The 288,358-nt window shown below is 37.1% G+C and overlaps 3 protein-coding genes and 1 long non-coding RNA gene across 7 annotated transcripts; 3 read left to right on the plus strand and 1 right to left on the minus strand.

Annotated features, from left to right (window-relative positions):
- Positions 1 to 20,589: 20,589 nt before the first annotated feature.
- On the minus strand, positions 20,590 to 74,500 carry ALDH1A1 (aldehyde dehydrogenase 1 family member A1). Its single transcript, XM_022573500.3, has 13 exons — positions 74,373 to 74,500; positions 55,575 to 55,679; positions 47,559 to 47,699; positions 45,348 to 45,477; positions 43,701 to 43,762; positions 42,035 to 42,163; positions 40,294 to 40,407; positions 36,020 to 36,122; positions 34,261 to 34,445; positions 31,262 to 31,426; positions 27,824 to 27,981; positions 25,917 to 25,991; positions 20,590 to 21,199 (listed from the first exon to the last, which is right to left on the minus strand). The coding sequence occupies exons 1-13, from the start codon at positions 74,436 to 74,438 to the stop codon at positions 21,127 to 21,129; spliced, it is 1,506 nt and encodes a 501-aa protein (XP_022429208.1). The 5' UTR covers positions 74,439 to 74,500; the 3' UTR covers positions 20,590 to 21,126.
- An 835-nt stretch (positions 74,501 to 75,335) lies between these two features.
- LOC111174599 (uncharacterized) lies at positions 75,336 to 174,790 on the plus strand. The gene is made up of 7 exons (XR_016393575.1): positions 75,336 to 76,768; positions 77,402 to 77,478; positions 146,227 to 146,316; positions 146,408 to 146,528; positions 147,207 to 152,819; positions 160,814 to 160,898; positions 162,136 to 174,790. It is a non-coding gene; the product is annotated as an uncharacterized LOC111174599 (long non-coding RNA).
- A 1-nt stretch (position 174,791) lies between these two features.
- Positions 174,792 to 226,009, plus strand: LOC149748977 (uncharacterized). 3 transcript variants are annotated; one of them, XM_089913312.1, is made up of 5 exons: positions 174,792 to 181,891; positions 188,655 to 188,749; positions 201,174 to 201,302; positions 211,075 to 211,158; positions 224,825 to 226,009. In XM_089913312.1, the coding sequence occupies exons 2-5, from the start codon at positions 188,685 to 188,687 to the stop codon at positions 224,904 to 224,906; spliced, it is 360 nt and encodes a 119-aa protein (XP_089769438.1). In that variant the 5' UTR covers positions 174,792 to 181,891; positions 188,655 to 188,684; the 3' UTR covers positions 224,907 to 226,009. The 3 variants fall into 3 exon arrangements, 2 of the variants coding, with proteins under 2 accessions (XP_089769438.1, XP_089769439.1); XR_016393574.1 differs by lacking the exons at positions 211,075 to 211,158; positions 224,825 to 226,009 and adding an exon at positions 209,033 to 211,066; XM_089913313.1 differs by lacking the exon at positions 174,792 to 181,891 and having other exon boundaries at positions 187,887 to 188,749.
- A 10,101-nt stretch (positions 226,010 to 236,110) lies between these two features.
- On the plus strand, positions 236,111 to 259,296 carry ANXA1 (annexin A1). 2 transcript variants are annotated; one of them, XM_022573501.2, is made up of 13 exons: positions 236,111 to 236,223; positions 242,884 to 242,960; positions 243,055 to 243,163; positions 243,714 to 243,808; positions 244,652 to 244,765; positions 245,181 to 245,271; positions 246,860 to 246,939; positions 247,131 to 247,187; positions 248,740 to 248,833; positions 249,700 to 249,795; positions 250,928 to 250,986; positions 252,394 to 252,516; positions 253,546 to 253,895. In XM_022573501.2, the coding sequence occupies exons 2-13, from the start codon at positions 242,895 to 242,897 to the stop codon at positions 253,600 to 253,602; spliced, it is 1,041 nt and encodes a 346-aa protein (XP_022429209.1). In that variant the 5' UTR covers positions 236,111 to 236,223; positions 242,884 to 242,894; the 3' UTR covers positions 253,603 to 253,895. The 2 variants fall into 2 exon arrangements, with proteins under 2 accessions (XP_022429209.1, XP_022429210.1); XM_022573502.3 differs by lacking the exons at positions 236,111 to 236,223; positions 253,546 to 253,895 and adding an exon at positions 258,944 to 259,296.
- Positions 259,297 to 288,358: the final 29,062 nt, after the last annotated feature.

Raw genomic sequence — 288,358 nt, forward strand, 5'->3', positions numbered from 1 at the left:
CTGGATGATCTGTCCATTGGTGTAAGTGAGGAATTAACGTCCCCCACTATTATTGTGCTACTGTCAATTTCTTCTTTTATAGCTCTTAGCATTTGCCTTATGTATTTAGGTGCTCCTATATTGGGTGCATATCTATTTATAATTGTTATATCTTCTTCTTGGATTGATCCCTTTATCATTATGTAGTATCCTTCCTTGTCTCTTATAACATTCTTTATTTTAAAGTCTATTTGATATGAGTATTGTTACTCCAGCTTTCTTTGGATTTCCATTTGCATGGAATATCTTTTTCCATCCCCTCACTTTCAGTCTGTATGTGTCCCTAGGTCTGAAGTGGGTCTCTTGTGGGTCTTGTTTTTGTATCCATTCAGCGAGCTTGTGTCTTTCGGTTGGAGCATCCATTCACATGTAAGGTAATTATCGATATGTATGTTCCTAGTACCATTTTCTTAATTGTTTTGGGTTTGTTTTTGTAGGTCCTTTTCTCCTCTTGTGTTTCCACTTAGAGAAGTTTCTTTAGCATTTGTTTTAGAGCTGGTTTGGTGGTGCTCAATTCTCTTAGCTTTTGCTTGTCTGTAAAGCTTTTTATTTCTCGTCAAATCTGAATGAGATCCTGCTGAGTAGAATAATCGTGGTTGTAGGTTCTTCCCTTTCATCACTTTAAATATGTCCTGCCACTTCCTTCTGGCTTGTAGAGTTTCTGCTGGGAAATCAGCTGTTAACCTTATGGGAGTTCCCATGTATGTTATTTGTTGCTTTTCCTTTGTTGCTTTTAATAATTTTTCTTTGTCTTTAATTTTTGTCAATTTGATTACTATGTGTCTCGGCATGTTTCTCCTTGGGTTTATCCTGCCTGGGACTCTCTGTGGTTCCTGGACTTGGGTGGCTATTTTCTTTCCCATGTTAGGGAAGTTTTTGACTATAATCTCTTCAAATATTTTCTCGGGTCCTTTCTCTCTCTCTTCTCCTTCTGGCACCCCTATATGCAAATGTTGGTTCGTTTCATGTTGTCCCAGAGGTCTCTTAGGCTGTCTTAATTTCTTTTCATTTTTTTTTTCTTTATTCTGTTCCATGGCAATGCATGTGAGAAGCACCTGCTTTGTGTTACACTTTCTTAATGATGCCACCAATTTGCTCTTGGTGACCCTGAGGGTTTTTCAGAGTCTAACACATGGAGCATCCCTCAGGGACCCTGGCTGCCCAGGCAGCCATGAGTGCCACAGAGCTTCCTGAGAGAAACTTTTTTAAAAAGACTTTGGGGCTCTAGAATCCAGTCCCTAGAAACCAATATTAAGACATTAAGACATTAAGACAATATTAAGACATATTAAGACAAAAGAGGGCCTATCTATATTACTCTGTTTTGCTTGGAGAAGACATCCAGTCCTTCTCAGATTCACCTGCACAGAATATGTTCTTGATAATTATCTGTTGAATGAAGGAAGATGGGGTGAAGCCTAAATCATGGCTCCAATTTGAGATGTGGCATTGGGATGCAAGGGGTCCTGTAGAGTGCTGAGTCACAGCACCGTGAACTGTCCGGCCTGTTTAAAGAGGCGTCAGGGGATCGATCCAGTCCAGAAGTATTCAACCTTTTTTCTAATCCTTTTTCAACTAAAAACCTGTTACACACTATGTGAACAGATGCAGAAGGAGATGCTCTGGTTGGAGCTGGAGGGGGCAGGAGGGGTTCTCCAAAGCTCTGGAGCTGGCCCGTTCTTGCCTTGCCTTGCCTTGCCTCACAAACACCCCCTGCCCTGCTCCATCAAGAGGGCCTGTGAGGCAGTTTGCAGAAACCAGAACCAAGGCACTAAAAAGGGGGTTGTCACTTTAAAACAAGCCTCTATCCTATTGAGCCAAAGAATGATAACCCCTTAGAAGTCAGCGCATCAAAATTGAGCTGTAAGAGGCATTACACTAAAAGAACAAGACTGGTTGCACACAGGGTGAGCTGTCACCTTCAACTGGACCAAAATTAAGCAGGTTGTTGGTGTGGGGACCACGGCAATGGGAAAGGGGGTGAGGAGCCAGGCACATGCAGTAAGCAGCTGTACGGGCACATATGGCCTCATTAAGGCCGCGGGGAAGTAAGAGCCAGGCAGACAGCGTGGGGAAGTGTTAGCAGTTCCTGGGGCCTCGAAGGGACTCACTAGAAGGTCCTTGAAGGCTGAACACCCCTGACTGACTAAAGGGTCCTTGATCACTAAAGGGTCCTTGAAGGCTGAACACCCCTGACAGGTGCCCCAGACAGAAGAAGGAAGTGACGGGGGAGATTAAGAGGCATTTTCTTTGTATAGGAAACCTCACAAAAACACAACAAGAAGGATGGGAGGGGCATGAGAAACCTTTGGGAACTGCTGCCAAAAACCTCTTTTTACTCTGGACATGATGCTCTAAAGGCTTTTTGCCTTCCCGGAAAGAGCAGATCACTTTAGGGCAGCCATCCAAGTTGGATTTCATGACCCACGATGACAAACCTGGGAATGTTACCTGTTACCTCCTCCAGTGGCTTAAAAGGCTGGTCCTCCAATCCTCCCAGCTCAGGTTTGTTCCCACTTCTGACTTCTAAGAATGGAATAAGGTGTATGACCATAAAGGCTGCAAGACTTCAAGCCCCTTCCCTCATGAAAGTGTTCTGGGTTCTGCAGTCTAACAAACTTGTATGAAAGAATGAGTTTGGTCAGCAATTCATTAAACAAAATTGCTCAGTCAGATATATTCAGAGATTTTGGTAAGTCTTCCTCATACAGGAAAAAAAGAGAGCAAGGAAGAATTGATACAAACTATGACTTTATTTTATGATAGAGATGATGAATTTCTCTCCTCTTCTCCACAATGGGTCTGTCAGTTCTGGGTCCACGTGGGGAGACCTGTTCAGAGCAGCACTCACTGGGAACAGGTGTGTCAGCATCACTCTGTTCCTCACCCTGTATCCCCTCAAGAGTGACCCAATTGCTCCACAGTCACTCCTAGACATTTATCCTGCCTTATGTTTCTTAGCACTCATAACCAGCCCCCCCAAAAAAATATATATATATATAGATAGATAGATAGATTTTTTTTTTTGGTACGCGGGCCTCTCACTGCTGTGGCCTCTCCCGTTGCGGAACACAGCCTCCGGACGCGCAAGCTTAGCGGCCATGGCTCATGGGCCCAGCCACTCCGCGGCATGTGGGACCTTCCCGGACTGGGGCACGAACCCATGTCCCCTGCATCGGCAGGCGGACTCCCAACCACTGCGCCACCAGGGAAGCCCCAGCCCAAATATTTTTTATTTATTTATTTATTTATTATCTCCCTCCCTCATTAGAGCATATGCTGAGTAAGAGCATGGAATTTCTCAGTGTTCTTTGCTGTGTCCCCCTCATCTGTAACCTTGGCCAGCATATGTCTTGCCATGTGTTCTAAGTGTTTCCCACGATCCTGTTTAACTTTCTCAAACAATGGGCTAGGTACCATCTTTATCCCCACATTCCAAGTGACAACTTTAAACTTAACTTGATCAAGGTCTCACAGTAAGAACTGGTGGAATGAGGATTTGAACTCACGGCTGCCTGGATTTAGAGCCTTCAGCTTTTAATCTTACGTTCTTCTCTGCAAAGTTCCAGTCGAATTAAAACCACTTTCTTGATGAGATTCTTTTCAGGTGTTTCATTGCCAGTTGGTTTTGTGCCACTGTCTTGCAGTAAAACAAGTAGTGGTCCCAGTAACTGGGGGCCTGGGTGTGGTGGTGTAGGTCTGGGGTTCTCATGACTCAGAGGGCTGGGCCGGAAGATTCTTTTGAGCTCAGGAGTCCCTCTGGGTGTGGAGGTTTGACTAAGGAGCAGGTAAACAGAAGAGCATTCAGAAATAGGGCAAACAATAAGAGGGAAAAAAAGGTAAATTAACGAATGAGTAAACAAACCCATGAATGAAGAAATGACTGAATTAATTGGTGGAGTGAAATCATGTAAGGACAGAGGGAGAGTACTGTTTTATTCCTAGTAATCTGGCTGGTTACTTACTCGGGGTTCTGATGACAGAAGAGAAAAGCCTCAAGCCTCCTGTCCCCTCATTATTTATCTTTCAGTTTTATTGAGGTATAACTGACAAATAAAAATTGTATATATTTAAGGTGTGCAATGGGATGATTTGATATTTGTACACATTGTGAAAAGACCACATTCAAGTGAATTAACACATCCATTACCTCACAGTTATCTTTTTTGGGGTGGGGGGTGGTGAGAACATTTAAGATCTACTCTGTTAGCAAATTTCAAGTGTACAATATAGTATTATTAACTATAGTCACCATGCTGTACATTAGATCTCCAGAACTTATTCATCTTATAACTGGAAGTTTGTACCCTTTGACCCATCTTCCCATTTTCCCACCCCTGGCCCTGGAAACTGCTATCCTACTCTCTGGTTCTTTGAGCCTCCCCACCTGCCTTCACCCCCATTCTCTTTGCTCACTTCTACCACAGGCTGGCTGTTCTAGATGGTTCAGGGTCAGACAAGTCTATTTGGAACACTTTAAGAAGCTCTGGAGAAGGCCTTGTGTACCCTTTTTTAATCCGGTGAGGGCAACTCCCTTTGAACTCATCGCAATCAGAGTTTGAATGCCAGCTTCACAAGCAAATGGGCTTAGGATCTGGAAGAAATAACTTATCCTCTTTGTGCTTCAGTTTTTTTCATTACATAATGAAGATTCTTAATTCCCTTGTAACATCATCAGGATGATGAGAAATTGTATAGAATACACATCTACATATACACCTACACACACACACATACACACACACACACACAGCCTAGTGCCATTCCTATAGCTCAATAAATATAGCTGTCATTTATTATGGTTGAGAAGGCAAAAAACAAAAACTGGGAGGGGGGGATATGTCCCAATAGAATTGCCCTGATTAACATGATTAATGTAGGCGAATGATTTTCTGAGTAGCAGCTTGTCTTCCTCTTCCACTTATGTTCTAGAAAGACAGTTTCCCAACATCCTGTATTTTCTTACTGAAGGATGGGGCCATTTGATAACATCTGTACTTCTTTTACCCTTGGGCTTTTCACAGTGCCTTGTTTCGATTAATGTCTAGTTAGATAGTTATAGTTTCTTCACTTTTTCCTAAACTGATTTAGAGGATTTAGAGAATCTTGTTTTTCTGACGTATCGATGCTGGAGGTTGGAGTGGTTGTTCACAGATTTAGATGTTCTGTTTGGCAGTGAGGTGGTGGAAGCACACAGATGTCTCTGGGCTTAAGTGCAGGTTCCATACATGGAAACCAGGTATCCACAAGAAGAAGAAATGAAGGCTTGATGAACTCTAAGTTAGACTCATCAAAAGTTTTCCTCTTCTAAACCCAGGGGTAAGACAGGAATAAAGACACAGACCTACTGGAGAACGGACTTTAGGATATGGGGAGGGGGAAGGGTGAGCTGTGACAGGGCGAGAGAGAGTCATGGACATATACACACTAACAAACATAAGGTAGATAGCTAGTGGGAAGTAGCCACATGGCACAGGGATATTGGCTTGGTGCTTTGTAACCGCCTGGAGGGGTGGGAGGGCGGAAGACGCAAGAAGGAAGAGATATGGGAACATATGTATATGTATAACTGATTCACTTTGTTATAAAGCAGAAACTAACACACCATTGTAAAGCAATTATACCCCAATAAAGATGTTTAAAAAAAAAAAAAGTTTTCCTCTTCTAGACCTTTTGATAATAACTCTCTGTTATGGGGTGTGCATTGCTATAGTGAGGGGAAGATTGGGAAATACACAGAAAAATGGCTGAGCTTATTTAATATTTAGGAAAATGTACTCCTTTGAGGTGGCTTTGCAGTATAATGCATTTTCCTGTGATGGTGGCAAGGATTACAGTGCTAATACAATTTCTTAAAGTTCTATAAACCAGATTATATGTGTAATGCATCACTTCTGGGCTGAGGCAGTTGAAAGCTAGTGTGCCTTTTCCATCTACCTCTTCCCTTAAAGTGGCTGCCTTGAAGGTCCTATGTTCCAGATGGCAGAGCTGAAAGATGCAGGAAGGCTGCAGTACTCACATGAGACTTTATGAGAGTCTTCACTGTGCAAAGCCTTTGCGATTTGGAGGTTTATCTCTTATTGCAGCACATTATGGCCTATCCTGACTAACTCAGGGCAGTTAGGGAAATGCTTCTGAGACAAAGCCATGGGAAAAGAAAAGGAAGTGCAAAAACAAAGTCAGAATAAAGTCATGCAGAGATTGACCTGAATTTGAGTCCAGCGTCCGTCAAAGCCTGTGACTTTACATAACACCGCTAAACCTTTTTTCTCATCCATAAAGTGGGAATAAAAATAGTATGTACTTCAGAAGGTTGTTGTAAGAATAAATGAGGTAATTCATGCAAAATCACAGTGTTTTGCGTAGTTCCTGGCACATAATAAGCACTTTAAAAATGTTTGAAAACATCTGAGATTTGAAAATATAAAATAATACAAAAACTCATCCTGGCTTATGCAGGATGTCAGTTAATATTATGAAAGCCAGTTCAGGCAAAGCGCCAAAAGACAGGTTCTTACATTATAAGACCTACAGATGGATTTCAGAAGGTAAATAAACCCCATGAAATTGTATGCAAAATTGTGTGTATAAGTAAATGTACTTTTATCTAAATATAGTGAATCCCAAGTGAGATTTATTGAGAGCCTCACTTGGTGTAACAGACTATAGGAACAGAGAACTAAGTTTAGATATAAAAGATATTGCAGTGAAAATACTGACAGGAAATGAAGACTGATTAGATTATTGTGAAGCTCAAGGATTTGAAAGACTTAATCATCTTGGAGTCTGCCATGGTAAAAGCTTGCGACTTGGATCTGGTCAATTTGCCTCACTTGAGACTGCTTCAATCTCCATTCATCCCTCCTCAGTCAAACTTCCACGCCCAGAGGGACTCCGGAGCTCTAAGGAGTATTTCCACCCTGCCCTCTGAGTAATGAAAACTCTAGGCTCACCACCACTATACCCAGCTCCACAGCTACTGTGACCCTACTGGCAGATTTACGATAGGATGATGGGACTGAACCAACTGATAAGAAAATACTTGAAAATAAGACCCTAATCATTTGTTTTATTTCAGTTGAAGCTTTGGAAATGCTGAAGCAAGCAATGAGAATGCTTCAGAGAACGAGCTCTATAGTTAGGTCACTTAACTGAAACGTCCAAAGGTAGTATCTATTCAGGTATGGCTAAATTCAAGAGTGCAAATGGTAATGTCAAGACTCTGTCCATCTACTGGTATTACTTTTCTTTGTGAGTTGACTTCATTACTATCTAGGTTTCTGCCATAGAGGGTGTGATTTTATATGTAGTTAAAAGTTTCAGCTGAATCACTGAGGTTCAATATCTATTGCCTTACAAAGGAAGTGCTAAACCATATACGAATTTGCAGAGTTAACCAAAGATGAAATATACAACGCTAAAAATAAATCACCTTTAACAAAAGGGTTGGCTTATGCAATATTAAGGAGGAATTCGGAGAAAGATTTCTTTGGAGAAAACTGTTTGTGAGAAGGTATGAGTGGGGAGCTTTAAAAAAATACTCTGAGAGCTTGCTATGTGCCATCTACAATCAGTTTCCCCTTCAGTTCACTACTATCTGACTCTCTCCTGAGGAATCTAGAGGATGAGAGAAAAGTTGACTAGCTTCTCTAGAAGTAGAATGAAGGAGAATTGCTGCTATGCTCAGCTTGCACTTCCAAAGTTTGACAGCAAGAGTGATGCAGAAGTGTCTCCCTTGGACTGTGTGTTAGTTTGCTAGGGCTGCCCTAACAAAATGCTATAGACTGGGAAGCTTAAACAACGGAAATTCATTTTCTCAGAGCTCTGGAGGCTGAAATCCATGATCAAGGTGTTGGCAGGTTTGGTTTCTTCTGAGGCCTCTCTCCTTGGCTTGCAGATGGCCACCTTCCTGCTGTGTCCTCACAAGGTCTTTCCTCTGTGTGTCCGTGTCCTAATCTCTCACTATAAGGAGACCAGTCATATTGGCTCACCCTAATGGCCTCATCTTAACTTTAACTGCCTCTTTAAAGTCCCTTTCTTCAAATACAGTCACATTCTGAGGTACTGGGGGGTTAGGACTTCCACATATGAATACGGAGTTGGGGGGCACAGTTTAGCCCATCACAGAACATGTCGGGGCTATTCATAGGAGAGGGTTGTCAGGGTAGCTATCAGATTCTGTCAAAAAGAAGCTTGACTTGCAGACATTTTGTGGCTGTGGTTAACCTGGATGAGGGCACGGATGATATGAGAACTCCAGCACTGGAGTTTTCCAAGAACCCATGAAAATGCCCACTGGAGAAAGTCAGAAGCAGAGAGCACAAAGCCAGGACACCACAGTACCAGGCACGTAAAACCTTTCCTGCCGCCATGCTGCTTCCTCCCCTTCATCCCTCCCTACCTCCATCTCAGATTTGACCCTAAAGGGTAAGAAAGCTGCTTAGCAAGTTGGGGAAGAAGGAGATAAAGGTGTAAACTGGGAAAAAAAAGAAATAAAAAAAAAGACCATGTCCTCACTCCTTTCCAGTCTGTAAGTTTTCATCAACCACAAGCTCTGGTTAGGGGAGGAGAAGTAATGATGACTTTGAGAAAAGGTAGGCCTTTGACTAACAAGCAGACCTTGATGTTCTAAATGCTGAATTACTTCTTAAAAATATAAAGAACTTTTTATTCTCCGAGAGCGAGAGAAATTCATCAGTCTATTGAAGTTCTCATGTAGGATTAGGAGAAATTCTCCTACTAAATATATTTTAAGAGGACAGTGGGAGATAAAAAAAAAATGCCATGCACCATTTAGATCCCTTAAGTCTCATTTATTCTATATGCCAGGTGTCTTAGTAATCAGTCTCTGTATTTCCAACAATTGTTTCAGATAGTGTTCTGACTGGCTTAACTGGGACCATGTGCATAACTGGACACCAATCCCCAAGCCCAGGAAGATAAAAACTCTGACCAGACTTGGATTAATGCCCATCCCTAAAGTTAGAGGAAGTGCATGGGTTCCTATTTTCCCAAACCATATGGAGTGAGAGTGGAGAAAAGCTGGTTCCTCAAATACATGCTAAGCTGGAAAAATGAAACAATGACCAATAACATGTGACCAGAAACTTTCAAGTCAGTTCCAACCTGAAGATGCAAATATTTTATGTTTAGAAACATGACAGGTAGAATGATACTGGGAAATGTACCAGTGCACAAATTAGCAATCCTGGATTTTAGTCGTGATGCTGCCACTAACTAGCTGTGTGATAGCAGCCATCCCACTTAACATCTCTGAGCCTCAGTATCTTCAGCTACATAATGATAGGTGTGGGCTAGATCCTTTTCACTTATAACCCCATCTATGGAGGTATAGAAGGACTTTGTTTCTAGAGGGAGGAGCTTGACTTTGCAGTCTTTTTTTCCTTTTTGGCTGCACTGGGTCTTTGTTGCTGCACACGGGCTTTCTGTAGTTGCGGCGAGCAGGGGTAACTCCTGCTGTGGTGCGCGGGCTTCTCACTGTGGTGGCTTCTCTTGTTGCGGAGCGTGGGCTCTAGGCATGCGGGCTTCAGTAGTTGCATCACGCGGGCTTGGTAGTTGTGGCGCACGGGCTTAGTTGCTCTGTCATGTGGGATCCTCCCAGACGAGGGATCGAACCCATGTCCCCTGCATTGGTAGGTGGATTCTTAACCACTGTACTACCAGGGAAGTCCCTGCAGTAATTTTATTCTGACTTCTTCCTCTAATCTATGGCAAACAATCTGTTACAACTTAAAAAACCCTGGAAAGTTAATTGAAATGTGGATGACTTACAGAAATGTAATTTCATTGCTTCCCTTTTGCCCACTAGGTATAATTATGTCATAGCTGCCTACATTTCTGTGCTTCTAAAGCACCTTATAAACCAGGAGAACATCAGATGGGACTTTTATAAGCCCAGCAAAACCACTCTCTTTCTTTAAATTGCACCATCTACCTTATGGGAAAATCCTACCCAGTTTTCCTCCTCCAGAATGCAACTCAAAATGATTGGAGAAAATAAAGTGATACCGCAACAATGGAGAGAATATCCTACAATCCTTTAATATCCTCTGCATAGTCATTTTCCACCTGTTCTTTCAGTTTGAGATCACAGGATTCTTGACAACCTAATAGCACTTCATGTCAATAAAGTCGAGACTACCTTATGTTTGATATTGTGCAGAACATGCAGTTATCCAACGGCAGGTTGTAGCTAAACATTTTTATCTACCCCAGCCCTTTCTGCCCGAGAGAGAGAGTATGACAGACCTCTCAGTTTCAATTATATTAACTGGCCCGGAATTTGCAAGTTTTGGAGATTTTACCTTTCAGAATGCTGGATGCTATAAATCTTATTTGGAGGAGACTTTTTGGCTCTTTAATAGTGACCACTTTGCTTCCAATTATTATTATTTTTTTGGATGAAAGATCTAGAAATTTCTGTAGTGTCCCACCTCCATCACCATTCAGAATTTCTTTTGAAGATTCTGTCCACCTTTTAGATATGAAGGGATTTGTGATCAGATTCTCAAGTCCTGAGAGAGCACTCTGTGGGATGGAGAGATGGCGCTCTCCAACCTGCTCCTTCCGTTCTTACACTGTCCCCACCTACCCTGCTCTCTGCTCTGCTTAGTGTTAGAAACACTAAGAGAACAAAGAAGAATTAGGAGGTCAGCCTTCTGAAGGGAAAACAAGCATCCCTTTGGGGGTGATGGTATGGGATTGTCATTCCAGTGGCATTGAGCCCTGTATCCCTTACCTGCACCGCTTCCCCATGCAGAACTAACTCCATGCGGCTCTCCTTTGACATTCCTGGCCAATATGAAGGAGCAACATCCCCAGGCCTCTGTGCGTAAGCACTACCTTCCTTCCTCCTTTCCACCCTTTCCCCAGCAGTGAACTACTGTTCTTTGCCATTGCTGCTTCATTGGCTCCTCTGGCTTGAAAAGTACAGTGAGATCAAGAACGATTAAGGATGTGATGAGATCAAGAACAATTAAGGATGTGAGAGTGCTGTCTAGGAGCCTGGAGTAATAATATCAGAAGATTTCAGCATAATCTTTGCACCATCGCACCTTACCTGTCTGAACTTGAGCAAGTCAGTAAATCTCTTAAAAGTTAAGATTTTTTATGTATCCAGTGGGATGACAGTTCCTTCCCAGCTCCCCTCAGGAGAGGTTACAAGAATCAAATACAATAATGTGCCATATAAAATGCAACAAAAATGTTAGCTGTCACGAAGAATTGTACCACTAATGATTTCATGGCCAACTTTTATGAATCACGGACCATGGGCTGTTCGTTACTTACATGGATTCATTCTCACAACCCTCTGAAGTTTTCACTGTTATGTCCCCATTACACTCATGAGATGAAGAAAGTGAAACCTAGAGTGGTTATTTTACTCAAAGTAGCACAGTTACTCACATCAGGTTTCAGAGCTGGCTCTTTGAAGCAAGTCTGCGTGATGCTGAAGTCAGCTTTCTTGTGCAAAATGTCTATGGTATTTCTTACAAGGATTAGCATGCCTGCCTGTGGTAAGGAGGGTGCATTTCTGATCTGCTTTTGTGATTCTTCTCCACCTGCAGCCTGTGCAATGGGCTCTGGTTCTCTTTTGGCCTCCATCCTCTGATCACCGGTGTTCATATCTTTCCATTATCCCCAGATTTAGGACAGGAGAGAGCAAATGGCAAAGTCCAGTTGTGGTAAATCCAACATATATGTTTTACATGTAAAAACCATTTTTTGAAGTGTAACCAGAGCTTGCAAAAGACCAGGGTGCTAAGCACCGTACTGGATGGAGGAATGTAAAATAAAAGCACAATGTCAAATCTCAGGCTACCATTTCTCAGTCCAATGTGAAGCAAGCAAGTAAACAGAGGGTTACAGTTGAGAACAATGCATTCTAGGTGAGAGATTCACTGACTGATTAACTGTAGGACAGATAGGAGAGCCAACTAACTAGAAAAGTGGTTGAGAAAAGTGTGTGGGAGGGAAGACTTCTGGATTGAGGTGACCCCTCACTTAAGTCTTAAACAATCACCCAAGTTATCATTATAATATAATACAGTTATTCCTCTCTCTTCAGTGTCTGTGCCTACAATCTCCCTGGGCTTTCATTTCTTATTTCTCCAAATCTTCCCTTGATTTTTTCCTTTAGCCATAATTTAACTATTAAAAACCTTAAATCTAAAGATTTCTTCTTCCGTCCTTTTTCCTTGAGACTTGATTTGCCTTAAAACTGGCACATCCTTTATTGTTGGAGTAGATGAGTCCTAATAAAATTCTTTTATCTTTAAAAATCAGCTGAGAGTAGCTTAAAAGTCTTGAAATGTTATAGATGTACCATATCACTTCACTTGGCCTAAGAAGACCTTGAACACCAGACCATTGCTTTGACCATCATTGGGCAAAGAAATATTGGGGTAAATTTTTGGCTGGTAGGGCCAATGAATGAGAGAGATGACAGCTTCCCTAATGTGCTAATAATATTCTGTAATTTGTGATTGCTTGACTGGGCCTAATGCCTAGTTATTAGGGTATATTGGTTCAGAATGAGGGGGATTAAGTAGTTAGACTGCCTGGCTTTGAATCTTCGTACTACTACTTACTAGGTGTCTACTTTTTTCAAGTTAGTTAAATTTTCTGAGTTTCAGTTTTCTCAACTACAAAATGAGGAAAGTAGTACTGGTCTCATATGACTGTTGAGAGGAGGAAATGACATAATTTTCTGAGGGCACTTAGAATAGTGCCTGGTGTGAACAAAGTGTTCTGTGAGGGGTGCTGTATTCTGTGATGTCCCGTGATGTTCCTTGGTGTTCCTGGTGTCCCATGGTGTTCTGTGGTATCCAGTGGTGTTTTGTGGTATATGGTCTCTGTGGTATTCTGTGATGTTCCGTGGTGTTCCGTGGTATTCTGTGGTGTCCCGTCATGTTCTGTGGTGTACCATGATATTCTGTGGTGTTCCTGGTGATCTGTGATGTCTGTGATGTTCCGTGGTGTTCCGTGGCAGCTGCTCCTGTCACTCTGCAGGGTGGGTCTGGAGAGCTGCTGAGTGCTGTGGTTGTCTTAGCCTAATTCAGCAGCTGTGGGGAGAAAGAGACAGGCTCACGTGGAGACAACCCACCTTCTTCTGGGTGGGGGAGCAGCTGGAGTGGACCAGTCTTTTGGGCAATGTGAGGACCAGTATGTCAAAAGTCCTGAGGGAGAAGCCCCATGTTTTCTACCGTAGCCTTTCTGGGGAGGAATCATGAGCAGAGATGTGTGAAGAAGACACAGGAGATTGACAATCTCCTGATCTGTTGTGCTTGCCTAAGAACCGAAGTCACATGCTCTCATATGGGGGTCCTGCTCTGTATTCTTCAAGGCTTTGTTTCATTTCTGACATGGGTACGGGAAGATTTGTCCCTTCTGCTTTCTCAAATCTAACTCAGAACTTCAGAGGAGATTCAACTACATCTCTAGAAGTAGAAAAATGGAATATTCTGTGTTTCTGCCAACAGATCCTCCTCCTGTTCTCCTGCCTTTTCATTGTCATTCTATATTCACACTTGGATGGGGCACAATAAGACACTTCAACTCTACTCAGAAGTTATTACAGAAAAAAAAATAATAACCCTCCCTTTAGAGACTTGTATCTTAAAACTTGCCAAGACAATTCCCATTAGAAGTGGTAGAATTCAATCATATATTTTACACGATTATAATTCAATACACACAATAACTTGGATAAATCTCCAGGGAATTGTGCTGGTTGAAAAAAAAAAGCCAATCCCCAAAGATTGCATACTGTATGATTCTTGAAATGGCAAATTATAGAAATGGAGGACAGATTGCTAGGGGTTAAGGGAGAGGTGAAGGTGGGAGAGACATGGGTGTGACAATAAAAAACAACATAAGGGATCCACAAGATGATGAAAATGTTCCTTATCTTGGCTGTAATGGCATCAGTGTTCTGGTTGTGATATTGTATTAGAATTTTGCAAGATGTTACCATTGGGGAAAAGTACATGTGATCTCTTTCTACTATTTCTTACAACTACATGTGAATCTACAATTATTTAAAAATTAAAAGTTTAATTGAAAAAATCTCAATGAATTTACCATTCATTTTAAGATTTCTCTTTGTCACATTTTTATGACTTAAGTTGGAATTCAAGGTTTCCATGATCTTGCCCCAAACTGCCTGTCTAACTTTATATCCCAACCAAGCAGGACTTCACTTTCCTGCTTCATCTGCACTTGTTCAGGTCCTCCTCTATGTCAGGCTGGGTCAGATGCTGTCTATTCCACAAAAGTCACTCCGGGGAGAGACCATTTTCCTCCCTCTAAACAACTGCAGATTTTTGCTATCAATCTTTGTATATTTTGTACATTCTTTTATTTCCATGATTTTGTGTATATCTCTCATTTCCTCTGTCAGATGTAAGCATTGAGTGAGTAGGACCTTTCACTTTTATTTGAAGCAAATAACCTCTTAAGTCACTAGAATTGTTTTTTCACAGAAAAAGGACTTAATAACCATTATTTCTTTTGCAGTCCTTAGTTATTTTGTACACAATAGACGTCCAATAACTGTTAAATCAATAAATGTGCCAAATTTTTGTTTCTGTAACTAAATCAATGCACTTTGCTGTGTAAGTGATTGAAACTAACTTGCATCGTTTGAAGACTTATTAAAAAGCTATTTAGAGTTTTCCCTTTCATAGACAAAAGGAATAAATTCCAATAAATAAAATACATGCAAACAAAATGTAACAATGGGTATTATATAGCTTCATTTTTTTAGACACAAGGAATAAAATATAAAAAATAAAGTAAAATGATGGATGCTACATATTTAATCAAGTATCAATTAAACATCTACAGTGCCACATGGGACCCAGGCAGTAGCACAGAACTAGGAGTTAGAATACAGAGGGCATTAGCCAGACTCTGCCAATGGTAATTTAGCGACCTTTCAAGTGTCTCGATTTTTCCATGCCTCTGTGAAATGAAGTTATTGGGCTAGAAGAACACTAGGTTCTTTTCTAACTCTGACATTCTGTGGTTACATGAATTTGGGATGACTGAACATTGAACACAAATGCTAAGTCATGTGCTTTTAAGTCCACTAATCCTTCTCATTGAATTCATAGGGGCTGAGTCTCTGAATCAATCACTGGGTAACCAGTGTCATTGTGGGCTCCTGTGTGGTAGTCTGAAACCAGTCTCTTCTGTTTGTCTTTGCTTAGTCCCACTGTCCCTGACTATTAGCTTAAAGATTAATCATGATGACTGGCAACTCAGGGATGAAAGGCAGTTGAGTTCATTTAATTAGAACTAATTCCACTTTGAAATTAAATATATTCAAATTTCCAACCTCAGCTTTAGAGCCAAGTTTTTGTTCACATTCTTCTCCATCCTCTTCTGACTTTGATGGTAAATGTTAACCTTTATATGAAGGGAATGTTTTTTTTTTTTTAATTTGGTTGCTCTGGGTCTTAGTTGCAGCAGGTGGGCTCCTTAGTTGCAGCTCACTGGTTCCTTGGTTGTGGCATGCGAACTCTTAGCTGTGGCATGTATGTGGGATCTAGTTCCCTGACCAGGGATCAAACTCAGGCCCCCTGCATTGGGAGCACAGAATCTTAACCACAGCACAGCCTGGGAAGCCCCGGGAATGATTTTTTGGGGGGATTGGCAAATCACAATTATGGGGTCCTAAATAAGATTAGTTTAGCATCTAGGTCACTGGAAGACTGAGAAAAAGAGCATAGGGAAAATACAAAGTCAAGAGAAAGATACTTTCTTTGCTGTCTAAAGACACTATTATTTTTGTTGACATCGTTATAATTAATCTAAGCTATGAGTAGATTAGTAATGTGTTCGGCGCTTGTTACATCCTAGGAACCCTGCAAACATTTTACAAACATTATTTCATTTAATAGAATAAAGCAATTAGGTAAGTACTGTTATTGATCCTTCTTACAGATAAAGAAACTGCAGTTTAGAGAGGTTGGGTATCTTGTCCCAAATCTTAAGGCCAGTGAGTGCAGAACAGGGATTTGAAACCAGATTGCTGGGGTCCAAGGGCCATGTGATTATGTAGAACATTATATTTTTTCCCAAATATCAATAGCCACCACTGTCTCTTGAATGATTGCTAAATGAGAAAGGTTTAACAATTGACCTAGGATAATACCACTATTGAGTAATGGAACCAGAATTTAGAATCTTTTTTACTCCAAAGGTCAAGATCTTTATATCCCCATTGTACTTTGAAAGGAAAGTCATTTAATATGCTTCTATGTGGTTAGGGGTTTGTAACTAGTTCAAATTGAAGTACCTCCCCAGATGTCATCAGAATGTAGGCAATCTGTTATTAAGAAAAAATATTCAAATAAGTAAGCTAGGAAATAAAATGAAAAAGGGCAATGTTGCAATAGTACAGACAAGGGACAGTCACTAATATCCTCAGGGGAACATATAGCTTTTCTTCAAAATTGTCCAAGAAAGAAGGTATATTTTCTAGTTTATAAATACCCTTGTCAATTTATCATGGAGGATGGTAATTAATAATCAAATCTTGAAGTATTTATTCTTTAACACTATTCAACCTGCTTTTCTCTGATTCTTGTTAACTCAATAACTTTGAGTTTTGTGTGTCCTTTAGGATTCTCTCCAGGCCAACGACACAACCTGACTGAATATTAGGTGTGTGTATGAGGTATAAAGCCATTGTCAAGGAAGAGCAAACAAAAGGAAGCTATGGTAAGTAAATGCAATGCATAATCCTGAATTAAGTTTTGGATCATGGGGGGAAAATGCCATAAAGGACATTAGTGGGACAGTTAGAGAAAATTATATGTGAACTGTATATTAGATACTAGTATCTTGTCAATGTTAAATTTCCTGAATTAGATAATTATATTGTGGCTTTGTGAAAGAATTACATTATTTCTAGAAAAAGATACTGAAATATTTTGTGGTAAAGGGACATGATGGGTAAGAGTTATTCTTAAAAGTTTGTCTCAAGAAAAAAATGAATCTGTATGGAGAATTAGAATGAAAAAATCAATGTGGGAAGATATTAAAAATTATTAAAATTATTAAAAATGATTACTCAGCTATTAAAAAGAATGAAATAATGCCACTTTTAGCAACATGGATGGACCTGGAGATTATCATACTGAGTGAAGTAAGTCAAACAGAGAAAAACAAATTCATATAATATCACTTATATGTGGAATCTAAAAAAAAAAAAATACAAATGAACTTATTTACAAAACAGAAACAGACTCACAGACTTAGAGAACAAACTTATGGTTACCGGGGGGAATGTTTGAGGGGAGGGATACATTGAGAGTTTGGGATTGACACGTACACATGGCTATATTTAAAATAGATAACCAATAAGAACCTACTGTAAAAAAATTTTTTTTAAATTAGTGAATAAAAGATATATGAGAGTTCTTTGTGTTGCTGTAGCAGCTCCTCCAAAACTTTGAAATTATTTTAAAATAAAAAGCTTAAAAGAATAGTTGGCAGCTTAATCAGATTTGTAAAATATATTTTCCAAGGCCTGATGAATCTTTAAGTGACTCAACAAAAAATTAAAAAATCTAAAATCCTGAAACTCTAGTGAAATCATTTCAGGATAGTGCCATGTCAGCCTCCTATGAACTTTTCTATAAAACTCAGAGATGTCCATTAAAACACAACTAAGCTAAACAAAACAAAAGAAAACTAAACTAAATGCTCGTGAAACTAGTTGGCACATGACACTAAAGTAAATGTGCAAAAAAACGTTGCAATACCTTTGCCATAGATATTCTACTAGGCAATAAAGTTGACTTTCTAGGGATTTTGGAATTATCCTAAGTGTTTATAGATGTTAATGGATGTGACTATTCTCCCCTGGAATAAAACCACCACCCAGAATCTAAAGACTGATTTAAAGACATGGTCTAGAGCAATCTCAATCACCCCTGGTAATTTTGTGGCCTTGCCTTCGGAGAGAGATGCCATCTCTTCTCCCCTACAGGATGTCAAAGGGATAACTGAGCTATTTCCCTCTCATTTGTATCTTGACTCAGGATGATATCTTCCAGACTACCACAGTCTTAGCATGTTACAAGAGTGGGCTTCCATGCCCTCCTGGTAGTCACTGAATTTTGGTATCCAGGGAATTTAGCTATCTTCTCTAATTCTCCTTCCTATATATTCTCTCAGTATAAAAAAGGGAAGCCTCAAATCCATTTCCAGAGAGCATTAAAAAAAAAACCCAAGGTGAATCAGCAAATCAAAGTCTAATTGGGAACTTATGCTTCACGTGAAAATGTAACCTAGTTGTTTGATATACCGTGCAAAAGTCACCAAAAGATAAGAGTTTCATTGATGGTACTTGCACACTTCTAAAAGTCCAAGTGAAATTAGATACTCAAAAAATTACATGCATTGCCCAGGGAAAGGTGTCTTTGGGGTCCATTATTCCCTCCTGAATTATGTGAAGAAATGACTAAAATTTCCTACTTTGAGTTAACTCTATCTTTAGTTGACCACAAGAATTTAAGAAAAATATTTTCTCGCTATTTCTCATTGGTTATTTCAAAATAAACCCAGAAACATGTATCCTAAAAAATGAAAAAAAAGATGCTAGACATTTGAGAATCCATATCTGACCTCTGATATTGACCTCTGATATTGCCTCTGCCTAAACAGTTACCTCCAACTTTGGTGTTCCTAGAGGTGAAAATACTTCTGCCAGGTGGTTTGAGACAATGAGATCACATTTACAACTGCAGAACTGAATTCTTTATGATAAACTTCCTTATTGTACTTCCTGTAGTCATGGGCTAATAAGATACCCGTGAACTTTTCAAGGTTTTAAGAATTATTGCCAGTATGGCTTTAGAAATCAGAGGAGAAGGAACACAAATAATGTCTAGAGGGTCAGGATGAGCCAATATTAAACAGATTTTTTTGTTGTTGTTTAATCCTGTAATGTCTTATTTATACCAGGAAGATTTAATTTTCAAATATTTAAACTTGCTTCTGGCTTTTGTCTTGTTTTATGTTCATTCCTCTTTGTTCTACATTTTAAAATGTTCTGGTGGGTTGCCATTACAATATTAACTTGTCTACCTATTTATTTATGCATGGTTTTAAACACATCTTTTCATAATGTAGACACTGTCTGGTTTTTGGAAAACACAACCTTCCTCTGTATTTGGCTTTTTTCCCTTCTCAGTGTCCTAACATCTTTCAGTTCTCCCTAGACTTTAATTCTTCCTGTTTTCAAAATGGTCATTATGTCCCAAATTGTATAAGATAGTCCAGATGGCAAATTTTATAGGCCCATACAAGTTAGAGAAGCTCTTGCAATTGGGGGTGAAATTATTTCAGGTCTAAGAAGCTAATAAATTTCATTCGTTCACACATTGTTGCACTTGACTATGACAGCTATTAGAATGTCCTAGTAACAGTGTCACTAACTAATCTGTTAATGTAAAATGACAAACTTAATCATTTATATAAAATCTGAATCTGAAAAAGAATGTTATCCTAAAGATTACTAGGCTTAAATTTTAGGCTGCTGAACTAACGGTTTTAGAATATGTATAGTAATATATAAAAAACATTATACTTGGGCTTAAGTCACTTCCCACATGGGAGCACAACAAGAAGAGGCTCTTTGTCTAGGGCACAAATATGTAAATATGGTCCAGTTAGTTTTACAGACGACATTTTCCCAGCTGCTTCCCTTTGATCCCCAGATCTCTGCTCAGAACACTCAGTGCTACCTCGTTGCATAGAACAGCATCTTCCAATATGGGTTTCTTAATGTTAACTGGTATTAAATGAGGGTGAGGGGAAGGCAAGGCCTCTGGTTAAACAAATTTTGGGGAAAAAAAACTATTAAACAAAACTAAACAGTTTGTAGGACTTCTCAGAACTTAGACTATGCCAATGTGCAATCTGCAACTCCAACAGGGGAAAATATTATAAAGAGTTTTTTTTGATGGAACATGTCCAGAGGGAATATTTTGTAGGACTTCTTTCCTCTTTATTCACTGCAAATCTGCTCATCATTAAGGTTCATATCCAGTCAAATTTCCTTCATGAGGCCATTCCCAAGTCCGTCAGTTACTGGTATCACTACCCTTTGGCATATTACTATAATCTTATGGTTCTTCGAATTCTCATTTCCATCATATGCGCCATCATTTTTTTCAGACAGTGTCTTTGTTCTCCACATATTAAAGCATTTTGGATAATGGACCATTCACTATTCACCTATTTTCTACAACACCTACCATAGTGCCCAGAGCTTTGTAGGAACTCAATAAATGCTTGCTGAAGGACTGAAGCCATCTATCTCAAATGTTTGCTATTGATTGCAAGAATTCCTGCAGAAAATAAAATTTGTTTCTTTACCTATTTGAGAATAAGTAGATTAGACTTTTATTTTAAAATATATCTTTATGCTCAATTTAACACTGCTTTTGAGTGACAGGGAGAGTAAATCACCATAACCAAGACTCTATTTTAAAAATTCACACTGAACAAGAATCATGCAAGGTTGTTTTTATTAAGCTTTATGTTTAGATTACATCTAAGTATTTCAGGCATTACTTCATTTGACAAGCAGACATGACATTTTAGGAAACATTTCAACAAACTCCAAGGACTTCACAACTATGGGGAACAGAGCACATCTAGTCTGCAGTTAACAGGTATGGTAAGTACTTCAAGGGGTGGTCAAGGGAAAGAAGATAAATGATAACTGGTCCTCTTTCATAAAATGTTTATCCTAGACAAGTAGCTACAAAGAAAAGCACATGACTGTTACAGAGCTAGAGAGATCTTGCATCCAAATCCATCATTTTCATTACGGGTAGGACTTGGGTGTCACATATCAGAAGGCAGATGATTCCTTCAGAATAAGCTACATATCAAGTTTTCTATATGTAGTATTAATGCTAATATGATTAGCTCATGTTTAAAAAATGAAAGAAAGAACAATTTTGCATTTAAAACCCACTATGATATATTAGCCACTGAAGGAGGTGCTTAGCCATTGAGGAGTCATCTCTGCACTCTTGTAGTTTATGAGTTCTTCTGAGAAATTTTGATTGTGACCGTCTTGACCTCTGTGTATTCATGGAGACCATATTCTCCTCTAGAGAGAGGGGGAAAAATGAACAGAATTTAGCAGAGCAGTACAAATACACTATGGTCAATGATAATCAAAGTTTTTTCCTGCTTATCTGGCTAGGGACAATGGAAAATATTTTCTGTGTACAGAACCATTTCAAATAGTAGCTAGCCAACCGTAAGATATCTGGTCTTATATAAATCCCCTTGTGGGAAAATTTTTTAAATAATTTTTTTGCATTTTTAAATGATCATGTACCCTCAGTAGACTTTCAAAGAAATTGTTCAATTTTGACATTTTTTCTGCTTGACTATAAAAGGGCTCAACACACACACACGCACATGCACACGCACACACACACACAAATCGGCCCAACAAGAATTTTATCATATCTAGCTTAGGTTCAAATAAATAAGAAGGCTATATTACTAGAGGAAAATTAGTAATTTATAATCACTTGAGTAGTATAGAACAACTATAAATTCAAGTATAGCTCAGTTTAGTGTATTTACCATGTCCAGTTGGTCCAGAAATGAGGAAGGGGCTAAAAATGACTAGGCTTCTATTTTCACTCTAACTGGCCCTAATATGGCTTAAAACAAAATATTTTCTAGCTGTAGTTGTAATATCTTTTGTTCTTGATTCTTGGCAAAAACAAAAACAAAAACCCCCAAAACCAAAACTCTGACCTTAACTGTTACAACTTTTTATTTGGGGGTGGGGTTGTTTTGTTTTGTTTTAAGAGGGGGAGAGGGTTCATTGGCCTAAAATTCAGGGCTTTTGGGCTTTCTGTGGTTGTTGGATTTTTCTATTTATGCAACCCCTGTCATTTGCTTATATAACTCTTAAATCCAACCCAAATGATCAGGAATTAACTTGAGTCAGTCAATTAAAATCCTTGTATCTTGTTATCAGGTTTATTGAGACCTCCTATCAGTTTTGGAAACTGTGATGTACCCTTCATTAAAGAGATAACTAAAAAGATTAGGCTAAATTATTCTCTGTATTGTTTTGATGAAAGGATTAAATTACATGTACATAAGAGTACTCTTAAAATCATAACACTCATGCACATGTAGGCTTACAGAGGAAAAAGATCTTGATCTTTTTCTACCCCTCTCCTTTGGTGAGGTAGACAGGTATGTAGAAGACATCTTTTTCTCCTGGGTAACCTAATCCTCTTACACTGATTATTTTCTTGGGCCATTAAGCTTCTGAAAATACCTTCTAAAAGGTTCAATGAGCATGTTCTTCAAAGTAATTAAAGGGTTTAGCCTCAGTTGTCTGAAACCCATTAAAGGATAATATTTTAGTAAGTATTTTATCTCACAAAGTTAGATATATTAACCCATGATTTTTGCCAATAGGCTTTCCATTGTATTTTGGGTTACATGGACACTTGAAACTCTCAGGAGAGTACAAAGTGTGATAATTGTCTTACTCAAGTTGAAATAGGCCCTGCTTCTTAGTGTTCCGATGTATACAAATTCCTGTGTCTATGATATAACACAAAAACATCTTTATATTTCTCTTTATATCACTAGCCTATGAGTTATTGGTTCTGTGCTTCTAAAATTGTCAATGTACCAGTCACCCGGGACCTGATGCAAATGCTGATTCTATTTCAGCAGGTCTGGGGATAGGCCTGAGACTCTGCGTTTCCAACATACTTTTACGTGATACCCATGCTTCTCATCCAGGGTCCACACTGGAGTGATAAGATGCTAGTAACAAGTTATGCCTGTTTTACACTCTGTATCCAGAAATGAGCCTGGCACTAATTAAGTAGGCACAGGAAAATGTTTGCTGAACTGGTTTGGCAAATATAATCAAGCAAAAACTACTCACGTTAGCCCACCAGTTTATACCACTTTATCTCTCCCCATTTCTGAAGGGGACAGGAAGAAAGAAATATCTTGTGAGGTGTTGAGAGCCAATTAAGTTTGAAATGGCATACTAGTAAAGTCTCAAGTGACCTATGTTAATCTAAGTAAAAATTAGTGCAATTACACAGAGAGAGGGATTTCTACCATTTAACTCATTCCAGGGCCAGCACCATGACCTGAGATGCAAATCCTGGTTTGGGCACTCAGCATCACCACCACATTGGGCTGTGCATACTACTATTTTCAGCTCTTTGAGAACTCTTTCCAACTGATCAATTCTACCTTTCTATCTTTGAAGATAAACTGTAATTGAACTCTTGGGAGTCATTTGAGGTTATTGCTTCAGTAATTCTCTTTAAACATCTTGCAGCAAATGACTTATTTATTAAATTTGCCAAATTTGGTTTCAGATAGACATTAACACTAGCATCCTCAGCTGGAAGTTTTGAAGTAAAAATTACAGTATAACTTTTTCCTTTGTATTTCAAAGAAGCAAATTATCTATACCCACAGTCCAGATTTTTAAGAAATTACTGATGGCTGATTCTTGTTTTCATCCCCCTCTTTATTTGCTTTCCATATGTCTAGAACATAAAGTTTGACTAAATTGTATTTAACAAAATTGATATGTTTAGTCTACTTTAATTATTTCATCCCTTCTGATTATTTTATCTATGACATTCCTAGGGAAGTGTATTAGATAGCTGGGCCAGCAGTAATCTGATCTTCAGAATAATCTAACTTTTGTTATAGCTCTTTGTACAAAGTAATTAGTGCTGCCAAGGGACTCCCCAATAATGGGTATTATAAAGACAAGGAGCTAGGGAAGGATGAAACCATTTGTTGAGTCCCTGCTTTGTGACAGATACAGTGCTAGGGAATGAAGGCGTAGTATGTTTCCTAACTCTCACAACCATCTTAAGTGGAATATTAACATTTCCCTTTTAAATAGGAGAAAATAGATGTTCAGAAGTTAGGCAACTTGAACTGGACTCTGTGGCTAGCAAGAGGTGGAGTCAGAGTTCACAGGCAGGCTGGTTAGTCTCCAGTTATGTTTACTATGCCGTGGGCACCTTTGACAAATTGATCTTTTGCCCACTCCACCTCTCCATCAACATTCTAAAGCTATCTATCGCTTTCCTTGCTCCACTAATATATGTAAGCCGATTTTCTTGAATTCAAAGCTTCTTAATCTGTATCCTGTTTAACTCTGAAATCACACTTCTCACCCCCATAAATCCCCACCTGTCAGGCAAATTCACTAACCCCTCAACATGCCACATAGAACATTCCTTCAAGAATGCCCTCTTATCTGCTTCCTAACACCCTACACTTGTTACATGCCCTAGATCAAGTCCTACCTTTTCTGTTAGGTCTTCTCTTATTCTATAAATGGTCTTTAAGTTTTTATCCGCTGCATTTTCACCAGGGTTAAAACCACAGAATCTCAAGCATGGAAAGGAGCTCATAGACCTTTTACTTCCTTCTCCCATTCCTATCCCCACCACAAATGCTGAGCTTGTCTGACAGATGGAAGTAGTGAGAGTTAGCGAGGTGACGTGAATGTTATAGTCTGGTGGTGCCCAGATTTTCCGTCCTCTGATACTGCGCTCTCCATTTTAACTGCTTCTCTACCTTCACGAGGCACGGACTCCCAGTCTGTTACTATTTATTTCATAGTGTGTGTTGGTTATTTTGCTCTCTCTATATTTTTACATGTTCCTCCTGCCACCACGATTATATGGAAGGTGGAACGTGGTACCGTGTTTCTGGGGCTCCTAGGACCTCATATACATAGTAACTACTTAATGAAAGTATATTGAGAAGGAGAATGGATCATTTTAACACGCCCTCTTTTCACTGACTCCCCAGTGGTAGTTGTTTCATTGTGATTTTGCTGATTTATTTAAATGACAAGTACCTGGCTCTTTAAGGCACTCATGACCTTTAGAAGCTGAGACTCACTTTTACTTGCTGTTTACAAAATGAGCAGCTTTACTATGTTTGATTCCATAAGGTTTGAATATAATGTGTCTTTTCCTGATGATTTTTTAAATTTATTGATAAATATGAGAAAATTTTAAGAAATAAAATGGTTAAAAGTGCTTGAACAAAATTGACCAAACACATTGCCACTACTTTCTGTGTGTAAATATGTATGTGCACATTTTTAAAAAGTCAATATTTCCTGGATTGAAAAGCAACTGAAGGCTCATAAATGCATTTGTATAATATATACAACCTAGTATATATACAATCTAATATATCCTCAATCTAGTCATGACTATAAAACATGTTTTCCTTAGTTAAATTTTTCTTTCAGTTTAGATTTTAGTACCAAAAATAACTCATTCAGGTTATTTTAGAGTCTACATCAAAAATATTACAACAAATGAGAATCATTACTCCTACACTGAAAAGTTTTTTGATATAAAGACACCTAATTTACTTATGTAAGAGGCATATTCAAATAGCTAAACTGTTCTTATATTTGCACACTTCTTACAATCACCAATTTGTAGTTTCCACCTCCTTTCTGGAAATGTTTCCCCAATATATTACATTCATGTATACAGCAAACAATTCTAAAAGTAAGCAGTATTTCAGTAACCAATGTAAAGTGCTTAGTATGATCCCTTGTGAATTGTAAGAGTTTAATAAATTGTATTTCCCTCTGCCATCACCTGTTTGCACTTTTTGGGGTAAATCCAGCATTTAAAAAGCTGTTTGACAGTATTAATCTCCAGGAAAGAACAGAGGCAGGTTTTAATCCGAGTAGTAATAGGATTAATTCCTTGAGAGTGAGAACCATTTTTATCAAGATAAGTATTTATCTTAATGAAAGTTAATCTTACAGTTCTCGACCATTTCCAGACATCTTGAATCCACCAAAGGGGCACTGGGCAGATACCACACTATAGCAGTTAACCCTGAAAAGAAAATAAGTACGTTATAGGTCATACTTAACCTATGAAATAACTCCTAAATTTGGAATTTTTGAAATTCAGAGAGTTCTTTAACAACTCCATTAATTTTAATATTACGTAGTCATTTTTGAGCAAAAGTAGCACTATAAATTAGAATGCAGGAGTATAAGCATATGTATATATACTGCCTAGGAATTTTTTAAAAAATGGTCCAGCTCTGTGTGTGGATAGGCATTTTGGCAGTACATCATGTCCCTGAGAAGTTATAGCTTGAATTATAAAAGATAGACTACCCAATGTACCATAAGAGGAAGGATATGGTCTGTGAGAGACGAGTTTGTTGGATGGGTGTTCTTTACTGCCTATACTCAGTAAGCTTTGTAGTTCTCTTGTGGGTTGTATACTTAACAGGCTAGAATTAATTTTCTTTTATAATTGTAATATGTCTCATATTACTTAGTTCACTTTTTTCATTAATTAATTCAAAAAATTGCTTAGACAGAGGCCTTGACAGGAGTTGGATTTCATTATTAATTTGCTTATCCCTTGCCATGTTTTAAAAAATGTTTCAAAATGCTTTTATGAACATATAATTATAAAAACATGAATAATTAGAATTTAAAACAATTAAAAGACCTACATCCAGACTCAGTCACAGAAACTGATATAATTGGTGGGTTTGACGTACACCCTCCTCTACCCAAATCAGTGTAGATATTTTTAAAGCTCCCCAGACAACTCTACTGTACAGCCAGGGTTGAGAATCACTGCTTTAGAGTCTGAAATAGGTCTGAATCTCAGCTGTCATTTATTGCATGATCTCAATCAATTATGCAACCTCACTAAGCTTCTGTTTTTCCGTCCATAAATTTGCCATACCAATTAACAGTTGTAGTAAGGTAACATGAAATAATGAATGTGAAGACTGCCACGTGGTGCTTAGCGTAGAGTGCATACTGACTAAATCATGAATGTCCCTTTGCTTAAGAAAAAAGATTCTAGAGCTATCAAGAGGGGCAAGGATTTCTTGGCTGTCTCTCAAGGATAGATACTTTTCAATGTCCAGTGGATTTGGTTGTGACATTATCGGGAAGAAAATAATCTTGGGCTGTTGATGGGACTGAGGGGACAAAGTGAGGTCTGATGGAAAAAAAATTACTAACAAGGCAGTCCAGAGATGGGGGGCTGGGCAGGGGATGTGACAGTTTGAGAGACATAGCCTTGGCACTTATATACTCTAAATTAAAGTGTAAACATCAGAGATATAAACCAGGTCAAAAATAAAACAGACATGCTCCTCAAAATGCAATATGTTCTTCCAATTTAAGACCTTCAGACATCTCTAATAGTCCCAGAGTAAAAAGCTGATGTAAGAACTAAATGCTTGTATACATAAGGGCACTGAATAAATACTGTCTTACTATCTGATTATCTTGATTAAACAGAACTTTTATCTCCCTTGTGTGTAGCATAGTGCCAAGTGCCTAGAAATTATTTATAATAATAATACATATTGTACTAGCCAAACATCAATAAAGTATTTTGGGCAAGTAATTTCAGAAGGCTGGATAGAGTTAAATATATATATGTGTCTGTGTATATATATATAGATAGATATAGATATGTGTATATATATATATGCTATATCTATCTATCTATCTATCGTCTATGCTCTTCTAAAGTTCTTCCAATACAGCAGGATTTTTGTTTGTTTGTTTTATTTTCAAACAGCAGGCCATGTGATTCCAAACAAGAAATCAAAGTCAGAAAAAATTCAAAGTAGCCTGTTAATGTGGTTAACATTGAAAAGGTGGTATTACATAGGTTTGACTTACCACACTGTCCCGGCCTGCAGAGCAGAGGAGACTGTGATGGCTTTATCAATATCTTTGGTAAAAATTCCTGCTGATAAGCCATAGAAAGTATTGTTTGCTCTCTTGATTACATCATCTAAAGATTTAAACTTCATGATTTGCTGCACTGGTCCAAATATCTATACCACAAGAAATGAATGAAATAAATCAAAGTAATAGGTTACAACTAAATATTTATTTTGTATTATAGTTATAAATATAAATCTATATAATATATAAATAAAATATTTATATTTATTATATTTCATGTAAATATACTTATGTTTTATATTGACTGTAAGGTACTTGGCACACAGTGAGCAATCACTAAATGTTTTTTTATTATCAATAAAAACAATCAAAACTGCAGACCAATATCCCTTAAACCACAGGCCAATATCAACTACAGCAAATATCCCTTAAAAATATTAGCAAATAGCGTTCAACAATACCTACAAAGAATTGTACACCATCACCAAGTGAGGTTCATTCTAGAGATGCGAGGCTGGTTCAGTATTCAAAAATCAATCAATATAATACATCATATTAATAGAATGAAGGAAAAATATCATATAATCATCTCAATTGATGCAGAAAAAGCATTTGACAAAAATCCAACCTCTTTTCCCCCTTAACAGATTAAAAATAGAAAGGCACTTCTGAACCTGATCAAAGGCAGTTATGAAAAATCTTACAGTTAACATCATACTCAATGATATGATACTGAATGCTTTTCCCCTAAGATAGGGAGCAAAGCAAGATGTTCACTTTTACTACTCTTATTCAACATAGTGCTGGAATTCTAGCAAGTGAAAAAGGCAAGAAGAGGAAATAAAAGGCATACAGATTAGAAACAAAGGAATAAAATTGTCCCTATTTGTAGATGACATGATTGTCTACATGTAAATTCCCAAGGAATATCCAAAAATCTTCTAGAATACCTGAGCTCAGTGATGTCACAGGATGCAAGAAAATATACAAAAATCAAATATACTTGTATATACTAGCAATGAACATGTGCATACTGAAATGAGAAATACCATTTACAATCACTCAGAAAATACTTAGGTATAAATCCAATAAAACACATATAGGACTTGTTACCAGAAATTACAAAATGCTAATGAAAGAAATAAAGGAAGTTATAAATAAATGGAGAGATCTACTATATTCAATAACTGGAAGATTTAGTACAATAAAAACATTAATTCTCCCCAAATTGATATATACACAATTTTAACACAACTCCTCTCAAAATTCCAGCAAGATTTTTTAGTATATATGGACAAGGTTATTCTAAAATTTATATGGAAGAGCAAAGGAATTAGCTTAGATAAAACAATTTTGAAAAAGAAGACTAAAGTGAGAGGACTCAGTCTTTCCAATCTCAAGACTTATCATACAGCTACCAAAATCAAAGGAGTATACTCAATATTTTGTAATAACCTATAAGGGAAAAGAATCTGAAAAAGAATATATATATATATATTCATATATATATGAATCGCTTTGCTGTACACCTGAAGCTAACACAGCATTGTAAATCAACTATACTTCAATAAAAGTAAATAAATTAAAAAAGAGGGTATAAGTAGAGAAATAGACACATAGATCAATTGAAGAGTAGAGAACCCAGGAATTGATACACACACAAATATGCACAACTGAACTTTCACAGTTGCAAAAGTAATGGAATGGAAGAAAAACACCTTTTCAACAAATGATGCTGAAGCAATTGAACATATCGGCAAAAACAAACGAACAAACAACCTTGACTTAAATCTCACACCTTGTATAAAAATTAACCTAAAATGGATCATAGACTTAAGTGTAAAACATAGACTATAAAGCTTTCAGAAAGAATAAAAAAATTACACGGAAAAAAGTATTTTTGGATTTAGGAGTAAACAAAGAGTAGTTCATAGAGTTGACACCAAAAATACTATCCATAAAAAGAAAAATGGATAAACTGGACTTCTGTAAAATTAAAAACTTCTGTTCTGAGAAAGACCCTGGTAAAGAAGATGAAAAGACAAGCTACAGCCTGGAAGGAAATATTTGTGAACCACACATCCAAAAAAAGATCAGTATCAAGAATGTATAAGGGGCTCTCGAAACTCAACAGTAAAAAGCACACAATCCAATTAGAACGTGAGCAAAAAAAATGAAGAGACATTTCATCAAGGAAGTTATCAGATGGCAAATAAGCTCATTAAAGATGTTCAATATCACTAGCCACTAAGGAAATGCAAATTTAAACCTCAGTGAGCTATCACACCTATCAGAATGGCTAAAATAAAAAATAGTCACAACAAATGTTAGCAAGGATGCAAAGAAATTAGGATCATTCATACATTGCTAAGGGGAATGTGAAATCGTTCAGACACTCTGGAAAACAGTTTGGCAATTTCTTAAAAAGTTGCATCTACCATATGACCTAGCATTATACTCCTGGGCACTTATCCCAGAGAAATGAAGACTTACGTTCACACAAAAAACCTGTATACTGATGTTTATAACAGCATTATTAAAAGTAGCCCCAAACTGGAAACAACCCAAAGTTCTTCAAAGGGTGAATTGTTAAACAAACTGTGGTGCACCCTTACTATGAAATACTACTCATCAATAAACAGGAACAAACTATCCTTACGTGCAACAACCTAGATGAATCTATAGAGAATTACGCTGAGTGAAAAAAAGCTAATCCCAAAAGATTGCATGAAGTATGAATCCACTTACGTAACATTCTTGAAATGACAAAATTACAGAAATAAAGAAGAGATTAGTGGTTAAGAGAAAGCCAAGGGTTGAGGATGGGATGGTGTAGGAAGGATAATAGACTTGGCTATTAAAGGGAAACATGAGAGATTCACGTGGTGATGAAATGCTCTGTGTCTTGACTGTATCAATGTTAACATACTTGCTGTGATACTATATTATAGATTTGTAAGATGTTATCAATGATGGAAACTGGATAAAGAGTACATGGGATCTTTCTGTATTCTCACAATGGCAACTGAATCTACAATTATCTCAAAATAAGGAGTTGAATTTAAAAAAACAGCATATCACTTTATTCTTTTCCAATTATTTTCAAATATATTATTTCCAAAGGAGAAGAAGCAACAATGAACGTGGAATTGTATTTTCTATTACTTTAAATCTGTGAAGGAAGCACCTAGAAATTGCTAAGCATCCTGATCTGCAGTCCACTGGAAGTTCTTGGCCTGCCCAGTGAGCTCCTGACTATTTTTAGTCTTAATCAAAAATAAATTAATCCTTTATCAGTATTAGAAATGAAAAGTAACATTTATTGGAAAAGGTGTTCAAAGAGCTGAGAATGTTACAGTAATACTTTGTATACATCCACGCAGACAAAATATGGCAACAAAGGGAACAGAACAGAATGAAACCATTTACCTCCTCTTTGGCAATGCGCATCTCATCAGTGACATTGGAGAAAACCGTGGGCTGGATAAAGTAGCCTTTATTCCCCCATGGACCTCCGCCACACTCCAGTTTGGCCCCTTCCTTCTTCCCACTTTCAATGAGGTCAAGTATTTTTTCATATTGTTCCTTATCAATCTATTTGAAAAATATCACATGAAAAGGAAAAAAAATAGCAACTCGTAAAGATAATACTTTGCCTGGCCTGTAAATAAAGGTTTCAAAATGCTAGGCTATTGTTATTAAGTTAAATATTCAACCTAAACAGCTGACAGAGGCTCAGATTTATTGTTGGGTATATTTTATCTCAAGACTTTTCTGGAAAGAATCCTTGAAGATAAATATTTGTATTTAGTGTTTGTTTCACAGCCATGTAAGAGAAGTGTATTGGCACTGCAAACGTGTAAACCTTTTCACACAACTGTCATTTATTTACAGGAAGAAATGTCTGTTAATCATCAACCACACTTAACCTGGAAACTGTAATCCTAAATGAAATTAAAAGGTGAAAGAAGAAAAAGAAAACTTTGATGCTGGGTTAATTAGACATGGCAGTTGGAAAGCAGATGCTTTGTGACTTTAGGAAGATTCCTCGACCTCTGCTTCTCTTCATCCTGACCATCCCCTTGTGGCAGGGTCCATGCTGACCACAGCCTGGTTATCCCACCCAGTTTAAGTCCCCCTGGGGCAGTGAGTAGGTCTGGTTCTAATTTCTGACCTGTCCTGATTGTTGCCAACCTGCTTTGTTAAATGGACCACATCTAAATATATTACAAGAACTACAGAACTTAAATGGTTTATTTTTACAAGGAAAAGAATGACTACAGAGTTCTAGCTGGGAATGTCAGGAGCCCATACCTCTCCTCCATGCACTGGAATTGGGACTACCTATTGCCTCAGTTCCTATTTGGGGGGGTTGAAGGACTGGGTGATTCTTGGACTCCAAATCACTGGTGAAGACTGCCTTGTCTCAGATGTGGTTAGGGTTAGGTTTTAAAGGAAAAACATTGGAGATCCTGGAGTTAAGGTGTGAGCCTCTTGTCAATTTGCCTTGACTCTTCTGACTACTTAAAAACTGTTGTTCTTTATCGTCCTCTATGACTCTGTAATCTCCCCTATCTTCTAAATCCCAGGAAAAGTTTTCAGAGTTCTCACTGCACACAATCCAGCTCCATATCCAATTAGATTAAATACTATTTACACATACAACAAATTCTTCCTTGGTAAAGTCCTTTTCCAATCTGATTTCAAAGACCAAAATATACATTTCCTTAAAAAGTTGGAAATAATCAGTATTTTCATTTGAAAAAGAAGTTATGATATCCACATATATATATAATTTTATATTATAAATTAGAATATATATTAAAGCTTAGTAAATGAGTGTCTCTTTCCATAAGCTCTTTCTTATAACAACAAGTGAGTATTTCAAAGGGTAAAGAAGCTTCAGGGGCTTTTCGGTCTTTTACTCAAAGTCCCAACATATCTACTTTTTCTACTTTTTCTACTTATTCAGTGCAACCTGTGACAAAAATATTTTCACTTATCAAGTTTAAATTATTATGTTAAGTAATTAGATCACTGGATTATTTACTTAAGAACGCTATGAATGGAAATTTTCTTAAAATGAAGCATTCTAGCTCAATTTTTGAGCCTCCGGTTGAATTGTGCAGATCCCCTGATGGGGGAAAATATTGCCCAACAATGTTTAATATTAAGTATCTTCTCTTCCCTTCCTCTCTCTTCTTTTCTTTCCTCTTCACATATATATTTCTTTCTATCTATCAATCTATCATCTATCTTATGTCTGTTTGATAGATGTGTATCGCAAATGGGAAACGTGTTTACTTTTACATAGATAGATAAATAGACAGATATTTAGAGAAAGAAACAATCACAGCTAAAACCTTAGAATCCCATCCTTTTTTAGAATGGGAGACCAAGTCAAAATTGAATTTAATACATGTCTTGGCATCCATTTGGAAAGTTACCCAATATGATCAAAATTAGCGACTACTTCTATGTAGTTACTAAACACAAAGATAAATACAAAATATAACAAGATTAGACTTAACAAAACGTATTACTTCATTTACCAGTTAAGTTATTTTAGGGCTTTTAGATTTCAATATTTGGTATTGCCTAAGTCCTAAAATTTTCCTACTTGGGTATCTTGTCATGAGCAGGAAAATCCAAGACAGCCTTATAACTTTCTAGACTGTAAGCTCTATGAGATCAGGTAGAAACTCTGCTCTGGATCAAGACCTCAAAGGGCAGGAGTAAATTTAGAACCAAAGGTCCAGGAGCTTGAAAGCAGACAATGAACAGAGAACTGTGTAACGAAGAGGGAAGGATGAGCTTTGGATAAGAGAGACACTCTTGTTGACAGTGGTTCTAAGCAGACAGAAGAAAATGGGAACCCTAGGGGATCATTGAGCTTTAACAACTAAAATGGGAAGTTTGCCACAAAGCCAGGAACTCGGGACTTTTTAAGGCACTCATGCTATCTTTAGGAGGTCGAGTGACTAAAGACTTTGGAGAGAATTTATAGAGGTATGCCAGCTGCCTGTATCTGGGATTGGAAGCCGAGAAAAAGGATTGATGCTGAGGAAAGAATAAATGATAGGATTGTTTAAGAACTTCCAAGTGGATAGGAACTGTAAATAGGGATTCAGAGGTGTACAGATCGAGGAAAACAAATTTACAGCATTTGTTATTTTTCCTCACATCTTTAATTTCCAACATATCTCTTCAACTGTTTCTGGATGTGATAACCAGGCAACACAAAACCAGGATACTTTCTTTACCATTGGGAGTTAGATTCATTATTTTTTTAATCACCAAACTGATACAGTATTGTCACCTGGGAAGATATGTGAATGGGAAGTAATCGTATTCAAGTAAAACCAGGTCTAGAGAAGACACTTTATTCTTGTGCCTGGTGAATGCTGTTCCGTCTATTTTACACTCACCTGAGGGCCTTGATTGACTCCTGGGGTTAGAGGATTTCCAAGAACATACTTTCTAGCCTGCTCAACACTCTTTCGAACAAACTCATCATAAATTGATTCTTCTACAAAGAGCCGGGATGCAGCTATACAACATTGGCCCTGGTGGTAGAATACCCCGTGGTGTGCAAATGCAACAGCACTGTCCACTGCAAAGAAGACATTCATGTTAAAGAAGAGATGCTTTCTAAAGATTATATATTTTTATACATCTTTCTCAGAGGTGATATGGTGGTATAAAAAAATCATGAGTCATATAGTCATAGATTCAGTATATTCTACCTCATTAGCCAGGTGACACATTAACCTTTCTGATCCTTTATTTGCTACTAAAATGGTAGTAAAAATAGTAGACTCTGAAATAATAGTGGTTATTAATACAACTTTAATATGCACAATTCCAAGAATGTGGAAACTATCCTAAGATCAAATCTCACTGCAAGTGATTTTTATAAATATCTCCATTTATAATTAGACGACTGTGAATATTTCTTTCAGGCCTCAGGTTTTAACTAATGACAAAGAAAATATAAAATATCCATTACATTAAATAAGAATTTTAAAACATTCTTAGATACCCTAATCAATAGAAAAAGTGATATTTCTGAAAATAAAAAACCCCATAAAACCCCCCCAAACCTCCAAACAACTAATATTCAGAATTGCCCACCCACCTTACAACCCTATTCTATGAAAACATTTTTCCAAATTTATGTAAAGTGTGCCATGTTATTTCATATATGCCTATAAATTCTTCTTATCTGTTTATTTGAGATGGTTATGTGGGTCTTAAAAAGAGGAAATAGTTTGCTTCATTAGTAGATCCTAAACAACCAGAAGAAAGTTTTCTTTGCATTTTAATTTTCTAAATGCAGAAGGTTTAATTTAACATTGTAGCAACTGGATATTGTTATCTTTATTTTGTGAACTAATCACATCCGCTTAGCTGTAGTGAAAGCAGTTTACAGGAAGATTTGGTAAAATCAGAAATCTTGTCATGTCTGTAGAATGTATAAGATAGTGTGCTCTAAAAAGCTTCGGGTAAGATCACAGTAACAACATAAGTCATCTGTGTTGATTGCCTCAGACCAATAATGCAGCTCTTAAAGAGACAGATGAATGTTTGACCTTCTTTTTCTGCTGGAAATAATTGCAGGATTCTACTTGATAATATAATCAGGATGAACCTAGGATATTGTATAATGGAGTCACATCATAATTAGAGATTTAATATATATAAATTCAACTACACCTGCTAGAAAAAAATGAGAGAAATTACTTAAATAGTAGGCATCCTTTTCCTCTTGCCATTTTATTCAATGAGCGTGTGACCCAGAGAGAAGGGAGACGACAAATGTGCAACTTGCTGTCTCTCCAGCTGGTCTCAGTCCAACGTGTCTGAGGGTATCTCACCACGCTTAAGGTGATGCTAATATTTAAAGGTATGGAATTAAGAATATACATTACGGCCCCTAAATGCAAAATAGTTAGTTTCTCTAGAGTTCAGCTGAGAAAATAGCAATCTATTCCAAACCAAGAAATTGTGTCTGTGTTGGACTTATCTAGGCGTTATAACTTTAGGACAATTTAAGAGATTTTTAAGAGTAATTTTGGACTCTGGTTAATGCCTTACACCTTGACGTTAGAAGCAAACCCTGCACTGTATGGCATTACCAGACACCAAAAAGAAGGGTGAGAAGTGAGCAGAGTGACTTTTACTCACGGTCGGCATCAGCAAACACTATGCAAGGACTTTTTCCTCCGAGTTCCAGGGTCACCCTCTTCAGATTGCTTTTCCCAGCAGCTTCTTTGATCATTTTGCCAACCTGAAATGGAGCATTACAAAGGAGGAGGCTTAATCTGCTCTCATGAAGGCAGGTTTCTTTAGCGATTTAAATTTATACGATGTTTGTGCCACAGTTACGTTTCATTAGGGAGAAGTGGCATTTTTCCAGATTTGGCACTTTCAGATACCAAAGACTTCTCCATCCAAACATAAACATATGATGGATCATGAAAACAGATATATTGAATGTGATAGCTGATCTTGATGTACATGATCTTGATGTACATGGCTAGACAGGTTATTTTTCATTTTAATCAGAACTTCATCATTCTTCTGATCAGTCTGACAAATCATGATCCAACCATAATTTATCTATTTTGACTTTTCATCCTTCTGTTGAAATCCAGAAAACTCTATCCAGACAAAGTGGCGTATTTACCAGCCTCGAATCTCTCTCTGCTTCTCGTTTATAATGAGACCCAAAGGTCTTACCCCGACTTGGGCTGCCTCCATTCCTACCCTTCCTTAGGGTCCAGCTCGTATCTTAGCTCCTCTTTGAAGCCATCTATGATGACTCAAGGTGAACATGAACCTTTCTTTCTCTGATCTCCAATAAGTGCCCTCATGAGGACTTGTTTCAGAGTTTCTCTTGGATTGTATTATTTGTATAAATATCAATTTCCCAAACAGATGTTGCCTCCCTGGTAGCAGTGACAATGTCCTATCATTGCATACCTTTTCTCAGCACTGTCTGTCAGAGTGGGCTCACTTAACTATTGATGAACTGGTATCCCCTCTCCCCCATGGCTCCCGCTCTCACTTTCCCTCTTTCTCATGCTGTCCTCCACACCTTTGAAGAGTGGAGTTTGGAGAAAGACATTGGGTCTGTGCTCTGTGCTGCTACTTCAGTTAGCTGGAATCCTACTGGGTTTTTTTTGTTTGTTTTTTTCTTATTAATGCTAGTGGCCTCTCTTCAGAGAAAGTTTTCATTTTTTTTCCTTATGGATCACTTCCTATGAAGATTAGTTTCTGCATTTCTTTATATTTTTCTCATTTCAAAAATCTGGCCTGTTTTATAATTATTTCTTCTTTCTTTCTTTCTTTAATATAACTATTTCTTCTTTATTATTTTTTATTGAAGTCTTAGTACACTAAAAGGATCTTTGCTTTTCTTTTTACAAGGTGATTCATTTTATGTTGCTTCTTTTATCCTCTGGATTTCTTTTCCTCAACACATCAGATTTTAAGAAAAAGTTTCTATCTCAACTGAATAAAAGTTAAGTAGACGCTTGCTTGAATGTGTGTTTAAATTTTGACTGTTGAACCGACTCCTACTGTGCATTACAGAGTAGATCATTAATTAATCTGCTGATGTTTTCATCTTATTTAAAATCTTCATGCACTAAATCAAACCCTTAAATGTAGGTTAATAAAAATAAACTAAAAGTAGACTGGCAATGGAGAAACCCTGTTTGAAATTTCTCTTATATCCCATTTTGGTTCCACAACATATTTCTTATGACCACTCTCAAAAATTGAATTTTCATTTGAGGTGATTAAGAATTTTGTATTTTCTAGATAATAATCTTTGCCTTTCTCCCTTTGAATTCTCCAAATTCTTTCTCTGCATCTTTCTTTTATTTTCTGGGGGTTTTGGGGGTTTTTCTTTTGTTTTTAGCTTAGAAAGATTTGCTGGAGAAACTTTATTAAAGCAGATAATTTTTGTCTTGGGGAAGGGAGTAAGATCAGAGGCATTTTTCTAAAAGCTACAAATGTCAAAAGAACTAGCATGAAGAATGGTTAGAGGTACGAGTGAGAAAGAAAGGTTACACTTTTACTTCGTGCAGTTTCAGATGGCAAATAAAAGGTTCGTTTGAGTTTTCCCAAAGGTCTAGCTAAAGTCAAAATAAGGAAACATCAGTTTTTGCCCCATGATTTTGTTCCCTCACTTGGAAAAAAGTAAAATGTTGTCATTTTTTCCTCAAAAAGGTCTACAATGAAGAGAGGATAAGGACTATTTAGGCTATGGTAAAAAGTATGCTCCATGATATTGTGGCGTTGCCCTTGTGGGGCAGAAGTAGCAAATGCTCAAAACAATGTTCTAACTTAGCACATCCTGCACAATGTGGGTTGGATTCTGTTTTAAATGAATCTAATGGGACATTAAAATTCTTACCATGCCAGAAACATTTTTATAATGAGCGTGACTGCTACAATGAATCACAAAAACATAAAATCCATAGTTTGCCTCTTTCATGGCATTTGGCAAGTTCACTACTACCTTCAAAGCAACGAACTTGAAGCTAAAAGAGGACCCAGAAAGACTGATTTTTTGTGTGGCTTCTAAAATCATCTTAGTCACACTTAATTCTTTAATACTCAATCAGAAGTAGTTACTGTACTGGTTTCTGGAGATGAGAATGAATAAGATAGTCTTTGAGGATAGTCAGCAAAAGGGAGAGAGATACATAACAAAGCAAGGAGCACGTGCTATCATAATTATATATCAGGGACAACGGGGGCACAGATGGAAAGTTTTTAAATTCAGGATGCTCCTGAGACTGCGGAGAAAGCCATAGAGGGCATGTGATGGGAGCCACATTATAGTGGGTGTGGCCACGCATGAGCAAACGCCTGCGGGAATGAAAAGATGCATGAAATAATCAGGAAGTGATGGGGCAGCGATGAAGAAATATTTTGTGGAGAAGGGACCTCTTCCCTCACACCTTATGAACTAGTGTGAGAAATTAAAGAGTGAGGGAAGGAACAAGGGAATGGAAATGACTCTAGAACACACAATAATCATGCCATTTAGTGACTACTCTGTAGGATGCTAAATGTTTTACTACTCATTAGCTTATTCAGTTTTATTTGGTATAACTCAATAAAGTAGATATTATTATTCCCATTTTACATATGAAGAAACTCAAGTTTAGTAAGGATACTTAACTTTTGGACGACATACTGCTAGGAGGGGTAGACTGAGAATTTAAACCTAGATGTTTCCTAGTCTTCTCATACCAAAGTTTTCTGGGGGAGGGGGCAGATAAAGTACCCCTAAAGTGCTGTAGGGGTTCAGGGATGAGCCAAGACAAACAGGCAGTGATGCAGAGATGGCATCGTGGAACAGTAGCCTCTGGCTCAGACAAACTAGAGAAGCATGTGGGATCTAGAGCAGAAGCTGTATGTGGCGTCCCTGTTGGGGAAGGTCTACAGTGCTAGGCTGAGAAATTGGTACCTTCCTGCTTTACCTCCTCTGCTATGATGTCAACCTGTGACTTCATCATGTTTTAATTTATTGCTGTGTCTTGACCATTACCAATTGTTTTGTCCACAGACTCCTGATTGAAGAATTGGTTTTCCCCTACCTCAATTAGGAGCTTGTAGAATGTAAACTTTTTCTACTCTATGTCTAAAAAAAACAAGAAAAAATTATATATTGATATATCTAGTTTAAAAAAGATCAAGAAAAATAAAATTTTATTTTCTATCATTTTAGTTCTCTATGTAAACTACTCTTTATATTGGAGTGGCTAATTAGGAGTATAAAATAATCAAATTAGCCTTTCCACACTATCCGGAATGTTCTTCCTGTTTCTCCAGAAAGTTAAAAAAGTAACCATTTTCAACACCCAGAACATTTAAAGAGCATTTAGCATCCCTCCTCTCCCCCATCCCTCTCCTCTGAAGTGCCCACGGCTGAGGTCCTGTTCTTTAATCTTCTGGATAGCCAAGCTGGAGCTACTGAGGCAGAAAAGTTAGGTTGGATCGGGAAGCTGAGGGGCTGACTCCTTTTCAGAATGTTCAGGGAAGAGAGAGCCCCAAATAAGGAGCTACGGGTGAGGCTCTGCTCTTTGATTTCCCTAATCCACAGGATAAAATTACAATTCATTCATACAAATCACTGTGGCCTAATTTATATTTTTTATCATAAACCTTACTAATCATACGACAAGGTCTAATCAGCCATATTTCTCGTCAGAGAAAGTAATAACATACTAAAAACAGTTTACTCCAGTCCTTCTGCTTTTGTAATAGGTATTTCGTTTCATCTCAACGACATCTGCTTATGTTCTATAAACATGTGTGAAGGCTAGAATAAGGAACAAATCATTAAAAGAACTTTTGTTTTAAGGAAATGTCAGCTTAAAAACAGTAACATAAAACATGCTTCCAACTGCTTCACTACTGGCCTCAGTAAATGATATTACCTGTGTTGATCCTGTGAAGGCCACTTTGTCTACATCCATGTGAGAAGAAATGGCCGCCCCTGCAGTAGGCCCGTAACCAGGGACAATATTCACTACTCCAGGAGGAAACCCTGCCTAAAAGATAACAAGTAAAATAGAACAGAACTGATCATTTATATCTACAGAAAAAAGAGGAGAGTATGGGATCAAAGCTGCCTCTTTATGCTAATCTTATGAGTTTCTCTACAAAGAAAGATGCATATAGGTGGTTTTATTATTTATTATTATTCTTATTTCATTGTTTAGCCCACTTAAAATAACCTCAAGGGTTGCATTATTGATGGACTATTTCTCCTCAGAGTAAGTCCATCTTTGACTTTCATGGATCATTTGCTCCAATGATGGCTGTCTCAAATTTTATAATAGTAACTCAAAAAGATAGTGTGTGTAAAAGTGGTTGGTAAATTACTCACAAAGAAGGAAAACAATGCGTTTATTATCCATTCAGCAAAAATAAGAAGCTAAAGCGATCTTAACATTTTTAGTTTCTACCTGTTGATTGATCAGGGCATACCAACTAGGTTGCAAATTCCTATCAGCATTATTTAATCAGAAAAATGTTAGGTTAAAAATGGTCATCCCATTCATGATCAAGCTTCACAGACTGATTCCAATCCCAATTAAAGAATTATCAAGTATAGAGCAGTGTGGCAACTGAAACAACACATTGAAATTTCATGTTATTTGCATCAAAATGTCTCATTTTGACATCTCTTTTGCCTACTTGTAATTTGAAATGAAGAATATTTTTAAGATATGGATTCAGATTTCCTGAATTTTAAATTTCTAGGGACTAAAGCTTATTTTTTAAATATTGGTGTGATATAAAGGACAATAACTTGTTTGCAAGAAAAAACATATTAAAACAATCTAGATAGTTGATGAAAATAAATTTTATGTGCTCTTTTGTCAGTTTTTGAGCAGGAAGGTAAATGCAGAGGAAACCGTAATAGAAAAGAGAATATAAAGGTATTCCCTCATTGGTGAATGAGTTTAGAAATAATGTAGCCCAATGCCACAAGCAAGCATATTAGCTCAGAAGCCTCCAACCGTCAGATAGACTAGTTTAAGCTAGTTTAAATTTGTAGAATTTCCAGGCTGTTAGTTGCAGTTATATACCAACTTACAGTTCAACATTTGAAAGAAAATCATAGCAATTTCAACATGAACTTGCATTCATGGGTGTTGGGCAAAAGAAATAAAAAAAGTGATCATAAGGTGGCAGTTGGACATGAAGATTTTGGTCTGGCTTCCTGTCCTCCTTTGGGCAGAGGTTCATTTGGGTTGACTGCCAAAAGTCCCTGCCAGCAGCTATGCTTAATGCGTCTCCACTGGACAGGAGCCATTGGCAGATAATGTAGTTTACAGTAGCAACAGATGAAGTCTTCCTACTGTAAATCAGGACTACTGATTTCTTGCACTTTTTTTTTTTTAAGATATTTGAAATACAACTTTATTCTGATTCTAAACGAAAAGAAATGGGAATGACAGTAACAAACAAGATTCCACCTCTCAATATCGTCATGTGACTGTAGCAGTCTTATATTTGAAACTCAAGGAGGAAACAGCTGTGTTCCAAAACAGCTAAATATGCAGGTCCAAAAAATAAAGGCTTTTTTTTTTAACGGCCACATTCACTCCAAAGCCCATCCATCTCCTTCAGCATCCAAAGATTAAACATATTTTGATTTAGGAAACGTACCTCTTTTATTAAAGATGCCATGTGAAGAGCAGTCAGAGGGGTTTGCTCTGCTGGTTTCACAACCACTGTGTTTCCGCAGCTGAGGGCAGGCCCTATTTTCCAAATGAGCATGACCAATGGGAAATTCCACTAGAAAGCAATATATAACAATAGATTCTTTGTATTGCTGAAAGCCACATTTGCTAATCTAACTTCCACATTATACACTCCCTGTAGATGTTAAACAAGAATTGTAGTAGTTTTGTTTAATCATCTGGTATATTCTAATTAAGTTCATTGCTCAAAGCAACTCATAAATGCTAAAAAAAAAAAAAAAAAAAAAACCCTCCAAACAAACTAGATACAGGAAGAGAGCAGGAGAAAGTCATAAAATTTTATCAAGTGCTATTATTTTGAGTTCTTTTTCTACCAGGAAAAAAAATCACTGCATGGTTTAGAAATCAAGCCTTAACTTTGAGTTACCTGTAAGGGTTTAAAAAGTGTAATTATTCCTCCCTCCCTATAGGTCTTTAAATGTAACCATTTATCCAATAATAATATTTAGTAGTATTTAATTCCAAGACAGATATCTTGCTAAAGACACAGAAGTCTAGGGTCTGGAGGCTGACAGCTTGGTTCACATCAGCTCAATCACTGAGCAGCCATGTGAATTCAGACAAGTTATATGCATTTTGTGTATGATTTCATCATCTATAAGTGCTGAAAACAGTCCTCTCTACTTCAGAAGGTTGTCCTGAGGATTCATAGAGAAAGTGGGCCAAATGTTTAATGCAGTGAATTGTTCATCACAGGCATACAGTAAATATTAACAATTCTTAGTATTCAGGATTATGTAGTTTTTATGGGTTTTATTGGGATTTTTGAACTAATGAGCAATTTCATTCAAAATGTTAATATGTATACATTTCAATCTCATTGGAGCAGAAGATAAGTCATTGCCACTTCCTCATCTAAGAACATCAGGACATTTTATCATCTTTTCGTTTGGCCTTTTTGGCCTTTCTGAATATGTCAGTTAAAGTGAAATCATTGATAGTCTCCTATTTGTTGGACATAAAAGGAAATCTTCATGATTCTGCTTAAAATGGTACTTTCTCTAAGAGGAATGTGGAGTATCAAAGCCTCTTATCTGAAGGTAGGATATATTCCATGCTCCAAATGCCTCTGGCACAGTTTCTTCCATTTAGTTAAGAAATTTCATTCAATTTGAACACTCTGGTTGCTACTATTCTCTATGTTGAGAAGTCCCAGTGAGGATATATTGATAGAAAGTGTTGGAGAGTGGTTGGCCATACTATACTTCACTGAAATGCTTGGCGTCTTGCACGATGACCACTTTGCTATGTACATGTAAAGCATGGGTCTTAAACAGAGTGCACAATACATCTTCTTAAAAACAAACCATAGAGTAAAAGGTTAAGGTTTGGTGATGCTGTATATGGAAACACACTCAAGAGATATGCCAGAATATAGATAGGTTTCTGGACTACTAGTTCGTATCCAAAGGGTACGGCCACAGAGAGACCCAAGTTCAACAATTACTATATTTGCTCCACGTTTAGCAAATATCTAAGCATTCATTTGTGCCCAAGAAATCTTCATTAACAAAAGAAATAGAATTGGAACTCACTTTTTTTTAACTGAAACTTATATGAGGGCAACTTACAGGAATGATTTGGCCACACACACCAATAGGCTCATTTCTTGTATAAGTAAAAAAGTTTCCATCTGAAAAATAAAACACACAATCATTTATAGACAAATGTGCTTGATATTCACAGAATGGTGGTTTGGGGCTGATGTGAGAGGAAGGTATAGACAATAATTTTTAAAAAAGAGAGAACATATCTCTGCTTATTTACAAAATGAAAAATTGAGCCCTCAAATAGTAATTTGAAATGAGAGGAACCATAAAACTGAGTTAGGTCAAAGCAAAGATGCACAATTGGAAAAGATCTGAACAATATTTATTCTGTCTCTGATCCTATAGGAGGGCTACTTTCTAAATCATACTTGTTCTCAGTTTCCTTTCTTTCATGATAAAGGAAATAAAAGGTGTGTAACTAAGAAAGAAACTGTTAGAGTTCTGTTTCTGACAGCTCTGAGTTCTACCAGTAATTTTTAAGTGCATAATATAATTTTAAAAATAGTAAAATTAAAATATAGTAGAATTTAAAAAATATCTCCCTGTGAGTGACAAGCCTTTCCTACTGGCTTGTTCTAAAAAGTCCTCTTCTTTTTGCCTACCGAACAATAAAAGCAAGCTCTCTTAATCTATGAAAAAAAATGCCGGAAGTAAAGGACATTTCCATCTGGATTTGATTGATTCATGTGCCTCCAAGTTTGATGTGGTCATCCTGAGGTTGCACTGTGCTTTGTGTTCGTTCTAGTTCCCACAAAAGTTTCCTGGCTATCATAGCAAGAAGGCTACTTATCAAGATCGATTTGTACTTTAAATGGTTTTTCCCATTTTATCAAAGGGTAAAGTAAAAGTTTCTGAAATAACCACAGTTCTTGGTCCCACCATGGCTTCACTCTCCCCTTTCCACTTCCTGGCTCTCACATCTAACCAGCGGGATGCTCCAGTTAGATTGGAAATGCACTTCGGGGCCAGTCCTGGAGGGTGTTGTATTTCTATAGTCAATACGTTTATATGAATTAAATTCTACCTGTAATGTTTTCCGACTCCATGCCTTTTCATATTCCTATCCTGCTGTGTACATACTCTATTAAGATACTAAAATGCATACACATTCACTCACACAAATTCTTAAGCCGTAAACACAGACCCATCTTTCTTTGAAACTATTTGAAACAAATCAATGTGAATTAGTTTGTTTAATTAGTCTGCTCTAACTATACTGAGTTAGACCAGGCACAGATGACCATAGCTGACTCATACTGGAACATACAAAGAGGCTTAAATAATTACATTATAGAAGGGGTATAAATGTCACCATTGGAATAAAACCCAAATAAATAATTTCAGAGGCCAGCTCTGAAAAGTTTGAGTTCTTAGAGAGACAACTGCTTAAATCAGTAATTGTGGGCATATGAATGTTCTTACTTTAATATTTTCTAAAGTATCTATAGTGTTATCTTCTGCATAATTATGTTGAAACAATTTTAAAACCCATATGATGAATCTTAGCAGAACGTCCAGGTTCAGAACTGCATTGTCTCAAAGTCAAGAAGAAAATAATTCTGCCCTACTTGGTTGACATCTTTAAAAGGGAGAGTTTGGAATTTTTCATCTCTACAATAATCTCCTCACCCCTACCGTCACCCACGGTGGTTTCCCAAAGCTACTTACCAATGGGTATCGTGCGGCCCTGGATCTTGTCAGCCCAACCTGCACAGTAGCGTAATGTTTTTATACAGCCTCCTAAATCCATCAGATATGCATTGGAAAATAGTTTTCCACCATTCATTGACTCCATTGTCTGAAAAAGAGATCACACCCCAAATCTAAACTTCCACAGAAATTTTAGATTAAAAAAATAGTCAATATTTTGAGTAATCGTGTGCTAGAGAATTTTGAAAATACTAGAAGAAGTCCTGTAAGCAATCTTTTGTAACCTCCTCTTTTTAAAAAGGAGACTAAAAAAAGAGTTAAAAGGACTTGCTTAAGATCATACTTGCTTAAGGACATAGCAAGATCTGGGTAGAAAAGGTAGTGAGATTCTGGTTTCTAAACCCTAGCGCCCTTCTATCTCATTCTGAACGTCCACCAGTGAACCAGCTTTCTAGGAATTGGTCACAATTTGATATACACACAGCTTGTGAGAGTGGCACTTAGTCTCCTTAGTCAGATCAGAGTTCCAACAAGATTTCACTTATTGTATGATACAACTGTGGGTGACAATTTACTGTCAGTGACCATTAATAATGCCTCAATAATCATTTTTAATTTTTACATCCCATCTGGATATTCACACAAACTTAAGTAACCCCTGGATTTTTTTTTAATCCATGAGTTTCCTTCAACAAAAGTTTAAATTGTGAAACTCTGAGTTTTGCCACTAATATCAAAATTATTGTTTGAATGGTCAGGCTGTAAAGTTCAACATTTTCTAGTCTAGTGCCCTAATGGTTTTAGGATGACCTATCTCTTCTTTTCCTCCTTTTCTTAAGCAGAACTGTGCAGACTTTGGGGCGTAATGTTCTGCTGGGGCAGGAGTGTACAGGTGATAAACTCTTAAATCAGTTCCTTATCTGTTGTACAGTCTTCTCTCTCTGCATTATATTGTATGCTACCTCAAAACTTAATCAAATATGATTTTTGTATGCTTACTCTTTCTTCCCCCCTTACGATCTTATGCTGACAGAGGCAGTCAACATTCTGTAATTCACAGATCGGATAAATTAGGGAATGCAAGTTTTAACAAATTCTGCTTTCTTCCTGCAGGATGTTTTGGTTACGGTTGTTGTATTGTGTATAACTTCTAATTCCATATTTTTACATACTTTGAATTATGCTGAATCTTTGATTGGATAATAAATGGCCTTTTGATTAACTATAATTGCTAATGTTGATTTTAAAAAACATAAGCCTTTCTGTTGCCGCCAGTTAAGATTCTAAAGGTAGTAAAAACTTACTCTGAAATCTGATGTTGCTGTTGCTTTGTGTTAAATTGGCTTCTCTAGGAAAAAACAAGGAAACACCTCCCCCACTCATTTTATGTGCTGATTCATATAACTGCTGAAATGTGTTTTAAAAAGCAGTATACATAAAAATAACATTTTTATAAACACATGAATGGATTTTTCTTTATTATTCGCTCTTTCACCTATAAAAAGAACATAATTTATTCAAGACCATTGTGAACGTGTACATTTCAGGAAAGGAAAAAGTGGCCATTTTATTAACTGTCTTGGTGGGCTAGATTATGGAGAAATAAGGTTTATTTTAAAGAAATATCCTGGGCACCTTTAACAAACTCCATGAGATTTTTTCACTTGTGGAGTTCAGTGGTCAAGTAAGTTCAAGAAAGCTGGTATATTATTCTAGGATCTTCATGCTGCATGTGACCTTATTTTATAAAGGCTCAGAAATTCTACAGTAAAGGAAAGAAACTTGTTTAATTTGATTTAACTCAGGGTCTGCCCTGGTGGTGCAGTGGTTAAGACTCCACGCTCCCAATGCAGGGAGCCTGGGTTTGATCCCTGGTCAGGGAACTAGATCCCACGTGCATGCCGCAACTAAGGAGCCCGCCTGCCACAACTAAGACCCAGTGCAACTAACTAACTAACTAAATAAATAAATAAAGCAAAAAAACCCAATGTTTAGACTGTAGACTCTATTCTGGGAGTAGACATTAACGTCATCTAAAACCAGAGTGCAGATTACTTACTATCCGAGAATAAGCTCAATGGTACCATTCATATACAAGAGCTGGTAGAAGTCTTTTTGTTTTATTTGTAGAGAGTATATAGTGAACACTAAAATTAAAACAACTCACCAATCCAAACAATGAACGCTTTCTAGAGATTTTGAGTTCTGCGTAGTTCGGTTAATACTCACTGCCAGAAGCAGACGATCTCTTTCGATTAAATCAGCCAACTTGTTTATTAGCCGTCCTCTCTCTGAAGCATCCATAGTACGCCATGGAGAGCCAATCTGAAAAGACTGTCTTGCGGCCTTCACTGCTTTGTCAACATCCTCCTGCAAGTCAAAGAATTCAATTCGTGGGCTAAATACATTAGCAAATCCAGTGGCAATAACCCTATAAAATACACAAAAACTCCTCATAAGCTGTGTCTTCATCAGCCTAATTCCAGCATACTGTACAAACTCAACTACCATATATTGGAATTATACCTGCTGCGTACTCTTTGGAATGATGAGTACCACACACATAGCACATGCTTGATTTCCTAGAATAGAAATATTATATTTTAATAGTTCCTATTATTGGCGTGCTTACCATATGTCAGGTAATGTTCTAATTGCTTTATGAGTTAATTAAATTAACTCATTTAATTCTTTTTTTGTTTTGTTTTGTTTTTGTGGTATGTGGGACTCTCACTGTTGTGGCCTCTCCCGTTGCGGAGCACAGGCTCCGGACGCGCAGGCTCAGCGGCCATGGCTCACGGGCCCAGCCGCTCCGTGGCATGTGGGATCTTCCCGGACTGGGGCACGAACCCGTGTCCCCTGCATCGGCAGATGGACTCTCAACCACTGCGCCACCAGAGAAACCCTCATTTAATTCTTAGTAATTTTATGAGACAGATACGTTCCCCATTTTACAGATGAAGAAACTGAAGCAAAGAGAAAGAGGAGATTTGCCCAAGCTCAATAGCTGAAAGTGGCTGAACTGTGTTTTAAAAGGAGCCCAGCTGACTGTAGAGTCTTTGCTCTTCACCACTGCATTTTACTGCTTTGGTGATTGGTTTGTCAAGAGTTCCAGGGAAAGCTCAAGATCTAAAATAGTGAATATCTTCTTGGATCTCTGGTGACTTTATGGGCTGTGTACTCTTATGAAGAACCTACTGAAGGGTGAATAAGAACTGTGTTTTGCTGTTTAAGAGTAAACATTATAAATATGTGCTCATTCCTCTTGTTCAGAGGGAAAAAGGCACAGAGGCAGCGGGTCTGGTATAGAGAAAGGGCGGTATATTACAACCTCTTATTTCCCAACTAGGTACAAAGAGTTCCTTTCATTCCCTAAGTAGGTAAAGAAGTCAGTTTCTTATTATTAAGGCACTGCTTAAAATTACATTAATTCAAGCAAAAGTCAAATAATTGAGTAATTTCACACTCAGTCTTCTTGCTGTCTCTCATCTGTCCTCACTCATACTCTTTTTTTCTGAACTGGTTTATTCCTCCTGTTCTTTCCTAGTCTGCCTCAGTTAAATACTTTCCCTGGCCACTCATTCCCATAGATCTTTGTTCAGATCCCATCTGAGCGCCTATAGAATACACCTACTACAAAAATCACTACCTCTTCTATTACTACTTTGTCTTTTTTCCTTCCTCCATCTAATCAGCGGCAAACACTTTAAAGGCATAGATTTTCCCAATCTTCTTTTGCTTATCAGTCTGGTCACTACATGGAGCTATATAAGCTCCACAAATCATGGTACCTCTTAGGCCAGTGGGTTGTCTTTTGTGCAGGAGCCATAGTTTCCTTAAAGAATCTGAAGGAAAAATTGTCCTAAATTTTTTTAAGTTGCTCAAATTAAGCTGAACCCATTTAACGATGATACCTCCCCCTTTGGGAGGCATGAATCTCAGATTAATATTCCCTGCCTTTGATTATATTCAGTCAAGAAGTCCCAAACTGGGAATTCCCTGGTGGTCCAGTGGTTAGGACTCCACACTTCCACTGCAGGGACATGGGTTTGATCCCTGGTTGGAGAACAAAGATCCCACGTAGCGCCACCAAAAAAAAAAAAAAAAAAAGAATCCCAAACTTACAAGTCTGCATATTAAAATATAAGAAAAGTAAATTATTTTTACATTATTTATCACCACACTAAGATGATCTTGGGCCAGAGGGACATTTTAGAAGTATAATTTGGTCTGATTAAGTGATAATATTATCACAATACAGACTACAAGCAAACATTCTTTCACTGTAACCATCACACACTTGTGTATCTTTTCTTTTTAAAAAATTTTTTTTAATTTAATTTAATTTATTTTTTTATACAGCAGGTTCTTATTAGTCACTTGTGTATCTTACTGTCTAACTTTTGAGAGAATAGTGATTATGTACAATAAAATACATGTATTCTTACTCTCCCTTCCTGAGAAATATATATACAGTCATATTTTGGGCATTCAGTTAATCACATTGATTGCTTATATTTGGACATTGTGTTATGCCATAGGTTCTCACCTTTTCCAAATTATATTGGAAGAGCACTGTTGAAAACAATTAAAAAGCAAACCACAAGAATCTGAAATTGCCAGCATGACCTGTGGATACCACAGCTTATAAAATACATTCTGCTCTGTGTTTAAAAAGGTCTGTGTGACACAGCTTTCGTATGGATCCTTGCGCTCCGTGTTCCCTCATCAGCCTTAGCCAAATATGGTTTATCATAGGCATCCTGGCCTCTCAAAGGGATATGGAATAATTGGCTTGAAGACAAGGAACTCTGCCATATGGAAAATATGTTCCTGGAGAATGCTGCTATAAATACAGACGTTTTTGTATCATGCTTCTCCTTTTCTCATATATTTTATCTTGCTGGCACAGAAATAGAATAATGGTAGTTAATATATAGGTCTGGAACAAAACAACCCTGATCTGAATTCTGGTTCCTCACCTATTAGCTATGTAAGCTTTGAAGCATCCATCTATTCATTCATCCATCTATCTAAAGATTTGCTAAACACTCTATTCTGTAGCATTCTTATCATCAGGCTGCTAACGATAAAGTAGTGAAGTAAAGAGACTGGCCTTTTGAAAATTCCAATTGTGTGGGAGAAACATACAACCAAATAATCACATCATTATTATAAACCATGAGAAATATTCTGAAGTGAACTATATTGTGATATGACTTCTCTCACCTTTGGTTTTCTTATCTTTAAAATAGGGATAATGTACCTCATGGAGTTGTGTTGAAGATTAAATAAGGTGACGCTTGGAACACATTTTCTGTGACAGACATTATGTTAAGTGTTCATTAAATGGTAGTAAGTGCTATTTGAATCAGAGCAGTCAAAACAACCTTAAAATAACTCTCAGCAGTTGCAGTGTCTTTTAATCCTTCCTTTCAGTTTTCACTGCCCTGTATTATTTTAGGCTGTCATTATCTCGTATCGTTGCTAGCCTTCCTAAGTCCATTTTCTTCTCTCCCCAAACTGTCTTGCCTATTGCTACCAGGCTAATCTTCCTCAAATAATTTGACCTTATCACTTTCCCTTTCCAATATTTGCAAATGCCCCCTTTGCCCACAGTCCTTAGGTCAGACTTCTCTTTCTGATTTTCAAAGCCTAGCATTTTGGGGCCCCGCTTCACCTACTCAAACTTGTGCTCACATTTTTTCTACTCTGTCTGGCCCAACTACTTCTCACCTTTGCTCCTATAATTCTCCTCGCCTAGAATGTTCTACCAGCACACCCCTTTCCTTTCAAAATCCTACATATTCTTTAAGACGCAGCTCAAATATCACAACCTACCTACACTCTTGCCAGATTAATCCAGCTTGATAATAGCTACTAGTTAAGAGCTTACTAAGTTCCTGGCACTATGCTAAACCCTTTATAACCCCACAGTTACTGCTGTAGTTAAGCATCACAGACCTTGTTTTATAGGACATGAAATCTAGCAGATAGTAGAACCAAAATTTAGTCCCAAATCTGACTCCAAAATCCAGTTGTATAGCTCTTCAAGGCTATCCTGATAATGATCTCATTTGCAATGAATACTCACTGCTATCTCTATTATAAGCTATAATACTTCTTACTATTTGGGTCTACAATAGGCAGGTTATAAATATTTAATAAGTTTATTATGCATCTTATAAACTCATTATGTTACATTGATGTTATATAAGCATGCTCCTTATATAAATAATTTTCTTATATTGATATTTACAAAATAATTCATATCTTAATTGATTCCATTATATAACAAAGCTTTTACATTAACCCAAACTATTAGGCATAAGGGGTTTTTGTAAATTATTATTTTTTTTTTATTCCAAGACTATTACTATTTCTTAGATTTTTAATCCAGGACTAGCATTTCCAAGGACATAATTTTTTAACTAACTAGAAAACAATTTGATACCATTAACTCAGATTTTCTACCATCAATAATACTTTTACCTTATAGTGTTTAAAATGTTCTTTTTTGAAGTAGGGACCACAAGTTGAAAAGATGAAATTAAGGAAGGACTGAACTCTTCCATCCCTCCCAGACCGTGCATTTCCTATGAAATTTGTTCAGATTTGGAGAAAGTAGTTATCAGACCAGTTTTACACCTGTCATAGGCATTTACTTTAATGGACATTTACTTTTATCCCCACCAATTATTTGTTAGGTCATGCTTTAGTATTAAAAGCAGTTTTCGGGATTAGTCAGTATAGCCCAAAAGAGCCACTGAAGTGAAAAGAAAACAGTTCCCACCCCCATCTGTGCCTTTCTTTGTAACCTGCATTTGTTCTTGCCCTTCCTCCTTTCTTTATAGTACCATTGAAAGGCGGTATGTAGCCCATTGTTAGCTCCATTCTACTCATCAATTAAATCCTTAAAACCTCTTGGCTCATTATCTAAAGAGTCAGTTCTAGAATATTAGGTTTACTGTGACCATGTAATTTACTAGATTTGTACCTTTCACTAAGCAACGTTGGAAGTTACTATACATTTGTCAGCAAAATTGTGAGAACAGCAATAAAATTATTTTAAAGCAAATGCTGGTAGATCATTTCAAAAAAGAATATGACGACAAGAGCACTGGATCTTAAGCAAACAGTTGCTTACTATGGACAGTTTATACCATAAACAATCTAACTTGAGAGATCAAGTATCCAGCCAACTCCATTAGCACGGTGACCTGATTTGAAGCTTTGCTGGACTTTAATGAATGTTTTTAAACCACATTTGCACACAGTTCTGCCCTAGTAAGAGCAGGAATAATTGTCAATAAGCAGAGAGCAAATAGATATCAAATGTTTTTAAAGCTTCAGGTGTGATCATCAGCTTTCCCTCACTACACTTTAGGAAAAGGGTAAATCTCACCAATGATACCAAGAAAAGTCCTCAGATTGCCTGACAAGATTTCACCTGGAATTCCAGGCACAGATTTGTTTTACTGAGGAAACTAATCTCAGAAGCTAGTGGCAAAGCAAGATGTCCAAGGCCCAAGAGCTAAAGCATCAAGAATTGTTTTTTTCTTTCGTTAATGCAAACTGCACACAGTTCTGCAGTCTCCCTCCTGAGTGGCATTTATACCTCTGGAGAGAAAGCGTAGGCAGCTGTCAGGGGCTCAACTCTGCCCTCATCTTGTCCTTTATTGCTTTTCCCACCTCTTCAGGGTTGTCAGAGCCACTCAAGCAACTAGAAGGACATTTGAGGTCACGTAATTCTGGGTAGACCTCTAGAAGTCTATGATAAAAACTATTCTTCTTTATTGAATGTGAAGAATCAATTTTTCTCTGATTTCTGGGAATGCCTAATAGGACCCAGGGTTCTGGGTTTCCTAGAGCACATTGCTAGGGATCATCAGTATTTTTCTGCCTAAGTTTGGTCTTGTGCCATTTCATAGAGATGCAGAGTGATTATCATAGCACAGTTTCCAATCATCAACTTTCTTACCTGTCAAAACCCATGCTTCCTCTTAAATGCTAACACCTGAGAGGAGATACAGCTTACGATTTAATACATTAGTTCAGTGGTTATCAAGGTGTATTCCCTACCCTCACCCCAAACAGCAGCATCAGCATCAGCTAAGAATTTGTCAGAAACACAAATTCTCAGGTCTCACTCTAGAATTATTGAAACAAACTCAGGGTGGGTGGGGTCCAGGGATCTGTGTTTAACAAGCCTTCCAAGAAGTTCTAAAGCAACCAAAATTTCAAGAATCACTGCTTTAGTCAGTAGTCATTTTAGTACTAGATTCCTAAGGTAAGGTGTATGAGGTATGTGGAAACAAAGCTTGATGAAAGAGAAAATGATTTCATTTATCCATTATCTATAGGGTGTTAGATAACATGGGCATAAAGGTGAGATGTAATGTCAATCTCTACAAGAAGCATATTGTCTCAGACAAATTAACCAATAAGCAGTAAAACACAAGGGATAGAATATAAGTGATGTTCTGTAATGACATAGAAGAGAGCAATTCTACCTGCAAAGGTTAGAGAAGGCTTTAAAGAAGTGTAATACCTATAATGATTGAGGCTACATTATATGCCTGGCACTGTTAAAACACTACGTATTTTCTTATTTAAGCTCCCCCAAGTTTTTCCTATCTCCCTGTTTTGCACAAAAAGGAACAGAAATTCAAAGAGGGTAAATGGTAAATGCAAATATGGAACTTCTGTGTCCTTACCACAGATGGTGACTTGAACTAGGTCTCAAGGACTGCACTGTGGCTGTGGCCCAGAGGCAGCGATCAACATGCAGTGTTTGGGGCATGGTACTGGGCACCGTAAGGTTGGAACTCTTACATTGATGAGGAAAAATGGAAGCCAGAAACAAAGGTTTCCCCCCCGCCCCCCAGAGGCAATGAGAAGCCCTTGAAGAATTTATGCCCGGGTGAACTCTGGTATGTAGAAAGTGAAATCTGAAAGCAGGTGACGTGTGTCTCCATTCTATGTTGCTTCTACTTCTCAAGCTGTTGACCCCTCTGTCTAAACTCTGCATCCTTGCCCCTTGAGGCATGGGTCTTATTTCTTCTGATAACACTGCAACCTGAATCCAGGGCCTTTCCTAAATCCCAAAGAGCCCCTCAGGTCTATCACTATTTTCAAAAAGGTTTGCAAGGTGTAATACCTTGAGATTAGTTGATTGGGAAGAAGATAGCAAAAGAATGGAGACAGGACAGGAACACATGATTGCTACCATGAACTGAACATAGTGTCGGAAGTAGTATTATCCTTGGATTTTGCTGACTTCATCTTCCAATAAGTAGTCTTTTCATGCGGCAAAATATTTTACCTCTTTATATCTTATATAACAGAAATTAAAAGCTTGATAACATCTGGACAGCTAAAGACCAGAAAAATCATTTCAAATTAGACCATATGCTTTTTAAGGTATGTGTTCAGATAAAAATTCTGAAGGCTTTTATACTCTCTTCACTCCCTGGCCTATTTAATATTACCCTCTCTTTTATAATAATCACAAGGTAAGGCAGTAGCCCTGCCAGACACAGGCTCCGGGGACAGAAGCACAGCAGCTGAATGCTGATTTCATTATTTATTAGCAATATCTTCTTGAGTAAATTACTCAACCTTTTCATTCTGCTGTTTCATCATCATTTGTAAAAGTGGCTAACAGCAGTACGTAGGGTTGCTTTGTGTATTAAATTTTTTTTTAATTTGTATTAAAAATTATCATTATAAAAGTTAGTTTTTGTTGTTAGTATTATTAGCTAGCAAGCAACAACACTTAATTTGTGATTCAATTTAAGTCACTTTAAAATTCAATTTTTAAGGTACTGATCAATATAAATTCAATGATTTTTAATGAAATAACTTGGCAATATATCATTACAAAAGCCCTATATTAAGATGTTTTAGTTTCCTTTTGCAACTTAAAAAATTTTGTATGAATAAAGGATTTCTCTGCTTTTTAAATGTATGACCACTCACTTCATATGCAGTCTATTTGTACAATAAATACAGACACTATTTCAGTTGAAAAGCAAGAAAAATAATATGAAAAGAATCACCACACCCAGAAGCACAAGCACAGGCTCATCATCATTGCATGACTAGTGAGTACCCATTATGTACCAAGAACATTTCCCCAGATGACCTGGACACCATGTTTTCATGACATGTCTGTTTGAACATGGGAGGAGGTTGGGAGCTCAGAATGGTGGCATAAAATGGAACTAGTGTTATAAAACTTACCTTATCTCCTTCTTCTACCTCGCATAGTTTCTCCTCAGTTGCAGGATTAAAGACCGGAAATTTCTTGCCACTCACTGAACTATGCCATTCATTGTTTATGAATATCTGCAGAGAAGGAGAAAAGGTAAATAAAAAGGTATTTAAGGGCAGAGTCAAGATAGCGGTGTGGGAAGACACGGAGTTAGCATCTCCCCACAACTAGGGTGACTCCCAGCTGCTGGTGGGGGACTCTGACGCCCAAGGAGACGGGAGGAACCCCAGAGTGAACCGGTAGGATGTAGGGGGACTGAGGGGGGAGGGGAAGTGGAGGCCAGACAGGATCGGTGCCCCTGAGGCCGGGGAGATCAGGAGAGGCAGGTAGGAGAGACTCTCTGGGAAGAGCAGGAGAGGAGCAAAGGGAGATTGCCTGGCCCACTTGGGCACAGGGAGCCTGCTGAGCTCCTGGGTTGATCCCCTGCCCTCCAAAGCCCCCTCCAGGCCATGTGTGTCCTTGGGGGCATAGGAGGGATGCTCGGGGAGATCAGGAGAGGCAGGCGGGAGGGACCCTCCCAGACCCCAGACCAGAGGAGCAGTAGAGGAGAGGAGGACATTTTCCCCACCCACTCAAGCCCAGGAAGCCTGCTGGGCTCCCAGGTGAGGTCCCCTGCCCTCTGAGACCAGGGGTGGCGGGGCACACCTGTGCCCCTTCTGTTCCTTGAGCCTAAGCCCCACCCTCCCATGCCCCCAGGGCCTTTTCCAGCCCTGTGGGTCCTGAGCACGGGCCCCGCCCACCATTCAAACCTCACCCTTGCTTAGGCCCCACCCTCCACAGCCAAGGCCTTCCCCCCCTTTTTTTTCTTTTCCCTCCTCCTCTTTTTTTTTTACTATTGTGGCACTGATGTACCTTCCAGTTGTTGATTCATCTATATTTTTATTTTTACATTCTTTCTAACATCTGTTAGTTTCCTAGTCTAATTTTATTTTTTACTTTGTTATTGTTTTGGGGTGTTTTTTTTTTGCCACCCCACACGGCTTGAGGGATCTTGGTTCACGGAGCCCGGGGTCGGGTGGAAGCTCCGTGAACTTGGAGCTCCAAGTCCAACACACTGGACTAACAGAGAACCTCAGACCCCAGGGAATATATTCATCAGAGTGAAGTCTCACAGAGGTCCTCATCTCAGCACCAAGACCCAGCTCTACTCAATAGCCTACAAACTCCAGTGTTGGAAGCCTCAGGCCAAACAACCAGTAAAACAGGAACACAATCCCACTCATCAAAAAAAAAGATGAGATGGCAAAATAATGTCACAGATGAAGGAGCAAGGTGAAAACCTACAAGACCAAATAAATGAAGAGGAAAGAGGCAATCTACCTGAAAAAGAATTCAGAGTAATGATAGTAAAGATGATCCAGAATCTCAGAAATAGAATGGAAGCATGGATTGAGAAAATAGAAGAAATGTTTAACAAAGATCTAGAAGAACTAAAGAACAAACAGAGATGAACAACACAGTACCTGAAATGAAAAATACACTAGAAGGAATCAATAACAGAATAACTGAGGCAGAAGAATGAATAAGTGAGCAGAAAGACAAAAAGGTGGAAATAACTGCCGAGGAGCAGAGTAAAGAAAAAATGAAAAGAATTGAAGGCAATCTCAGAGACCTCTGGGACAACATTAAATGCACCAACATTTGAATTATAGGGGTCCCAGAAGAAGAAGAGAAAAAGAAAGGGTCTGAGAAAATATTTGAAGAGATTATAGTGGAAAACTTCCCTAACATGGGAAAGGAAATAGTCACCCAAGTCCAGGAAGCACAGAGAGCCCCATACAGGATAAACCCTAGGAGAAACACACCAAGACACATATTAATCAAACTAACAAAAATTAAATTCAAAGAAAAAATATTAAAAGCAGCAAGGGAAAACCAAAAAATAACATACAAAGGAATCCCCATAAGGTTATCAGCTGATTTTTCAGTGGAAACTCTGCAGGCCAGAAGGGAGTGGCAGGATATACTTAAAGTGATGAAAGCGGAAAAACCTGCAACCAAGATTACCCAGCAAGGATGTCATTCAGATTCTATGGAGAAGTTAAAAGCTTTTCAGACAAGCAAAAGCTAAGAGAATTCAGCACCACCAAACCAGCTTTACAACAAATGCTAAAGAAACTTCTCTAAGCAGTAAACACAAGAGAAGAACAAGACCCACAAAAACAAACCCAAAATAATTATGAAAACGGTAATAGGAATATACATATCTATAATAACCTTGAATGTAAGTGGATTAAATGCTCCAACCAAAAGACACAGGCTCGCTGAATGGATACAAAAACAAGACCTATCTATATGCTGTCTACAAGAGACCCACTTCAGACCTAGGGACACATACAGACTGAAAGTGAGGGGATGGAAGAAGATATTCCATGCAAATGGAAATCAAAAGAAAGCTGGAGTAGCAATACTCGTATCAGATAAAATAGACTTTAAAATAAAGACTGTTACAAGAGGTAAGGAGGGACACTACATAATGATCAAAGGATCAATCCAAGAAGAAGATATAACAATTATAAATGTTTATGCACCCAACATAGGAGAAATTCAATACATAAAGAAAATGCTAACAACCATGAAAGGAGAAATCAACAGTAACAAAATAATAGTAGGGGACTTTAACACCCCAGTTACACCAATGGACAGATCATCCAAACAGAAAATAAATAAGGAAACATAAGCTTTAAATGACACAAGACCAGATAGATCTAACTGATATTTATAAAACATTCCACCCAAAAGTGACAGAATACACTTTCTTCTCAAGTGCACACAAACATTCTCCAGGATACATCACATCTTGGGTCACAAATCAAGCCTCGGAAAATTTAAGAAAATTGAAATTGTATCAAGCATCTATTCTGACCACAACGTTATGAGATTGGAAATCAATTACAGGGAAAAACACCATAAGAAACAAAAATACATGGAGGCTAAAGAGTGTGCTACTAAATAATCAAGAGATCTCTGAAGAAATCAAAGAAGAAACAAAGAAATACATAGAAACAAATGACAACAAAAACACGACGACCCGAAACCTATGGGATGAAGCAAAGACATTTCTAAGAGGGAAGTTTACAGCAATTCAGTCTCACCTCAAGAAACAAGAAAAATCTCAAATAAACAATCTAATACTACACTTAAATCACTTGAGAAAGAAGAACAAAGAGAACGCAAAGTCAGTAGAAGGAAAGAAATCATAAAGATCAGAGCAGAAATAAATGAAATAGAAATGAAGAAAACAATAGCAAAGATCAATAAAACTAAAAGCTGGTTCTTTGAGAAGATAAACAAAATTGATAAACCCTTAGCCAGACTCATCAAGAAGAAAAGGGAGAGGATGCAAATCACTAAAATTAGAAATGAAAAAGGAGAAATCACAACTGACACTGCAGAAATACAAAGGATTATAAGAGACTACTACATACAATTATATGCCAATAAAATGGAGAACCACAAAGAAATGGACAAATTCTTGGAAAGGTACAATTTTCCAAGACAGAACCAGGAAGAATTAGAAAATATAAACAACCTATCACAAGTATGAATTGAAACCATAATTAAAAATCTTCCAACAAACAAAAGTCTAGGACCAGATGGCTTCACAGGCGAATTCTATCAAACACTTAGAGAAAAGCTAGCACTGATCCTTCTCAAACTCTTCCAAAAAATTGCAGAGGGAGAAACACTCCCAAATTCATTCTACGAGGCCACCATCACCCTGATACCAAAAGCAGACAAAGATGTCACAAAGAAAGAAAACTACAGGCCAATATCACTGATGAACATAGATGCAAAAATCCTCAACAAAATACTAGCAAACAGAATCCAACAACACAGTAAAAGGATCATACACCATGATCAAATGGGATTTATCCCAGGGATGCACGGATTTGTCAATATATGCAAATCAATCAGTGTGATACAACATATGAACAAACTGCAGAATAAAAAATCATATGATCATCTCAATAGATGCAGAAAAAGCTTTTGACAAAATTCAACACCCATTTATGATAAAAAACTCTCCAGATAGTGGGCATAGAGGGAAACTACCTCAACATAACAAAGGCCATATATGACAAACCCACAGCAAGCATCATACTCAATGGTGAAAAACTAAAAGCATTTCCACTAAGATCAGGAATAAGACAAGTATGTCCACTCTCACCACTCTTATTCAACAAGGTTTTGGAAGTCCTAGCCGTGGCAATCAGAGAAGAAAAAGAAATAAAAGGAATACAAATTGGAAAAGAGGAAGTAAAATTGTCACTGTTTGCAGGTGACATGACACTATACATAGAAAATCCTAAAGATGCCACCAGAAAACTACTAGAACTAATGAATGAATTTGGTAAGGTTGTAGGATACAAAATTAATGCACAGAAATCTCTGGCTTTCCTATACACCAACAACGAAAACTCAGAAATTAAGTAAACACTCCCATTTACCACTGCAACAAAAAGAATAAAATACCTAGGAATAAACCTGCCTAAGGAGGCAAAAGACTTGTACTCAGAAAACTATAAAACACTGATGAAAGAAATCAAAGATGACATAAACAGATGGAGAAATATACCATGTTCTTGGATTGGAAGAATCAACACCGTGAAAATGTGTATACTACCCAAAGCAATCTACAGATTCAGTGCAATCCCTATCAAACTACCAATGGCATTCTCCACAGAATTAGAACAAAAAATCTTACAATTCATATGGAAACACAAAAGACCCCGAATAGCCAAAGCAATCTTGAGAAAGAAAAACAGAGTTGAAGAAATCAGGCTCCCTGACTCCAAACTATACCACAAAGCTACAGTAATCAGGACAGTATGATACTGGCACAAAAACAGAAATATAGATCAATAGTACGGGATAGAATGCCCAGAGATAAACCCACGCACATATGGGCACCTAATTTACGACAAAGGAGGCAAGAACATATAGTGGAGAAAAGACAGCCTCTTCAATAAGTGGTGCTGGGAAAACTGGACAGCTACATGTAAAAGAATGAAATTAGAACACTCCCTAACACCATACACAAAAATAAACTCCAAATGGATTAAAGACTCAAATGTAAAACAGACACTATAAAACTTTTAGAGGAAAACATAGGAAAAACACTCTTTGACATAAACCACAGCAAGATCTTTTTTGACCCACCTCCTAGAGTGACAGAAATAAAAAAAATTAATAAACAAATGGGACTTAAAAGCCTTTGCACAGCAAAGGAAACCATAAACAAAACAAAAAGACAACCCTCAGAATGGGAGAAAATATTTGCAAATGAATCAACAGACAAAGGATTAATCTCCAAAATACACAAACAGCTCATGGAGCTCAATATCAAAAAGACAAACAACCCAATCCAAAAATGGGTGGAAGATCTAAACAGACATTTGACCAAGGAAGATAAAGATGGCCAAGAGGCACATGAAAAAATGCTCAACATCACTAATTATTAGAGACATGCAAATCAAAACTACAATGAGGTATCATCTTACGCCAGTCAGAATGGCCATTATCAAAAAACCTAGAAACAATAAATTCTGGAAAGGGTGTGGTGAAAAGGGAACCCTCCTACACTGTTGGTGGGAATGTAAATTGATACAACCACTATGGAGAAGAGTATGGAGCTTCCTTAAAAAACTAAAAATAGATCTACCATATGACCCAGCACCCCACCATTGGGCATATACCCTGAGAAAACCATAATTCAAAAAGAGACATGCAGCACAATGTTCATTGCAGCACTCTTTACAATAGCCAGGACATGGAAGCAACCTAAATGTCCATCAGCAGATGAATGGATAAAGAAGATGTGGCACATATATACAATGGAATATTTCTTAGCCATAATAAGAAACAAAATTGAGTTATTTGTAGTGAGGTGGATGGACCTAGAGTCTCTCATGCAGAGTGAAGTAAGTCAGAAAGAAAAAAACAAATACCATGTGCTAACACATATATGTGGAATCTAAAAAAAAAAAAAAATGGTACTGATGAACTTAGTTGCAGGAATAAAGAGGTAGGCATAGAGAATGGACTTGAGGACATGGGGTGGGAAGGTGAAGCTGGGGTGAAGTGAGAGTAGCATCGACATATATACTCTGCCGAATGTAAAATAGTTGGCTGGTGGGAAGCAGCAGCATAGCACAGGGAGATCAGCTCGGTGCTTTGCGATGACCTAAAGGGGTGGCATAGGGAGGATGAGAGAGAAGCTCAAGAGGGAGGAGATATGTGTATGCATATGGCTGATTCGCTTTTTTGTGCAATAGAAACTAACATGGTATTATGAAGCAATTATACTCCAATAAAGACCTGTTTTTTAAAAAGGCATTTAAATAATGCAGCAAATTTCAGAAACTCTTTATAAACTTAAACTAGAGCACTACAGAATGCATAGGTGAAGCCAATATTACATCCTCACCTCCCTCACCTACCTGCCCCCTCCAAGAATATTTTAGCCGTTTAAGACATTTTACACACACATTCACAGATACACACGCATGCACACATACACACAGTAAGATAAGGTAATACTTTAAAATTTCACTAAGATATGAGGTCATTTAAAGAATAGAAAATACAGACTGGAGGAGACAATCTAGAAAAAGATGCTGTTATCTGAAATAGCCATAAATTTGAGGTAAGAGCGAAGGCTTGAGTGGGCTTGATCTTTATGAATCACTGTCTATTTTCTACTTCAGATTCTGAATATGCTCATTTTGGGCTACTGGTGATTTGGTATCATAAGTGACTATTTTTTGATCCTTTATTTTACTGTCTTGAAAGTAGCCTGAGGGAGGATTTTAAAAGAAGATTGCTTAGAAAAAAATTGGCTAGTGACATTTTTTCATCGACTTTTTAAAGGCATAAGGGTTTCATTCTCCTTTTTAAAAGATTATCTAATAAATTATTTGTCCTCATTTGAAATCAGGTACTAGATTTCTTAGTGCTATCTATGAGAAAGAGATCTGCATCTAAAGAAACAGAAGGATCTAGAAAATAATGGAATTTTGTTTTTTGTACACAATAAAAAAATAAGAATATTAAGAAGTGTTAGTATGTCATCATTTAAAAAGTCTGAGTTTCAACTTTTGCAGCCCTGAATTTGCATTTCATTATGGAAATTAATAGAGCTTTGATATTCATCTTTTCATAGAATAAAAACATTTGATGAGGCCAAATTAAGAAGTACCACTTATGTGATGAATAAAGTTATGTTTGTCTGTTTTTCTGGTTTATCCTCAGAATAAAAAATTCCCAGCCAAAGTGTCCAAGGTGTGCAACACAATCCCAGTCCTCAAGTGACCTTAACCTCAGTAAAGAACTCTTAAATAAATAACTTAAAATTGAATCAAAGAACCTAGAATCCAGTAGCTACGTATGGGTAATATCTATAATATTCTGCACATGAGTACACTCTGACATTTTGATTTGCTAAAAAACAAGGGGAAGGATAAGTCTCCTCCTTTGCCTGTTCCTGCCAATATAACCTATGTATCGGGAGGCATTCAAAAGAATTGTGATGCTAGCCTGGAACTGACAGGAAAAAGATGTGGGTGTGAATAAATAAAGGGGGAGGGGTGCAAAGCAGTTCAGATAAAGAGACTAGATGTCCAAAGACACATATATGGAGGTTTGAGAAAGATAGAGGTATCAAGAAAATCCTTGTTTCTCTGATAGGGTAATGGAATACAGACGAAGAGCATAAAACTCCTATTAGCCTCCAAAAAAAAAAAAATTGGCATCTTAGTTCAACTTGAAGAAAGATAAATTCAGATTAAAACTACTGACTTACTCAACGTCTCTTGGAGTGAATCAGCATTCTAGCTATCAAAAGCGCATTTTATGGAATCCTGTAATTACTCTTAAAGAGTATTCTCTTTCATGCGTCTTTAGCCTTTACCTCTTATTTTTCGTCGCATGGGATCGCTGGGAAGCACCTCAATCTAAGTGTCCCAAGTTCAGCTCACTGTCATCTCTAGCTTTATGCTGCTCTCACCTCAAACTAAGGTTCTAAAACTTGCTCTTGCATTCTCTCTCTGTCTTACATGCACACACACTTTCCCTCTTCTGTTAATGGCACACAAAATCCCTACTCATCCTTTTGTATCACTATGTTTTATACTATCATAAAAAAGCTTTCCCCTGTTCTCCCTGCCCCCACCTCTGCCTAATTGAAATTTAATTTTTACCCTGTTAACATAACCTTCCTAAGCCAGGCCAGTTCAAATTTTGTCCCCTCCTCAGAACACTTAGGTGGTTCTCCATTCTCAAACTACTGAGCATGGCATTTGAGGTGTCTTATGGTTTGGCCCCAATGTCCTTTGCCAACCTTTTATCCCACTCTTTCCTCAATTTACCCTTTATTTCAACCTCATTCTACTGTCTCAAATACCATGCATTTTTTTCTCCTCCATACCTTGATTCATGCTGTTCCTCAGACTGGAGTTTCACTATTTTCTTCTCTTCATACTTCAAACTCTTTTAAAATGTCATTTCCTCATGAAGATTTCACTAGTCTGTCCGATTGGATTTAACCTCTTTTTTTCTCTTTCCTAACATAGCATTTTAATATCCTACTATTAAATTACTTATTATGTTCTGTTTTGAATTAAAGCTAGCTATCTACATATCAGCTCATCAAATTATAAACAGAAAACTAAAGACATCATGGTACTTGCTCTAGATTCTTGAGCCAGCCTTGCAAAACTTGATTCAGATTCACTCACAGATGTCTAATTCTGCCTCTTCTCAGCCCTAAAGATAGTATCCCCTTCTCCAACTTTATATCTCTAAACTAAGAGAGCACAAAGTCTCACCCTGTCAGAGATATGCCCAGAATTCCACCCTTCCACAGTATAATTTCACCAAAACTCTCATAAAAAGAAGAGACAGAATGTATTATATTTTGATAGGCCTGTGGTGAAGCTTCCCAGCTCCCACCTAAGTCCTCTCACCCTGATAATTTGTGGTTTCAACTTTTCAATAATACACCTTCAATATATTATAACTTGTTTTAATCCCTTCATACAATCTCTTTTGGTGAAAGAACCATTACAATATGTATGTACCATCTATTTTTATTATCAGGCTCTTGCATTTAAACTGTATATAAAACTCCCCTTTCAGATTAAAGTCAGTGAATATTTTGTAAATGAGCATTAAAGAACACAAATTTATCTGTCAGCCTCCAGGCAACTGAAGAGATCAGTTGTGGATGATCCCAAATTACCAGCAACTACTCTGCATTATTCAGTTTTAACCTTTAATAAAGGAAAACACAGTGAACTTAATTTTTCTTTGAATTTGTGCTTATACTCACATAATCCCAAATGGTCACTTTTCTTTGATCAGAAAAGTGTTTGTCAAATAATGTGTAGACAGCTGAGAAATACTCTGTAAGGTCATATGGAAACATGGAAGATGAGTGAGCTCTGGCCCCTGCTTCCAAGTGGTTTATGATGTAAGAGGAGAGTATATTTATATCAAGATCAGCCAGTAAAGAATTAAAGATTGTAGAGTACAATGACCAAAGCAGTGCTTTAGTCAGTAAATTGCAGAGTGAAACTCATGGAGGAGAGGACCATGGGCTGGAAGAATGCAATCTGGAAGATAGGATTGGTAGAAAAAAAGGAAAACAAGGAGCAGAAGGAGGGAACCCTCTTGGGGTGTTTGGAACACGGTAGAGAGATCAGCCCCAAGCAGAGAGTTCCAGTGCAAACAAGTCTTAGATAAGTTCCAGCAGTGAAAATGAAGCCAGTTTGTGGTGGATCTTGATACCTGAGTGACTCTATTCTGGATGTCATAAGGGAGTGACAGGATCAAATGGATGTTTTAGGAATATTGATTTTACTGTACCCAAAATGGATTTGAGGAGCACAAACAGTCCAGGGAATTTGCCTGGAGACCATTCTAACATTCCAGGCATGACGTCTTAAGGCTTTAGAGGAGAATGACACAGCAGTATAGTCTGCAAATTATGAATGATACACATTCTCCCCCAAACAGTGGCCTTGCAGCGTAAAAACAAAACTCAGCACAGATAATGAGATGAGAGGCAAGCATTATACCATCTTTTTCTTCCCCTGAGCTGTGGAGAAGTTATTGATAGGGACTATCTTAATCATCTTTTTTTCTGTTTTAATTGTATTGGGTTTATATTTGCCTTCCAGCTAACTGTGTGACTGAATGTTTTTGAATAACCATCCTTCCTGTAGTTATATAAAATGGTTATATGGAGATGTGTAGGTTAATGAATGTTTATTATAATGATTATGAAACCTATTTTAGGCCTGTTGAAATGATCTATCATGGTTACAACCTCATTTTCCATTTGCTATTTGCCTTTAGCAAGTTTAGGGGGAAAAGGATCATGCTATAAAAGTAAAAAAAAAAAATTATTGGATCCTATTTAACCATTATGTTAACTATATTCTAATTATGAATTTTGGACTCAGGATACTTTTGAATAATATATATGTGCAGTAGACTCAACTTAAAGTTCACAATATTGATGGGAAATTATAGATGCCTATTCATACTCTTAAACTTCAAGTGCTTCTTATTTGGGGAAACAATCAATGGAAATGTTGAAGCAACTTAAAAATTGATTTTTACTCTTTAAATTTTAGATATGTCAGATTGTAAGAGATGCAGTACATAACCTTTGGTAAAAAAAAAAGTGGCTGTTTCCTGAATGTAGTTTAGTGTCCAACAATAAATCATAATTTTGAAGAAAAAAAGGCTTTCCTGAGGAAAAGTTATTATATCTTAGTGTGTTTAGTATAAAGCTACAATTCTAAATAAATAAGCACTTTCTTCAAAATATGTCTGGCTTAGATCAAGTTAGGTTTGACTAATAGGCAAATAAAACCTATTAGCCTTATCTGCTGATATGAGATTTTTGGAACCTGTTGGCTCCCTCTAACAGTCCCTCGGGGAGCCCTAAATTCACATTATCTCTGTAGGACTGCAACCTGGCCAGCGGCTCCAGATGCCGTAAGAGAAACCAATGCTTTCTTGGTGGCAGAGAGATTTTAACAGATTTCACATTTTCAACGTACAAAGAATTTCTTTTAAGTCATGCCAAGAGTGAGGAAGTTTGATGAGATTCTCCATTTTATGTCACCTGTGTGAAATTCCAAACCTGAGAGCCTGGGTCTCAGGCATGTGAAGTGATGGGTACTGTTGTAAACATATAGGAAGTGATGGATGCTGTAAATGTGTAAACTTTTCTCAGCATTAGGAACCTAAAAAGCACCAGAGACCGTGAGGGTGGGGGGTGAGGGCAGGGAGAAAGCACAAGATGGGGGTTCAATAATAAGAGAGAGAGACTGAACAAAAGTCAGGTGTTAAACATTTAAAAGAATCAAAGCTAGATCTCTAGCAAGTACTTTTAACCCAAATGCAACCCATTTTGCAAAGCAAAATGTTGAGACTCAAAGTAAAAATGTCTAAAAGGAAATTAAGGAGGAAATAACAGATGGGAAGAAAATACTTAACTGCAGTCAAAAGAATGAAAACAAAATGAGGGGGTGACCAAAAGAAAAGTAAGAGAAATAAAATTTTCCTTTCATTTCTGTTTTATATTATAGTCTGAGTTCAGTAACATGAGTGTATACTCTATTCTTTCTTGTGCTTTGAAAAACCTTTCAGCCTTTTCAATTCAATTAGGGGAAAAGAAAAGATGCTAAAGCATTTCTGTTTTGAGCCACAACTTCATTTTGTCCCATAAATGACAAAAACACTCGTCGATAATTTCCATACATCATATATACCCTATATCAAAGAGGTAAGATGCAGAAGCACTAGAAAGTTCTGTATATATTTAATATTTAACAATTATCAAGACCCAATAAGATAATTGCTCGCATATAAGCCTTCTTCCTTCTGAAGAAAGTGCCAAATGGAGAGCATGATTCAGTTGTTTGATATTTGCATTCCTTTGACTTCTGAAAAAGTATTGGGAGAGCAGTGGAAATAGTTAATGGGATCTGGGTGAGGGAGGTAGCTGTTCAGGCAAAATTTTAAGAACTGTGCTGTTTGTGCAGACCCCCAGTCAAGAAATATACATTAATAATTCCAACATTACAATAAAGGCATCAGGTAGAGATAACATCAGAAATCAAATATTAGCAACACTCTACATACCTTGCAAGCATCGCCAGTGTTTGTGGGAACTTTTGACAGACACACACACACACACACACATACATATGCACGTGTGTATACTCCAAATGAATCAGTGTGATGAAATCCAGTTTACACAAATATTTATTTTTCTGATTTGTAGATTAGCAGTGGCTCTTAATTAAATGTTTAATTATGAAGCAATTATTGCTCCTGTTCTTTTGAACATGGCTCTATGTTGCCACTTAAATCTGGTAAACGTGTAATGGGTTTGACCACAATTATAATAGCATTATGAAAACACAGACCACTACCACCACCACCGCCCAAGCCATCTAATTGCTACCCTGAGACAGGTTTATGGCCATTTTATCAATGCCTGTATTCCCATGAGGGTTCTTTTTGGCTGATCTGGATTATATCATCCAGTAGATTACCCATGCCATTTCAGAGGCACTAATCTAACTTTGGGTTGCTCTTCAAATGAGTTGTTTCTCATACTCTTCAAGAGTTTTTCTCACCCTGCCCCCTTAGTCTGAGAAGTAGTTAATGACAAATCCATTAGGTGAAGTCCAGTTTAAAGAAATCATGTGAACACTTGTAGTCCTGAGGGTCCTCATGAAATGGGAATAACACCCTCTTTTGGGTATGTGCTATTTACTTTAGGATTTTGTTGATTAGGTTTTCTTGAAGCCAGGCAGGTGCCAGAGGACAAAACAATTTGCCAAGACACTGTCTTCAGAGATAAGCTAAAATATTGCATTCTTAGAGAATGTTTATCTCCCAGGATCAAAATCAATAGTTGGTTTCATCACTGGTTTGTGGCCATGATATAGTTCTTGCTGGACTCAGGCACTGAAAGAGAAAGTAAGTGCTTCTGACCTGGCTGGGTGTGAGTGAGTTTCTGGGAGAAATAGGAAGTCAAGTCCCTAAGTAATTAGATGGTGATCACTGTAGGTAAGTTATAAGGCGGACCCAAAACTTTTAGACAGTTGCTGCTGGTCAATGGACCATGCTTTGAGTAGCATCAGCAAAACCTTTAAGTCTGTTAGAGATGCAGAATTTCATACCTCACCTCATACCTACAGCATCAGAATCTGTGTTTCAACATGGTCTCTAAGTGAGGCACTTACACAATCAAATTTGAGATATACTGCTCTAGAGTATCTTCTTTCTATTAGTCCACATGTTTAGGGATCTAGTGTCCAAATCATCTCTCTTCTCTTATCATCCAAATTTCCATTCTCTCTATCGGATAAAGGAATGAATGATACAAATTAAATAACAGGTGCAAAAGCATTTGTTAGAGACGATCCAGTGAGATTCAAATACTACTATTTTTAATATTTAGGAAAAATATGAAATCATGTGGAAAAGAATCAGATCTGAAATAAGATTCAGAATCCGGTTCATTCTGTGCTTGCCTCTTAAAAACTGTGTGACCTTGGGCAAGTCACTTAAGCTGAGCTCAGGTCCCTCAGCTCTAAAATGGGTCACAAGTAACATCTTCCCTAGCTCCTTCCCGGTGGTTAATTATGAACTTCAGATGAGACCAGAAGATGAAAGTAGTTTTGAACTTTGACAAGCAGTGCAAGTATTTTGTTCCACTTACATTGGCAACTGAAAATTTTTAGAATTCTAGGAGTCATCTTGGGAAGGAGAGGGTTAAAGAGAGCCTGGACCAAGGAGCTAATAAGTGCTGGGCACTTTACACAAATTACCTCACTTAATTCTCACAGCCACTTTCCAAGGTAGTCATTATTATTCCCAATTTACAGACAAGGGAACTGAAACTCAAGGAGATTAGAAGCTTGGCCAAGGTCATATCATTAAATAAGTAGAAGAGCTAGAAATTGAAGCTGGGTTTATCTTGTTAAGCCACTGCACCTTGCAGCCATCCAGCTATTTGTTCAACTGCTTCCAAGCCAAAAGCAAACAAAATATTGCTTCAGTCAGAGGGGACTTAAAAAGATTTCCCAAATGAAAGCAGTGCCACGGCACAATCGTCTTTGTCTTCAACATAAGTCCTGTCCTGTTTTAAGCACCCGTCAGTGGTTTCCCTCAAATGAAATCCATCAGGCAGTCTGGCTGGAGGCTCCATCTCAAGTCTTATCTCATCCATGCTCTCTCTTCCTCACTTTATTCCGGCTATGTTTGCCTTTTGATAGTTCTTTGAATATACCAAACTCTTGTCCGCAGACGTCCCTGCACGTGTTATTACCTCTGGATCTTTGTTTCCCCACTTTCCATGGCCACCTTATGCTCTGCATCCCTCAGGTTCCCCCTTCCCTGATACCTCATCCAAAGTAAGCTCTTCCCCTCATATTGTCTCAGCTTTGTTTTCTTCTTTTTAGCATTTACCACAATTTGTGATTAAAGTATTTACTTACTTGCTTCCTTCCTTCCCACCCCACACCTTGCAGGAATATAAGCTCCATGAGGCACGAATCATACTAGCTTTCTTATAAGACCTAGCACAGAACAGTCATTCAATGATTTGTTAAATAAAGGGAGGTAAAATGGGAGAGAGGAAGGGAAAAAGGGAGAAACGAGTGAAGAGAATGGAGTATTTGGAACTACATGTGGTCTGAATATGTTTTTTGTAAGAATTTAAAAGGAGACAATAGGAGGGGAAAAAAACACTTTAAATTGTGCCTAGCACATAGTATTCAATGATTCATAACTCTTCTTTATCAAAAATATATCTTTAACCCACATGGGTTAAACAATAATACCAGAAATCTAGGAAAATATCTCCTCCTCTAACCAAAATGTATTATTCCCTATGGGTTGAAGAAATGCAGTCCATGTAGAAATTGCACACCTATGTCAAACTCCTCTGCATCGTGGTCTCTCCCAGCCCAAAGGCCGCCTTTTCAATCAAAGCAGAGAGTCTGTTTATTTCCAACCTTCCTTATTGTTCTCCTCTTTTTCTAAGTTGGTGGCAGACTTCCTCCTGTTGGCCTGGGAACAGCTGAGCAACAGCTGGAAAGGCTCATGGGCATGGCCCCACCAGTAATCAGGAATGAACAAATGAAAGACAGAATAAAGGTAGAATAGGATGTCAGCAACGCCATGTCCCAAAGTAGTGATATTGGTCTTAGACAAGTCACTTGTTGGTGTGAGGGCTGAGACTGCCAGCATTCCAAGTCTAGCTTTGTCATTTACTAGCTGTGTAACTTAAGCCAAGTTACTTAGCCACTCTGTTCTTCAGTGTCCTCATCTACAAAACAGGAATAGTAACGTCCTCATAGGGTTATTGTAAGGAGTAAATAAAATCATTGTAAAGGACTTAAACAGTCATTGGCACAGAGTAAACACAATGAAACTTAACTATGATATTTCGTGTGTGTGTGTGGGTATGGGTGTGTGGGTGTGTGTGTGAAATGTCATTAGCTGATGAAGATCTTTTCTAGCATGAATAAATCATTATTCAATGAGTTACATTTAAGAGTCAAGTTAAATATTTTGGGGTTTGAATCCTGTCTGAGAAAGCTTTCTTCTTGAATTTTCTATTTGTCTTTTAAGGTAGAAAACAGTGTTATGAAGGGAGAATGGAAAACAAATTTACCAAATCCTGTAAGAGAAAGTTCTTGATCCCTGAAATCCCAGATCAACCCCTGGAACTTCGCTCCAATGCGGTCCTGTCAGGTGGGGCATGACTGTGCAAGAAAGAGTGACAGAAAGCCTTGGAAAAGAGAATGAGATGAGAGGGACACTTGTGGGAAACAGGTCTAGGAAAGGCTGAGTAAAAGAAGGCTCTGGAAAATTGGAAGGAATTCAGAAAAATAAATAGGACTAGGATAGCTAATGTTAATCGATCACTTCCCATGTGCCAAGCACTATTTCAAGTGCCTTAAATGCATTAAACTCATTTAATGCTTTTTTCCACCTTAGGAATTCCTATTTTCCATGTAAGGAAACCAAGGCAGAGAGAGGTAATGTAGTTTGCCCAAAGATCACATAATTTCCGAAGAACCTCATCATTTAAAAGCTCAACAAAACAGATGAGTTGGCAGATGTAGGGTTTGTTTAGAATTGGAAAGGCGGAAAATGAGAATAGAGATGAAATCTGAGTTTATGTGCATTTATAATGATGTTATTGAGGTTTTAAGTTCTAAAAACTTTGGTATCATTTTAGAAAGTATTTCTTAAACTCTGATCTCTGTTTTATGCACCTTAAAAAATTAAAAATAAGAAAATAAGAAAATAGAAAATAAGTCATAAGAGACAACGATGTCTTTTGTTTGGATGAGAGGCAGTCTCAAGCTTGAGAGGGCGTGTAGTTCTTCTACCATAGTTGTAATAGTTTTTGGTTACTCAATTTTGCTTGTCTCTTCCCTCCGCATTGCCCCAATGACCAATATATTCTAGTGATAATAAAGACGGACACTAAAACAGTGGGAGAAAAATAATAGAGTTTAGGGGCTAGCTATAGAAGGTAATTTCTCAGACACTATAAAATCCTTGCTTATTTGGTTTGCAACCCGGAAACTTAGTTAATAACCATCATTTTCCAACTCCTCTTGCAAGTGCAAATCCAATACAATTCTTCAGTGAGGCACAGTAAAAAGAAAATGCAAAGGCATTTGAAAAAGCTCACCCATTTAGATTTAATTACATACATAACTGGTGTCCTCCCAAGTGTGAAAATGCTGTAACCAATAAATCAGACAATAAAATGGTATCTGAGCAGAACAGATTTTTAGAGAAGATGTGTGAGCAATCAAAATTCACTGACTTGCACTGGGCATTTTTACCCAGAAAAGTTCTTATATGCAAGAGTAAATTCCTGCTCTTGGAATCTTGCCTCCTTTTGAACACGAAGGTCAGTTAGTTTCCCTAGAGGGTGTTCTTGTGTAATGACTTTTAAGTGAACAGGAGACTTTAATCTTAAAATCATCTCTATGTGTTAAAGAATCACTAGGTCTGTGTTTGTATGTTAGATTTTTTTTTTGTATGTTAGATTTTAAGGACCATCTCATTTGTCTACTACTGTTTCTCACATGTTTAATTAATAACTACTAAAGAAACTTAATTCAGTAGAAAGAATATTTCATACTAGATGTCCCTGGAGATTCACATATAAGGAAGACTGCAAACTTCTGCAAACCAGATTTTCAAAAAAAGTGACATGCAGACTACCAAAATATCTTCCCAGGTAGTATAGAAAAAAAAAAAAGACTCTTATAATAGTAAGGGTATAATTCAATCATTGCCAATGGTTTTGATCTTTATGAAATGAATGCATTTTTAAATGTACTTACCTTGGATCGAAATTTCTTGTGAATAACAGAGTTAAGAAAGTTGGCAAAACTGGAGTCTTGTTATCTTTTGGGCATAACTTTGCCAAGTGCAAAATTTTTGGAGGGTATATATAGTGTCATCGCATTTTTCATATTCCCATTTGGAATAAAATCAAACCGACAAAAGATATTTTCCCTTTTAATAAAACCTTGTGAAAATAATACTTTAATACACTTTGTAGCTGTTGGTCAACCATGTTAAAGGCACAATCTGATCTCTACAGGCACTTTCCTATGGAAAATAGTCAGTCAGCTGAATAACTTCCTCATTTGTTGTGCTTATGAAAATGAAAATGTAACAGACTTTAGGATTTCAAAAGCATCCGTGGTCGCAAGTAAGGAAACAATTTAATAATAGCAGGACTTTATCATTAACGTATAATGCTCTTGGTTTTTCATTGGTTAATTCAGACAGGAAAATGGCTCTCCCTGAGTTGGAATAGTTCCTTTCTTACCTTCCTTTCTGCATCACACCACAAAGCTCACTTTTTAAATGATTTTGGTTAGATTGGTTTTGTTTGTTTTATTTGTTTTTCTGGGAGTTCTAGGCTCTGACTAGAAAGCAGGAATGTAACAGTGTGAAACAGGCAAAGTTCAGAGATACTCCTGATCGACTCAAATAGGATCCATTTCCTCCTTCTCTCTAGCTGTGGATTTTTAAATCTGGGTCTGGCTTCTGCTCTTGTTTCTGTAAATATTTATCAGCTAACAATTACATACTGGCTCCAATGGCAGCAAATTTGGCTGAAGAAATAAATAAGAATGCTTTCTTTCCCCAAATATGCTAAATAATGCAAGTCCCATGAATTTTTTTGTAACTGGAGTTTTCTTCATCAATTATCAGACAGGTCTTTCAATTTTGACACTCATTTGACATATATAAAAATCATGTTACTTCACTATGCTCTGTTTCTCTCTCTTTTTTTTCCTTTTTTAAAAAACATTCCCATTTGTTTGTCTGTTTCCAGTAAGTTTCTCTAGTAAGTATTTGCCTCTCCTATCACACATGCTAGGCTCTGCTGAAAGTTAATAGAACTGCTTAGTAAAGTCCCCTGAATCCTGGCACAAGAACCTTTTACAACGAAGAGAATTCCTTTCACTTAGAAATATTTTAAGAAATAAATTTATGAAAAGTTGCCTGATACAATTTAGAATTCATTATTTGATCAAGACACTAAACCCAGACCGGCATTTTGCAAGCCTTTTATTTTTATATTTACAAAGGGCTCTTTACACAAGTTTACTTAAATTGACCTTTTATGCTTTAAATAAACGTAGTTTTTATAAAACTGAGGCAAAACAGCAAATAGAAGTTGCACTAACCTTAGTATATTGAAACTTCAAATTGGTGAGTGGGACAGGTACATCTGGCATGGCTGAGGACGACATTTCTGGTTCAGCTCCTGGAACACAGGTGACAGGCTCAGCGATTTGGTTCTGATAGAGCACTTGGCTTTATTTGTTCCTTTTTATCTGCATGGGCTAAGGTTTATTTGCATACTGGGATATGATTGGATGAACAAACTGGGAGCAAAAAGAAAACGACACTACTTATTTGTAACACCTAGGGCAGGAAGCCCTTGACTTTAAACTTAAATCCTTAAGAAACCAGTGCTACAACATTGAAGCTGCATCTGGAGAGAGGGCACTATTTGCAGACGAATTAATTTACAAAGCCGAAACCTGTGATAAGGGTACGAAGCACAGCTGCTCTGGCCACTAAGGCCAGTTATTATTTTTTTGGCTTTTCATGCTTTTTATGCTGCTGTGAAACTTTCTGTTCTCTGACAGACTTGGAATCAGAGAATTTGAGGATTGAAAAATAATCTCAAAGGGCACTTGTTCTCAGCAGAGGCTGGTGTGTCGAGGACCCTGGCCAGGTATCTTTAGGACAGTGCAGTCAGAGAATCAGTCCATGTCCCAGAAAAGCAGGGTGCTGTTTGTAGAAGAAAGGCCCTCTATAGAGACCCTACCCCAAGTCAGCTTATAAAAAATCATACCAATCAAATGTATTTTCAGTGCTTGGTAAGTAGAACTACTAGGATTTCAGGAGCTCTAAATTATCTTTATTTAAATTACCTTTATTTAAATTACTTTTATCTAAATTATCTTTTATATGTGGGAATAGAAAAGTTAGCAGGATATTTTTTAAAAACTCGGACTGTGCTGTCACACAGTCACCACAGTAGCAATATGGCAATATCGTCTGCTAAAACTCATTTAAAATGAAAGTAACCTCTGGTTTTGGAAGTTGGCTGGTATTTATCAATCATTGACGCAGGCAATTGTACCAAGAGTGAATTTAAACAGGACTCCCAAGTAATACAAGTTCTTAAAATGAAATTAATGTTTCAAGTTGGGAACATTCAAAAAGGACAATTTTTAACTGTACTACTCCCATTTTAAGTACAATAGTTTATTTTATTGAAACTCTAGCAAAAGCTAGAGTCAGAACAAGATGGAAAACTTTGGATGCTCTTAACTGGTTACTAAGAATTAAGAACAACAATTATTTTTTCCAGTGAAAAATGCCAGCTCCCCCAAATATGAGATTTAGGTAGGGAAGCTAAGACTTACTGAGTAGTTACTCCAAATCAGGTGCAGAAGCCTTACTTTCTCTTTCCTTCCTCACTGGGTTTCCCATTTTACAGACATAGAGTAAGTAGCTTGCTTATGAACACAAATCTAATACGTACAAGAATTTCACTGGCCTGAATTTCATTTCAGGCCAGTCGGACGCTAAAACCTTGGCTCTTATTCCAATTTATTCTCCTTGCCCTCCTCTCCATAAGAGAGTTCCCAGATGGGCTTGAGAATCGGCTGTTTTGGTTCTCTAAGTGAGTAGTCACTCCTCACAGGCACTCAAGCTTAGCCTTCTATTCACCTAAAATGGGGGTCAGCAAACTTTTTCTGTAAAGAGATAATATTTTCCACCTTCTAGGCCAGATAGTTTCTGTTGTAACTTACTCAACCCTGCATGAAACAAACTACAGGCAATCGATACATTAAGGGGTGTAGGGTGTTTTGCAATACAATTTTATTTACAAAAACAGGAGGCAGGCCAGATTTGACTCATAGGCAGGCCCCTAGATTCTAAGAGAACCATCCCCAAGGTCCTTGCCTTCCCTGCACTTCACTCTTGAAGACCAGATGGAAACTTCTGTGCTATTTCATCATTTTTGTCTCTCTCTCCCTTTCTTTCTCTCACTCTCAATTTCATTCTTTTTGGAAAATCTAATTGTTTTCTCTCTTAAAAATGTGTTCCGAATTAAATGCACAATTACACAATAGCTGTTACATAACTTGCAGAGTGGTGCTCTGGCCAGGCCCAGACAGCTGTGTTTTGCTGCTTTCTTCTTCTCTCAGCTTTGCAGGTGTTTGTGGAGTCAGACACTTGTCCAGGCAGTGAAAGCTCAAAGCTTCATAACACATTTGGTGTGTCATCTCAATATTTTAAGCTCATCCTTAATCATATTCTATTGAATAATTACATAAGAACAGGTCCCTTTATGCCAGATATTACTGAATGTAGGTAAAAGGAACAGCCTTGGAAACAGGTTACCACACCTGCACATTAAATTTTAACAAATATTTACCAAGTATCTTCTATGAGTAAAGCATTGCGATTAGAGTATCAGGAACTCTCCAACCTTAATCTTACTTGAAGGGCAGATCTCTTCTGTCCAGAAACCACAGGCCCTGAGATTTCTATTTCTGAAGTAAGTATCATCCTGCCCCTGGAATTTGTCTCATAGAATAGTATATTTTTAGGAGTGGTTGCATGGGTAAAAGGCCTAGGAGATCACTTTCCTCCCTTACAAAGTGGCTTTGGTGAGAACACAGGGCCCAAGAAGCCCCACTTCAAGACTGGACCCAATCGTGTATATTTTTATATGCAATATATATTTGTATATTTTGCCAGGATTATGCAGCAGGGGAGGGGCTGGAACTTGAATTTGGGATTAATAGATGAAGGATGTTTAATCTTCCTTTCTTTCTTAGGGACAAGTTAAGTTACACACACACACACACACACGGCAATGGGGGGATGGGGAAAGGAGCATAATTTATTTTTATTTTGAATCTGACTTCTTACAGTCCTTTGTGAAAGCTGTCATTATACCAAGAAATATATAGACCAGGTCATCAACCATTGCTGAAACTGCTGTCTCATTTTATAAGGAATCTCTCTAAAACTCCATTTAAGCCTTAGTCACTGAAAAGCTAATGGAGCCTAACCTTCTCCCACCCACATGAGTAATTGAAATAAAAACCATTTATATTTAACAAACTTAATTGTATGGTAAAATAAAAAATAGCTGATTTTCACATTTTCTGATTTCAAAATCCAGGATCAATTGGTTGAACTTCTTTTGCTCAGTGACATCTGCCATCCCTGACACTTCATTGTCACCTTCAGCATGACTGGGTGAGTCTGCCAGGCGGTTAACCCAGCAATGGATATGTCCCTTTGCTTTTGATCACTGCAATTTCAACAGACACCACATGGGCTTATGTGCCTATTTGGGTTTTAATAATTTGGAAAAAGTGGATCTTGTATGTGATGAGAGAATATGTGCTCAGTTGGCAAGTTGCTATTAAAAATGGAGGTGGAGGGCTTCTCTGGTGGCGCAGTGGTTGAGAGTCTGCCTGCCGATGCAGGGGACGTGGGTTCGTGCCCCGGTCCGGGAAGATCCGCGGCTGGGCCCGTGAGCTATGGCTGCTGAGCCTGCGCGTCCGGAGCCTGTGCTTCGCAACAGGAGAGGGCACAGCAGTGAGAGGCCCGCATACCGCAAAAAAAAAAAAAAAAATGGAGGTGGAAAGAGAATTCGAGTATGTGAACATATGTGTTTGTGGGCTAATTTCTGTTCATCTGACAATCTTTTCCAATTGACGATATTTTTTTACCTCTGATTTCCCCTGCTCCTCACATATCCTATCATCGCTTTCTCTTTGTCCTGTGTTACTAAGATGGCAGATGTCCCTCTTACCTCATACAATGAGGACACTAATCAGTAGGGTCACTAAAAGAAATAGTAGATTAAATCCTCTATAAGACAGTTATTTCACTTTTAATAGGTTTTGCTAAACTTCATGGGCCAAAACCATTTCTTAGAACTGGGTCTGCTGCTAGAGTTTGAAATAACCTTGCATAAATAATGTTCACATTGTTGTTGTTTCCTCAGAGTACAGAAAGAATTTTAAAGACATCTTTGAGGCAATCTGAATATAGACTACTTCGAGATTTTTATGTATTTTTAATTTTTTTACAATTGTCTTATACACAGATTATTATTGTTATGCCAGTGTGTTTAATAATTTGACGAGATTGAGTGTTTGCATAACACTCAGTTTTGTTTTCATAGAAATCACTTTCCCTTTCCTCCTAATAAATCAACAACTTAAATAACATTTAATTTAATCATGCGGTTGAACTACTAGGTTCATGTGAATGATAAGATTTTGGAGCAAAGAGATTTGACTATTGCTAAGCAGACAAAATTGTGCCCAAAACTGAGTGTATGTAGACATGAGTGTCAGTACTAATTTTTTTCTCTTTTATTTTTTATTAAAAAAATTTTTAAGTCAAATACACCATGTATAGAAAAACTGCAAAAATCATAACTTTTTATTTATAACATCTCAACAAACAGTCATGAAAGGAACAAAACAAAATAACCACCACTGGGGTCAAAGAATTGAACAATATTAGAACCCTATAGCCCACTTTGTACATCCTCTCTGTCACTATCCCCTTCTTCCTCACCCCAGATGACCAGTATCTTAACTTCTAATGCCACACATTCTTTTTTCCCTGATTTTGAACCTGTAAGCAAATCATACAGTCAGAATATTTTTACAAAGGAACTTCAGAGGTGCAAGTTAATCTGGCAAGTGAGTTAAATCGTGGTTGTAGGTAAAGAAAGTTTCTCAGGGAGTACTCTCCACCCAGATATCCTCCAATAAATTTAAATTATAAGTGCAAAATACGCAGCAACAAGTTAGCATTTTTAAGAGTCAAAGGGCACTTTTTTTAATCCCAATCCCGGCACATGTAAGGGTGCAGAGAAATGACCCTTTTCCTGTAGCGTTTCTCAGAGCTTAATAACACTTGGCAAATTGTATTAAAATATTAAAAACATTTAACCCTTGATCTGGTTATTCTAATTCTAGAAATTTCTTTTAAGGAAACAAATAAATATGTGTAAATTATGAACAAGTATCTTTAAAAGAATATTATTTATGAAATTTAAAAAATACCAGATGGTTAGATAAATCATGGGTTAGTGAAAAAAGTAAACAAATACTTGAGGAACTTTTGTGATATATTGTAAATTAGTAAAAAATGAAAAAGCAGGTTATAAACCCGTGTGCCCTCTGTAGGCATGCTAAGAAATTGTGCTTCACTCTTAGTATTTGGCCGAAATCTGCAATTTGCCTTTGACCTCGGCCTGAGCATTTGGAAAGCTAAATAGCTGAATTTTGACTTCAGTGTCATTTCTGGCATTTTGAATTTATGCATGATAAAAACAATCATGTGATTTCTTTGGTTATATTTTATAGAATTTTCCCAGGCTGAATAATGACTCCTAAAGATATCTCTGGAAGCTGTGAATGTTACCTTATATAGCAAAAGAAAGTTTGCAGATGTGATTTAGTTAAGGATCTTGAGATGAGAGATTATTTTGGATTATCAGGGTGGGCCTTAAATGTAATCACAAGTATCCTTGTAAGAGGGAGGCAAAGGAGATTTGACCACAGAAACAGAAGGCAGTTTGACCACTGAAGCAGCTAGCTTTGACAATCAAGGGTCTAGGAGCCAAGGAATGCAAGGAATGCAGCTCTAGAAACTGGAAAATACAAGGAAATGGATTCTCCCCCTGTGCCTCTGGAGGGAACTGGCTCTGCCCACCCCTTTGATATTGACCAGTGAAACTGATTTCAGCCCCATGACCTCTAGAATTGTAAGAGAATGAATGTGTGCTGTGTTAAACCACCAAGTTTATGGTAATTTGTTACATCAGTCATGGGCACCCAATACAATAATCAATGTAAGCAGGAGTTCAGGGTTGCCAAATAGTATCCGCTGTCATTGGTCATGCCCTCTGCATGTTTTTCTAGTTTATTGTTAAAATCCAAATATTCATGTTCAAATAAAGGGAAGCCTCCCTCCCATCTGTACCTGGAATAAAAACTTCTCAGGTGCTGACATTTTGAAATCCTTCCAGTTTCTGTTGTAGTATAAATGGATATTCATTCAACTGCAAAAGTAAGATGCAATAGAAAATGATGTTTGTGAAAGCCTTTAATTTTTTAAAATGATCATTTTAGCTAGACAATATCAAACTTGGTTTGCATTTGCTTGCTTGGATTTTTCCCACACACATATGTACCCAGATCTATAACTACAATCCAAACTTATCTTCCAGGCTCTGGCTTAGGTTCCAGCTGCTTGTTCGGTACCTGAGCTACATGTCACATCTAGTCAGGTAGCTGGATTTGAAAATTGAGAGCCTGCATATTTGTTTACGTGGACCATGCAGTATGATTAAAAAAAAAATAGAAACATTTACATAAAAACCCAGATTTTAACTTGACCATCAAAAGACTGGAAGAGTGTTTTAGCCTGCCTGCCCATTGGAATCACCTAGGGAATTCAAAACAAAACAAAACAAAAGAGATTCCGATTCAGTAACAGTGGTTTGAGCCCAGCTATTGGTATGCATTTAAAGTTCCTCAGGTAATTCTAATGTGTGGTCAGCTGTCAGAACCGCTGAAGCAGCTCTGGCTCTATTTCCTCATGGTGCTCAAGGTTGGAGTGACATCCACATCACCTGGAAATTTTAGAAATGCTAATTCTCAGGTTCCGTCTCAGAACAACTGAATCAGAATCCTTGGAGCTAGGGCCCAGCAATCTGTGCTTTAAGGAACCCATCAGGTGATTCTGAGTCAAGGTCAAGTTTGAGGATCACTGCACTGAAACATAGACCCAACCTATCTCTAGTATTTAGTTCAGCCTATTTTCACTCAATTAGGTTAACTACCTAGTCTCTTAGTTCATATTTTAAGACCCTTGATTGAACTCATTATCATTTTTCAAAATCAAACCTTTTTCTTGAATTTTCTCTTTCTGCTTATAACAAAACAACAGCGACGAAAATTCAGGCATCTGTGATTCCTTGCCTTTTTCCTGTAAAACTATTAATTTTATTTATTGAAATAATTATTACTTTCAACTTTCCAGTGTCCTGACATTTTAGGTCAAGGTTTTAACGAGCACATAGCTGTCATATTTTTTTAATCCAATCTCAGAGTCTCTGCTTTTAACATGTACGTTTATTCCATTTCTATCTATTTCTATTTATTGTGATGACTGATGTACTTTGTGCTTTCTGTTTGTCCTTATATCAGTTAGGATTAGGTTTGGTTGCCCATTAGGGAACATCCAAAATAAATACTCAAAATGGAAATGGATTTCTCTTTCACATAAACAGACATCGTAAATTGCTCATCCAGGGAAGGCATGGTGGCAGAGTTGAAAGATACAGAGGGAATTCCTTTCAGCTTACTGCCCCAGCATCCCTGAACTATGACTCTTGGCTTCCTGGTAAGAGAAGGCTGCCAGAATTCCAACCATTGCATTCATATCCCAGGATTCAGAATGGAGAAAGGGGAGGAAAAATGACAAAGGACTAGGGTCCACTGCATTTTGAGGAGGTTTCCCTTGAAGCTTAGAGCTCAGTGATCAGAGTTTAGTCACATATCCACACTTAGCTGTAAGGAAAAATAAAGACTGTACACTTTTTCTGGGCAACCAGGCTCATAGTTCAAAATCAGTAATTGTAGTAGTAAGAAGAGAGGACTATATTGTAGAGGTAACTGCATACTCCTTTACTTCTTACCTCTCTTCTCTTGTAGTGATTGCAATTTCTCTATTCCTCCATTTTCACCTCTTTTTTTGTTTGGAAGAAATGCTTTCTATTTTTATTAGTCAACCTATAAATTTTAATGCACTTCCCTCATTTAAAGCTCTAAATTTCCCTCTAAGCATGTCTTTAGAAGCATCTACAAGTTTGGAAATAGTATTTTCATTTTCAGGCAATTAAAAATACTTTCTAATTTCCATTGTGATATCTTCCTTGACTTATTGTTTATTTTGGTGTGCATTTCTTAATTTTTCTATTGGTTGGCAATAAACAGCCCCCAAGTCTTTGCAGCTTACATTAGTAAGGCTATATTCTTATGTGCTTACAAATTTAGCCTTGATTTATCTTCCTTGTGAATTGAACTTTTTATCACTATAAGATGTCCCTGTTCATCTTTATGCTTTTTGCCTTTGTTTCCTTTGTCGGATAAATTATACCCACAGTAGCTTTTCTTTAGGTTGGAATTTGCGTAATATATATTCTTCCATCTTCTTACTTACAATCTCTGTGTCTATATGTGTTGCACGTCTCTTTAAATGACCCATTGTTGGGTTTTCTTCATTTGTGCAATTTTACAGATTTTCTATTTTAATTGGATCATTTATTTTATTGACATGTAATATAATGTATTGATAAATTTATGTTTAAAAATTCTATCATCTTACTAAATACTTTTATTTGTTTTACTTGCTCTATTTTTCTTTTCTTACCTTTATAAAAAATTGATTTAAAATTAATTAAGATATTAGTTTTAAAATTAAACTAAACTATGTTAATTTTTCATTTAGTGTACATTCATTTAAATTAATTTAAAAATTATTTATTCTCTCTATTATTTGGGGAATTTTATATTGGGTTTATTATTTTAATAATAGTTCAAAGTCTAAAATTAATTTGTACCTTTACTCTTCCTTGGCCAATCTAAATACGTAGAACACTTTAAACTTGTTTACATGTCTCCCCATATACATGTCATTGCTGGTGGATGTTTATTTAAATATTTGTGTGTGCATGTTAATATTACTGGATATTCTGTTTTCCACTTCAGATCCATTTCATCTCTTTGCCTTATGACACGGCTCTCTTGCCCTCTGGCTTCTGGTTTTGTTCAACCAATAGGAAAGGGAGGGAGGTGCTGACAGGAGAATGGAGTGTAGCAGGAGAGAAAGCCCAGGATACATGCTCCCTTGCTTCTCTCATGGCTGGCTGGCATTCTGGCAGGGTTCTGGCAGGGCTGACTCTTCCTCCTATGACTACGGACCTTGTTGAATGTCCCTCACTATAGAGTGTTGGCTTTATTCACTGGGCTCTGAAAATACCATTTCCACCTCCTGTCTCTTCAGGCTTTCAGGAGTGGTCACTGCTTCTCACCTGTGCAAGCTCTAGGTTCTTCAGTATTCCTTGTGGATTGTCTACCCTTCTGTAAAAAATTCCTTCATTATATCATTTACAGAACTCCAGCCAGGCATGCCTTTTGTTTTTGCTGTGACCCTGATATTATTCCTTTAGAATTTCAGATACATCTTTTTGTTTTGTTTAATTGTATAATTAGTTATGTATAATAACATAATAAGCACTAGCAAACCACTACACAAAACAGAGTACTTTGAAGATAACCTACATGTATACTTGTGGTCCTTCATTCCATTGCTCTGTCCCCTCTCTCCTACCCGGATGAGAAAATTATGAAACCTGTGTTTATTATTATCTTGGCTGACTTCCACTGTATTTCTATGTATTCCAGAAAATGGTATGCATGTGTTTGTGTGTGTGTATGTGTATACATTTTAGTTAGTTCTAACTTTATTTTTTTCTTATTTAAATGTTTTTTGTTTTGTTTTGTTTTTTGGCCATGCTGCTTGTAGGATTGAACCCAGGCCACAGTGGTGAAAGCACCGAATCTTAACCACCAGGCCACCGGGGAACTCCCTTAAATGTTATAGATAGAATTCATTCATATTGTTGCATGTCACGTAGTTTCTTTATTTTGACTGCTGGGTGATATACTTTTCTGATAATAGTTTATTCATCCAGTCTTTGATAATGGGTTTTGGGGGGCTTTGCTATTATGAGCAGTGCTTCTATGAACATTTTTTTTGTATGTGGTACGCGGGCCTCTCACCGTTGTGGCCTTTCCCGCTGCGGAGCACAGGCTCCGGACGCGCAGGCTCAGTGGCCATGGCTCACGGGCCCAGCCGCTCTGCGGTATGTGGGATCTTCCCGGACTGGGGCACGAACCCGTGTCCCCTGCATCGGCAGGTGGACTCTCAACCACTGTGCCACCAGGGCAGCCCTCTATGAACATTTTTGTATACACTTTATTGGCTATATATCTAGAATCAAATTTGATATTTCTTAAGGAGAGGAATGTTAAACTTTGGGATATAATGTCACAGTGATTGTATCAATTTGCACTTCTATCTCCAATGGAAAAATAACCCTGTGGATCCATATTCTTCAGCATTTGAGTATCAGGCTTTTTAATTTTTAATAATCAAAGAGATAGAAGGTGGTATCGCACTGCAATCTTGATTTGTTCTTCTTTTGTCACTAAGTATCTCGAATACTTCATCATATGTTTATTGGTTAGTTTTGTTTTTGTAAAAGCCTATTCACATGCTTTGCACAGTTTTATTGTATTGTCTGTGTATTTTTAAATTATTTTGTAATGTTTAAAAATATATACTTGATTCTAATCCTTAATCATATTACTAGTGTCTTTTCTCAGTTTTGAATCTCTAAATTTTAATTTACATACAGTATATTTTTAATGATCAAAATATTCTTAATTTTAATGCAATTAAATTTATCAATCTTTTATTTTTACAGTCAATGTTGCTTTTTGTGCTTTTTAAAAGAAAACTAATCAAACAACACAGACCAAAGATATGCTGTCATCTTTTCCTACTAAGAACTTTAAATTGTATTTTTCCCTTTGAAGCTTCTTTGGGAATGATTTTTGTGTATGGTGTGAAGTAAAGTTAGTGGGGTGTTGCAGCTGGCTCATCCTAGCTCAGGAAACATGGCTGTTAATCTTTCAGGAATTCGAGAGTCAGGTGACTTTACACTGGTTACTTAAACTCAATCATGGGTGGAGTATTTGCATTACGGGAACTGTCAAGTGCTACAAACCAGTGCAAATCAGGGCCTTTTTTGTTTTGTTTTGTTTTTTTAGAGAGTTGGTTTACCAGCACAGCATTGAGTAGCAGTACTGATTAATCTTCTCTATGTGGATAAGCATTTTTTCAAGTTCCTTTTATTGAATATCTTGCTTTTCTCTAATAACTTGACATGCTATCTTGTCATAGAATAACATTTCATACAAATATATGTGTGTTTTGGGGGGGGTTCTTTGTTTTATTTCTCTGGTCATTTTGCCCATCCAACTACCAATACCACATTGTCTTAATTAGTATGTCTAGCTTTGCCATTAGTAGAAAAAGATTATTCTCTCTGCTCTTTTTCTTTAGAAGAGTGCCTACTATTCTTGGCTTTATACTCTTCCATGTATATTTTAGAATCTTTTTTACTTTATGTTTCATGAAAAGCCATGTGTTGAGATATTGATTGGAATTTGGAAAGAATTAACATCTTCATTGTATAAACATTTCTATCCATGAAATGGTATAGTTTCCCAGTGTATTTAGCAAATCCTTAATATTTCCTAATAAAATTTAAAAATTCCCTGTTGAGATTTGTACAGATTTTGTTAGATTTATTCTTGAGTACTTGATTTTCAAATTTGTATTACACTGGCTAAGCCATCCAACACATTGTAGAATTTAAGTGATGTCAGTGGGCATCCTTCTCTATATCCTGATTTTAAAGGTAGCATTTCAAATGTTTTCCCATTTAGATTGATTTTTGATAGTGGGTTTGTTTATATTTAGAAACTCTTTATTAGTTTAAAGAAGGTTCTTTTCCTACTTTACTTAGAGGTTTTGTTTTATTATGAATGTGTTGAATTTCATAAAATAATTTTTTGTATTACCTTAGATTTTCATGTTTTTTTTCTTTTTAATTCTGTATGTTGTCAGGTACATTTATGGATTTTTCTAATGTTAAAAAACCTTTGCATACTGGAACTAAAGCTAAATTGGATTTGCATTTAATTACTTGCATTGGGAGTGAAAATATAGATACATCTAAAAATGTATGATAATAAAATTATCATATATTAACATCTGTTAGGCTCAGCAAAAACAGTACTTCAAGGGAAATTTTTATTCCTGAAACTTATATTGAAAAAATTCTTCAAATGAATGAAATAACTGCTCATTTTAAGGAGGTAGGAAATCCATAACAGTATATATCTAAAGAAAGTAGAAAGAGGGAACTAATAAGAGTAAAAAAAGCATGAATTAAGTTTTTTTTAAAAGGCAAAATAGAGAAATTCAACAAAGCCAAAACTTGACTTTTTGAAAAATAGAAGATGGAACATTTGAAAGACTGAGCAATAAAAGAGAAAAAGGATACAAAAATATCTTGATAAAATGGGACATGCTTGCAGATAATGTAATAATTAAAATGAAAATTAAGAAAAAACCCACTTTCAACAGCTATGTGTCAACCTATCCAATTGCTCCAACACCATTTGTTGAAAAGACTATTCTTTTTCTACCAACTTGCCTTTGTGCCTCTGTGGAAAGTCAATTGTTCATGTATATGTAGGTTTATTTCTGGACTCTATATTATTCCATTAATCTCTTTGTCTGTGTTTATATCAATACCACGCTGTTTTAATAGCTGTTACTTTATAATGAATCTTGAAATAAGGTAATGTTCATCCTCCAATGCTGTGTTTTTCAAAGTTTTTCGGTTTATTCTAGATCCTTTCTATTTCCATGTGAATTTTAGAATCAGTTTGCCAATTTCCACAAAAATGCCTTCTGGGATTTTAATTGGGATTGCATTGAATTTTCTCTCTTCTCCTTCAGGGACTCCAGCTATGTTTTATTAGATCATGTCTGTATTATTTAGTCATTTACTCACTCTTCTCTATTTTTTGTTAGTATTTTGTCTGTCTAGGCTTCACTATGGAAATTTTCTTCTATCCTAACTAGTTTACTAATTCTTCCTTCAACTGTGTCCAGTTGCTATTAAATAATTCATCTATGCGGCATTTGATAAAGGCCATTTTTAGTTCAAATATTATTTTTTTGTTATTCTTTTCTCAGTTTTTGGATCTCTTCTGAAATTATTAGTCTTGTCTTTTAAATATAGATCTTTTAAAGTCTGTGTCTGATAATTCCAATATCCTAAGTCTCTGCATTGAGAAATGCATTTTGTCTGTTGATCCTTCTGGCTTTTGTTCATGCTGTCTTTTCTTCTTCTGACTGTGCTAGACTTTATGTATTAGGCATTGGATTTAAAATTTTGTTTTCAAATAATTGAAGACTTATGATGATCCTCTCTTCTTCTTAAAAATATTTATATTTGCTATGACCTTTATTTCTATTAGATATATATTGTACCTTCTCATTCTAACCTCTGTGTTCTTGAAAATCTGTTTCATAATCCCCATATCTTGATTTCTCTGTGCTGCATCCTAGATAATTCCTCAAATGTATACTCTATTTTAATTACTCTCTATTCAGCTATTTTTAATCTGTTGTTTAGAGCATCAATTGAGTTTTTAATTTCAATGACTATGTTTTTTTCTTTCTGGAGTTTTGATTCTTTTTAAAATTATCATGGGTTTTTTTTTTGTATTATCTTGTGTTGATTTAAATAAGATGAATATTCTCAAACCTTCATTTAACTGAAGAATTCAACAGAATCACAGATATATTGTGTCTTTATAAACAAATGGTAAAAAAGGAAAGTTTAAAGTTCTTCTGGACTAACAACAAAACCTCAAATAATCTGTCAATTCAAATAGTATTTCTTGGGCAAACACGTAGAAGTTTGTTGAGGTTATATTTCACAAAACACAGCAACAACCGCCAAAATCTGAATGTCTTAAAAGGCTTATTTGTATAAATAACACTTCCAAGAATGTGTTATGAAATAGAACAGGATTATTCATTTTTATACAAATCTCCATACTGGGAAAGAGAATCATATTGAGATGTTTTTGTAAATGTTCTCAATTTACCACTTTATCAGAACTAAACTTAAGACATGAAATTGTATCTGCTCCTCTGTATTGTAAGGAGAAGAAGAAACATTTTATTATTATCTTTCTGATATTCCTTTCATTAGCATTTGGGAGGAACTGCAGTTTCAAGTCTAAGTGATGTAACACAGACAAAGAGTAAACGCCTTTGTTTATGAATTCTCAAAGAAGGAAGAAATTTTTTTTACACCCACAGCCTAGACTAAGGAGCTGTTTGACCATGCTGTTGCCTCCCCATCCAGTGATTCAAAGGGCATATTTTTCTATTACATTCTTTAGTGAATGTAAGCCATTCAACCATGTGGGGTCTTAGTTCCTACCTCCTCTTCCTGCAACCTTGACTGCTCCCCTTACTTGGCTATTAAACCCTTTGGCTATCAAGGCAGCACATTCTCAAGAGCAGGAACAGTTTGTTTACCTCTCAATTTTAAGTTTCCTCTTTGTTCTTTTGGCTTCTGGAATTTTTTTTTTTTACTTTCTTATTGAGCCAAGTATGCATTCGACAGTTACTTATTATATTTTTATCTTGCGTTTTCAGTTGTGTTTTAGAAGGAGAATTTCCCCATGATCTAGCCTGCTATAATGAGTGAAATGGAAATTATTTTTCCAAAAAGAGCACAGTCATTTAAAAAAAACTAGTTCATTCATAAGACTACTAGATTTTTACACTTGCTCATTTTTTGTTTGCACATAATTTTGAGAAACTTTTTTTAATAAATGGCAATCAATATAAGAAAATATTCATACTCTCTTATATATGGTATATATTGTTTATTATTACTTACAAGCATAAAGGTGTATGTGTATAGAAACCTCTTTCCTGATTTGGAGCTTTTTTTTTTTCAGTTTTTCCCTTTTATAGAAAATTTTAGTCAATTTATATTAAAATTACAAAATCACACAAGATCATATTAGTTTGTTATCACTCCAATACTAAGTTTAATACTTGTACTTAGAGTTCCAGGTTGAACCTAAACTCAAGCTAAAATCTACCAGTGTTGAGATATTTTGAATGTGTCCAGAATACTGATCATATTGACCCATCAGGAGCATTTTTAAAGGAAGGGCTAAGATCTTCCTGGGAATAACTCTAAGTGAGGATAGCACCAGAGAAACAAACTGAGGTCTATAGTAATGCTTTGATTGTCAGAGATGAGAGTTGAATCTGATCACAACTTGCCATTTGCTATTGAGATTTGCTCCTAACTCAGCACCCCTTCTCCCAAACATGGGTTTTCATCATAATGTAAAGAGAGAGTAGGCTGAAATTAATTAATAGAAAACTGTTAATTGGGGCTTCCCTGGTGGCACAGTGGTTGAGAGTCTGCCTGCCGATGCAGGGGACATGGGTTCGTGCCCTGGTCCGGGAAGATCCCACATGCCGCAGAGCGGCTGGGCCCGTGAGCCATGGCCGCTGAGCCTGCGCGTCCGGGGCCTGTGCTCCACAACAGGAGAGGCCACAGCAGTGAAAGGCCTGCGTACCGCAAAAAAAAAAAAAAAAACAACTGTTAATTAATGAAAAGTCATTCTCCCACAGACACAAAGAAATTGCAGGGGTATTTAATTTACCTGTTACTCACATGATAAAGAGAAATGCAAGAGTTAAGAGAGAGAGAAAGACTCTCCCACAGTGGCTTTGGTACATTAATGAACCCAGAAAATACATTATCACTGGTATTTTTGAAGACTCCACTATGTCAGTCGTGGCAGCAGAGATGTAGCGCCCATGCAATGCCCAGGAGGTAGGGTAGCCATGGAGATAGGAGAGCATTCAGGCAGCAGAGGGTTGTTATTGGCAGCTTAGTGACCACCAAGAGAGAGATTGTGTCCTTGGCTCTAAGATCAGCTTTTCTTTAGCTGTAAATGGCTGCAGCCAGGTGCTCTCAGATGACTTTATGGACAGCAAAAGCCTGGTAAGAACGCTCGCTAAAAGGAATAGATCACAAAACGGGAAACAGATGAGACAGAATGTGAACTGGTGGTTGCCAGGGCCTGAGGAGAAACTGATTAATGGGGAAGGAGTTTTACTTTGAAGTGATGGAAATGTTTTGGAACTAGATAAGGGTGGTGGCTGCACCACATGTGAATGGACTAAATGTCACTGAACTGTTTCCTTTAAAATGGTTAATTTCATGTTGTAAAAATTCACCTCAATAAATTATTTTAAAAATATAAAGAGGAAGCAGATAGAAACTTATTACTGACCACATGTGACAACCCAAGGACTATACCAGTTAATGGATGATTCTTTGATGAGGCTGTAGACCTTGCAATACCATGGATACTAAAAGCCTGAGAAACTGTTTTTATTACTTTCAAACTGACCCAGGAATGGCTGCCCTGGGGAAATATGAGTTTCATGCCATTTAAAATATTTTGCTCCCATGTCCTATTGTTTCAGTCTCAATTCTTAGATATTGTGACAACATAAATAATGATTAGCATGTATTGGATAACACTTCAAGAATATTCTAAAAGGATAAATTTGTATATTTTTCTTGTTGTTTCTGAAGGATAAAGAATGATTTGCCTCAAGTTCCCCCTCATTCAAAGAATAAAACAAGAGTCGGTATTAATCTAAAATCTTTCCTAAGTTGCTCTGATTAGTTTTGGAAAGCGTTTGAGAATCGGGAATTCTTTTCTCTCTGAAGTCAGACTACTATGACTTTAAAGCACTGAAGAGCAATTTAGAATATGGAGTTTAAACATTTTAAAAATAAATGGTGTGTGAACATAGGAAATGGTTTCCCTCAGGCAATAGTGTCATGATTTGTCCTCAACCCAGATTTCAAAGCTTCCCTCTAAACCATTGGGGGTTGTTTCTCCCAGGATACAGCTTTCCTAGGCAAAAAAGCAATGGCACACTTCTCTCCCTCATGTTCCTGTATGAAGACTAATTTTTTAAATAAGAGAGTCATGAACTCCCTAAGCAATTATAATCTCCTAACATTATCTGTGGGCGATGCAAACTGTTTCTCAAAAAAAATGGACTTCAAAAGTTCAAAGTCCTGGGGCTTCCCTGGTGGCGCAGTTGTTGAGAGTCCGCCTGCCAATGCAGAGGACGCGGGTTCGTGCCCCGGTCTGGGAGAATCCCACATGCCGCGGAGCGGCTGGGCCCATGAGCCGTGGCCGCCAAGCCTGCGCATCCGGAGCCTGTGCTCCGCAACGGGAGAGGCCACAACAGTGAGAGGCCCGCGTACCCAAAAAATAAAAATAAAAAAAGTACCAGCATACAGAGATTCCACTGTGTTCCATAGAATTGCAAGTTATTCATTCCTTACCACTTGACCCCAGTGTACCATTACATGGTATCAGAATTAACATTATGTAACTTTTTAATTTCAACTACCATATGAGTGAGGACTGACCTTATAGATATTTTTTTATGTACCTCCATATATGGGCTATCACTGATATGTGCATGGACAAGTTCTTTTACCCCAGTCAACATATAGAAAGAGACTAGTGGCATTCTCCCTCAAAAGTGTAAAATAGGAAATTCATAAAACTGAGTAAATTAAATCCTTTTTTGTAAATGTAGACTCAAGGACACAGAAACCTTGGTGTATCAAAGTCTCTTTTAGGCAGCTGGCTTAGAAAGGCATTTTGCTTAGTAAGTCCATACTAAATCCCATTGCAGTCTGGATTCATACCAATGAAGTATCCAGTAGCTGATGATTCCATTCCATCTGCCTAGAATTCTACACTCTAGTATTTTAAACTATTGGAATTCTGTTCATTATTCAAAATCAAACTTTCAGAAAATTACATTAGCCAAAACAAAAAGAGCAACAATGACAACTGAAGTTATTATGAACCTAATTCTATTCTAAGTGCTTTATAAATATGGATTGAAAGTACTATTCTCCCCATTGTATGGATGAAAAAAACCGAGGTTTCGTGAGGTCAGTAATATCCTCAGAGTCCTACTGTCTTCCTAGTCCTTCCCAACTCACCATTCCAAATCAATTTAGTCCCTACCTTCTTTGACTTGCCACCTCCTATAGAAATGTGTTAATACCTTGATACATCTCTTAATTTAGCTCCCATACATATCCTTGCTCATTCTTCCAGCAGCTTATAAATTGAGGAAATGGCCCATCTCACTCAGCTTTGTATCAGATGTGGTTCAGAGGGAAGTGCCTTGCACATAATAAAATATTTCATAATCATTTTTAAAGTTTTGTAAATTATTGATATTGATGTTAGAGAAGTACTTAGATTTGGGTGTATACCACCCAGTATTCATCCTCTGAACAGCTAATGTTTTATTGCTTTCAGATTACCTGAGCAATGGCTCTACGTGAGTTGCCACAGATAAAATATTCATATTATAGTTAAGAACCAGGGTCCCCAACCAGCACACCTGGTCCAAAGAATCTTCAGAAAGTCATCAGCACCATAGTTTCCATTCATGAGACTGTGGTTAACCCAGTTAATAAAACAAGAGACTTGGTGTTCCTCTTTGGTTAATATAGGAGGATACTTCCCACGAAACTTTGTTTATTTGCCTTGAGAAGCAAGGAGACCATGACCATGTCACTGGGCCAGTATTCTTAATTTGTGGCAGCTTTGCATTGCCAGTTTTTGTTATCTTAGGTTGAGGTTAATTTGTTCTGTGACCACATTGTCTTTCTGCCAACTTTATTTTCATGTTCTGAATAACTAAATATGTAGAAGTTTCAGTGACTGGAAAAATATTACATTTCCTCCTCTCATCCCCAAGCAAAAGAGAGAAAAGATCTCTGCATATCTCTCATAATGCAGTTTAAAAGTAGAAAACCCTGAAGAATTTTTATGGATTTTTTTTCAAGCGAATATTATGAATAGGTTACCTTATCATCTCCACATTTGGAATCATATTATTTACATCTCTGCTTAGCATCGATTGGGCTGGCATTCTTCTACTAGATAGAAAGCTACTATTCCTTGACAGAGAGAGAGAGAGGCTGCTACTTCTCTTCTAAAATCCATTATTCTCATCTTCCATAATAATAGGTTTGAGGCTGACATGTGAGTGCATGGCACAGTTCCAGAAGTTATATGTGCCAGTTTTTGGTCTAGGACTTCAGGCATCAAGTATACCTCTTCTATCTCCTCTTTCCTTTTCTACCAGCAGGAAGCTAGATGAGATGGGAATTCAGCCCCGACCAGAGTGAAAGTGACAATGACAGTGTCAACTGGTGATAGCGCCTAAGGGGTGGCATGACAATGACTTCTGGAATATGGCTTATGAATGACCTCAAGGAGTAGGGTTCCCCTGCAAACCTGAAGTGAACTCATAGGAACATTTATGGGAGAGGGACAAGGACAGTTTTTATCTGGATTTTTGGAAATCATTTATAATTGTTTAGTCTTGCCCTGACAAATACATCTGTGAGTGGATACCCCTGTTGTAAACTATTGTCATAACTACAGAAGTCATCAAAAGCAATTGAATACCCAAACACTCTAGTAGCAAAACTCAATCTCTCACCATTTATTTTTTGGTCTTTTTAATTGAGTCAGTTATATCTACATCCACATGATGTAGAATTTTGTCAATTCATAAGGAATGTTTGACCTTCTGTTCCAGATTTTCCACTATGATTACTAGAGATCAAAAAGTCTGCTAAATTTAATCAAAACTTGATATCAGGTTGGCAACCACTGGCATGAACACACTCTAGACTTTGTTATCTTGCATTTTAGCTTTAACTTTACATACATGAATTCTGTAATTCTCTTCCATGATAGAGATCAAGAATCTTTTCATTGTTTCATTAAAATTTTACCAAGCACTCTAATTTTTTTTTTTTTTTTTACTTTCCTAATGTTTTGGTCCAGGGGTTAGCAAAATGTTTCTGTAAGGGTGAGATAATAAATATTTTAGGCTTAACAGGCCATAGGCTTCTGCACAACTATTCACCTTCACTGTTGTAGAGCAAAAGGAACTTATAGATTACACAGAAATGAAAGGATGTGACTGTGTTTCAGTAAAACTTTATTTACAAAAAAAGATAGTCAAGCTGGATTTGGTCCACAGGTCATAGTATGTTGGCCTATGCCTTAGTCTATATACGAACAAGGATAGCCTGGATAATTATTTCAACTTCACCCTGTCTGTGCCCTCCTGACCTTTAGCCCCATCTATCTTGACAGTTTTTTATCCTGTCTTGATCTGCTTTCCTCACTTTTGTTGCCAGGCTTCTAAAGACATCTGGAATAAAAATGTATCCGGATTAGAGCCATTTCACATTTTTATTTTTAATATCTGCTCATTTCTCTGTTTGTCACTAGTCAACACTCTTTCCCATTCCTACTCTAAACCTGCCATTAATTGTCCTAGATAATGACAAGCTGTTCTCCAAAGGGGTTGAACCAATTTACACGTCAGTAAGCAGTAACTGAGATTCTCATTGTTTCACATCCTTGCTGATGTGGCAGACTTTTGATTTTTTGCCAGTTTATCGGTTGTGAAACAGAGCCAGTGCATTCCACAGCTTCAAGGGGATGACACTCATATTTGAGTTCATAAGGATGGTGCTCCCTAGAGTTGAGCAGTGGGTGATCCATGCAGCTATATATAGCAACGCTGGAATGAAGCATATCTCAGTGTGAATGTAATGTAAAATTGCTTGATTATTAATGAGTTTGTTTAATGGCTACTCATACTTCTTCATTTGTGAAGCATATATATTCATGACTTTCACCCAATTTTAAAATCTTCCTGTAGTCTGTATACTAGGGCTTTGTGGGTTATATGTCTTACATATATCTACTCTCAATTTGTGGCTTGTATTTTTACTCTTTTGAGGGTGTCTTTGGATGAACAGAAGTTTCTTATTTTCATGAAGTCAATTGTATCATTTTTCTTTTATGGTAAATGCTTTTAATGTATGATTTAAGGAGTTATTCCTTGTTCTGAAGCCAGAAAAAAATTCTCCTAGATTATCTTCTAAAAGTTTGAAAATTTTACCTTTCACATTAAAGTTTTTTAACTAGCTGGAATTGATTTTTGTCTGTGTGTCATACAGCATTATTTATTGAGTAGCTCCTTTTTTGTCCTTTTAATCTCAGTCATAAATTAAGTTTCAATACATGCATTACTTTGTTTCCATTTTCTTTGAGTCAACTTAGTCCTTGTCCAAATATACATTTTTCATTCACATAGTGTATGTTCAATTTTGAATACTGCTTCTTTATTTCAGAAGTTATCTTATTTTCAATATTTCCACTTTGTTTTATAACATTGTGCCTATATACCTTTTTTCAGCATTTTTGTTTATCCATTCCCTGTTACTGGTCAGTTAAGCTTTTTCCAATATATTGATACTACAGAGAATGTTATAATGGACATTTTATGTACATATCTTTTTCTTCTGCCAAATAATATCCTAAGGATATAATCCCAAGAGTAGGAATATTGAGTAAGAGTAATGATATTTTATGGTTTTAAATACCATAAGTTAAATATTGCCATACTCAATTCCAAAATCATGATTTCATTTTAACATTTTAATTTCCTGCCTCCAAGTTATTAGTAATGCAAAGGTACTTTGGTTTAGTTTCAGTAAGCATTTATTGGATTGCCAATGAGGCTAAATAGGTTTCCTTGAGTCTGTGTATTGTGCATGTCTCTTCATGAGTGGGTCTCCCGCTCATTCTCTTTATATTGAAGTCTTGGTGCTTTACATAAAAATTTGAATGTGCTCTTTATAGGTTACAGATTTAGACTAGATACTGTATAACTTGATTTCTTTTTTAAAGTACTAACATTTATTCTAAGCGCCTACTTAGTCTGGTTTTTTTTTTTTTTTTTCATTCCATCATATTGGACAAATCACACAAGATCCTCTTCCAGCTGCATTTTGGCACAGAAGTGGCATCATCTCTCTGAAACAACATCACTTATACCTCTGGGAACTAGAGATTGAATTACAGCTCTGCTCAAGAGTTACCCGCAAAGACTGGCTTCACAGATGAGGGTTTGAAGTTTCTGTCTCATTCAAAGCAGTGGCAGGCATATCAGCAGAGCACAGCGAGTCATCCTCATCCTTTCGTAGCACTCAGCTTAGCTGGCAGGTCACATCTGACAGTGCCCAGCTTTTAGATGAAGGAACATCAAGTGCTATGTTAGCTAATTACAATACACTAAGCTTGGAACCTGACTCCCAGAGTACTGAGGAGGAAATGCACACACAGCCTCTGTTTCTTCACACTGGCTATTCACCAGGGTGCAATAAACTATATAAATTTCCTTGGACTGAACCCCAAGGAAAACTAAAGCATATCCTGCTTCTTCAATCATTCATTTTAGTTAAGAATGGGACCTTTCACTTGCTTAGAAATTATGGTGGAGAGTGTTTCATAGATAACATCTGTCAGTCTTCGTTCTCCCTCTCCCCTTTCTCCTTAACACATCTAATAAGTCACTGAAGCGTGTCCATTCAGGATTCATACATTTGGATATAGCCTCTCTTCTTTAGCTCCATTGTCTTAGTTCAGGCCCTTATCATCACTCATGTAGATTACTTTAATTCCTATAAGTACATCTCTCTTCTTCCACTTTTATCTGACTTTTATCCTCTACATTAGTGAGAACATTTTCAACTACAAATACAGAAACCAAATTCAAATTATGTTTATGAAATAAACAACAAAATATAATTTACTAAATAAGAAAACTGAAGAAGAGAGTTGGTTTCAAGCATAGCTAGACACAGGTGTTCAAATGATGCCATCAGAATTCTGTCTCTCTTTCCATCCCTCAGCTCTGCTTTTTTCACCGTTGGCCTCCTTGGTCAGGTTCTGTCCACATAGTGACAAAGATAGCCAAGGAGCCACAGGCTCACATGAATAAGTCTTTTAGGTAGCAGTTCCAGAGAAAAAAGCATGATGACCACTAGCATGTATGTCATCCACCCACCCCACCCCCAAAGATTTATATTAAACTCTCATGGGTCAGGGTTCACTCCTGGGCCAGTTTGATTAGCCAGCTTGTGCCATGTGCCCAACCCCATGGTGGAGAGGTGGAAACCCTTGCTTACTACCCCACCAAAATTACAAGGAGCAAGGAAGGGGCAGTATTCCAAACTAAGGGTGGTAGGACCGACTGAAAACTAATAGATGTTCATTAAATATGGCCACCAGAATTATCTTTTTAAAGTAAAGTTATAATCATGTCTCTAGTTCCCTGCTCAAAAAACCTTCAAAGGCTTCCAGTTTCTCACGAGATGACGTCCAGCCTTCCTGCCTGGTACATAGGTACACCAGACTAAAGACTCATCCTACCTTCCCTGTCATCTTCCATACATTCTCTAACATATTTCAAGTTGTAAATCATCCATGCCATATAAATTGTCATTGCCTTAATATTCTTAATATATTTTAATCTTTTAAGTTTCTATAATTTATAACGTTGCACCCTCTACCATGAAAGTCTTAATTCCTCTTCTCTGAATGGCTTAAATATTACCTTCAATTTTACTTCTTCAAGTCTTTCTAGGCTCCACCAGTCAGTTGCTAACCCTTCTATTACTAGAGCATCTTGCACTGATCTTGCTTATTATCTGAATCATATTGTTTTGTGGTTGTGATTATCTATCTGTTTTCTGTCCTAGACTTTGAGCACCTGGAGGACAGGAGCTGTTTCTTAATTGTCTTTACTCTCTGTATACCCAGTCCTGTACCTCCTAGGAAATGTCTGAATAAACACATGCTGATTGACTGAAAGCATGCATGCAATGAGATCGCAAGTTTTTGTGTTAAAAGGTTATTGAAAGCATGATGTTTCCAACCAAGTGAATCTAGTCCCTCAAAAAATAATTGGTACTAAGGGAACTCATCTTATAATGCGGCTCAACAGGGTGGCAGATGTTGGCATAGTAACTTATTTGCAATGCTGAAGACATTCTGTGGTTTGGAAACGTTTCCAAATAGTGGAGTGAAATGTTACAAAACAATCCAAGAGATTATAGGCTTGAATAATTCAGTATATTAAAACTATTTCCTTCTGGACTTGGATCCCCTGGCTACTATGCAATACTCTATATTTCGACCTGCTAATAGAGGAACTGCTGTTTTAAGACTCACATATTTTAGATAAACTAGGGTATTATATGTTCGTGAAATAATATGCTTTAAATAACATTCTGATTTCTTTCATGTTTTCCTCTCATCAATATCCACAAAATAATTGTTAGAGAACAGAAGACAACCATTTTAGCAAGGCTTGAACTATTATTATCAAGCACATTCAGAAATTTTTCACAATGTGGCCTCTTTCTCAGAGCAAGCCCCCACTGGCTCCCTCAAATCTTTATGAAAGAGGTGATTATCTCCACTAAGGCCACAAAAGTCATAGAATTCTAGGAGGCACTGTTTACATATAAAATAATTGAGCACCATGGAGTTCACTGTGTTTACTAGGTTCTGGGGTATATAAGTTAAGGTTGAATTTGAGTTTTTATGCAAACAGCGACACCTACCCCAAAAGTGCTCTATGGTTACCACCACAGTAACCAAATATAAACAAGACCTCAGGTGTACACACAGGGTGTATGCATTTTTACAAAAGACCGTATACAAGTGCTTTTGGGATTGTGATGAGATTCAAGGTTATGAGAATGCAAAGGGAAAAGATAAAGCTATGGGTTGCATAACAGCAAGTGTGGAAATTAGTTTACACTCCTTAGCAGCACCAAATAATGCTGACTCACTGTGCAAGAAATTAAAGGTCAAACCTTACACGTAGATTAAATCCAGGGAAAACTGCATTTTTCTCAGGTTAAAGTGGTCTTTGTCAACAGATGTTGTATAAGTCACATTCCCAATTGGGGCTTTTATTTAGCATATTAAATTATCCATCAAGACAGATAGATTCAGAAGTCTATGAGGCCCATTTTGTGGTGCCATCTATCAGGAATGTCACAGTTAGGATGTGTTCTCTACCGACAAAATCTTTCCTTTTATTTTATATATATATATATATAATCAAGTGGGTGTATCCTTTCAAAAGGTTTGAACATATAAGGTCTTAAGGCTGGAAAGTGCCACAGAGAGCATTTCATTTTACCATTTTATTTTGCAAGTTAAAGAAGTAGTAAAGAACTATTCACTAGGTAACGTAAACTACCTGTAAAAGTACTGAGTTCCAATTATTTGGGCCAAACGGGAAACCAAGAATGGTTTGCCATTGAATCCAGTCTCCCTGCAGTGATAATGACCAAGATTATTGAACAGTTTTCAAAACTTCCTTGTTTTTCAGTTAGCACTTTAAATTTTCTATAGTGTTTTTATAATCTTCAGGAATGTGGGACAAATAATCAGGTGGGGGATGAGACAGTCTACAGGGACCCAAAATAGATACAATATTTGAATGTCCCATATTTTAGGAGTCTGCTTCGAACTATAGATTACTGCTTTCTTTTCTTTTACTTTTTCCTTCCTCACTTCACTGGAAAGATATTTTGCCCATTTTCTTCTGCTTCATATCCTGAGTTAATCTGAAAGAAGATTCTGATCTACATTTTTGGCTCCTTAACGACTAGATTTCTTGATATAGTCTCAAGTGTTAGTTCTTTGATCTTCCACGGAAGACTGCTACTCACAGAGGGAGTTATTGTGTGTGCTGGAGTTTGGGGGAAAGTGTGCTTGGAATAACCCTACCTCTGTTCTATGTTACTGCTCCGATCTTTATCTTTTGTCTCTTAGTATTCTGTAAGCCTGTTTCAGCTGTTGCCAGCATTACTCGCTGATAGCTTAAACACATTTAGAGAGATGTGTTGATGAATAATGGAGAGTGTCATTCATTCATCTTTCAGTTCTTTGTGATAAACAACTGATTTTCCTAATAGTTAACATGCTTGAAAAGGCTTATACTAAGATTATAATGTAGGATTAAGGGAATGCCAACTCTCTCAAACAAAATCCAGAACCTCAAAAAGATTTTTTTTACTGGAAGCAAAGTCTCCATAGAGAGGTCCATTTTGAACCAAGTGGCTCCAGATTTGTTCTCTCAAGTTTCCCCTTTCCAGTGGCGCTGGTTTTTCCTGATACTATAGGTTCCTCTCACTACAACAAAGCCAGGCTAGATTTTCAGACTTTTAATAAGTACATAGAAAGAGCAAAAGAGAAATAAATACAGAAAACATAAGATTTGTTTTCTTCCAGGGAAAGATGTGTGGATCTCTTTTAAGACCGGGAACTAGCCTTATTTCCTTAAATCCCTGACACTTAACACAGTCTTGACAGATAGTAATTGTTTTATACACCTTAAATGAATGAATACATGAGTGCCTAAAATACTAAGTAATTTGGATAACAAAGTACACATGGCTATCATGCAAGTAGATTCTACAGCTTGAAGTTTCTAAACTCCAGCTCCAAAAGACTGGACTGATTTCATAGTCCCCTTGCTTTAGTTCCTTATTTTCTTGGTCTGACTGCTGCTCACATGGAAATCACCATCTTAAAACCCTAGCCTTCCAATTGTTCCCAGGACATCTGGGCCAAGTCATGACAAGGAGAGGCAGATGCCCCTCTGCTACTCAGTGAAGTTCCAGGCTCTTGTACAGATGGTTGACACCTGGGATGTCTCCATCCCCTCCAAGTCATGCTCTATGGCACAGGCAGAATTTTCTTTTAAAATACCAAAAGGAGAAGTAGAGACTAGAATGGTAGTTACCAGGGGCCGGCGGGGAGGTGAGGGGAGATGTTGGTCAAAGAGTACAAACTTCCAGTTATAAGATGAATAAGTTCTGGGGACCTAATGTACAGCATAGTGACTATAGTTAATTATATTGTATTGTATGCTTGAAAGTTGATAAGAGTAGATCTTAAATGCTCTCAACACAAAAAAGAAATGGTAATTATATTACTTGATGGAGGTGTTGGCTAACACTATAATGGTAATCATTTGCAATATATTCATGTATCAAATGAGTATGTCATACACCTTAAACTTACACGTTATATGTTAATTATATTTTAATAAAGCTGGAAAAAAGTGGGCCGATGTTTCTGATCATAGGTAGTTTGAGGTCACTGTTTTTGTGATGAGAAATATTTAGATCAGATTTTACAATAATTTCCATCAGACTATTTATAGTGAGAAAATTAATTTAAATGTCATCTGTTTAATTATTGTTTGTCACCCTTAATTAAAATGTTAATTGAGCACAAAATAAAATAAGATACCAAAGGATCACACTCCATTTCTTTGTTAAAAACTCTTAAACAGCTTCAAAATCCCCCAATCATTTTCAAGGCTTACAAATCATTTTTAAATGGCTTTCCAATTTTAATATGGCTTGAAACAGTATTTTTCAAATGACAAATCAAATAATAAGCCAAATTAATTGTCCAACTAAAATGTAAATGATATCAATTTAGTGGGTTAAGATAAGCATTTTTATTACCGAGTCCAAGCTTGTACTGCTCGCCACACAACAGGCCACTAAGTCAGGAAACAAGGTGTTGGGACAAGGAATGGAGACTATTCAGAAAGCCAGCAGACTGAGAAAATGATGGATGAGTGTCCCAAAGAACCATCTTACCTGAGTTAGAGTTCATGCCTCTTTTACACTAAAAGGAGAGGTGGTGTGGTTGGCTGTTGCAAACTTCCTGGTGCTGGCCAGACCCCCAAGGGATTGTGATAATCCTTTGCTCTTGCAGCTGTCCACGTAGGTCTAGTCACGATGTTCCTGTAAACTCTTAGCAAGACGAACGCTATTCTCTGTTCTGCATTTTTTTAAATCTCTGTGTGAATGAAAGGTGTTATACCTCTAAAGGTCAAGCCTGGGAGGCAGAGCCTTGAGGATGGGCTATCATGTTTATTTCAGGCAAACATTCTTTTACAAAGGTGCAAAGCCATTATAACTAAGCACAGGCAACAGAGCACAAAGTTTAGAGCTAAAAGAATAGATCCAATATGGAGTTAGATTTGTACTTCTCTGTTAAATTTTTAAAAATAAAATTCAGTAGGATATAATAGAGTGTACTGCATGTAGTAAGGGTCAGTATTATTTCAAGAAATTTTTCAGTTATCCCTATATGATATAAAATATATACTATATTAAATATGATATATGAAAAATATCCTATCACATTCATACATTAGCTCAATAAGTATTTTCTGGGAAAAAAATGAATGTTGCTGAAAGAAATCATCTCTGAGAAATAACTGTCATGGCAATAGGCATACAATAGTAGATTCTTGAAAAAGAAGCAGCATGACTAAGTCAGAGAACAACTTCTAAGGAGGAATGCCAGGGCTCTGTTATCATCAGCAGGGTGCTCTTCTCAGATATCTTTCCAAACCTGGCTGTAATGGCGTGGTTGGATAATGATGCTTTGGGTCCATCAGTCTTAAGGTGAGAGTGCTTAATAAGGAGGATTCTCAGTATAATTGTGATTTCTTAGGAGTAGTCCCAAGTTCAGAATCACAAGCCCTTTTCGATTCTTTGCGCCTATGTACTTCATAGTGATGTAGTAGAGGATCTACTGTTAGGTATCTTTTTCCCAGGATCCTGTATGATGTTAGAAGATCCATTGGCCTAGTTTTTGCTCTATATTTTAGGAGACTGTGTACCATAAATTATATTGGCTGAGCCTGTTCTGAACCAAGTCATTCTATTAAGAGAAAAAGGCTTTGAGAGAAAAAATAATTCGTCCCTAATTTAGATACCTTCTATAGGTCAGGAAATGACAGAATAGACAACCTGGGTTAATATATCACAGGAATTACCAACTAACCAAACAATCTTTAAAAGCTAGTCAATGATTACTTTAAGGATTATCCTCAAAACCTTTCGAGAAAAGGGTTAATTTGAGTATGTTTACCTACTAGGGAACACAAACCATACATCAAATTCACATGCATTTGTGAAATTTTAGCTAATTACTGGCAGTAGGAAACAAAAAACAGGTTAATAAACTATCCTCCACAGAGGTCAATGACTGTAATAGGTAATCAAAATGTAAAGATATTCATTGCAAATGACTTTTTAATTTTTCTTCAGAAGTTCACAATGTATTAATCACTCCAATTTGGAAAATCCTAACATGGAATTGAGATACAGTTCACAATCTAGTAATCGCCCCAACTGGGAAAATCTTAAACAAAAACTTGAAATGCTGGATCAAGGAAAGATAACCCTGATTTGATTTGGGAGTCCAGAGCCCCCATTCCAGCCCTCCAAAAATCAGCAATGGGACCCTGAACAGGTGCAGGCTCTTGGGCTCTCAAGTCCCCTCTGTCTCCAGCTGGGAAACAATGCTTTGGACTAGATGGGCCTTCCATTCAGTCTTCATCATGCATAATTCTATGTGCACTTTATACTCCCAAGGTGCTCATTAAGGTACTGATTTGCCATGGATGATAACAATCTGACTCAAGTGACATATCTAAAGAGAGCAAATGAAACATTAACATGAGTTTTCCCTACTTAAAAAAAATAATTTTCTATGCAAGTGTTTAAGGAATTACTGACTAAAGTTTTCTCCGTTAAATATAATGTGAATAGACAAATAGATCCCCATCTTCCTACCAGGTTGCAGATTAAATCCTTAATCATCAGCTTGTATTGCTGAAAGTAGTTGGTATTAAGCAACTTTCAACTTTCCCTGAAGCAATCTTGGTCTCAAAGTCAAGATGCAGACAGCCTCTTTGTTTTGTTTGTTGTCTTTGGCTGCGTTGGGTCTTCATTGCTGCGCGCAGGATTTCTCTAGTTGCAGTGAGTGGGGGCTACTCTTTGTTGCGGTGCGAGGGCTTCTCATTGCAGTGGCTTCTCTTGTTGCAGAGCACGGGCTCTAGGTGCGCAGGCTTCAGTAGTTGTGGCACGCAGGCTTAATAGTTGTGGCTCGCGGGCTCTAGAGCGCAGGCTCAGTAGATGTGGCACACGGGCTTAGTCGCTCCGCGGCATGTGGGATCTTCCCGGACCAGGGATCGAACCCATGTCTACTGCCTTGGCAGGCAGATTTTTAACCACTGTGCCACCAGGGAAGTCCCAGACAGCCTCTTGATTTTTACATATTTGATATGTAAGCAGTAAATCTGTAGATATATATTTTTGCAATTAGGCATCACATTAATGACACTGCATTTTGAGGCAGGTAAAGAGGAGGACTGATTCCATAAATGTGGTGATATATGATAACAAGGAATAGTTGCTTAATGGTGAAACACTTTCTCCTGTATAACACTGGGAAAGGCATGTCCGAAGTGCTTTGTCATTATATGATGACTGGGGTTAAATTAGTTTGATGTTAACGTTCATAGTTAAGATAAAGGTTACTGTTTAAAACACTCCCTCCTCCACACCCCAGCACCCTGGGGTTGAATGCTTAGTGGTAGGATATTACCGGTGTGACTGAGTTTTCTAAGGAAAACTTCTTACCTTAAGAGAAAGCTAAAGATACATGCAGAAATTTTCTAGAAAAAAGATTTGATTGTTTTCCTATATTCATACTAGACTATATGATATAACGGGAGATTATTTTAAATAATACTTCATCAGATATTTACTGAGCATCTATAATATTCCAGACACTATGCTGTGGGGTTATTTATAAGGGCAAGAAAATGCAGGAAAAGTCCACTCAGGGAGTTGGCAAAATACTAGAGAAATAATGGTTAGGTAAATGTTCTTGACTTTTAAGACCCTGGTTTGTTTTGAAGACAGCTATTAGACCTAATGACCTTAGCGATTTGTTGCCATATAATTATAAAATTGTGCTCTAAGTTATGTTTCGATGATAATTTCCTCTCTTCCGGCTCTCTTTCTTTGCTTGATTAATTACTACTTCAGGTCTTAGTAATACTCGGACTTTACTCTGGGAAACCTTCCCCAACCCTTAAGACTATTTGGGCTCTTAAAGCGCCCAATGCCCTTTAACCATAGAACTTACCACAGACTAGGGTGTCTATGAATCTGTGAGATCCACTTGATATTACACAGCTGTGTTTTGCTAGCACTGTGTCCCCAGACACTAGTACAGCACATGGCTTAAAGTTGGTGTATTCAATGAATAATTATTCATTACATGAATGAACATTTATCATGATCCTGGGGAAGGGGGATAGTGATGTAAGAAACCATTCCTTTTGTATACTAGGCACATAACAGATTTTTTAAAAAATTATTATGAAGACAGTACACACTGAATTCAGAAGCCTGAAGTTTGCTCCAAGAAAGCTGTGAGCAGCAAACTATGGAACAATTTAGAACCTCCCACGTAGCATCAGAAGTGTGCGGAGATTTGCTTAACATAACAATGTGGAGTAGGTCCCCTTGAGTAACAGGACTATAAAAAGGAACTGCTTCCATTTTTAGATACCTCGCTTGAGTCCAGTGAGCTGTCAGGTGCATGCTGCCTCTTGCTTTGCAGCCTGGGATAGAGTTACACCCTCTGCATTGCATTTCATTCCCTTGATTATTTACATAATCTCTCTGGCTGTGCCTATCAATTTACAGACCGAAAGGAATCCCGTCATAAGCGCACTAAGTTATATACTTGGCTGCATCGTACAAATGTGTTTTACCTGGATTATATTTGGCAGGGCAAACCCCTGAGTGATGATAATTTCATTGTATTTAACATAAAGTCTCCCTCGAGGTGGTGGGTGGGAATGCCTGAGGTATAGGGAAACCAAACCCGTTAAGCATAATCACTCCAGATAGCTTGTCTTCTTTCCACAACTTGTGACTTTAGAAATAGATTACACAGTGTCTTTAAAGCTGTATTGTAATGAAAAAGTTCCTGTAGCATCCCCCTTTGAAAACTTCATGCTTATACCAAGCTATGATCATTTGTGAAATATTAACTTTGAGAGGAAAGATGATTCATTCTTTCCCCAAATAATGGAGTTTGTTAGATCCCTAAATATTTTGAAGGGTAAGATAGACCGCCAGGTTAACATTTTTAAATATATAAAATGAAAATACATAGATATTACCAGAAGTAAATTGAGAAAGAATCTGTTTTATGACTAGAGGGATGGAGAGTAAATCTTAGCTGCAAACAATAAAACAATTATGATGATGCCAATAGTTTATTTATGTGTTTACAAATTTATAGACTAATAAAATGAGACAGTACTAAAGCATTAGAATGTCTCAAAGCACCAAGAGAACTGAATACCATTTCACTGGTGTACTTCAGATGAATTTTCTGATACCAAGATGAAGAAAAGTAAGAAAAGTATCTGAGTACATCAGTGTGGTTTAATACATCAATGTTGTCCTACAAAAGATTCACTTCACAAACAGAAGCACTGAAGCAGACTTCACAAAGATTTTGTTGAGCACTTTGAAATATTCAGTTTCCCAATTGTAGGAGAATATTCCTAGAAACAGAAATGGTTAAGTCTGATCAGAGAGCCGTTATCTCCAATAGGATCACCAAAGTCAAGAAATATTTAATAAAAGTATACATTACTCATAATATTCTCATTTAGTTTTTGTGGTATTAAAATATAAAAAATCCACACTGTCATTAATTCCTTCAGTTAAAGTCCTGGAAAAGTTCTGTTTCAAAAATTATCCAAATCATCCTTAAAGACAAGTGCAAGAGGAACCTGATAGTCATACATACACAGAGTCTTGGGCAAGTGGATTTCAGCTGGGAGTCAGGGCACATGCTTTCTTGTCTCTTGGTTCTACCTCTGGTTATGTGACTTTGGACAATTGTGTCTTGCCTTTCACTATGCCAGTGGTTAAAACTCAGAATTTCCTGGAGGATTTGTTAAAACACAAGTTGGAGTTTCTAACTTAGTAGGTTGGGGTGAGACACAAGAATCTGTATTTCCTACCAAGTCCCCAGGTATTTCTTATGCTTCTGGCATGGGACAGGCTTTGAGGACCACTGCAATCAATACGCATATCTCCCAATCTAATCTGTTTCTCTTTACTTAGGAGGGAAGCACGTGTTAACCATGAAATGCGGGATGGCAGAACATGTTATGGTCTTTACATGACACTGCAGGAGTGGTGTACTTTACTGGGCATCGAGGCAGGAAAGGAGGGAGGAAGAAGCACACATTTGTACCCAGTTCCCAACATTTTCAGTCTCTCGATTTCATCAACAAGGAGACAAGCCTAGCATTTGCAAGCAAAGAACCCAGAGTAGTTTAGGGGAAAAATAAAGAATGTTCCCAAAAATTCCAAGTACATTCTCCAGCTCTCCATCTTTGCCCTTGCTCATACTATATCCTGGGGCTCAAAAATCCAAAATGATACATAAATGTAAAGGGGTAAAGCTGACCAGCAGTCATCCTGCTGGTAGAAATATGTAGATCTTTCCTTACATACAAAGTGACAACTCATAACAGATTTATGTTCAGAAAAGAACATGGTTGGGTGTATTTTTTAAGTAAAGATCATGAAGAAGTATTATGCTTTAACTAGAATATTTTTTACACCTAAACAGAAGTAGACATGTTCTTTGTGATGCATATGAATAAATGTTCACATTTATATGGCTAAATATGGCATTATGCATTGATGAAAAACATTTTCCAGTAGGCACACCAAAATATGAAAAAGATTTTAGTTAACTCAGATTTGCAAAGAATATCAAGATGGAGTTTCCTTTTATATGCCGGAACTCAAAAAGTCCATTTAACTACTGATGTTAAAATATGTGAAACAGTATGTTTTTCTATACCCTAACTGCTGTATTGCTTATTATAAGCAGCATTACAGACAATAAAATGTTAGTATAAAAATTGTCAGGTGTATTAACAAACTATCTGCAATGGGATTTGTCTTGTAAAAGCTGTTTTCCTTTAGAGATAAGGCTGCATGCTTTTCTTATTTGCACTTTATTCTCTGCATAGAGCACTGCTTTATCACTGCAATTCATTGCCTCTCCATGGAGTTACTAGACAGTGCAGCATATTTATAGTGACATGAATTACATCGCTGAAATAAATATTACAATGCTTCTCTATTCAGAGGACATCATGAACAGGAACATAACACGACATTTGCTTTCTCTCAGGGAAATGACATGAGCCCTCTGTGTAATTTTCAACGGAAGGGAGAAGAATTTGTGAACGTAGAACCAGTTTGTGTCTTGTACCCATAAAAGTCATTCAAGTTCATCACAAGTCAAGTCCAGATACAAAGTTGTTTATACAACTGAATAGATTTTGCAAAACGAAAAGATTCAGTAAAGGAAGACTTAAAATTTTAATGGTTAATTGCTCCCAATACTTTGGACACTTTTTCACTGACTGGTTTTGGGTAGTAAATTCATATAGAACAATGAAGTCTTGCTGTGTGATTTTTTTTTTCAGTATGTAATTTTAAAACACCATAACCACTTTTGAGGAAAATGATTTTATGCAATCGTCTATTATAAAATTTCGGTCTTTTTCATCTTATCGAAGTGTCAAACACAAGGATGTTACTTCAAGATACTTTTAGAAAACTGAGATATAGATATTTTCAATAAATAGAATTATAAAAAATGAAAATATTTAATTTCTAAAACGTTTATTAGGTGTGCAGATTTAACATATATTTTTACAATGGAATTAATGAAAACTTCCAAGCTCAGTTAAGCAAAAACACATAAAAAATCTGAATGATATTTATCCATTTAGTTGGAGAGGGGAAGATTATTACATTCAAATTTGCTTTCCTATAGAGAACATATATTCAAGAGTTTCATATCATTAGTTGAAGGTGACTAAGGTGGTACAAAATAATTAGAATAGAACACATCCTCAAGGATCTTTTCCCCATCAGAATAATAAAACATATCTCTAAAAAGTGGACATTCTACAGAACATTTAAGAAGGATGTAAAAGTAGAAAAAAATCGTGCAATAAAACTTTGCAATAAACATTAATTTTTTAAATGCTTGGTAGCTCTTTGCAATTCTTGCATTGTCCCAAGGACTAGGAATGTGAGTAGTTGAGTGTGAATATTGAGAATTTTGTTCATAATTTCATTTTCCAAGTTGCAACTTAAAAAAAAATAGTAATATTAAGCATCAAACATATTCTCCAAATTCTTCTTCTATACTGAAAGGGTAAGAAATAAATTGAGTTTTCCCCTTCCTTCCTTGAAAGTAAACAGTACAAAGTTCAATTAAGTTAGAAGATGCATAGGAGGAGATGCTTTGTTTTAATTGAGGCAACATTTGAGTTAACTTTTAGACAGAAAATTATGAATGTGACTATTACAGATATAAAAGTCATTTTATGAAAAAAGATGACAATCCACAGAGTAAGTTAATAAGCAAGTATAGGAAATTAATATTTCAACCAAGTAGACATTTATTACTCTGCAAAATCTTTTATATAAACCTATGTATTTTGTTAAAATATTACTTTTTGGAATTTGATTAATAATTTACTTCTATATTTGAACATCATTTTAAAAAAATTGTTAAATTTTCTGGTGCCATCCCTTAAAAAATTCCAAAGCACATCTGATGATTAGTAAAGACTTAGTATGAAAAATAAAGGAGAAAAACAAAACTAAAGTAATGAATTCTCTGTTTTTTACATGTTGGATCAATATTTTGGATATATTGGGTTATACAAAATATAATACTGAAAATTTTTAAATATACTTGTTTTAATATTTTTTAATGTGGCTACTAGACAATTTTAAATGACAAATATAGCTTGCATATATTTTCAGTGGAACAGCCCTGATCTACACTGTAAATAGAAGTTAAAACTTAAATTTTGCACTTTAGGAAATTTGTGGCCATTGTTACCACATGTATTTTAGAGAGTATTCATTCTGTATAGCCACAGCTAATCTAACAACATATGACATAACTTTCCCCTTGGTTTTGAGACCATTTCAGTTGTTAGTAAATGTTCACAGCCCATATTAGATTGATATTTTAGTGAAAATCTGAGTTTTTAAATTAAAGCATGTTTGCTGAGTCACAGTGTACAGTTATAAACATTGTTTACAACACAAGGGTTCCTAAGTAAACCCAACCTGTACCCCACTCCCCAAGTCATCGTCCTGGCAAGGGCATTCATTTGTCTGGAGGAGGAGGTTCTTTTTTCCTAGTTAGCACAAAAGCAGCACGTGGGCCAGCCAACTCTGCATGTTTGCATCAAGATGTAATATTGCAATATTATAAAAAGCACTCTCAGAACATTATTTTCTGCTCCAATCATCCAGATAGAGTGCATTGATATTTCTACATGATATGCAGTAAAAATTCTGGTATCACCTTTCATTTGCCAAAGGTTTTATTATTCTCCCAGCTTTCACACATATTTTATCAGTATTCTCATAGTAATACTAGGAGATAAGTAAAGCAGGTATTGTCCTCATTTTACAACTGAGAAAATGGAATTGAATTTCCTCTTTGGGTCGGAATAGAACACAGAATTACCACATTTCCCCTTTGCAAATAAAATTACAACTCATAACTTGTGAGGCAGCCCCATAGGCATATACATTGCAACTAAAAGTTAATGTAACATTTATAGGCTAAAAACAGATTATAATAAAAGGAAATAATTCAACCATATTTTGGGCTTCTAAAATTCAATCAAAATTTTGTTTTCTAATAAAAATATTTAATCATGTTTTGTTATTTAATGTATATGTTTTAAAAGAGTGAAAAAAGTAGTGGCTATGTAGTGTTCCCCAAATCTAATTTATTTATTAGAATTTTTGTTCTCACAACTTATCTAAGTGAGCCTACGGAAAAAAAGTTCTCCCTTGAAAATATTCCTGAAAATAACAGCTACCTTTGAGAAACAACTTTGCATTAGAGTCAATTAAAATCTATTTTTAGTTAATAATAAACACTGTTTTCACTCTATATACTTTACTTAAACTAAGGAAAAAACAACTTAGCTAGTGCTTTTATGAATCTAGAGGGCTCTGAGGAGAATATCTTTAAGATAATTCCTTAATATCCCTTTTGGAAGAGTATTAGTAGTTTCTTATTCAATGTAGATTTCTTAAGTAGCTGACATTTATTTTGTTTCCTACCACCTGATCTTGGTACCTTAAAATCTGTTTTTCATTTGTTTTACATTTATTCATGTTCTAATGGCTCTTGGTGATTTTCAACTAGAATTTTCTTAAGGAGTGAAATTTAAGATCTTTCTACACTTACAATGAATATTGTTTGTCCCTATGTGTTTTCTAAGAAAAACCCTCTATTTGTTAAACATTAATGACTCATTCATATTGATTATATTCTTAACAGTTACTAATTTCCAGTCATTGGATTGGAGCCTTAGAGTTCACTTGATTATAGTAACTGGCATGTATATTTAATTATATCAAATAGTATGCCTTTCTTTTGATGTTTTTATAAATAGCACATTTGTTCATTGAAATTCAGACCAGGCCTAAACCACATAGATTTTGAAGAATGGAGTGTCTTACCTTTACAATAAAAGTTGGCTTCATAACCTATACTCAAAAGCAAAGTTTCATCTTGGGGTATCAAACCACACCACAACTGCCAGATTATCAAGGAATTGGAGGTAATAGATTCACAACGTTTTATATTTGTTTCAATCTCATTTTTATCAAACCGCTGTTGTCATCAAAAGAGATTATTTAGGCACATGCTTCATCCATACTGATTTGAAGGGGGATTTAATGAAACATGACAAAAAGGGAATTTATTTTAAAAGTAAAAACATGAATTCACCCCAGACTATCACACATACTACTCATTCTGTAAATCATGTAATGGACATTGTCGTTTTGACATGTAGAACATTTCTCTTCTTCCATCACCTTTGAATTAATTGGATTGTAAGGGGTAGGGCAAGGGAATGAGGGATGGAATTTGGAAAGTGCAATGGCTCCCATTGCTATTTGTACCACTGGAACATTTTGAAGTCAGGTAGATATTAACCTAATAAGGGAAGCCCCACTGGCTTTCTGTCTCCTCCAGACAATAAAAAAAACATAATTGTGTCTGTGCCTCTCTTTTCAATTGTTCTACTATAACACAGATTGAGAAGTAATACAGATTCTAATTAACTCAAATTAGACTAATGAGAGAGATGATAAGTACTACAACATGAAGATTAAGAAATTAATCCTAATTTCCAACCTCAAAGATTTGGGGTACAAAGGAAATAAATGTTAAAGGAACAAATTGGGCACTAACTACTTCACAGGTATTGGAAGTTAGTGCTAACCAGTTAGTGGCTTTAACCCATTTGGATGCAATCTCCTGAATTTCTACAAAAAAAGAATTTCAGCACCTAAAGGACAATAGCCTAAGTTTCAAAGTGATATTAAGTCTTTTCTTGCACTTCTTGCACTTGATTCTGCATTTATCATTAGCTTGGGGCTGAGAAGGGTGGAAGTGGTTGGGATAGGAAAATATTTTATCAATTAAAAAATAATTTATTGATTTAAAAACTTGCTTATCAAGTTTTTTCAAAGTTTAGAAAATTTATAAAGACTAAGTATTACAACATAGTATTAAAGACATTTTAAAAGATGTATAATGAGAACTTTTATTCTAATTTTGTTTGAGAAAGCCATTTATTATAGATGTGCATTAATAAAATTCCTTATTAAAAATGTGCACAGCATTCTATTTTTCCATAATTTGCAACTCATTAAAAATTTTACTTTCATACTGATGCTTCTAATGTTCAGTCATTTCTCTAAGTTTTTAGTGTGAAAATAAGCTTGTAGAGAAAAGGTAATCTTTTTTACTATCGCAGGATTTTCTTACAGCAGTCCATAATTATAAATTATGGATTTATAATATTGTAAATTCATATTATATGATAAATTTATTTGTAAGCATGTTTTTAATTCTAATCCTTTTTACATATAGGACTTAAGATAAAAAATGAAATAAATAGCCATTAGAATAATAAAATGTAGAGCAATTTGCCTAAAATTTAAAAAATCAAAACCACGTAAAGGAAGAAAACAAAAATGTGGGCTGTTTGGATCATCCCAGAGGACTTCCAATCAAATATCAAACCAAACTTAGAGTTTTCTGCAAACCAAAGTAAAAAGGGAGATAAAGTAGGCTCCATGAGTCTCTTATTAAAAAAGATGGAATCACATTAATTCCTCAAAAATTCTTTGAAGTCTTTAAAATAGGAACTCACATTGTGGCTCTCCGAGTAATAATCTCCTTAACAAGTTTGCAACATGCCAAGTGGTACATTACAACAAAATCAAGTCACAGACACAGGTGGCATAAACAAATTTATTACCAAGAAGGTACAAAAACATTCAAACAACGTGTTCTTTAAACAAGGTGAAGTTTTAGCTCTGTGTCCTTCAGTCATTGACCTTTCATGAAAGGTTCTTTGGAGGCCCATGTGACAGTAGTTTTGAGGATCAGCTAGTCATCTGGTTAAAATTAGGTGAGTCCTTTATTTTGCTTTGGGGCCCTGGGAAAGAACAGGAGTCCTAGGACTAGGGCACGCTTTGAAGGATAGTGCGCGCTGGCTCACCAAGTTCTCAAATCACCTTTACAATGGGGGAAAAGTATCTCAAGTATCTCTTCTGTTCTATTGCAGTTGGGGATGTCATAATTAGAAGTCATTGTTATTGGAAGATACACAACACTGATTAGAGTCTTTCAAATGCTATCTAATTATCCTAACTACAATACTTTCAACGTTAATAATCCATTCTAGCATGTAGATTATAGTTAAATTATACCCACTTTATTACACTATCTATGCCTAGATATTTAAAATGAATTGTAGGCAACATAACAAGAGTCATTACAATCTACTCAGGAGAGGACTCATGGTTTTCCTAAGATGTCTATATCAGCTCTTTCCCTTGAAGATCTGCTAATACAAACCTTCTTCTTTATTAATATGCACAAAATATTTAATTTGTAATAATAAATACATTCTTCTTTTCAGTACTTTATGCATAGTGTTTTATGTTTCAAATTATTCCCCATATATCATTTAATTTATGCACTGGAACCTTGTAAATTGGAACAAAATAGGACAATTTTCTTCATTACACCAAAGAAAGCAGAAGGGCTCACCTTGGTAAAGTGATGTACTCAGAGCCACACAGCAAATCTTGGCAGAGCTGGCATTTCTTATCTAGTGGTTTTCCATTGTGTAATTTTTCTTAGTGATCTTTTGTAATGTTCCTCCTGCTGTTTTTCCAGAAAAGTCTACAAGAGGAATGCATTTATATTCTTTTACCTGATTTCACTTTCTCTAATTATTCAGGAAAATGATTTTAAGCATTCTCTTTGGCTGGGTAAGAGTATGCTTTTAAGTTCTCTGATGATTCTTGAAAAAAAAAAACCACCAACTTCTTCAATACGGAATTAACTGTAAATTGAACTCTGTTCTTATTTAGCAAAGTTCAAATGGTAGTCTGTGCTTCACAAAAATTACAAAATATTTACCACATAAACCTAATTTAAAATATAAATGGAAATTTTTGTACAGAGGAGTTGGAAAATTGGGGTATTTCAGATGAAATTCTTAAACTTATTTTGGCTCTCTGGCTTATAATTAAAGTGATCTCATCTTATAATTCACTTCTTCTCCACTATCAATATTGTCTTCAAAATGGAATTAACTCCTCCTAAGGAAATAACACTGCTTCATGAAAAGAGCACTAAATGTGAATCAGACAGAATGAGTTTGCTTTGTCCCATTTCTGCCAATTATTTGCTAAGTGACGTTGCCTAGTTCCCATAACTACATTAAACCTGGATTGAAACATCTGAAGAGAAGCAGTGATATGAATAAGAACCTCTAAGGGTTTTATGAAATTACAAAAGAAGGGCAAAATATGTCAGGGTTTTTTGTTTTCCTGGCAGACTCTTCTCTTCATACTTCACCTCAGGCATCACCTCCTTGGAGCATCCAGCCCTTGTATATACCCTCTTATCTCACCTCATTGGATATACTCTCCTTTGCTTATCTCTGTCATTGCATTTACTCTATGTAGTATCTGCCTAATTCTGTGCCTCTCCTAGACAGGTAGTCTCTGGAAAGTAAGGACAACATTTCATCAGTCTTTTTATTGTAGCTCTAATCCAAGAGCAGTACCAAATAGAGTAGATTCTTTAAAAAAAAAAAAAAAAAAGTTAAGTGAATGAATAGATGAATAAATGAATGGAATGCAATGCAATGGAAGAATATTTACCCATCTATCTCGCAAGGTTGTTGTGAAGATCAAAACTGGTAATGAGTGATAAGTTAAACTTGTAAAACTTACGTGTCATGTGCAGTTTCCCTCAGCTTGCATAGCTTTAATAAATGATTGGGGAGTTGAATTAAACGAAACTAAAACTTTTTAAAAATTTACCATGGATTTGTGTCTAACCCTATGCAGTTTGTAAATGGTGACCTTGTGCAGATTAAATCTAAAGGCCCTTGAGTGGAGTTGTCTATCCTATATCCGCCCTCCTTGGCATGGCCCTGGCTGAGGTTGAGAACTACGGGTGTCTCAGACTGCCAAAACATAAGGAGATATGACAGGTAACCAAACGGGAGACTGCTGGCTGCCTTGGGCTCACTGAGATTTATGTCTAACAAGGCAGACTTGTCACTGGGCCCTTTGGAGGGGAAATAAAGTGATGAACTAATGCTAGGCATAGGAGGCGCCAGGCCCTGACAGGCTAAGGTGTGACCTGCTGAATCCTAACCATCCCAGACATCTTTAGAAGAACAAGTGAGCCGGGAGATGGCCAGGGGCAAGCAAGGTTGCAGGGGAAAGGAGGTGTGTACAGAGCCCACAGAGAGTAGAAAAAGAAAGGGCAAGTGAGATTACTGGTCATCTGGTGTCTTTGATCCCACGAAAAGCAAACTTCAAGCACAACAGCAAACACAACCTTTGAGCATTACTGTCTTCAAAGAGTATTTACCAAGTGCTATCTGGCTTGATCTCCCAGACTTGGTTAAATATGCATTTTCTCAATGTTGTGTTTCTGACTTTCTTTTCTTTCCCTTTTTGTTATTGTTGTTATTATTTCTATTTTTTTTTAAATTTCTTTTAACACCTCATTTGCTTTAACACTATGACTGGCACTGAGGAGAGAAGGAAAAGAAGAGTGAGAAAGAGGAGAAAATTCCACAGAGAGCATTTTTTAAAAAGCCTTTCCAATAGAAAAAAAATGGAATTTGACATTTATAATTATATTATTAAATATATTATTAAATATAATATATGATTCCTTGATCATATTATTAAATATAATATGTACATATGATTCTATAAATGTTATTCTTCATTTAAAATCACTAATATTTCAAAATTAGCAGGCAATACATTCAACTCATACCATTTTTATAAGCTACCTTTCCTTAAAATAGGAAACAAGATCAACAGTGATATTAAAATACATTTTATTTGGTGGCTAGAAGTGTACAAACTTTACAAAGCATTTAAATATATCATTGTACTTTATTATATTAAGGGGAAATGGGAAAAATGGGAAGTTATAAATGAGGTGAAAGTTTTTGTATGCCTTTGTTTGTGGCCATTTCATTACATTTTATCACAGTTCTTTGTTTGTATGACAGTGTACCAACCAGATCCAGGATCTAGGGAAATGGTAACTATGTTTTGTTCATCCTTGAATTTTCAGCACTTAGCAAAATGCTTGGGGCATAATAGGTTCTTAAAGATATTTAATAAGTTAAAAATGAAAGAACTAAGACCTCACATAATATATCACACTGTTTTAACAATATAATTTTAAAATAATAGCAATTTTTTAACATACAACGTACCTCTCATTTTTCACACATTGAAATGTGTCATAGAAGTATAAAATATATGAAAAGGTAAATTTTCTAATGGGTTCATCACTGGGTTCCAATGAATATTTAACTGATCACATTATATTTTCAACTCTATGAGAATTAGAAAGTAACAAAAGAAGATATTTATTATGTGAACATTCTCCACTAAATCGAAGAGTAGAAAGCACCCTATTTGAAATACATAATGTACTTTTGTTTTATTTGGTATTTAGAGTATATGGAGCAGTAAGAAGAGGACACATTTTTCCTTTTTGAAACACACAATGTTCTAGATCCTTTAGACTTTTAATAGAAGTGGTTTAATTTGACTTATAATGTTTCAGAATGTAATATATGTAACAAATGTAAATTTTCACTCCTTTTGTTTTCTACATTTTATTTGTACATTAAAAATCTCATTAATAGTTAGATCAACTAATACAGCACACACCCAGAGAATCCAATTCATCACTTCTGAAGGACAGACATAGTTTTCACCACAAAGATAAGGAAACGACAGCAAGGATTCACTTGTGTCCAGGCGGTACCTGCTCAATCTCAACAACCTTAGCTGCACATAACACAGAAAGAAAAGCTATCTCTCCTCCCTCCCCCAGACCTTGAGAAACCACTGCAACTAGTACATATCAGGAGCATCAAGTCAGTCATGAGCATCAGTCACCGAAGCAGCAACAGATCATTGGAGATGACTTGTTTTCCACACTAAGAGGGTGTGGCAGTAACAGCAAAAAAATGCAGCCGATATTTAAAGAGTCGTGGCTGGATGTGACATGGTGTTCCATGTGGTTCTCAAATCTTCCAGACTTGAGGGATTTTTAAAAATATAGACTTCTAACCTCCAGCTCCAGAGATTCTGATTCATTATGGTTGGTATGGACCTCACGCTGTGGGAGTCTGCTGACCATCAGATTGGAGAACATCTAATCTAGTCCGGGCCACTTAACAGATCAGAAACTCCAGGCCCAGAAATGAGAAGGCCCTGAGACCACATAAGACATGAATGCTAGAGCAAGAACCACATACTGGATCTCAGTGGTTCCATTTTCATGATGCCACACCCTTGACTTGAGCGGGAGAACCAGGGTTAGAGATTTTGAAAACCAATGTCTGTGAGTTACACACATCTCTTCCTCATGTGGGATTTACACTATTAATTAGATGGAAACTTTTATTTCCAGTCTAGCAAAGGTAATATTCAATCCCAGATATTTTCCAAAGTATTTTAATTTCTGAACCTACAAATTAACAAAGGTATTCCAGGTTAAATGCCTTTAAAAATAACAATAACAAAATATTGCTTATGTTATCTATTTTCCCCATTGAAAACAGTGCTGTCACTTTTTCTGATTATGTAAATAATGCATAACTTTGTAAAACTTTAAAGAATACCATAAATTATAGGGAAAAATGAAAATATCCTCTGAAATCCTGCTACCCTCATGTATCCATTTGCGTCGTTTTGGTTAAATTCATTTATTCATCTTCATGCAATCACAGATATTTATTCTGTATATAAAATGGCATAAATGGGACAATATAATACATGCTGGGTCAGTTGTTTTTATGAACTGACATCTCCTCTCCCTCTACTCCATTCTCCCCTCCCCACCTCATCTCTTCTTCACCAACTATATAGTCAAAAATTACAGGGCTTCCCTGGTGGCACGGTGATTGAGAGTCCGCCTGCCGATGCAGGGGACACGGGTTCGTGTCCCGGTCTGGGAAGATCCCACATGCCGCGGAGCGGCTGGGCCCGTGAGCCATAGCCGCTGAGCCTGCGCGTCTGGAGCCTGTGCTCCGCAACGGGAGAAGCCACAGCAGTGAGAGGCCCATGTACTGCAAAAAAAAAAAAAAAAAAAAAAAAATTACCTACCTCCTGGTGTAGATGATTTCTATACCTTTCTATACCTTTTCCCATGTATATGGAATCATACATGCATATATGCAAAAAATACGGCACATATAAAACACATTTTGCCACTTTGTTTTACATAATTGGAATGGTGCATATATTTCTCTGAATTTTGTTTTTGTCCCTTAGCTGTATATCATGGACATATTTCTAGGGAAATATATATAGATCTAATTCATTCTTTTAATGGCTAAATAATATTGTATGAAACTATCACAACATATTAAATTAGTCCTCAATTGTTTCTGAAGCTGTAAAATATATCTTTGTTACTATTCCTTATGCACTAGTACTTTTATTTCTATGGGCTAGAATACAAGGAGTGGGATTGCTGAATAAAAGGATATGCAGATTATTAATTTTAATATAGAGTGCCAGAATGCTTTCCTAAACGGCCGTCACTATTTATACTTCCACCAGTAATGTATGAGAGTTCTCTTCCTCACTTGTTACCACTCCAGTGTTTGCCGGTCTGAGGGTGTGACGTGATAGCTTACTGTTAAATTTATTTACATTCTCTCAGTGAAGTAGAGCATCTTTTTTATATTATTAGCCATTCATACTTCCTCTTTTGTGAAATGCCCTCCTACTCTCTTTTTTTAGTCCAGGATCAAAATTACTGTGCAGGGCTTCCCTGGTGGCGCAGTGGTTGAGAGTCTGCCTGCCGATGCAGGAGACACGGGTTCGTGCCCCGGTCCGGGAAGATCCCGCATGCTGCAGAGCGGCTGGGCCCGTGAGCCGTGGCCGGTGAGCCTGCGCGTCTGGAGCCTGTGCTCCGCAACGGGAGAGGCCACAGCGGTGAGAGGCCCGCGTACCACCAAAAAAACTAAAACAAAACAAAACAAAACAAAAAAAAATTACTGTGCAAAATCTCAGAGATCAACACGGCAACACCATGAAAAATTAAAGCCCTCTCTGTGTGAATGCCTTTCGTGGAAAAAACACATACGAGCACACATGCAAAATAGTGGTTTACACACAAAATGCTATTCTCTGAAATCATTTCAGGCTGATTAACAGAAAGATAAAATAATTATTTTCCTGGAGTAAAACTAATGAAGCTATTCATCCCCATGTTTCATTATTTGGGTTTGTTTTGTTTTGTTTTTTTTGTGGTACGCGGGCCTCTCACTGTTATGGCCTCTCCCGTTGCAGAGCACAGGCTCTGGACGCGCAGGCTCAGCGGCCATGGCTCACGGGCCCAGCCACTCCGCGGCATGTGGGATCTTCCCGGACCAGGGCATGAACCCGTGTCCCCTGCATCGGCAGGGGGACTCTCATCCACTGCGCCACCAGGGAAGCCCATTATTTGGTTTTAAATACAATTTTTGGAACAGTTTTCTTGAGATAAAATTTATATACCATAAAATCGATCCATCCTTTTCAAGTTTATGATTCAGTGGGTTTTGGTATATTCATCACCACTATCTAATATGAGAAGATTTTCATCATTCCAAAACAAAACCCCATACTCATTAGCAGTCACTCCTAATTCCTTCTGCCCCCAGGCCCTGGCAAACACTATTCTATTTCCTATCTCTACAGATTTTCCGATTGTGAACATTTCACACTAGCAAGATCATGCAGTATGCTGCCTTTTTGGTCTGGCTTCTTTCACATGATTTCAAGGTTCATTCATGTTGTAGCATGCATAAATACTCCATTCCTTTTTTATTACTCAATAATATTCCATTGTAGGTTATACCAAATTTTATGTATCCATTCATCAGTTGGTGGACATTTGGGTTAGCCTGTTCTGGGTTCAAATCCAGGTGTTGACAGTCATTTCCTTTGTGACCATGGAAAGAGAAACAAAGCTTAACTTCAGTTTCCTTAGCCCCAGTACCCTGGATTCTAGTATATTCTGGACAGGGTTGTTGTGAAGACTAGGTAAAACAATGGATCTGAGACAGAGTACCTGATGATTATCAGGGAATCAGAAACCACACTACTTATTTTAACAAAGAGACTTGAAAATGGAGAGTGACTAAAAAAGGTAAAAAGAGGAACATTGAGGAAACAGAAATTAACTGCAGGAAGCAGTTACACCTGTAGGGCTGGGAGAAAACAGGAAAGTGTTGGAGTGGGTTATCCAAGCCCTGGGAGGAGGGTCTACAGAGCTGAGATCTAGCTGGCTGGGGAGAGAGTTTGGCTTGTCTTGTGCTCTTACAGGGCTGTTTCTGCTGCTGCCAGGGAAAAAAGCTATTGGCAGGAAGATGTTGAAGAAGAGTAAGGAAATAGCATGAGCTTGTCTTTGCTCCTCATTCTGCCTTCCATTTTCCCTCTAGTGCCTCCTACTGGTCGTCTAGAAAGACTCAATCTGGCCAAGGGGAATTGCAGATTGCAGTCTCAGCTGAGTACAGAGCAAAGAGTCTGGAGTTGAAAAGAAATAGCTTAATGAACTGGCATCGTTCACTCGTTGACTACTCTGTATTATACCCATTTTTGAATTTCCAAAAAAGCAAAAACTATGCTTTTGCCTAGAAAGATAGTCCTTTGCTCTCCCCTCTTTCTGGAAAAAGGGAGACACAGAATCCCAACTGGGGTGTTCATCTCTGGAAAGAGCCATGGTATCCATCGCTGAGTGATGTTAATTACTCCTCAAATTCTGTAACAGTCTCACCTGGAGACTAATCTGCAGTCTAAATTGTAGTAGAACCACCACCCAATAAATCTCATATAAAATAATAAGAGGAAGAGAAAAATAAATGAATGAGTATATAATAATACAAATATGAATACACATAACAAGCGAGGAAGAAAGCATGTGTACCTTCTATAGTCCTTATTTATAAAACTTATCATGAGTTGATGGTTAATATTTGTCACTTTCTTTTTTCATGTTCCGTTTGAACGACTGGGTTTCTTTACCAGTGGGCTTATCTCAGTTTTTATTTCTGAAGGATCTGAATCCTCAGTAACCTGCCTTTTTATGGTTGCTGTAGTTTTCTATTAACTTCTATTATTGGACATGAAAGTATTAATAGGTGCTCAGAGAATCCTGTCAGTGTGCTCCCTACTTCCCTTCCTGTTTAGAAGCTACTCAAGTCCCTTTGATAATCGACACCAACTTCCCCAGCCTGTGCAGCTACCTCCTTTTCTGAGTGTTAGTTCAGTGCCATAAGGAGCCCGAAGTGACCAGGTAATAGTTTTAGCTTCCAGTTTAATGAAACTTCTGGTGTCCACTAGAGCCTAAATTGTGTTAGAGCCACCTTCCTCAGGATCTAACCATCTGGAAACAGCTCAAGTTGTTTTCCTCCGTCATAAGAAAATCTCTTGGATCAAAGCAGAAGAGACACCAAAGCAGGAGTCGGTATCAAAGAAGTACATCAAAATACAAGTGAAGGCCTCAAGCCACCTTCTCATGTGCATCAAGTATCCACTTGATGATTAATTACTTGCCCAAACTCCTGGCTTGGTGAACCATGTAATACCTAGTTCATGAGGGGCAGTTCAGGTTGGATGGTCATTTTCGTGTCCTGCGAGTGAAAAAATGTCACCTGTCATATCAGTGAACAAAGGACATTGCAGCCATCAAGCCCTCAGCCACTGCAGCCACCCCCGATGGTGCACCCTAAGGAGACTCAGGATGGGAAAACACAGGATACTGGCCCCAGATAGCTGAGGTGCGCATCAAATGAATGATTTCAGTGAGCCCAGACTTTTGCATCTTCTCATACATAGAAAAGCGCTAAATTCATTAACTTGAGATGTCTATTTTTCTAATTAATTAACAGTAATCTTTTGAAGTTCTGACTACCTGGTCTTTGTTGCAAAAATTCCTCTATATCCCGGCTCCTCCCTTACCTTGTCTGAGCCATCCCTCAGAGCTATCTGAGAGGCTGCCTCCCCGACTGAAGTCCTCAGTTTTGTCCACCAAATAAAACATAACTCTCAACTTTTAGGTTGTGCATTATTTTTTTTTTCAGTCGACAGTCCCATGGTCAAGATTTCAGTCTCTATAAGGGTCAAAAGCACTCCAAGGGCTTCCCTGGTGGCGCAGTGGTTGGGAGTCCAACTGCCGATGCAGGGGACACGGGTTCATGCCCCAGTCCAGGAAGATCCCACATGCCGCGGAGCGGCTGGGCCCTTCAGCCATGGCCGCTGAGCCTGCGCGTCCGGAGCCTGTGCTCTGCAACGGGAGAGGCCACAACAGTGAGAGGCCCACATACCGCAAAAAAACAAAAACAAAAACAAACAAAAAAAACAAAAAAAGCACTCCAAGAACCGTTTCTCAAAAGAAGAAAAGAACGTATCGGAGAGAGCATAGATTTGCTCCCGAGCCCTAGAGGTCTTCACGGTGGTCCTCCTCTTGGGGCCTTCCAGAGTCTCCTTGCAGCACCCCTGTTTACCCAGACTCTTAGGATCTTAGGATCTGCCACTGTGAGTCTACAAGTGGCCAGGCAGGACCACTGGACTTGCAGCAGAGCCTTCTCTTGCTTTTTTTTTTAATCACCCCTGTTTCTTGTTGTTGCTGATGGTGGTCACAGCTCATTCTTAATTTATTTCTAAACTCTTAAAAACCTACCCACATTATACAGGAAAATTTCACAGTTCATCAGTGCAAAAATTTTATTTCTCCTTTGTTTTCCCTTCCCCCGCACTTTAGAGGATCTGAAATGTTACTTAATCCACAGCATTCTTTTCATCATTTGTACTCAGTCATGTAAAATGTAAGAAAAAAAAACACTAGTCAATTTAAAATCTCAGCCTCTTACCCCACTGTTATAGCAAATTTAGGGTAAGTCTACAGCATTCGCTTATTTTAGCTGGTTCTAATACTGAGGCATATTTTTTAATTTGAGAATCAATGCCTAAAGACTTGGCTAATTGTACTGCATTTGAATCATCACTGATAAGTGTCCCAAGAGCCACAAGAAGTCTAAAAGTAGCTGCCAGGTCTTGTACAACTTCCAAGACTTGCTAATTACTGACAAGCCGTAAGCTTTCCCTTCAATGTTATGGTCTTTATGAAAAGAGAATAGTTCACGGTCAATGTAGCCAGAGCAATGTGAATGTTCTTACTACTCCCTGATTTCAGTTCTATTGCATAGGACAGTAGTGATTCCCTCCGGGACATCATGAGCTTTTTCCCTACCTGGCCAACAAAAAAAGCCCATGTACTCAGTTGTGGAACTCCTAGCCCTGGCCTGTGACTCCCCAGCTGGCTGCTGCCCAGGTGTCAGAATCCAGGCAGAGTTCAAACAGGGTCTGTCCCAGCAGGCCCTGGGCAAGGCCACCAACCTTTGCCCTCAATTACTGTGCATTTCAACTCCTGGACTTGAACTCTACTGTATCGTAAGTGTTTTTAAAGAGAACAGCTGTACAGGACGATTGACTGCCCTGCCAATCAGATGGGTCTGCCACATCTGTGAATCTCGAGAGTGGTGCCATCCACCCCATACCTCTGCCGCCCGCCCTGCCATCGGGGTGCCCACCGCCTTCACTGCACGGGGTGCAGCCAAATGTGTGAGCTCAGTGTTGATATGGGGAAGGGGAGCCTTCTCTTGCTTTGCTTCCACTCAAACGTGTTAGTTTTAGAAGTGCTTCAGTAAGGGCGGTTAGTAGTTGGGAGAGGACATGGCCCGTTTTATGCTAGTACTACCAAGGGGGTGCGGTGAGGCTTGTTCTGGGAGTGCTGAAATGAGCTCGCGAGTGAAACAAATTGTGCTGTGACAGGCCATTGCTGGGATGACACCCACAGAAAGAAGCAAATAGGAAGAGCATATCCCTTCTCTGTGTGTTTGCCTCTCAGTCTCCCAGGAGTGCCCCCGTTGGTAGAATCTAACAGGAAACCTGCTAGAAAGCAGAAAGATTATTTGCAAAGTTGAAACCTCAGCATGACAGAGCAGAGCATAGAAGAATGGGTTTGGAGATGATATACAGTAGGTTAATAACCAGCGCAGCACGAAACTGATCGTCAACTTAGTCTACTGCACAACACGTATAAAAGTAACTTGAACTGGCTTACTTTCCATATTAAAAAGCAGTACATATTTATTGAGTAAAACAGTAAAACAATATAATAAAAATCTCTTATAATCCTACAATTTAAAAAGAATTGGTGTATCTTTTGCTCTTATTACACACACACACATTTTTTAAAATTGAAGTATAGTTGATTTACAATACTGTGTTAGTTTCATGTGTACAGCAGAGTGATTTGGTTATACATATATATATATATTTTCTATTCTTCTCAAGATATCGACTATAGTTACCTGTGCTATGCACAGGTAATCCTTGTGGTTTATCTATTTTATATATAGTAGTGTGTATCTGTTGATCCCATATTCATAATTTATCCCTCCTCCCCTTCCCCTTTGGTAACCATAGGTTTGTTTTCTATGTCCACACACACATCTTTATATTTGCAGAAACTGGGGTCGTATTCTACAGGCAATTTTTTAAACCCTCTTTTATGCGTAATAATCTAATACACGGTTAGCATCTTTGTCATTAAATAATCCACAATCACAATGTTATTGTCCACATAAGGTCTTAGTATATCTCTGTACTGCATAGATATACTAATATATCATAAATCATTCCCTCATTTTTGGATGTGTTAAATAATTTGTATTAATACATTATGCTGTGATAAATATCTTTGTTTTAGATTCTTTACAAACATTTGTTGTTAGCTCAATTTTGGAGAAATGTTCACTCTGTTCTTATTACGTTGTTTGAATCTTAATGATAATTACTGTGTATATAAGTCCCTTTGAAAATAATTTGTCACAATCAGAAAAGCAATTTCTCGAATGGCAATTCAGATGCAAATTCCCTTTCTTTTTCCTTCCCTCCTTTCCTCCCTCCCTCTCTGTTTCTTTCCTTCTTTCCTCCTTTCTTTCTTTCTTTCCTTCTTCTTCTCCCCTTCCCTCTTCCTCCTCCTACTTCTTTCTCTCTCTTTCTTAGTTACCCCCCTCCCCACTCTCTTTTGCTAATTACCCTACGATGCTAGGCTGAGGCGTTATTTGAATTACTGCACATTCCTTTCTAGAGCAGAAAAGATGACTAAAAATGTATATAAGAGAGATTTTTTGAGTGTGGGTAGTGATGAGAACAGCTGGGGTGGAGACTGAAAGAAATGGCAGGGACATTTCATGTAGATATAAATGGAATTGCTTAGCACAAAACATAGATTTTCTTGTGGTAGGAGAATAAGTTAGAATAGAGTATATTTTTTCCTTATAAATATAAAATGCTAAATCTTAAAGCCATCTGTGCTCTTTCTGAAAGTTTATAATTTGAATTTAGGTAAGTCAAAGTGAAAACGTTCATGTGTCAACAAGCAATGTAGCTAATCTAGGATCTCATAATCAAGTGCCATAAAAAATTTTGGCTACAATAAGTGTGTCCCCAAAGCCACTGAGTCAGCATCAGCTATTTCAGGAAGAGTTTTCAGGGAGCCCAAAAAAGTCCCCAATGAGAGTAAAATTGTCTTCAAGCCGTTTTGCCTTTCTTTTGCAATGCAGATCCTGGTACCTCAACTCACTGGTTCCCAAATCAGATATAGTCAAGGAGATAAAATGTATTCTGTCCCATCCCATGTAGGTACTCCCAGTGAAATGAGAGGATCACCTCAATATGCAGACACTAGGAGCCCATACCCTTATTCAGAGGACAGAAGCCCATTGCTAGAGTCAACTTAACTGGGAAATAGATCTAGACCCAGTAGTGAAGCTCTGTTACCTACCCAAAATTTTAAAGTGGAAAATACTTTGGGGTTTTAGTCTTTCAGAAGGTAGCTCCCTCAAATTTTAATTATTCTTGTTAAGATAACTGTAATTGTTTATGTCAATAAGTTATGTTATTTTGTCTAGTTATTATAAATATGGGTATGTGCATTGTTTACATAGGTTAGGTGAATTTTACTAACATGTTACTATTTGTTATTGTTACATCAAATTATGGAAATGATACAATACTCCAGTGATTTGTTCCTGTGTCATTTGAGACATGATTTGATATATCTTTTTAATTTGATAGAAATGTTTCACTACTGTCTCTACGAAATTATTATTTATGTTACTAAGATGCTGAACTGACTAATGCCATTTTAATGCTAAACTGACTACTAACCTTGAAATTACAAGGGTTGCAATTTTCAGATCATATAGGAGTTACATTTACTATTTTAAATTGCTAATCCTCTCAAATAATTATTTGCTTCTTTTTCTGGAAGAATTTTTAATGATTTAAAAGTAATACCCAGCTGATTCTAAAAAATAGGGAAACACAAGAAATACTTAAGAAGAAAAAATCTTTCTGCATTCTTAGCATTCAAAAATTATTGGTTGATTTCCTTCCAGTTCTTAACTTTTTCTAACCCTTTCTGTCATGATAAAATGTCCTTCCTTAGTCTCTAGTAACAATTTTTGATATTCTCTCTGTTTTATATTCTATGATAACTATATATTTCCATGTAGGATATGTATATATATGTGTGTGTGTATATATATGCACACACATATATAGTATATTTCTATGCAAATATATATACATATATAATATATATATCTCCTGTATATGAAATACTATATATATATTTAATTCTTTGGATAAGAACCTAATCTTATTTTAAACTTAAAGACATAGTGATTCATGTCCTCATGTGATTCCAATGCCTTATTCATAGATCTGCTTGTAATGATTTAATAAGTCTTAAACAATGAAGCATGTATTCTGGTAGCTATTATGTATTTTTGTCCCATTATAGATGGAATCATCTAAAAAAGGGATCTAAAGATATCTCTTAGTGCTGCATGTATACATGTGGTTCTACAAAATTTGTCATTGTGGTTATTACTTTTAAACACTTGTTTCTTTTTCTTTGGAAATTATTATTTTCATTTCATGATACAGTTGTAGTCAAGAATATGGGCAAAATTGCAAGTTTTGCACTTGAAATTTGCAGTTAATCAACCCTTATTTTCTTTTCTTCTGAAATATGGAATTAATACCCTGTAAGAAATAAAAGAAATATATATGGTTTAAAAAATTATATATCTGAGGAAGAATCATCATCATTTTTGATAAATAGTCATTCCTGGTTCGGGGAGTTTATTTTGGCAACTATACTTTAAAAATATTAATGCTTCTAAATTCATGATTGGGATGTCACATTATCTAATTCACGTTAACAAGGAGAGGGAGGCCAGAGCAACCAGGGTTGCCAGTGAGTGAGAGGGGAATGCCAGAAAAGCAGTAGAAATTGCCCATGCCTGGAAATCAGGAATCCTATGTTCTCAGGTGTGCCTGCCACAAAATATTCAGTGTAAACGTCATTCGTTGTTGAGCTCAATAATGCTTTGGTTTCTTAAATGATGTAAAGTTTTCCAAACTAAAAACACAAAACAAAACCACAAGTGTATTAGAATAAAGATAAATTATGCACTCAAATCTAACAAGCCAATGAAATACCTGACTTGAAATTTAAAATGGTTAAAAAATATTAGAGCATGATTTTTAGGTTTATCAGTTCTTCTAAAGATAGAACATACTGTAGTGTTTAATTATGGAGAATTGCTTTGCTAATTAAGGTTTTAGTAGACAGAAAAGGATGTTACAACTTAGTCATTAACTTAAATTTTCTTGAAAGAAGTGTAATTCTAAAGACTGAAGAACACAGCTTGGCAGCTTTATAGGTCATATGAATAAAGCCAACATTTGAGTTCTGGTTTTTCTTGGCAAAATACAACTTTCTACCTCAAAGAAATAGTGTTGACAAAAGCTTATTCTTAAAAAGTTTCCTTAAACATCAAATGTCTCTTACAAAGCAATTTGTATACTAAAGTGTAAATTAATCTGATACCGTAATACTGAATTTCCATTTTGAAAATTTATACAAGACTTGAAAATTGAAGACTTTGAGTTCAATAGCTTAAAAGAAAAAAAGAGTGTTGCAGATTTGTACTGTATTGTACTGTGTTGTATTGCATTATGTTATATTATTATTCTATTCTAGCCTAACCCCCCTGAAGAACATGACTGCTTATGGTCTATCAGGAAATTAGCCGATAGACCATAAGCAGTCTATCAGGACCCACATTTTCAATGTTCTCTTTTACAGGTAATCACACACATGCCAATATTTACACGTCTGTAGATTGTTTAATATAACTGAATGATAATTAATATGATACTAATATGAATTTATCATATGTGTGTGGTTCTTGAAATTTACAAAGTTATTTCAAATTCAACACCACCTCCCCCAACCAAGAAGTTGTATGTCCAACCAGTGACTTGGTGTTTTGCTTCTGTTCAGCCTCGATAACTGCCTTTGCATAACCTCAGATACGATCAAAACTCTTCTCCCACAAATACGTACTGAACAGAGACTTCCAGAAACTTTCATAATTTGTGCTTCACTGATCTCAGAGGGATTTGGGTGAATCAGGTTTTCTACTCCTATCAGCCAATGCAATCTTATGCAACTCTTGTTTCAAGAACCATCTAATATTAATATGAAACCTCAAATTCTGTATACAGGATGCAGAGCCTTCCTTATCACAGTCCTCAGGCTGCACCTTACATTGGCTTCTTTTCATAAATCCTTTTCACATGTCATACCCAGGGCTAATGGCTGCAGTCAATAATTAATGCTAGTGGGCTGGCTCTTTTCCAAAATTCAGTTGTTTGCCTTCTCAGTCGATATCATATGGACAATCTTTGCAAAATTACTCGAGATTTTTAAAAAATTGTGTACTGGAGAGAGATAATTGAGAGCTGTTGTACTTTCAAATTCTTATCTGTGATTATAATAGTGAGCACAGGCCAAAGGATTCCATGCATTTTTCATTAAGTGAGGAATTTTATTTGTCTAACTTCATAACTTAATGTGACTCTTCAACTAGGACACAATGAAAAATGATAAACAGAAGTATTCAGTCTTGAAATTCTAATCCATGCTAGCCAAGGTCAGCCTGCCTGCACAGACTACCAGGCACAGAATGAGGCATAGAGAGCCTTCGTATGTGTGGACACCCTTCATGTATACCCACTCCTCCATCAGAGGACTCATTCCGAGAGAAAGATCAGCAGCTTCTGAAAGCCAGGGACTCCCTGGCACTACAAGAAGGCCTTGTGCTGCTAGGAGCTGGCCTGCCACTCACAGCTAAGCCATGGTATTCTCTTATTGAATAGAAATAATTTCAGAGAATGCCAAAACCAGACAAGGCCACACTGTGATTTTGTTGGATCAAGGCAAAAACAAGAACCTCCTGTAATTATGTGTTAGACAAAAACAAGGACATTACCCAAGTGATAAAAAAGACCAGATGTTACCCTTATCTGGCTACTATGAGTAACTATTGCCTTTTGACCAATTACAGTTTTAGCTGTACACCATTCCTCTCTACTGCCTAGAAAATAATTTTTAAGATGCCCAAAGAATTATCTTTAATTTTTGATAGCAGCAATCAATCCAGAGCAAAAGGCCTACTTCCTTGAACTCTTCCTAAGATCACCAAACGTATGTCCAAATCTTCTAAGTCGCTTCTTACACCCTTTCACTGAGATGCCCCCAAGGTTTCTCAAAGGGCGTGTTCTTCCTCATTATAACAAGTGAATAAAAGCAACTGTGTTATACTACAAATGTGTTCTGGGAGGTTTTTGGCTGGAGAAATTTGACAAATCTGTGGCATGAGCATTTGGGGATCAAAGGAAAGCTAGAAGAACACTCACCAGAAAAGACAGATATATGTAAAGGACAGAGAGATAAATTAACAGCAATAGAAATTCTTCCAAGTGTGCAGAAAAAAGGGAGATTGATATGGAAAGAGGGAGAGAGAGAGACATTGCTAGAGACAATTTATGAAGAGAGGACTTGAGAAAATAGGCACGGGTCACCATGGGATGTTGGAGGCTAGTGGTGGTGAGAGTGGAAATAATTCATCCATGCCTCCATTCACTTATTTAGTCCAGTAAGAATTTACTGAGCGCTAACTATGTGCTGGGCACCGGGGCCTGGGGATGCAATGATAAACAAGAGGAAAATACTATCCCTGCCTTTCTGGATCTCACAGTTGGTGATAGGGAGTGGAAGTTATCTGACGTTGAGATAACAAACATTACTCGGATAATTGCAGAAATAAGAATTGCCCTTGACAAGTGCTCTGGAGGAAGGATCTAGGAGGCTCTGAGAGACTCAACAAAGACGGGGAGGCCACAGGTGGCTTCTTTGCGCCAAGATCTGAAGAAGGAATAAGAGCTAACCAGGTGAAGAGATGATGGAAGAACAACCCAGGCAAAGAGAAGGACATCAGTGAAAGCCTTGTGGTGGGAAAGAATATGTTAAATATAAAAGCATGAAATAAACACTGGAATGGCAATAACAGTAGGATATTCTGTATGAGAGAATAGAGAGGTAATTAGGGGTGCAATATGCAGAATATTTTAGGACAAGGACTGGCAAATTGGAGCCTGTGTGTCAAACCCAGCCTGTTGCTTGATTATATGTGAAGTTTTATTGGACCACAGCCCTCTATTTGTTTATTGTTTGTGGCTGTTTTTCATTATAATAACAGTGTTGAAAAGTTGCAACAGAGACTGTATGGCCAGGAAAACCTAAAATATTTATTATATAGTCCCTTAGAGGAAAAAGTTTGCTGACCCCTGTTACAGGTTTTGCCAGGAGTTTTGTCTTTATTGAAAGAGAAATAGAATGCCATCAATGGCGTGGAAAAAATGCCTCAGGCTATAACATGGTGAGTTCAATGAACAGAGCCCAGAGGACATGTGGGTAGACAAATTATGAGGCAACGGTGGTAGTTCAGGTGAGAGATGAGGTTGTTTAAGAATAGGGAGGAGGTGGTGGAGATGGAGGGAAATGTGATGAATTGGATATGTGAAATATGTGAAATGGAGAAGAGAAATCAGGGAAGACTTCTGGCTTCTGGCTTGTACAGCTAGAGAGAAGACAATGGCATTTGCTGAGCTAAGGGATGCTCCAAAGAGAACCAGCATTTTGTTAATTTATTTTTACACAAGTGAGAAGATTATGAGTTAAGTTTGGGTGTTCAATTTTGAGGTCACTCTGAGATGCCCAAGAGAAGATACACATTAGACAGGTGGATATACAGTTCTGGAGCTCAGGGAAGAGTATGAGTTGCATACAAATCTTCCCCTATGTTTATAAACAATTTGGAACTAACCCAAGGAGATAAGTGGGGATCAAAGTCCAGAATCAGATTCTAAAAATATTGAACTTGAGTGCATTGTAGGGCTTCCTCTCACTGGGATTTGATCTCCTCAATCTAGAGAATGGCAGACATGCCCTACAGGAAGGTACCAAACAGACACAAAAGAGCTGGAGGAGGAAAGTATGTGCCATTTGAGAACAGAACACTCCAAAAGGAAAAGAATAGACAAGAGGTGGGGTAACTCATGGACAAGGCCTTCAACACCAATTATCTCAGCCAATGGAGAAACATGGCACATATGAAGGCCATATTCTAACTGAAGTCACCACTCTGATAAGCTACTTCTTCATCCAAAAGAGAAATGGCCAGATAGAGAGAGGAGCTAGAAGTATTTGTTCTAATACTCTTCTAAGTCAGAGAGTTGAGACTGAGAACCATTTCCATTATGGCAATGTGAGGAGTCGGGGAGGGGCATGGATACACGTTTCCTTTTAATAAAAGATTCCAAAATCATATAGAGGACAAGAGACATATAAGAGGTTCAAAATTTATGTTGTTACGTCCTAATTTTAGGAAAGGAGAAACTATGGAGCTATATTTAAATAAAAGAAACTCATTAACATAATTGTATTTTAGTAAACAAAGCGGACTGGGGATTAGTGGACATAAGGAGACACTAGTAAGACGTCTATAGAGGGCTGCCTGGAAGTAGCTTTCCAGGGCTTGGCCATTCTCACTGGCCAAGTATTAGTGGAGGGTGAAAAAATTCTGACCCTGAACTTTGAGCACTAATAAAACCTAGATGTCTTTACCGCTTCAAGACATTCACGGTGGTGAATAGGAGATTTAATGTAGTTGATGTACTAGGAAGTAGCTCCTAAGAATTTTTTAATCAGTCCTGCAAAACAAGTCCATTCTTTGTTAGTCGTAACTCAGTATGGAGCCACCATTAGGACTGAATTTTGAGCTCTTATTATTATGCTGGTTAATCACTGACTATGTTTTCAGTGGGAAAATAAAGGATGTCTTTGTTTTTTAATCAAATTCAATGGCCTTTCATAAAAGTAAAATTTTCTTCTCGTAATAATGTTAATGCAGTGTTTCCTTTTATATTTTTAATTTTTGCCTTTTAAATGCTCATAAACTCAGAAGTTATACATGCTTGTTGCAAAAACTCTAATATTATGGAAATAAATGCAGTGTAAAATGAAAGCCTCCCTGAAAGGCATTTGCCTGCACCCTTCTCTCTCCCTAGAGTAAGTATCAGGGTTAACAATTTTGACTGTATACACTTACAGAACTTTATCCATGTATTTACATATATAGTTTTCTTTATAAAAATAGAAATCACACTACATAATATTATTATTGTTATTATTTCTATTGTTATTATTATTATTTATCTTGGTTTCCTCACTCAGTTGGAACCTCAAACCAGTACCAACAGATCTACTTGAGTAACTTTAACTGCAAGGTAACACTTACACTATGTGTGGATGTAAGGTGTTTTGTAGTATTCAGAACCCAAAGCAACATTTTTATAATGATCCTTAGCATGATATTGTCAGATTTGTAAAAGAAGTATTTCATCTCTATGTTTAAACTATAGACCAGGTTTTACATTATGATCAAAAGAGAGACAACGGAGCTTCATGGAATGAGCCCTTGAACTAGTTCAGCTCATCATTTGATTTTTCTATGATTTAAAGTCCTTATTTGTAATGAGGTTTGGGTCCAGTTTATTTCTAATATTCCTGCTAACTCTAGAATTGTATATGTGTTGAGTATTGGAACATCCAGTTTTAAGACACTTTAAGAGCTTTTCCTATTTGTCAATATTAAACACCTATTTGCACTCGATACTTTAGGTAAGCTGAGGGACAAAAATACATGCTACCTGTCGTCCATGTCAGATATTGATTGAAAGATAATTTTTCATTTGCCCTTCAATTGTTATTTCCAACAGTAACTATTTTCCAGAAGTGCTGAGAAGTTCTATGAAAGTAAGGAATTAAGAATCCGAATGGAAATTAAACTCTTAATAGCTAGAGAAATGGAATCAAGAAAACTAAAATAAAATTTCTTAAGGTGAAGAAGAAGTTTCCTTTCGGTTGTGAGAAATACCTTCAGGAGAAAAAGCAAAAAGGGAAACATGTATGGGACCAAGTACAGGCAAAAGCAGAACGTTGGGGTGGCTTAACTATAGAAGAATGAAAAGTGTGGAGTCATTCTGGTCCCTGGAAAAGAACTGCTGCTCCCCCTTGTGGCCAGTTTAGAGAGCTAACACCCTGATAAAGCAAGACCTTTCATTCTAGACACAAAATGATGTAAGACCTGTTTGGATTACAGTGATATACTGCTTTTAAGGGGGAAATAAAAGGCATATTCAAATGGAAACTTCAAGTGATGGTTCTGTCTCAGGTATAGGCTTCATGTCACCAAGGGCAGATGATGGGAGGCTGTGCCCACTTGGAGCCACAGATGCTGACTGTGGTCAACTCATGTAGTTGGTTGGTCGACACTTCCTTAACAAACATGTGTTTATTTGCCAACCACTTTGTAAAGTACTAAGAAGAGTGTAAAGTAATATAATACAGTCATCTTTCAAAAGTACGCCATCCACCTAGGAATATAAAATATAAACACAAGGAGACAGCTCATTATGAGGTGGTGGATTGCTGTCATACTGGATGACCTAGAGCAGGGAGAAGGGAGAGGGGCTTTTTTGCACTGGGACCTGAAGGGTAGGGGTGCTTCAGAGAGGCTTAGGATGGTAATAAGCCAATCAAGTAGCAAAGCATAAAGCCAGGAAGTTAACCAAGTTTTGTGTTTATCCACTAAAGGCAAGAAAGAATATTTGGGACCAGATTAAGTAATCCTGAGCTAACCACTTTGGACTATATCCCACTTGTTTTACAGATAAATAACTGTTAAATGTGTTTGCGTAGAGAAGTGGCATAATGTGACATGTTTCAGGAAGTTTAATATGGGAAACTATATGCAATAAGTGTCCTTTAGTTGCATATGAATTTAAACATTAAAAGAATTACAATTATTTTTTTTAAAGTTGTACCTCTCTAATCCATTATTCCCTATCCTTATATGAGCTATTTTTTCATGTAATGTATTACTATTTGACATTATATGATTATATACGTGTTAGTTTGTTTGCTGTATCCCTCACTGATTACAAATCCATGAAAGCCACAACTCTCACTTTTGTTTACTGCTGTATCCCTAACTCCTCAGACAGCAGTGGACACTGGCTAAATATTCATTGCTATTATAAATAAATCTACATGGAAAGGCGAAAGGCTTGAGGTAAGGAGAGCAATTAAGTGTTTATCAAGATGATGAAACTTGACCTTGAACAGAGGAAGGAGAAGAGAAAAAAAAGAGGCATTCAATATTTTGAAGAATGAGTAAACTAGATTTGATAACTCGCTGAATGTGACTGGCGAGGGAGGAAGAAGGAAGTTAAAATTGCTGAGGCTTCAAGGTTATGTGCATGGTAGGATGATGGTAGCGTTAAAACAAATCAGGACCATCGGTTGGAAAGTATGTTTTGGCTGGATAACAGAGTAAGCTTGTGACACAGTCTGAGAGGGACAGTTAGTGATTTCTGGTTAGAATCCAAGAAGCAGGCCAGGCTTGCAGATTCAGCTTTATGGCAGAAAGGAGAGCTGAACCATGAGCTAAGATTAGATTTCTGCGGGACGAACTCTAGATGCTGTGAGGAGGAGAGGAGAGAACTGAACCTTATAGTTATATAAGCCGTCTTCAAAACTGACCTTAAGCACTGTGACCCACTCCTAATTTATGCCTTCATGCTACATATTGAGCCCTGACTAAACAAAACATGATAGGAGGATTCTGGGGAACTCATAGTCTTGTTAAGGGAGGCAAACCTGAAGAAAAGATGTACACACATGACTCATCAAAATGAATCAGCTACCCCAGCTCCAGCCGACTGTAGACCTGGCATCGTCAGATCTTATGATCTTTCAAGACAGGCTGAGTTTTTATGTGAGAATTTCTACCATCTAAATATAGGACATTGATTAAAATGTGTGGGCCAAATAAACCATTTTTGCTGACTGGATTTATTTTTTAATTTATTTTATTGAAATATAGTTGATTTACAATGTTATGTTAATTTCTGCTGTACAGCAAAGTGATTCAGTTACACATATTCTTTTCCATTATGGTTTATCACAGGATATTGAATATAGTTCCCTGTGCTATACAGTAGGACCTTGTCGTTTATCCATTCTATATATAATAGTTTGCCTCTGCTAATCCCAGACTTCCAAACTGGCTGGATTTAATCTGCAGCCAGCCCTATTATAATCTCAATCAAGAAGAGAGTCCTCCACAGACATAGAGAATGGACTTGAGGACGTGGGGTGGGGGAAGGGTAAACTGGGACGAAGTGAGAGAGTGGCATGGACATATATACACTACCAAATGTAAAACAGCTAGTGGGAAGCAGCCGCATAGCACAGGGAGACCAGCTCAGTGCTTTGCGTCCACCTAGAGGGGTGGAATAGGGAGGGTGGGAGGGAGACGCAAGAGGGAGGAGATATGGGGATGTATATATATGTATAGCTGATTCACTTTGTTATAAAGCAGAAACTAACACACCACTGTAAAGCAATTATACTTCAATAAAGATGTTTAAAAAAAAAAAAGGATAAAGACAGAAAAGAAGAGTCCTCTATCTCCCTTACCCCTTTAATTGTGTAATCTAGGGGAGGATGCTTTAAGAGTCCTGTGAGAATCAGATTAAACAGTCTGGTAGGGAGGGGTGTTTTAGAAAGGCCACTGTGTACTGGTAGATAGGATCACTCTCACACATAGGTCTGTGTGAGTTAAATGAATAACTCATTCAGTTATTTATTTAATAAATAACTCATTCAGTTATTTATTTAATAAATACTTACAGAGCCCATACCATGGGGTAGGAACTCAGTATATAAGGGTGAGCAAATTAGACAAATTGACATTTTGTTGAGGCAAATTTCATCAGTTAAGAAGAGACTAAAGATTATTGCCAGTGGGAAGAAGAGAACTCTTAACATCTACAATATGTATCTACCTGGTGTGCTGGCTGAAACTGCTTTAATTTTTATGAGAAAGCTGGAGTGGAAGGCAAGGAACATTTCTAGGTGAAGTGTTTATCTGTGTGAATTGCTGGGGGAGGGTAGGTAAGGGCTGTGAAAAAGGCCCTAAAAATGTCAAGTACAGGCAAGACAAAAGAAAATTAATAAAGAATGAAATACATCACATTTGTTACCTATAGGAATAACAGTGAAAAATGAGTTGATTTGAATTCTGATTAAACCAGTGGCTTCCAAGCTTTCTTTGGTTGTGTCACAGTAAATAAACTATTTTTCCTTTCCACACACTATACAAAAGATGCACACATACTAAAACAAAAGTTTCACATATTAATATTTACATTTACCATATGACATATTGAGAAATTCTCCATTGTTTTATTTTGTTTTTTTAAAACACTGGTCATGACCTACTAATAAGCTAAACCCACATCCTTGAAAACACTGGATTAAATAAAATAGTCACTTGTCCTTGTGTATCAGTCATTACTTCTTCTCAATGGGCCATGGATTTTCTAGGACTTTGGTTCTGAAAGTGTATGGTGATATCTGAGACACAGTACTATTAAGTTAATAGAAGTACACCATTTAATTATTTGTGTTCTTAGATGTAATACCAATTTATATTGAGAAGCTATGTTTGTTTTCAGGGACTTTTTACTTTTACTAATAGAAATCAAGTTAATCGTGATTTTGAAAGAGTATATAAACTGAAATTTTAAAATAAAGGGTAGCCAGGAAATTTAAATTTTTATTTGTAGGACTTGTTTGCTTTTAAAGATACTCATGACCAAAATGTTAGTGATAATTGAGTATTGAGTATTGCTTAAATTTACAACATAGTAATGACATTAGAAAAATTAGCCCAAGATGTATAGCGTTTTGGAAATAGGGAAGTTTATTTATTAATATTGACTATGCTACTATTTTTTTATCGACTTTTCTAACGTGTTGGATATTGAAATAATTAAAAGAGCAGGATATTATATAGAAATCAGTACCTGTGTACAAAGCTTTTAGGAGTTGAATTTCTGGAATGTGGTGCAGTTTATTTATAATGTTTATATTATGTTTTTTAGAAAATGACTAGTGTATATTGAAGTACTATAGAATTACACTGACATTTTCTATCATGTAACAATTTTTTAGGATAAGAAAAGAAGACAGAAGCCAAATAAGCAAGTAAAGTAAGGAACCATAAAATTGATAATCCAAGACATACAGAATACAGTAAAGTTTTATATTAATCCAAATTTTTGAATAGCATTCCCCAAGTCAGATAATAAACGTGTACTTCCTGTAATAGGTTCTATACCATCATACCATTTGATTTTCCTGCCTTCACATTTTATAATATGGCAGATGCAAGAGTAAATCTTTGTGATATTTATAGAGGTCATTATCCTTTGTTAAAGAGATTGTATGAGAAATTCTGTAATTATTCATGATGTTACAAATGGAGATTGAGAATGTAGCTTTTGGATTCTCACTCAAATTCAAATCCTGGCCTCAAATTTAATTAGCTGTGTAACTTTAATTGTGCTACAAATGACCATTGGACCTTTCAGGCAAAAATGCATAATTTGAACATAGTCCTAAGGAAACATCAGACAAACTTACATTTAACAACATTCTAGCAAAGACTAGACCACACTGTTCTAAAGTGTTAAAGTCGTGGAAAACTGTGGAATGACTATGTTGAAGGAGCTTAAAACAACATGGCAACTACAGACAATATATTTTCTTCTGCTATAAAGAACATTATCAGGCAATTTGAATATGATAATATTAGTGTATTAACGTTAATTTCCTGGTTTTATTCCTACTGTAGTTATTGAAGAGAAAAAGAGAATGGTAGATAATATAATGAGTGTTACTATTTCAGGAGATTGTTTGAAGACTATATGGGAGTTCTTTGTACTACTCTTGAAAAAAATACCACTGAACCATAGTTAAATGGGTGTAATTATACCAAATTCAAAAAGCTCTTATTAAGGATTAAATGAGATAATTTGTGTAAAACTCCAAATAATCCTCAAAAAATGATAGGTGTTAGATGTTTTTGCTACAACACAATATATCTGTTCCAGAAATACCAGGATTTCTTTTTTTTTTTAACATCTTTATTGGAGTATAATTGCTTTACAATGGTGTGTTAGTTTCTGCTGTATAACAAAGTGAATCAGCTATACATTTGCATACATCCCCATATCTCCTTCCTCTTGCGTCTCCCTCCCACCCTCCCTATTCCACCCCTCTAGGTGGATACAAAGCACCGAGCTGATCTCCCTGTGCTATGCGGCTGCTTCCCACTAGCTATCTATTTTACATTTGGTAGTGTATATATATGTCTATGCCACTCTCTCACTTCATCCCAGCTTACCCTTCCCCCTCCCCATGTCCTCAAGTCCATTCTCTATGTCTGTGTCTTTATTCCTGTCCTGCCCCTAGGTTCTTCAGAACCATTTTTTTTTTTTAGATTCCATATATATGTGTTAGCATATGGTATTTGTTTTTCTCTTTCTGACTTACTTCACTCTGTAGGGCAGTCTCTAGGTCCATCCACCTCACTACAAATAACTCAATTTCGTTTCTTTTTATGGCTGACTAATATTCCATCGTATACATCTGCTGAAGAATTCTCCAGTAGAAGGTGGTATAATCAGAGGCTATGGGCACAGTACTAGAGTTATATTACTTGGGTTCAAAACTTTTTTTACACCATTTACACTCTGTTAGCCTGAGCAATTTTTCTAATTTCTTGATGCCTCAAAATTTATCAGGGATAAACAGGGAAAAAATAGCAGTTCTTTTAGAAGTTGGATATAAGAAATAACTGAAATAATATGTAAAGTACTTTCAAATGCTTATTCCTTGGAAGCACACAATAAATATTAGCTGTCACAATTAATATTTTGGAACGGATTTTCCTCTTAACCAATGGGAATGCAAGGCAATTCTCATTATCTTCTCCTAACAAAGCTTTTAAATAACACATTGCCAAGCAATTATTATCAATTGTCTATAACACGGGTACGTGCACGAGGAACTTGATATGGCTATGTAATGTCTATACATTAATCCAATGTGGAGTTAGTTGTATTAAGAAGGTAATACCTAAAGAAAAACATTAGTAATAAAAAAAAATTTTTTTTTCGGTAGCTAAGTATGAAATGACTAAATGCTGGTTAGGAAAATTCTGCCCCTGGGTCAGAAAGTCCCTATGGTTTGGAGTCAGATTTTTTTGGCCATATGATTTCAAGAGTTTTGATATTGAGAAATCCACAATGTTTTGTGAATATGACACAGTAGTTCAGGGCCTGAAGGTTACCCCTGAGGAAATATCTGAGGTTTAACACTCTCTTTGGGGGCTTGCTTTCTTTACCACGTGAGAAAGTACCAGCTACCAGCGATCCTTCTTGCACAGTCTCATTAAAAGCTGAGTTGAAACCTAGAATAATTATGGAGCCAAAAACTCCAAAGCTTTAAAGAAAAGTTTATTATGTAATAACTTACAGACACCTTGAAAGGATGATGTCACCAAACCACCCAGCATTTCCCTAATAACAGGTAGAAAAACTAGACTTCACACGCTGTAGAGGTAGAAAAATTGGTGTTTACACAGGTCGAACAAAAGTGCCTTGACGCAGGTAAGAATATTGTCTCAAATCAAAGCTGTGAATATCATACTCAGAATTAACTGCTCTGGTTGTGGAAATACAAATCTGTCTGGTTGATGAAGACTCCCAAGAAGCTACCAAACCCTCCTGACAAAGGCAACCTGAGTTTCCTGGATTTTTTATTTCGTCCATCTTCCCGCCACTGTGCTTGGCTGCCCAGAGGGCTGCGTGCATGTCCCTGGTTTCCTGAAATTCACAGCAAAGCAATACCTCTGCACCATCGGTACATTTCCTTCTTGCTCTTTGCTTCCTTGCTGCCTATCTTTCGACCCTAATTCTGCTTGTCACCAGCAATTTTAAAAGGATTAGTCTTTGCATCCTCCCTTTCCCGCCCTGCTTTTTTCCAAGATCAATTTCCATCCTACAGTCTTCTTCCCACGCCTAGCTCCAGATGTGGTCCCTCCCTCCACTCATGCTGGAATTTCCCAGCTTTCAGGGCCCAATTCTGGCTGCAGAGGCCTCTCCGTTCCTCTTTCTAACTCTCAAATACCCTAATCCAGCTCCAAACTCCTCCCCACACAGGTCCAAAGTCCACCCCTCATTCTCTATTCCCAGAATGTTCTCTCCCAGCCTTTCCCCAGGCCTGCTGCTGCTGTGACCACACTGTTCCTGTTTCCTAGGATGCACGCAACTTTCTAGAAAACCTTCTTTGCCGTTAGATCCCTCCGCCAGATTCCTCGCACTGACTGCAAGATTTCTGGGCACGGGTGAGCCTTCCAAGCTTCATTGTAATTTGGCTGAATGGATTTGTTGATCTCATAGCAGGTGGTTTTCTCCGCAAAAAGGTCCTCAACTTGGAATGGCCCTTAGTCATATTGAGGAGCTTTTTAACATGCATCCACCCCTAGAGATTTGGATAACTGGTCCGTTTGGGACGTGGGTATTACAGTGGTTTCACAGCTTCCGAGGGAGGTCTGATGTGTGTGTCTAGGTTTGAGAACCAAAACAAAAGCCTTCAACCTACTTGTGCTTTTTTCACCTGGTTCTTCTCTTAAGGGGTTAGAGTTCACCTTGAATTTTTGACGATGCTGCAGCCCACACTTAGGGAGCTGTATACCCTGTTTCAGCCCTAGCTCACTCCAAAACAACAGGAACAGAATTTGCCTTCAGAGCTTTCCAAGAAAGTTGCTGGGAAAGTTGGCAATGCGCCTGGGTCTGGTAAACTGCCAAAGAAAATTTAATTACAGACTAGAAGGGCCCAAGTTGAAAAAGAATCCAGGGTGATCACACAGTTACTTACATTTGTGGAACTGCTAACTGCTCTGGAAACTCTGGCAACACAATATAGCCAGGCAATTAACCCTGGACATCACACTCAGGCTTCTGCCCACTTTTTCCTTCTAACTTTGGTTACTGAAGGCTGGAGCTGGCCTTCAAAGTCTACTAGTCTGGAGGGACCATTTTACAGATGAGAAGACTGAGGCCAAAAGACACTATAATTTAATAGAGTTCCCACATCTAAATAGGGAAAGAGGTAGGCGGGGGAAACCCAGTCATCTTTGTGGGAGTCAAACCGCACCTACTTCTAGCCACACCCACTCACTTCTCATCTATTTAGTTGTCTGCTTTGGAAACGCCTCTGATAATTGTCAATGTGCATTTGTCAAATTGGAAGTTTGGTGAATGCCCAAGAGAAATGGAATTTTATGAAAAGGCAAGTGCTAGAAGTAATTGGTGATTCATTATTAAGCTCAAAAACCATGGGAAATAAATGAGGAAAATGACTTTATCTCGCAAAGCCTCCCCATAACAGGATGATACATTACCTCATAGAGGTATGAGCTTTGAAAGTGTGGATTTAGTGCTTGGTTCTGGATCTGGCATCTGGTAAGAGAGCAATAAATGGTCATAGAAGCGAGAGAGGTTTCGCAAAATCAGTATGCTGCAAAGCCTCAGTGCAATGACATTCTCACTGTTTTCTTCCTGAACTGAGAGAAAAGGGAAGTTTTGTAAATTGTAGCTGTTGCATTGATTAGGGACTCAGTTTTTCTTTTTAGTTTAAATGCACAATTTTCCCCCTATAAAAACAAGTTGATCTTTCACTTTTAACTCCAAAGTTAATTCCTTAGAAAGCAGTGCCAACCAAGTTGGTGTAATTAGCCACATTTTATCTGTGAACTTGGAAAGGTAAAACAATAGGTAACAAAGGTAAACAATAGAAGACAAGGGTTTTCTTGGGTATTCAGAGTGAGGGCCATAAGATACACATTTCTTTGATCCTTGGTGCTTTTTAAAAGTAGAACATAAGCGTAGTGCTTCTTACCACCCTATCATTTTCTTCTGAACTGGAAAACAAATTCATTGCTGCTTGCAAGAATGCTTCCCAATATGAATGTGTGTATATATATATATATATATATATATATATATATATGAAATCAAGTGTTGGCCTACTCAAAAACTCAAAAAGAACTGGATATTTACACTGGCAAATGAGTATACTGCCCACCAATGTTAACTTGTCTCAGGAAGTAATTTGAAAAGTGTGAAATTTAGTTGTTTTCTTTCAAGGGAGAGAAAGTTTTGTATTCTTTCTATAGTTACTAAAAAATGCAATAGCTAACAAAAAATATTCTTCATGTGTATTAAACTTTATTTTGCAGGGGTGGGGGAAGGAGGGGTGGGTAGGACTCCCTTGGTTTCAAGTAACAGAAACCAATTCTAGCTAGTTTAAGCAGGAAAGAATTCAATCCAAGGACAAGATCTCAGGAAGGTACTAGAAACAGTGAATGCAAGGTCATGAGGTCTCTCTCTCTCTGTTTCTTTTCCTTTCTACTTTATTTATTTTTCAGACATGCTTTCACAGTTTCTTAGGTCCTCCTGGTAGGTGAAAGGTCCCCAAATCATATTTTCAGATTTATATCTTATAGATCTAGCTGCCCAATGAGAAGATGAACTTTCACAGCCCTAATTCCATATTCATAAAGAAGGTTCATCTTGGGTCAAGGGCTTATCCTTGGATCAATCATCCATGACTATGTGGGCAGGTTTCAAAACAGTAGAACTGCTTCAGAAAGTCACTTTTACAAGCAGGCGGAGAAGTTCAAGAACAGACTAGGCAGTCAGCCAACTAGATATCCACTAAATGGCTTGTAATTCACCAAGTACTTTTTAATAATGATTTCATTTCATCCTCAAACAATGACAGACCACTCTATTCACAGTTCTCTATACACTTTTCACTTTGTAATCTTATTTTTGTTTATCTAGTTTCCTGATTAGTCTATGAAATTTTGTTTTGTATTTTTTGTTGTTGTTGTTGGTCGGTACGCGGGCCTCTCACTGTTGTGGCCTCTCCCATTGTGGAGCACAGGCTCCGGACGCGCAGGCTCAGCGGCCATGGCTCACAGGCCCAGCTGCTCCGCGGCATGTGGCATCTTCACGGGCCGGGGCACGAACCTGCATCCCTTGCATCGCCAGGCGGACTCTCAACCACTGCGCCACCAGGGAAGCCCTAAACCACATATTTTAGTGGATAAAATTTTTGAGCACCCTGTTTCATCCGATCTGCTGTATTATTAACATTTATATTCCATATTTGACTCTTCAAATTGATCATAGGGATAATTTAGTTTCTCCTTTGGCTATAGTCAGTCTCTCCCAAAATGATTTATTATAAGCTCGATTGTTAGATAATCTGCCAAGATAAATAATAGGTTGCTTAAACCTTGATATAAACAGAAAATTTTATGATGATCCAAATATGAATCCTATTATTTATCCAGATAGACCTAGGTCTTGGATATAATGTCCATGGCTCTACAATGTGCAAAATCAGTGCCTTTCGTGCAGCATTCATGACTTGTTTCGTTTGTCTTTTGATAGTGAATAGAGTCAATATGTTCTGAATAGAAGTCCATATTCTCACACCATACTGCACATTACTACAAACACCATTGTTGGCAACTGCATTTGGACAACTCACTTTTAGGATAATTCCTTGCACTGTGAAGTCATGTTAGAAATTTTATGGCATGAGAACTGTTGAATCTACTGACTCACTGTTAGAGATTGCCCTATTCAAAAAATGTAAAACCAAGTCTTGAGAAGAGATGATTGGGAAGGATTTTACTTTGCTCTGTAGCTACATTTGGGTGCAAATGAACCCGCATCCCCTGCATCGGCAGGAGGACTCTCAACCACTGCGCCACCAGGGAAGCCCTGATCACATTCTTTGATGTAGTATAAAGTCATCCTTGAGAAAAAGATGAAGTTTTACATAGAGTTTCTGGCTTTTATTTTCAATAATGAAAAACATCTTACCAATGTATAGATAATATCAAAAGTGAAGATACCTTGTTTAAAGGATGAATTTTAAAACAAAGCAAGTACACTAAAAATGAGTATTTAAAAAAATTGAATGTACTCAACCTTCCATTATGCACTTATACAAACTTATGGCCTTGAAGCCAGATAAGTCCAAGTTTAAGTCCTGACTCTGTCTCTTCTGAGTTGTCACCTTGAGCAAGGTTCATAATGTCCTTGAAGCACAGTTTTCTCTTCAATAAAATGAGCATAGAACAGAAAAAGCATTCAATAGCTATGTATGATTTATGATATTATTATTATACATAGATCATAGCCATTATTATTGTAACAATGTTTTATTTTGTAGTGAAATATTTCCAGTGTTTTCATTTGCCTTATAGATAATACCTATATATTTAAAACTGTTTTATTTTTTCTTGTGGTTGCAAACACATAACATTAAATTTACTACATTAAACATTTTTACATATACAATTCAGTAGTGTTGTGTATATTCACATTGTTGTGTAACAGATCTTTAGAACTTTTTCATCTTGCAAAATTATAACTCTGTGCCCATTAAACCCCAATTTTCCCACCTCTGTACTCCCAGCCCTAGGCAGCTACCTTTCTAATTTATGTTTTTACGATTTTGACTACTTTAGATACCTTATATGAATGAAATCAGACAGTATTTTTCCTTTTGTGACTGGATTGTTTCATATAGCATAATGTCCTTGAGGTTCATCCATATTGTAGCAAGTGACAGGATCTCCTTCTTTTTAAGGCTGCATAATATTCCATTGCATGCATATACCACATTTTGTTTATCCATTCATTCATCGATGTACATGTGGGTTGTTTCCGCCTCTTGGCTATTGTGAATAATGCTACCATGAACATGGTGGTACATATATCTTTTTAAATCCATGCTTTCAGCTCTTTTGAATTAATGGATCACTTGGTAATTCTTTTTTAAATATTGTGAGGACCCTTTATATTGTTTTCCATAGTGACTGCACCATTTTACATTTCTACCAGCAATGCATTAGAGTTCCAATTTTTCCACATTCTCATGAACATTTGCTGTTTACTGCTTATTGGTAGTGGCTGTTCTAATGGGTAAGAGGTTAAGCCTATATTTTGAAATAAACGTTAATGTATAATAATTGTATTATTAATTGGTAGTCATATTTAGATTATTTTCCCTGGATTCTTAGTATTCAAATACAAAGTAACTTGAGGATCCAATTTTGCTAATACTTTTTTCCAAGACACTTTTTCTCTCTTTTTTCTTTCAGAGTTTGAAACAATATCAACATGTCTATATTGGAGCTTTCTTTATTTGATACACTATCCAGAAATTCAAGCCAAAATTCAAGAAGAAATTGGTAACATGCTTTCAGATGAAAAGTATAATTCTTATAAGAATATATTTTCATTTTTAAATTAAATTTTTTGAAAAACCTTTTTTTTACCCAGATGGAAACATTGGGATGAAATCAACCAGGTTTGAAGACAGGAAAATTTTACCCTCCACAGAAGCTTTCATAAATGAAATATTCAGACATGCCTCCTTTCTTCCTTTTACTATTCTTCATTGGTAAGGATATGCTGCTCCTTTGGGACAACAACTCTCCCAAAGGTGGTGTGGGGAGGAGTGAGGAATCTCAGGCATTAGACTGAATACTTTAAGTGCTTTAAAATCTATAGTGTGTTAATGTTATTTTAATATTATTTTAAATCATTTTATTTTCTTTTGAAACCTTTAATGAAATTTTAACATAGAACAAGGCAAATTTTGTGAATATCTTTTATAACTAAACTATGATGCCATTAACTTTCATCTTATATTTAAAAATTAAGGGGAGAGAAGGATATAGAAATTTGGAACAATTGATAATCCAACCATAATATATGTTTGACTATTAAGCGTTGTACAAACTCACTTAACTTCCCCTTATGAGTAGCGTTAGCCGCCTGCTAATGTGATGTGGCTTCATTTTCAGTAGCTAAGAATTTTACTGAACAGTAGACCGAGGAAGGTAGTTGCCACAAACAGATTAAACAGAGTCTACATTTATAGATATTTGAAAGTTTACTGAACCTTATGCCAGATTCTCCAGATCCCAAATGCATGCAAGTATAGACTAAGTAGATAGGCTTTATTAAATATGTATGTGAACAACCAAAGTTCTGGTGGTTTGAACTGTTTCCATTCCACACAACTAAAATAAAAAATTAAATTCTCCGTGCTTTTTCTCTTCCCATCTTTATATAGCGAAGGAGGGGGAATGTCTCTCACGCCATGTGGTAATCGGCAGAGCAGAATGCAGTGCCTCAGCCCAGGTATCTCCAAGGGCCAGACCACTAGCTGAGCAGAGTCAAGCCCAGACAGTGAGCCACTCAGTCCCCTGTATTTTGCCTCTCTCATTTGCTCTCCATATTCACACATGATGCTATCTATTCACTGTGATCCCTTTTCTTCAGATCCCCTTTCTGGTTGAAGTAGACTTCATCTTTAACTTAAGTTTATAAAACATCCTACATTTAAATATGCAGCTCTTCTGTCCCAAAGGCTTCTGTAGGGTGACTTTGGGTGCTTCATAAAAGAGTACGACCTACAAGCTTTACTAACAAATCAGGAACAGAGAGACCTGCCAAGTTTACAGGCATTATTTGGGATGAAATGGAAGTGATCATAATCTTTGGGATCCTGAAAACACATCTGAGAGCCTCACTAATAGGGAGAAATATATTTTAGGAAATAGGTATTCATTATATTATTAGAAGTGAAGAAATAAACTAATATATCAACTATAAAGATCAGAGGCATCGGCCAATGAGAGTAGTGTGATATAAACCAAGAATTTTAGCACAAACATAAAAGGCATCTTATATATTGATACGTCGTTTGGGATTAATCTGTTCTCCACTTGGATGTTTACCATTTTCCATTTAAAAGGACAAGGGATTAAAGAGCAGAAAATGGTTAAAATGAAATGAATTTTAAAAAGATAAATGGAAGAATCTTAGGTAAAGGGGGCAAAAGTTTTGCTATTATATATAACGTATGTACACACATACACGAAAGACCAAACAGTACCCTAATAAATATTTATTGCATGTATGCTCTTTAAAAGTTACGTGGAAAGGCTTTTTTATATATGAAGTTTCAGAAGTATATATTTAGAAAGAGAGACCCTACAATGAATAAATTTATATATTGAGTCCTTCTTTAGAATATATAGTCACTCATAGTTTAATATTAGTGAAATCAAATTTTACATGCTAGGTTTCCATAGGGTGGGAGCATGTGGTTTTTATGCAGAGTAGAATTTGAGCAGCTGAATCCACAGAGGGAGTGTAGACAGGAATGTACTGAGAAAGGCAAGTGGCTATACCTAGGAGCCGGTAATCCTTCCAACAAATGGCTCCATCCCTTTTTTGACCTTCTCCTTTGTTGGGTTTTGAGGGCACCCGATGAATAATACCCATATTACTTGCCAAAGTTCAGTACCAGCTGCAAGATGAAAGTAGGTCAGAGAGAGTTTCAAATATTAACTTTTTTAATGATCAGAGCTAGTTTGCACAGTTTGGCTTACAGCTAGACCAAGGAGGCTTACTCATACTTTTTACCTGAATTAGACATACTTCTCCACTCAGACTCTGGCAAAGTTGGACAACAGCAGTCTCCTCTGTACGAAACCTGCTCTTCAGCTCAGCCCATTAATAACTATAGATGAGATGTATTACCTTCTCTATAGGTTGGCTAATCAGAAAAGAGAACCCAGAAGTGGCTAAGACAAATGTGTCCAGTGACTGCTCTTAAACTCATCACATTGAAATGTCACTGCTTCTCTGGGGAGAAGTGAGTGTGAGGGCCATCTCAGAAGTTAGGGAGTGCCATATGGAAATATAACATGACTTAATCTAAACTGTGCATAATTACAGAGGTATAAAAGGGAAAGATGTACAGTATACATAATGAAGTCTGAGTATGGGACTAGAAAAATAGAATACTTGTTCTAGAAGCAGCTTAGAGACCATCCAATACAACCAATATTATTTCACAACTAGGAAATGAAACCATAGAGTAGGTATGAGACTTGCCCAACATCTCACTGAGACCAGTATCTAGAGTTCAGATTTCCTAGTTCCAATTCCATTCCAATTCCTAGTTCCTCCCATCAAGTACTAAATGATGTTATGTTTTGTTTTTCTAATCTACTAATAGAAGCCAAAAACACATGGGATACAAAGAAAATGCTTTATAATGTCCTTAATAGTTTCTGGTTGTATTCGAATGTGTCTACTTATGACCAACTCTGTCATAGAAATATTGAGATAATTTTCTAGAGATTTTAGCTCATAGCAATGCCTTCAATATATTAGGTGCTCAATATGCTTAACAAATACAAGAAAAAGAATAAATTAGTGATTTGACAATAGGTGAAGATATATCAATTAATGAACAGAGGGAGATTTATAAAGATGTCACATCATTATTGCAGTAAAAAATAACACTAACAAAAAATAGTCCATGCATCATGGGAGGCAGCTTAGGGATGGGTTATTTGAATTTACAGGATGCATTGTAATGCTGCCTTTCTCTTTCCTACAGTACTACATCAGATACTACTCTGAATGGTTATTTCATTCCCAGGAAAACATGCACCTTTATTAACATGTATCAAGTAAATCATGATGAGGAAGCCACCAAAATTATTTCCTGAGATAAAATTTGCTTGGTTGTTTGTTTGCTATTTATTAATCTGGGAAAAATTCACATTCTTCTTAACCAAACTTCATTCCCTCTGTTTCTCTTGAAAGAAGTTGGAAAGAAATTCAGTTTTCTTTCCTCACAGATAATAGGAAGGATGAAATCTTAATACAGATTCATTCAGGGTAAATCGAATTTCAAAAGTGGGCTCACTGGGGGAGGTGTAAGCGAAGGACTTCGTGAGCTCACCCTCTGCATGTGTATGACCAGCTGATATTTGAAAAGCAGCCTGAAACCCCCCACTGGAGTGTAAGCCACCAAGCAGGGATTTGTTTTTTCTCTCCCTTTTTGTTTGTTTGCTTTTTCCTCAACCCCAGTACCTAGATCAGTGCCTGGCACATAGTAGGCACTCAGTAAATATTTGTGAATAAAATGCAACTAGAGGCTTGCCCATATCAACTACGGAAGGGCAGTCTGAGCCTAAGGTACCTCAGGCAGTGAAAAGTGAGGGTGATGAGTGGTGATGGCACTGGTGGGAATAATGGTGAGTACAGTTAATCTTTATAGACTCCCACTGTGTGCTGGGCACAGAAGCTCAGATATATCTCCTCTGACCTCAACAGTAATCCTATATAGTGGCGCTAGCATGACCCCAAATTTACTGATGAAGAAACTTTCAGCCAGATTGAACAAATTACTTACGATCACATGTTCAGCAGGTAAGAGAAGCAGGACTCACATCCAGTGTAAATCCTGTTTAATATGTAAATCTTACTTAATGGAAATTATATGCTCCATGTGGTGAGGGCTTGATGTCGCCAGTAAACTGGTAAAGATTGCAATCTTTCCTTCCCCCCCCCCCCACTTTGGCCACCACACGGCTTGCGGGATCTTAGTTCCCAGCCAGGGATCAAACCTGAGCCTTGGCAGTGAAAGCACCAAGTCCTAAAAACTGGACCGCCAGGGAATTCCCAAGATGGCATTCTTATACACTCAGCCGGTTGTATGTACAGTACTCTGTACAGCTTCTCCATCTTCACCCAACATCTCATCTGACCGACGGCTTAGGCTCCAGGCTCTTAGGGAGGGAGTTGATTATCCTGTGTACCTAACAGCACCTTCACAATCTCTGTAACTAGCAAAATGGTAGAATACACTGCACAGACCGTCCCACTGGAACACTTATTGTCAGAGAGATTGATACATCCATTCTCCACCCAGTGATCATATTGGATAAACCTAAGCATTTTTAAACCCATTATAAGAAGAAATACAGTCAGTGTAAATTGAATGGCATTTATTTTCAGTTGGTACAACCCCAAGTATCCCAAGTGTTCTAGTATCCTAAGAACTTGTGATTATATTGAATATTGAGTAATGATCAAACAAACTCGGTTAACACAGGTGCTAGTAAAGAAATACTATTTGTGTGGAGGCACTTGTTTAAGTAAATGAGTATGTAATTCAAGACTTGATATTATGGGAAAATTATTCATGTTGAATCTAAAAGGTCACAAACTCAAGCACCCACTGAGCAGTGGAAAATACCAAAAATGAAAGAATTGTACTTTGTTGAAGCAGTGGCAAGAGGTCATCTGCTGCATCTAATTCAACCCAATAAACTGTTGGCGAGCAGGGCATTGTCCCACTGTTATCAGCTCTTTCAGTTACCAAAAAAAAAGAACGTGAAAATGTAGATTTTCATGTGGAATCTTCTGATTTTTAAATGTCAGCAGCAATTAACTATTTTTAAAAGATTATGAGAGCAAAATGAAGTTTCTTGGAGGACTGAGTATGACTTGTAAGTCCCCAGGTCCATGACCTCTGGTGCAGAGAGAAAACAAATTTTTCTCCTAGACAGAGGGTGACATCTATAGGCAAAGAGACCCAGTTCTTTATGAAGTCAAGTGAGTCCCTGATGTATGGCTTAAGATGTAGGCAACTCACAAACATTAGTTGTCATAGACGAGCCAGATGTGGTGCCTGTAACAAAAAAAAAGGTGGAGGGAGAAGAGAGAACCAAATGCACAACAATTTGGGAATTGTGGGCAACCCCCTCAATCAGGGCTGCTTTCAGGAGACCTGGCTCCTCCTGTGATGATGTATGAAGGCTATTTCCTAAACATAGTGAGAGAGCACCAGAGTGAGAGGTGTGTCTCAGTCTCATCATTCCTGCTTATTTTGCTTAAAGCAAAGGAGATTGAATATTTATTACCTTATTTACGCCACAATTTTGGATTATTCTAATGAGAATTTTGTGGAATTATTCATTTAAGATAAAAAATTTAAATACATTTCATGTATTTTATTCACTACTTAATGAACCAGAAGTCATTTTAGTGAAAAATAATTGTATTAAATTTTTTTTTTTTTTTTTTTTTTGCCTCTCCCGTTGCGGAGCACAGGCTCCGGACACGCAGGCTCAGCGGCCATGGCTCACGGGCCCAGCCGCTCCACGGCATGTGGGATCTTCCTGGACCAGGGCACGAACCCGCGTCGCCTGCATCAGCAGGCGGACTCTCAACCACTGCACCACCAGGGAAGCCCTGTATTAAATTTTTATGATAACTAAACCTGTCAACATATTAAAGGAAAGAATGACATATATATCTGTAATAATTATATAATTACATAGCTCCATAACTATATACATATATATATATATATATATATATATATAATTTATAAAGGATGTTCTGAACTTGAACAGAACACTTTATGCAAAACAAAATTATTATGGAAAAGTTGGCAACAAAGGTAAAAGTGATAGAATGATTCCTTTAAAATTTTTTATTTTTGTCTATTTTATATTTTGTCTATTTTATATGTCTATTTTATATTTTGTCTATTTTTATTTTTGTCTATTTTATTTTGTCTATTTTATATAGAACTATTTGGGATAATCCCAATTTATTTAGACCTGAGAGATTTCTAAATGAAAACATGGAACTGAATAGAACTTTGTTGAGAAGGTGTTGACTTTTGGAATGGGAATCCAGAAGTGTCTCAGAGAAGATGTTGCACGAAATGAGATATTCATTTTCATCACCACAGTTCTACAGCAGCTCAAGCTGGAGAAGTGCCCAGAAGCTGAGCTTGACCTGACACCCATGTATGGGTTAGCCATGAAGCCAACACCACACCAGCTTCAAGTAGAGACCCACTCCACAGGTAGTTCCTGTTCATAGATTCTCAGACTGGGTGGAGGGTTTCTTGTTTAATTCAGAAAAATTATGGGCTTCAAATTCATTTAACAAGAAATTTAAAATTCATACCCCTATGCTGTGCTGTTCAGTTCATTGTATGCCATCCTAATGTAGGAGTTGATTTTTGAGTGTATGGGGTTTTAAACCCATGTCTCATGTGATGGTGTCCCAGGTGTCACTGTGTCACTGTGAATATGGAAGAAGGGAACGAGGACTGCTGGATGGAGTGAGCAGGCAAAGGAGTTCTATCTTCCTTCCCTTAATGCCAGCTACAATAGACAGGTGTACTGATATTTGTTTTAAATATTGGGTTCAGAATAAGAGCAAGGTTCTGATTTTAAATATATTTCTTTCCGCTGGACTAGGAGCTAGGTATTCAAGAGGTCCTAAGAAGGGAGCTAGAGTCACCCAGAACAGCAGAGAACATTCATGGTGATAATAGGTGGACTGAGCTAGATTTAGAGAGGCAGGGAATGGAACTTGAAGGGGGGGGTGGGTTTCTTCAAAATCTATTTTTATATCTGCTCTTATGTTTTCTGGATTATGAATTTAACTTCAGAGCAAATTGGTGTTTTTACAGTGTTACTAATCCCTTTTGATACCTACTAGATATACGTGTGTATTAGTTTGCAAGGGCTGCCATAACAAAATACCACAGCCTGAGTGGCTTTAACAACAGAAATTTGTTTTCTCACAGTTCTGGAGGCTGGAAGTGTAAGATCAAGGTGTTAGCAGTGTTGGTTCCTCCTGAAGGCACTTTCCTGGGTTTGTAGATGGGCTGTTCTCACATGGCCTTTTCTCAATGGCCACCCATCCCTGTGTCTCTCCTTTTTGTTGTAAGGACAACAGTTATATTCGATTAAAGCCTCATCCTAACAGCCTCATTTTAGCTTAACTATTGGGTTGGCCAAAAAGTTCGTTTGCGTTTTTCCATAAGATGTTACTGGAAAACCCAAACGAACTTTTCGACCAACCCAATACCTCTTTAAAGACCTTATCTCCCAATACAGTTACATTCTGAGGTACTGGGGTTTGGGATTTCAACATATGAGTTTGCGGTGGGGTGGGGGGGGGAGATACAATTCAGCCCATAATAACATGTTATGAGAAAAAAAAAGACAGCAATTAAAAAGTTTTTTCAGTATAGCACGCAGCACTAAGTATGTGCTTCTTTAATTGAACTTGTTAATGAGCTAAGGCATATAAGGGACATAAAATGGACAGTGAAAAACTAAGAATTTCAGATTGAAGCTTTAAGGGCAGTTGCATTATAAAGGGCTTGAAATCCAGGCGGGAGTTGAGAGCATGTCTGGAGTCTAATTCAAAAGGAGAGAGCACTTAGGGATAATGACCTAAGACCATCTGGATGATGACCATCTTGACCAGGATGTTGCAATGGAAGCCGAGAAGTTAAACAACTGACAGACATTGAGGATTAAAGTCAGGACTTTGTCTTTCTTTCCAAGTACAAATAAATTCAGCATAATCCTTGGGAATAAACAAATTGGATTGCCTGTCCTTTTTTGTAAAAGCTTTTCAAATTATTTGTATTATCCACGTGACAGTGTGTCAGACTGAAACTATCCTTACATTTTTTTCTGTAAAAAACTATCAAATCTTCTGTATATGCGCTAATAATGGGGAGGACAGGAACACTATAGGAATCTTGTTATCTGTTTATCTGGTATTTTCTTTAAGAAATTGTGTTTTTCTAAAACTCTTGTTTTTTTTTTTAAACAGTAAGCAAATAAGATTCTATACATTTATTTTAACACACTGTATTGTAAAATGCTAATTTTCACTTTAACTCTGCTCCTAAGGCATAATTAGTATACTGTTGGGCTTTTTGTATAATTCATAAGTTTGCAGTTTATGTAATTTGAGAAACATGGATAAGAATAAGACAGGGAAAAGAACATTTAAAAGCAAAAGAGAAATAACTTTTCTTTTTCATTTAATATGTAACGATGAGCTATTTTTAATTATATGTATTTACTTATCTGGAAATAATTTATTTTATGAAATATAATTAGACGCAACACAGTGTACCAACATTTTATATTGAAATAACTTATAACATAAACACTCTAAATAATCAACTGGAGACTACACACAGAATTCATTATGACGATGGAGCAATTGATAATACATGGATATATGCATCAGTGGTAATCCAAGACAAGTGAAGTCCTTAAAGCCATTATACATGAAGTAAAAAGATAGAGTAATAGATATTAGATATCCTGCTATACAAAGGTACATATGGATGCTTACCACACTGTGTCCCCCTTGTAGCTACAGCCCCCTGGGGCTTTTGGTAACACCATGAAGATGAAGGTCAGACTAGAAACTATCCACTGCATGATGCAAGTGAGCACAGAATGTGTCTGGTCCCAAGTGTTTTTCGGAGACGAAAACTTGCACCAAAATTTATAAAGACATTTATATATTCCCACATTGAAATTCTCTAATTCCTTCCCAGTTAAACCTATAACTCAGATGTGATAATCAACCCACATGACAGGGTAAGAAATCAGAACCATTTTTGAGAGGTAGAAGGGGTCTTTGGGGATTTTACTCTCTAAATAATTATTAATTAGGCTGTAAAATCTACAGATCCTTCCAAGCTTCCAAGTGTGTGGACACATGATTTGATGTTTCAGATTCACACAGGACGTCCCCACAAAATCCAAGATTCATACTTTAAACAACAAAAAAGGCACCGTACTATGTACACCTTAAATCAGAAATAGCTAAAGGGAGGTGTTTTACAGCTTAACAGGCTATAAAAAACAAATGCCCTATGAGGAATGCACCGTTGGCTTCCCCTTCAGATAAGAATAAAAAGCAGGATGCAGGCAACTGATTCTCTATGACACACATTTTTAGCAGTAGGAGAGCCAAAACAAACAAAAATTATAAAAGTTTATAGGTCTTTTCTATCCTTCAAGTTATTTACAGAGAATAGTTTACCTTAATTCAACATCACTATCAAGCCCCATCCACCATAAACTACACACATACAGGCAATACTGTTGCCTTTATCTCTACCCCTGTGGATGGAAGCATGTTGCATGAATGAATTTTCCAGCTAAGTGTGATGACCAAGTTCCAAAATGCTCATTTGAATGGATCTTAATTACTGTCTTTCTGATGTCTTAAAATGCATTTACTAAATATAGTTTTATCTTTTTCAGACTTTATATTGACATTTATTTCTAAGGGTAATGCACTGGGCTATAGTCATTTGATGCACTCCTCATCAATCCTCCATCCCTGCCTCAATACCTGCCTTCATTCATTACCTTAATGCTGATCTCCCCAACTCCCTGCAAGCTCCACAAATGCAGGGCCAAGTCTGCTTGGCTTCCATTGTACCTCCAGTGTCCAGCACTGTTTCAGGCACATAGCAGACAATCGATAACTAGTTGTTCAGTGAATGCAGGAATGAATTCATGATTAAATGAATGAATCTAACGGAGTAGCAAAAGGAAGTATCTGAGATTTTCTAGTATGGGTAGTATTTCTGGCATCTCTGCTCCTATTTTAATTTCTACCTGTTGCCTCAGTCTCAAAATCTGTTCAGTGCTCTCACACCTGTTTAAGCTATAAGGTCCAGATCTCATCAAATACACCCTTAGTTCTTTTTTTTTAACTCACATTTTTATGACATCAGATCCCAGCTGGATATCATTAGCCTCTCCCCATCCCCACAGGACCTCTGTCAAAGTGTGTCCTAGCACTTAGGAAACTATCCAAAAGTAACATCTCAAATGTGCTCCAGAAAAGTCGATGTTTCTCCCGCTCCAACATCTTCATCTTGCCAACACACAGGCATACAGATAGGCAGCTGACCATTCATTAACTTCACCAGACACATTTGTTGTCTAATGGCATCTGTCACTTCTCCTGCACACTCTGATGGAGAGAAGGGGTCACTGCTTTCTCCCTGTAATGTTTACACCCAAGGATGGGTGTTGGAGTTTACTTATTTTTCAATGGCTTGATTGAGAGTTAGGAGTAATTCTGAAGAAAGCTTACTTGAGGTTTGGGAATATTGGAAGGAATGACATAAACATACACACAAAATTATGTCCTATGCCCTACTGCTTAAGCCTAGGACTAGATTGTTCCTAGCACCTCATCCTGCACCAGTTCCCTGCTCTCTTTGCTCCCTGTGGACAAGAGCAGCTCCCTGATCCTCTACCTACCCTGCCCCCAGATTCCCATAGGCTTTGTATTTTGTGCTTTCTTTCTCTCTCTCTCTCTCTCTCTTTCTCTTTTTAGTTAGCTTAGCTAGAGGTTTATCAATTTTATTGATCTTTTCAAAGAACCAGCTTTTGGTGTCATTTATTTTCTCTCTAGTAATTTCTTGTATTCAATTCCATTAATTTCTCCTCTAATTTATATTTCTTTTCTTTGGCTTACTTTGGATTTACTTTGCTCCTATTTTTCTAGTTTTCTAAGGTGGAAACTTAGTTTATTGATTTTAGATCCTTTTTTCTTTTCTAATATATGCATTCAGTGTTCTAAATTTTCCTCTAATATGACCCAGAATGTGGTCTGTCTTTGTGAATATTCCATATAAGCTTGAGAAGAATGTGCATTCTGCTGTTGTGGGATGAAGAAGTCTACAAGATGTCCCTTACTATTTAGTTGATTGATGGTGGAATTAAGTTCAACTGTCTTTACTGATTTTCTGCCTACTGGACCTGCTCATTTCTGATTCCAAACTAAAATTTAAAACTAAATAATGTGTGAAACATGCATGCAAACAGTTAATATTTCTAGCTACTGAATTATTGTGGAAGTTTATTTATTGGCATGGAGAGGTGATATCTTTTAAAAAGCTAATGTGAAATATTGCATGTAAGTATTAATTATTTTGTGTATATATACACACGGAAAGTGTAAGATGTGACATGCAAATAGAATGCCAACAAAAATATGATTTTTTTTCTATTTCAGCTTATTCTCTAAATATAGTATTGCATTTATTTGAGATGATAAATTTCCTCTACTTCTGTGAATTCACATAGGGGTGAAGAAAGGTTTCAGGGTAGCAAGTACCTATCACAAAATTCATGGGTTTGGTCTAGAGAGGGGGATGAATCTTCAGACTAGATGCATGAACTGTGAATTAAAACACCAGGTTATAGAAGCTTTGCATTAATTAAATTAAAACAAAAGCTGGCATCTGAGCATAAAGAAAGAGACACACACTGTTAGTAAAAAACCTCAAAAGTCTGGGATCATTCATTGATCAATTAAGAAGCTCTACACACCTACATAACTAGATAAACTAACTTTATTTAGTTTTTAATGTGTGTGTTTTTAGGTGCCTACTTTAAGCCAGGCTCTTTAGATGCCAGGCATAATAAAAGATGACTAAAATATGATCTCTAACTTCAGAAGCTCTTTAAGATAGAGGTGAATGATAAGTGTGTGTGTGCATGTGTATGTGCATAGATAGCATATAAGTGTGTGTATATATATATATACACAATGATATAGTTAAATATACATATCTTAATTGTTCTTTCTAAGACTAGTCATAAAAATTCAAGCTTTCTCGTTCCCTCTTCATGCATTCAATGGGGGTGTGTGTTTGAAAATTTCTTTGCAACTTTCTCTTTTTGTGAAGAGTCCTTGACAGGGTGAATGCCCTTTGTTGATCAAGGAGCTTCGTATGGTTCTGCCAACTTACCTTTTTGCCCAGCTGGTCACTCTTCTAAGGAGTCTTCATTCTTTGATTCCTTTGTGCCAGCTATTTCCTAGCATTCCATACTCAGTGGTCCTCACTGGGTTTCACCATGCCTCTCACTATTCTGCTTGGCATTTTGATTTTCATCTATCTATTTAGAATTGCCAACAGGTTTTACCATCTCACAGTAGGTGAGAACAGAGCGGTTTAGAAATTCAGCACCTTGGGATGAGAGTTTAACACAGCTGGAGGGCAGAACTTCACCTACCATCTTAGCAGTGCTTGCTTAGCTTAGTGTCTGGGACATAAAGGCCTTCAACATGTATTCAGAGGAATCACTCCCATTCAGGTGTTTATTGACAATGCACTTCATTGGGCCTCTGTGGGCCAGGGAATAGCACTGTGTGAAAAGGCTCTCCAAAGTTAAAACTGCTGTGGGCAGTGAAGTGATTTACAGGATGATATCTCTTTGGTTAACAATATCCTTACTCTACATGTTTCAGAAAATTGGGAAATGAAGCCAAGTATATGAAAACCGTTCTTTGGAGCAGGAGCAATAATAGCTTCGGGTTTTGAAATAAGAATCAAAGGTGGTGGGGGGCTTCCCCGGTGGCGCAGTGGTTGAGAGTCTGCCTGTCAATGCAGAGGACACGGGTTCGAGCCCTGGTCTGGGAGGATCCCACATGCCGCGGAGCAACTAAGCCCGTGAGCCACAATTGCTGAGCCTGCGCGTCTGAAGCCTGTGCTCCGCAACGGGAGAGGCCGCGATAGTGAAAGGCCCGCGCACCTCTGTGAAGAGTGGCCCCCGCTCACCAGCTGCAACTAGAAAAAGCCCTCGCACAGAAACGAAGACCCAACACAGCCAAAAATAAATAAATAAATAAATGAAATTTTTTAAAAAAAGAATCAAAGGTGGTGTTTTCCCCAGATTTTTGGGCAAGATAGATTCGAACCCAATTACTCTATATATGGAAAGCTGCTGTTTGCTTTTTAGTTAAGATTTTTAAACAATTTCCCCCATTTAAAGAAAGTTAAGTTACTCACTTCTCCTCCCCACTGCTTCTTGCTCTATACAACAAATGCAAGTTTGATGAGGAAATTTTTATTAAGGTATCCATACAGAAAAGTGCACAAAATGTAAGCTTAAAGCTTGGTGAATTTTTACAAACTGACCACCACCAGCATTCCACAGCCCCCCAGCCTTTCTTTCCATCTTAGTCTCCAATCTCTGTGCCTCAAGGATAACCCTTATCCTGACTTCCAATGCCATAGTTCGGATTGTCTGTTTTTGAATTGTACATTAAGGGAATGAAACAAAATGTGCCCGTTTGTGCTTGACTTCGTTTGTACCACATTGTGCTTGCAAGATTCATCCATGTTTTATTTGAAAGATTAATCAAGTTGTGTGTAGTTGTATTTCATTCATTCTCATTGTTCATTGCTATCGATTGTTCCATTAGGTGACTATACCACAATTTATGAATGTATTTTATTGATAGAAGCCACTTGGGTAATTTCTATTTTGGGTCGTTATGAAGAGTGCTGCTATGAACATTCCTGTGCACAGTTTTTGGTGAATATATGTAAACTTTTTCGTTGGCGCATATAACAAAATATATATAGGACTGGAATTGCTGAGTCATAAAGCATTTGTTTTTTTAATTGAGAAATTCGAACTAATATTTCAGCATGGTTGTACCAATTTATACTCCACCAGCAAGCTGAAAAAGTTCTCTGGTTGTTCCACATCCTCTTCAACAGTTGATACTTTTTGTCTTATTTTCTGTATTTTTGTTGTAGCCACAATGATGGCAAACATACCCTTATTAAAGAGACAGATGGTCAGATAAATCCCTGGCCTGTTACCTTACGTGAACTTGATTTTGGCAATGTTAGCTAGTTCATTCTCTCTTAATGAAATGAATCTAGGACAGATTGAGTGCATTCATCCACTGAAGTCTTTCAAAAGTGAATGATCATCCAACCCCCTGCCACCACCCCCCTCCCCCAAACACAAATGATCTTAGCTCACAGTTACCAGGGCCTCCTGAGAAAGCAGTTTTTGCCAAGACTGTCTTTCCAATTTCTTTGGGAAGAGATTTTATAGGATTTCCCCCATTAATCAAAACAATTTCTGCCTTTAAAATGTATCTCAGTTATTATAATGTCTATGTTTAGTTTATAATTTCAGGGTAATCTAGAAGTGGTTATTTATATCTGTTTATTTTGTAGCATATGCCTTTTATATTTTTCAGAATTCTTTTCGCTGAAAGAGTCGGTACTGAAAAAACAGGATGTTCTATCAACTCACATTCCTAGAATTCCTTTTTGGTCAGAAGTGTAAGTCTGTTGACCCTTCCAAATTTTGTCTCTCTGACAAGAAAAGAAAATCCAGAAGAGAACATTTTGAGATCATATTGTTTTCCATTGCCCTTGTGTTTGTTTTGCCCTGTTTCACTCTATTATCCAATTAATACCATTCTGCCTATTATTTACCTATTTTAAAATAAAGACTTGGAGTAATTTTTCATATTTTTCTAGAAGTCTCCCTTGATTAGAAAGGTATTTCTGGGCAATAAAACTTAAGTTTTGACTGTGAAATTCTGTCAATAATTTGAGAAAGTTTGAAATTTCTTTCTGTTGTATGTACAGTAGGTGATCTTATGAATTCCACATGGATTTTATATGCAACGATCCTTCAGTAACTAGTTTCTAAGAAAAATAGAACCTTTTCCATACTTAATTTACAGACCTAGCTTTCAATTTCCTCTTCATTTTGTTTATGGTAACTTTTGCCATGAAAACATAAGTGATTTTAAAATAGCCAAATATATCTAGCTTTTTCTTTATGGTTTTTGAGATTCCTATCATACTTAGGAAAGCCTTCTCCACCCCAAATTTATACAAATAGCCTCCTACCATTCCTTCCAATATTTTTCTTTAAAAAAAAAAAAAAAAAGGTAGGCATCCAATTCTGGATTATCAATCATATCAGCAGCATTTATTAAATTAGGCACTCTTCTCACTAAATTAGATAAAAACCACATATATACTTATCTTTCTGTGGATGTTCGACCATATCTGACTAATATATTTATATATTTATGTACCAATATTACACGTTTTTTATTACAGTGACTTTATAGTTATCTTAGTATCTGAAATTCTCTCACTTTGCCTTACTTGTTCTTATTCAGTATTCATAAATTTCTTGGCTACTTTTAGAGATTTATTTTTGCATTACACATTCCAGAATTATTTTATATAGTTCCACAGAAAAGCTCATTGAGATTATAATTTGAGTTGTGCAAAATTTATGTATTAATTTTAGAAATACCAACATTTCTATGACAGTTCTTATTCTGGTTGTTTTATGTCCTGCATTTGCATTTCAAATTTTAATTTTTATGTCTTAAACTATTCTTGCTATACTTAGGTCTAAGAATTTTGTTGTTTTGTCCATATTATACATGTATATTATTTTTCACTTTAGTTTCAAACATTATTGTTAGGACTGAGAAAAAGTTATTGAGTCTCATGAAGTGTCCAGTCAGAGTTAATCTTGGGACTTTTTCAGGAGCTGCTAGAAGGAGATACTCAAAATGAAAAACATCTTGTCATGAGGAACCTGGGAAACAACTCAACATGAACAAAATAGAATCTAGAGGTGGAGACATAGTAAGTACTAGAGCTATTATTTGAATTTCTGGAACAAGCCATATCTGAAACCATTATCATTTGTCCTTTTCAATTACTCAAGCCAATAAGCTTCCCCTATTTCCATTTGATTTAAGCAAGTTTAAGTAGGTCTTATTTTTCTTTGCTTATCAAATAAGGTATGTATAGACATTTGAACTTGACTCTTCCAGATGACTTTGTTGCTGGGAATCTTCAGAAAACTGCCAAGTTACACTCTACTACTGTCATGGAAAAAAATAATTTAATGGTAGTAGAGCTGAACTTAAGAGAGGTGTTGAAATGTCAGCAGAGATGTGTAGGATGAAACTGAGATTGCTTCCTTAGAGCCCAGTTTTAAGAGGTACTGATACAATAAAAAGTATGGGGGATTATAAATACAAAACTGTAAAAATAAAGCAAATCAGTTGTGTGAAAGGATGATGAAGGACGCTTATCTTCTATTGCCTGGACAATATAAATTTGATACATTAATATTTCCTTTCTAATGGAGAGTTTAGAACTTCATTTGACAATCATTTTATTCAAGGCATCTTTATTAATTAAAAAACAAACGTTAATTGTAAGTAGCATAATTATGTTCTTTTGTGTGTGTGTGTCGTATGCGGGCCTCTCACTGTTGTGGCCTCTCCCGTTGCGGAGCACAGGCTCCGGACGTGCAGGCTCAGCGGCCATGGCTCACGGGCCCAGCTGCTCTGCGGCATGTGGGATCTTCCCGGTCCGGGGCACGAACCCATGTCCCCTGCATCAGCAGGCGGACTCTCAACCACTGCACCACCAGGGAAGCCCTATTTATGTTCATTTACTCAAAGAAAATAGAGTTGAACCCACTATGATGTTCTGAAGTTTCTTTTGTGCCCACCTGTTTATCCAGCAAGCTGGTTTCTTCATTATTGGCTTCCTTACAACCCGTCGCACAACTCTGATTTTGTTTATGTTTCAGCTTTAAAGTCATGCTGAGGCCAATCAACAGCTTTCAAATATTTGATCATGTCTGAGATTATATTTAGGGAACTCCTTTGCTTCCTGTTGAAAAATAGTTGAGGCTCAAATAGGATTTGGAATGACCACTTATCACTCAGGGTTTCAAAACGTAATTTTTGTATCAGTTGATATTTCACTTATTCATTCTTTCATTTCACTCCACATATGTTTAAATGGGTATGACTATAATCCGGGCACTTTTCTAGGCGCAGCATAAACATCACCAGAAAACAAAGATCTTGCTCTCATGGAACTTAGATTCCAAAAAGGACAGAGCAAATAAACCTATAAGCAAAATATAAATTATGTCAAGTGCTGGTAAGTACTATGAATTACTGTGAAGTAGAGTAAGGATAGAGAATGCAGGTGGAGAGGGGTGAGGATGCCCTTTCATATGATAGTGAGGAAAGTTCCCTGTGATAAGGTGACCTTTATGCAAAGAGTTGTAGTGAAGTAAGTACTAAACGGGTATCTAAGGAAAGCACATTTCAGACAAGTTAAGAGACTCTGAGACACGAGTATGCTAAGCATATTTAAAAAGTAGCAAGAACATCTAAACGGCTGGAGTAGATTGAGGATCCAGGAGATACAGACAGCACGTGGAGGGGGGCTTGATCATAAGGGATATGACATTTGTTCTAGAAGATTGCTTTGTTTGTATATGAGAATAGACTGTAGAAGGGCAAGTGTAAAGAGCTACTACACACCTGCAAGATGGTAGCTAAGAAATGACATTAAATTTTTCACTGTGGAGGTCATTAATGACCTTGACAAGATTAGTGTAGAAAAAATAAATTTTATGTTTCAAAATTATACATTTTCTTATAACGTTTCTTACACAGAAAAGTTACACATTTTCTATAGCACCCTCTTCTGGGCTTTCAGTGAAGTGGCTATTACAGTAACACAGAAGAGAGATGATGGTGTTTGGACAGGGAACGCTAAGTGAGACATGGTCAAATTTGATACATTTTGAAAATAGATGAAGAGAATTTGCTGGATGTGAAACAGAGGGCTTGTATCAGTGTTCTATCAGAAAAGATATGGCACATTTAATTAAGATAACTAGCGACGTGTTTAATAAAGGAATTATTTAGAAAGATGTGAGCAGGGTATAGAGGAACACAAGGAATAGTACAATGCCCTGAAGAATGAATATAAAAACCTGTGTTAAGCGGAATTTTAACAGACTTGCCTTAAGGAAAACACCCAGCTCAAAACTGCCCCATGAGGATATAGATGAAGGAATCAGTACTTTGACCTCACTTCCTTCCCTGCCTCCACAGGAGCAAAGGTTCCCATTGACTAAAACCAATTGCAAAACAAAGGACAAGGGAGAACCTTGATTTAGCTCCTACAGGTCAGCTTTCAGTGTCATGAATCAGGGTGTGGAAGGGTGGAGAATGAACCTGGAGAGACAAATGGAAGATATCCAGGATGACTCTATGCACTTGGCTCGAGTAACTAGAACTGCATGAGGATCAGTGTGTGTGTGTGTGTGTGTGCGCGTGCGTGTGTGTGCATGTGTGTGTGTGTATGTGTATGTGTTAAAAAAAGATAGATCAAAAGAAATTGAAGTAGAATTTTGTATAACACAGTTTTAAGATGGCAACATGACAGTAAATGTGAATTTTTAAAAAGTGTGTCCGGACTTCCCAGAAGAAGTTAAGATTGAAGATATAATATTAGGAATTTTAAGTCTATAGCTGGTATTTAAACCCCCAGAACTGGATGAAATCACCTAGGCAATGAGTACAGATGGAGAAGAGTTTATGAAAATAATCCAGAGGAACAGACAAAGGGGACAGCAAAAACATTTTTTTTCAAAAAGGAAGAAGTCATTAGTTATGTCAAAAGCTGTTAATAGCTAGAGCAAAATAATTTCTGAGAAATGATGTTAAATTTTTCAGTGTAGAGGTCGTGAATGACCTTGACAAGATTAGTGTAGATAAAAATTTTGTGTTTCAATAGAAACTATGCTTTTTCTGACAACCCTTCTGCATTATCAGATTGGAGCCCAGTTCATTGCCTTTGAGCTATTTTGCAACTTTTTGTAAATGTGGGTAACTGATAGTAAATTCTGACTTGTCTGATAGTATTTAATGAACATTTTCTATCCAATTTGGTAGTGACTTGATTGGCTTGGAAAAACCACAGTTTTGTCTCCATTTGCAATTCATTTCAATATTCCTTCAATCCATATGAATTTGTACTGTTTTGAGTTTTCCTTTGAACCGGTTATAGCATGGGCCTGGTTCTATTCATAAGAATAAAATAATTTCTTTAACACACGTTCATTTTTCATCTATATTAAAATCATGATTTTTACCTTTTTCTGAAAATTATCTTTTAACATTAGTTTTGGTGTAGTGATGTGGGCAAAAAATTGACTCAAATATATTTAATAGAAAACGGGGTCAAGATAGCTGATTTGATATTCAGAAAAATCTTTTTTGGTAAAGCACATTGAAAAATTTCAATACAATTTAACTATCACTTTTTTAAAGCTTGGTGGGAAAGCAGAAACCTGAAATGAAAAGAAAGCCATGAAGAGGGGGTGAGTGAGTACTAGATGTGCCCTTGGGACAGGAAACGAAGCTTGGGACCAGAGCTGAGTAGGAGGTAGGACCCCTGGCATAAGCTGGGATTCTTCAAAGGGCAAAATCTCGCGGGAAAAAGCTGCTTTCCATTACATGGAAATGGTGAAAGTATTTGCCTTCTTTCGTCTTAGCTCTAGTTGAGGTAGGATAAAAGAAGAAAAATTATCTCTGAGAATTCTAACCACAAGCTAGCACACACCTTGTTTGTTTGAGGAACTGGAAAAAGGCAGGTTTAAAGACAACAGAATGAACTCTTGTCTAGTTTCATGTCTGTCACCTCCTTGTTACCCTAATGTTGCCAACGATAACTTCTCAATTTCATTAGATAACTCAGCCATGAGGGTGTCTCTTGATTCACATTATGAAAGCCCAAACACGATTCTTTTGTTGCAGTGTACACATGCAGGTAACAGGCTATTAAAATCTACAGATTCCACCCTTCTGATCCCCATATCACAAGAATTGATTTCTTACATTATAATGATACTTACTTGAGTTTTTATTTTGTCATTTGATCCTCCAGTTAATGTATTTACCCAGGCAAAAACATTAAAAAACGAAAAAGTCGTTCTCAAATAATTTCCTCCTCTCTCCTCACATTTTTTATTTTCTTTGAAACCAACACTATTTTCCTTGGCTGAGATGGACAGTTAGTTAAAATGATATTTCCTAGGGAAAAAAAAATTCTCAGAATGAGAAACTAAACTTGAACTAAATTGTAAATGTCTTAGTCCAAAATCTCAGAAAGAGCATGTATTTTTAAAATAAACTTGGACTTTTCTCTGAACTCCACTCCCATAATAATTCAATTTGAACCTACTTAGGTGCTCTCTCACTCACATCCATCTGATGAAAAACAAAGCATTTGGGGGAAGTCCTTTGGGCTCATGCCCATTTGGTTACCTCTAGATGCCTTGTCTTAGCTCATATAGGCTACTGAAATCTGAGAGCCTTGGGTTTCTGTCCCATCTGGAAGCCCAGCAAATTTTGCAGAGGCTATGAACCTGAGCCCAGACTCCAGCCTCTCAAGCATACCATGCAGCCATCCGATTCCCACCTAACCAAAAACTCTTCTCACTTCCTGGGATACTGGGAGGAAGCCAGCTGCAGATTCCAATTGAGAACTTCCAGATCTCCCTTCACATCCTCAACTTCTGGAGAGCACATCCTCTTCTTCTTCCTCTTTTCCAGGAGATACTTGTCTCCCTTTCCCTTCCTGGGCATAATCCTTTCAAGTACTAGGAAGACAATTATCCTTTGATTCCTACAGCAAAACCTCCTATAAGCCAAGAAAGCATGAAAGGACTGACTACCTTCTTGGAGTGGATGGGAGTGGGAAAAAGTGCATCAAGGAAAAAGCACAAGTTAATATCTCAAATCAATTATACTGTCTCACAACTTTTGCGGGAGTACCCTCCCCTCATACCCTGAAATACCTGATAAAAGAAGGCAAGGCCCATCACTAACATGCCGTTCAATTTGTGAGTGTTTGAAGGAGTGCCCTAAACCTCCATCAGTGGCCTAGCCTTTATAATCTGATTACACTCACCATTTTTTTATTCCTGAGATCTGAAACCAGAAGGAGGAAGGAAACTTAAATTACAAATGTCACCACTCATTTATTTAAAAGTTATGTCATTCTACATATGCGGATGCATTATATTCTCTTGCAGTTTATCTAAATGCTTTACACTAGCTGTACCCTTCAGGACATTAAAGAAATGGAATTATCTCTTGACTGCCCATGGGCGGATGAGACTGAGGTGGAAAGACTTTGCCAGGAATAATAGATGAATGTTGCTTTTGGTAAGAGACCAATGGAGATATGTTTCCTTTTTATAAAAGACTTGTCAAATATTCATTTATAATTAAATTAAAGATATTGTTGCACTGAAAATGAGGAGTAATCATTCCTCAACATACTAGAAAGCTATCTTGGAGCATAAGGGCTCACAGACAGATGACACTTCAATGAACATTTGTTTGTAGGAGGCTGACCTGGGCCAGGAATGAACGATTGTTAGCTTTAGTTTCTTGGGGATGTGTTAATTGATTGAGAAATTTAAAAGTTGGATTTTTGTGATTGCTTTTTTAACCTGTCAGTGTGTTCTTAACTAAAATCGTATTATATTGACATTTTACTCTTCTCACTCATTATTTCAGTGTGAGAAATAGGTCAGGGAAGTAAGCATCTGTAAATGTCCTTTTACATCACATTTACTGTGTGGAACTGGGAATCTCTAAAGTTCCAGTGACTTTGTACTTATGAAGGGGCCACGGAAGACATCTGTGAAAACCAGAAGAAAACCTCACAGGAAAAGTGCTGAATAAAGGATGGCCTTGTGTGTTGGTGTGCCAGCACTTCTTCGTAACAGCACCACATTTCAAATAGTCTCCTGTTTCATTATATGACTGAAAATATAATTTTATTTAAAGTTGGCATCACTAACAAATAGTCAAATCTCAATTCCCAATGTTTGATTGGTTGTGTGCTTTTCTGTTTTGTTTTCGTTTTGTATGTGGGAGGCAAGGGACCCAGCCAGCCTATCTGGATGTTAGAATATATATACTCTAGCACCACCTACTGGGCATTAGTTTGCAGTGCCCCAAATTACAAAAAACTAAACCCCCAAATCTGATTCTTTCCCCAAACTTTCATTTTCTTGCTTTTTCTCCTCCCTACCTTTTTATTTCCTGTTGCTTCTGTATTCAATGTTCTTTATTTCCTTCTACTTATTAGAAATATTCTTTTTCAATATAATTCTCATACGCAGTGTCTCAAACAAATACTTTTATGACAGGTTGACAGATTGAAGATGAGGAAAGAAAAGGTTCCTGCCAGGTCTTTACCTTAAAATGATAACTAATGGCAAATTAGATTCAGAAAGGCATTATTTTATATATTAAATATTAATATTTAGCATTTCTATGCCTAGATTCCTTTGAATCCCGACTTTTCCACTAACTAGCTGTGAGGCTGCACAACCTCCCCAAATCTCTATTTTCTCACTTGGAAAAAAAAGCAATGCTAATAATACATAACTCAGAGCAATGCTGTGAGAACTGAATGATATGTATGCACACAAACTCTTTGACAGGGCACCTTCTCATGCGGCAAATGTGCAAAAAAGATTTTCCATTATTATTACCTTTCTGAAGACAGAGTCCATATTTTCATTCATCTCTATCAGCTTAGAGTGCATAGCAGGGGGCTTATACATGGTAGAAACTTAATAAATGCTTTTTGAATTAACTATCTGGAAAACATGAAATTGTTTGCAAAGAGTGATACTGTTCCCATCCTTGAAATTCGAATGTTTTTCTTTAGAAAGCTATTTGAAAACATTTAATCACTTTTTCCTGTCTGAATACATAGCAGAGTATCTACTGTGTGTAGTATAGCAGGAAAAAAACACATTATTACCATGGCTATGAGCCAACCACTCTGCTAATCACCTTGTAGATATTATTTTATTTCCTGGACAGAGGGTCCAGAATCTTGATTTTACTCTCAGTTTTATTATTAACTTTCTAAGTAAAATTTGAGCACTAGAGCTTAGTTTCCTTGAGAGAAGGGTGGGCTATACCGTGTCTAAAGTTTCTTTCAGCTCTGTTATCCTTGCTAGGATTCTGCCAGCCTTATAAATTAGGGTTGAAATAGAATAATTCAGCATTTATACTGGCAGTCATTCTGTTTGCCTCTATTCTAAAATGAAAGGAACAAGTGAGATGGAATTATAGATAATTAGAGCCAAGAGATCAGAGGTCATATAGCCAACCCTCTACCCATATTTAATTAAACACACACACAGAGAAAGAGAGAGAAAGAGAGAAAGCGAAGTATTCTGCCCAAGATCATAACAATAGATGAAGCAGTATTAAGAGTTTATTCCAGAAGATTTGGTAGAAATGGCAGATCAGACCTTTGTATACTTTAGCCTCTCCATGATAGGAACAAAAGAAAATGCAGTGTGGGAGCAAAGGTTTATAAGTTAGCCTAAAATGTAGTTGTGATATTTTTAGATGGCCACTTGTGAAATGTATACCTGAGCAAATCTAAAAACACAGAGACCATCTAATTTATGATATGTATCTTCAGAAAGATTCTGAGGTATACTACACTGAGGCAATTTATGAAATAAGAAACCCTTTCTTTAAATTTAAATTACATTGTAGACAGTTTGGAAGGAATACTATAAAGTCACCCATATTTACATGGCTCCAAACAATCATTTACATAGTTTTAAATTTTTTTCCTATGCATATATTGTAATCATAGTGTTCATAAAACAGTTCTGTTATTTGATTGTAATTTTTGCCATAGTGTTACATAGTCTCTTAAGTATCAAATGCTTGCAAAGTATTTTAGCAAATGACCATATCATAATTTATGTTAACATCCCCTTATATTTCTGAGCATTAAATTGTTTGCCTTTCTTTCTTTCTTCTTTTCTCTTCTCCCTCCCTCCCTCCTTCCCTCACTTCCTCCCTCCCCACCTTTCTAGAATTTTAAATAATGCATTGCAATCATGGCTTTCTCTGATTTTTCTATTAAAAAACTATCAGAGTGGTTGTCAAATTGCTGTGTCAATTTCCTTCTACCAAAGTGTGTCGCATTTAACAATGCCACCAGTAATATAAAGTCACACAAGTTTTGCTCTTCTGTCAAATGCAATGGGAATGACCATAACCATTTTAGTTTATATACAAGTATTTTCATTACTAATATATTTGGATTTATTTTTATTATGAGAGGTCTGTGAGAGGGCCACATGGCAAGGAACTGCAAGCAGCCTCTAATAGTTGAGCTCAGTTCCTGGCTAACAGCCAGCAAGAAAATGGGGACTTCAGTCCTAACACCACATGGAACTAATTTCTGCCAAAAGTCACATGAACTTAGAAGAGGACTCCAAGCTCCAGAAAGAAACACAGCCTGACCAACATCTTAATTACAACTTTGTGGGATCCTGAGCAGATGATCAAGCTATGTTGTATCTAGACTCATGGCTCACAGAAACTGAGATATTATATGTTGTTTTAATCAATTGAGTTTGTGGTAACTTGTTATAAAGCAATAGAAAATTAATATACCTTGTATTTCAATTCAATTTTAAAATATCAAAGCTGTATGATTTTTATGAAAATCCAGTTAAGTCTGCACATAAGTTTGATGAGAGAATTAAATCTTGACTATTTTTTTTCACCACGGCTGCATTTTTGGAGCTTAAAACAACATTTGGAAGTTAAACACAAGTTAGCAATTCTACTTGTATGTATTTACCCAAGAGAAATAAAAATGTATGTCCATATAAAGATATATTCATAAATATTCATAACACTTTGTTCATAATAGCTTAAAACTGGAAACAGGCAAAACAGTCTAACAACAGGTAAATAGGGAAACAAATTCTGGGCTATCCATACAGTAGGAGTAGTCAGCAACAGTAAGGAATGCACTACTGAAATACAAAAATATGGGTGATTCTCAAAAACATTATGCTGAGTAAAAATGAAAAAGCTGGATATAAAACAGTACCTACTGAACAATTCCACTTATATAAAATTCTAGAATAGGCAAGACTGATGTATGGTAGAAAGATCAAAGGCTGCCGATTTGAGGAAATGGGGATAAGGAACATTTTAGAGTGATGAAATGTTTATATCCTGATCATGGTATTGCTTACACAGGTATATACATTTGTTAAAACTCACTGAGTATACACTTATTGAGTTCATTTTAGTGAAGAGTTCATTTCAGTGAAATTATACCACAATAAGGCTGATTAATGAAAATAGCATCTGGTCATAGTAAAACATTCAATACATATTTGGGAATGGATAAAACTTTACTTAAAGGCAATTTTATTCTTTAAATAATTTGCAAATTTAGGAAAAAATTATTTTCCATAATAGCCCATATGGGCCAGTGTGTAAACAGATATAACACTATGGGTTTTGAAAGTGCACGAATGTCACTAGTTATTAATCTCACCTGTCTGCGATGGCGAGTTATTTGTAATAAATAATTTGAGAAGTTTGTCATTTCAGAGCAATCCAGTGTTACTTTCTTTAGGTCTTGAGGATTCACATGAGTTTTGTTCATCATAAGATTTCTGAAAAGATTTGTCATAAATTGATCAACTACACAGTTTAGAAAGTCATAAAGACATTGAGAATTATAACAATACATTTTGATACTGGAATTAATGCAGCCTGAATAACAGTAACATATTGTGTTAAGTAAAATGGCTTAAAAAATTGGGGGTCCCATTATTCCTTAGGAAATAATACAAAGCTTTCATGTCTTTAGACATATTAAGATAGGGTGATTCTTTTACTAGGCATGAGTTTAAATTGACAGATTTTAAAAAATAAAATCACAACACTGAGAAAGTTAATATTCACATAGAATCAAAACAGATATAGTAAGATATTTTGTAGGAAATTTGGCAATGCATATTAAAAGGCAGAGGAATATAACTGAGGTCTCAAACTATTTTTCTTCTCCTTGCTTTGCTTTCAGGTGTTTCATGAGATTGTATTCTTTATCCAAATCTCCAATAAGGTAGGATTGGTTAAAAGCTATGACTCCACATTGAAAGCAGTGATTTTATTAACTAACGGTTGATATAAAAAATAAAATCCAAGAATATGTCTCATAAATTCATAAGATCTCAAAGTACCTTTCGAGATCCTCTGGTACATCCTTCCAAAATGCTTTATGGTACCAGGTGTTCGTCGCCCATATGCAATGATCTGTTTTCTTGTGCTCAAACATCTAAGGATCATTTTTTGTGTACATGAGCAGGTAGTGGATTCTTTGCTATGCAGCTAGGATATCACAGTATATAACATGGACCTGATAAAAATAGATATGATCATTTTTTGACAGAGACTTTAAACTTTCTCTTTAGCACTATTCAACTCTTCTCTTCCACCATAACAGACACGTGGACAAAGTTTAAATGGGCAATAGGCTGGGAAGTTATGAGAAGGATTCAAGAATCAGGAGGGTCAATGGATCAGATGTCATTTGAAGTTCATTATGGCTCCAAGATTCTATGATTCTGTGACTTTACTGATGCATTTTTATCCTCTCCCCCAAAATTCAAACAAGTGAGCTGGGACTGTGTGTGTTTAGTGCAACACAATGGTTTTTGCATGTCTCTGTGTTACAGGAACACCAAGTCTTTTTTGTAACTCACCCCGTGTAACTTGAGGGAACTGCTGTGTTTTGTTTCAATATAGTTCTGCACTGTTGTAACACAATTTTTATTTCCATGACTTCTTTAAGCAAAATATTATTCACATTTTGTGAATACTCAAAACCTTTTCTCCAATTTTATGTTTTCTTTTTTCAAGGCTGTAAAAGTTTGTATTGTGTACTAAAACTGCCTGCTTTCTCTGTTACAACTTAATGGATAATTTTTGAAATTACATATAGACGTATTATCCTTTAACAAATCATTCAATTGTTTTATATTAAGATGTGCCCTATTGTTGAGATTTTCCATTAAATGTCATTTTGTCTATGGATGTTCTCTAAGCTTCGACCATTTAAATTATTCAGGCTCTATACCTCACCACTCCTGTACTTAGATAATTATTTATAAATACTAACTCTGAGAACAAAGTTGATCATTAACCTGGCATTAAGCTGTGCAGCTTTAACCATTGACAAGAAAAAAAGGAAACAAAACAAAAACAGGCATAAAATTTAAAACAGAATTGTGACATTTAAATGTTTATTAAGACATTCATATTAATAATAGGATACTTTATAAATACTTTATATATAAAGTTGATAGTGACCATCATAACTCCAGCATCGGTTTTTACTAGGCTTTCAAGGTTTAAGATACCAATACATCAACATTTTCTTGCCTTTAGCATTTGAAAGCTAATTAGTTGCTTCAATTAAAGGTCAATGACAAGAAAGAAGAGATATGGGGATATATGTATATGTAAAACTGATTCACTTTGTTATAAAGCAGAAAATAACACACCATTGTAAAGCAATTATACTCCAATAAAGATGCTAAGAGTCCCTCCCATCAGGAAACTTGCACAAGCCTCTTGGATAGCCTCATCCACCAGAGGGCAGACAGCAGAAGCAAGAAGAACTACGATCCTGCAGCCTGCGGAACAAAAACCACATTCATAGAAAGATAGACAAGATGAAAAGGCAGAAGGCTATGTACCAGATGAAAGAACAAGATAAAACCCCAGAAAAACAACTAAATGAAGTGGAGATAGTCAACCTTCCAGAAAAAGAACTCAGAATAATGAGAGTGAAGATGATCCAGGACCTCGGAAAAACAATGGAGGCAAAGATTGAGAATATGCAAGAAATGTTTAACAAAGACCTAGAAGAATTAAAGAACAAACAAGATTATCAATCACAGTTTCAATTTCATTACCTGTGATTGGTCTGTTCATAATTTCTGTTTCTTCCTGGTTCAGTCTCGGAAGGTTATACCTTTCTAAGAATTTGTCCATTTCTTCCAGGTTGTGAGGGATTTATACCATGCAGCCCACATAGAAGTCAAACCTATGATTAACCCAATGTTCTAATCAACTGCTCTACAGACATAAACTACAGTCTTGATGATGGTAAACAGCACAAGAAAAAGTCTATATTAAAATATCACCATGTTACCTTTTACCACATTACTGAGCATCCTTTCAAATAAATAGAATATATTAGCAAACAAGTATTATGTCATCATGTGCTAAAAAACAGCAATAAAATGTACTTATAAAAAGCAAAGAGGGCTTCCCTGGTGGCGCAGTGGTTGAGAGTCCGCCTTCCGATGCAGGGGACACGGGTTCGTGCCCCGGTCCGGGAAGATCCCGCATGCCCGCGGAGCGGCTGGGCCCGTGAGCCATGGCCGCTGAGCCTGTGCGTCCAGAGCCTGTGCTCCGCAACGGAGAGGCCGCAACAGTGAGAGGCCCGCGTACAGCAAAAAAAAAAAAAAAAAAAAAAAAAGCAAAGAATCCTGTATGAAATAACATATACTTTAAATTTTGAGATATGTGTTTTGAAAATATTTTTTTTAATGTCCCAGAAATTTGTGGGAAATTGTTTAAAACTGTATAAATTGAGGGGTTTGTTGCTGTTGCAGTTAAGTCTTTTCAAGTAACTGACTGCTTATTTGAGGGGAGAAAAACAGCTCTAAGAATAACTTATAGGGCTTCCCTGGTGGCGCAGTGGTTGAGAGTCCGCCTGCCGATGCAGGGGACACGGGTTCGTGCCCCGGTCCGGGAAGATCTCACATGCCGCGGAGCGGCTGGGCCTGTGAGCCATGGTCGCTGAGCCTGCACGTCCGGAGCCTGTGCTCCGCAACGGGAGAGGCCACAGCAGTGAGAGGCCCGCGTACCACAAAAAAAAAAAAAAAAAAAAGAATAACTTATAAAACTCAATACCAGACTTTTAAAGGCTATTTGTTTTTTTTGTTTTATTTTTTTTAATACCAGACTTTTAAAGGCTATTTGTAAATATGTTTCACAGAAAGTTTCTACCTGTACCCTAAACGGGCAAGAAACAGAATGGGTAAGTATAAAAAGAACATTTTATTAACTGAAGTATCTCTAGAGGACAGCCAACATTAACTTAATAAATAAATGTGGAATGAATGGATATGTAATCATGTGTAGTGTTTTAAATCTTAAAAATGTCTTTAAAAATTTTGTATTTTCAATCATAATTCTAAGATACTTTTCCACTATATTCCTTCCCTGGATCTTGGCTATCCACAAGTATCATGAAAGAAAAATATACACCATATCTACCACTGAGTTATCCATTTGTCTTCTGGAAATAAAGTCATTCTCCCATAAAGAATACGTAATTAATTATTTTAAATAATGGTCTAAATGTTAGGGGTGTATCACTATAAATTTTATTTGTATAAACTCTTAAAAAGTTCTAGTTTTTCGGCAATTAATGTTATAGCCAGTGGGAGTCATATTTTTACATATCCTCTAAGTCAAAATTTATATTTACAGTTGATATTTTGTTACCATTAAGTTCAAATGATCTCAGCCAACTATCCTCTTGTTTAATTTGCTATGATGGCATGAAATATCAGTGCTTTAAAGAAGTGTGGAATGAGAGTATGAGTTTGAGGTGATAAAAATAAGTTAAATTAAAACTCATGTTTATAATTGCATACTATTTTAGTTTAATTTTTGTCATAAAATTAATTCTCTTCCAAGGCTTGCAAAGTCAAAAGTTAAGTGTTCCTCAACATTTTCATGGGTTTCTTGAGCTTTGAACCTAGCTTACTAACTCATTAATTTTCAAGTCATCTTGAAATATTTCCTATGGAATCCACGGTGATTTATCAGGTGCTATAAAGTTTAAAAAAGCAGAGAAATATTTAATTTATTTGAAGATACGTTTGTGGGATACTATATATATTTCTGGAAACACTATTCAGTTATAATGTGATTACTTTCATAAAACTTCTACCTCTTTTAAAGCTCTTTTCATGTTCTCTCTTGTATCAGAGATAAGTATGTACAGTTCCGGGATAGGAAACATTCTTAACAGTTAAGGTTATAACTAGGATGTTGCTTACAGATGGGAATATTGCAAACAAGGAAGTAAATCTGAAATGTTTGTGATAGTAAGAATAAAATAAATATTCATTATATTGAAATGAATTTAAAAATTTAAATATAGCAAGGGAACTAATAGCAATTTGTGAGACAACTAATGATTACATTTCACCACTGAAAATGAATAATTACATTAGTAATTGAAGATCAATTTTAACACCAGTCATTGTGGGGGGAAAAAAGAAAAGAATGCAAATGAACTGTCTTCCCAGTTTTTCTGTAGTCTTAAAGAATAATCTTGATTAAGAAGATTACTGTCTCTGGCTTGGCTGGCTCTATCATTCTGATTTTGTCCAATGCAACCGGGAATAAACATAATTGTGTGTTTATTTTTATTTCTTTCTTAGACCTAAGGCAGTGTTCTGTTTTTCAACAAAAGTATCTTAGTAAGATAAAAGGGTTTTTTTTCTTTTCCTTTTAATCCTAAGAAGGTCTGTTTGAGATATATGCTTCTTACTTATATGTAAATTTTACCAATTTTTTTCTAAATAAAAAAGTGAAAAGAAAACATCTCTCATGTGAACTTAGGTATAGGAAACATCTTGTTCTACCTGAAAAATAATTTAGATGCTGTGGTTGTGAGCCTAGTGGGACATTATGGCTGAGCCTTCATCGAGTCTGCCTTATGTAACTGCTGTGTGTCTGACTCTAAGCTACCAGATGCTGGAAAGAAAGGAAAATGAAAACTATAATCTTAGACAACTAAATCCTTATTTCCAGCCTAGGAAGACATGAGTGTGGAGTGTGGAGTGTGTGTGTGTGTGTGTGTGTGTGTGTGCTAGTTATAACCAGTGATTTGGTAGATAACCAGTGATTTGGTAGAACGCTAAATTAAAAGATACACATCTGGCTGTTTCCTACAAAAGTCAGAAAGAATAAATCTTCGCTTTTAAAGATATAGTTTTGAAGATTCTCAACTGTGGTACAGTATGAATTTAGTCACTTAGCTAGATAATGCACTTTACCTAAAAGCCAGAACCTACCTCTCAAGATGACGTTGTGATTTTTTAAAAGTCTTTTGAGAGAAAAAAAAGGTAGACCTCTAAAAGAAAATGGCATGTATACATTTAGGTATCCATGAAATAAATGCCTTCAAATGTATTCCTTCTGGATGTCAAGCAACATGATGTTTTCAATTTTTTTATACACTGTCTTGCATTACAAATTCAAATATCGGAAGGATATTTACTTGAAGGCCACCAAATTAATGTGGTTAAAAATTATTTTAGTTATTCTAAAGCCGTGAGAAAGGATTACATTTCCAAGCTTGTTTATACTCTCTTGTTCTGTGTCTACATCCAAATCCCAGGAAATCATCTTCCCTGGGGACACTGTTGCATTTGGATGGCCATGTGCAAGTTTCAGATTTTTCTGGACTTTTTCCCAGCTCCACTCTGATTTCTTGCAGTTCATGGGCAGCTGAAAAAAGAGGAAGAATAAGGAAGAAACTTACAAGAAATTATCATTAAAATCACTGCAGATATTTCATTAATGAAAAACTTTAGAAAAATGCACTGATGAGAGAGTGTCTGGTAGAGTTTATTATACATTCTAGTGAGGGAGAAAAGAAGCAAAATGCTAAACACATGCATTAACATCATTAAAGACTGTAGTAAATACCAATAAAGAAGTAAATAGGGAGCTATGGTAATGAGGTTTGATTACGTAAGGCTGGTTAGGGATGATTTCTCAGAGGGGATGGTTTGTGAAGTGTATCTTGAAGAGTGGAAAGAAGTTGACCATGGTGACAAAGAGACGCTTAGAGTTCCTGCTACACTAGGGGCTTCCTCACATTTCTTTTCATGGTTTTCCTTGAGCGTGGAATGTGTGCTCCACTTCTACCCTGTATGCTTTAATACTCAGCGCAGGCATTTATCTGCTTGGAAGTTATTCCTGAATCTGTCTTTGTTTTTCTTCTCCAGGATGTGTTAGATACACTTTCTTAGTGCTCCCTTAAATAATCCACAAATATCTCTCTTAACATACTTCCCTTACTGCACTGAAATTGTATGTCTTTATGCCTTCACCCTGTCTCGCTCCTCTTTACAATCCTAGAATCTAGCACTTTGCTTCATAAATTGCGATTGAAAAAATGATGGGTTATTATTCACAAAAACTGCAAATGAAACTTTGAGCCATGACAGAGCAAGGATACAATAAAAGCTTCGAACTGAAACTCCATCAGGCCCAAATTATGAATGGTAAAGTACACTTGTTCAACCTACCTTTTCTCTCTCCTATTTTTCCATTTTCTTTGCTTGCTGAAGGAAATGTTCTTTCTTTCCATAAATTTGTCATTTTTCTTCATCAGAGCCTATATACGTTGGAAGAAGCTAAAAGGAGAAGGGCAGAACAATGGATTTTCCGTTATTTAAACATTGTTATCTTTATATATGATTGTTTTTGAGACAAAAAAAAAGATACTTCAAAATCAGTTATAGTCTCAAAAAATTTTAAGTGAATTTCTAGAGAATATTATTAAAATTATGTCTGAATGCTAGAATATAAATTGAGTGAATTAACATAGAGATGATCCATTCAGCTGTAGCATTTGGTCAGTTAGTAGGTGACCAAAGTAAGCTATTAAATCACCCCATAATCTGGAGGTGAGGTTGAAAGTTTTAATTCAAGTTTCACTATATGTGTTTATCAACTGACTTTTTATTATGAAATTAAATACTTCTCACCTACTGTCTCTGTGGTAGGCAGAATAGTGGCATCTGAAAGATGTCCTCCCATTGGATGTCCTAATCCCCCAGACCTGTGAATATGTTAGGTTTCAAGGCAAAGGAGAACTAAAGTTGCAGATAAAATTAAGGTTGCTGATCAGTTGCTTAAATTAAGGAGATTTTCCTGGACTATCTGGGTGGGTCTAATGCCATCACAAGAGTTTGTTTTTTTAAGATTTTTTAAAATAAATTTTTCTTTATCATTGTGTTCTGAATTCAAAACATTTTAAATTTTTTATTTATTTTTAATTTTATTTATTTTTGGCCGCGTTGGGTCTTCGTTGCTGAGCGGGCTTTCTCTAGTTGTGACGAGCAGGGGCTACTGTTCCTTGTGGTGCGCAGGCTTCTCATTGCGGTGGCTTCTCTTGTTGCAGAGCACGGGCTGTAGGAATGTGGGCTTCAGTAGTTGTGGCACATGGGCTCTAGAGCACAGGCTCAGTAGTTGTGGGTCACGGGCTTAGTTGCTCCGCGGCATGTGGGATCTTCCCGGACCAGGGATCAAACCCATGGTTTGATCTTCCCAGACCAGGGATCAAACCCCGTGCCAATGCAGGGGGATTCTTAACCACTGCGCCACCAGGGAAGTCCCTTTAAGATTTTTTTTGTGTGTGGACCATTTTTAAAGTCATTATTGAATTTGTACAATATTGCCTCTGTTTTTTTAATGTTTTGTTTTTTTGGCCACAAGCCATGTGGGATCTTAGCTCCCCGACCAGGGATTGAACCCACAACCCCCTATTGGGAGGCAAAGTCTTAACCACGGGATGGCCAGGGAATTCCCCTAACAAGGGTTTTTAAAAGTGGAAGAAAGAGGCAGAAGAGGAAAGTCAGAGACAAGAGACGTGACAGATGTGACAACAGAAGCAGTGTCAGAGAGATACTATATTGCTGGCTTCAAAGATGGAGGAAGAATTTAGAGCAGCAGCTAGCGTAATGGTACCATGGAGTCAAATAAAATACGTGCTATGATGGCAGCCTGCAACATTCAGAGACATTTGCAATGTTAATGCATTTGAATTATTAATCTTTCCCACTCAGCATCTTATTAGGTTTTTTTGTTTTTGTTTTTGTTTCTTTGCGGTACGCGGGCCTCTCACTGCTGTGGCCTCTCCCGTTGCGGAGCACAGGCTCCGGACGCGCAGGCTCAGCGGCCATGGCTCACGGGACCAGCCGCTCCGCGGCATGCGGGATCTTCCCGGACCGGGGCATGAACCCATGTCCCCTGCATCGGCAGGCGGACTCTCAACCACTGCGCCACCAGCGAAGCCCTTATTAGGTTTTAAATGGTCAATATTTAGCATCACATTTCTGGAGAGAAAATGAATCCCTGTCATATACTAAATTTAAAATAAAAGGCTTACACTTGGTGACAAAAGAAAAAAAAGTTGGAGGAAGAAGCACAAACCAAGGAATACGGGCAGCTTTAGAAGCTGGAAAAAGCAGGAAATGAATTTTCCCCTAGAGCTTACCCACCTTTATTTTAGCCCAGTGAGAGCTGTTTGGGACCTGTGACCAGCAGAATAAGGTAATAAATTTGTGTATTTTTAAGCCACTAAATTTGTGGTTATTTGTTAAAACTACAATAACAAATGAATACAGTCTTCACTCCCCAAAACTGAAGTTTGAAAAGCAACTCAAGAGAAAAATAACTTTGCTTTTTAGTCAAGTACACTGTTAATTTTGTAATTGTGTGAGAAACATTTTAAATTAAGATTACAGTTAAGGAGAAAAACTTCTCGTACTGACTCAGGTGAGAAAACCAAGAACTAGTCAGCCGATTCCCCGAGGTCCAACCTTCTAATTTTTCCCTCGTGTTTCTCATGGTGTGTCCTAAGTCTCAGAGTGTGAAGAAGTTTCCAAAGTGAGTTGGGGCTGTGAAAGCTCTGTTTCCTCTTCCAAGGGACCAAATATCAACGTTGACACTTGAAAGGATATAGAATTCTACAAATTATCTACAACTCCATTTCAGACTTTTAAAAATGTAAATACATGATTAAATACATGATTGCAGTAGTATTCTGCAAACAAAAAAAAAAGTGGAGTAACTGCAGGCCAATCATTATTCTTTAGCGCAATTTATCCATTGCATTTTACCTTACTTAAAGAAGGTGGCTGCAACTAGTTTTGAACCATTTCCCTTCTACCAACCAAGAATACAAACAGCAGAAGGAAGAAGAGAAGAAATGTGTGGATAATAGCAGGAAAGATGTTTAATATTAAAAAGGAGCTGTTTGCTCTCCAGTACTAGCTAGAATTATCTCCATAGGTCTATTTAGTATTTTATATAGAATTACATTTCTAGGGAACAGTTTACATTCCGACATTACCTTCACTGGACCTTACCAGTGTTTGTTTTTCTGTACTACTTGGTCATGATCTGCTTCAAATATTTCTTTGGTATCTTTATTTTCCTCTCATGGTCATTCTATAGAGACATGAGAAAGAATCCGTAAAAGTGCATTAACTAAATGTAATCTCTTCTCCTTACTACTCAGGCACATTCTACAGGATAAAACCTCAACAAACCCCTTACTGTAGAGAGAGACAGTAATGGTCAAGGCCACCCACCTCGCACTGTGCTGGTATTAGGAACAAGAAGAGTAGCTGGGAACTCTGGATCACATGCTTCCCCTGCACTTGGGCATGGTTAGCAGGTCACTTTTCAGCCCAGTGATAATCAACAACAGCCTGGAGCTAAAAGGTAACGCAACTGTCTTCTGTGGCCAAGTCTTGACTTAATAAACGTATCAGTCTTGAAAGGTTACCTTTTGGCTTCAACAATCTAATCTGAGTAGCTTAAAAACAGAGCTTTAACAGAAGGTAACCTTAAACGTGAACCCCACTCAGGTCTGTACAGGCATTTTTGTTTTGATGATCTTTCCTGCTCTTTCAAAGCTTATGGGGATTTTGCAAATCATGCTTTATTTAGCGTTTCTGTAACTCCCTGTAAATGAGAAGAATGATAAATTTAGTGATAGAGATGGCTTATATTTTGGGACACTGGAAAAAGATCAAGGTCTTAAAGAAATAGTAGTAAGTTCTTTTATGCACGCACATCTCCCACTGAGTTCCATATCGTAAGCACCACTGAGTTCACATTTTTTATTTCACAATATCTGATTTTCACAAGGTGTCTATCTATTAGCATTTTTGGGCCCATTTAAAAACATCAGCAACAAACTAGAAATAGAGCCAGAAGTTTATTAAAGAACAGGTCGACTACAGTGTCTAGGCAATCATAAGACAATCAAAACTCACATTTCCAAACTTCATTAAGGGAATGATGAATACTCACTGTTACTTATATGAAACATTTTATACATTGAAGACAGAGACTGAGTGTGAATTACTGAGGACATTCATTTCTCCCCACTAGAATGTAATCTCCATGAAGGAAGAGATTTTGTTTGGTTGGCTCATTGCTGCATACCCAGCACTTAGCATACTGCCTGGCCCAGAGTAGACGTCTAATGAACATTGATTGAATAGTTCAATAAATTAAAAAGAGTCTGACACAGTTAGAAACTAATAAAAGAATATGAAAAAAATAGTTAAACTTAGTGCAGGCATCATTGATTCCTGAGTACCTCATAACTGGATGAAATTAAAATACTGTCTGATGTACTGATCTGCTGATGTACTATGCCTTTGCTGCTATGGATCAAAATCAAGAGAACTGTGTAGATAAACTTTATTGTATAAGCAGAAAATTAATTTCATACTAGAAATGGATGGATGATGCAAGTTGAAATGGACTGTCCATTGATGTTCCTAATGTGGTAGCAGAAAATAAAAATGGTGTCTTAAGTGCTTAGTGTTTGATGTCATTAATAGTTTTGTTAAACTCTACAGTGTAGAAAGGTTTTGATACTAGACTGTGCATTGTACATAGCTCTAATGCATTGTATTGCCCACTAGTACTTCTATAATGGTAGATGGTTTTTGCATTCAGACTCTGAGGCATTAAACATAAATGACTTATAAATAAATAAATAAATAATGTCTTGGTGCCTGGGATGCAGGTTTACGTAGCTGTTATTAAATGCCTATGTTAGTCCACCTGGATTGTACTCCTGCTATGCACAAAAAGAAGATGCCGTTCAATTCTGTCAACTGGTTCTCCATATGCTCAGCGTTTGTCAAGCCTATGCATATGGGACAGGAGTGAAAACGTGAATTTTTTGTGTGTGCATGCATGCAGATAGCGTTTTTGTGTGTGTGCTTGCATGCATATGTGTGCGTGTATTTGTCTAGATGTCTTCCCACCTATAGACCCATAAATTAAGTTCTTAGTAGCTTTTAGCGTATGCACATATGACCAGATGTGCATAGTTTCCTCTTCACTGTTGGTCAGTAGGGGGAGCTGTCACCTGCCTCTGCAGCATGAGGGTGCAAAGGCAAATTCATTTTCTGTGAGGACCTGTACATCAGTGGTATCTTTTCTCAAAATAAAAACTATAGATTTTGATTGCTAAATATGTCAGTACATCAATCAGATAAATTAATACCTAAGAAAGAGTACCATAAGACATGTGATAGTGCATATTATTATAATTTTTTAACAGAAAATGGGTTATAATGCAAGAAGATAAATTAGGTCAATGGTAGATTATTAGCACTTATGTACCATAGCATAGCTATGATAGAAAACGTGTACATCCTTCATCTTCTCTTCTTTTCTCATAAGCCCCATTTGTTTGATTATTTGTCTTTATGTTGCATTTGGTGCACATCCTTTGTCATCTGCAAAAATTGAGAGAAAAATGGAAAAATTAAAAAGTAGGAGAAGAAAGGCCCATATGACATATAAACCAACTTTTAAAAATTTAACATGATGTTTTCAGGATTCATCTAAAAATTTTTATCATCTGCTACATACAGGCCCTATATTAAACACTTAGACATGTTCTTATTTAATTCTCAAAAATTATCTTCACAGTTGGTTTTATTAATCAAATTTTACTGGTGTAGGAATCATTACCTAGGGAAGATGGGAGACTTCTTCAGGCTCACACTAATAAAAGGTGGTTAATTTGACATTTGAACCCAAGTTTTTGACTCTAATTCCCATGTAATTTTCTCTTCTCCTAAACTACTCCTCCAATCAGCTGTTTGCCCAGTGGCTGGTATACGCCAAGTACATGGGATTATTCTCTTCTCAGAGATAAGTTTCCTTTTCCTCATTCTCATGGTCTGCACTTGAGAAGAAAATCTTGCTTAATTTCACCATGTGCTAAAGGCGCTGATGTCATTCAAAGAATCTGTTATTTTTATGTTAAGAAGAGCCTGCCATTCTTCTCTGACCTGGTTGGGCCTGGCCTACAGCAGAATGTTCTGGGAGCCTTAGGTAGTGGTCTTGTCACCTGTCTAGAATATCAGGAAACGCACAGAGATTAAGAGGTTGAATCATTAAGAAGCTGACTAGGGAATAAACAGAATCTGTCCACATATCCCCACTGTGGCTTTGATATCGATTCTGCATTTACTATGATGTCTGACACAATTATAGTGCCTTATAATTGCATTTTGAGGTATAAAGAAAGATGCCTTAAACCTAAACCTTTTATTAATCAAGATAACCAGCAGTATATGTTGTTTAAAAGCTAAGCTGGGTCTTATTTGCTAACACTCTGCTATCAAAAAGGAAGGTGAGTTATTGAATAATTTCATTTAATTCTTGAAAATTGCATGCAAAATACATTTTAATAAGAAACATGTAACAGAAGCATAAGCTCTGTTTAAACGGAGTCATTATTCATAAGTTTTTTGTATGTGTATTGATATAATTATTTGCTAAAAACTCATTATATGATAATGAACTTATCTTAAAGATACTATTAATATTATTGGCAACTCCTACACTTTGATTTTGTTTATTATAGGTGGGATCTTGTCCTAATTTTACCATATAACCTCCAAATCAATACTATTTTGATTTTTGTTCAACAACTTTTGCTTAACCTGAGCCATATCATGTCAAACAGGGACTTCCCTAGCAGTCCAGTGGTTAAGACCCCGCACTTCCACTGCAGGGGATACGGGTTTGATCCTGGTTGGGGAACTAAGATCCCTCAAGCCTCGCAGGGCAGCAAAAAATTGTTAAATACTATTATAGTAATTTTATTATTTGTTTAAAACTGCAAAACACCTAACCTTTAATCACAAAGACCACCACCACCACCAATCCCCATGCTTGATTGTCAGCCTCGCCTTTGACGTAGTAGGCAGAAATATGAGACTGGGAATTGAAAGAATAAAGATCTAATCTAACAAATTGTGTCAGTAATGCTTGAGACCTCAGGTGAGGTTTGAATATAGATTAGATAATCCTTAAAATCCTACAGAGGCAGTGTAGTGCACTGTTGAAGAGCACAGAGCTCAGAGATATCTGGCTTGAGTTCAAATCCCAGTTCCAACATTTACTAGCTGTGTGACCTTGGGCAGGTTGCTTAAGGCCTCTGGTTCCTCACCTATCAAATGGGAATAAAAACAACACCTACTTTATAAGGTTGACAAGTATAAGTGAGTTCATATGAGAAGGGCACCTAGAACTTGGCCTGGTACAAAAGATATATATTTGTACTTGCCATTGTTATCTAATTTGACTTAAATATTTAGAACTTTGTAAAATTCTGAGAAGCTCAAATATTCACTCAACATTTACACTTTGAGTCTCTAATTGCATGCCAGCTGCTACACTAGATTTGAGGGCTATATCCATGAACCAGACAAAGATTCCTGCCTTGAGTTTTTACTCATACCAATGTGCTATAATTATAGCCTCCCCAAAATTCCTGTTTGTAAAAAAAAGTTATTAGCTAGTTCAAGGTTTTGCTTTTTAGTCTTAGTTACTAATGTGTCTAGTTGTAGAAATTTGTTATGTCTCTAAACCCGATGATCTTTGCCTCACTTCATACCATTTTTAAGTCAAGTACAGTGTCTAACATATACCAAAGGTTTACTTGATATAATATTTCATATGTTATAAAAAATTATGTCTCATAACCTGCACTAAATATTTACATAGATTACAAGGTGCATCCCAATTTCAAAAAAGTTAAAATGTGAAAGAGAAAAGCAACCTTAGCACTGAGAAAATATTTTATTTCTATTTTTAGTATTAATGATTACATCATCAACTTCGTTTAATATATTCTCTCACAATGTAATACAAAGCAAAGAATTCATTGTTATCTACAATCAGAGATCTTCAATATGATAATTTATAAGATATGTCGTGATATTTTTATTAGTCTCATAATATATAAGAAATGAAAATATTTAAACTAACTTGGAAATTTTAAATATAATTTATAATTCAACATCAAAAAACAAACAACCTGATTAAAAAACAGGCAGAAGAACTGAACAGACATTTTTCTGAACAGGAAGTACAGATGGCCAACAGGCACATGAAAAGATACTCAACATCGTTAATCATCAGGGAAATGCAAATCACAACCACAATGAGATGTCACCTCACACCTGTCAGAATGGCGATTGTCAAAAAGAACATAAATAGCAAATACTGGGGCGGATGTGGAGAAAAGGGCACCGTCATACACTGTTGGTGGGAATGTAAATCAGTGCAGCCACTGTGAAAAACAGTATGGAGGTTTCTCAAAAAACTAAAAATGGAACTACCATATGACCCAACAATCCTACTCCTGGGTATATAGCTGAAAAAGAACAAAAGCACTAATTCAAAAAGATATATGCACCCCAATGTTCATAGCAGCATTGTTTACAATTGCCAAGACATGGAAGCAACCTAAGTGTCCATCAACAGATGAATGGATAAAAAAGCTGTGGTACATGCACACACACACACACACACACACACACACACACACACACACACACAAAATGGAATACTACTCAGCCATAAAAAAGAAGAAAATTTTGCCATTTGCAGCAACATGGACGGACTTGGAGGACATTATGCTGAGTGAAATAAGTCAGAGAAAGATAAATACTATATGATATTGCTTATATGTAGAATCTAAAAAAATACAACAAACTAGTGAATTTAACAAAAAAGAAGCAAACTCACAGATACAGAGAAACTAGTGGTTATTAGTGGGGAGGGAGGAGGGGCAATATAGGGGTGGGGGAGTGGGAAGTACAAACTACTGGGTGTTAGATAGGCTCCAGGTTGTATTGTACAACACAGAGAATGTAGCCAATATTTTGTAATAACTGTAAATGGAAAGTAACTTTTAAAAATTGTATAAAATTTTAATAAATAAATAAAAATAAATCAGTCCATCTAAAAAAAAGAAGACAATTAGCCTTTATATCTATTTTTGATCCATTGTCCACATATAAAAGAGTGAAAGCCCTGTGTGATATCTTAAAATGCCTTGTATATACTTCACCCTCATAAATGTTTTTCTTTTATTTATACATCTCTAAATCTCTATCCACAGAAGTAGAGTTATTGTTTATTGCTGTGGATCACCTATCTTTTTTACAATGAGCTTTTAAAATTCATCATCCTACTATAAGCGTTTTTACTTACTGATACACTCTTCATTAATTTTAATGACTTCAAAATTTTTTCTATTATGAATAATGCTGAAATATGCCTTATATACATATAAATGCAGGTATATATGCATATTTGTTCTTTTTTTAAGTATTTTCTTTGGATACATTCTAAAGTTTGAGAGACAAAAAAAATAATAGGTGTTAAATAATTATACTTTGAAGTATTGAAAACCTGAGTTTCATTCCTAGCTCTACAACATTCAATGAGTTTGACCTGAGGCAAACAATCACTCCTTTCAGAGTAAAAGAAATGCCTACGTCTTAAAGTTGGTGTGGGGATTAAATGGGCTAATGTAAAATTGAAATTTATATGAGCAAACTTTGGATAGTGATGGATATGTTTATGGCATAGATTGTGGTGATGTTTTCACAAGTGAAAACTTATTCCCAAACTCATCAAGTTGTATGCATTAAATATCTACAGCTTTTTGTATGACGATCATACCTAAATAAAGTGGTTTTAAAAAATAAATAAAATTCATGTCATTAGATATTTATTAAGCCATTTAATAAAAAGTAGCTATTATTATTACTTTCATCCTCATCATTATCAATAATAAAAGAATATATACATTTTTGGAAAACATTATATTCTGTTGGCTTAATATATTAGAACACCTCTTTGTATATGATTTATTCCTATTCTTACCATTTTTGGATTATAGCAATTCTTGTCATCTTTCAATTTTATCAGTATAGCACCAAAAACTTTTTTTTACCCTCTGTAATGATAAGGAAATGGAAACACATTCTTTATGGTGCTAGAATTAGTAGGAAGAATAGGCTATGTGTATGTTATTCTTCTTGGTTTGGGGTGTGTTTTATCAAACCTGTTCTACAAGGTAATATAAATATTTGCATATTGTATAACAAAATACCTTTTTCCACAGTTGTATTCTTTTCTTTCCTTACAGTGCGCCACCTGAAAAAACAGCTTTTTGTTGATGTCAAATCTATCCATCCAGGGCACTCCCAGCTCTTCAACTTCAAAAGAGACAAGTAAACTCAGGTGAAAAACGTTCATGGGAAGGTATCTGGAAGTGATCAAGGTCTACTCTCAGACCAACCCTAAATGAGAGATCAGTAATAAATCCCACACAGTAAGGAAAATAAAAACACTTCTAATGAATATTTCCTCATTATGGCCCAGGGTTGTAATGTCTCAGAGAAAAGATGCTCATATTCATTGAACAGGGGCTGACTAGAGCCACTCCAGCCACCAAAACAGCACATAGAGAAAGGTGGTGCTGCACAAAATGAGGGATGCTGGAAGCTATAATCTATTGCATTATTTCAAACATGCTTGAAGGCACATTTAAGTAGGTGGCATAAGTTATGTTGACTTTATTCTGATGGAAATCTGTCAAGTTTTCAAATCTCCATCCAGGTGGAAATATAAAAGTTTCGAGTCATGACCCACATTAAACTCAATCTTTCCCTACAAAACTTCCTTTTCGGGGCTTTCCTGGTGGTGCAGTGGTTGAGAGTCCGCCTGCCGATGCAGGGGACACAGGTTTGTGCCCTGGTCTGGGAAGATCCCACGTGCCACAGAGCGGCTAGGCCCGTGAGCCATGGCCGCTGAGCCTGCGCATCCGGAGCCTGTGCTCCACAACGGGAGAGGCCACAACAGTGAGAGGCCCGTGTACCGCAAAAAAAAAAGCCAAACAAACAAGCAAAAAAGCCTTCCTTTTCTTTACGTTGTTAGAGATTTTAAGATTATAAAATATACCAGCTACTTCATACAGCCAATAGAGTCCTTGATGATACAACTTTCCCCTCTGTTACTATCCAAAAGGCAGCTCATTTTTAGAATTAAAGAACCTGAGATTTTTAGTGGTACAAATATATGCCAAACTGCTTATATCGATACTGCTTTGTGAAATGATTTTTACTTCAGGAAGACGGTGGATAGAAGGAGTAAGTTATGCCTCAGAGCCCAGATACATCCTTATTTCCTGACTCTGGTTTCAATCTGGTATTAACCAGACTAATTGGAAATATCTGAATAGTGAGGATAGTCACAGGAGAATCATTAAAAAACAAAAATATTGCTCTCTGTGGGACACCCCTAGAAATCAAACTTGAAGTAGGTAACACTGAACTACACAAAAGCCTTTCTGCTGTCTTCCCCAAGCCTCCTTTTTGGGGCCACTCTACTTCCTATGTCATCCTCTTTCTTTGCCATAAGCTAGAAGGATCAAACCAGTTTTTCTCTCATCTCAAGGACCTGCCACTGTTAAGTGGCAGACACATTTCAATCATGAAAAGTAAAGAAAGTAACAGAGGTGCTAGGTCTGCCATCATAGAGCTGCTGAACAAATGCCAACAGAGGCTTATTTTCAGATTTCTTGTGATGTAAGAAAAGCATCCCACCATTGTTAAGCTCCTGTTAGACATGCTTTCTGATACTTCTAAGTGGAAGCATTCCTCGCTGAAATATATGTTCTGATCCCAGTGTGTTATTTTGAGAATTTTCTTTAAGTGATTGACCACACTGATCAATCATTATTTGTTGTTTTCCTCTTGGCTTTGTATAGCAAAATGATGTCTGGTTAACTTTTTTTTTCTAGATAATTAAAATACCTTGTTAAAAGTCAGAACAACCTATGAAGCTGGTCACTCTTTGGCCCATTTCAGCATTTTATTGAGAAAAATCATCTCTAATTGGGAAAGAGATTCTTTAATTTTTACTGAATCCTCTGGAAGAGAAGATTTCCATTCATAACACAAAACCCAACATAAAAATCCTCTTCATCTATCTTTCAATCACCCCAAAGACCCACTCATCACAGTATGGCAACTTAATCCCAATCTTCTCCCTCTATTTCTAAAATCTTTAAAAATTTTCCTTTAACCTAACCTCTTGTCTCTCCTGTCTCTGCCCTTTCACTCTTTCTTTACAAAAGAATAACTCCCAGCCCTGAGCAGTGAAGATCAATCGAATGGGTTTCAGCTTACTGTTCTTTTTTTTTAAAACATCTTTATTGGGGTATAATTGCTTTACAATGGTGTGTTAGTTTCTGCTTTATAACAAAGTGAATCAGTTATACATATACATATGTTCCCGTAACTCTTCCCTCTTGCGGCTCCCTCCCTCCCACCCTCTCTATCCCACCCCTCTAGATGGTCACAAAGCACCGAGCTGATCTCCCTGTGCTATGCGGCTGCTTCCCACTAGCTATCTACTTTACGTTTGGTAGTGTATATATGTCCATGCCTCTCTCTTGCTTTGTCACAGCTCACCCTTCCCCCTCCCTAAATCCTCAAGTCCATTCTCTAGTAGGTTTGTGTCTTTATTCCTGTCTTACCGCTAGGTTCTTCATGACATTTTTTTTTTCTTAAATTCCATATATATGTGTTAGCATACGGTATTTGTCTTTCTCTTTCTGACTTACTTCACTCTGAATGACAGACTCTAGGTCTGTTTACTGTTCTTACTGTCTCGTCCTTCACCCCCTATTCCAGGCTGCCCAACAAAGCCCCAGATTATGGAAACAAAGAAAAAAAAAATCCTCCTGGTATGTGAGAGATACAAGAGATTCTGAAAATTCACCTGTAATTCTTTTCCTGTACCATATCAAAGGGTGACATGTTTAAAAGAATAATATATATAAAATCAATTATTAAAGAAATACTATAAACAAGGGGAGAAATTTTTTATTACTAATCACTTCATAACATGACTGATTTTCCATTTCTTCTATAAGAGATATCTTTAAGACTTCTTTTTTATGTTGTTTTGAGTGTTAAAAAAAATTCCTAGGTTTATAATAGTTCTATAAATTTAAAGTAGTACTTGGACATTTTGTTTCCTGCTATTGTCTTTAAAAGAGAGAAGAGATATGGGAACATATGTATATGTATAACTGATTCACTTTGTTATAAAGCAGAAACTAACACACTATTGTAAAGCAATTATACTCCAATAAAGATGTAAAAAAAAAAAAAAAAAAGAGTATTTGACCGCTTAGCAATTCTCTCTCTGATATGCTGAGCTCTAGCTAACTGCCTGTTGCCTCCGATTCATTGCATGAGAGGGAAGAAGTGGCTTTCTTAGTCATAAACCTGACTTCATATACCTTGACTGAAACCAAAGGATTCAAAACTCAAAGCAAAATTTAAAATGTACTTTCATGGTTTCTCTGGCTGTACATTTCCCAGTCATGAGGTTTGGCCCAACCAAGAGGCAAGGATGTCTGTTTCCCATTAATTTCAAGCTATGTACAACTTATATTTAAACTAAAATCTGCAAAGTTAGTAAAAATAATTTTATAGTCTTGTTTCTCCTAGGACCATCTAACATGAATTGTTTCCAATTTTAGAGAGGGTCAGGCCCTTTCTACTTCCAAATATAAAAAAAAATCTGAAGCCAACACATTAAAAATATTAATAGTATCTTTTATATAGGGAGTGAGATTATGAGTCTACAGTTTCTGTAATCTATATCATGCTCAATTAAAAAAATACTTGAAATTATTTTTGATATGTGAGAAAAGGCAATTGGGAAGACCTATTTTAATAAGAGAACTGAATGCCTGAAAATTTATTATCCTTTACTGTGAGGAAATGGTCACTCAGGTCTGTTATGAAAACATTTGTTGGCCATCAGTTAAAAAACCCTTAGTCAGATTATTTTAGATTCTGAAAAGAAAGTGAAAAAAAAAATGGTTAGGGGTAAGATAAAATCTGTTCTTGGGAGAACTAGCTGTTATATTTAAAATATATCACTGCTTCTAAACTGGATAGACGCATTTCTTGCCACATAACTTTATCCCTGTTCATGCAATGCTGTTAACTTTGAGTTGTAATATTCATCTTTCAATAGTAGTAGGATTCTAGGAAACCAAGCTCATTATAACTTTCTCCACTGAAGAGCTGAGTTCTGAAGTATTCATCTTCACTGGGGTATCAGTAAAGATAGGCTGGGTTATGTTGTGAAAGCAATTCCAAATCTTAAGGCTTAGCACGTACAACTTTACTCTGCTCTTGCCTACACAAAGCCATCTGTAGGTCCAGTAGCTCTCTAGGGCAGCTCCCTTCTAAACAGTGACTTAGGGATCAGGTTCTTTTTTTTTTTTTTTTTTTTTCCTTTTAAATCTTGTAGCTCTACCATTTGGAACTGCAGTCACGTGGCAGGGGGAGAGAAAGCTTGAAGAACTTAAGTGCCTCATTCCAGAGATGACATGCCATTTCCGCTCATAGCCTATTGGCTGGAAGTAGTCTTATTGTCCAGAACTAACTATATAGAGACTGGAAGATGCAAGAGAGCACATGGAATATTTGATGAGTTTTATGGTCTGTGCCTTAGAACACATGCGACTTTTAAGTCTCAGCAGTGAGAGTCTAGACAATCCTCAGCTCTCTTTTCCCCCAACATAGCCACCGTGGAAAACGAGAATTTCTGATGGTGGCCCCAGAAGATAAGAAGAGCTAGGGTATCTGTGGTACTACTGGGAAGTGCACTGCTCTGGAGAACTATCAAACTATAGCTGACTTTGGGGAAACAAGACATACACTTTTATATATTAAGCTGGTGAGGTTTCAGGGGTCATTTTATTAATACGATATAGCCTCTCCCATCCTGAATAATGCAGTTGGATTGGAAATGTCTTCTGCCTTGCTTTTTTATCTTTTTTCTTCTTATTTGGGTTTATTCCCCATTTTAATCACATTATTTTTTAACTAAATTTAAATATGGAGCTACAAGATCACATTTTTAGAGTCATTAGGTAAGATAGTAGAAATTATATCATAAGGAGAGGAAATACAACCCTTATCCAGTTGAATACATAGGTTGTACAAACTATACAGTCATTGGGAAACAATGAAATGACCCAGTATTTCCTTCCCCCATTTTCACAAGTCAGGCATATCACATGACCTTTCTCCTAGTCTCTGGTTGCAAGTCTGGGCAAGGATGTCCTCTTTCTCACTCTCAAGACTGCGTTAGCCTTGGAGCAGGCACTGTAGCTGGATGACTGACTCAGGATGGTCCGGAGCATAGAGGGTTAGAGTCTGAAATGTTTCCTGGTTAATTCCTGATTGGAATTATTCCAATTGTTGGTTTTCTGAGAATAAGTGAGTAGGGAAATATTTTTCCAGAAACTCTTCAGCCAAATAATGTGAAACTCAAGATCCTGCTAACATGAGAGTAGATTTTCTAACACCTCCCTACTTTAAACCAAAATTATGTCACCAGATATTCACCGTAATGTAACTGAACCCAGAAAGAGTGTTTGTGGAGTGGAACCTATTTGTTTCAATTCATCACTGTATATTTAATACCCTGATAAAATTGCTGTATTCTTCTTACACCAATATGCATCAAAAATATTTTTACATATATTACAGTGTCCTCAATGTTCCTCCATTATCTTTGATTTTTCTCTTTGTATTTCAAGTGAAATTATGCATTCAGAAAAAAATTACTGAACTCTGACAAGATTTCATAAAATTATAGGTGAGATAGATGTATAATAATTAAGGTCAAGTAAACCACTACTTTTCGCAGAATGATTCTTAGGTTTCTTGTTTTTTTATAGTTGAAACAATGTAAGTCTATGATTTATTAATATACCAAATAGAAATACTTTTAGTGAGAAGAACATTAAACTCCATGGGCTATGACAGTTTAATTGGCATAGCAGCCAGGATCCCAGCAGAATAAGGAATGGCATACTCAAACTGGATAATTGATGAGATTTTAATAGAAAGGATTTTTTAAAAAAGGTACAGGGTGAGGTTTTAGGAAAACAGTGAGGGATGGTGCTGTATCCTGACACTAGCAACAGCAGGGAGCTGTTTCTAACCCTAGAACAAGGGACAAAGGAGAGAACAGTTATGAGAACCTAGGGAGAGCAGCTATATAGAAAAGACCATCCAAGCTTCAGATCTCTTGCTAGTGTCTTCCTTTGGCCAAACTCAACAGGAGGTGAGGAGGAAAGGGAACTATTGAGGTAGCCCCTATGTATTAATTTCCCACAACAAAGAGCAGAGTGAAAAAGCATGAAGAGTTAATCTGGGAAATGGAGCAAAAGAGATATGTATAGTACAATTGGTGCATGACTTTAAAAAATAAGTTTAAATGGCATGCTTACTTTTTGGCTAAGTTGGACTCCATCTGCCCCTCCTGTCATCAGACAACATTACTTCTCTCTCTTTTCCCATAGTTTCATATATATATATATATATATATATATATATGCCTTTGGGGAAGAAGAACCACATTTTGGTAGTTGGCATGAGGCCCTTAAGGGGTAAAACAAATCAGAGAAGGGTTGGAATACCATCTATCTCTTACACTGTTTGTTGGATTCATTTTGAGATACCACAGAGAAGTCAATAAAATAGACCGAGAAACCATGGGAATACTAAGAGTTTTTAGAGCCTAGATGACAAAAATGAAGAGTTGAGGTAGGAGATTCTTCTTCCCATCTTTGCATGGAATCCAGGAATGTTCTGGCAATCCCAAGATTGGAAGCCTTTGATGCATCTGGCAACAATACTATTGACATTACTATTGAACTCACGGTAAGCGGTGGCAATGGTGGGGTTTTCCAAATGGCTTCACGAGCAGTGGAATTAAGCCACAAACGAGAGCTGGTGGAAAGAAAGACCAGAGCAAACCTGGTGGTGTGCTGGTAATATTTGACAACCAGCTCTCCAGGGAGGATTAAAAAGCCCTGGTTCATAGTCTTTTCCATCATAGCCAATTTAAAGCTATCAACATAAATTCACTAAACATGGATTTGGGAGAAATGTGCACAGCTGGCTCTTGTGAACTCATGGTCACCCTTCCATCACAGCAATGGCCACAGACCCTGTATCCTGATGGTAGCTGAAAACTGACTTGGGAAGCGTGTGAGACACCTTAGATGACATTATACTTTCATGGTCATTACGTTCTACCAATCAAATGAGGGGACTGTTGCCATCATGATTTAGGAATACAAAGAAAGAACTACTTAATTCTTTTCCCTGTGGTCTTACTTAGGTCAGTGAACTCTGGGATATCAGGGCCGCATGAATAATATGTCATAATTACAAAAATTCCAGAAGGTATGCTAAAGACCTTTATGTATGGAATAAGCAAGAATATGAGTGGGATGGAGCAATGCAGTGTCTAACACAAGATCATGTGGATCCTATTCATGCATTTTCTTTGCTACTGTGCGACCATCAATATTTCTCCTGGTTTGACATGGGTTGTTTCCCTTTCCAGCCTGCTTTAGTGACTCTCTCTTCCTAACTCAACATAATTGTTTCCCTGGCTTTTCTTCATTTTCCCAGGGTACCATATAACTGCTCAAGTCTGGTTTGACTCAGCAGTACCTTCTGATTTGTATGGGTGAGGCAACATGCATTGCTCAAGTCCCATCTTCTATTTCCTGGTCCTGCCACTCCCAGCTTCAAATCGACTCTTGCCTGCTCTTGTACTCCTTCAAATTATGTAGAGATTCAGCTATACCCTCTGACTGCCCCTCTGGCAGGTTCTTGGAACTTGCCGGTAGTCTGCCTCATGTTGGGTAAGTTATGACACATTCCACTGAAAAATTAGATCACTGCCAGATGCTAAAACAGGATCATCTATTTCAAAAGTTCAATGTAGGCAGTACATCTTCTGTACCGTTCCGTCTCCACCTTCAGTGACATTTGACCCTTCCTTATCTCTTTCATGTCCAGTAACCTAAAAAGCAACTTTATTTAGTAACTGTGTGTATCTTGAAACCTAAACTGACCTAAAACCATTAAGAGAACTAAGAAAATCACTTCTATTGGCTTTCTACTGGTAGAATATTGGGCACTGGAAGTTATTTTGAGGCAGGGTGATCTCTTTTGTTCTGAAGAGATCGTATCACAAATTAAGTCAGCACTCCTCTGGTTAAGAAAGCAGCCTTATAGTAAAATATTATTTGTATTTGATGTTTAACTTTCTCACTTTTCTGGGCTTCGTGCCTCAGCTCAAGTAGTCAAATAACAAGGTTCTTTGCTCACTGGATCATCCATAATTTATATCTTTCTTTATATTCCATCATGTCAACAAAGGCAATTTATAGCACAAGATCTGATTAAAGTATATGCTTACTTCCATGAGCTTGATTTCTGCCTACACAAGGATCCTTGCTCAATCTGACTGGGATTTATAATTCTCTTTTAAAGAAAGCTAATTTTATCTTAAGGCAGATAAATATATATATATATATTTTATATATATTCTCTTGTATATATGTTCATACACACACAGCCACTGGTAAGCAATATTATCATCCCCATTTTATAGGTTAAAAAAAGTCTGAGTCTTAGTAGGTTAAATAACTGGTTAAATAACGAACTCAGGTTTGCACAGTAAGATTCAGGATTTAAGATCATTACTTATTTATTTTTAATTCATTTATGCCTATCACTTGAGTAAAAATATAACCTTGATGAAGACAGGTATATGGACTTCTGATCACTCCTATATCTTCAGTCCCTAAAATATTGCCTGGCTTGATTGATATTGGTTGAGATGAGAAGGCAGGTAGGATATCCTCCAGCTAACTATTCTCAGTCACTGGGCAAGGGATGATGAATAAGGAAGAGGTTCTGCAGGTTAGAGGAAACAAGGAGGATGGTAGAGACATGAGTAAGTGTAGGTTTAATTGAGATAATATTAGAATGTGTACTGATTTGTGTTTTCATAAAATGTTTCCACCATTGGTTCCTAACTTGTCCAATTATGCAAGAATTAAGCAATTTTTGTTTTGTTTTTCATCATGAGCTGATGATCTGTAAGCATGGAGTTATTCAGTTTTAAGAATTTTGTTTAATCTACTTTTTCATGTATGTGTTAATTAGAGGTTGGCTGAAATGGAAGGTTAATATTTTTGTCTATATTCTGTTTCTAAGTTTGAATACTGACTTAACTTGGTTCCCTGGGAAGAAAATTGTCTCTATTTGTATTAGAACATGAGATTCTGCTGTTTTTTTTGTTTTTTGTTTGCGGTACGCGGGTCTCTCACTGTTGTGGCCTCTCCCATTGCGGAGCACAGGCTCCGGACACGCAGGCTCAGCGGCCATGGCTCACGGGCCTAGCCGCTCAGCGGCATGTGGGATCTTCCCGGACCGGGGCACAAACCCGTGTCCCCTGCATCGGCAGGCGGACTCTCAACCACTGCGCCACCAGGGAAGCCCAGATTCTGCTGTTTTAATTAGTAGATTTAAAAGTTAATTAACACTGGGTGTGAAAATAACATTTGTGAAACTAATATCAAAATAATTATTCATATAGAACATAATGCAAGATTTATTTAGATGTTTATTTTAGCTCTGAGAAAAATGTTGAAGATTACTCTATCATAGGTTGAATTGTTTTTGGAATATTTTCCATTCTATGACTATAAACAATGACTAAATGGATTCATCCCTGCAGTTAACCTATAATTTTCTTATATCACTTAGAGTCACATGCAAAAATTTTAATTTACATTATTAAAAATTGTACTAAGTGATTTCACATTCATTGTTATGCTTGACAGAATCAAAATTATAATAACCTGACATGTATATATTACACAGAATATTCCTAATTGGAAAAAAAATCATAATATCACATTTATCATGTTGCTCCTTTTTCTAAAATAAGAACTGCATCTCTACATTTTATTCTTAAATGTTTGAGAGTTGAATTATCATTATTGTGATTTTTTTCTTTAAATACGTAACAAGAAAAATATTTGAAATACTAATTTTTGAGTTACAGATCCACAGTAAATTATTTCTGTAGAAAATGAATACAAAAAATTATAACTCCAACTAAAGATAAAAATTATGCAAACAATACAGTTATAATTAGGAATGACTAAAGTAAGATCAACCTTAATATTGCATTATATTGTAGAATGCCGTTTCAATTAGACATTATACTGATTAGATTTGGAAACATAAAAGCATATAAAAACAGATTTAACCTAATGGATGATAACGTGAGTCTTAGAACTAGTCCTTTATAGAAGCAAAGAGGTTCTGCCATTTGTGCGATTGTTTACTATATTTCCCCAACCACATACAACAATTCCTCAAACTTGGCTATGAATTGTACTTTTTGGGACTGTGATGTAAGTCCCTTGTGTATGCAGATATGAAAATAGAATTTAGATATACTGAACTAAGCAGAGTTTTCAATACCAACCAATCAACTAAGGGCTCTTTTCACTCCTCCATTAAGTATTCAAGATGTTCCCATGCTTGGTTAAAATTGTACCTGGTCTAGGTTGATCACTTTATGGAGTGACCCGTTTCCTCAACCTTGAATGGCCCATGCTCTCTCGGTACCTTGCACTCATCCGACTGCAGTTGCTGCATTAACCCGCTCATTTTTATCATCAGGTGTAGAAATATCAAGATGCATCTAAAGGAATCTCCTGAGGTCCATATATATACTTGTTTCTGTCTCCATTGTATAAAAACAAGCCTGGGTAATTTTTCAGAGCCTACACTGACAAGGTTTGAGTTTCAGGTTTCAGTAGAACCCTTATTACATCCTTTCTGGAAACCAGAATGTCTAATAGAGCAAAGATTGACATCGTGGAGACAAGAAGCACACATTCCTGAAATGGTTTACTGGGAGTTTCAAGGCTTAAGGTCAGAGCAGACACCATGAGTGCTCTTCCCACATCCCCTCAGATTCTTCTTCCACTCCATGCACACGTGCCCCCAGTGTGAGCTCAGCTTTCGCAAACCAGCACCTTTATGTTTGTCAATGGCTACTGTATTACTTTTCTGAGGCTGCCATAACAAAATACCACAGACTGGGTGGCTTAAACAACAAAAATTAATTTTCTCACAGTTCTGGAGGCTGGAAGTCCAAGACCAAGGTGTTGACAGGTTTGGCTTCTTCTGAGGCCTCTCTCCTTGCCTGGTAGATGGTCACTTTCTTTCTGTGTCCTCACATGGTCGTCCCTCTGTCTGTGTGTTGTCTGTGTACTAATCTCTTCTTATAAGGACATCGGTCATGATGGATTAGTGTCTACCCATATGATCTCATTTTACCTTAATTACCTCCTTAAAGACCCTACCTTCAAATACAGTCACATTCTGAGCTACTGGGTGTTAAGACTTAAACATATGAGTTTTGGGGGACATAATTCAGTCCATAACAGTTATCTTCAGTCTGTTACAATCACTTTTGCCATACAAGCAGGAATGAAATATGCCTGGGAATTTATGTTCCCCCAGCCATTGCTCTGAACCAATGGGTACAGAGGTGAGAATAATCTAACTTCTTTGCCTCTGAGGACCAATTCAGAGTTGTGGCCTACACTGTCCCCAGAACTCCATGACTGGAGTGAGCAAAAGTTATCCTCAGTTGAATGCGGCTTAATTAACGTATCCTTGACTGGTGTTCTTCCCTTACCATTCCCATTTCCTCACCCGCCTACGGTATTTTCTTGGGAGTATATCCTAATAAATCACTTACACACAAATTCCCATGACAGGATTTTTCTTTGTCTTTGGGACTGTTATGAGTTGAATTGTGACTCCCCCAAAGATATGTTGAAATCCTAATGTGTAAATGTGACCTCATTTGGAAATAGGGTCTTTGTAGGTGTGCTTAAGTCAAGACGATGCCATACTGTCCAGTATTAGTCCTAAATCCAATACGACTGGTGTCCTTATAAGAAGAGGGAAACTTGAACAGAGAGACAGAGACACACAGGGAGAATGTCATGTGACCACAGAAATAAAAGGAGAGAACCGCCTGTGAAGACAGATGTAGAGGTTGGAGTGATGTATCTATAAACCAAGGAATGCCAAAAGTTTCTAATTAATCACCAGAAGCCAAGAGAGGGGCACGGAACAGATTCTCCCTCAGAGTGCCTAGAAGGAACCAACCCCGCCAACACTTTGGTTTTGGATTTCTAAACTCTGGAAGTGTAAGACAACAAATTTCTGTTGTTTTATGCCACAAACTTTGTGAGACTTTGTTATGGTAGCCCTAGGAAACCAATGCAGAAACCCAACTGAAAATAAGTAATTTCAGAAGTGGTCCCAGATAGCATACTCTTGGATGTGATTTTGGAATTAGATCACTTGCCAGCTGTATAGCAATAGAGATCCCATTGTAAGAGAGAAACTGTGTTAAAAACCTCCTACTCACTCCAGCATTATAACTGCTATTATTTTCACCAGTGGTGAGTTGGGATGGGATACAGGTGAGAGGAGATGCAATGACTTGCACAGTACTAAGCATTTGAGAAATATGGAGGGATTTGTCAAATATGGAGGGTGTACTGTGTGAAAGAAAGTTAGAAAGCCTCCATGGAAGCATTTAAAGAGATCCACTATTTCTGTAGCTAGAAAGCAGATGGAACTGAAGATTGGATGATGAACTATATGGAAAAAACTCACTCTTCCTCCTCTGTGTCTTTTTTGTTCTCACACTACTACCATAGTCACAACACTTCCAACACCAGATGTGTGGGTGTTCTTCCACACCAAGAAATTCTGACACCAGCTGGATGTGATACAATTTATCTCAGTTCTGACACTGTTTACCTGGAGATAGCATCAGATCCTACAAGGTAAGTGTTCAGTCCCACAAGACTTCTCCCCACTTCAAATGCCAGTCACACATAGTAGTTGCCCACAACTTCCATTTGACTAGGCTATAAATCAGAGGTTCCCATGGCCTCCTCCCCCTTGGATTTGATAATTTGCTCACACAGCAGTTCACAGAACATAGGGAAACACTTATACTTAATAGTTTATTATATAATAAAGAATATGATAAAAGGTGCAGATGAACATCTAGATGAAAAACGTGTAGGACAAGGTATACGGGAAGGAGTGCAGAGCTTCCATGCCTTCTCTGGGTACATCACGTTACTCTCCCAGCAACTCCATGTGTTTGACCGCTGGGAAGCTCTCCAAACCCCATACTATAGGGATCTTTATGGAGGTGTCATCATATAGGCATGACTGATCATAAACTCCATTTCTAGCCCTTCTCCCCTCTCTGGAGAATGGGTAGTGGGGCTAAAAAATTCCAAGGTTCTCATTATGGCTTGTTCTTTTTGGTGACCAGCCCCCATCAAAGAGCCCACCAAGGGTCACCTCATTAGAACAAAGGACACTACTATCACCCAGTAAATTCCAAGGGATTTAGGAGTTCCACGTCAGGAACAAGGGTCAAAAGCCAAATATTAGAACAAAAGATACCCCTAGTACTCTTCTCACTTAGGAAATTACAAGGCTTTAGGAACTCTGTGCCAAGAAATGGGGGCAGAAGACAATATATAAATTTTCTCTTATTTCATAAGCACTTTTTTATTGTAAAAATAGTAGAGAAATAATGATTACTGAATCCACAGCCTTGGCAAGTTTTTTATGCTAAAATCAAAGCCCTGATAGGAAAGGAGTGGGGCTCTAAGACATTGAATGGAGACATATGGGTAGATGTGTTCAGAACATGGGACCCCTGATTCCTCTGAACCCCTGGGCCTGCAAGCACAGCCTACTTTGTTTTGCTGAAGAATAGCAGCCTTCTCTTGCCTGAAGACCATACCAAAACCTCGACTGAGTTGGATGCTTTGGAGGATAGTAATTGTTCTCTTCAAGATCTGACCCCACTCCCCCTCCTTGTCCTCTAGTTCTTTAATAAGTCTCAGCATTGGCCAACTAGGGAAGTACTTCCTTGCTAGAGGCAAAAAGGAATTATTTACCAAAGGAACTTCTGGACATGATTAATCGTAGCAAAAGAAATCCGGGGTGGAGGTGGGAGAGAGCAGGCCAGGAAGTAGATCTTGATAGCGTTGGACTTGGGTAGGGGTTAGGGATGGTGAAAGATAAGCTCCGTAAGGGAGAACTGTCCAATAAGGGAGCATTCTCCCATGACTGAAAACTCCCTGGCAAGAACACCTGGAAATGGTCCTAAATATTGTTGGGATGGTTACTGGAGGCTTGCGGGGACAAAAGTCTCCTATTAAATTAAGGGCAAACAACAGAGTTCCCCTGGCAGAGCTTTGAGGAAGAAATCAAAAGGCTCAGGGAAGTAAGCTTGTTAGAATGGCTCTATTGTATAACGGTTAAGAACCCACCAGCTGGCTAACCATTCTTTGGAAGGGCCAGAAAATGCTCTCATCACTAAGCTTATGAAGAATAAGCTAGTGATGGAGGTACTGGCATGTCTGGCAAGCTCAGTGGTGACTGCACCAGGGTTGATGATAGGCAATATTATTAGAGAACCAGGTTCCCTGCTGTCAGTGGGAATGATATGATTCCAGAATAGCAGAGGTCAAGTGGCAATACTCAACACTAGGGCTCTATGGTGATGGTTAATATGCCAAGATGTTGCTAAAGGAAAAATAGATGGACAGATGACAAGAGCATGGCTCGATATACATAATGAAAAATTATTAGAATTGGATGGCATAAGGCTGATTTCATCAGTGCCCATGGAATACCACTTCCTCATCCAGTTTAAAAACCGAGCCAGTCCTCACACCCACAGAAGGGCCCTACAATGCCACAAGTATATACTGTAGACATTTCTGCGATTTAATTTGTCATATTTTGCATATAATTCACTTCTAATTTGAAATTAGTCAGCAAGTCCACTATGCACATTCTAGTCTCTTTATACTGGCTAATGACGCCTCTCATGTCCGGAATACACTTTTGCACCTTCTCTGTGTGAGTGCTACCCTGTTTTAAGTCTTCAGTAAAGTCTCTCTCAATGACCTCCATGTCTTGGTAGTCTCCCCTTCCTCTAAACAGCTATCCTGTTCATTTAATATTTACTATATTCAGCCTTGATTAGTTGTTGAAATTTTTATATGTACAGAAAAGTCCTGGGAATTCCCTGGCGATCGAGTGGTTAGGACTCTGTGCTTTCACTGCCGGGAGCGTGGATTCAATCCCTAGTCAGGGAACTAAGATCCCGCCAGCAGCGCAGCACAAGCAAAAAGAAAAAAAGAAAGAAAAGTCCATTTTTCCAACTCGATTCTTAGACCCTTGCAAACAGTATCAGTCTTATATGCCAGTACTTATTACAGTGCTCTCTTGCTTAACAAAATCTTAATTAGAATTTTCCATTTAGCATTTTAATCCCTTTCATTCTTTGAACTAGAAATGGAGCTGTTTATCACTGCTTATAAGAATGCAAATATTATTACATCCATACATTTATCTTAGATTCTTAATTGGCAGAATTACTTGAAATCCTGGAGATAAACTTAAATAGGAGTATTTAATATGGAATGATTAACCTGGGTATTCAGGTAGCTTAAATTCAGGGTTTTTTTTTTTTTCAAGCTGGAATTATGTTTTCAACATCAGATGAGTCAAAGGAAATAATAGCCACTGTAGAACAGGTACGTGGTCTTACAATTTAGGCCCTTTTATAACTCTGTCATCTATTACTTCATATTGACTACAAAGCCACAATCGCTATCATTGTATCCTTCCATAAATTATCATGCCAAAATGGGAAATGTGACTGTTTCCTAAATGCTGAAAATTATCAAAGTGTCTTCGCCCAGAGAGACTTGAAGAAGATGCTAGGACCACTCTATTCAATATCAAAACTTGTTATGCAATTTTAGAAATTAAGATACTGTGGTACTGGTTAAGAGAAAGACTAAAAGATAGAACAGAATAGAAATAATACCTATCTGTCTATCTGTCTGCCTATCATCTATCTATCTATCTATCTATCTACCTTTATAGATGCACACACAAATATACACATATGCACACATTTATAGCTTATAAAATCTTCTTTATATATGATAAATCTCACAAGAAAAAATTTAAAAAGAAAGAAGGATTCAAAGTTAATATGGTGATAGCAAAAAAATAGCTTTGAGTTTTTGAGTATTTTTTTCAAGGTAGTCACATCCCAGCATATAACCACAAACTTAAAAAAGAGACCATTTACAGGATGATATAATCCTTTCAAAAATATACTTATCCTCAGTTTCTTGATTAAATCAGATATTCTTCCACTTGACAGAAGCCCTTGGTTCCCGTTTTTGTTAGCATTTGTTGATTACTCTGAGGACTTCATCCAGTAGCTCTCACTTAACTGTTTTGTGCTGAAATGAAATACTTCATTAAGCTATGAAACCCATATTTCTTAATTTTCAATTCAAGCAATGATGCTTTTTGCTTTTAATTTTATTTCCTTTTTAATCCTAAGGATATTAGAGCAAACACAAAGATGACAGCGTTTCTACTTTAACATCCATCTGCTTTGAATTCTCAACGTCCTGTACTATAATTATTTCTATAGCAACCAGCTAAGGAAGTGCCTTGACAGCCACAGACTCAAAAGAAGAACATGCTGTGACAGGCTTAGCACTCGGCCATAGGGCTTTGTATCTCCTTGAGTTTCCAGTATTAAACATTACAGCTTCAGAAGCCCATGTCTTTCTCTCCTCCTTGGTTTCTAGTATCAGTAATATTTCTGCTCCTACAGCATCATTGACATCTTTTTCTAACATGCTGCTGCTTTTTCTTCAGAGCTTTTCATTAAATCGCTTATAAAACTCCCCTCATTCCTGTTTTATGACATGTAGTATTCTGATAATAAAATGATAAACATTTTGCTTGGTCTGAATGGAAGCTCATAAACACAGTCAGGAGAAATGCAATCATCAGTAATTCACCTGTTTTCTTTCAGCTTCTTAAGATCTCGTCTAATCTATTTTCCTTAAGGGATGAACTCTTAGGAAAATTGGATCATGTGTCTTTAAAAACACAGAAGTTCAGAGAACATCAAAAAAGTACAAAAAATGAATTCACTCTCCAAAATAACTTCACTTTTATCCCAAAAAAAGCAGAATGGTAAAACAACTATTTACAAAAGAAAACCTAAACTTGTCTTATTTTAAAACTCCATTTTATCTTGGAAAATTATCTTCCCTAATTAGGGACCAGCTTTGTTCTTATTTTTATGGTCTAGTCTTTAGTTTATTTGTTGTGAGGAACAAAATAAATCTTTATTGAGAAATGTCTATGTATCACATACTGTGCTAAGATTTCTACACAGATTTTCCTCATATAATCAACTAGCAACTTTATGGAATACTAATTGTTATGTATATTTTACAGATGGGAAATTGAGGCACAGAAAGATTAAGAAACTTTTAAAAAGTTATATAGCTAGTCAGTAGCAAATCAAATTTGTTCTGCTATAATTAGATTCCAGAATCTCTGCTGTTAGCTCTCATGTTACAAAGTTTCTCATCATCTTACCACTCTTTTTTTTTTTTAACATCTTTATTGGAGTGTAATTGCTTTACAATGCTTTGTTAGTTTCTGCTGTGTCTCCCTCCTTATCCCACCCCTCTATGTGGTCACAAATCAGGGAGCTGATCTCCCTGTGCTATGCGGCTGCTTCCCACTAGCTAGCTATTTTACATTTGGTAGTGTATATATGTCAATGCTACTCTCTCACTTCATCCCAACTTACCGTTCCCCCTCCCCGTGTCCCCAGGTCCATTCTCTACGTCTGCGTCTTTACTCCTGTCCTTCCCCTAGGTTCATCAGAACCTTTTTTTTTTTTTTTTTTTTTAGATTCCATATATATGTGTTAGAATACGGTATTTGTTTTTCTCTTTCTGACTTACTTCACTCTGTATGACAGACTCTAGGTCCACTCACCTCACTACAAATACCTCAATTTCGTTTCTTTTTATGGCGACCAATATTCCATTGTATATATGTGCCACATCTTCTTTCTCCATTCATCTGTCGATGGACACTTAAGTCGCTTCCATGTCCTTGCGATTGTCAAGAGTGCTGCAATGAACATTTTGGTACATGCCTCTTTTTGAATTATGGTTTTCTCAGGGTATATGCCCAGTAGTAGGATTGCTGGGTCATATGGTAGTTCTATTTTTAGTTTTTTAAGGAACCTCCATACTGTTCTGCATACTGGCTGTATCAGTTTACATTCCCACCAACAGTGCAAGAGGGTTCCCTTTTCTCCACACCCTCTGCAGCATTTACTGTTTGTAGATTTTTTTTTTTTTTTTTTGCGGTACTCGGGCCTCTCACTGTTGTGGCCTCTCCCGTTGCGGAGCACACGCTCCGGACTCGCAGGCTTAGCGGCCATGGCTCACGGGACCAGCCGCTCTGCGGCATGTGGGATCTTCCTGGACCGGGACACGAACCCGTGTCCCCTGCATCGGCAGGCGGACTCTCAACCACTGCGCCACCAGGGAAGCCCCCTAGATTTTTTGATGATGGCCATTCTGACTGGTGTGAGGTGATACCTCATTGTAGTTTAGTTTAGTTTAGTTTTGTTTTTAACATCTTTATTGGAGTATAATTACTTTACAATGGTGTGTTAGTTTCTGCTTTATAACAAAGTGAATCAGTTATACATATGTCCCCATAACTCTTACCTCTTGCATCTCCCTCTCTCCCACCCTCCCTATCCCACCCTCCCTATCCCACCCTCCCTATCCCACCCCTCTAGGTGGTCACAAAGCACCAAGCTGATCTCCCTGTGCTATGTGGTTACTTCCTACTAGCTCTCTATTTTACGTTTGGTAGTGTATATATGTCCATTACACTCTCTCACTTTGTCCCAGCTTACCCTTCCCCCTCCCTGTATCCACAAGTCCATTCTCTAGTAGGTCTGCATCTTTATTCCCATCTTGCTCCTAGGTTCTTCATGACCATTTTTATTTTCAGATTCCATATATATGTGTTAGCATATGGTATTTGTTTTTCTCTTTCTGACTTACTTCACTCTGTAGGACAGTCTCTAGGTCCATCCACCTCACTACAAATAACTCAGTTTCGTTCCTTTTTGTGGCTGAGTAATATTCCATTGTATATGTGCCACATCTTCTTTATCCATTTATCTGTTGATGGACACTTAGGTTGCTTCCATGTCCTGGCTATTGTAAATGGAGCTGCAATGAATATTTTGGTACATGACTCTTTTTGAATTGTGGTTTTCTCAGGGTATATGCCCAGTAGTGGGATTGCTGGGTCATATGGTAGTTCTATTTTTCGTTTTTTAAGGAACGTCTATACTGTTCTCCTTAGTGGCTGTATCAATTTACATTCTCACCAACAGTGCAGGAGGGTTCCCTTCTCTCCACACCCTCTCCAGCATTTATTGTTTGTAGATTTTTTGATGATGGCCTTTCTAACTGGTGTGAGATGATATCTCATTGTAGTTTTGCATTTCTCTAATGATTAATGATGTTGAGCATTCTTTCATGTGTTTGTTGGCAGTCTGTGTATCTTCTTTGGAGAAATGTCTTAGGTCTTTTTCCCATTTTTGCATTGGGTTGTTTGTTTTTTGATATTGAGCTACATGAGCTGCTTGTATATTTTAGAGATTAATCCTTTGTCAGTTGCTTTGTCGGCAAAAATTTTCTCCCATTCTGAGGGTTGTCTTTCCATCTTGTTTATGGTTTCCTTTGCTGTTCAAAAGCTTTTAAGTTTCATTAGGTTCCATTTGTTTATTTTTGGTTTTGTTTCCATTTCTCTAGGAGGTGGGTCAAAAAGGATCTCACTGTGATGTATGTCATAGAGTGTTCTGCCTATGTTTTCCTCTAAGAGTTTTATAGTGTCTGGCCTTACATTTAGGTCTTTAATCCATTTTGAGTTTACTTTTGTGTATGGAGTTAGGGAGTGTTCTAGATTCATTCTTTTACATGTAGCTGTCCAGTTTTCCCAGCACCACTTATTGAAGAAACTGTCTTTTCTCCACTGTATACTCTCACCTCCATTCTTAACTATACATCACCATTTTTTCACATCACGTCCATGGATACAAAAAAGTAAATGACATTGACACCATCTCTCTTTTATAGATGAGAGAAATGACATAAAGTCACTCCCCCAAAAAACTTCTTTAAGAATGGTAAAAAACAAATAAGCAAATCAAAAAAAAAATGTGTGTGTGTGTGTGTGAAACGAAGTTTTACTCCTCTGGCTTAGTTCATTTTCTCATAACTTTCGAAGTTCATGTAACACTAAACTGTATTCAAATTAAAATTAAAGTTCTATAAGAAAGAGGCTTGCACTTAGATTGCTTGTGGTATAGCTTTTCAGAGCCTGGTCTTTAGAGAATAATTGCCCCCTGTTTAAGTTCAAGTTCTCTCACATATAGACTGTGGGCAAGTTATCTAACCAATGTGAGGCCTCTTGTAAGGTAAGGATAATAATGGTATCTGGTTCACTGACTGTTACAAGAATTATCTCTGGTAATACGTGGTACAAAGTTTTTGCATAATGCTCTACAGTGTGTATGTGTGCAATAAATATTATCTTTTGCCTTTAAAAGATGGGCTGAAGCAAAATTGGAAGGCAGAAAAAAGATGAAAGATGATTTTGGATGGAAAAGAGGATTTCTCTGTGGAAAATGTTCAGATTCTACATATAAGACATATAGGAAATACAGAGTGAAAAATAAATGGGTATGATTGGAAGTAGTTTAATTAATTCTAGCTTTAAAGCTTCACCTAATGCCACTGCTGTATTCTGTAACTTGTAGATTTACTTTGTAATGACTGATTCTGTAAAACTGGATTATGGTTTTATTTTTGTGAAAGATTCTTTTTGTTTTCCTTACTATTTCTAGTTTTTATCTAATGTTTTAAATTATAGCTTAAATAAAATAGTTTAATTAAAAGACCTTCATAACTCAATGTTTCATCACACTGGATTTCAGGTAAAGTTAGTTACTGGATGTGTGAGTTTTTCCAATCCCATTAAGAAAATAGTAAAAAATAGAATAGCCTTTATACTTGGAACTCTATCAGTAATAAATGACCCACAAAGTGTCAATAAAAATTAGCTATCCTGATGAGCATTTGTGATTCACATTGTATACTCTGTGGTGAGCCAAGGTATCTATTTCTTAATAATCTTACTAAAGGCTCTGTCAGGACTCTGGCCAACAACTGGCTTGATGTTTGCATTTTGTGTGTGATGTAGTTTTTTCCTTGGTTGACTCTTATGGCCCCACCCTGATGAACCAGTTGTAGCAAGCCTCAGCATTTGTACGTAGAATACATTCTGCCTCTTGCTCACCGAAGCAGCTTTCTGTGTACCTGACACCTGAGGTAACCGTCCATAATCCAAATACCTTCAACAGGTACTTTTAGATTGATACTCCATTTTTCCATATGTCTTGTCATATTCTCAGAGAAGTAATGTCGTCCTAGCATCAACTATGTATCATGTGAAATAGCACAGAATATTTCCTGGAACATTTCTTAATTGCGTTGCTCCTCTACCCAAAATTGTGCTGAAATATTAGCCAATGGCCACAGTGTTAGGGGAAAAATATCTACTGGTGACCCATCAAAAGTTTCCAAATCTCCTCTCATTTGAAAGTGATGAACTCATGGTAGACTGGTTGATTTTTTTCTTTCCCAAATTTATTTCCTTAAGAAGAAATACAAGGTTTCCTAAACTTTTTTTCTTAAAAATCATTCCTATATTTTTAGCCCAGAATCTGTAGAAAGTGTAAGGGTTTCTTGGGGGGTGAGGGTGGGAAAGTCATCATCTTGATGATATTTTTTTAAAATCTAAGATGGGTAGTTTGAGAATGATGAAAATGAAATAATTTATCTTTTGCTCTTCAACAATTAGCAAGGTCTTTAAGTTGAAATTTTTAATACTTCTCCCAAATTATATCATTCATGTCATTGATGGAAGCAGAATACTTTACATCATAAAATTTTCTAAATTTCTAGAAAGATGAATAAAACAAGAATTCCAATCAATAGTATCATCAATTATTTAAATACATCACACATACAGAGTGTCAGAGAATTTTGAAGTTTATTTAATTGGATTGTTCTTCATGTGAGATCAAAGTAAACCATGATATCTATGTATTTGACTTAGTTCATGCTTTGGTAGTTTTCTAGTTGGTTTGTTTTGAAGATGGAATAATGGTATTTTGTATTACATTTCCTGTAATCAATAAAACTTATTCTTGGCAATTTTATAGGGATTATAAGTTATTTGAAATCAAAAATACAAATAAGGTTGTCTGGAGAGTCAACTTATTTATTTTCTAAAGAACTCTAAGAAAATTGGAGCCTAAGTATTTCAATGATTTCAGAGAATAGAAGGAAAGACATAATGAAAGAAGATTTCAACATAAAAACTGAAAGGTAAGGTAATTCAAGGATAAAAGAACTTCAGAGACTAAGTCAAAGAAAATCATGAAAAACAGTAGAGTTCAAGAGCAATCAACCCAGAGAAAAGGTTTTGAGCAGACAAAAACTAGGCATGCATGATGCCTTTGCATTGCATTCCATTCATTATAAAGACAATGAATTAATCAAACCATCTCATTATTTCATCACCTAGCTTTGTCCGTGCCAAGCCTGAAAAATTACTGAGAAGAACAAAAGTTTCAAAAAGAAAGAAAACTTTGAAGAGTATGAACACACGGTGAGTGCTAACTCCCAAAGACCTGGTTTTTCAAGAATCGTACAGGAAATTAAATGATGATGTAGTAGTTAGAAATATGGGTGTGCTTTTGAGGTTCCCACACCCTCCTAAAGAGGGGAAACAAAATGGATGCCTGTGGTTCTATCAGTATTAAATGGTAAGTGTATGTGTAGGTTTGTAGTCACTACAAACCTCACATTCTGGTCTTATGTTTTGATTTTACCGTCAAGCAATAATTTTCTTTCTATAATTTATGTCAATCTGTAATTTAGAACTTTAGATAATTTTATGCCTCCAAATGTCTAAATTAAAGGGGGCACCATGGTCTGCACTCAAAGAAAGTATAAGGTCTAGATTCCTCACTCTCCTATTTACTAATTACTCACTTTAACTAAATCTCAACTTCAGTGCATTTCAGTTTTGAAATATGTACAATGATAATATCACCTGCCCTACCTTTCCCACAATATAATTGTGAGGATGGAATAAATACATGTGACAGAAGTTTTGTAAGCCCTAAAGTGTAAAACCAATAGAAAGTTTCACCCCTCATGAATGTAGCAGATAGGACTTCACTTCTATCTCTCATTTTAAAGACTTTGTAGTTACATATTTGAGAAGAAAACACTAGGCACTTTTTTTTTTTTTTGCGGTACGCGGGCCTCTCACTGTTGTGGCCTCTCCCGTTGCGGAGCACAGGCTCCGGATGCGCAGGCTCAACGGCCATGGCTCACGGGCCCAGCCACTCCGCGGCATGTGGGATCTTCCCGGACCGGGGCACAAACCCATGTCCCCTGCATCGGCAGGCGGACTCTCAACCACTGCGCCACCAGGGAAGCCCACTAGCCATTTTTTAATGTCCCTGACTGCACGGTGGTTTTGTCAAGAATCAGGCAGTCAGAAGATAAAATTCCAGGTGATCAATCATATACTTCGTTCGAACAGTAACATGATTATTGGCAAGAAGACAACTTTATCATCTATACTCAAAAATAAGCAAACATTATATATATAATGTATATAATGTGTACATAATATAAAGTATACATATTTATAAGTATTTTAAATATTCCACTCAAACCAACAAAGTGGTTTGAAGCACTGTATCTGAGATGTCTTATAAATATAGTGAATTATTAATGTTTCTGGTCTTAGTAAGTACAGTTCTAATGTATTTTTCTAAATAAAATGACCTTAAATTGAAAAATGACCATGAGTAAATGTACCTTTCTGAATCAATATTTGCCTTATTATTCTTGGAAAAATCTACGCAATGTTGTTCAGCAAAGTGCCAATGAAGCTTCTATGCAAGAATCAGAGTAAGATGAATATAACGTGATGACTGTGGTCCCCTTTGAGTCAGATTCTATAGCAGAGTCCACTTTCCTAGTGTGTTTAAACTTTTCCAAATGAAATGCTGTCCATTATCACCTGTTCAAAAATATTGAGAAAATTTAAGTTACTGCAATCCAGGAACCTTGACATTGAGTAAATGTTACACACACAGGCAGACACACACACACACATTTGTATTACAGCAGAACAGAACCAATTCAGCTTTATAACTTAAATGATAAAGCATTGCTATAGGAGGTAAAACATTTCTACTGGGGCTGCAACACCCCTCTCCACGCTCCTTGGTTTGCATTTGCTCTTTTGAGGAAAGTTTAAGCTTGTCTCCGGAATCTCAAATACGTGCCTGAGTGTGTCCTACAGGGTGGAATCTGTTGAGTTTCAGTCTTAAACCACAAGGAATCAGCTAGTTAACCATAAATAAACAGTTGCATCATTACCTTCGCGCCTGCTCACCCAGGCACAATGCCCTGTAAAGCTTTTTGTTTCAGAGTTCAGAATCATGGGTAGATAAAGCCTGTTGATTGGTTGGGGATGTACTTTATATGAGCAGTAGCTAGAGTATTAAAGAAACAAAGAGTCTTAATTCAGGTTTACCATGATGGATTGAATTGCCTCCTTACTCAGTTTCAAATAACTCTGCACTGGTCCCATGTAAAGGATTTATTTACTTGGGAACTTATCCAAGTCAGGCAGGTATTAACAGTGCTTCTTTTATCCTCGCTTCTCTCAGTTAGTTTCACCCTTAAAATGTCCCTCTCCACTCTCCTCTACCTCCCAGTCCTGTTTTTAAAAATTATATCCAAATATTTTTTTCCTTACAATGATATCCTTCTAAATCCCATTCTGGTCAGTCCAAATTTTGTTAGTTAATAATGTGTCCACAATGGGTTATTAAACAAGAAAGCCATTTTTCATTACTGTCATCATATCATTAATTAACTAAAGAATTTCATTTTAAAATGAAGAAAGGGAGAAAAAAGAATGTTATAATGCAGAAACTGAAACTAGAATTGATTTCACAGATATAAATTTTCCTTATCTGTTGCTCAGTCACAGGACCTGTGTTGTATTATGTAACAGCCAGTATTGGCTCATCTTTTTTCTGTCCAAGCACTGCTAGTAGATTTCCTTTGAGCTTAAAAGAATATTATCGAGGGCTTCCCTGGTGGCGCAGTGGTTGAGAATCTGCCTGCCAATGCAGGGGACACGGGTTCGAGCCCCGGTCTGGGAAGATCCCACATGCTGTGGAGCAACTAGGCCCGTGAGCCACAGCTGCCGAGCCTGCGTGTCTGGAGCCTGTGCTCCGCAACAAGAGAGGCTGCGATAGTGAGAGGCCCGCGCACCGCAATGAAGAGTGGCTCCACCTTGCCACAGCTAGAGAAAGCCCTCGCACAGAAACGAAGACTCAATACAGCAAAAATTAATTAATTAATTAATAAAAATTCCTATCCCCAACATCTTCTTAAAAAAAAAAAAAGAATATTATCGGGGGGCTTCCCTGGTGGCGCAGTGGTTGAGTCTGCCTGCCGATGCGGGGGACACGGGTTCGTGCCCCGGTCTGGGAAGATCCCACATGCTGCAGAGCGGCTGGGCCCGTGAGCTATGGCCACTGAGCCGGCGCATCCGGAGCTGTGCTCCGCAACGGGAGAGGCCACAACAGCGAGAGGCCGCGTACCGCAAAAAAAAAAAAAAAAAAAAAAGAATATTATCGGCTTCCCAGTCATGGAAAGTAAACCAGATTGTTCTATTTGATTCCTTATTATTAAAGAATTCCTCAGACAAATGATCTCATTCTAATATAGAGATATCTCATCATTCATTATTCATTTAACAAGTACTAAGTGCCTACTATGTTTCAGGCACTGTGCTAGGGAATGGAACTAATAAGAAATAAATCAAAGAACTTATAGTCTGTTGGGGGAAATAGATATCAAACACATAACTACATAGAAAACTACACAGGAAACTATATATTCACATCAAATTCATTAAAAAGGAGTTCAGTTCCTCTTAAGTCATAATTAGACTAATTGTTTCCTTCTAATTCTGAAAGGGAATGTATGAAAAACAATCCAAACACCTACTATATTTTGAGCTCTGCTCTATGTGGTAGACAGGAATGTCATTTGTAGTCCTAAACAAACTGACCTGAGTTAAATATTGTCACTTAATTCACTTTTCCTTTAGGAGAAAAAAATAATCTGAAATTCTGTGAACCTCACCTCATTTTTATCAACAGAAAAATGGAGATGGTAGCAATTTCTAACAGGATCTTTTTAAGGTTTAAATTAAAGAAGCATTAAAAACTCAGTGGGTGCTCTAAAGAAGTTTCTAAGACTATGGAACTATTAAGTACTAATGTAAACAAGAATTTGATTACTCAAAGGAATGAATTGGAAAGTTCAGGAGTACATACTGTAGGTTGCAGCTGCACTTTAAAGAATGCAAAGATTTATGGGGAAAAAAGGGAGTGTCTTTACTTGGGAACAGGATGAGCAAATGTGCACAAGTGGGAACAGAGATTATTTGGGAAATGGTAGAGAAATTGATCTTGTTTGGTTGAGGGTACATGTGAAGCTGAGGACATAGAATGGGAGAGGAAGAGGCAAGCCCTCAGGGTTTAGCTCTTGACTGCAGAGGACAAGGTAAAAAACAAAATAAAATAAAGCAAACAAAAATAATATTTAGCCATTGCATTATCTTCCCATTTTTAGGTATTTTTAGAGATTAAAGCAAGAGATGAAACTCTTACATTTTTACTTTATAAAACATGTTCTGTGTTTTTCTCGAGAAATGATATTGAGGGAAAGAGTTTCTCCCTGAGCCTGTGAAATAAGATTTCATTTGAAGGACAGGTACAGAACCAGGGCAACAACAGGCTCTTAATGAACATGGCAGTTGTTTAAACTTGTCAATTAGAAATATAAATTATTGTATTATTTCACTTCACGTATTTTTATATGTATTCCCAGCATTGATGGAATACATATATCAGAATATATATTATATATATATATACACACATCTATTTTCTTCCACAGAGTTCTACCTGAAATCATCATTTTCCTTTATAATAGTGCAATTATAATCTCTGAATGTATATGAAAGTAGATCATTACCTTCAGGCATCAAAAAAGCAATATGAAAATATCAACCGTTAGGAGAAAAAGAAGATTAAAAATGAGAGATGTTGGTTAATGTTCTCAATAATATATATAAAAAAAGAAAAGCAAGGTGCCAATCTTTATAAAAAGATTGCTTTCTTTTTTTAGTAAAATAAATATTTTTGATTTAGACTTTTTCTTTTAAAGGAAATTTAAATGTTATATTGCACACCAATCTTCCAAGGCTTTGGGCATTTGCTTTCTATTCTCCAGAACCTGAACCAAACATTCTTCTGGAGCTATCAATGACATATACATTATTTAGAGTTATAACTACAAAATGATTTGAATTAGTACCTTTGGGAAATTCACCCTTGACTTAGTGTGTATTCTAAGAACTGATCTGAACCTAAATCTCACATTCCACATGAAAAGTTGTGCTTTTCCTAAGTGCAAAATGTTGGACATTCCTAAGTACTCTTTGTCTCCATCTTTAGAATGAATCTTCTAGAATTTGGGGTAGACTGTAAACCTTAATTGGATACTTCTTGTCCTCCTGACTACAAATGGACCTCTTAGCTAAGCAGTAAACTGGCAGCAATTGGGAGCCTTACAAACCAGTCATGAAATTCCCAACAAAAAACATGCTTTTAATAAGCTCTCATTACCTCAAATTTGCTACCTTTGAGGGCTATCCAGTTGAATGTACATCTTATGAAAAGTCATGAAAATTCAGTTCCACTCTTCATCTTATTTCTGTCTATACCTAAATGACAATGCACGTCTTATTCAAAGTCAGCCAATCTCTAGCCCAAAAGGCTTTTTTATGTTACATTGGAATGGGCTGAGCCAAGAAAATACATGGCAGTCAACCATGATAAAATGAGAGAATTTATAACGGGACTTTGCAAATAGTGATGTACTGTATAAACTAAAGGCTTGTGATCAGAGTAGCAAAAATGAAAGAACAACAAAAAGATCATGTTGGTGGTTGTACATTGATAAGGACTATATTTTCCCCACCTTCACAATATTTCACTACGATAAAGAATAAATGAAATGAGGTTCTGTGACAATTGTAAAAAGAAAGTAGGCCTTATCTGTTCGTGGCAAGTGGTTACAAATTTATAACACATTTGCAAAAACAGCAAATGCATAAATAATTAAACCGATTAACTTTGATGCTACTTATACGGAAAGTAGGATTTGATTGTTTTTTCACATTAAGTCAGTACCAAAGGGAGAATTTATTCTTTGCCTGTTGTTCATGATGGAAGAAATGTACAAAAATTTTCCTTACTTTTTTTTTTTTTTTTTTTTAATGTAAAGATAGAATTTATTAGAGGGAAGGGTTGCTGCCAGAACAGTGGGCCAAATTCCTGGTAGTCTGGGAGAGTCGAGCCTTTCCTTACTTTTAAAATTTCCTATTATCCATAAATCACTGTATAGAATGTAGATGACTTTTTTCCAGCTATACCAAGGGGAAAATAAAGGCAATGCATTGTAGGCTGAAAGTTAAGGATTTTAAACCTTTCCAGGCAATAAAAGTGGAGATACTAAGGAAGACAGTGGATTCCATCCCTGAAAGAATGTTGCAGACGTTTGTTGCTTGTTCTGAGAAACATTCTTATTGATGTTAAGAATAACCCTACCTTCTTTTGTGTAAAACCAACCAACCATTTCTGGTAAAGTCCTCCAGTCATAGTACATCAGCTCTCTGTCCCCAGTGGATGGTTTAAGGTATAAGGTATCGGCCAAGCTAGGACAATTGGAACCCTTCCAGGATTTTTTTTTTCCCAGACAGGGGAAGGAGCAATGCTCCTCTGATAGAGAAGTGATGAGAAGTGTGAAGGACAAGAATTTTGTCTGTTAAGTTTCCCACCATTAGGAGAAAAACTAGTCTGATTAATGCAGAGATAAGAGAAAGAGACAGAAACTTCAAACAACATGCAAATTCCTAGCTCTAAGAGTCTGAGGGCTAGATCTGTACTTGAGTTACAAAAAAGACCTCTAGTCCTGTTCTCCTCTATTTCCCCCTTTCTGACTGAGCTTGTTGGAGTTCAGTTTCTGCATTAGCAATCCTGACTAATCCAGGGAACTTACATTTGACAGCACAAATCAACAATACCACAGATATTATTTACATTAAGAAGAGGTTAATTTACTTGTAAAATGATGACAAGCTAGTTGAAAAGCTTCCCTTACTTCTAATGCTATCTTCCCCGGGTGAGTTGCTGAGGCTCCCACAAGGCTTAACTTGCCAAAACCTTCTCTCTGTGTCTTGAATCTAGTCCTCTACCCTCCTCCCTAGTAAAGCCTACTTGCCATTACCTAGCCCACTGCAAAAGCTCAGTAAGTATTAGTAATTCCTTAATACCATCCGACCTGTTCTGGCCCTTAACATAGACTTTGAACAGTCTGGCCTTTTGCCCCTCTACTGTTGAGAGCTACTACAGTTAGCTTTAGTTGATTTGTCTTTTTTTTAATTAATTTTTATTGGAGTAGGTTTGTCTTCTGATCCTCCTCTGTGTGTTCCTGCTTCTATTGGCCAATGTGGGATAAGCTATTCCTCCTGAATTTGACTTTCACTTTTGGACAGAATGCCAATCCTGGATTTTTCAAGGTTCTCTTTTCTCACAACCCTTTCTGATCCATATTATGGAGGGATAGATGGGATTTCTTCACAGTATATCCACAAGGGGCAGAGAATTGAATTTAGATGCTTTCAAAGGTTAAATTTTTACTGCCTTATGTTATCAACTTACTCTAGTTCTTTTTTTTTTTAATCAAAGATATTGGCTATGATTATAAGAGAATGACCTAAACTATCAGACAATTTTCCATTTATGATCTGTTGGCTGCAATTACCTCATAAGGCAAAAGTGCAATTTCAAAGTCTACACTCTAATGAGTAGATTATTTAAAAATTCCATAGGGACAAAAAGTGTAAGTTTTTTTTTTTTTTTTTGGAGTGGGTTCTCTGACATAATACAACTTGTGTCATTAAAATGTAAGTTCTGTGAGGGTGGTAGATTTTTGTCTTGTTTTTCACCAAGTCCCCAGTGCTTGGAAGAGGACCTAGTACATGTGATTGCTAACATTTGTTGGAGAGCTCACACATAGTGACTGTAGAGCTGAATTATTTTGCTAAATAATTGAATAAATGTTTGCTTTTCAGTGTGTGTGCCCCTACAACTTGCACAGCCCTGTGGACAATTAGAGAACGAATAAGAGTGCATCCTGCAGAAACTTGATCTAGTAGGGGAGAGCAACAATATAAAAATAGGTACACTAAACATTCAAGTGAAATGATTCTGTATTCAAGATCCAACCAATGTGCTGTTTGCTTTCCTGAGAAGTAACACTCCTTTCTGTAGATTTGAAGTTATGCTACAGAGGATTGGCTTTTGAGCTGTGTCTTAAAATATGAATAGAATTTCCGCAGAGAGAAGCTCAAAGGCAGAGAATGCCTTGCCCTAGAAATCAGTCTTAAAATCTTTTCTGAGCCTTCATGAGACCAGCAGAAATAAAGAATAGTATGTTTCAGTAGCAGAAATAACTTTACTGTAATTTGTTAAGCACTGCAGCTTCTTCAAGACACAAGTATTTAAGCACTTCCGAGTGCCCTCCCATGGAAAAAAATGTGGCCTTTCTACCATTTTTCCTTAAAGTGAAATGAATAACTTGAAAAAAGCTTCTTCTGTTTTTATTTTTAAGAGTTTATGTTTCAGTTTGAAGCATGTGTCACATTAAACTCGAATTGCCTCGTAAAGAAAAATACAAGTAATTCAAGGAAAGGAAAGACATTTTCTTTTCCTTACTTAAGTTTCGGCAGGATCGTGCAATCCCCGGCAAGTCTCCCTCCCCCTCTTCCTCACCCTGTGGCAAATTTTAAAGTCATGATTCATCAAACCACAGTTAGACATTCTGAACTGCCCTGACTCCTTCTGCAAAACAGGTTTGTTCACAAAATGGATTCTTCATTAATTCTTCTCAGCAAATCTCTTGTATGGTAGTGACATTCACGATACAATAGTTCTCTTCAATGCGGTACTAGTTTTCACAAAACCCCATCTATAGAGTTTTAAAAAATACCTTATAGTGATAGTAAACTTAGTACACTCAAGCTACATAGAAATGTAACTTAGATGTTTTTGTTTAAAGGAACTTTAGGAGACACTGCGTTTTAAGAGGTCCAAGAGTCAGTTCTTCTGATCTGCATTTCATTTCCATATTGCAAATATCAAATGCTACAAAGAATATTTGTCTAACCCATCATTTCTAATCCCAGTGAGTTTTTGTGCTCTCTCTTTACTCAACTAAGCCTTTATTCTCTTTACACTTAGAGCAGTTTGAGCAAATTTACCTGTGTCCACGGTAAATATGCCTCAGCTCCAGGCAGCTAACTTCTTGTTCACCCAGATGGAAATTAAACTGAAATATGCACATTGCAAGCACCTGCCACAGCCTCTAAGAAATGCAAAACCTTAACCAGGCAACAGGATATAGTTTCAAATGGAAGGAAGAGCTGCCTAAGGATCTTTAATTCTCTGGATTGCTTACTATAAACCCATTAGCTGAATTAAATTTCTTGGGGTTCTTCTGAACCTGGCTATCATGCATGGAATTTAGAGTTGTTTCTTTTTCACATTTTGCTTATTTTTAGTCTCTCCAAAAGACTCCTGGTTATGTAGCAGATTTAGGGAAAATGTTAGAATTTGCATGTTTGGCTTTGAGCTTAAAGATGATCTTGGTTATAAAAAGTGTGCAGCTTTTCCTCTCTTTTTTACCTTATATTTTGATACTTATTTTATGGCAATTTCACAACCTTTTGTAGTAGGGATGTATAAAAACTATAAAATATCTTTTATAAAAATTTTAAAATGATTTTTATATACCAGCTAGCTACACAGGGGTCACATCCAATATTTTTGTACAATTATGGCATTGAAAGACATTTTTGAATCCTTCAGTTATTAAAATTGGTCTTAAATCCCCTGCCACTGTTATGCATGTCAAAAAAATGTGGTATGTCGTGGCAAAACGCTACTGTTAAACTACGGTAACATCTGTCTTGCAGTAGCAAAGTGAAAGAGGAAAGTAAAATTGCTTTAGGACCTTGTTGAAATCAGATAACCATATACTCTAGACAAAATGGCTTTTAAATTCTTCATAATAATCAATACTTCAGGACACTAAGAGACAACAGTCAAAGGCTATTCTAATGTCCACCACTATCCAAAACTGTGCAAAGAAAATTTGTGTTTTACTCTCCACTGGTGAGGTAAATTTCCTTTTCAACTGCAAGCAGTGCAGGACCTGCACTTTCTGCGGGGTGCACACCAAGGGATTCGTTGGTACTCTTTAGCCACAGTTCTGCAGGGATGACAGGGCAACCCGTGGCGGGAGGCATTGGGACCCAGCCACTGCCTCTCCTACAACCACGGGAACATCTAGTCCCAGTTCTGCTACATCATCCAGACCAGGTCAATGGAGAGGAATAAGGAGGAGGAAAGAAGGAATACCTTTTGAACAAAGAGAGATTTCGCACAAAAATCCATCGTACATTACGTCTTCTCTCCATTATAATATATGTGTAAATTATCTCTGAAAGCTGGGCCTACAGATTTAGTGGGAGCTATTAAAAAAAAAAAAAACAAACCAATAATCAACACTCAAAATTGGCTAATTCATTTAATTCTCTACGAGGAAAAACTATTAATTATATGGGGACTGTTAGTGGGCCATCTAACCAAGGGTGTCCTTAGATAAATAATAAATCTGTAATAGTTTGCTAGGACTGCTGTGACAAAGTACCAAATAGACTGGGTGGTTTAACCAACAGATATTTAATTTCTCACATATCTGGAGACTAGAAGCCTGAGACCAATGTGTTGGCAGGGATGGTTCCTTCTAAGGGCCATCAGGGAAGAACCTGTTCTGGGCTGCTTTCCTTGGCTTGTAGGTGGCTGCATTCTTTTTTTTTTGTATTCATATTTTCTTCCCTTTGAACATCGGTGAGGTTTCTTGCCACTGATTTTCTATCTCTGCCCCTCCTAATTATTTGTCCCACCCGAGGACTAGGTGTTTTCTTTCCTCCCATCAAATCTTCAACTAGAAAGGAGGATATGAAAATATCCTTAGTGGAAGGGTTATCCCTCATCCCTAAGGGTAGTAATTCTTTTGCTGTACCGGTTCTTCTGTCCTCCCAAATCTTGTGGAAGCTTATTACAATAGCTAGCCTGTTTTCGGTTTTGGTTTTGGTTTTAATCTTCAACTCTCTTTCTTTAATAATTAATCTTCAACTCTCTTTAATTTCTTTAATTTAATAATTTACTATTCCACTTAAAAATACATCACAATGAGTACGTTGCTGCTTCTCATTTTCCCACCATTTTATGAAAGTGTGAGGTCTAAGAGTTGCCTACACTTCACATTCTCAGCTTCTATGCTCTTTTCAGACCACTTTCTCTCTACTCTGCTTCTGAAACTCTTATCCTGAAGGCCATCATCTCTCTTAATTACCAAATTTAAGGCCCATTTTTAATCCTCCTTCAAAATGACCATTCCGTAGCCTTGGCAATATTACCCACATCTTCCTTCCTGATCATTTCTCCTCTTGCTGTTGTTTCTTCCAGATTACTTTCTCTTCATTTGTTTCCTGCTACTCTGACATATCGTCTTCTGTATTTATTTTATTCTGATAGTTATTGTCAAATTGCTCTCCAAACAAATAAGCACCAGCAATGTATGAGGGTATATCCCTTTTCAAATAGTCTCGCCAGTTAAGATGTTATAGAAAGTTTTAAACCATCTTCAGTCTAATGGATATGTATAGATAGATAGATATTCATCGTTTTTTTAAACAGTATTTCCTTCACTACTGTGCATTTGAACAACTTTTCCTGTTTGGCTATTTGGATTTGCTTCTCTGAATATTCATATTTTCCCTTCATTTTTGTTGTTTTTCAGGTTGCTTGTCTTTTTTCCTCAACAATTTATAAGAGCTCCTGGTATAATATAGATATCAGTCTTGTTGATACATGAAAACAAAATTTGAACTTTTAGTGAGAACCTACTGATTTTGTTTATATTTTTCCACATTTGCATTTTTATGTGTGTATTAAAAATCTCCCTCTGTTAATCATATTAGATTTCCATGCATAGATAACATTTTGCCAACCCAAAGATTATGTATGTTATTTGTATATTTACTTCCATTTGAATCTTAGACCCCTCTGGACATTATTTTTTAATATGGTATGAAATGGGGATCCAGTTTTTCTAATTCTTTCCATTTGAAGAATTGTTTTAAATTGTTTAATCTATTGAGTTGAAATAGAAGTTGAAAATAACATCATTACTCAATTTAAGGATGTGACTCTATTGTTATATAGTCAACTGAGATTTTCTTTTTAATTAATAGAATTTAGTTTTTAGTGCAGTTTAAGGTTTACTGAAAAATTGAGCAGAAAGTATAGAGTTCCCATAAAATCCCTCTTCCCCTGGCCTCAGTTTCCTCTATTATTAATATCTTGCATTGGTGTGGTACATTTATTATAACTGGTGAACCACTATTGATACATTATTATTAACTAATGCCAGAGTTTACATTAGGGCTCACTCTTCATGCTGTACAGTTCTATGGATTTTGCCACATGCAAAATACCTTGTATATAACATTATGATAGTACAGAAAAATTTCCCTGCCCTAAAAATCCCCTGCACTCCACCCACTCATTCTCTTACCCTTCCCCCAAACTCCTGGCAACCACTGATGTTTTTGCACTCTCTGGAGTTTGCCTTTACAGAATGTCATATAGTTGAAATCATACGGTATACTGCCTTTTCATACTGCCTTATTTAATTTAGCAATACACATTTTAGATTCCTCCATGTCATTTCCTGGTTTGAGAACACATTTCTTTTTATTGTTGAGTAAAATTCTATTGTATGGTTGTATAATGGTCAGTTTATCCATTCAGCTCTTAAAGGATATCTTGGTTGCTATCAATTTTTGGCAATTATGAATAAAGCTGCTACAATCATTTGTGTGCATATTTTTGTGGTAAAATAATTTTCCCAATTCATTAGAGTAAGTATCTGGGAGTGCGATCACTGAATTGTATCCTAAGACGATGTTTAATTTTGTAAGAAACTGTCAGGCTATCTTCCAAAGGGCAGTGCCATTTTGTATTCCTACCAGCAGTGAATAAGTGTTCCTGCCAATTGGATTTTTGAATAAATATCTATTACTCAAACTAATATCATCATGCAATGAGTTTATATATTTTTTCTTTTCCATTAGAAAGTTTTGCTGCAAGTAGGTTGACATATTGAATAGAAGAAAAATCATTATGATAGCACAAATTACTAAAGTTTATAGGAGAATTTGTGTACAAAATGTTTTGTAATTAAGCTGGCATTAGAAAACCCGAAATTTCACAACTTTGGATTTAAATAGCTCTTTTGCTCTCCTTGAATCTAGAAGGCAGACTTTGACCTCTTGACCTTAACACACATCTTAATTTTTCTCCCCCCAGATTTCTTGAAAATTTATTGGGGTAAAATTAGTTACAATAGCCAATGTGACCATCTTATTCTCTTTTGTTAGGCTAATATTGAGAGGAATGGGGATACCATATTCAAGGATAAAAAAGACTTGTGAAACATTAAGTTACTAATCCTAGCATGATGCTGCTAGTAGGAGTGTAAGAATTGACCCACCAAATTATTCACTCATTTTCCTAAGTCACACAGTAATAGATACTAAGCCACCATTGAATTTGAGTTTCTGTTTTATCTATGATTTCTCACCCACAAAAGAAAATGTAGAGAGGCAGAGATATAAGATCTTAGTACAAGTATGTTAACTCTTTTTGTTTGGTAGCTATTGGAATTACAACATGAGGATAGGAGAAATATAATATTTCTTTAAGTTATAAATTAGATTAACTTTTACCTCAAAATTTACACCCTGAGACTAGCAGTAAATTTAATATCAGTGCATGTTTAGCACTTTCTCTCTTATGCTTGGGTCACATCAGAATGCAAGGTTTGGGGAAATCTAGTGAAATGAGAATGGGCACCACATTGTTCTTGATTCCAATGATCTCAATTGCTGATGACCAGGTCAATAGTGGGGACCTGCTCTAAGGCCATGAGACCATGGCAATTGGTGCTGACTTCTTTCATGTCCTATGCAGTCAGCCCCTGAAAGTCATGCCCTTCAGTGACCACGCTAACATGGAGGCATCTGAGCAGATTCAAGCACACTGTATGGCCTAGAAGACCCAAAGATCTCGTGTTCCTCCCAGGACTGAGAATTGCAACCACCTCTTTAGGTCAGACCAATTACTCTGTGCATGTGGTGGTGGTGGTGGTGGTGTGTGTGTGTGTGTGTATAAGTAAATTTATTTCAATTTAAAATATTTTTGAAAAACTAAAATAGATAAGCTTTGCCTGTTTGTGAACATTGTGTAAAGAACCTGAATATATAAATAATTCCTACAAATCAGTGAGAAATAGGCAGATGACCCATTAGAAAAATGGACCAAAAACCACATATCCAATGTTCAACATACATGTTACAGGGTGTTCAAACTCATTAGTCACTGAAGAAAGGCAAATTAAAACTCCAAGGTAATACCACTCAAAACACCGGAATTGTTAAAAAACAATAGCAAATATTGACAAGGATAAGGAAAGACTGGATTTTTCATTTACTGCTGTTTGGGAGTGTAACTTCCACAGCTTTGGAGACCTCTGTGGCAGTATTGACTAAAGTAGAATGTATGCAAACCCCATGACCTAGTAAAAGTACCAGAATATATGTATAAGAATGTTTGTAGTAGCCAGAAACTAGAAACATTCCAATATTTGACTAGAGAAAAATGGATAAATAAATTGCGATATATTTTTACAAAGGAATACCATACAGCAAGGAGAATAGTGAAAAGACAATAATACATACAATAATAATGTACACAATAATATTGATGAATCTCATAAGTTTCACTAAAAAAGTCAGACGCAATGTCAGATTCCATTATCACATACAATTTTGAAATTTTTAAACATATGGAAAGTTACAGAGAAGGCTATAAAAACACCTTTGTATCTAACACTCGAGTTTAACAAATGTTACTTTCTTCAGAATGCTTTTTTAAAAAGAAATAAAAAGATATAAGTATGGTGAAAAATGCATGCCCTATGTCACTTACGTTTCTTTCTCCTCAGAGTTAACCTTTATCTGGATTAGTAAGTATCCTTCTCAATCATGCTGTCATAATTTTATTTCATATGTAAACATTTCTAAAACATATACTTTTGTTTTGATGTTTAAAAATTTTTTCTTAAGTGATATCATACTTATCCTTTGCCACTGCTCTTTCTGGACATTAGGTTTTTAGGATGTATTCATGTCATCATGTCTCTCTCTCTCTCTCTCTATACATATATATATATATATTTATATATTTATATATTTATACATTTATATATATAATTCATTCATATTATATCTCTTTCATATCCGTTTCTCAATTATGGATAACTGAGTTTTCAATTTTTTGATAATACAAGCAATACTTTGATTTTCATATGTATACATGACTCATGATATAATTGCATTCTCTACATTATATAATTAGCTACACACAATATTTGCTACCTTGCTTGGGTATATTCACTTTAGTAGTCACCTTCAGTCTTTGTGAGACTTTAAGTACAACATTCAGTTGGAATACATTTATATCTTTACACTATTCACTCTACACACATGCACAAACATAACACTCTAAGCCAAGGTTTCACAAAATAATACTTACCGTATAATATGTGAAACATGCTGATAGTTTCCTCATTGTTCATTTCATTCTATTCTACTCCTTTCTATTTTATTTTGTTTTTTTTTTTTTTTTTTACTGTTGGTCAGTACATAGACTTCCTAATTCACTAATGATTTTGATTTAACAGTTGAAACATATTGCTCCAGATGTGTCTAGACCTTCAAAACAAAACAAAAAAATTGTTTTACTTTGGCCCGACCCTTACGAGATACTAAGGGAATTATTTTCCTTCGAAAGTCTATAAGGAGGAGGAACCAAGATGGCGGAGTAGAAGGATGTGCTCTCACTCCCTCTTGTGAGAACTCCAGAATCACAACTAGCTTCTGGACAATCATCAACAGGAAGACACTGGGACTCACCAAAAAAGATACCCCACATCCACAGACAAAGGAGAAGCCACAATGAGATGGTAGGAGGGGCACAATCACAGTAAAATCAAATCCCATAACTGCTGGGTGGGTGACTCACGGAATGGAGAACACTTCTACCACAGAAGTCCACCCACTGGAGGGAAGGTTCTGAGCCCCATGTCAGGCTTCCCAACCTGGGGAGCCAGCAACGGAAGGAAGAATTCCTAGAGAATCAGACTTTGAAGCCTAGTGGGAATTGATTGCAGGACTTCGACAGGCCTGGGGGAAACAGAGACTCCACTCTTGGAGGGCACACACAAAGTAGTGTGTGCATCAGGACCCAGGGAAAGAAGGAGTGACCTCAGGGGAGATTGAACCAGAGCTACCAGCTAGTGTTGGAGGCTCTCCTGAAGAGGTGGGGGGTGGCTGTGGCTCACCGTGGGGACAAGGACACTGGCAGCAGAAGTTCTGGGAAGTACTCTTTGGCGTGAGTCCTCCCAGAGTCTGTCATTAGCCCCACAAAGAGCACAGGTAGGCTCCAGTGTTCTGTTGCCTCAGGCCAAACAACCAACAGGGAGGGAACCCAGCCCCACCCATCAACAGTCAAGCGGATTAAAGTTTTACTGAGCTCTGCCCACCAGAGCAACAGTCAGCTCTAACCACCACCAATCCTTCCCATCAGGAAACTTACACAAGACTCTTAGATAGCCTCATCCACCAGAAGGCAGACAGCAGAAACAAGAAGAACTACAATCCTGCAGCCTGTGGAACAAAAACCACATTCACAGAAAGATAGACAAGATGAAAAGGCAGAAGTCTATGTACCAGATGGAGGAACAAGATAAAACCGCAGAAAAATGACTAACTGAAGTGGAGATAGGCAACCTTCCAGAAAAAGAATTCAGAATAATGATAGTGAAGATGATCCAGGACGTTGGAAAAAGAATGGAGGCAAAGATCAAGAAGATGCAAGAAATGTTTAGCAAAGACCTAGAAGAATTAAAGAACAAACAAACAGACATGAACAATTCAATAACTGAAATGAAAACTACAGTATAATGAATCAATAGCAGAATAACTGAGGCAGAACGGATAAGTGACCTGGAAGACAGAATGGTGGAATTCACTGCTGCGGGACAGATTAAAGAAAGAAGAATGAAAAGAAATGAAGACAGCATAAGAGACCTCTGGGACAACATTAAATGCAACAACATTTGCATTATAGAGGTCCCAGAAGGAGAAGAGAGAGAGAAAGGACCCAAGAAAATATTGGAAGAGATTATAGTCAAAAAGTTCCCTAACATGGGAAAGGAAATAGCCACCCAAGTCCAGGAAGTGCAGTGAGTCCCATACAGGATAAATCCAAGGAGAAACAGGCTGAGACACATAGTAATCAAATTGGAAAAAATTAAAGACAAAGAAAAATTATTAAAAGCAGCAAGGGAAAAACGAAAAATAACATAAAAGGGAACTCTCATAAGGTTAACAGCAGATTTCTCAGCAGAAACTCTACAAGCCAGAAGGGAGTGGCATGATATAATTAAAGTGATGAAAGGGAAGAACCTACAACCAAGATTACTTGGCAAGGATCTCCGTTCAGATTCCATGGAGGAATCAAAACCTTTACAGACAAGCAAAAGCTAAGAGGACTCAGCACCACCAAACCAGCTCTACAACAAATGCTAAAGGAACTTTTCTAAGTGGGAAACACAACAGAAGAAAAGGACCTACAAAAACAAACCCAAAACAATTAAGAAAATAGTCATAGGAACATACATATAACTAATTACCTTAAACGTGAATGGATTAAATGCTCCAACCAAAAGACACAGACTTGCTGAATGGGTACAAAAACAAGACCCATCTATATGCTGTCTACAAGAGACCCACTTCAGACCTAGGGACACATACAGACTGAAAGTGAGGGGATGGAAAAAGATATCCCATGAAAATGGAAATCAAAAGAAAGCTGGAGTAGCTATACTCATATCAGATAAAATAGACTTTAAAATAAAGAATGTTACAAGAGACAAGGAAGGACACTACATAATGATCAAGGGATCAATCCAAGAAGTAGATATAACAATTATAAATATATATGCACCTAACATAGGACCACCTCAATACATAAGGCAACTGCTAACAGCTATAAAAGAGGAAATCGACAGTAATACAATAATAGTGGGGGACTTTAACACCTCATTTACATCAATGGACAGATCATCCAAAATGAAAATAAATAAGGAAACAGAAGCTTTAAATGACACAATAGACCAGATAGATTTAATTGATATTTATAGGACATTCCATCCAAAAACAGCAGATTACACTTTCTTCTCAAGTGTGCAAGGAACATTCTCCAGGATAGATCACATCTTGGGTCACAAATCAAGCCTCAGTAAATTTAAGAAAATTGAAATCATATCAAGCATCTTTTCTGACCACAACACTATGAGATTAGAAATGAATTACAGGGGAAAAAAACATAAAAAACACAAACACATGGAGGCTAAACAATACGTTACTAAATAACCAAGAGATCACTGAAGAAATCAAAGAGGAAATCAAAAAATACCTAGAGACAAATGACAATGAAAACATGACGATCCAAAACCTATGGGATGCAGCAAAAGCAGTTCTAAGAGAGAAGTTTATAGCTATACAAGTCTACCTCAAGAAACAAGAAAAATCTCAAGTACACAATCTAACCTTACACCTAAAGCAATTAGAGAAAGAAGAACAAACAAAACCCAAACTTAGCAGAAGGAAAGAAATCATAAAGATCAGAGCAGAAATAAATAAAATGGAAACAAAGAAAACAATAGCAAAGGTTAATAAAACTAAAAGCTGGTTCTTTGAGAAGATAAACAAAATTGATAAACCATTAGCCAGACTCATCAAGAAAAAGAGGGAGAGGACTCAAATCAATAAAATTAGAAATGAAAAAGGAGAAGTTACAACAGACATCGCAGAAATAGAAAGCATCCTAAGAGACTACTACAAGTAACTCTATGCCAATAAAATGGACAACCTGGAAGAAATGGACCAATTCTTAGAAAGGTATAACCTTCCAAGACTGAACCAGGAAGAAACAGAAATTATGAACAGACCAATCACAGGTAATGAAATTGAAACTGAAATTGATAATCTTCCAACAAACAAAAGTCCAGGACCAGATGGCTTCACAGGTGAATTCTATCAAACATTTAGAGAAGAGCTAACACCCATCCTTCTCAAACTCTTCCAAAAATTGCAGAGGAAGGAACACTGCCAAACTCATTCTATGAGGCCACCATCACCCTGATACCAAAACCACACAAAGATACTACAAAAAAAAGAAAATTACAGACCAATATCACTGATGAATATAGATGCAAAATTCCTTAACAAAATACTGGCAAACAGAATCCAACAACACATTAAAAGGATCATAGACCATGATTAAGTGGGATTTATCCCAGGGATGCAAGGATTCTTCAATATACACAAATCAATCAATGTGATACACCATATTAACAAATTGAAGAATAAAAACCATATGATCATCTCAATAGATGCAGAAAAAGCTTTTGACAAAATTCAACACCGATTTATGATGAAAACTCTCCAGAAAGTGGGCATAGAGGGAACCTACCTCAACATAATAAAGGCCATATATGACAAACCCACAGCAAACATCATTCTCAATGGTGAAAAACTGAAAGCATTTCCTCTAAGATCAGGAACAAGACAAGGATGTCCACTCTCACCAGTATTATTCAACATAGTTTTGGAAGTCCTAGCCACGGCAATCAGACAAGAAAAAGAAATAAAAGGAATACAAATTGGAAAAGAAGAAGTAAAACTGTCACTGTTTGCAGATGACATGATACTATATCTAGAGAATCCTAAAAATGCCACCAGAAAACTACTATAGCTAATCAATGAATTTGGTAAAGTTGCAGGATACAAAATTAATGCACAGAAATCTCTGGCATTCCTATACACTCATGATGAAAAATTTGAAAGAGAAATTATGGAAACACTCCCATTTACCATTGCAACAAAAAGAATAAAATACATAGGAATAAAACCTACCTAGGGAGACAAAAGACCTGTATGCAGAAAACTATAAGACACTGATGAAAGAAATTAAAGATGATACCAACAGATGGAGAGATATCCCATGTTCTTGGGTTGGAAGAATCAATATTGTGAAAATGACTATACTACCCAAAGCAACCTACAGATTCAATGCAATCCCTATCAAATTACCAATGGCATTTTTTACGGAACTAGAACAAATCATCTTAAAATTTGTATGGAGACAAAAAGACCCTGAATAGCCAAAGCAGTCTTGAGGGAAAAAGATGGAGCTGGAGGAATCAGATTCCCTGACTTCAGACTATACTACAGAGGTACAGTAATCAAGACAATATGGTACTGGCACAGAAACAGAAACATAGATCAATGGAACAAGATAGAAAGCCCAGAAATAAACCCACACACCTGTGGTCAACTAATCTGTGACAAAGGAGGCCAAGGTATACAATGGAGAAAAGACAGTCTCTTCAATAAGTGGTGCTGGGAAAACTGGACAGCTACATGTAAAAGAATGAAATTAGAACACTCCCTAACACCATACACAAAAATAAACTCAAAATGGATTCAAGATCGAAATATAAGACAGGACACTATAAAACTTAGAGGAAAACATAAGAAGAACACTCTTTGACATAAATCACAGCAAGATATTTTTTGATCCACCTCCTAGAGTAATGGAAATAAAAAGGAAAATAAACAAATGGGACCTAATGAAACTTCAAAGCTTTTGCACAGCAAAGGAAACCATAAACAAGACGAAAAGACAACCCTCAGAATGGGGGAAAACATTTGCAAACGAATCAACGGACAAAGGAATAATCTCCAAAAAATATAAACAGCTCATGTAGCTCAATATTAAAAAAAAACCCAATTGAAAAATGGGCAGAAGACCTAAATAGACATTTCTCCAAAGAAGATATACAGATGGCCAAGAAGCACATGAAAAGCTGCTCAACATCACTAATTATTAGAGAAATGGAAATCAAAACTACAATGGGGTATCACCTCACACCAGTTAGAATGGGCATCATCACAAAATCTACAAACAACAAATGCTGGAGAGGGTGTGGAGAAAAGGGAACCCTCTTGCACTGTTGGTGGGAATGTAAACTGATACAGCCACTATGGAGAACAATGTGAAGGTTTCTTAAAAAACTAAAAATAGAATTACCATATGATTCAGCAATCCCACTACTGGGCATATACCCAGAGAAAACCACAATTCAAAAAGACACATGCGGGCTTCCCTGGTGATGCAGTGGTTGAGAGTCCGCCTGCCGATGCAGGGGACACGGGTTCGTGCCCTTGTCCGGGAAGATCCCACATGCCGTGGAGCAGCTGGGCCCGTGAGCCATGGCCGCTGAGCCTGCGCGTCTGGAGCCTGTGCTCTGCATTGGGAGAGGCCACAACAGTGAGAGGCCAGTGTACCAAAAAAAAAAAAAAAAAAAAAAAGACACATGCACCTCAGTGGTCATTGCAGCACTATTTACAATAGCCAGGTCATGGAAGCAACCTAAATGCCCATCGACAGATGAATAGATAAAGAAGATTTGGTACATATATACAGTGGAATATTACTCAGCCATAAAAATGAACGAAATTGAGTCATTTGTTGAGACGTGGATGGATCTAGAGACTGTTACACAGAGTGAAGTAAGTCAGAAAGAGAAAAACAAATATCGTATATTAACGCATGTAGTGGAACCTAGAAAAATGGTACAAGTGAACCGGTTTGTAGGGCAGAAGTTGAGACACAGATGCAGAGAACAGATGTGTGGACCCAAGGCGGTAAAACCGCAGCGGGGTGGGGATGGTGGTGTGCTGAATTGGGTGATTGGTATTGACATGTATACACTGATGCGTATAAAATTGATGAGTAATAAGAACCTGCATTATAATAAAACAAACAAACAAAACAACTAATACTAAACTTTCTTTGGGTTTTTTTGTATGGCAATATGTTAATATAAATGTTTCAGACGTTACATGAAATTTCTAAAAATCTTATATGTTCTGGCACGATGTTATAAGTCATAATTCTAGTTATTACTTTAAAATGTATATCTCAGAAATAACTAAATTTCCTTGTCAGTTGCATTACTATGAACTTTCATCGAATCTTTAACCGTGGTCATTTTTACGTCTTCTGTCATTTACAGACAGCTCTGGGTGTACTCTGATGCTTTTGCAAAAATGTTCCTATAAAAGGGTTTCATCTTCAAGGAATTCACGGAAAAGACTCTGACAAGTACAGGTTTCTGGTAACTGACTATACTGCTGAACTGAATGAATAAGCATTTCAGAGCTCTAATGGAAAACTGATGAATTCATAAAAGTGCTAACAAAAGATCAAGATAAAAAAAATTAATTACATGGGACTGAGTGAAGTGATGAGGATGATTATAATTTTTGTGACTTTCTGTTTGAATAAAAAAAAAAGACAGGTAATAACAAGTGTTAGTGAGGATGTGGAGAAATTGGGGGAAGATGTTCTAAAATTGTGGTGATGGCTGCATAGCTCTTTAAACCATTGAATTGCACACTTAAAATCGGTGAATTATATGTCATGTGAATTATATCTGTGCAAAGCTGTTTAAGAAAACCCTCAAAACCCTCCCCTCCCGAAATAAAAACTGTCCTACATAGTCATCTTCCAGAAAGTGACAAAAGCTTTACTGTTGAGGATGGACTTGACTGAACATCATACCTGCAGACCACAGTTTTCTTAGTTTGTCTTTTGGCTTTTTTGGCTATGACAGATGCAGTGTCTCTGAAGTGACCTTAAGTGTTTGCATATGCCTGTCTGTATTCCTGGTGTATTAGGTGGGTAATTTTTGAGTATGGAGAGTCAAATGCTCCCCTTAGGGTGCTGTAAGGGTCAGAATCTCACATGCAGGTTATTTAACATGTTGCTGGAAATGGTAGCCCCCTTAAATCCAACTTGCATCCTGATCACTTTTAGTGTATGTTCTAGAACTCAGCTTGAAGTAGTTCCAAGGGCACAGAGCCCAATTGTTAGGATCTTATTTTAAAAATATGAATTGTTTCTATTTATGCTATATACTGCTTTGCTTTTTACCTTGTCCTAATTATTTGGTCAATGATTCTGTTCATCTCTTTATTGTATTATAATAGCTCTTAAAACATTGAATCCATTTAGTTGAGAGAAAAAAATGAAGATAAAGGAAAGAAGGATAGAATACAGGAAGAAAATAATGAGGGAAAATATTTGTAATTTTATTAAAGAGACAAGTAGATATCCACTTACGGGTTTAGCAAAAAGAAATTAAAGTAGATTAATAGAAGCTAAATTTGATAAACAGTGTTTCACTGTTGTACTCTCAGCCCCTGCTTACCAACAGGTTCTCTTCCAAGGGTTTCTTCTTAAGCTATTTGGAACGTGAAAGGCTTTTTCCTATTAAGAGCTGGGGCTGACGTCCAGACCACAAAAGCCCATTTAATCTGTGTGTATCAGAAATACAAGACGATGGGTTGTATAGATGCTAATGAAATATCTAACTGATCCATTTAACACATTTGTGTTGAACACCCACTCTGTGCCTGGTTATGGTGATAGGTGCTTTTCTGTGTTTGATGCTTTGAGGGATCCATCTCTTTCCACTATAGTTGGATGCGGCTAATTAATTACTGCTTTCATTTAATAAATATTTATCGAGCAGCTGCTGTGGGCCAGACACTTCTCTGACTTGGCTCTGAGGATGCAGACAGAGGGACTCTGCTCCCACTTTTAAGGAGCTGCCTGTCTAGAGGGGGCACATACAAGTAAACGGAGAGTTTTAAATTGCTTTGGTAAGTGCTCCCACAGGGGTAAGCACCGACAGAAGGGCGAGCGAGAATAAGGGAAAGGGGGGCTTCCCTGGTGGCGCAGTGGTTGAGAGTCCACCTGCCGATGTCGGGGACGCGGGTTCGTGCCCCGGTCTGCGAAGATCCCACATGCCGCGGAGGGGCTGGGCCCGTGAGCCCTGGCCGCTGAGCCTGCGCCTCCGGAGCCTGTGCTCCGCAACGGGAAAGGCCACAACAGTGAGAGGCCCGCGTACCGCAAAAAAAAAAAAAAAAAAAAATCCTCTAGAATATCAAGTAGCTATTTGTATTAAAGTTTATATAGAACGTTCTATAAAAAATTAATGTACATAAGCCTTCCTCTAATGCCAATATTCTCTGTGAATGTCATAATGATCATACTTCTAGGGTTAACTTTGTTTGAAATTTTGAGACAACCTGGAGCTTTATGTCTTTTATATTTCTTATTTATATCAACAAGATGTCTGCAAGCACAAAACATCTTTTATTTTGAAGGCAGGAAAAATGCTGGTGAAATAGAAGATTATCCAGTACTGCATAACATTAAAATTTACAAATATATACTGTATTTTTAAAAATAAACGTATTTATTTTTGGCTGTGTTGGGTCTTCTTTGCTGCTTGCAGGCTTTTCTCTAGTTGCGGTGAGCGGGGCTACTCTTTGTTGCAGTGCGCGGGCTTCTCATTGCGGTGGCTTCTCTTGTTGCGGAGCACGGGCTCTAGGGCTTGTGGGCTCAGTAGTTGTGGCTCACAGGCTCTGGAGTGCAGGCTCAGTAGTTGTGGCACAGGAGCTTAGTTGCTCCGTGGCATGTGGGATCTTCCCGGACCAGGGCTCGAACCCGTGTCCCTGCATTGGCAGGATGATTCTTAACCACTCTACCACTAGGGAAGTCCCTATTATTTCTTAATTTCTTAATTATTATTTCTTATTGTCATAAGAATTCTAGTAAGTAGGCAGCCTAGAAGATATTATCCCTATTTCACAAAAGTTGAAACAAATTCAGGGAAGTTAAATATGTCCCCAAGATCACATAGTAATTAGTGATGAAGCTGGGACTTAACCAAAGGGGGTTTTATTTTGTTTTAAAGTTTATGATTTTTCATCTCACAATTCATTTGACTAAAAAAGTGTGCCAATCATTGGTATCAGGATTGAGGCGGATAGTACTGCATACTTGAAAATCTCTTGCATTCTACTCCCCTGTAAAAAAAACAGTGCAAACTGAAGAGGGAAAAAAATCTGTACTTCTTTTTTTTTTCTTTTGTGCTGTCAGCTCTGAGTTGGTTTAGTGAGTAATTTTGCAAGGCTTGCTTCACTTTGTTTTGAGCAAGACTGAACCCAGTATTTCAAACAAAAGGCAGCCCGTTACTAACTTCTGGTTGCTAGGTGTGGTCTCCTTTCAAATTCTATAAAATCAGAAGCCCAAGGTTCCACTTCCAGCGTGAGCCGTTCAGAGAAGAATCTCCCTTTAGGTCTTTGGACGGAGGCAAAAAAAAAAAGGTAAGTCTTGGTTTTACATTTAGGTAGTTTTGGCTGTTTTGAAAACTTTTCCCATTACAGTGTTTAATGTTACTTCTGTGTGATTTATGGCTAGCTGCACTTACACCTTTGATAAATCTTTATGTAAAATTACACTGGCTATTTATATTTTAGGAATCAGAAATTGTAAATTAGTTTTATTTGTACTTAGTTAAGAAATACAATTTTAAAAACAAGGAAACTTTGCTTAATACTGGCTTATTGTACTGTTGGTGAGTTACCATGGAAAAGAAGGAAAGAATGTGTTTTTTCCTACAAGTTATGAGTCTCCAAGAGCTGTGTATGCTTTACATGGAAATCATGAAGGATGCTGGTGTCTGTGGGGAGCCAGGCCAGAAGAACCCAGACATAGGTTTCAGGGATCTATCTCAAAATAGCAGAACTTAAATAATTTATTTTTTCTTTTGTAAAACAAAACAAAGCAAAACAAAAAAATAGATTCAGACCTCATAGTGGCAATTATGGCTTTTGTAATTAACATTTTGAAATTAATGTTATGTTCACTCATGCGGTGTAAGTAAATTAGAGGATCCACTTATTAATCATTTCATTTAGAGAGGGTGTGGCCACATTCTTTCTCCTGTAGTCTCTGTGTTTTAGAGAGGCTTTTCAAGTGCTGATTTGAAAACCTAAGGGGAAAGGAAGTATTTCCTCCTGGGTGGTGTCAGATAAGTTATCTCTTGCGAATGCCTGTACGGCCCTCTAAAAATATTCCACTTAGTAGCATCTTGATTGCTGAATGAGCTAATGGCCATAAAACTTAGAAAAGCAAAAAGCATATCTAAAGTAGAGTTTTTACTGGTGTTGGATATATGTGCAAAAGTGAGAGATTTTGAATCCTAACCATATATTTGGCTATTGTTTATTACAAATGTTCCTTCAAGAATTTTTTCTTAGCTCATTCCGAATATTAAGTTAAATGACGTAACATATGATTTTTAGTGCTAGTTAATCAAAAAAGGTGTGCTTTTTCTTGCCTTGTTTGTGTCTAAAATTATGTATGGACCTTGAAAAAGTAATATTCTCCCCTGCTTGCAGGAATGTATTTTGGTAGGCACATTGCAAAACGATTCAAATGTGGTCACATGCTGGTTTCATAATTTCCAAATGGCCTTTTCTCCAGAAGTTATGTTAACCACCCTGTAGCCCCAGGCTCAACCACATCTGGCAGATATCTGACATTTGATGGATGTTGACAAAACTGTTAATAATAATATTATTAAGAAACCAGCTAGAGTTTCATGGTTATTAAATACTTTTTCAGTCAAATGGTCTGCAAAGATTGGTTTCTACTGATGTTAGCTTGCTGAGCTGGTTTTTAATCCTCTCTAGACCCATTGATTGATGACATATTTAAAGCCATGGACGTATTATTTTTCAGTGATAAACCAAAAGCCGTTTTTTCAGTAAATGATTTCCTCTTTCCTTAAAATGGGAGAGATTTTTATCAGAAAGATCAGAACAGATACAATTTATATAATACCTTCATTCATTATGCTAATTTTCTCCACCTCCATCTGCTTGAGGTGAAATTTAAGACTGGCACTTCAGAGCTATAATGAATCTTAGCTACTGTGTATTTCAACACTCTTATTTTTATAAATGGAGGCCCTCTCCCCCACTGCCAAGAAGTTAAATGTTTTCTTGAGGGCAAACAGCCAGCTAAAGAGAGTCAAAGTAGGGCTCAGAGCTTCTCAGTTCTTATTTTTACATCCTATAGTTGTGGATAGAAAATATTTGTTAAATTAGTATAGATATTTTTCCTGAATAATTAGCACTGATAAAATATTTGTTCATTCAATAATGTTTATTAGCATACTAAGTACAAAGCATTCTGCCAGGGATTAGAGGTTCATAATGAATGGTAGGTTATCACTGCCCCCATGGAATGCTGCTATAAATATAGATAAGTAAATAGAAAGTGATAATGCAGAACAATAGGGACACGTGTAGGAGTAAAGGCAGGATGCTTCGGGAGCACACAGAAGGTCGGTCACTCACCTCAGTGCTGGACCAAGGAAAGCCTCTTGGAGGATATCATGAGGTGTAGGCTGAGTCCTCACCAAGAAGCATCATTTAGGCAAAGGGAATTGGACATGGAGGATGAAACAGCATTCCAGGCAAAGGGAACACCTTACTCAAAAGTCTAGAAGCAAAACATTCATGAGACTACCTTTCATAAAGTGGCTCTTCGTAAGTCATGCCGTTGTACAGATTAATTGCGTTTTCTCAAACGAGTAGGTGTGGGAACGACTTGTGAAATATATATTCGAGGGAAAAAACTATGCACAGGCCAAAGTGTTGAAGAATAAACTCCCTCGGGCCGGGGTGAAACCTGCCACAGTCTCCATGGGTTAACTGTGAATGAATTTGATTCTTAAGTGTAAGCTATTAAAAATAACATTGATCTTGTCATCATCTTTTTGGTCACTAGTTTAAAAGCATATACAATATTTTGGAATCAGAAGGCATGGATTTATGTATGCCTTGATGCTTGCCACTAGTATCTAGAAAACTGCCACAAGAAATTACACTTTGTTTACCCAGGTAGAAAATGGGAATAATGATGCTGTCCTCTGCAAGGATCAAATTTCTGCTGCTGTCTTTGCAGAACTCTGATCTTTCCCACTTGTCTCGAGGAAGGCATGATAGACCACAAAACTCAGTTTCCTCTGTCAGAAATTCTGGAAGTAGCCTTTCATGAAGCTGACAGAGATAGAAATTGTGGTTTTTAAAGTTATTAAAAACTGTTCTTCTGTAATAATTTCAAACCTTCAGAAGAGTTGCAAGAATACTGCACAGAATCACCATATACTTATTACCCAGGTTCCCCAAGTGTTAACCTTTCACCACATTTGCTTTCTCATTAATTCTTCCTTTTTCCCCTTCCACCCTCTATGTAGTTTTTCTTTTCTGTATCCTTTGAAAGAACACTGCAGATATGATATCCCCATGTCTCTAGATACTTCAACCATAGTGCAGTTTAAAAAAATCAGGAAATTATCTTTCATACAATAAGCCATAGTTTTCTCAAACTGTCCAGTTGGTACAATTGCTAATGTACCATTTCTGGAATACCTTTCTCTTACATTTAGTAAGCATGGCTCCCTCTCTGTCTAGCATCTTTTTATGCATATTTACCTTCTTTACTTTATTGCTGAATGAGAGGAAGAGAGCTCTTCCTCTCATTTTATGGACACATACAAAAAAATGTTAATCCCTAAAAAGTTACACATTTTTTCATAGATAAATGAGATTGGTAGGCAGTGCATGTTCACAGATGATTAATTAGAAGAATTCTGGAATATTATTAATTTCCATATAGGTCAGCCTATGTATAAATGGTCAATTTCATCTTCAAATTCGATGATGTTAAAGACTGAGATAAACTTGGTTTCAGAGCTCATTGGTAGCCAGATTAAATATATATTGAGCCAAGGAAAATTAATAAAATAAGCTCTTAAGTACCTAGTACATGTTCTAAACATTGCAACTTAAAAGAAAGATGGAAAAAATAAAACCTGTTGTGAACTCAGAGGGTTATTAAATTCTTTTTTTACTGTACAATTCTACTTCATAGACTAGATCATTCTCTGAATAGTAAAAATATATGACAAATATTTGTATAGCATGTGGCAATCTATAAAACATGTTTGCATGTTTGTGATTTATTTATAGTTAAGAAATCTTACCTTCAAATTACTGAATGGGTTTAATCAAGTACAAAATGCTGGTTTTCATACAGAGGTTAGGTATTGAACACACAGAATGGTTTAGCAATACAATCTGAGCAAAATATTTTTGCTGTGGTATTTGTAAGGTGTGTTGCAACTATTCAAGTTTCTGTTAAAACATGTAGCTGCGTTTGAGCACTTAACTAGCAGTACATGATCGAAACTACTTCCTTGAGGGTTTGTACATCCTGCCACAATCCTTGTGTCTTTAAGCTTTGCTGAGAGCTAGTGGATCTTGTTTGGCTGAATTGAGATTCCGTTTTCCTCTAATTGCTTTCCTGAGAAGGTTCTATTCAGGTTGCTTGACCATATTCCAGATCATACCTTCAGGCCATCCAAATGGTTTCAGACTAAAATCGAGGAACACAGAGGATATGTCACAAAGCTGTCTCCTCTATGGATACTCTTGTGTCAAACAAATTATTCAACCCCTTTGTTTTTGTTATTTTGTATCAAGTAATTAATAGAGCAATATCATTTTCTAGGCTTTCTCAAGTTTTTTTTTTTTTTAAGAAACTGATGCATTATGTAAGCATTTTTAATTTTTTTTTTTGCGGTACGCGGGCCTCTCACCGCCGCGGCCTCTGCCGCCGCGGAGCACAGGCTCCGGACACGCAGGCTCAGCGGCCACGGCCCACAGGCCCAGCCGCTCCGCGGCACGCGGGATCCTCCCAGACCGGGGCGCGAACCCGCGTCCCCTGCATCGGCAGGCGGACCCCCAACCACTGCGCCACCAGGGAAGCCCTATGTAAGCATTTTTAAGTGAAAAAATTGTGAAGTAAAGTTTCCATAAAATTTATTTTGAAGTTGTGAGGCTCATTTTTTAAATTACTTTTGACAAGATCCTTAATCTCTTCTTTGATCTCTTTTGAAGTTTTTATTTTCTAATTGAAAAGAGTGGAAATACTGGAACACATATTTCTATAATTGAGGGAAAAGTACTTTGCTAAGTGACCGATCATATCACTCATTTTGAGGATTCTACTTCATAAAGGGCATGGATGAGATGATAAAAAATGGACATTTTAAATACCTGAAACCTTGCCAGAAATTGCAAGAGGTTTTGGATATGCCAATTAAGCAAAAGGAAAATGACACTCTATGTGCCAACAGCAGTTGCGCCAGATTATAGTATAATAGGAACTAAAACCTTGTGCAAAATTGTACACCATGACTTTACCTCAGGAAATAACTTTAAATTTATCAGTTGCTTGAGGGGAAGAGATTAAGTGAGTGCACAATATATTGGTTCTTCTCACAGATGACACAACAGTAATTTGAACAATCCCCATGATAATTAAGTGGAGATAGTTTCTGCTTTGGATATTAATTCTCTCACGTATTTAATCTCATTACTTGCAACTACAGCCATTTTTCAGCAGGTGTGGACTGAAACACTTTGCCTGAACATGCCATTAAGGAATCAGGTTATGGGTTTTACTCCTCATGAGTCATTTAGCTTCATAGCAAGAATTTAAAACTGCTAAGATTATCCTTCCAACCTCCTTCAGATGTACTCATGATAGCTGTCTCCAGAGAAATAAACAAAAGGGTATGGAGAGATAGATCAGTGTAGACCTGGAGCTTGAGCTCCTAAAAAAAAAATCCCTAGACAAAAAGTGTCATTGATGGCTTCTTTTGTAGATAACTCAGAGAATGCATTAATTTTTAACGTACTTCAGGTTTTAAAAATATACATGTTTTATTAAATAAAAATATTGCTGAACCACGACAGCAAGTCAGGCAATTTTCTTTAAGATAGAGTTTTCCAAAAGAGGGCATGCATGGTGCAATTTCACTCTAATGAATCCTGTTAGAGCAAGGCATCTGCTATAAAATAATCCTTTTCTGGGTTTTTTATGTTGGGTAAAAAAAACACATGTAGGACTAGTATTTAGACAGCTCAAATAGGAAGAAATGTGAATGTAGTGATTACTCCAGGTACTGAAATAATTTTATACCACGGAATGGAAAAGAAAACTGAATTATTTCGGGGAGAAATATCACCTGACTATCTTTCTATAGAGTTTTGAGTCTGAATCCACTCCCGCAGATTACTCATAGATTATTTTACCTTATAAATGTCAGTATTATGCTCCTTCTCTACCCATTACTCTTGTTCAAGTCCTCATTAATCCTACATAGATTCTCCCACAACTTACTAAATGGTCTCTAATCTTCCCTCTTGCACATCTCCTAGCCATTCTCTAGGATACAGGATGACCTTTCTGAAATATAACTTTCTCTTTAAAAAATCCATTAATGTTTATCCAAACCTTTGGAAATATATTTAAACTTTTAAATTTGGGCTTCTGTTAACTTTTCTTGCTCTAGTAAACTTCTTTCAACTTCCCGAATGTGACAAGTTTCTCTCTGTTTTGTTCTCTTTAACTTTTCCGCTAATCTCAACTATTCTCAAGAGAGGCTCCGGTCACCAAGAACTTCCTCTAAGAATTGTTCTTAGCTTTTGAATTTTCTTAGGGAGAGCACACACTGGCTTCAAGTTCTTTGAGCCAAGGGATATTTCAATGTTTTTGTACCCTCAGTGCTTGGCATACAGTGGGTGGTCTGTAAATTTAGAGCAGTGAAGTGAAACACCAGCTCCTCTCTTCAGCCTATATGCTTACTTATAGAAGCCATCTGATCCCCAAAGTGAGTTCTGAATATGCTGAGGAAGAGCTACGTTTCTGAGGCTATGGGTTTCTGTTCAAGGGTAGTAGACTCTTTTAAAAAAAAACCCAAATCTAGCATTTTATGATGCTCCAAAGAATAATCCTGGAAAGTAAAGTCAAGGCTGCTCTATGTCTTGTGTATGTAAAGGGGTGGAGTGGTGTGTATATGTGGTGGGTTTGTAGTTTGTAAACGCATCGACCTGTTTTCTTTTCAGATCCTTCAAAAATGGCAATGGTAAATGAATTTCTCAAGCAGGCCTGGTTTATTGACAATGAAGAGCAGGAATACATTGTAAGTCAAGTGACAATAAAAGAACTTAGTTAAATATTAAAATAGAAACTAATGTAAGTGAATGGACAGTAATTTATTTCTCTCTCATCCACAGAAAACTGTGAAAGGATCCAAAGGTGGTCCTGGGTCATCAGTGAGCCCCTGCCCTAGCTTTAATCCATCCTCAGATGTTGAGGCCTTGCATAAAGCAATCACAGCTAAAGGTAATTCTGTCTCCCTAAAACAGTCCCCTCCTAGACATTTCAGAATGGCTACTAAAAAACAGACCTGTGCAATTTAAAGAGTCTTTTGTTTTGAAGATAAAAAGATTTCCTTGTCAATGAAGATATATTTCCTTTCTCAGCACTTGGGAAATTTTGGTCAAATCGGTAGAATATCTACTTCTACAACAGATATGCTCACAAAGCTCATTTCTAACAGGCTCAATGCTGAAGTCAACACCTCTGCTCACATTTAGGGTTTAATCTAGGAAACAAACACTGCAACACTGAGGGCCAGGAACAATTTCTTCCTCCTCTCTCATTCAAGTGAATGGAATGTCATCCCAAGTGCTTCCATTTGATATGCAGTATCGCATCCATATCCCAGTCTGGTAAAATTTGTACTTCTTAGTTTTGTTAAGAACTCCCTTTGAAAAAAAAAAAAAAAAAAAAAAGAACTCCCTTTGAAGCATCTTGGTAATGAACCATTTTATGTCGGTTGTTGATGATGAAGAAAATTGATTTTAGAAGTCTAGGGGCCCTTTATTTCCAGGTGTGGATGAAGCAACCATCATTGAAATTCTGACTAAGAGAAACAATGCCCAGCGTCAGCAGATCAAAGCAGCCTATCTCCAGGAAAAAGGAAAGGTAGGTTGGAGTGGTTAATTGAGATAATTAATTTCAGTCATATTTATGTTTAAGTATAGATTTTGAAGCACAGTTGCCTAGTTCTGTCAGTCTCTAACCACGGTTTTTCCATTACAACTAAGATTACTGTATTTATCCTCTTGGTTGCAATGTAATCAATTCTAGCAAATTTCCTGGTTTTATATATTGTTTTGTCATCTTGATTCTTTGCACATGTCATGTGGTGTTCTGTATTGGAGACAAGCCTTTAACTTGAACGTAACAGACATCACGATTACTACTGGCAATAAGAAATAGGTTCTGATTGAAATGTGTCTTCTGCCAAAACTTAAACTGAACTGTTTAATGTCTGAATGTAAAGTTTATACATATAATTCTATTTTAAAAGTAAGCTTTATATTTTTATACAAAAAATGGGCAATTTTTTAAGGAGTGCAGTTAGAAAACTATTTGATGTCTGATTATAGTGCTTATTTGAACAGTGCAAATCCCAATGGTTGGAAAAGGTATTAATACATTATTTTTAAAGTATTCTTACTACTGTTTCTGTTAATACACAACCCCTATCTTTTGAGCTTTGTGATTTCTTCCCTGTATAAAGGATTGAGAACCCTGTCCTTTAAAAAATTATCAATGAATTCAGTAAATTTCATTCTAATCACTCTAGATCTAAAAGACTAAGATATTAAATATCAAGTACCCTTTTCTATGTAAAGGGAAGGAGCTCTAAAAAATGGTTGGGTTTAGGACTCAGTAAGACTATCTAAAGATCAGGTAACACCACATTACTGTTATCACCCTGCATGTTATTTACTAGAAGGTTATAACTTCTCCTTGTTATAGCCCCTGGATGAAGCTCTGAAGAAAGCCCTCACAGGTTACCTTGAGACAGTTGCTTTGGCTCTGTTGAAAACTCCAGCCCAGTTTGATGCTGATGAGCTCCGTGCTGCCATGCGGGTAAATCATCTAATTTAAGCAAAACTCCTTTCCTCAAGAGAATGTCTAATCCACTGATGCCTCTTACTGTATTCTCAACAACTAGTATAGGGCCATCAATCAGTGGTTATAAAATGAATAAATAAATAAATGTTGGTGTTAACAACTATGTTATTTCCACTATCTTCATGATGTTATTGTATATCATAGATCTCTCTTTTTACGTATTTGCCCAAAATATTTGCTTTAAACCCATTTTGTTTTTAGAGCACTATAATAGATAGACCTTATTGTAATTATTAAATATTGTGGATATTTACTAAACACTGTGAGAAATTTACTAAATGTCAGATTTGAACAAATTTGGGGATACAAAAACTAGTTGATATTCTTGAATGAAGATTTTTCTACATTTTATTCTTCTTTTTCAATTCAGGGCCCTGGAACTGATGAAGACACTCTGAATGAAATTCTGGCATCAAGAACTAACAGAGAAATCAAAGAAATTAACAGAGTCTATAAAGAAGGTAAGTTTTAATGTCCAAGAACCCAAGTGCCTTAGTCGGAAAGGAAATCTGATATACTTCAAAAAAAAATTGAGTGTGGATGTTAATTATGGGGACTTTGGAAACTACATATTGACATATTTCTTCATTGTTTACCACATGTCTACCACACGCACATACTGTTACCAGACACATTAGAGCTGCTGGGGTTCAGATAAGGGACACAATTGTCTCAGCCCTCATCAAGTTTGCACTTTAATAAAAAATGTCCCTTTGGGACAAATGGCCACATATTATTGCAGTGGAAAACTCAGTTCAAAGAACTGAATTTAAAGAATTTCCTAAAAACATTTCTTATCTTTCTGAGGTTTATTTCATAAAAATGTCCCGTTGTCTTCCATTTTGAAAAGGTAACAACAAAACACCCCAAACATTTGTCCTTGAAAAAGTACAGAGCTTGGTGCTTATAATTCTCTGATGGAAACTAACTTTACCATTATGAGCATAAATGACTCACTTACTTTCAACGTCCAGATAGATCCATGGGGATGAAAGACCAGCAGTGGCTCATGTTATCTATTCAGTGAAACATCTCATTTCAGTGGCATGCGCTACACTATAAAGGGTATCTGCAAGTGGGTCCTGGGCAGTGCTGGGCCTTTACTATTTTCCTTTTCTAGTTTCCTAAGTCCCCAGCTTTTTTTGTTTTCCCAGCTTAATATGTAGCACCACGGAGGATATTTCTGCTTGATTTTAATACCAAACATAGAGAATACAATAACCCTTGTGTATTATTTTCACAGCAATCTAATAAAGGAACCAGAATAAGGAAGCATTTAACCTCATTTTCTGCAATTCATATCTCAGTATCAATATTTATCTTAAATCCATTTATCAGTGAAAACCATCAAGAGGGGCATTATTATTAGTTTTTTTCTTTGATAAAACATAGTTTACAAAGGTAAATATCCATAAATTATTCCCAATGTATAGTTCAATGACAGCTTATTAAATTGTTCTGTCTTCTAGTGAATTATAAATTCAGTTAATTTTTTGCCAATACGGCATAATTTTGCAAGTTAAGTATGGGTGTTTAACAAAGAAAAGTTTTACATCTATATCTAAGGTAGACGGGTATACATACACATATACATGCATAACTAAAATATATTACGTATAAGATATTTATCATTTTTTAAGTAAATAAATACTCTGTGTTCAAGCAAGTTCCTCTGGTTTATTCTTTTAAATAACTGTTCTATTCATCTCATTGCTTAAATTCTGGTATGTTTTATTTCAGAATTGGTTATTTAATAATGTACACCTATGCAATTTATTCTCGTTAGCAAAAGCTTTAGGGCTATAGCTTTTCACAGTATTATCCAAATTGTTTTAGTTGCCTTATAGGCAATAAATTTGATGATCAAAAATTTTGCTTGCTCTGATTCCTCTATTTTTATTTAAAAATGATAATATTTGAAATGTGTCCCATAAGTCATTGAACACTTGGCATTGCAAATTGTGAGCCAATATAGAGATGTCAGGTATTATTATTATCACCATTACTTATCACTAGTTTAATACAAAATATACTTTTCTTATTTCTCAGAACTGAAGAGAGATCTGGCTAAAGACATCACCTCAGACACATCTGGAGATTATCGGAAGGTGTTGCTTTCTCTTGCTAAGGTATAACTCAGATAGTTCAGGAAGTGCCTCTTCTTTTATGAAAAGTAAAATCTTAGATTTCGTCTCTCTAGAAATGAGCAATTCATTCCTTTTCCCGCAAAGAATATTACTCATCTGATTTTAAGGGAATTAAGTAAGTCATGTGATTACATGCTAGAAAACCACTTACAAAAGAATGGGATATTTTTCAGGGTGAACGATGTGAGGATCTTGCCATGAATGATGACTTGGCTGATACGGATGCCAGGGTAAGCAAGTACACACAAATACTCCTAGAATCCACTTTCCTTCTTCAAATAGGTCCTACCTGAGGTGAGGTACCACGTGAAAGCAAATCTGAAATCCTCCAAAAGGACAATAGTACCTAATGTCCATTCCTTGAATGATGCCTACCTTCCTGCTTTCAAGCGGTCAAAGAGAGGAAATGTGGTCCTTATGTTTTCAGTAGATTGCACTATTCATGAAGCTGGAGAGGAATGAGAGAGAACAATGAGAATTTGATTTGTTATTCCCAAGAATTGTTTTGTTGAGAAAACAGAATTTTTATTTTACCAGGTATAAGAAAGTAAAGTGGAAAGAATAAGCACATCTAATATTCTTTTAACAGTGAACATTGGTTTAGAGGTGTAAGTTTATATTGTAAAAGTATTATTGTAATGACATTAAAATTATAAAAATTATAACATTTATATGCTTTCAAGCATATTGTTATATATAGTTTCAGCGAGGTTGCTTTTTATTTATACATCAATCCATTGGCAACATTAGAAAAACTGTGTTATTTTAGGGCCTGGAACTTTTGTTAAAAAAAAAAAAGACAGCTATTATTTACATATGCCTTCCTCATGGGATAGTATTCTCTACAACTTCATCACAGTGAATTAGTAAGAATGGAAACTTATTTGATCACCTCCACTCACTGTACCAGTACATTATCCTGCACATAATAAGCATTTATTAACTTTTGTTGAATGAATGCATATATATCAGATGTTTGCTCGGAAAGTCCAGAATAACTTCTTATGCCCGTTGGAAATTTGACCATTTTAATAGAAATTGTGCAGTCATACCAAAGAACCAAAGTTAGCATTTGAATAGTTGCCCATAGTAAGAAATTACTCTTATTTGCTTGTGATATTTCTGAATCTGCTTTCCATTTTAAGGCTATCAGGGCTCTTAGATGTATATTTATGGCAGCTACATGGATTAGTGTGACCCAGGAAGAGGATGGTAATTAACATTTCAAAGTTAATAGAGCATGTTTGTGACAATAAGGCAGGGATTATCTTTTTCATTTGCAAAAGAGGAAAATCTGTAGTTTAATAAGGTGAAACTATTTATCTAAGATTGCAGAGCTATTAAGTGGCACAGTCAGAACTTGAGTACAGAAATTCTAACATCAAAATTCAAGATCTAGGTAATGGTTGAATTATTGACTTACCAGTACCATTTGCTGAAAACTACTTTGAACAATTAAAAGTAAAATTAAAAATTAGACAGTCCCTTGGAGTTGCCTTGATACAGAGTGCAATCTTAAAGCAATTTTATTTAACAAACATTTATTCTGCAAACATATATTCAGTCTCTAGGGTTCGCAAGGCACCTTGAGAGCTACTGTGGAAAATACTTGACAAAATAGGGTTCCCATCTTTAAGGAACTTAAAATTTTAGCATTGCCTACTCTGATTGTACTGGACACAAAACAGCTGCTGCCTCCAAAATCTCTGAAGAGATCTAACATTCTTGTGCAGACAGCAAGTTAACAGATAGCCAAGTGTTTATTTCTGTGTTTCTTGACAGGCCTTATATGAAGCAGGAGAAAAAAGAAAAGGGACAGATGTTAATGTGTTCACCACCATTCTTACCACCAGAAGCCCTTCCCACCTTCGCAGAGGTAAGAATAAAACAAATGTTTCCTGCGATTGTTTATAGAAAATGCAGGGGTTTTTTAGGACAAATAAGAGAAAGAAAAGAGAGAAATCTTAATCGTTGTCAATCTGATACCAAATGGATGCAGTGTTCCTGACCCCTTCTTGCTATCTGTGCATTTGTCCAGCTTTGTACCACCACCATTTTATAGTATTTGAAACACATTTTATGACTTTGGCATGTAGAACATTAGTTGGTTATTTTTACTATTTCCTTACCCTAAAATATTTGGAATAGGTCTGACAACATATACACATACAACAGAACAAATGAAAGTACAATGAAGAAAAACAAAAAAAACTCATGGTTGAGTGAAGAAAAGAGTATCTAGATGCTGCAGAAACAAAAACCAGAAAAAGAGTTCTTGCCTTTGATCACAGGATTTACCTCTTGACTTCTGGAAGTCAAGGCAAAGGGAAGGTCATAACGATTACCTAAAGTTTATTATTTTTATAACAGCACTCCGATTTCTAATGTTAAAATTAAGAGAAATCTACTACACAGATCTTTATATAAGGAAAGATCCATTTGTTATGGCACTTGTCTCTGATGTAGTGTTATGGATGTCAATCACATGCCACTTCTAATAAATGTCAACATTTGCAAAAATTTCCCCCAAATATACAGAAGCACCAAAATAGCCATGGAATTTACATTCCTCAGAGAAGATGAAGTATCCAAAATATGCTCTGTTGAATAATTAGCTTTAAAATGTGTTATTTGAAGTTCAGTCCTCCTAAGGAATACTTTGACTCAGTTGCCCTGATTTTGCTCAAGTTTGCTAAAGAATAGGATGTTTTGTACATCTCTTAGTTTAAATTTAATATTCAGTGTTTCAGAAGTACTCCAAGTACAGTAAGCATGACATGAACAAAGTTCTGGACCTGGAGTTGAAAGGTGACATCGAGAAATGCCTCACAGTTATTGGTATGTAGTCCTGGAGGGGGAAGAGTTTTCTAACTTGAAATTGCATTGTCAATGCTGTCCCATAATTTACAAAATAAAATATAACAAAACAAAACAAAAACTCAGATGAAATTTATATTTCAAATAGAGGCAACATGTAAGATAACGGCAATAAATATTTAGCTAATGTTACACAATGGCCTTGTTAGTAGTAACAGATATTATTTCCTTTTTTAGGAAGATGGGCAGGTGGACAGTACTTACTGAGCACCTTACTTATACTACCATGCAATACACCAGGCTGGGCATGGCACAAAGGAAATTCAAAATGGTCATTAAGAGCATAGGATTTGGAATTAAATAAATGCAGATCCACATTCTGGTCTGTCACTTGCTAACTGAGTAATCTTGGGCAAGTCCAAAGGATTTGATTCAGTAGGTCCCTGGTGGCTTCTGAAAAGGTCTTCAGAAGAAAAGGATTTTAAAGGCTTCCCATTTTATTCAGATGACCAGTCAAGGTTTGGAAACCTGCATTTTAAAGCAGTGCTTCTCAAACATTAATGTGCATATGAATCCCTTGGGAAGATTGTTAAAATGCAGATTCTAATTCAGTAGGTCTGGGGTGGGGCCTGGATTCTGCATTTCTAACAAGCTCTTAGTTGATGCCAATTCTTTTGGTCCATAGACCACACTTTGAGTATCAAGGTAGAGAATCATACCAACTGACACATCTGTTAGTATTTTATAATATTTGGCAGCTGCCTTATATTTTAAGACTGTCTTGTTCCACTTAAAATTTTTTTCTTATTACAACATGCAGAACCATTTCTTCCATGCCAGCATGACCTTTAACACCTACTAGCTTCCCTGTTTCCATGAAGAGTATACTCAGGATAGCATGAAATACTGAAGTTGCTAATGGGTAGATTTAAGATAATAGGAAAAAAGTGATGTTGTCAGAGGACAGAATATTCAAAGTCACCATCTAGAAAATAGCTTCTTATAAGCCAAAAATCCCATATTGGTAGGAGGGGTAAGGAACAGGGATGGAGAATAGAATCTTGCTTGCAAAACTCTGTATTCTTGTTTCTGTCACATGCATCTTTCTTTTTTTGGTGGTAAATATGTCAACTAAAATATACCTCTCTTGCAGTGAAGTGTGCCACAAGCAAATCAATGTTCTTTGCTGAGAAGCTTCATCAGGCCATGAAGGTAACTTTCAACATATGTGATTTGCTTAGGGAAAAAAAATTATGGTGCATGGAAAGAAGAACAGAAAACCTCATATTGTTTGAAAATTACACTTATTTTGAGATCTTTCCATTAAAAAGAATTACTTTTCCATCCAATGCAAGAGGTAATATACTTCCTTATTAGAATAAAATTCTCTGTTAGATTTGTTATGTTCTTTTATAGGTAAGATAGTAAGGTGAGCTTGAATGTAATTTGTAGATTACTCATGATTTAAATAAAACTTCAGTTGGCAGAGGAAGGGTTATATACTTCCTCATTTAATGTATGATTTTAGTAACCTACTTCTGCTAAGGTTGTAAGTTGCACAATCTCCCCCTTTCTAAGCTTCATTTATCTTTTTTATTATTCTGTCTTCCATGCCATTGCTTTATATGTCATTCTAAGATTTTTAAATTTTGTTCTAAGATCACTGAAGTGGAAGGTGTTATTAAGATGTATTTGAGATACCTTAACCACTTCACTTTATCATTTAGCATGCATCTTATTATATAGGATGTCACCTCCATGCTTGTATTGTGACAAGTTATGAAATTGTCTTTTTTTTTCCTTTGCCACTCCAAAATAAGGAAGTCTTCAGAGAGTGATCTAACTATTCAATTAATAGGAAAGAGTCCCTATGAAGTGATAGGCATTGTGCTACTAGGTATCAGTAGTAGGCAGTACAGTCCCTGACCCCATGCCTGCTGTTATCTAGTGAGGTAATTAGATGGGTAACAATGAAAACCTAGTATTGTAAAAGAGCAGAAGAGGGGCCTGTGCCCCAGACTTTGGAAATCAATGTAGCCTTGCTCTCAGCTAAACTAAGACCTGATATTTGAAAAGGAAATAGCCAGAGGAGAGCAGAAGTGGACGAGATGAAGGGATAAAGCAAGACTGGTCCAGGAGGAGGAGATATCATGTCTCTTTCGGGATAGTAAACATAATTAGAGTGATGGTGCCTGGTGGAAGAAGTTGTAGAATTAGGCAGGGCATGGTAAGCCCAGATAAAATGATTGGTTTTCATCCTAAAAGCAGCAGAAGGCCATTGAAGGGTTTTAAATAGATGAATGGGAAGATCAGATGTATAATTTAGAAAGTTTACTTCATTTGTAATTATTGAATAGTTTAGACAGAGGAAAGACTGGGTGGTAGGAGACCAATTAGGAGGTTATGAAAGCTCGTATATATGCTGCAGATTTCACAGTTTGGTTTGTGTCATTTTATTACCACTTGTGTAAAGTGTGTGTGTGTATTTTAATGTGGTGATAGTTTCTCCATAGAAACTATATAGGTGAGCAAAAGAGCTTCACATTCAAACCCATATCCTCCCTTATTAAGAGTATGCTCTGAACATGAGGGACACTTACCATCATTTGTTTTGGACAGGGTATTGGAACTCGTCATAAGACACTGATCAGGATTATGGTTTCCCGTTCTGAAATCGACATGAATGACATCAAAGCATGCTATCAGAAGTTGTATGGCATCTCTCTCTGCCAAGCCATCCTGGTATGTTGTGATTTTCATAATGCTAACCCCACAAATGACAATACTTTTGCAGCTTCTTCAAAGAGAAAGGCTGACTTATTGTATCTGTAAATTTCATATGTAAGATTAATTTGTTATATTAAGATACAGGGACTTCCCTGGCGGTCCAGTGGTTAAGACTCCGCACTTCTACTGCAGGGGGTGCGGGTTCGATCCCTGGTCAGGGAACTAAGATCCTGCATGCCATGTGGTACAGCCAAAATATAAAAATTTTAAAAAAAGATACATAATTTAAAGTAAACTGAACTATCACTGGTAAAATCTACTAGTGAGTTCTATAATGAAAGACTCTGCAAATTTTTCAATAGTCATGGAAACAGTTTCCCATACATACATTTAGCAATCAAAATATTTTAGTAGAGAGATATTATGATTTATATAATGATTTATGATCAATGAATACTGATCAGAGGATTTGAAACATTTTATTCTAACTTTTTCCTTAATTTTGTCATATGTGAAATATATAAAATACATGTTCAAGTTAAGAAGTAAAAAAAGACAAGTCAAGGGGTTTTGAACTTAATGAAAGATAAGTGACTGTTTAAATTCAATTTGGCGTTTATATTGGATAACTAAAATCTACCAAGAAAAAGTGAGAATATCATGGGCTTATAACTTCCACTCTGGTTGAGCAAGCCAGAGGTGATACGAAATTATATTGTGTTATACTTAATTCTGTGTGGTATTTCATTCTTGGAAAATAATGGCTCTAATATATAACATGATCAATTCAGAGAAGTTTGCAATCTGAATTTTGAAAGCTATTGCTTTTCATATAATAATTAAAATATCAGTTATCTGCTATATGAATTATATTATTTAATTAAATAAGTAATATTCTTATCCAAGATCCTAGAAAATAGATGTACTGTGAAGTATGTTCTACAACTGTTAAGTCTAATACAGTAATTATTCTACAATTTAAAAATACCTTCTATTTATTATGGTTTCAGGTAGCATTAAGTATACTTTATTTTTTATCAACAGGATGAAACCAAGGGAGATTATGAAAAAATCCTGGTGTCTCTCTGTACAGGAGACTAAACATTCCTTTGATGATCTCAAGCTTTTTGATCAGAAGACTTATTAACCATATCTTTCCATTCCATATCATAGATTTAAATAGGAAAGTTTCTTCAACAGGAATATAGCCTAGTAACTCCTTCCTAAAAAGTATAGCCTATAAATCATTTTTTATTTCAACTCTATATAATAGAGATAAGTTTTTTAAAAATATATTTACTCCAAACTATAAAACCCCATAAAGAGGTTGTTCTAGTAACATTGCTTGAGAAAGATGTTTATGTCACAGAAATTAAAATGGTTTTACAGGACAATTGGTGTGTCATTGGTTCTTCTATTCTGATTTTCTTTTGAGTGTGATGCAGTTGTTTAATTTGATATCAAGGGACAGGAGCCTGAATTCTAAATTATAATCCTCTAATGAAATAGATTTTACATATTAAACAAAATAAAGTATTCACAGAGTTAGAAAATGAACTTCATACATTTTACCATCTGGGTACAGATTATTGAGAGAGTATCTTTGTATAATAATGGATTTATTGCATCAGCATTGTAACAATTGGATATTCTGCTATATTTCATGAACCAGTATAAAGATGAAATAGCAACAGCAATAAAAACTCCTCACTTTTTAAAAAATGGTAGTTGCATATTTTCTAAGAGACGATCAAACTGCTTTCCAGAGTGGCTGTACCATTTTACTTTCCCATCATAAATGTATGAGTAATCTAGTTTCTCCTCTCCACAACCTCACTAGCATTTGATATTGTCACTATTTTGTATTTTGGCATTGTTTATTTTTTATTGTTGACTTTTGAGAATTCCTTATGTATTCTACATATTAGTCCTTTGTCAAATATGTGGTTTGCAAATATTTTCTCAGTCTATAGCTTGTATTCTTATCTTCTTAATAGAGAAAGACTTTCTCAGAGGAAACATTTCAAGTTTTAATGAGATTCAATTTTTCAATTTTTCCTTTCATTGATTTTGCTGTTGGTGTCACATCTACAGACTCTTTGCCTAACCTTTGGTCCTGAAGATTTTCTCCTGTCTTTCCTAAAAGTTTTATAGTTTTCCATTTTCCATTTCAGTTTGTTATCCATTTTGAATTAATTTTTGTGTAAAGTGTGAGATCATACCTTGGTCAAAATTTTTTTTTTTTTTTTTTTGCTTATGACTATCCAGTTGCTCTCATACCATTTGTTGAAAAGGTAGTTTTTCTTCCATTAAATTGCTTTTGCACATTCGTAAAAAAAAAAAAAAATCAGTTATTTTCCTCTCAGAGTATTCTTACCACATAGGTGGTAATTTAATTTATCCATTCCCAAAAGAATTGAGTTGGGTATTTGAATTTCTGACTATTGTCACCTTCGTTCACCTGACTGTAGCTTTATTTTCCTTAATTACTGTCCTTCACTTTCCTCCATGGACACCTGTCCCACGCATCTTACGGAACAACCATGATGACTTGGCCCATAACGTATTAGCCAAACTGAGGCTGGCCATACTGAGATATGCTGCTTATTACAGCGCTGATTTTTTTAGTTCTTTTGTTATTATACATGACACCTTCCTTGTGTGCTGGATTGAGAAGGAGAAGTACCTGAGAGGGAACCTGAGGCTGGTTCATTGAGACAGGATGGATTTATCCAGGTACGTTTGTTATCACTGTTCTAAACAAGGTCAAGGTGGTACAAATATTTCTGCCGGTTAAGATTGCATACACACTCTTCCTCTTCCAAATTAATTTTAAAGAAACTGCCTCACCTAGTTATTCTTCTTTGCCTATCTTAACCATCCCTGTCCATTATCTGCTCTTTTCTGCTCTCCTCTGGAAGATGACTTCTGAACACTTTACCCTGCAGGCTCTCTTACCTTCTGACTTCTGGCTGAATTCAGCCCTTTGGGGGAGCTGGTAGAAGATGGGAGATCAGGAGGAGATATCCTTCTGCTCTCCTCCCTGATTCTACACAGATTTATTAACGTGTGTTCTTCTACAATTATAACATCTTTTGGTTGGCCAAGCTCTCAACACTTTGCTTTCTTGTCACTTGGGTCCTGGAATTCCTGCTGGTGCTGACCCTTGGGTGCTGCAACATTCCATGTTGGTTCCTTTAACCTGCTCCCACCTCTGTAAATAGTCCCTTATTTAAAACTATCACAAAACTCCCAGCTTGATGTGCCAGCCATTTCCAGCTAGGACTCTGTATGATGATACTTTCCAAAGGTGCTAGCTAGCCTAATTATTTTGTCAAAAACGACTTGAGAGGCTCCTGACTAAATTCTAGGCGCTAGAATAGGTAAGTGGATACACACTTGAAGAGTATGTAGTAAGTAGAGATATAAAAAAACATTTTAGAAGATAAAAATATATAGCTCTCTATGATCCATGAAAGAAAAAATTGATTAGACTTCATTAAAATTAAAAACTTCTGCTCTGTAAAAGATACTGTTAAGAAAATGAGAAAACAAGCCACAGACTGGGAGAAAATCTTTGAAAAAACAATATCTGATAAAAGACTGGTATCCACAACACACAAAATAACTCTTAAAACTCAACATAAGAAAACAGCCTAATTTAAAAATGAGCAAAAGATCTCAACAGGCACTTCATCAGAGAAGATACACAGATGCTAAATAAGCATATGAAAAGACACTCAACATCATATGTCATTAGTGAATGGAAAATTAAAATAATGAAATACCACTACACATTTATTTGAATGGCCAAAATCCATTCCAAGTGGAGTAACAGAAAAATCTCATTCATTGCTCATAAGAATGCAAAATAGGGCTTCCCTGGTGGCGCAGTGGTTGGGAGTCCGCCTGCCGATGCAGGGGACACGGGTTCGTGCCCCGGTCCGGGAGGATCCCACATACCGCGGAGCGACTGGGCCCGTGAGCCATGGCCGCTGAGCTTGCGCGTCCGGAGCCTGTGCTCCGCAACGGGAGAGGCCACAACAGTGAGAGGTCCGTGTACCGCAAAAAAAAAAAAAAAAAAAAAAAAAATTTCACTGTGTGGGTGGAGTTTTTCTTTTCTTCTTTCTTTTGGGCCCACCACAGGAGTCCACAGAAATTCAGGCTTAGTCCCAAGCTGAGTCATCTACCAAACAACCCATCTGGAAAGAAGTCTGTTTCGTTTTGTCTAATCTAACGGAAATAAACTTCAAGTCTCTTGCTTCTGAGTGGAAGCAATTATTGCTGTTCCATTTTCATGAAGATCGTGACCACTGGAAATTTTGTGTTGTCAGCATGCAAACCAACTATTAATTTCAAATGTCTCAACTTTTATACTTTAAATATGTTTATCCTGGTGTATCTAGCATGTATACCTTTTCTTTTAAATTCTCCATATTCAGATCTCTACTTTAGTCTTTCTAAATATATTACCATAGAAGAAAAACATCAGAAAAGCACACGTAAGACTTCTCTATATAGTCCTAGAAAAACCAAGTTTTCCATTAATTTTCAAATGAAAAGAAAGAAAAAATCCTTATTGGTTTGTCTCTAGTGGGATAAAAAAAATTAAAGTTGCATCATAATATGAAGGAGCAGAGAAAATATAACCAAGCATGGCTACATGGCAAAATGAAAATGTAAGAGTCCTTGTCAAAAATTATTAAGAATTTCAAGACACTGAGAGCAGACCATTGAACCAAATGTAGGGTCTTCTGAGCAGGGCCCTATGTGACTGCACAGGTTGTGTATCCGTGAAGCCAACCCTGAATGTAACTCTTTTATGTTGTCTAAAAATAAATCTATTCTTCTTCAAAAACCTTCATACTCAGTTTAAGGAAGAAAAAAATTAACTTTTAGTGCCATCTGGTGTGAATTTTGTTCTGATTTAATAATCTATTTTTAGATCTTCCTCTGTCTAGAAAAAAGAGCATAGTTTCTTAGTTTCTCTTCCACTTCTTCTTCCCTTGGCTACTCTCTAAGAATTTTTGGAGTGTACCATGGGGAAGGGTGTCATTGTCGAGGGAAGGATTGAGGTCTCTGGCTCAGTGTCTCCTGGCCCTTCTGTTTGCTGGTTCATATCTCTTGCCTACCTGGGGGGAATGTGACATTGGAGGTTAACTTAGGATGTGACATACTAGCCGTATGTTCCTAGAGGCACTGTCATTATTGGATTTTAAACACGATAGGGCTCAAAATTAATTTTTTCTTCCACTCTTTGGGAGCATGGGAGAAAGACCCGATTAACCAAAGACAAAATAAGAGGTTTGTACGTTTGCTCTACATGTAAGCTAGGACACATGAAATTTATGACCTAGTCATGTATGATAGTTTTTCTAAGATTTTCTTTTAAAATGTACAAGTAAATATTAATTTATGTTTGGAGTGAGTTTCGTATCTTTTTCTGAAAAAATAAAAAATCAAACCACAAAACCCCCACTTTTATATAAAATCACAAATTCGACTTCCTGTTTAAAAGAACCCTGCAGTAAAATCAGTAAAGTTTTTTTCTTTCTTTTTTTTTTTTTTATGGATACAGTTAACCCATTGTTTCCTCTTGCTTCTCTGTGTTTGGATGGATTGCATAGAAAACATATAAATGTATCCAATGGGTAAGCATTTATACTTCATGAGGCTGATTTTTGTTTATTTGTATTTTAAATCTTTCCCTTTATTGATTCTTTCCTACCTTCACTTAAAAGAGTCAAGACTCTTTTATCTTAAAACAAAATAAAAACAAAAATAGTGTCTTGTCCAGTATACGTCCCTGGCACCTGGTGCCACCATAAGCATAAGCTACCCACTCTAATTAAGTCATAGGTGACTCATTGCAGGGACTGTTTAGTGAAAAATGACATCAAAACAGAGCTGAGAGGAGACCTTTCTGATCCACTGGGCAATTCACTAAACCATCCTACTTGTGTGATCTTTCTTGGAGGTGAATCTGTCCATGTAGTTGTCAAGGCTCCCTTGATCTCTGATCAAAGGACAAAAATGGTGCTGTTTCGAGTGCAAAGGCTATATAACTAAAATGTTTTTATCATAACTCTTCACATTAAGCAAAGAAGCAAAATGATAATTATGCTTAAAGATAGCAACAAATACTATACTTTTTTATTTATTTATTTTTGTGGCCACGCCACCCGACATGCAGGATCTTGTTTCCTCAACCAGGAATTGAACCCGTGGCCCCTGCAGTGGAAGCGAGGAGTCTTAACCACTGGACCACCAGGGAAGTCTCTATACCTTTTCTAAAATAAAACGCTGGCACAAAAATTAGGAACTGTGAAATTATTTTAATTTTTTTTTCAAAAGTGCAATTAAATACAGTGAGAATTATTGTGCTTCATCCTAATATTATTTTGTATTTTTTGTATTTTCCAATTTTTCCTGAAAAATGAAGAAAATACTGGAATGAAGAATGCTGAAATACTAAATGAAGAAATTACTCGTTGGGGAATGCATGTTTTCTGACAGAAGGCACAGAATTCTGCTTTAATATTTTAGACGTGATTCTCATATAATGTAAAAAGCTTGTAAGTTTGTCTCTGGGGAGTTGTAGAGGCGTAGTTGTCATACAAACAGGCATGTCATTACTAGGTTCTGTTTTTTAATAATTTGGTTTCAATAATTCTATTGTTTTCCCGAAGATAACCCTCTTTTTAAGCACAGAGAGTATGTCAGCATACTTTTTCAGATATGTATTTGCTATTGTATTTGGCAATATAACTTTTAAATTGATTTCAAATGTGCAAATTCATAATTTATTTCAAAATTATTACTCTTGGAAGTTTTCTGCCCCAGTTTCATTCAACTTTTGATCTTTTCCGCCATCTAGTGATCAACTTTATAAACTTCCTTCCGATTGTATATACAAAGAGCTGTTAAAAAAAAAAGTAAAAGAACTAGAAAGCATGTTCTATTTCTCCACAGGATTTATAGTCTAGCCAGGAGACATAAGCTGCAGGCATGGAAAATATGGAAAATCACTTTTCAAAGAATATAAAAGAATTATCAACAGTGGGGAAAAGCTATATGTGTACTAGGGAAGCAGTAGTGATTTTATATATTACGTTTGATAATTTTATTTGAAGTAAAGGGTTAGAAAGCTAGCTTATCCATTTTCCCTAAGTCAGTTGTACATGGCACTTGATTAATGGAGTGGAAAGTTTTAAAAATCACATAAATCCTTCTTGTCCAGACTACATAGAAGAGTTCACCTGGGCGGCTGGTACTGCTGCTTCCTGCTCATTTATTCCTCAGTACTCTGCTGAAATGACCCTGGCCCACCAGCAGTGACTTTGTCAATAAATACAATAACCATTTTTAGTCCTTATTTTCCTGGGCTCCTTTGCTGCATTTGACACGCTCTTGTATGCTTTCCCCTCCTCCCATGACTTCAATCCTCTGGTCCCTTCTGGTTCTCTGTCCATCCCTCCTCTTCCATGGGTTCCTCTTCCTCTGCCTACTCTTTTTTTTTTTTTTTTTGCGGTACGCGGGCCTCTCACTGTTGTGGCCTCTCCTGTTGCGGAGCACAGGCTCCGGACGCGCAGGCTCAGCGGCCATGGCTCACAGGCCCAGCCACTCCGCGGCATGTGGGATCTTCCCGGACCGGGGCAGGAACCCGTGTCCCCTGCATCGGTAGGCGGACTCTCAACCACTGCGCCACCAGAGAAGCCCTCTGCCTACTCTTTAAGTGCTATTGGTTGTTCTAGTCCCTTGGGCCACTATAACAAAACACCATAGACTAGGAGGGTTATATACACAACAGTAATTTATCTTTCACAGTTCTGGAAGTGGGAAGTCTAGATTTAGTGTCTGGTGAGAACCTTCTTCTTAGTTCCTTTAAGGTCCTCTTTTTTGCTGTAACCTCACATGGCAGAAGGCGCAAAGGGTCTCTCTGGGGCCTCTTTTATAAGAACGCTAAATCACATTCATGAAGGCTCTGCCCTTACAACCTAAGCACATCCCAAAGGCCCCACCTCTTAATATCATCACCGTGGGGATTACACTTCGACGTAGGAATTTGGCGGGGGGAGGGGGACACAAATATTCAGTCTGCAGCATTGGTATTACCCAAGGTGGTATACTTGGCTCACTAATGGTCACATGATGTCATCCACATGTATGTTTTTATCCTTCACTCGTATTTTGATGAACTTTAAGTCTAACGTATTAGGGATTGATTCTCCAGAGATCTACTCTTGCACATCTAGTGACCTGTTGAACACTTGGATGTTCCCTGGGGAACTAAAGCTCCACACTTTCAACCTGAAAGTGAATTTTAGTCCTGATAAAGAAGTGAATGGGTCTGCAAGAGAAGGGATAAGGTACAGCAACCTTTTGCCAGAGTCATCAGTGCTGGTAACAAATAGAAACGTAGTGAGGGCACTGATTGCTGCCAATGCTTATCACCGGGGAGGAAACAAACACACAAGAGAAAACAGTAATGTTTACTCGCAGAAGCACTTTGCTGGCTATTAACATCATAAACTGTCACATAAGAATGAATAACTCCATTTAGAATTTAGTAATCTGAAAACGGAAGGCTGGCAGAAAGCATTCCTGTTCCTTGGATAAATGATCTTGCTTTTAAATACTCTTTGCTTCTTGTTCTCGGTGCTGTGTCAATGGACTCTTGGATTTACTGTAGATTGCCTAAAGTCAGGTCACACTCTAAAGGAAGATTTTCAGATGTTTAAGACCATTAGCATCAAACGGAGGGTATGTACCTGACACAATGAGAAGTAATGAAAAGAGAGTACTGAAAATGGAAATGTGAGGGAGAAAAAAAAGCACCCATTGACAGCATATGAAATCAGATAATCATTCAATTACTTCTTTCCAGGGATCTTTAAAATCTATTCTCAAAGACTGAGTAAATTATTTTCCTTACACTGTGAACATTTTATTCTTTCTCAACTGTGCAGAGGGAAAAAAAAATATTTTCCCTTTCTTTTGTCCATTCTTGAGAAAAAAATTGCAAAACAGACACATGGGAAATAATCATTGTACGTACTTATGTATTTTTTAACTTATACAAATAAATATTCACATGTTATTTGTAAGGCCAACTGGCCCGAGGCAAGGGAACACAATCAGATTCACAGGTTGCATCAGACCGAAACTCTCCGGACCACCCAGTTCCAGAAACTGACCTGGGGACTTTGCACCCGGCCCAGCCTTCCCGCCTTTCGAGGGGCGGGACTAATAGTCCCCCAGGATACCCGAAAAGACCACCAAATAAGGAATACCCTGCGCCCTCCCAGATTCACCACACCCCTTTCCCTTCTTCCCCTATAAAATCTTGCCCAACCCCCTCGCCCAGGTGCAACTTCTCTGGCCCCTTTCTCTTGGACCAGTGAAACTCGCCCGGGAGCACTCCCTAATAAAGCTCACTTGAAGCTTTCCTCTGTTTCGCGGTGCCGTTTGTTAAGATCCGACCTTACATTTGGTGCTGAAACCCGGGAGGGGTACCAAGCCCCGCGGGTTACCGCGCGGGCCGCTCCTCCCCTCCCCCAGGAGACAACCAGGGAACCTCTACTCATCCACCCGATCCGGCAGAAAACGGGGTAAGTCCCCCTCGTTCCCTCCGACCCCCAGAGTCCCTGCCCACCGGACTCCCTGTCCTTAATCGCGGCCGTGTCAGAGACTCCTCCGTCCTCTCTCCGGGCCTCGGGCAACTGTAGAGACGTCCCAATCGCCTGACCGCCCTCCGACCTGCAGTGAATTGGAGACTGAGACCAGGGACGCCTCTCTCCGTCTCCATTCACTCAGGGACGGACTGGGGGTCATGGGAACCTCACAATCGAAACCAGATCCCCGAAGACGCCCCTGGGGTGTCTCCTAGCCAATTTTACAGCCCTCGCTATTTTCCTGAGGGGACTTTCGATTTTAACATCCTCCGTGATCTAGATAATTACTGCCGCAGGACGGGCAAATGGTCTGAGGTCCAGGTTTTTTGGTATTTGCGCTCCCTCCCCTCCCTTTGCGTCAATTGTTCTACCTCTCAAAACCTCCTTGCCAAAAAAACATCTCCATCCAAAACCTCAATCCCCTTGGATTCCTCCCCACTAACCGACCCTCCCGAATCTCTTACCACTCCCCCCTTCAGAACAACTCTCCAACCTCCACCCTACCCTGAAGCGGTCCCTCCTCCTCCCGAACCCGCTCCGGCCCCTCCCACCGCTCCCCCGCCTCCCTCAACGGTTTCTCCTCCCACGCCCCTTGCTTACACGCCCTCACGACTCCCAAGATCCAAATCTCCTCTGCCCTCTGAGGGAGGTAGCGGGTGCGGAAGGATTAGTCCTATCTTCTACTCTGACCCCTGACGAGAGGGAAAGAATTCAAGCTGCTGCCCGAAACCATGCAGATCAGGTTCACCTTACCGACAACTCCATGCCTGTCGGAGGGACTGCCGTACCTGGCACCGATCCAGGCTGGCCTTATCAGGATGGCCAAGATGGCCGCCGTAAACGCGACCTCATGATCCAATGTCTCCTGGCTGGCATGCAGGCCGCCGCTCATAAGGTAGTCAATTTTGAAAAACTAAAAGAGATAACCCAAGAACCTAACGAAAATCCAGCTATCTTTCTCAATCGCCTTACAGAGGCCTTAACTCTCTACACCCGGCTGCATCCCGACACCCCGGCAGGGGCAACGGTCTTAGCCACCCATTTTATTACCCAATAAGCCCCGGACATCCGAAAGAAATTAAAACGGGCAGAAGACGGCCCTCAAACCCCTATTCGAGATCTGGTAAAGATGGCCTTTAAAGTCTACAATGGCCGTGAGGATTTGGCAGAATCCAGCCGACAGGCTCGGATGCACCAGAAGGTGGCCCTCCAAACCCAAGCTCTTGTAGCCGCCCTAAGGCCGGCCATCTCCCATGGATCACAGCATCCACGGGGTCCGCAAAAGGCAACCCCGCCGGGGGCCTGCTTCAAATGCGGAAAAGAAGGCCACTGGGCTCGCCAATGTCCCAATCCCCGACCTCCTTCTAAGCCCTGTCCCAGCTGCGGGCTAACGGGCCACTGGAAGAGTGACTGCCCTACGACTGGCCCTCCCTCAGCGTCTCCACGCGGGGGGCAGGCTGACCCAATGGCATTACCACTCGAACTGCTGGGATTGGCTGACGACTGACGGCGCCCGGACTCGAAGACCCCCATCACCCTCGCCGAGCCCAGGATAACGCTACAGGTAGCGGGTAAGTCCATCTCATTTCTGGTGGACACGGGGGCTACCTATTCGGTCCTGCCTACCTATTCCAGGCCAGTTTCTCCTTCCCAGATCTCGGTCATGGGTATTGATGGCAAACCATCCTTCCCACTCCAGACCGCTCCACTCCCATGTCATATCGAAAGACTCCCTTTTACTCATTCCTTCTTACTCATACCATCCTGCCCAGTTCCCTTGCTAGGCCGAGATGTCCTTTTCCACTTAGGGGCCTCCCTCCAGCTGGTTAGACTTGACCCTAAGGTCCCCTCCTCCCAACTCCTGCTTCCTCTTCTCGGCCTGTCTCTAGAACCCTCCCCCTCCTATCCCCCTCTTCCAATCACACCGAACCCAATCAATCCCCAAGTCCGGAATACTTCTAAGCCCATAATAGCAACACACCATTCCCCCGTTCTCATCTGCCTAAAGGACCCCTCCAAATTTCCATCAAGGCCCCAATTTCCCATCTCTGAGACTCACCTTAGGGGTCTACAACCTATTATCACCAGACTCCTAAACCAGGAACTCCTTATCCCCACTGACTTTCCCTGCAACACCCCCATCCTGCCTGTCCGCAAGGCCTCTGGGGATTATCGCCTGGTCCAGGACCTCCGACTAATCAATGAGGCCATAATTCCTCTCCACCCAGTAGTCTGGATCCCTAACTTTGCTCTGCTCGCTAAACCCTTATATCTAGCCGCTAAAGAAACCCCTCAAGTACCCCTCACCTCTCCTTCCGCCGTTTGACAGGCCTTTCTCACCCTCCGTAACACTCTGATATCTTCTCCTCCCCTTTCTCTGCCCAACCCAAACCAACCTTTTCACCTTTTTGTGGATGAACGGGCCGGAATAGCCACGGGACTCCTTGCCCAGGCTGTATGGCCTTCCTACCGCCCCGTGGCCTACCTCTCCAAACAGCTAGACCCAACCATTCGGGGCGGCAACCATGCCTTCGGGCCCTAGCAGCAGCAGCCGAACTGACCAAACAAACACTCAAACTGACTCTGGCCCACCCACTAACCGTGTTTTCCTCCCACTGGCTGGTCAACCTCCTAGGCCACAAGTCTCTCTCCCTCCTGGGCCCCTCCCGCATCCAGGAGTTCCACCTACTGTTCATTGAAAACCCTTCTATCTCCCTCGACCCCCCCGCCACCGCCTAAACCCGGCCTCCCTCTTGCCTATCTCCGATACCGGGACCTCCCCTTCCCACTCCTGCCCCCAAGTCGTGGAGGCCCTCAGCCCGCCGAGAGAGGGACTCTGACACCCCTCTTTCAAACCCGGACCGCACCCTCTTCGTAGCATGCTTGCTCCCTGTTTTCTTAGGTTCCTTCGCAGGCGCATGGAGGAAGTCTCTCGGGTGGCCACAAACCAAATGCTCCTCGGTCCTTACACCTTGCTTCCTACAGAACCCCCCACTGGTCTCCCCTAAGCCTCGGACCTCTGGTCGCCCGACTCCCCTTTCAACGCCCCCATTCAGCATGAAGTAGCCAGAGATCAGAACGCCGCCCCGCCCCATTACACCAAAGATGTCGGGATGTAAGGCCAACTGGCCCGAGGCAGGGGAACACAATCAGATTCACAGGTTGCATCACACTGAAACTCTCCGGACCACCCAGTTGCAGAAACTGACCTGGGGACTTTGCACCCGGCCCAGCCTTCCCGCCTTTCGAGGGGCGGGACTAACGGTCCCCCAGGATACCCGAAAAGACCACCAAATAAGGAATACGCTGCGCCCTCCCAGATTCACCACACCCCTTTCCCTTCTTCCCCTATAAAATCTTGCCCAACCCTCACCCGGGTGCGACTTCTCTGGCCCCTTTCTCTTGGACCAGTGAACCTCGCCCGGGAGCACTCCCTAATAAAGCTCACTTGAAGCTTTCCTCTGTTTCGCGGTGCCGTTTGTTAAGATCCGACCTTACATTATTAAATCAAGAAAATGATATATCACCTTATATGGTATCTTCTCTCATCTCATATTCTTAACATAAAATTTTGTTTGCTTTTATTTGAAACGATGGCATTTGAGTCGAGTCTTTTCTCCTAATTTGTTCTTCTATTGTTTGAGAATGCACCACTTTCTATGGGTAAATCCATTTGAATATTTATCTTTTAATATGTTTTAACTCAATAATTTGTATTACAAACCTATACATCTATTTCTTAATTTATAAACTTTAGAAAGTATCTGTTAACATCTCTCCTGCGAAACATGAAGATATCTTTCTTATTCCATCTCCCCAGCCCCACCTACTCCTTCAAATGCTTGTCAATTACATATATTATTATTGTGAGTTTTTCTAATGATTGCATTGGCACATTTAAATGTTGGATAAATTTTGGAATGTTTTTGGCTCCAGATAAAAGAAAGCCTGATGAATTATGGCTTAAAAAATTAAGAATTTATTTTCTGCTCATAACAAAAAGCCTAGAGGTATATGGCCCCAGGGTTGGCCAAGAGGTTAACTGGCAACAACTCTGCAATCTCTTGGCCTTCTCCCCTATGGTTGACATTCTCACTCATTTGCACCCAAGAGGGAGCTAGCGAAGGGTGTATCCACAAGATTACCTTCTCCTTTTGTGCCATTGTTTGGAGGTTTATAGCATGACCATACAGAGGCTCAGCCATTCTATACTCACCCTTTTACTAATTCCTCTGACAACTTCTGCACCCCTACATTCCCCATTTTTGATAATGCTGAGCTTGGCCACTTTGGGATTCATTAGAAAGAAATTGTTCCTATCTTTTCAGGCTTCCCCTGCACATGTTTTGAGTCGTTTTCTCTATTCTAATATATCCATCAATAGGATTTTACCAGTTTTCTATATTACAGAAATGCAACATTTATGTGGCTGGTTGATGACATCTTTTCTTTCTTTTACTACTGTGATTCTTCTTGTGTATATTTACTATTATTTCAGGGAGATCATAAGAAGGAAGGAAGGAAAAATACTGCCCTCATTTCAGTTTTTTAAACTAACAGTCTGTAAGCATCATTTAAAAGTGTCTCCTCTAACTTAAACATAACATATGGATACTTTATTTTTCACCTTGTGAATTATTAAATGTTGAATGGCAGGGACATATTACTTTATTTCATCATACTGCATGATTAATTCACAGTGTTCTATGGAAATAATGAGTTCTAAGCTTGACACTTATGAAGATTGTATGTGCCAGGAACTGTGTTAACATTATTTTTCTAGACACTAAATTTTTTAATTGCTTTATTTTGAAAAATGTCAGGCTTATAGAAAAGTTGTAAGGATAGTACAAATAATTTACATATACACTTTACTCAGTCCCCACAGTTATAACATTTTACCTCATTTCTGTCCTCTCTCTTTACACACACACTTTTTTCTGATTCATTTGAAAGCAACTTTTAGGCTTTACCACTAAATATCTCAGCATATGTTTCCTGAAAACAATATTTTCTCACAAAACCATAAGTATCAAAATCAGGAAATTAACATTATTCAATATTCCTATCTAATCTTCAGACCTATTTTATGTTTTGCAATTGTCCTACTGATGTCTTTTATAGCCATCCTCCCCCCAACACCCAATATCTGGTCCAAGGTGCAACCTAGAATCACACGTTGTGTTTAGTTGTCCTGTCTCTTTAGTTTTCTTTGCTCTGGAAGAGTTCCTCAGTTTATCTTTAACAATCATAACCTTGATTTCTTATAATCTATTGATACTATAATTTATTTTGATGTACATATTGTCTGATGTTGGACCATGGGAGCCTCTTCAGTCTGGACTCTGTCATTTTGACATGTCCTTATCATTATCTGAGAACTTCCATATTTTCTGGTTAAAAAATATGCTCTAGGCTCATCTTACACTTCCCTAAATGAGCTCTGGAATCACTCATTTCTCCATTTCTCATTTCTTTTTAAGGAGAATGATTTTAGGAACCAAGATCTGGTCACTAGATGTGCATAGCTACTGGAGTGTGATTGTTTTTATGGCTGCTCAGCACACAGAACTAGAAAATAGACATATGTACATGCCCATGTATTTGTATTTATTTTCATAACTGTCTCTGATCTCTGTGTACTCTGATATTACAGACTCAGGAAAGGAATATCCTCAATTTTACACAAATCAATTGGCATTCTGACTTGAAAGATCTGACGGTTTTGCATTAGGTTACCCTACTCAGTACTTCTAGAGAGATCAACTTCCTGTGGCACACGAAAAAAGGGGAAATTTGAGTACAAAGACTAGGATTTGAAACATGTCCACACGAGTGCTGCCACCTGGTGGAGCTCTGCTGAAAGCTCAGCGGCCGTCTTCACCATCTTGGTTCTCTGAGGACTATACTTAAGTAAATGAATTTGTTACTAAAAGCTGTGTAACTTGATAGGAGTTGGAAGATTAATTAAAAGCAATCCTGAGATTGCAAAAGTGAATAACAATAACATAATCAAGAACATTTGTAAAAGACAGCCTTAAATTATTGACTTTATATTACAAGAGATTTTTAATTGAGGTTGCAATAACTTACAGAACGGGAAAATCTTAACATTCTTCTTTAGCATTTATGCCTCCAAGAAAATAATGTAATTTACTTGCTTATATGTTTATAATATACACTAATTCACTGGAGTGTAAATATTATGAAATTAATAAAAGATAGTTATATGGGGAGATGAGAAATTTGTTGGATAACTTACTTATTAGAACAAATACAAGAATCCATGTGACATTAATTCAACTTGTTATTTCATTACACTTTGTAACCGTCTCCCTTCCAAAGCCTTGTAAAAAATCATGAAAGAGATTATTGACAACTTTGTACACCTGGATATTGAGAGTCGTTTCTGGAGGCCAAACTTTCCCTGAAGTAAATGGAATTATTTTTCCCTTGCAAAGACTGCAGGAAGGGGCCCAACTTGGCTTAATGAACATCTATTCTTCTTAATAAAAATTTTATATTCTAGGTAAAGGTAAAATACAAATTACTTTCTGAGGCAAATTTGCCTCTTTCCTCCTCTGACAATGAAGATAATATGATGGTTAAGCTCATTTTGACCACTAGATGGAGATATTGTCATCTATAGGAGAGAGTAATGTCTGCGTTACACATTTTCCTGCCCTCAGAATCAGAAATTATACATGTCCTCTGTGACCCACAGCATGCATTTTCCATCACCCACCCTCCCCCCACAAAACACACATACACACAATAGTAAGCTAGTATTGAAAGGCACAGAACAAAACTAAAAGAAAACACACCATATCATGAGTTGATAATGGATTGGCCACAATGCAGCTACAAAATAAACTCAGAGAAATATCCAGCAATGAGCCGTAATTGTAATTACGGGAGTGGAGTGCAGGTTTCTCTTGAAGCATCAATGCATTTTACATGGGTAGGATGTAGCTGTAATCCGATCAGCTGCAACTGCCGCAGTAACAGAAGGACCCTAAAAATAGAACCTCTGGTAATCTGTCTGGATTACTAAATTCAGTGACAGCTTGGCAACAAATCAGGGAAATGTTTGCGGAAAAGGATTTAAATATATCATGAAGTTTTATCTGCATTATGAAGAAATCCACAAGGCCCCCAGTTCAGAGCTACTGCTTCAGGGGCCGCTTCCAAACAACCGAGCTCATTTTGTCAAAACATCACCTTTCTGTCCTGCCTTTTGCAATTTAATGATGTTAAATCCATTAATGAAGGCAAAAAAAAAAAAGAGAGAGACGCTTTCAAAAGGGGCCGATCTACACCACTTTCTTTTCACACCACTTAAATTTTACACCATGAAGTCTTTATAGGTATAACTTTTCTTTCTTAATGGTGGCAGAGGAGTTAATCAGGAGACAATGTGGATTCTTGTGAAAACATCATTTGAAATAAAGGTAAGGTTTTTTGAAACTATATAAAGATATGTGTAACTATTTATAGCTATATAAACAGAAAGGAGTCAAATATGTTAGCTGTGTGCTGTTACTGGCTGAGGAGAACGATGCTTTTGCTGACCATGAACTCACATCCAGAATCTAGAATAAAGCAAAGACAAGTCCTCTGGTGTACCTATTTCTCAGCATTCAGGATTAATTGTTTTGTGGGCTCTTATTGCAGTTTTCCTCCACGTCAGGAAATTGCACCCGGCCTTTGTTTCTCAGCCCCTATCCCTTTTCAGGTCCAGAAAATCTCCCCAAGGTTTCCTTTGCTCGGGCCTCCGGGATTCAGAATGTTTTTATTTTCTTTCCGTAGTTGGGTCTAATAACTCTCTTCCCACCTCTTCAGAATCCTCTCCTCTCCCAAGACGCTGCAGCTACCCCACCCCCTCATTCTGGTCACTCCCCTAACAATCCTCTAGTCTCCTCTTTTAATTCTTACACTGAAAAGCTATTAAAGGAATCAGCGAGTGACTAAATAACAAATAGAGGAAAATTTCAGCGAGTGCAAGCAAGATTTCTCTTCTAAATCCTCTATCTGCCCCTGAGATTATTGTATTCAAATTCTATAACCCTTAAAAATCTTAATCTCTCTTTCATTTGCTATACTGTTTCCTAAACCATCCAGGTGACATATGCCAATGATTGTTTCATGTGGATTATATCCTTTAGAAATTTATAAAATACAGGGAACTCTGGACACTGACTCAAATCAACATTCTTTTTATTTTTTAATATGTATACTTATTTTGAAGGCTTGATTTTGTTTTGTTTTGTTTTGAAGGGGAGAAGTGAATTTTTAAAAAAATTAATAGTCAAGTATTCTGTGATTATCATTATTTTTGCCTCAGCCAGCTCAGCAGATTTCAGAATCTTATCACTATTGGAAGTTTTAATACCAGTCAATAAGAGTAGATTCATCATCAATATGAAATTATACAAGTGTGAAATAGAACAATGGAAGACTGTCAAGTGGGACAAATTATAATCAATATGTAGCAAAATTTTTTAACTCTATGATTTTTAATGCATAAACAAGGTATTTATAGCTTTGATGTCAGTATAAGTAATAGAATTAAAGAAAACTAGAAAATTTGTGGACAGTAACCGCAAAGCATTTGAGCAACGTTTGTTTTTGTTGTAAATAATAACTTCATCTGTATGGTTACTATGTCTTTACTTATCTCTAAATGTATACAGTGCAACTACCCTATTACACAAACCACCTTGACTGAGAAATAACCGGTTTAATAACAACCCTAGAGATTCCCTATGTTGCAACTGCATCCCTTCCATGTCAAAGAAATCATTATTCTGACTTTTATAGTAGATCATTTCTTTGTTTTTCTCTATGATTTTATTATGCATATAAGTAATAATATTTTGCTTTGCCTGTTATTGTGCCCTTTTTGAATGGAGTAATACTATATATATCATTTTGTCTCTTCATTTATCTAATATTCATAATGTGGCATATAGCTATAGCTCTTTAATTTTTATTGCAGTAGACTATTACGTTATATTTTACTCACATATTATATTTTGATGAACATTTGAGTCGTTTCCACACTTTTGTTATTATGCACTGTTGCACTGTGTTCCCATAAGTTTATAAAACCTGTTAAGAGACACTTAGAAATTGAAAAACCGAAATAAATGGAAGAAGACATCATGTTCATGATAGGAAGACATATTTTAAAGATGTCAATTCTCCCAGATCGATTTATAAATTTAGTGCAATCTCAGAAGAACTACTAATTCTTCCCCTGACTTTCCTAAACACTGCTGCCAAATTAATCTGCCTAAAATATATTTATCTTGTCATTCCCTGCTTAAAACCTACATTAAAACCTGCAGTGATTCCCTACTCTCTAGAGCTGTGCTGTTTAACACTGACACCACTAGCCTCATGTGGCCACTTAAATTTAAATTTTAATTAATTAAAATTAAATAAAATTAAGATTCCATTTCTCAGTTACACTAGCCACATTTCAAGTGTTCTATAGCCACATACTCCTACAACATCAGACGGCACCAATATAAAGCATGTCTCTCATAACAGAAAGTTCTATCGTATACCACTGTTCTAGAACATAATATCATTTTCAGCATGACAATCAAGAAGTCCACAATCTAGAATCCAATGCTTCAGTCCAATCTGTTTACTCAACATCCTCCTGAAAGAGTGTGATCATTGCTACCTACACCTACTTTTACCTCACTCCTTGCATGCATGTCTTTCCTTTTTCACTTGGAAATTCAATTGGCCCGCTCTTATTTTAATTCCTTATAGCCTTTCTTGACTTGTCTCTTATGAATGCTAAACTTCCTTTTTAAACAATAATGATAATTATCTTCAGCACATTTTTTGGTAACTATATCTTATGCATACTGCTATGCATTCTTATCGTCTCTTTTAGTTTGCGGATATCTCTAATATAAGAGTGCCTAATGTAAGTTTTTTTTTTTTTTTTTTTGGCAGTACGTGGGCCTCTCACTGTTGTGGTGTCTCCCGTTGCGGAGCACAGGCTCCGGACCCGCAGGCTCAACGGCCATGGCTCACGGGCCCAGCCGCGGCACGTGGGATCTTCCCGGACCGTGGCATGAACCCATGTCCCCTGTATCGGCAGGTGGACTCTCAACCACTGCGCCACCAGGGAAGCCCTGTAAGTTTCTTGATGGAAGGACTATAATTGTCATTTCTATCATTCTCTCTATGTTACCCAGTGCTGGGCATTGGCCACGGATGATAACCAGTTCTAGTAGATGACAACATTATTACTCCTTAAACAATATTATTTATCCACTGTTGACTTCCCTTCCAATGAAAATATATCTCTCAACAGTAATAAAGCTCTATTTCTTCCCTGCTACCAGCCTCCTAATTCCTGTGTAATCTTGACATGTAGGCAAGGCGGCTCCTCTCACTATCAAGTCTCTTGGAAAACCTTTGCCAAACACATCCCCAACAACTCAAAAGGTACACCTCCATCTCCCCCACGGTAAATTCCTGCATTGCGCCCCTGATCATGACAGCACTGGTGGTCGAAACTGTCCACTGACTGTGTCATGCCTAATTACTCATGTATTGTCTCTAGAGTTGAATAATGCACATTATTAATGAGTTAGTATGCCTTTCATATCTAATTTCCCAAGTTAAATTTATATCTGTTGTTATTGGCCACATGTCATAGGTTGATACATGCCATATGTGATATTTTCAGAAATTAGATGTTGGTTTTTGTTAGATGTTGGTTTTAAAAGAACTGGTAGACTTACTCCACGTCTCTACAATTGAAGTCCCCATGTCCCCAGCAATTTTATCAGAGTTGCCATTAATGAAGCCTGACTCTCCTTTACCATCCTAGCAGAGAAGCCAAGGACTAACTACTCTGAAAGGCTCAAGATGTACTCTCTTCGGACTCTCTCCATTTGAGTAAGAGACCCATCGTGTTGGGCAGCTGATTACTGTAATGTGGTTTGTGTCACGATACTTAATTCTTGACGATGCTGTGACATTGATGAGAAAAAGAAAGGAAACATGAGCTGCTATTGTCTCTGTCAGCTATTGTTCTATCTCTGCACCGAAGAAACATGCACTCCACTAAGTTCTCTTAGAGATACAATCAAGATAGCTAATTCTAGTTGAAGCCCTGTTTCCAAATATTTATGAGACGAGCAAATCATTTCCCCTCTTGCATCTTTGATGTTGGCTTGGAGGCTGCATACGATCCTCTGAAATTCCAATTAAAACAGTAAAAGGGGACTTCCCTGGTGGCGCAGTGGTTGAGAGTCCGCCTGCCGATGCAGGGGACACGGGTTCGTGCCCTGGTCTGGGAGGATCCCACATGCCGCGGAGCGGCTGGGCCCGTGAGCCGTGGCCGCTGAGCCTGCGCATCCGGAGCCTGTGCTCCGCAACGGGAGAGGCCACAACAGTGAGAGTCCCGCGTACCGCAAAAAAAAAAAAAAAACAAAAAAAACAGTAAAAGGAGCAGTGGAGGAAATTTAAGTGTTTTCTAATGACAAAAATAATTCACGTGTTTTCCTTATTGATAACTGATGAATAGAGATTGGCTGAAACTAAAATAAAGAACTATATATTTTTGTATGATTTTAAAAATTATCTTTTTTATAGAATTGGTGGTAAGTTATCCTGAATCAGTCCAGTAACAGTGTTTGCTATCCTTGTCTGTCAAGGAAAAGTCTTCCTTACACACCTAAAATGTATTGTTTTATTTGACTAGGCACTGTTATCTCTCACATTTAAAAAATTACATTACTCTTGAACACAAATGTCCGGGAAAGAGCAGACATCAGACCCGTATTTCTTGGCATTTGCCTGCTGTCTGGCCTCCTAGTGTGATTAGTAGAATCGTGTTTTTAAAGATGCTGTCTTAATTGTCTTCTCATTTCTACTTTACCTTGAATTGATTCATCAGCATTTGACCATAACTATCAATTGCAACAGTTTTTTCTTTTTTTTTTTGGTTTGGTCTTTGATATCATGATTTTTACATCTTAAAAATGTATTTTAAATTATTATTCCCTGGGAAATAAAAAGACTATTTTTGTTATTTATCTTTGTTTTGTTTCCAGAGGGGCCATTTATTTGTGATCAGTATGTTAGGTTTTTTTTTCTAGATGTTCTACTTTTCACCCTTTATGGTATTCTTATAGGCCCTAGATAACAAGAGAAAATATGCATGAGGTTTTCATTTCTCCTGCGCTAAATATCAACAAAGGATGGGTATATGTATATATCTGTGTATGGAGAATTGTCAGTGCTCCTTTTCTTTGGCCAATATAAGTAAAATGGGTGTAATATCAAGATTGTAGATGTATAGTGTTTATTGAAATGAAACGTTTGTATTAGGCTTGCTATGTAAATGTCTAACGACACTTGGACTATTAGTTCTCTAGTTATAAGAGCCCATGGATTGATTTTATCATGTAAACTAGTTTGTTAGGGTTGCCTTTAATTGGTTTATGTAAATTGTACTTCGGAATATTCCCTTAAAACAATCGATACACTACAAATTGTGACTTATCCTTATTTACATTCTTATTTAGTAAAGTAGTTTCTCTAATGACTGCTTCTAGGCAACATTTTATTAGCCTAGTGTGAGGTACTGAACATACTCAGGAGGGAAAAAGATAGCATTGACTTCAACATGGTCATTAATTCAGGACGTTCCCTTTTAGTTAGTTCAAAATAGGCGGGGGTTGCTAAACCTATTATTTATTCTCCCTGCTTCAATGCACCCATTTAAAATCCCCCAAATTATACAAACACAGAAAACCCGAAACCTCTTTCCTTTTAGAAGTACTACCAGAAGATACTACAAAATGTAAGATGTGTAGTGTTTCTGAGTTTGGGATATTGATTCTAACAAAGAGGTGAAAGGGACAGTTAATTTACTACTATTTTCTAAAAGGTCATTACAAATAATTAAGAAAAAAATTAAAGTGTATTTTTCTAAAAAGATTCCTGTCCTTTTGTCCTTGGCAATGATGCATAGTTATTGAATATGATGTAATACAAATTTCATCTCCACTTGTTAATCTGTGGTATTTAACCAGTGACAGCCTTTGAAAATTGTCAGGGACATAGGTACTATAGGGGTTTAAAATGTTCTTGCCTCTGTGTGTGTGTGTGCTGTGTATGTGTCTGTGTGAAAGCTTTCATGGGTGTAGATAACTCAATTTCCTTGCTGTCTGAAGCTGAAGGAGATGGGAGGGCAATGAAAAGCTTCCTGTTTACCTTGTCCCTTGTTTAGACAGGGCAGCCATAGCAACATGGCAACCATAACCATATAAACACAGTATCTCCTTATCAATGATTCATTCGAGAAACCTCTGAGTTGAGTTTCAAGTCTCCCTTCCTTCAATGCCTAATTCCAGGGCATAAATTGCAGGCTGTATCAGACCAACAGAGTATTACATTGTTCAAGGGAAGTATGGCCTTCCTTTCAAGCCCTCATTGCAGCAGCTTCTTTGCTCTCTTACCAACTCCTGATATTCGATGGCTTCAAATTGTGATCACTAGTTGAGATCATGGTCACTATATAACTTCCCTTATGATATTGTATGTAATAGTATATTTATTTTCCTTCTACTCCCCTAACAAGACCTATCTAGACCTTTGGTGAAAATATAGCTAAATTGAAAATAACTCCTAATTATTATTATTATTTTTTATTATTTTTATTTTTTTCACTGTTGTGGCCTCTCCCGTTGCGGAGCACAGGCTCCGGACGCGCAGGCTCAGCAGCCATGGCTCACGGGCCTAGCCGCTCCGCAGCATGTGGGATCCTCCTGGACCGGGGCACGAACCCGTGTCCCCTGCATCGGCAGGCGGACTCAACCGCTGCGCCACTAGGGAAGCCCACTCCTAATTATTTTAAAGTCATTTTATTTTATCTTTGTTGTTGATGGGGAGCAAGGAATTCAGAATTCATAATATCCTTCAATATATATCTTTATGTCTATCTAGCTAGCTAGCTGTTTAACTTAATTCCATATGAGGAATCATGGGTAATCTGGCAAAGGACTGCTCAACTTAATGTATATGGACGTAGGTAGCACTTTACTGATCTCTGATCACTGAAGAGGACTTTCCCAAGGGACCTTTATTATTAATGAGTGGAGATAATTTGGGAAAGGGGGAAGATTTCCCCGTGATTTTTTCATGACTCAGTCTCCTTTACTAATAAGCATGATGCTATCATCCCACCATGAGTGATTTTTAAGCTGCTTCTTTAGCAGTGGTGATGGATTGGTGTTAATTCTTTCATGATTTCTTTTCCATATGTCTGCCCAAAGTGAGATTTATAATCTTGGTCTCACAATGCATTATTCTAAACAAATGGACCAAATAGACCCTACATTGACTGCAGAAACAAAAAAGGGGGATTTTCCTAACATGTGACTTTATGACCTATACCCACTGCTTTTGCTCTTTTCTGACAATGCTGTATGAAGAGATAAAGAAGAAGACAACAGTTAAAAAAAAGAAAATTATGGGGACATGAAGGATGTCTATTCAAGTATTCAGGAACTATTTATTAAGGGTTTTCAGGCATTTAATATTAGTAGTCATCAGTTCATAAGTTTTTCTTCTCCGGAGACTATAAACTTTTGAAGGCAGGAATTGTATGTCCTATTTATATTTATTTATATTGGTATTTCCAGCACTGAGCACAGTATATAAAACATGGGTGCTTGATGTATTTCAGTTGAGTGAATATTAGTGGGATTAGGCACTGTGAGAATATAATGATTAACTGTGCCTGTCATATACATAACACTTCAGGTTAACATCTGTGATAAAAAGCAAAGGAAAGAAGTGAGAAACTTTATAAGGAAAGAACTGTTAGCACATGGTGTAAGGCTGATGAGTCATTAATTCATGTTAGTTTGATTTCCTCCAGGAAAAGACCCCGAGAAAGGGTTTGAGTATAGAAGGGTATTGATTAGGAGGTGATTCCAGGAAACACTAGAAAAACAGAAGGGAAGGCAGCCATTAAAAGGGTACATTATCATGCAAACTCCCACTGTAGGTAACTTGAAGCTTAATGCCCTAAGGGAATTCAGGGAGACAGACTAGAACAAACACCTCAGAGTTACGCCCCTTCATAGCTAAGGGAACTGGAGTATTTATACACCAACTCTTAGCACTGGGTGGTTGGGAATGCACTTGTGGGACGTTGATTCCCTGGGACTTCTCACTTGCAATCACAGGTAAGAAACACGGGCTCCGAAGCCAGAGATTATTCTTGGCTAAGGAATGCAAGATTGGAATTTGCAAATAGGGTTAGCATGCAGTGTCCAACAGAAAGCAGATTCCATTATAAGTATTAGGTAAGAGATAAATAAAAATATTATTTTTATTTAAATTTATGTGTATTTTTAAATGATCACTACATTGTTTAAACCATAACTACTTTTTCAATTGCTTGGAGCTAACTACTTAATACATGGAACTGTGTAGTATTAATTCTGGTCTCGGTGCCAAAGAAGTATTATGAAACATTAACAGTGTCATGAACCAAGAAAGTTTGAGAACCACTAATCTACCTCTTCTTTTAATATCTGTGTGTGACCTGATGAGAGCAGTTTTTCCATGGGTAACATCTATGGGCTGTATGAGTCTATTAGAACAGACCTACCTTGGTCAGACTAAAGTTATTTGGGATTTCAGAAGCAGGACACATCTCACATGACTATCCACACACTGCATTTCTGTATAAATGGCAGACATATCAAATGTTGATGTGTTCTATGTCTCTGGTAAAAGAATACAATTTTTATGGATTATGTGGCCAATATTTTCTTTATGTTATCTTTGGACCTTGAAACGCCCAGGCCCCTTGACTTCAGAAGAGATTCTCAATCCTTTCTTGGCCTCTTTGCTCAGATTTAATAAGAAACTAGCTCTGGCTTGCAATCTTGCTGATTTTGTCTTTTAAATGGCTTATAAAGAAATATCTATATGCTTATATATGTAATATATCTGTCATGACAAATGTGTAGGTCACTGTGATATGTGTTTTTAGTCCCATTCATTGCTCCAGTCTATATTTCCAACTGTATCTCTCTATTTGTCACATTTAAATTTTTTTACAATTTATAATTGTAAGTCATTAAAATAACTTCTGGAATAGGCAAGAAATATATTAAAAAGCACAGAGATGAATTATAACTAACAGAATAAAAATGAAGACATGACAAATTGATAAAATAATATCATAATCATAATAATCATAGGCATAACATGCCTATCGAATACTTATCACACACAAACCCTAGTGGTCTATACGTATGTGTTGATTTTATCCTAACAGCACCCTGACATGTGTGTTCTATATTATTATCTCATTTGGGGGTTATATCTATCCGGAAGCAAATGCTGCTGGTGCCCGGTTATATTCCTCAGGGCTTTACCATGTAATGCATAGAGTTCTGACTTCTACATGCCACACTCTGCTTGTCTTTGCCCAGCAGCTTTTTTGATAGTTGGAGCCAGGTCTGCCCTCTTGCAAAGCGAAAGGAGAATTAACACAACCTATGACTGCCCTCCTTCACTAATATTTCCTGGGATAATGTTCCAAACCAACTATTTGTGCTCAATCCTTATTTCAAGGTTCTGGAGGAACCCAAACTGAGACATATATCTGTACATTCACTTGTACATCCATGCATACATAATTATAAAACTGCCTTAAATTGGGGAACTAGATAAGATGTATATTTCTGGGACTGAGAAAGTATTGTCTCAGCCTTGCATGGAATTCTTCAGAAGGAGGGAACAGAGAGCAGAATGAACTTTATCTTCAGGAAAGGCACTAGCAATATAGACTCAAATTAGGACAAATAGCCAAATCCATTTTAGTCCTAAGTAGAGAAAACGGAGGAAGAAAGAGGTGACAGCATCTCATGAATTCATGGCTGTACCATACTGCAGTCACACAGCACAGACAGAGGAATAATAAAAACAGCTGCTTACTGATGGGGTGTTTTCCTATCAGTTGGCAAAATGATGTGACGAGACAATTAGTAAATTATTTAAGTCCAGTGTGCTGAGATCTGAGATGCTGGCAGCTATGTTATTGTGAGGGAACGGGTGGCAGGGGCTAGATTGGGTAGTCTATTCACATATACGGGAAACACACCCACACTCCAACTGATCCATATTGAGAGGTGAGAAGTTGTATTGGTCTAGAGAAAGTGGTAAGAGGGTTGTCCTGTTTTTAATCACTACAACATTTTTTTTTTGATGTTATGTCTCTCAGGTTCTGGCGTTTTAAGAATTGCGATTGACAGCAAACTTGAATGAGAATGAGGTTGCCCTCAGGTCCCCAACATATTCTGCTTTGTTTAACCTTATAAGATGCTTAATTTGAGGGTCATTTCACAATTTGCTCTAAAGGTTCCTTTTCCTTTCTGATTAGATTTCTATTTTATTGTAGTTTAGGATATTTTATGGTGGTGGTGGGTGTGTGTGCGTATTTTAAAGTAAGGTACTGATATTATTCAATCTGATTGCTTGAAACTAGGTATGATTTCATCTGGCAGCCTGTTCAGAAGTGAATGGAAGCTGTGTGCTTCTCCACCAGAGTCATTACAGCGCATGCTGTGAGTGTGAATGTTCATTAGCATATTATGGATCTATAATTTCTGCTTAAAAAAAAAAACCCTACGGAAAGCAATTACCCAGCATGATAAGAGCCCTGTTTTAAACTTCAACATCTTCTCCACTTTCCTACTTTTTAGTCTGCCTTCTCCGTATCTCTGAATATTTGTTTTTAACTAAATAGAAAGATTGTATAGTTCAACATCTCTGACAGTGGGTCATTTGTACAGAGCTGGTTCACTGTCAGAGGCAAAATGGGTTAGGTGAAGCTGAGGCAGATTACCTAACAGCTCATTAAATGGCTAAAAAAATGCATGTTGTGGAAAAGTGCAGCTCTTGAAATACGAAGTGACCTCTCACATTTGCTGTGTGACTTTGAGATACTCAGTTAGCCTCTCGGAGCTTTATCTTACTGCCTTTCAATAGGATCGGTAAGGTCTGTCTTGCAGAGTGGCTGTGAACAGAAAAGAAGATAATGTATGGTAAAGAGCTTTAAAAAAGTTCAGAGGTGTACAAATAAAAGTTATTACTATCATTACTTTTTCAGCAGGCGGCAATCTACAAATTGTTTTAATGTGTATTGTTGAATTTGGCTTTCAGAAATGTCCTGTGGAACAGAAAGAGATACCCTCTATTGCACAGATGCGAATACTGAGGCTCTGTGAAGTCAGGAAGCACCAGGCATGCTCAATTTTACAACTTAAGAAACCGAAGAGGAATGGTTGGCTGCTGAATTTGGGATTCAAGTTTAAATTCTCATTTAAAGGTAATTATTTATATATGATAAATAACTACACACAGGTATGTGCACACACACACACATACACAGAGTAGGAGAGATTTCTAAAATGCCTTTCATTTGCGGCCCCACTGTGCCCTTTAAGATCAGATTTCATCTCACACTCAGACCCACCCGAGTCCCTTGAGTTACGCTGTGTGCAATGTTTTTACATGACTTCCCTTAAACAGAGCATTCAGTACAGATTCACTGATCAATGTTCTCTGCGTCTTGTTTCATTTTTTTCTTTGCCCTGGAGATTGCTATTGTGCTGGATGTAGGCATATTCTGGAAACTTCATTTAAAAATGAATAAATGTGTTTAATTGGAAAATAAGAACTGTTATGTTTTCACAGGCACTGGGCAGATACTTCCTTGCTAACCCTTATCCCCAGATCCTTTTTCTTTAATGTCACTCTCTGTAGAATTGCTTGATCAACCAAAGCGTGTCTCCTGATGAAAACAGACTGTTCCTCAAAGAACAAATTAAGGACTTTCAGTCCTGGAGGTAAAACACTGTGAGTTCATCATGCAGTGCTGTAAAATAAATGTGTTATGTGCCTGGCAACTCTGTCACACAATCAACAGGAAGCCTGAAATGCTGAGATGGGCTGATTTGCACATTTTCATGAGGTACTTGCAAATGCAATCAAAATAAGCCAATAGGATTTAGAACTTCTTGCTATGACTCAGCCTCTTAAACTTTGTTAAAAAAATCTCCTAACAAACCATTTATTTCCTACTGAATGAATATGTTGCATTTTTAAAAGCCATTTCAAATTCCAAGTTCTGTTTGGAAGTACCAGTGTACTTTAATAAGAATGAGTTCTGAAAGAGCCTAGTGGTGTAGCGCACAGAGCAGAGGAACTGCAGTCTTTAATCTCTATGATGTCCTTTCTCTTTCTCCCTCTTTTTCTTTGTCATTTTCCCCACCCTTCTGTCTTCTGCCTTTTCTCTCCTTTATTGTCTTTTAGTCTCCAGTTCAAACTTTGTTCATGGTGAATAAATGCTTATGGAAAAAATTTAGAGTAGGATAAGTAGTGATTTCTTGGTAAATCATTTTTATTTCTTCAACAAATACTTTGTTCAGCACCAGCTGTGTGCTAAGCATTGTTACACATAAACATAATTTTCAGTAAAGCATAGTCCTTTAAAGGAACTATTTAAGCGACTGTCTCCCAGATAAAGCTCTGCTACTGTGGGTAAAAGGCACACCAAAAATCCATCGCCCACACTTTTCACCAAATTCTGTATGCCCATGTAAATGGTGAGGACCCACCCTTGTAAGTTTAAAGAATTTAGAGTGGCTGGATGAAGAGATGGACATCTATATCAAGTTCACTCTTTTATGAAATAGGAATCAGAGGATTTAAGAATTGATGATTAATGTATCTGAATTGCAGTTAACATATTCACAATTTTACACCTCAATTTAGGTGTAATTCATGAAGTGGTCTATCTAGACTTTTTATACAGTGTAGATGTGCTATTGTGTTGTGAATCAGTGTTGCATACGAAAATCTTACATGCTTTGCTTGTTTGCTGGGAATGCTTGGACGTCGTACACTGTGAACCTCAGCTACAACATTGAAAAGATAGATGCTATTTCTCCTTGTAAGTCAGCTCATGATCAAGAAATATCGTCTGTGTTCTTCCAGGTGTTTCTATCACTTGGCATCCTGAATGAAATCCCTGGGAGTCCTATGCTATAAACTCATCTACCAGAGACCAATCTGAAAAAATAAGCTCTTATTATAGACTAGGTCTTAGAATAAAGTAATTAATTCATAAATGAATTTACATGTTCAATTGTGTTATGGGTTGAATTGTGACTTTATTTGGAAATAGAGCCTTTGTAGATGTAATTAGTGAACATGAGGTCATACCGGTGTAGGGGTGGCCTTTAATCCAATAGGACTGGTATTCTTATTAAAAGGGGAAATTTGGACACAGGGACAGACACTCAAATGGAGAGAAAGCCAAATGAAGACTGGAGTCATGCTGCCACAAGATAGGGAACCGTCGGAAGTCAGAAGAGAAGCCGGGAGCAAGTCCTGCCTGGAGCCTTCTGAGGGAGCATGGCCCTGTGAACACAGTGATCTTGGACTTCCATCTCCAGGATTACAATACATTGTTGTTCTTTAAGCCATTTACTTTGTGGTACTTTGTTATGGCAGCCCTAGGAAACTTATACAGTTAGTATTTGAGTTACCTATTTTGTTAAATGATAAAGACAAAATAATATAGTGAAAAGTTTGCAGTACCTTTCACCAACTGTCAAATCAAGAAATGTCTGTTTCTGTATCCTCTCAGAAGCACTGCTAGAAACAGGAGTGAGATAAGGATGTGAACCTGCTAACTGAGGAGTAAATCAGGTGCTAACATTGGATGTCTTGAGGGAAATTGATAATTTATCCACAGTAGATGAAAAACAATAAAAAATATTCACTGTGGGCCTATTAAGTCAGAAACCAAAATCCCTCAGCCAAGTTTATGAATATCCCCAGAATCCTTGAGTGTTCTAATCTCCCTTTATGCTGCAGAGGTAGCTATAAGATAAGTAAAATCTGAAACACACAGGTCCTTATTGATTATGCATCAACAGAGGCTGGAAGATTTTATTTGTTCTCCCAAGTGGATTGTGAGAGCCTCTTTCTAACAACATGCCGGTGCACAGCTAAATGAATCAACCTTTTAAAAAAGGTGACAATACAGAAAAGAGATGCAGTGCCACATTTAAGGGTCTGAGGACACATCTCTGAAAGTGAAATACAACAAAAACCTGGGCTGCCAACATCCTCCACTGGGCAGGGAAACGATGCAAGCGACTACAGGGTCTTAAGAGAAGATAATACAGAATGAAACAGAGCAAAACAGAAAAATAAGGTGGAAATTTAATGAACGACATTAATAAAAGTATGGCTAGGTGAGAAAATCTGACATTTCCGGATTTTAGCTACAGTACCAAATTGACCTTGAAACTTGTATGTATAAGATCAATGCAAAAATAATGCCTTTAATCTTAAATGTGTGGGTTGCTTTTTAAAGCACTTAATATATATCATTTCATATTTACACATACCTTTTAAATTTTAGTCTCTTATTATTTTGCAGAGGCAACCTGAAGCCTAGAGAAGTTTAATGTAATTCGTAGGGCCAAACAGCTAACTAGCTGGAGGTTAAATATGACCCCAAAACCGGTGCTCTGTACTATAGCTCTGAAGCAACAGAATGTCCCTTTCAAGACTGACCATTTATCAGTGAAAAAAAAAAAGACATTTTAGTATCTGTCGTAATTTCCATAGCTCAAACTGATAAATCTCTGTAACAGTGATGTACTTAAGAATTTACATATTTCCACCTAAAATCACCTAAGGGTCGAAAGGCTTGATCTCCACCTGATGTAGAACATCTGTATTAACATTGTTACTCCTTACCACTGAAGAAACAGGACAATTCTCCAATCTATAGGAGTTAGTGACCAGGAAGAGTGCTTTGAAAACATCGTCCTGTGATGCCGTCTCTACAGGTAAGAGCTGTGGCTTTCCTGTCTCCATAGGAGTAAGGAAAGCAAGGTCTAGAGATTAGATGCTATGAATCATCTCTTATGTATATCTGATGAAGCTTTATTTTTTGGTTGCCAAAAACTAAATGGTCTTACTGGGGGAAGGCCTGCCAAGTTGGACACCTGTCATAGTTTTGCTTTCCTTGGTATTATTAGACATGGTGCTATAACCAATCTGTTTCAACAGTGCCTGCAGCACACCATTTCTGCCAAAATCCCTGGTCTTAAAGAACTGTGCATAGCTTTACTTGTCCTTGTTCTAAGCGGGGGAATCCCCCTTTAAACAACTAGGAAGCTGCAGTTTGCATTTTAAATTGATTCTTTAACTTTTAAAATGTGTCTTCTCAAATGCCCTCAAAAGAAGCAGAACTGAAAGCATAGGTGAAATCCAAACATATGTGCAGAGACAGGAAGTTAGAAAGTAAAGGAAGTTGACAAGTTAGAAAGTCAATGGCTGCACTTTGGCCGTTCACGGGTCACCTTTAAGATGTTTGCTATATCTGCACACCACAAGGATTGCCGTTGACTGCCTATTTTCTTCAAATCAATTACTTAGTTTCTCTCAACATCCTAGACAACAATATCTTTAAAATTCATAGGTTTTTATATACAAGTTATAGATGTTAAATATATTTCTATTAAAATAAAAGAGTATTCAACTTTGTACCACTTAATGTCATTTGCATTGCAGTTTTAATGTACTCACCGGGGACTGTGTGGGCTAAAGCTGCCAACAAAGTAATTGCTAGTTTTCTCCTCATCCCTAGTCCCTCACCCCACACCACAGCCTCAGTTGGAAAACAAGTTAAAATAAGAGCTCTTCCAGAACTCAGATCTTAGGCTGTGAGTCAGTTCACCCACCCTCCCTCCTGTTGGGCTTATATGGAGATGTTATAGGTCAACCCTGAGTAAATTTTTCTTCCATTAGGATCACCTTTTCTTCCCAAGCTTCCTCAGTCATTCTTTCAAATAGAATTATGGTGGGTAGACTCTGTTCAACTAAGGCATTGGTTATCTCCAGTCAGAGGATAAACAGAATAGAGTTTTCTACTATTATTACTTCTCCATAAAGGCACATCTGTATGGATCCTTTCCTTGGTAGTATCTTAAATGGGTTTTACTTTTTACTTTTCTCCTCTTTTGGGTCACATCGTTTCCTTAGAATTGTTCTAGTTTTTAACAACTAGTAACTAACAGGAGGTTGCAAGTAACTAGTAGTCTATAGGTCTATATATATATATATATATTTTTTTTTTTTTTTTTTTTTTTTTGCGGTACGCGGGCCTCTCACTGTTGTGGCCTCTCCCGTTGCGGAGCACAGGTTCCAGACGCGCAGGCTCAGCGGCCATGGCTCACGGGCCCAGCCGCTCCGCGGCATGTGGGATCTTCCCGGACCGGGGCACGAACCCGTGTCCCCTGCATCAGCAGGCAGACCCTCAACCACTGTGCCACCAGGGAAGCCCATATAGGTATATTTTATTTAGTTGGTATTATCATGGCTCGGTGCTTAAACAAACAAACACGTGGTGAGAATTTTTGTATTTATCCCATAGTTTTAGGGAGAAATTCCAGGAGCTTTAGAATGAAAGGAAATTCTAATAACATTTAGCCAAGTTCCTCACTTGTTTTACAAATGAGGAGCAGATGTTTTACAGAAACTAAACCCAGAGAGACGCAAGAATGTGCCCATTTTATATAAACAGCTCTTTCATGATTGGGTGAAAATCCCGGGTGAACTGACTCACAGCCTAAGATTCCCTCCATTATGAGATGTGGTCTCTCCAGATCCTTGAGATGACTATACATCTCATTTTCATAATAAATGCTTAAATCACACGCATGTGCGGAAAACCTTCTCAAACTTAGTGCTCTTGAGATTGAGAAATCACACGGGATGCATACAGAACCTTGCCGTAATGTAGAATCCAAAAAATATCTTGTCAGCATAATCAGAAGGAAAATATGCGTGGTGGGAAGTTACAGAATATAGAAAGAAGGAGGGAAGCCTTTCAGTCCATATTAAAACATTCAACTTTTTCCTTTTTTCCCTTTCTCCCTTTTTCCTAGTAAATCAGAGTCCCAGCTACGATGCATTAAGCCGTGGCCTAATCAGCAGTGAGAGATGGTCTGAGGTCTGCTTCAGTGAGTGAGAAGCTGGCACTAAAGGCATTTAAGCATTTTCCAGCCATTTCACCCGGTTGATTATAATGATTGTTGATTGTAATGATTTTTGAGCCATTCTATATTATGGGAAATGTTAAAATCTGTATTGTCTGAGAGCTCACACGTTTGAAAAGAAAAACAGTGTAGGGGATGTGCAAGTGGAGAAGCAACCACTAGTTGTGGACAGTAGCTAATCTAATAGCTGCATTTTTTTCTTTGATAGATTGAAGTGGCTCTTTATCAATGCTAACAACTCCCCACTGCTCTGGCCTCCCCTCCTTTTCTTTCCCTACATCATCACTTCATGTTGATTATTTCGACTACAGGGTTTTACTTGTGAAGTGCTTTGCCATTTGTACTAGCAGAAAGGTCACCATTTGCAATACTTTCAAAGTAGAACATCGCCTTATTGGTGTCATGCAAATTATTTTTCACTCACACTGTAAAAGGTAGGAGCTGTCAAAACATATGGTAGGTAGCCACAGGAAAAAAACAAAACAAAACAAAATCTTATATCTGTCTTCCTGTAGGTATATATATATCTGAAACAAAGTTTCTTGAAATAGCACCCTTCCCTTGGAAAATACAAAGACGTTATATTTTCTATTTCATGTTTCTATTCTTTTCTGTTTTGGTTTGTTCTATTCCACTTAAAATGTTTCTAATATGTTATTGATTTCATGACTCAATAAGGGTCTTAACTCTTATTTTCTAAAACATTGATGTAGGCGTGCATACCTGACTGCCCTCTAGACCACACCATAAAATTGTTGTTTGACCAATATTACTTAGATTGGACTTGGAGTTCTATGAGTTCTCCTTGTACTTGCATACTTTAAAATATTATAATAGATTTACTTCTGGATTTGGTAAGCATCACTGTTTCTAGAATTGTACCTTATTTCTTTCATTTTTTTGTTTCTTCATTCTCACATTTTCCCATATGCATTTAATTCTTAAACATGTTTTTTTAATTTTCAGCTAATGTGAAATCATTTTAGTTGTTTTGCATAGCTCAATTCTAAGCACCTAGACATTCTTGATAATAATGATAAGGATTCAGCAAAAGCTATTTTGGTTTTGTTATATATGCCTCTGCTAAGTTAACACTATCTATCTCATCCTTCTAAAAATATTTTAAAATTTTTGATTTGTACACACACACATGTAGATTGTATATAAACATGTATATATTTGTGTTTGTTATATATTTCACAATAAAATTCAGCAAATTTCATTTAACAAATAATTTGATAAAATTAACAAAATAATCCAGTTTTTAAAAACACATACAATATGAAAAATGAGATCATCCTAGGAGAGACGATAAACCCAGGAAATGGTTTAATGTGCACAAAGTGTATGATATACATCAGTATATTTGCTTCAGGGAAACAGCAATAGTGGGTCTAAAGCCTTTTTTATAGCCAATGGGAAGTTAGGGACATGATTTACTTGCTTGTTTTTCTTTCTTTCTTTGGGGGGTCATGGTTCTGACTTTTACTTTTCTGTTATAGTAAGCTCTTACTTTCTTATACTTTCTTATATTAGTGCTCCACATCCACTCCCTTGGTGGATCAGTAAATAGAAGTATTCGAATAGGACATGTCACTGATGTTTATTTATGTATGTACAAAAGGAATCTTACATACATACATATGTATCTATCTATATATGTATACACACACACATATCGATATGTGTATGTATGTATCTATCTATGTGTATGTATCTAAACTCTCTCAGACTCATCCAGCCCTTGCCTACCTCACCAACTCATATTGATTTTGTCTACTTCTTCTGTAAAAGATTCTAATGGGTTTTAAAGTATATGTATTCAATCATGGGGAAAAGAACACCATCAAACTCACCCTTCACCAACTTGTAAAGAGCATGGTCTTGAAGGAATGGGAATCTGTAAGCTCATTGCTAGGATATAATTAGGATTCAGGCATTTCTGGGATTCATTCACATGGGTCTGGAAATAGCTGAGAGCTTGGTAAATTAAGTTGGCCAAAGCAACCATTTTCATGTGATAAGTCCCCTGGGGGC

The sequence above is a fragment of the Delphinapterus leucas genome, chromosome 6 (assembly GCF_059928025.1).
Source record: "Delphinapterus leucas isolate spDelLeu-1000000601 "Yukka" chromosome 6, BTC_Dleu_Yukka2, whole genome shotgun sequence".
Taxonomy (NCBI): Eukaryota; Metazoa; Chordata; class Mammalia; order Artiodactyla; family Monodontidae; genus Delphinapterus; species Delphinapterus leucas.

Coding starts and splice junctions, on each gene's coding strand:
- ALDH1A1 (XM_022573500.3), bottom strand. CDS start 74,438: ATGTCGTCCTCAGCCATGCCAGATGTACCTGTCCCACTCACCAATTTG. Junction 34,446..36,019: donor AGTGTTTGCTGATGCCGACC/GTGAGTAAAAGT, acceptor TCTTCTTTGCAG/TGGACAGTGCTGTTGCATTT. Junction 27,982..31,261: donor TGCGCATTGCCAAAGAGGAG/GTAAATGGTTTC, acceptor CTTGTGGTATAG/ATATTTGGACCAGTGCAGCA.
- LOC149748977 (XM_089913312.1), top strand. CDS start 188,685: ATGTCAAATCTATCCATCCAGGGCACTCCCAGCTCTTCAACTTCAAAA. Junction 201,303..211,074: donor ATAGCATCAGATCCTACAAG/GTAAGTGTTCAG, acceptor TTCATCACCTAG/CTTTGTCCGTGCCAAGCCTG. Junction 211,159..224,824: donor TTGAAGAGTATGAACACACG/GTGAGTGCTAAC, acceptor TGTCCTATGCAG/TCAGCCCCTGAAAGTCATGC.
- ANXA1 (XM_022573501.2), top strand. CDS start 242,895: ATGGCAATGGTAAATGAATTTCTCAAGCAGGCCTGGTTTATTGACAAT. Junction 242,961..243,054: donor ATGAAGAGCAGGAATACATT/GTAAGTCAAGTG, acceptor TCTCATCCACAG/AAAACTGTGAAAGGATCCAA. Junction 249,796..250,927: donor GAAATGCCTCACAGTTATTG/GTATGTAGTCCT, acceptor CCTCTCTTGCAG/TGAAGTGTGCCACAAGCAAA.